Source organism: Erithacus rubecula (genome assembly GCF_903797595.1).
Source record: "Erithacus rubecula genome assembly, chromosome: 12".
NCBI lineage: Eukaryota > Metazoa > Chordata > Aves > Passeriformes > Muscicapidae > Erithacus > Erithacus rubecula.
The window spans coordinates 6,035,044-6,306,802 of record NC_136664.1 but is presented as its reverse complement, the minus strand read 5'-3'; the positions used below and the strand labels follow the sequence as shown (position 1 = coordinate 6,306,802).

At 51.9% G+C, this 271,759-nt stretch overlaps 20 protein-coding genes across 38 annotated transcripts in view; 9 read left to right on the top strand and 11 right to left on the bottom strand.

Moving 5' to 3' along the window:
- The window catches only part of ENKD1 (enkurin domain containing 1), a 13,712-nt gene extending 11,506 nt beyond the window's left edge, over positions 1–2,206 (bottom strand). Inside the window, exon 1 of the mRNA XM_079316383.1 lies at positions 2,124–2,206. The gene's annotated coding sequence lies outside the window, so the exon portion shown is untranslated. The remainder of the gene's footprint in view (positions 1–2,123) is intronic.
- Positions 2,207–3,317: 1,111 nt separating this feature from the next.
- On the bottom strand, positions 3,318–15,139 carry GFOD2 (Gfo/Idh/MocA-like oxidoreductase domain containing 2). 2 transcript variants are annotated; one of them, XM_079316380.1, is made up of 3 exons: positions 14,992–15,139; positions 10,166–10,505; positions 3,318–5,608 (listed from the first exon to the last, which is right to left on the bottom strand). In XM_079316380.1, the coding sequence occupies exons 2-3, from the start codon at positions 10,422–10,424 to the stop codon at positions 4,710–4,712; spliced, it is 1,158 nt and encodes a 385-aa protein (XP_079172506.1). In that variant the 5' UTR covers positions 10,425–10,505; positions 14,992–15,139; the 3' UTR covers positions 3,318–4,709. The 2 variants fall into 2 exon arrangements, with proteins under 2 accessions (XP_079172506.1, XP_079172507.1); XM_079316381.1 differs by lacking the exon at positions 14,992–15,139 and adding an exon at positions 10,696–12,557.
- Positions 15,140–15,453: 314 nt separating this feature from the next.
- Positions 15,454–21,177, top strand: LOC306807100 (uncharacterized protein). Of its 2 annotated transcripts, XM_079316389.1 has the most exons (5): positions 15,454–17,362; positions 18,574–18,957; positions 19,440–19,535; positions 19,991–20,037; positions 20,327–21,177. In XM_079316389.1, the coding sequence occupies exons 1-5, from the start codon at positions 17,239–17,241 to the stop codon at positions 20,513–20,515; spliced, it is 840 nt and encodes a 279-aa protein (XP_079172515.1). In that variant the 5' UTR covers positions 15,454–17,238; the 3' UTR covers positions 20,516–21,177. The 2 variants fall into 2 exon arrangements, with proteins under 2 accessions (XP_079172515.1, XP_079172516.1); XM_079316390.1 differs by lacking the exon at positions 19,440–19,535.
- Positions 21,178–22,940: 1,763 nt separating this feature from the next.
- CIAPIN1 (cytokine induced apoptosis inhibitor 1) lies at positions 22,941–30,319 on the bottom strand. Of its 2 annotated transcripts, XM_079316388.1 has the most exons (10): positions 29,940–29,985; positions 29,184–29,715; positions 27,776–27,948; positions 27,348–27,500; positions 26,407–26,483; positions 25,987–26,155; positions 25,711–25,784; positions 25,270–25,385; positions 24,672–24,741; positions 22,941–24,146 (listed from the first exon to the last, which is right to left on the bottom strand). In XM_079316388.1, the coding sequence occupies exons 3-10, from the start codon at positions 27,930–27,932 to the stop codon at positions 24,036–24,038; spliced, it is 927 nt and encodes a 308-aa protein (XP_079172514.1). In that variant the 5' UTR covers positions 27,933–27,948; positions 29,184–29,715; positions 29,940–29,985; the 3' UTR covers positions 22,941–24,035. The 2 variants fall into 2 exon arrangements, with proteins under 2 accessions (XP_079172514.1, XP_079172513.1); XM_079316387.1 differs by lacking the exons at positions 29,184–29,715; positions 29,940–29,985 and adding an exon at positions 30,211–30,319.
- Positions 30,231–37,218, top strand: COQ9 (coenzyme Q9). Of its 2 annotated transcripts, none has more exons than XM_079316386.1 (9): positions 30,231–30,351; positions 31,063–31,237; positions 31,812–31,947; positions 32,301–32,443; positions 32,710–32,794; positions 33,958–34,062; positions 35,214–35,369; positions 35,730–35,783; positions 37,109–37,218. In XM_079316386.1, the coding sequence occupies exons 1-9, from the start codon at positions 30,294–30,296 to the stop codon at positions 37,142–37,144; spliced, it is 948 nt and encodes a 315-aa protein (XP_079172512.1). In that variant the 5' UTR covers positions 30,231–30,293; the 3' UTR covers positions 37,145–37,218. The 2 variants fall into 2 exon arrangements, with proteins under 2 accessions (XP_079172512.1, XP_079172511.1); XM_079316385.1 differs by lacking the exon at positions 30,231–30,351 and adding an exon at positions 30,564–30,739.
- A 48-nt stretch (positions 37,219–37,266) lies between these two features.
- On the top strand, positions 37,267–42,821 carry POLR2C (RNA polymerase II subunit C). The gene is made up of 9 exons (XM_079316391.1): positions 37,267–37,424; positions 37,618–37,667; positions 37,895–37,963; positions 38,111–38,163; positions 38,270–38,398; positions 39,055–39,106; positions 39,460–39,628; positions 41,645–41,719; positions 42,357–42,821. Exons 1-9 carry the CDS (start codon positions 37,339–37,341, stop codon positions 42,499–42,501), a joined length of 828 nt encoding a protein of 275 aa, XP_079172517.1. The 5' UTR covers positions 37,267–37,338; the 3' UTR covers positions 42,502–42,821.
- Positions 42,822–45,221: 2,400 nt separating this feature from the next.
- DOK4 (docking protein 4) lies at positions 45,222–49,700 on the bottom strand. Its single transcript, XM_079316162.1, has 9 exons — positions 49,635–49,700; positions 48,431–48,638; positions 47,451–47,558; positions 46,771–46,885; positions 46,562–46,681; positions 46,280–46,469; positions 45,870–46,008; positions 45,659–45,782; positions 45,222–45,565 (listed from the first exon to the last, which is right to left on the bottom strand). The coding sequence occupies exons 2-9, from the start codon at positions 48,494–48,496 to the stop codon at positions 45,441–45,443; spliced, it is 987 nt and encodes a 328-aa protein (XP_079172288.1). The 5' UTR covers positions 48,497–48,638; positions 49,635–49,700; the 3' UTR covers positions 45,222–45,440.
- A 741-nt stretch (positions 49,701–50,441) lies between these two features.
- Positions 50,442–56,847, bottom strand: CCDC102A (coiled-coil domain containing 102A). 2 transcript variants are annotated; one of them, XM_079316160.1, is made up of 9 exons: positions 56,725–56,847; positions 54,709–55,288; positions 53,451–53,653; positions 53,227–53,335; positions 52,887–53,003; positions 52,594–52,803; positions 52,169–52,339; positions 51,966–52,069; positions 50,442–50,963 (listed from the first exon to the last, which is right to left on the bottom strand). In XM_079316160.1, exons 2-9 carry the CDS (start codon positions 55,240–55,242, stop codon positions 50,837–50,839), a joined length of 1,575 nt encoding a protein of 524 aa, XP_079172286.1. In that variant the 5' UTR covers positions 55,243–55,288; positions 56,725–56,847; the 3' UTR covers positions 50,442–50,836. The 2 variants fall into 2 exon arrangements, with proteins under 2 accessions (XP_079172286.1, XP_079172287.1); XM_079316161.1 differs by having other exon boundaries at positions 53,451–53,617.
- A 6,021-nt stretch (positions 56,848–62,868) lies between these two features.
- LOC306807081 (adhesion G-protein coupled receptor G1-like) lies at positions 62,869–74,902 on the top strand. Its single transcript, XM_079316346.1, has 15 exons — positions 62,869–62,921; positions 62,965–63,030; positions 68,190–68,277; positions 68,733–69,152; positions 69,632–69,755; positions 69,832–69,979; positions 70,063–70,191; positions 70,400–70,516; positions 71,057–71,102; positions 71,438–71,538; positions 71,622–71,737; positions 72,676–72,947; positions 73,545–73,656; positions 73,828–74,096; positions 74,249–74,902. Exons 3-15 carry the CDS (start codon positions 68,238–68,240, stop codon positions 74,353–74,355), a joined length of 2,001 nt encoding a protein of 666 aa, XP_079172472.1. The 5' UTR covers positions 62,869–62,921; positions 62,965–63,030; positions 68,190–68,237; the 3' UTR covers positions 74,356–74,902.
- Positions 74,903–75,332: 430 nt separating this feature from the next.
- LOC306807083 (adhesion G protein-coupled receptor G3-like) lies at positions 75,333–81,026 on the top strand. Of its 3 annotated transcripts, XM_079316351.1 has the most exons (13): positions 75,333–75,722; positions 76,160–76,189; positions 76,272–76,428; positions 76,506–76,614; positions 77,145–77,285; positions 77,374–77,496; positions 77,576–77,615; positions 77,696–77,796; positions 78,249–78,361; positions 78,468–78,751; positions 79,013–79,106; positions 79,517–79,803; positions 80,232–81,026. In XM_079316351.1, exons 1-13 carry the CDS (start codon positions 75,641–75,643, stop codon positions 80,345–80,347), a joined length of 1,677 nt encoding a protein of 558 aa, XP_079172477.1. In that variant the 5' UTR covers positions 75,333–75,640; the 3' UTR covers positions 80,348–81,026. The 3 variants fall into 3 exon arrangements, with proteins under 3 accessions (XP_079172477.1, XP_079172476.1, XP_079172475.1); XM_079316350.1 differs by lacking the exon at positions 77,696–77,796 and having other exon boundaries at positions 77,145–77,615; XM_079316349.1 differs by lacking the exons at positions 77,696–77,796; positions 80,232–81,026 and having other exon boundaries at positions 77,145–77,615; positions 79,013–79,751.
- A 498-nt stretch (positions 81,027–81,524) lies between these two features.
- Positions 81,525–88,336, bottom strand: LOC306807084 (uromodulin-like). 3 transcript variants are annotated; one of them, XM_079316353.1, is made up of 10 exons: positions 88,225–88,336; positions 86,209–86,364; positions 85,290–85,356; positions 84,612–84,779; positions 83,833–84,038; positions 83,148–83,308; positions 82,706–82,951; positions 82,376–82,535; positions 81,962–82,106; positions 81,525–81,661 (listed from the first exon to the last, which is right to left on the bottom strand). In XM_079316353.1, the coding sequence occupies exons 2-10, from the start codon at positions 86,209–86,211 to the stop codon at positions 81,561–81,563; spliced, it is 1,257 nt and encodes a 418-aa protein (XP_079172479.1). In that variant the 5' UTR covers positions 86,212–86,364; positions 88,225–88,336; the 3' UTR covers positions 81,525–81,560. The 3 variants fall into 3 exon arrangements, with proteins under 3 accessions (XP_079172479.1, XP_079172480.1, XP_079172478.1); XM_079316354.1 differs by lacking the exon at positions 88,225–88,336 and adding an exon at positions 87,747–87,765; XM_079316352.1 differs by lacking the exon at positions 88,225–88,336 and having other exon boundaries at positions 86,209–87,367.
- A 40-nt stretch (positions 88,337–88,376) lies between these two features.
- On the top strand, positions 88,377–100,786 carry DRC7 (dynein regulatory complex subunit 7). Of its 2 annotated transcripts, none has more exons than XM_079316344.1 (15): positions 88,377–88,535; positions 88,930–89,104; positions 89,756–89,881; positions 90,996–91,190; positions 91,496–91,639; positions 91,956–92,174; positions 92,875–92,985; positions 93,756–93,831; positions 94,328–94,456; positions 95,276–95,404; positions 95,878–96,104; positions 96,977–97,192; positions 98,302–98,412; positions 99,491–99,592; positions 100,292–100,786. In XM_079316344.1, exons 1-15 carry the CDS (start codon positions 88,414–88,416, stop codon positions 100,403–100,405), a joined length of 2,196 nt encoding a protein of 731 aa, XP_079172470.1. In that variant the 5' UTR covers positions 88,377–88,413; the 3' UTR covers positions 100,406–100,786. The 2 variants fall into 2 exon arrangements, with proteins under 2 accessions (XP_079172470.1, XP_079172471.1); XM_079316345.1 differs by having other exon boundaries at positions 88,443–88,591.
- Positions 100,787–101,935: 1,149 nt separating this feature from the next.
- On the top strand, positions 101,936–119,782 carry KATNB1 (katanin regulatory subunit B1). 2 transcript variants are annotated; one of them, XM_079316348.1, is made up of 19 exons: positions 101,936–102,340; positions 105,529–105,659; positions 107,717–107,834; positions 109,486–109,586; positions 110,107–110,148; positions 110,793–110,876; positions 111,789–111,904; positions 112,421–112,492; positions 112,755–112,905; positions 113,287–113,474; positions 113,594–113,724; positions 114,508–114,555; positions 114,725–114,801; positions 115,447–115,566; positions 116,271–116,420; positions 116,734–116,810; positions 117,201–117,275; positions 117,947–118,063; positions 118,641–119,782. In XM_079316348.1, the coding sequence occupies exons 1-19, from the start codon at positions 102,301–102,303 to the stop codon at positions 118,771–118,773; spliced, it is 1,971 nt and encodes a 656-aa protein (XP_079172474.1). In that variant the 5' UTR covers positions 101,936–102,300; the 3' UTR covers positions 118,774–119,782. The 2 variants fall into 2 exon arrangements, with proteins under 2 accessions (XP_079172474.1, XP_079172473.1); XM_079316347.1 differs by having other exon boundaries at positions 101,937–102,340; positions 113,591–113,724.
- Positions 119,783–120,708: 926 nt separating this feature from the next.
- Positions 120,709–137,182, bottom strand: KIFC3 (kinesin family member C3). Of its 7 annotated transcripts, none has more exons than XM_079316338.1 (22): positions 136,478–137,182; positions 135,444–135,558; positions 133,662–133,807; positions 132,365–132,512; positions 130,051–130,247; positions 127,862–127,927; positions 127,312–127,458; positions 126,974–127,213; positions 126,599–126,772; positions 126,324–126,471; positions 126,106–126,236; positions 125,907–126,018; positions 125,601–125,782; positions 125,418–125,522; positions 125,090–125,220; positions 124,394–124,517; positions 123,829–123,958; positions 123,509–123,738; positions 122,753–122,887; positions 122,323–122,431; positions 122,046–122,074; positions 120,709–121,849 (listed from the first exon to the last, which is right to left on the bottom strand). In XM_079316338.1, the coding sequence occupies exons 1-21, from the start codon at positions 137,150–137,152 to the stop codon at positions 122,070–122,072; spliced, it is 3,450 nt and encodes a 1,149-aa protein (XP_079172464.1). In that variant the 5' UTR covers positions 137,153–137,182; the 3' UTR covers positions 120,709–121,849; positions 122,046–122,069. The 7 variants fall into 7 exon arrangements, with proteins under 7 accessions (XP_079172464.1, XP_079172466.1, XP_079172463.1 ...); XM_079316340.1 differs by having other exon boundaries at positions 136,811–137,174; XM_079316337.1 differs by lacking the exon at positions 122,046–122,074.
- An 11,069-nt stretch (positions 137,183–148,251) lies between these two features.
- CNGB1 (cyclic nucleotide gated channel subunit beta 1) lies at positions 148,252–175,076 on the bottom strand. Its single transcript, XM_079316307.1, has 34 exons — positions 174,117–175,076; positions 173,701–173,860; positions 173,615–173,669; positions 173,376–173,502; positions 173,110–173,149; positions 172,883–172,949; positions 172,726–172,807; positions 172,317–172,353; positions 171,791–171,926; positions 171,613–171,688; positions 171,040–171,076; positions 167,537–167,696; positions 167,178–167,343; positions 166,609–167,036; positions 164,416–164,545; positions 163,898–164,082; positions 162,851–163,086; positions 161,451–161,559; positions 158,400–158,477; positions 157,874–158,031; positions 157,527–157,706; positions 156,642–156,850; positions 155,785–155,835; positions 155,585–155,671; positions 155,183–155,247; positions 154,704–154,826; positions 154,053–154,194; positions 153,665–153,824; positions 152,957–153,054; positions 152,788–152,871; positions 152,329–152,447; positions 151,595–151,741; positions 150,993–151,188; positions 148,252–149,746 (listed from the first exon to the last, which is right to left on the bottom strand). Exons 1-34 carry the CDS (start codon positions 174,204–174,206, stop codon positions 149,534–149,536), a joined length of 4,431 nt encoding a protein of 1,476 aa, XP_079172433.1. The 5' UTR covers positions 174,207–175,076; the 3' UTR covers positions 148,252–149,533.
- A 2,479-nt stretch (positions 175,077–177,555) lies between these two features.
- ZNF319 (zinc finger protein 319) lies at positions 177,556–186,620 on the bottom strand. Its single transcript, XM_079316158.1, has 2 exons — positions 186,491–186,620; positions 177,556–185,075 (listed from the first exon to the last, which is right to left on the bottom strand). The coding sequence occupies exon 2, from the start codon at positions 184,705–184,707 to the stop codon at positions 183,046–183,048; it is 1,662 nt and encodes a 553-aa protein (XP_079172284.1). The 5' UTR covers positions 184,708–185,075; positions 186,491–186,620; the 3' UTR covers positions 177,556–183,045.
- USB1 (U6 snRNA biogenesis phosphodiesterase 1) lies at positions 186,611–190,960 on the top strand. Its single transcript, XM_079316159.1, has 7 exons — positions 186,611–187,343; positions 187,451–187,602; positions 187,740–187,923; positions 188,423–188,476; positions 189,466–189,571; positions 190,195–190,278; positions 190,548–190,960. The coding sequence occupies exons 1-7, from the start codon at positions 187,240–187,242 to the stop codon at positions 190,650–190,652; spliced, it is 789 nt and encodes a 262-aa protein (XP_079172285.1). The 5' UTR covers positions 186,611–187,239; the 3' UTR covers positions 190,653–190,960.
- A 1,628-nt stretch (positions 190,961–192,588) lies between these two features.
- On the top strand, positions 192,589–197,753 carry MMP15 (matrix metallopeptidase 15). Its single transcript, XM_079316058.1, has 10 exons — positions 192,589–192,835; positions 193,871–194,019; positions 194,255–194,377; positions 194,483–194,790; positions 195,030–195,191; positions 195,313–195,536; positions 195,666–195,804; positions 196,045–196,195; positions 196,307–196,422; positions 196,670–197,753. The coding sequence occupies exons 1-10, from the start codon at positions 192,728–192,730 to the stop codon at positions 197,104–197,106; spliced, it is 1,917 nt and encodes a 638-aa protein (XP_079172184.1). The 5' UTR covers positions 192,589–192,727; the 3' UTR covers positions 197,107–197,753.
- Positions 197,754–203,993: 6,240 nt separating this feature from the next.
- CFAP20 (cilia and flagella associated protein 20) lies at positions 203,994–210,408 on the bottom strand. The gene is made up of 6 exons (XM_079315883.1): positions 210,200–210,408; positions 208,089–208,168; positions 206,919–207,030; positions 206,393–206,581; positions 205,173–205,283; positions 203,994–204,293 (listed from the first exon to the last, which is right to left on the bottom strand). Exons 1-6 carry the CDS (start codon positions 210,281–210,283, stop codon positions 204,288–204,290), a joined length of 582 nt encoding a protein of 193 aa, XP_079172009.1. The 5' UTR covers positions 210,284–210,408; the 3' UTR covers positions 203,994–204,287.
- Positions 210,409–214,970: 4,562 nt separating this feature from the next.
- On the bottom strand, positions 214,971–241,715 carry CSNK2A2 (casein kinase 2 alpha 2). 2 transcript variants are annotated; one of them, XM_079315823.1, is made up of 12 exons: positions 241,378–241,715; positions 241,063–241,174; positions 230,258–230,359; positions 229,493–229,543; positions 223,335–223,394; positions 221,242–221,325; positions 220,338–220,448; positions 220,026–220,127; positions 219,608–219,708; positions 218,777–218,925; positions 218,496–218,589; positions 214,971–215,115 (listed from the first exon to the last, which is right to left on the bottom strand). In XM_079315823.1, the coding sequence occupies exons 1-11, from the start codon at positions 241,479–241,481 to the stop codon at positions 218,513–218,515; spliced, it is 1,053 nt and encodes a 350-aa protein (XP_079171949.1). In that variant the 5' UTR covers positions 241,482–241,715; the 3' UTR covers positions 214,971–215,115; positions 218,496–218,512. The 2 variants fall into 2 exon arrangements, with proteins under 2 accessions (XP_079171949.1, XP_079171948.1); XM_079315822.1 differs by lacking the exon at positions 214,971–215,115 and having other exon boundaries at positions 217,074–218,589; positions 241,378–241,617.
- Between the last annotated feature and the right edge of the window lie 30,044 nt (positions 241,716–271,759).

Sequence of the window (271,759 nt, the reverse complement as noted above, 5' to 3'; positions counted from 1 at the left end):
TGCAGCACACCAACAATCCTGTGCTGAGCCAACTCCATTCACTGCCCCTGCATCAAACAAGTCACAAATTTCACTGGGTTTGTTTTCTGCCCATGTAACCTTTTGTCCAGAAGGAACATGACTATTACATCCACAGGGGGATCAGAGAAACACTGGAGCAAGCACCAGGGAAACACAGCAGGAGCATATACTTATGGACACAGAGGAGAGGGATGAGGGAATAGGGTCAGACATCCTGGGCACAATCTGATCACTGCCTGCACCCAGAAAAGCATCTGCCTTACCACCACACCAGAAACCTAACACCAACAATGCAGTGCCAACCTGCTGCCATCAGACACACACCATTTATGCATTCACAGGCTGTGAGACGCAGGAACACTCTGCAGAACCAGCTGAAAAAGTCCAGGCAAACAGACATATGTGTTTCTCCCCACCTCTGCACTCCCTAGGGAAGAGTCACAGCTCCCAGAACTCTGCACAGCTACAGGAGGCACAGAGCAGTTGCTGGAGTAACCCAACAACTTCAACACTGCTCATTCAGCCCAGTGTGCTGCTCCCTTCTCCACCAGAACCACAGCTTAATGCTGCCCTAGCAGCCAAGCAATGCAGGCTCCAGCTCTCCCAGTGTCTGCAAGTTTAATAATCATTAACTCAACTCTGTGCCCTTTGCTGCAGCTGACCAAGTGGTAAAAATGCTACTTATCCCCCTGGTAAACTGAGCCCTTTCAGAGCCTGTAAGAACCACAGCTTCCTTTTGTGGCTTGTTTTTGGCATTGTAGTTAAGGTAACTGCAAAACATGGGAACAGACAAGTCTCAGGCAGGTGCATTTCACAGCCTTGAACCCTCGGCATCTGATTTTCAAGCATTCCCTCTTCCTCACACATGACATTTTCACTGTGCCTGGGTCCCTGGCCAGGAAGCTGCTACCACACACAGAGCTGATGCCAGCCCAGCTTCTTGCCTTCATGAGCCAATCACTGCAGAAAGCATGGGAAAAAACATCCCACGGTTGTGATAAGCTGTGATAAGCAGAGCAAGTCATCTGCAGCAAATCAAAGGGCTAATCTCCATGCAGCTGGTCTTGCATGTTTGATTCCTTCCTCAACAGTTTTAGCTGAATTGGAAAGTCACATCAGGATAACTTCCATGCCCGAGGGCAGCACCAAAACAGCACCAATGGATCTGAGACCACACCTGAACAACTGGGAGCTGGGACCAGAGGTCAATGTGCTGTGAACTTACCCAGTGGTTTTTGTCCCTGCCTTAGCCTTCTCCTTGCTGATTGCTATGGGAGAGATTACTATTCTCCTTTTAATACTATTCTCCACGCGGGTTTCCTCAGGTCTCACCAGCTTTTTCTCACCTACCAGTCTCAAAGACCCATTTTTCCTTTTGTCTCTCTGAAAACAGAGGGACAGGCACAGCCAGGTACAATTCTGGCATTTGCATTTCTGGGAGCTGGTGTGTCCCAGCAGCTCTTTAGGAATAAAGCCGGCTTGGACAGCCTGCCCAGGGAGTCAGACGCATTTCCTGCAGCAGCTGGGGCAGGAGCAGAACGAGGGCCGAGGAAGGTGGGCAGAGACTGATGTGGCTGTAACAGCTGCAGCCCAGCCCTCTCTGGAGGGCAAGGGCAGATGACGACACCTGAAAGCGTGGGATTCCTCTGGGATGCAATTCCCGTGCTGAGGCTGGAGCAGCCCCACCGGGAGAGCAGCACCAGCCGCGCCTGGGGACACGTGCTGGACCCGGCACGGCGCTGAGCGCCAGCGGGCACGGCTGGGGACCGGGCACGGCTGGGGACCGGGCACGGCTGGGGACCGGGCACCCCGGGAACCGGGCACGGCTGGGGACCGGGCACCCCGGGAACCGGGCACGGCTGGGGACCGGGCACGGCTGGGGACCGGGCACCCCGGGGACCGGACACCCCGGGGACCTTGCTGGCTCCCTCGGGAGCGCTGCCAGCAGCGCAGTCCCGCGTGTCGGGCCCGCAGCCTCCCCCGCGGGCGCTGCCCCTGCCCCGGGCCCGGCGCTTCCCGGCCCGGCTCCCCGCTGTCCCCGGCTCCCCGCTCCCGAGCCCCGGGCCCGGCAGGCCCTGTGCGGCTGGCCCGGCAGCACTCACCGAGGCAGGCGCGGAGAAGCGCTCCGGCCGGGCCGGGCAGGGCTGGGCCCGCCCGCCGCAGCCGCAGCCGAGGGCCCGGCCCGGCCCCGCCGCTCCCCGGCAACCGCCGCTTCCGCCGGCATGGGCGGGCCCGGCCCGGCGCCCGCGCTGCTGCCGCGGCACCGCCGGCACACCGAGCCCGGGAATACCGAGCCCCGGGGACACCGAGCCCGGGGGACACCGAGCCCGGGGGATACCGAGCCCCAGGAACACCGAGCCCCGGGGGACACCGAGCCCCGGGAACACCGAGCCCCGGGGGATACCGAGCCCCGGGGACACCGAGCCCCGGGAACACCGAGCCCGGGGGACACCGAGCCCGGGGGAACACCGAGCCCCGGGGGATACCGAGCCCCGGGGACACCGAGCCCCGGGGGATACCGAGCCCCGGGGGATACCGAGCCCCGGGGACACCGAGCCCCGGGGGATACCGAGCCCCGGGAACACCGGGCCCCGGGGACACCGAGCCCGGGGGATACCGAGCCCCAGGAACACCGAGCCCCGGGGGACACCGAGCCCCGGGAACACCGAGCCCCGGGGGATACCGAGCCCCGGGGACACCGAGCCCCGGGAACACCGAGCCCCGAGGACACCGAGCCCCGGGAACACCGAGCCCGGGGCACCGAGCCCCGGGGGATACCGAGCCCGGGGGATACCGAGCCCCGCTCCCTGATGCGCAGCATCTGCACCAGACGCAGAGAATGCCCGGGGGAATCCGGGCTTCGCGGCTGGAACGCGCCTCGCTCACAGGGGCGCTCCTGGGGTCGCCATCCCGCTCGCCGGGGCAGGGCACTTGAGGCCGTAGCCAGCCCCCGAGAGGCCCCTTCCACCTCTCTGCACTATTCTCTTTCTCACCTAGGAGTCTCGACACCCTTCTTCCTTCACGGGGATCATCTGGACACGTTTTGTGCTTCCTTCTAGAGAAGGAACTGCACTTTAGATTTTTTTCTGCCCAATACAAAGTTAGTGACAAAGGCACAAAGGAAAGTTCTCAGTTCCAGGACAGTTTCAAAACAGACCCCAAACTGGCATGGAAACAGTCAGGGCTTTTCTATCTGAGTGAAGGTGGTGACTGCAAGGTGAGCTCTGAGTCTCCTGTTCACTTTTATTAGGTTGGCTTTAGCTTGACCAAATCAAAAGCGCAAGCACACAACTGCATAGAGAGTTCCCTCAACAAACACAACTTTTTATTTCTGTAGAAAACATGGTTCTTTTCAGGAAGGTCCAGCTTATGAAACAGCAGCGTGCATGTTAATATACATAAATACACAGTTACAATTTAGTGGGAAATACATTTAAAAAAAAAGCTTTCAAGTACACAAAACAACAAATGTAGTAAAATTAGACTATCCTTTCCACATACCTGCCTCAGAGAGAAACATTTCTCAAAAGGAATGAACTTCCACCCCATCATCTGCCACCAAATCTCTCCACTGGACGCCAGCTGCAGGAGAGTGTGAAGATGGGCTGGACCAGAGGGTTAATAGCCAGTGTCTGAGATCAGGAGCACATTTACCCATGGCAGTTCAGTCCCTGTTCTCTCAACTATCAGGATGTGTGTAGTGTGACAGTTACCCAGCCTGCACATTAAGAGAGCTGCAAGAGGTAGGAAATACCTCCTTCCTTCCACTTTCAGGTCCCTGAAAGGTTCATGCTGTACAACTTTGTTACTCACGACATGTGGCAATCCCGTGACCCTGGGAGGCATTTATTTATTAACAGTCACAGAAATGAGAACGTGGCCCCACAGGCACGGCACTGGTGCTGCCAGGCAGTAAACACAACTGACATAAGCACAGAGCTTATGGAAAAACAGCTGCTGGATGCAGACAGCCTCTTGAATAGAAGGCATAATGTCTACAGATATGGAAGAATAGCTCAATGCATCACAGACTTCCTGAAGATTTTCCTGCCAATGGCACATCAACAACTGAGAATTATAGTATCATTTAAATAAAACATCAGTTTGAATGAATTTGAAAGACATTTACCACATACAGGAAGCCAAAAGGCTGATCCTTATGTTACTAACTTTAATGCATTCCTTCTACTTTTTGTCCTATAGTTTAGAGACCTGTTACATCACTAAACTCTTTTTTAAAAGTTTACAAACTGAGGATTAAAACATAAATCAGTCTCCAAGAGAGATGAAGAAGGCATCTGAACAATAGATACTCCCTGATCTTGCTCCACATGCTCTCATGGTTAAATCAGCAACCTGTGCAACAGGGGTTGTGTCCCATTTCCAAGCCATGCAATGGCAGAGATCCCACGATTCACTTCAGCTACTGCAAGTGCAAAGGGCAATTCAAGTTTTCCTATCAGTCTCCGAGACAAAAATTAAATGTTTGCAAAAAACAGAAACATTTAAAACTCTTTAATCAATTTAAACCACAACTGTTCCTATCAGAACATATTTTATATGTTTAAAAAAACCCAAGAAACTCACGCTATTAAATAACAATCTACATATCTTAAAAACTGGGGTTTTTTTTCTTTTTACATTACAGCCAGAAGTGTTAATTGTCCTATTTTCCAAGGTAGGAATGTTCATAAGTTATTTCTTTGAAGCGCCTCACAGAGGTTTTGGTTGGCATCTGGTTCCTCAGTCATCACCTCCACAGTCTCCCACTCACCTGACCTACTCGATTTCTTGATGGCCTCTACCACACTCTGCATGTACAGCCCATCTTCAAAAGAGGCTGCCATGGACACAGGTTTATGATCCCACGTCCGACGGTCCTCCTGCTCTTGGAAAGACTGCCTCAGGGCTTGCACCATGTACACCATGCCCTTCAGGTAAAGCAGAGGGATGTCCTTGAACCCCTTATCCAAAAGGCCCTTGTTGACAGGCAGGGAGTCTGTAAACAGCAGCTCCTCCTGGAGAGCAGTGTTCTTCTGCCCGTACAGCTCTGTCCCACGAGCTATGAGGCGACCGGCAGAGCCCACGACCATCACCTCGTGGATGAACGATCCGGGCATGTTGAAGTTGAGAGTCACAGTGCAACAGACGCCGTCGCCCATCAGCATCTGGAAAACGCAGAAGTCGTCGCTGGTGACGTGGCGGATCCCGCTGATGGCCGTGTTCTGCTTCACAAAAGTCTTGAGCAGCCCGTGGACCTTGTGAGCTCTCCTGCTGGTGAGGTGAGTCAGGAGGTCGATGATGTAGGTGCCCATGGTGTGCAGCCCACCCCCTCCCATGAGCTCGTCACAGATCCAGTTGTACTGGTGGCTCAGCAGGCTGCCCCCGTAGACGCGCACGTCGCAGACGATGACGTTGCCCACGTAGTGCTCCTCTATCAGCTGCTTCATCTTCACAAAGGCGGGCAGGAAACGCAGCACGTTGCCAACGATGCTCATCAGCTTGGGGTAATACCTGGCAGCTGTCACCATCCTGAAGGCATCCACAGAGGTAGCAGCTTTCTCACACAGCACGTTCTTCCCTATTCCTGCAGCATCAATGAAAAAAAAATACACACATGAGCAAATTGATTTTGCACGCATGAGCAAAACATGCTCAGATGCCCCAAAGGTTGTCAAGAATTGGTGTTTTTAAGAGTTGGGCTTTCCTGTTGCAATTCCTAAACTGGGAACTAAAGTAGGAATGCCAAGTACAGCGAGACTTGATGCTGTTTCCAAGATGCTCCAGTTGCAGAGCTGACAAACTCTCACAGAGGGAGGCTCCAAATACAGGGAGGATTTTTACATCATGAAAGATAAATGGCATCACATGGTATTAAAAGAAGACAGAGTATGAGTACTATAGTTAAAACATTATTTGAATACCTGTATAGCCAGAGGAGGAAAAAAAAAGCCATGTACCCTGCAGGGATGAGGTTGGGGAAGGGGAGATTTGATTTTCACTTTGTATTTCATCATCACTATACTTTTTAAAAAAATTAATTAATATAATGGGACATAACATTTACTCATATATATAAAAATGTATATTTATAAAAGACATACATACAGATTCTTAGAATTCTACAGTATTAGAAATAATGTTTTTGTAAGTGGACTGTCTTTTTAATTAGAAAGCAAATAATTTTGGTCTGCACATACATCCTGCTTGTACAATCTGACAAAAGGTGATTGAGTTGCACAGACAAGAGCTGCACCCCCAAGCTGACCCACTGAACTGTTATTGCTACTGATGCACTTTACATCGTGCTCAGCCTAAATCAATGAGGACAGTCAATAATCCTTTTTTCCCCCCTAACTTTAAAGCAGAAATAAATACAAAAGAGCATGACAGTACAAGTTTTAACCAATTCTTACATTTGGAGTTTTTCTGGTATTTCCCTTCTCATGGCAGGGCTTTACTTTCACTGGGTTTTTTTTCCTATTTTACATCTGTCCTGATCAAATACTTATCGAAACATTTTTCAGTGTAATGACCACGTTATTCCTAACATGATTATTACAGACATTCACTGGGGATGCCAGACCTGAAGGTCAGTCATGGCACACCACAGTTACTGCCCAAGGATTGCAGGAATGGCTGGTGGCACCTCTCTGAAAGCTGCTCCTTGGGCAGGAGCAGACGGTGCCCGATTGAACCGAGTGCCAGTGCGAAGGAACCAGCACAGGAGCCCCGCTCGGTCTCTGGCACGGAGGGGAAGGCGGATCCTGCTCTCCGCGCTCCCCCTCCCGGCCGCGCCCAGCCAGCCCTGCGGGAGCGCTCCCGAGACACAGCTCAGCCAGCGGAGCCACGGGAGAAACAGAACCTCTGCTTCTAACAGACACAGGCAAAATCCAGTCAGGAAATGGGAAGACTACGAGTGAGAAATCCCCTATACTGATAGGAGCCTACAGCAGCTTTAACAAACAAAGGGTCAGGTCAAACTCCCAGTGGACACTCTGGCTGTCCATTGGTAACCCCCTTTTCAGAGACTCTGACTCCCCTGCCCACAAGTCCTGAAGCTAAGGCAAGGCACAACACTGAATTCAGTATTTTTCAGGACTAGCTGAAGCACCTGGACAGGCATCTAGAGCTGATTCAGTCCACTTTATCAGCCTTGTTTAAATGGTGCTCATCTCCAGGCAGGTTAAAGCACCACCAGAGAAAGCAAAGGGATGCTCACAGCATCCCAAGCAGGTCTGCATCCTCAGAGCTTGTAGAAAAGCAAAGTGACTCTCCCTTCATGCACACCCTGGGTACAGCCCAGCTCTGCTTTGCTGCTCCCTGCCTGCCCAGCCCTGGTCCCTGCAGAGATGGCAGAGCCTGGGCACAGCCCTGGCACTCAGCAATTCCTCACACCGGGCTGTCCCTGCTCTGCTGACCAGCCCCACCCTCTGTGCTGTGCCTGTTCTGGCAGCCCAGGCTGAGCCAATTGAGCAGCTAAAACTGGCTGATGGCTTTTTTTGGGGTGGCAGCCAGTGCAGGGCACTGACAGCCCACTGTGCACTGCTGAGTGCCAGGAGGGAGAGCTGGGAACACAGAACAGCTCTGGGATAATCCTGCTGTTGCCTTCAGTGGAACAGTCAGTCCCCAAGCTCACAGACATGGCCGTGAAACAAGGACAAGGGCCAAATCAGAGATGGCTACAAGGTCCCTTACCAATGCCATGGCCATGCCTTTTGTTTTCCAAGGCAGTGCAGCTTACATCCCTGGGATTGTCACTATTGTTTTGGTAATGAATAACCTGAACTTTGTACCATATTGTTTTCCTAAACCACAGCTGCAAAATTTTCAGTTGAGGCCCTCACCAGCCAGGAGACATGAGAGCATGGATGGGTGCATTTAACTGTGGGACATGAACCACAACACACACATTTGGTGAAATGTATTTAGTTCCTCTGAGATCAAAAGAAGTGCAAATTTAAAGAGAGCTTCTTGCTTTGCCTGTTGTGGAGATAAACCATAAGATTACACTGATTTTAATATGAACTATCCCCTGGGCTTTGATCTGTTCTGTCTGGTTCATGAACTCAAACCAGTGTCACTGCTTTGTCCCCAGGCTTGTTCATGGATGCCTGTCAGCAAGAAACTTAGCAAAGGAAACTGCACCACCTAGAAAAACTGGGGTCTTCTCTCCTCTTTACCAGGAACAAAAATGGAAGTACAATTTTTTTTAAAAAAGTAGAAAAATGTACAAAAATAAGTGATAAAAGTGTCACCACTTTAAAACAAACAAACCAAGCCCAACAAAACATAACACAGAAGACCATTATTACTGCACCACTTCTGACATTTCCTGAAGCCCAGTCTCTTGGCAACTAGACACCAATTTGTTATAAACAACTCCCAGCTGATAATTCTCTGATTATAACCATCACTGTATAAATCTCAACTTCCAAAGAAAATGTTGTTGACATCTTTGGCCCTATCCTGGTTCTGTGTTCCTTCAGAACATTCAGGTACAGAAAATCACCCAACCCTTGCTTTAAATAAGTCATGATATACTGGGCAGTAGACCTACAAATATCACTGTAATGAACCTGGAAAGCTGAAAGGCAAGGTCAGCATCACACTGGTCTGTCTGCATCAGTCTGCAGAACAGAACATCTCAGCAAAGAAGAAGTGATTGTTACCCTTCCCTGCCACATCCTTCCATTTCCCTGGCTTTTTCAGCCTTCCACCTCCTAAACCTGCATTCAAGCATACATACAACCTCTCTGCATTTCTGCACCACTTGCTTTACCTCCCTTTCCTCCTCTGGATAATGCCATCTTATGGGCATTCAATGAAAGAATCCCAAATCCCTTTTAGTTAATAACTCACCAGAGAAGGTTCAATCCTCTCCTTTTTAGTCTATTTGATCCTCAAGAGCCACAAGACCTAGTGAAATGCATATCACCTAACTAGTGCTTTAAAGAGCTTTTAGTATATTTGAAGAGATAAATTCTAATTTACAGTTCAAATATTTAAAAATCAGAATAACTTAAAATTCAAACGACAATACCCTAATGAGGTAAACAAACAAATCTAACAATGTTAAAAAGAAAAGGAAAAAGAAGCCTGAAATCTCTCTCTGCATATCTAAGTGGCATTGCAAATGTTTGTGCAGGGACTTGTTTACTTCCAAAAGAAATTACTATAGAGAAAAGAGGCACAACAAACTACCCTGGCTCACATGGTCTGAGATTACCTGTCCTAAAATTAACTTGTGTATCTCCTGTAAACACAGTAAAAATATCACCCTTGTTACTTACAGAATTACATGCACACTGACACCCACGCTGCTCTGCAGGAGGGGACATTAACACTACAAAGTCACACACTGGGGAATTAAGAAATGTCAGGATGCCTGGGCAGTTGGCTCCCATCTCCCTGCCCAACCTGTCTGGGGTGTCATCCCTTCTTTCTGATCTAGCTGGATTCCTCCTGCTGTCTCCAGCATCTGCCCTCCTGAGTCAGGGAGAAGGATTCCTCCACCTGGGACCACATCAGCCTGCTATGGACATTACTGTGCCAAGAGTGGTCTCCAGGTAGAGGCCAGAGTCACAGCTAAAACAGCATTTCTTAGCTCTTAATTCACAAGATTCTACTGAGTGCATACAAATATTATTTTTTTCAAAGGCTTTCACCTTCCAAGTTTGATTGTACTTGTGGGGAAAGCATAAATCAGAGCTGAATAACCTTCCCCTTCCAGGCAAATCTCAGTTTCCTAGTACAGTACATGGGAAAATCTAAAATGAATTAAACAATTTAAGTTGCTTTGTTTGTTTGTTTCTGTTGCTCTGAGGTTTTTTTTAATGGGCATAAAGCCATTTACCCTCTCATTATTATTTCTGATACAGCTGATTTTTATTACAAACTCCTTACCATAACTTTGGTTTAGCAAGATATATAATTGGTTCAAACTGAGCTTTAAGCAATTATTAACAGTATTTTTACAAAAAACCAAAACAAAACAAAAACAAAACAGGTAAACTCTCTCACAAATGCCACACAAAACTTTTGCCAATTGGTGCAGCCAGAACTGTGCAGGGGTAACAGCTTCAAATTTCAATCTGCCATCAAGCTACTGATTTTTGATGCAACTCCAAGGATGAAAAGGTACCTAGAGCCTTCACAGCAATTTGCCGGGTCAGCGGTGGAGGGATGTTGATGCAAACCAAATCCACGTCCTGATGCAGCAAGACATCGTCAGTCCGACTCGTGTAGAAGGAGATGTTCATCTCCTCTGCCAGCTGTTTGGCTTCCTCTTCAGTCTTCCCCCAGAGAGCTTCAATGGAGAAACCTTCTGCCCTCAGCAGGGGTACCAGGACCCGGGCAGCACTACCAGTTCCAAACACGCCCACTCCAGGGAGCATTTTCATTCTTCATTCATGCATCAGAGTCTACACACAGGCCTTCGATAAAATGGTTGGCTCCTCAGCTTGGTGTTCCATCCACAGTTCCTAAAGTGTGAAAAGCTACAAATTATTATGAGAAAAAGGCACATTGTGGTATCAAGCACACCTGTCCTGAATTCCACCTTTTGTCCTTTGTGTGGCTGTTAACATTCTCAAACATCCTAATGACAAAATCCAAAACCCTCAAAAGGTGCAATCTATAGAGATATAGTATTAAGGGACAAGTCTAACAAACCTCTTGCAGAAGAATGGTAAGAAAGCAGCTTGTCAGTCTCCTCAGCTTCAGAACTCAGCACATGGGGACAGAAACACACACAAGAATCCAGGATAAACCAGACACAGAGAGGCACAAACAGGAAGCACCAAGAGGACAGGACATAGAGTCTGTCACACTGGCAGTAAAAGCAGTGCTGCTCTATTTGTGATGATGTAAGTCCCTAAATGAGATAAAGGTTTTTGAGATGAGGACATATCTTTTATTAGACCAATTGAAGTAGCTGGAAATAATAGACATGCTTTGGGACACATAAATCTTTCTTCTAAATTAAATACACAAACTGAAAATAACTACTTGGACCTTAACAATTTTATGGCAAATAGAGTCTAGAGAACATTTAGAAAATATGTCCTGTGGGGAAAGCCTGAATTCAGTGAGCTTGTTTTGCCTGAGGAGGAGAAGCCCACAAGGAGAGAGAATGCCAGTGTTTAAATACACAGAAAGCTGCTTTCTGAAAGGAAAAGGGTGCTCCTCTGTCTCCACTGTGGGCAGTTAAAAGCTTCACTTAGGACAGTTAAAGTATCTCCTTCTGCCAATGCCACTTAATCTCCAAGATTGCAGGGTTGGCAGAATTATTGTGGAATTATTATACTTCCTATATACAAACATTTGGTCAAGTCACACTCCTTTTGTTCTTCCAAATATTTCCTGGTAAATCAATTTCTTCAATCCCTACCTGCCAGTCTGTCTTAGCACAGCTGCTGCCCACAACTGCCTTCAGCACTTGCTTTAGCACCAGCCTCAAAGAGGGAATGTCAGAAGTCTCCTCAATCTCTGACACCACAGAAACCTACAATCCAGCTTTTGTTCTGTGCCTTTCTGAATTCTCATCTACTACACCCACTTGACCTTTCTTTAATTTTTTTTTTTTTTTTTTTTTTTTTGAGAGAAAACCATGATGAATTCAGTTTTCATTAGAAGCTTACAATGAAAAAGCAAAGCCCACATTTAAAGACAGAACTGGTACCAGCACCAGATCAACACCTTTGGAAAAGACACCTCTAAGCAACAAGAATCATGGCTTGTTTCAGAAACAGTGTTACCAATCTTCACATCCCAAGACACTCACATGAAGTTCCAACACATAAAAGCAAACCCTGACACAGCACTGGGCTGTACCAGCACAGAAGTGAAAGTACTCCCAGTTCAAGTGCTTTGTTTGCAATCAGCATCTCATTAGTCTGGGGGTGCCTACACTGCCCAGCACGTGTTATAAAACTGAATTCTGTCTGAATTCCTAGGTGTTTCTGCAGTACAGACACTAAACTAGAAAACAGAAATGCTTGAGAATATTTATCTTGCAAAATGCATAAATGTTTACAGATGCTATAAAACAGCTTATGAATATTTACTTAATTATTCAGTGTGTTTTTCCTAAGTCTGTGTGATGCAGCATTTGTAGTGATACTGTCACTGTCATTCTTTATAAGGATGAACAAAATTCACTGACAAACTCTTTTTTTATCCAACATTTAGCAGAACACTTAAATAAGGCAGTGACAAAGATCAAAAGGATCTTGAAAATATTTACTAGTCTACATAAAAGGGATCCTGGGATACTGGCAAGGAGCATGGCTTCTACCCAGGTTTACTTTATACAAATCACACAAACAACAACAACAAAAAAAATACCCTTGCAACTGGATGAAGGCATATCTACTGAAGTCCCCACAAATCTGTTTAGCAGTTTATGGTCTGGAAGAATTAAAAATCCTTACAGCAGAAAGAACATCTTCATTTCAAGTGACATGAAGTGAGGTGAAACAGAGACCAGGTGAGTGTGTACCTGCTTGCACCAGATCACACAGAGGAGTCTAAATTACACAACACCACAATAGCTTAGAAAAGGCTGAATTAATTGAAAATGCTCTAGGAAAACACCAGTTTATGCAACACAGTATACACAGTATACACAGTATATGCAACAGGAGACCCCTGCTACTCAAGATAAGCTGATTTCTGTAACAGTCACTCAGTTTAAGTGTTACTCTTTCCTGTTTTCCATTTCACTGCCTTTTAAAAATAATCTCAGTCATGTGGAATTAATCTTAAACTCACTTATCCCAAAACATAGCATGCTTCTACATTGCTATCACTAGGAGCTATTGGCACAAACCTACAAAATCTAGTGATTAGCCACCATCCACCAGCTCCTGATGCTACAAGAGCTTCAGATCACCAGCTCACCACAAAGCAGCAAGTGGCCAACCCAGCCTCAGCATTGACTTCCAGCAGGGCAGCCCCAGCTCTCTGGGTATGGAGACACAGCTTGCCAGTGAAAGGGCTGGAAACCCCAAACTTTGCAGCCACCAGGCTCTGCAGAGGGGCCCTGAGCAGAGGACAAGCTTCTCTTCCCTCTCCTTAGAGCCACCTGCAGCCTCCTCTTCCCCCAGCAGACTTTCACCAGCTGGGAAGTCCTGGTTTGGCTAGGCAGGCCCAGCAGGATGGATGTGGGTGCTGAAGGGCAGCACAAAGACAATCCTTACAAGAATCACAGAGCACATGGAGCACGAGCAGAAGTGAGCAGATGCTCAAAGACCTGTAATGGGAGCTTTTAAAAAGGGGCACACGTGGGTACTGCAGCCTGCACACACACTGCAGACACACTCCAGTGCTGGCAGGAGAGGGATTCCAGCCCAGGCACCCTGAGGAGACAGCCTAAACCCTCTATGCCAGAAAAAGGCCACTGCTGAGGAGAGGCAGCTGTAATTAACAGTTTAGGAAGAAGGAACAGAGATCTCAGAACAGCACTGTGCCCCCACAGAAGTCCCCAGAGCACCATCATCTGGATCTTTGTGTGCACATCTGGTAGTTTTCCTCTAAGCAGGGGGGCAGCAGAACTAGAAGTCCTGCAGAGGTGATCAACAACCAAAATCTTGTGAAAAGGAAGACCTAAGCAAAGAAAGATTTCTCAGTTGGGAAGAGACATCACCAGGTAATAAAGTCAAGTGTGGCTTAGGATGGAGAAAACCAAAATTTTCACTGTCCTTCACCGTATAAGAGAACATCAAATGGAGCTCAGAGAAGGCAGGATCAAAACAACCTGAAGGAGGTGGTTCCCTGCAGCAGACTGTTTTAAGTTGTGAAGTGCCCTTGCCATGAGACACTGCAGACATCTGTCATTTACAGGGTGTGAAAAGAGAGATTCTTGTCTATCCACTGAGGCTCACTGAATGCACAGAAGTCATATCTATCTGAAATGAAAACTAGAGAAAACTGGTTTTGGCAGAGCATGGGAACAGCTCTGAGAAAAATGCCTGAAACTGGTACCAACACCAGCTTTGAATTAGGTCCAAAACTAAATAGTAACAGTCAAGGATCACAGGGCCCAGAAACTGCTGTGGACCATTACAGATGGCCAAACATAGGGAAAGAATAGCAGCCCATGTTCAGAAGGGTGCTGGCCAGGGTAGCATTAGTTCAGCATAAAGAGAAAGCTTTTCACATGTCTCCAACTTATCCTAAAAAGTTCCACTGAATCTCCAAGAAAGAGGAGGCACATGGTGGAGGAGCACACCAGCAAGCACTTCTGCCCTCTGGCACGAATATACTTGAGGCTGTGTATGAAATGGTTCAGGTGTTGATATCAAAACGGACGTGCTTTCTTTACTAAATGTGCTTTTGATTCAGTGCCAGCGGGTTGTGTGATAACCCACGAGTCCACAGCCTCAAGGAACTCCCACCACACCTCGAGACAAGCCCAGCACAGCGTTCTGTCCTTCCTGCTCTGGATGCACAGCAGCAAAGGCCCCGTTCCAGGCACGACACTTCCCACAGGTGCCGCCCGAGGTCGAAGGTGGCAATGAGAACCGTGCCGGAGCCAGCAGCAGCTGGAAAATCCTGGAAACCAAACCAGACTTGATGCAAAGCTCATGTCACGGCCATGGCAGCCCCGGCGGCGCCTCTGGCATGGCCCACGATGCTCTGTGCTGCCCGGGGCTGCGGGGCTTGGGCAGCTGCTCTCAGCGTGCGGCTCCTCACGGGGCTGGACGGGACAGAGCTCACCTGACCTCGCCTCACCTCTGGAACAGGGCAGGGCTCACCTCGCCTCACCTCACCACACTCCCCCCTTCAGGGCTCTGGGCGGGACAGGCCCCACCTCACCCACCGGCCCACACGGAGCTGGTACCCCCGGCCCCTTTCCAGCCGCTCCCGGCCCCGCGCCCTCTGGCAGGACCGCGCCCCGCTCGCCGCCCAGCGGCCCCGGGACAGCGGAGGAGCCCCGGGGGCTGGAGGGGTCCGAGCCGCCCTCACCTGTGCCCGGCCGGGCCACCGGGGTTCTCCCGCCTGGCGCATCCTCGGGCCGGGCGCGCTCCCGAGGCGGCCGCGCGCTCCCGGGGCGGCGCCCCTGACCGGCCCGCGCATGCGCGACAGCGCGGCGCCGCCCCGCCCCTCCACCGGGCAGCGGCCCCGAACATGGCGGCGCCCGGGAGGCTTCACACACTACGTGAGGGACGGCCAATCCCACGGCCGGAGATTGGAGGGGAGGCGGGGCTTATAGTGACAGACAGAGATTACAACCAATAGAAGATCAGCACGGGGTGGTGTCATCCCCGCGATGGGCGCTGAGTGAGGCGCTCTGGGCTCTAGGGATGTGCCCGGATCGGGGTCTCAGGAGCGGCCGTCTCCTGGCCGTGCTGTGCCTCAGGGACACGGGACAGTGTCTGCAACACCTTCTGCTCGGTGTCACCTCCTGCTCGGTGTCACCGGCACCTCCGTGAGGGCTCAGCTCAGTGTGTCCCGAGCCCCGTCAGCCGCACGCTGCTGTGAGGGCAGGATCGCTTGTGGCGGCCCTGCAGAGGGCACTGCACCGTGCCACCCCAGGAGGAGCCTCTGTAAAGCCACCACGGGCCCATTGAGGACGCGGCTTCTCAATTTCTCCTCATACTCCCCAGCATAGGGAGGCTCCTTGCCAGCTCCCAGCAGGGAGAGGAGGGCCTTGGTGGCACCTTCTGTATTTCCCTCGTTCACTTCAAAGGAGTGAGGAGTTCCTGAGGAACTATGCAGCCTCCCTATTGGGGTGGGCATTGTGTAGTCCCGGTGTAGCTCCTGCTGACACGGGCACTCTGTTATTAACAGCAGCATTGTCATTTCCTGCTCTCTTTTCTCCTTGGCAGAGAGCACCATGGAATGTGGCTCTGGTAGGGGCTCTGGTAGGAGAGCAGCTCTGTGGAGTCAGCAGAAGACATTAACCTTTAGTTCCACCAGCACCACAGCTGGGAACATGGGGAAAGCACTTCCTGCTGGAGAAGGTCCTGGCCTCATCAGTGCCAGGAAACGTGACAGCCAGAATAGAAATGGAAAGGAAGGAAGCAAACAAGCACACATCATTATGCAGTTATGAAATGAAAGAAGACGAAGATTCAAATGTAGATAGGAATTGAACATCAGAAAGAGCATGAGAAGAGATGAAGAGGTCCAGAGGGGAGAGTAAGAGGGATGCAGAGCCTCTCACTTATCATTCTTGCAGATCTTGTACCCTCTTATCAGCAGATATGATGCTGGTGTTGCTGTTTCCTCGCGTGGGTTTGTTTGCAGATGACACTCAGCTTTCAGCCAGGAAGTTCCACTGGCTGGTGGAGCAGAGTGAGCAGCCCATCTTCTGGAGACACGTGTGGCTGGGCTGTGTGGCCCAGCATGGTGTGGAGGGTGGGTGCTATGGATGCTGGTAGAAACTAAAGGGAAGGAAATGGCAGATGGGAGGAGGTTTTGCTCTGAGCATGAATAGGAAGAGCAGTGGCAGGCAGTGGGGAACAGCAGAGATTGCACCCACAGAGGCTGGGGAGACAGAGGGGCCTGTGCCTGCTGCACATGTCCCTTGGGTGGCAGGGGTGACACAAGCTGTGTCTGGCCTAGTGAATGTTCGTGTCCTAGTGTCCCTCATGCCACAGGGAGCAGGGGAATACAGGGGCTGGGCAGGAGCTGGGATCTGGGTGATCATGGCCAGAGTGGGGGCAGAGCTCTGCAGGGCCATTACATCCCACAACCAGAACACTGATCAAGCCCATCCCCGTGCCAAACTGCAGTTCCCTGGGGGCTGGCAGGGTGTGTGTGTCCCACCTGGGCTCAGCAAGCACACCCCATCACCAGATGGGTGTGGACATCACCTCATCCCCCTGCTGTGATGGCAGCACTGCTTCCTCCAAGGGGTCCATTCCCTGGTGTGAAACAAAACGAACCGGTGGCATGGGGAGGTGGTGCTGTAGGAAACTGGGGAAGTGACAGGGAGCTGCTGGCTGGGTCCTAGTCCAGTGAGAAATGGCCTTCAGCAGCTCCCATGGGCATTACTCAGGTCTCAGGACCACAGTATGTGGTCAGGATGAAACCAAAGGAGGAATCAGAGCAGAGAGGAGATAAGAACTGGGCTGAGGCCAGAGAAGGGGAAGAGAGGGGAAGTCTGTGAGCACAGAGGGAACTGCCTGGCCCAGTGGCAAAGGGGTGAGGTCCCAGCAAGGCTTCAGCTGCCCTTGGCTGAGCAGTGGCCCTGCCCTGCAAGGAGAGATGGAGGCTGCCAGCCCATCCCACCAGGCACCCACCATGGTCTCCATGAGGCTGTTGGGAAGTTTGGAGCTCTGGCTGGCCAACACCTTTCTGCCCCTGCTGCTCCTCACCTGGCTGTCAGTTGGTGAGTCCCTGAGTGCTCTGAGCTCTTCCCTCTTTGCTTATGCCTGCAGTAGTGTGCAAAGTGCCTGCTGCTGCTTTTACCTCTCCTCCTGCATCATTTAACCCCTCCTCTGCAGCAGCACCTTGCCATAGCAGAGGGGTCCCCGCTGCAACTGTGTGTGCACAGGCTGTGAGCTCCTGGGGCTTTGAATCAGCTTTGCCTTCAGCAGGGAGAGAAAACAGCTGGGGGGAAGGAAACAGAAATGCATATAAGCCTGATTACTGAGGAGGGGGGTCAGCACACATGGCAGATGTGGATATTCCTTAAGACAAAACCAACTTGTATGGGGTTTTGTTTTTTCCAGCAGGACTTGCTTACCAGATTTCAGCCACAGTTCATGTGTTGGTAGGGTTAGATGTCATCTTGCAGTGTCTGCCTCAGGCAGGCTTGAGCAGCACTGCCAGGAAGGTGAAGTGGTTTAATGTCGCCTGAAATGATGGAAAATAGCAGAATGGAGGTGGTGTAGAGAAGAAAAATGATCTGGCCCAGCTCATCTTTGCCAATGTGAGCAAAGCACATGCAGGAACATACACATGCAGGGTGGAGAACATGAAGAACATGTCCAAGAACAGAAGTTCTGAAGTAAGCAAGGGTGGTTAGGGACAGAAGTCCACTAACACCCCTTGAATGGAAAGGAAGAACTGAAGGGAGGTGAGAGAGAGAGGACTCAGCTGAGAATGTGTGGAGTGACTTCAGCTCAGAAGTTCATGAGTGATTCTGAAGTACTCCAGGGTAAGGGGGTGGGATGAAGCCAGAGAGGCTGCAGGGAGCTGTTTGCTATATTTTTTTTGCTTCTCTAGGGCTGACCATTGTCCATTGCCAATCCCCCAGTCCTGCTTTATGCTCCATGAAACGGTGGAGGAACTTCTTGCTTGGGTACCTATGTGACAGGTGGAGGAGGTGCCTTCCCCTGATCCTAATGTTTTCAATCCTCCCTGAGACACAGAAAAGTTTGTGCAGTGCACAGCATCCAGTGGCATGAGTCAACATGCAACATTTCAGTGTTGAGTGCTGAGGAAGGGTTAGCAGCCAGGTTTGGAAAAAATCATCAGCTGCTTTGGAAAAGGATGGTCACTTCACTGTGTCTTTCATGAGTGACATGTGGGACAATACCCTGCAAGATCATATATTTAATATATTTCAGCAATCACTTCTGGTTTTGTTTCCTCCAGGAGCAGTCAATCTGCAGGCAGAGCCAGTCACCACTGTGCAGTTCAAGATTTGTTTGGAGAATCTCACAGTGCAGATGGACTGGTACAAACCTAAATGTCTGGAGGGGGAGGTCCAAACCAACACTGTGGTTCTGGTAGAAAACTGTATGAATTTCAGCAGCTCAAGCCTGTCTACAGCCTGCACAGAAATCTTTGTGTGTAGGGTCTCCATCAAAAGACCAAACTCAACAGACACTGGAAAAAACACACAAACAGCAGTTTTCAGAGAAAACTGTATGAATTTCAGCAGCTCAAGCCTGAGTACAGCCTGTACAGAAATCTGTGTGTGTAGGGTCTCCACCACAAGACCAAACTCAACAGACACTGGAAGCAGCTCAGTTCTCAGTAAGTGGCAGTGGGTCTGTTTGCATGGGGGAGATGGGTGGGCAGAGAAGGGTGCTACATTCAGCACTCCTCTGGTTCTTCCATTGTTGTTCCCCCGAAAGTATCCTGAGAACTGGCAGAGCCAGCCCAGCACAGTCCCCTGGTAACAAGAGTAGAGGGTACAATGAGACCTCAGGGATAAAAGAGGGAGTAGCAGTAAAGGAGAAAACAGCCAGATGTTTTCTCATGAGTGGGTGGGACCCACTGCCAAACTGGGGTAGGCACCAGTGGATCAGAGGCTGTGATGCTGGGAAGGGGCTCTGATGCTCCAACTACCCCATGGATGAGTTTGGAGACCATTCCCCATAGGAATGGCTGGAGTGGTTCAGGATCTGGAAGCCCAAGTGTGGGAGGAAGCTGACCCTGCCTTGAAGGAGGCAATGGCAGCATGTGTCCCTGCAGGGGGACAATGGCTCACGATGCCTCTGCTGCTGTGTGTGCAGGCTTCCTGTGCATCCTCCTTGGCTTAGCGGTCGGGACGCTCCTTCACATGCCAGTGATTGGCTTCCTGCTGTGGCAGCGCACAAGGAACAGAACAGGTTGGCATTTCTTCCTCAGCTGCTGGTCTGGACAAAGCCAGGCTTGGGAGATGTCCATCTTTGACATCCTGCTGCTCTTGCTCACTCTGTGTTCCCTTCATAAGTCTGTCCTCCTGAACAAGCTGTCCCAGCGTGGTGAGAAGGCTCACCCCCCCCCCCTTCTGGCCCCTGGCTGGTGAGAGTCTGGTTATGGCACAGCCTATTGAGTGATTGAAACAGGTCTTGCATATCTAGAAGTGTCCATCTCAGAGCTCTTCTCCAGCCCCTCCAAGGGCTTTTAAGCCCTTGCCAACCCCTCCAGCTCCTTGGCCATCTTCAGAACCACAGAGCCAGTGTCTCATCCTCTCCCACAACAAAAACAAATGTTTGCTTCATTCTTTCATTATTTTCCTTATTTAAGATAATGATCATTGTCACTATTTTAATTACTATTTACGCTAGGTTTCCTTTTTCAGGAGAGCTTCTGAGTGAGGAAGTGGCGGAGGAGAATCAGACCAGTATGGTAAGCCAGGGAGTGCTTTGCACTTACCATTTCCTCCTCCCTGTCAAAAAAAGCATTGTCTGTTGAATACCCACTTAAAGGATTTCATAGGCTTTGCTTTCTGAAAACATGGTCCTAAACACTTATTAATTCCTATTAAATAAGGGCTTATGAGTGTTTGAGTAGGTGGCACTTCTGAGCAATCTGGGTAATGCTTGGGCAGCACAAAGAGTCGTGCCAGTGGAAATACATTAGCAGGGGAGACACAGAAAGAAAAGTCAAGGCTGTACTCATTGCTCTCTCTCTGCAGGCAGCTCCAGTGACAGAGACTGAGGACCTGACCTATGCCAACCTGAATTTTGAAAAGAAGGGGACAGGACCTGCCTCCTCCAATGTCATTTACACTGCAGTCAAGCCATTGCAACAAAAGCAGAGTGGTGAGGATGACAATGGTGCCAGCAAAGATGTGAATGTCTGTCCCGAAGATGAAGGCAAGTGAGGGAGGTGAGCAGCTTGTTGTCCACCTTGTTGGGGCTGCCTTCCTCAAAAACTAGGTCTTAGCTCATACAGCAGTGCAGTCTTGGTGACCAAAGACCCCTATGATCCCCAAGTGGCTGCAGAACCCTGCTTTGTATTCCCCTGAAAGAAGCCACATCTCACAGTGAGGGCAGGACTCTTGAGCCCATTTTCCCCTTGCCTTCTGCAGCTCCAAGCACTGCCAAGCCTCAGCAACTCTTTTCACTGTCTCCAGTCACTGGCAGGCTCCTCTAGCTACTTGCTCTGTGATCAGAAATGACACTTGTACACTGTGTGGCCAACATGGTGTTCAGGAAGAGCTTGGTCCTGGATGTGCTGGTGGCACAGCCATGAGAATTCCTGGAGCAATTTTCTGGATTTTCTCTAGAGCAGATACCTGCTGTGAGGTGGGTTGACCTTGCTCTCTTTCACTCACTTGAAATACAAGGGGCAAGGATGGAAAAGCATTGTTTGCTTCACAGAGGTGCTCCTGCAGTGATGCACATGGATCTGCTTTGTACTGGGAATGTTTCTGCTGGTTTGGTGGTGAATACCCTTCTCGTGGGTAGAGCACTCTCTTTCGTGCCTTCTTTTATTGATAATGTTGTGTTTATTGTGAGTTTTTCAATAAAATTATGATTCTCACTTGTGGTCTCACCTGGTGTTTCCTCTGCTGTTGGAAGAGGATGGGGGAAGAGGAGCAGCTTGACTGGAGTTAATTTTCCCATTGGGTTTGAAACCAGCACATAGCTCTAATGACTTAGTGTTACAGTCACAACAGGTGCTGAGGTTCAGAGATGGCCCCAAAAGATAGTCCAGACCTTCTGGGCTATTCACAGAACATATGATCCAACTTGGGCAGATGTCCAGCCATTAAACAAACACTAAACAACCAGGTGGTGTTACCTGACACAAATGTATAAAATCCAGGAGTGCAACCAAAGAAGGGGAAGAAGCTCCTGGGGGAAGACTGTGCCAATGGCTGACCCAGACTGGGATCATAGAACAGAAGCAGTGAGGAACACCTTGAGGTGGTGTGGAGATGGTCTCTGAGAATTCTAGGAGTGTGTAAAAACAAAAACAACTAATCAGAGTGAAGTGAGGGAATGTCAAAAGAATCCCATGATCCTCTACAGCCAGGCTGGGTGGCCCTTGGGCTGGACCAGCACAGCCCTTCTCTTGTAGCATGAAATTACTTATGTTGTTATTTTAAGGAGAAAAGGGTTTTTAAAAACCTTTAACTAAGGGACAGACTGCTCATGAATTCAAGAAGAGCTGAGGCAGATACCTGTACTAACAGTCTTGGTAGCCACTTACCATTTGCTGGGTGAAGGGGGGAAGTTTCAGAGGAGGCAAATATAGCTGCAGAATTCTTCAGAATCCCACTGGTCAAAACAGAAGGCCATGAGGAAAACCACAATGGACATGAGCAGAATGACATGTTCACTATATTGCAAAGAGGCAAAATTGGAAAGCTGAGGTACAAATCAAATTAAGACTAACAAGGGCTGCCAGAGGCTCTGGAATTGCTAAACTGCCTTAAAAAGAAGGAAAAACATGGCTCATTGCTTCCCCAGGGAAGAGTTACTGATCAATGAAATGGAGGAAGCTGGGACATTCATAGTGCTGCCTTTGCACCCTCCTTTATGGCCAAGGTTAGTGGGGAATCAGCTCTGGGATAGCATTTTTAACAGGGATACAGGCAAAAAAGCCATGAAATAGCCTTGGAGCAATAACACCAGCAAGAGGCAGGGAAAAGCAGCCAGGGCTGCTGGAGGAACTCACTGCAGCAACCTCTCCAGTGCAGGCAGGAAGGGTGGGGGCAGTCTTTGCCCACTGGCTATTTTTAAAAAGGTGAAGCAACTATTATGGGCAGAGCTAAGCCTCCAAATTTCCCTTCTCAGAAAGATACTATCACAAGCAGTTGAGCAAGTGTGTGAAGATAAAGCAATAATAAACACAATGGCCTCCTTGCCCCATACTCCTCCATACTGAGAGGGCCCCTTGTCCCTGTGTGCACCCAAGGCAGGTGGGTGAAACATCCACAATGGGTTTTCCTGCCAGGAGCATGGAGTGTATCCTTGCTGCCCCCCAAAACTCTGCTGCCATAAAAAGGAAGGCTGACTCATGCAGAGAAACAAAGGTAAGAGTGCTGGTTCTCCCAGTTTGGGCAAGAGGAAAGTGGAGTTTGGGGTAAGGGCTGCCTTTTATCAGGGTCCTCATAAAGAGATCTGATCTACTACCAGAGAGGCTGACAAAGGCAATAAAACCCCCAAAGGCTCTAAGTGTGCAGAGGCTTTTGCCTTCAAGATGCAACCTAACATTTGAGCAGTTTAAGAAATCCCTGAGAGGCTGAGTAGAAGGAGACACCCTTAGAATACCACTAATACCAGCCTTAAAACAAAGGCTTTACTATTGGTCACTTTTATTTCAAGAACAGAACAGTCTTTCATCCCAGCCCCCTCCATGAGTTTAGTAACTCAGGTAGCACACAACAAGAAATCACATCCTGTTGAGCAAGAGCTCCAAACAAAGCAGTTCCCACTGAGACACTGAATGTGGACTTTCCTCCTCCCTGGGTGAGAAACAAGCCCAGCACAAAATGTGAACAGCACCCTCATCCCACACCTGCAGGATGCTTCACTAGAAGTAACTACACAAATAAATAGAACCTCATGGAGAGAGAGCAGAGGGCCACCACAGATTATCTAGAAATTAAGTTATTGCTATGTTCTTATGCATTTGACACTGCAGGTAACTCACTTGGGTAACCACCAAGAGAGGTGACAGTCTCAGATTGCCCTTCTGTTATCAGTTTGTGTTGGACTGAAAGCTGTGGGAAGACAAGACAGATCTTGTTTCATCAGCTCTGAGCCTTAAAGGCAGGAGTTCTTGGTGGGACTGAACCTTTCTCATTTTCCTGAAAACAGCTGGGGGTAGGGGCTCCCAACACACTTGAAAACTCATCATGCCTGACAGCCTTTTCCATGCACACTACCAAGGGTACTCCATTTTCCTGACTTGCCACAGGAGCTGCTGAACAGCCTCCACATGATAAGGGGCTGCAGGTTCAAATTTCAAAGACAGCAGGAGCCCAGTCGCCTCAGGGGCTGAGCCAGAGCTGCTGATTCACCAGGGAAAATCAGGACTGATTAGAGCTGTAGGAGGTGGGCATGGGAAATGCCACAGGCACACAAGGACAACCTGACACGTGACTGTAGTTCCCCCTGCTGGTGGGACACGCTGTGACAGCCAGCGTCCAGGGTCAGGTCAGGTCAGCCAAAACAAGGTGTAACATGAAGTCTAATACGTGACTTGTCACCAGAGGATCAGGTAGCCCAAGGCTGGTGGCAAGCAGTGAGCTCACAGCAGTGTCAGTGCCTGCAGTGTCCCTCCCCACATGGAGTATCAGCTGAGAGCATGAGTTTGAGAGGGTGAGGAGGACTGCAGGAAGAACCTCAGTGATGGAAAAGCAGCAGAGTCCTTGGCAGGACACATCTTTGTTAGGCATCGTGCAGCTGGTTCTCTTGCAGGAGAATCTTCTCCCCAGGCTTGAAGGCAGGCATCCCCAGGTAAGGGCAGCTGGCACAGCGGAATGCATCCCCCAGGTAGCACTGCAAGGGAAGGAAAAGCACTGTCTGTAATCAGGTGCCACTTTCAGGTCTCTTCCCCTGTGATATGGTTCCTCCAGGTGAAGAGATGTCATGTTACTCAGCATCTATGAGCACAGAGACTGCTTGCCTTCTACCCCCTCTCAACACTCTGCTTACTGTGCACGGCAGAGCTGTGCAGGCATTGGGCTCACACAGAAATGAATCTCCACTCCACCTGGTGAGCCCATGCTGGGGCAGCCCCCTGAGCTCCCACAAGGCAATCCTCACTGGGCAGATCCCTGGTTAGGCTGTGAGAAGAGAGGGAAGGCTCACTCTTCACTCTGATTCCCTCAGGGAGTCAGAACAGACAGCATGTGCTGGTACAGAGCACATGGGTACAGGGCAAAGGCTGAAGCTCTGCAGAAACTGCACAGGCAGCATGTGGAAGCAGTGATCCAGATCAGGCAGCAGTGACCAGGGAACACAATTCTTACACAGAGATTATATAATGCAAACCATAGTATAAAGACAAAAATTACTAATTACATTTCCACAGGCAGATTTGGGCTGTGAGCTCTTCTTCTCCTGTTCCAATTCTTCAGCCAGGCCACATGTGCTGTAGAAAAACAAAGAAGTCACCTGCAGCTTTCTGCTTAAAGGTTATCAGTCATCAACACTTGTGCCAGCCCCACTCACATGCAACAGCCTTCACTCTGCCACACAACACAGCTGACTCTAGGAGTCATGCTCCTCACTTCATTCTTCAACACCATGGTTTATATAACAAGTGTTGAAACACTCCTCAAGTTTAAACTGAGTGGGAAATGACACTAAAGCACTTGCTGCATGTGCTATTTCTCCTTGGAATGTGAGAAACCAGGGTTTTAGGCAAGCTGCACAAGCTGTGCAACCACGTCCAAGATGGCTGCTTATCATCATCCTGATAATTTGTTGCAGTTCACAGGTCAATTCTCATTGTATTTGGATTTACATTCCAATAATTAAGATAAGAAAGGATATAAACCAAGAAACTTAGGCTCTGAAGAATAGTAAACTGCCTACAATCTTTTTTAAATCCCTCCAACTCTTAAGAGTTTAATGCTGCAGTTGAAAGGTTCACTGATACATGAATTCCAGCACTGACCAGTTCTTGCAGGCTTTCTTTTTGCCCATTTCTTTGCAGGATGGAGCTCTGAGGGATGATGGATCTGGCTTTTTCAAATCCTCTGAATCCAACAGCTCATCAGAGTCCAAAAGATCCTAAAAACACACCATGGGAGACAAAATGCAAGAAATGGACTTTTCAGTAGGGAATGATACTTTGAGTTATGTTCAAAGAAAGGGTGCTATCTGTACACTGGCATTAAAGTGCTGCAGCTCTGCCCTCTTATCCCTGTCTCCTCTCTGCCCTCATCACATCACTGAGCTCTCCAGACCCCATGAAGGAGATGAGCTATTTGGCCTTAGGGAAGCTTTTCTCTCTCTGAAGTTGTAAAGATTCCCAAGAGACACGACTGAAAGTATTTAGAATAGGAAAGAACGGGAAGAGAAGGAATAGCAAAGCCTCACAAAGAAAACCACTTACCATCCCTTCATCATTCATATCATTGGCAGACAGTGTCCACAGCTTGGCAGCAGCTGGGTCCACAGAGGGTTTTCCTGGAGCCAAAACAAAAGAAGAAATAGCAGTTATTCTACCCTTTGCCCCATCAACTCCAAACAGAGTTCAAGCCACTTTGGAAAGCCCCACTTCATAGGTTTTTACTGTAGCACTCTCTGCTTGGGAACTGTCTCCCTGTTGCAAGTGATGCCTGTCACTGAGAGCCACGAATCCAGATATTCAGAATGCACCACTCCTTACCTGAAGGACCAGGTGTCTTGGCAAAGGAAAGTTTGAGCTGACTTGAGGATCCCACTTCAAAATTGGGCTTCCTGCCTTCTATCTGAATAATGAGAAGGTCATTGCCTTGGTAACCCAGATGTTCTCCAACAGACTGGGCCTCCTCTGGGGTCAGCACTTCTTTTTGCAGCTGCCAAGGAAGATTTTAGGTTAACCTCATGCAGAACCCCTTCTTTTAACACCAAGCCCAGCATTCCAGTGAACAGATAGTCAGTATTTTCAGTCCTAAAGAAAAACACTATGTTGATTGTAACTAAAGTTTGTGCCAAGTAGTGGCCATGCACATTTACAGCAAACCAGGGCAGCTAAAAACTTAATCACCCAGCAAATCCCCAGGAAACAGCCCAAGGGCACTTCTGGAAATGGTAAACACATCCCTACCTCCTTCAGTTCCACCAGCCCAGAGAGAGTCAGAGTTGTGAGGAGCTTGGCTGCTGTCTTGATTTTGCCATTGTCTCCTGCAAGACACAAAAGCAGTGAGTAGGAGAAGGCCAGAACAACAATACAGCTCAGAGAAACCTGAAAGAGCAAGAACTTTAGAGGGAAATACTCAAGCCAAACTTCTGCACCAAAACTGGGCCCTTTCTAGTCAACAGCAAAACAAACCAGAAAAAAGCATCAGCAGCTTGTTCATTAAAATAACAATGGGAGGGTCATAAAGCCATTCTAGCTCCAAATACATTCTATATATGCCAAAACACTTCTAAATCAAATCAATACCCATCAAAAAAAAATTAAAAATTCCCAAATCCCAAACAAGCTACTTCCCAAACATTTTTACCTATTAAAGTAAACTACTCATGAAGTTTTCAAAACATGGACTCCTAAATGAACACACTGCATTAAGAAATCATCTTGAGTTCACCTTCTCATGGGTCGTCCAGCTGTCCCATGGCAGGTGCTCTGGCTTTTCTCCTAGAACTCAGCCCAAACACTTTTAACCTTTTCTGCATAACTATTTCTCAACTGACTTCTGGGGCAATCTCTTCAGCATCTGTCACCTGTCTTTAAAACCACTTCAGAAGCTCCTCAGAAACACAACATCTGCAACTACTTAACACTGCACCCTGAGGAGAAAACAGTGGTCACTGAAGCTTTTCAATGTAGTTGAAGAACAAGCCTATCCAGCATTTTTGCTAGGAGAGTGACTGCAAACATCTCTGATGGATACCAGCTTAAGCACAGGATAAAAAGCTTGTGATCTGGGTTAGTGTGTCAGGAGAATGAAAATCCCTCAATGCTGATTGGGGTTCCTGTCCTTTCTATTTCAGCCTAATCCTCATGAGAAATGCTCTGTTGCCACGGAAGCAAGATTCTCTCACCTGATTCTGTAACCACTGGCTCTTTCAGGAGGACACGGCCTCCTGGCTTCAGTATCCGAGCTACCTCAGCCAGGAGCTCCACACTGTGCTGTGTTGTACTGCCTGGGACCATGCCAGAGAGGATGACATCAAAACTGGACTCCCTGTGAGCCGCTGCAAAGAAAGAGAAGATGGTACAACACACAGCTTGATACACCAGTTCCACCTCCCTCATCACTCATGCTTGAGTACAACAGCAGTAATTGATTAAAGACAGCAATCACAGAAGCATGGCCAGAGTGCATCACTTCCCCTGCTGTACTGCCCAAGGTAAGTCAGCAGCAGCTGCTGTCGATGTTCTGAGTGCTGACTCCCAAAGCAGGAAGGTGTTGGCTCACACAGCAGCAGAAACTTTCAAGGAAACAGTGAAAAATTAAGCTGATTCTTACACTGAGGCAGCTGGTTAACATTTTCCACAGAGACACGATTATCAGCTCCCACCAGTGCCTGGACTTTATCCACCAAATCCTTCAGGGCTTGGACGGGCGAGGAGCTGTCCCAGACGATGGCCACGCGCTGGCCTGGAGCGACTCCGTATTCCCCCATTTCAGCAGCCAAAAACCTGCCAGGGGGAGGAACAGGGCAGGACACAGAGAGGAAGGGTAAGTGCTGAGCACAGCACAAACCTCTGTGCACTGTGACTTTATCAGTTGTTTTATAAATGGGGATAATTATCTGGAGGTCTGCAGTTCCAAGTTCCCACAAGCTGAGTGTTAGCAGGACATGAAGAAAGAGCTGAACTTCAGGGCATAATTCAGTTTTTCTCCAGTTCACACACTAGTTTTACTGGGAAACCACAAGCCATGCTTTAAAGAAACCAACAAAATAACAAAAAAAAAAAAAAATTACCTTCTTTCCTTAAAAATCAGAATAAGACAAACACAGGATTTCTGAATTCCCTGAGCAGCGACAGCTATTTGATATTAAACACTGCCTTGTCTCTCCTACTCCAAACACAACCTAGCAGAGTTTGCTTACGCAGTACAGGAGAAGTAAAAAGTAACTTCCATCATTCCCAGCATTCCAGATTGAGGCTCTTCCCACCGTTATGATTGGTGGCACCGGGTGAGCAAATTACAGGGAGGGAGGAGCGGAACAGAACGTGCAGTGACAGTTCTGAGAAAGCAGTCCCCACTAATATTTTATATGAGATGGCAATAGTAGCCCATCGTCACCTGTTCTCATAGCAGCACCAGCTCCTGAACCCGATGACCTGCTCTCTTTCCTCTATCCAACACCAACCTATTTTCTTCCTCATTTAACACGCCACAAAGAACAGAGAGCAACGTTGACCAGTTGCCCAGTGTATCTTCAATTAGCTGCAAACATCACACCTACTTCTGAAGAGCCAGTTTTAAGCAAGGTCTTTACCAGGAATCACTACATCACACATCCTGGTAATGCCTTACAGCCACCACGTGCTTTGTCACTTAAAGCACAGCTCATGGATATGCTGTACCAAATTTAACTGCAGTGAGGTGAGGAGGGATTTTGACCCACAGTTCTTCTGGCTCTGTGTGCTGTGGATTCCCCCTCTCACCTAGGAATTGCCAACAAGTTCAGAATGGGACAATCTTTGCTTTTTCTGGGCTACTGTGGTAGGAATTCACACTAAAACAACCACAATGGAGCAGTAGGGATGGATGTACATTGCAGGTTGTAACATCTCACAGCTTCTTTTGGGGGTGTGACACAAGCTAAGCAGCTACAGCAGACAGCAACATTTGTAAACACACACATTAATCCTATTAAAAAGTCATCTTTCCCAAGAAGAAGGCTGGAAACCTCGAAAGATACCTAAATTGCTATGCTAAGGTGTGAAAGAGAAACCCGAAGTCACACCCTCCTGTCTGAACAGCAGATTATGACCTTGCAAAATCAGCAAATGACTTTGCAAATGCCCAAACTGCATCAGCAGCAACGCCGCCTCCCCGGGGTGCGGGAGGATCCCGAGGATCCCGCGCGGGTGCAGTGAGGAGGAGCCCTTATCTCCACGGCACACACACATTTAACAGTCCTTGAGGAGAAGGGCAAGCAAAGGGGTTAAACAACAGCGCGCGTTCCGCTTCAGCAGGTTAGAAAGCTGCTGTGTTGGAATGCGGTCCCTTCCAACCCAAACCATTCCAGGGTTCTGCAGCACGTCGGGGCTGTGAACTGCAACCTCCTGAGGCAGCACAGCCAACTCCCAGAGCGGCCGGGAACGCTCCGGATCCCGGGAACGCTCCGGATCCCGGGGCCGGGAACGCTCCGGATCCCGGGGCCGGGAACGCTCCGGATCCCGGGAACGCTCCGGATCCCAGGGCCGGGAATGCTCCGGATCCCGGGAACGCTCGGGCTCCCAGGGCCGGGAATGCTCCGGCTCCCAGGGCCGGGAACGCTCCGGCTCCCAGGGCCGGGAATGCTCCGGCTCCCAGGGCCGGAAACGCTCCGGATCCCGGGAACGCTCCGGATCCCGGGAACGCTCGGGCTCCCGGGGCCGGGAACGCCTCGGTACCCAGAGGCCGGGAATACCTCGGTTCCGTTCCCGGCGGCCGGGAATGCCTCAGTTCCGGCGGCCGGGACGCCGCACAAGGCTGCGGGCCCTACAGCGGATGCGCATTTTAAGCACATGGAGAACGGCCGCAATAAACCTCTGGGTCGCCGAGCAGTGGCGGTTCAGAGGGAACAAGGGCAGAATGAGTGAGGAAATTTCGTGAAGGAATTACACACACGCAGACCGCCCACCCCCCAGCGCTTCAGACGAGGTCTCACAAAAGATTTTTAAGGGGGTGGAAAAAGGGGGAAACGCGAGCGGCAGCCCCGTCCCGCGCCGCTCCCCGCTCACCTCCCGCGGCCCGACCCGCTCCGCTCGCTCGTCCCGGTCTGACGCCGTCACCGTGACGTCATCGCGCCCTGCCCGCTTCCAAGATGGCGGCGGCGGGCGGGCTGCGGCGCGCGGGCTGGCGGCTGTGGCGGGGCCGCGCGGGTGAGGGGCGGGAGGGGTGCGCGCGCCCGGGCCCCGGCGCGGGGAGGGAGCGGAGGGGGGAGGCGCGTGCCCGTTCGTGCGCGCCCCCGTGCGCGCGCCCCCGGCGATCGGGGCGGGGCGGGGCGGGGCAAGGTGAGGTGAAGGGCGCGAGGGGAGTGAGGGAACCGGAGCGGGTGGGGCTGTCCCGTGGTGGTTTTCTTTAGAAGCGTGGGCCGTGAAACCCAATTTATTAAAAAAAAAAAAATGCAAACGAAAAAACCAAAAGCCAGCAGCTAAATTAAAAGTTCCTCCTGCGTGTCGTTGAGTAATCACTCAGTGGTTATCATGTGGTGCCTGTCAGGGCTCTTCGGCTCCCGAGTCGGACCCGCCTGGTATCCCCTGCTCAGAGGTCAGCACCTTCCTCCCAGCTCCTTAATCAGGGACCAAAATGGGCAGAGGGCACGTTTGGGTGCCTGTTTTGCAGTCCAAGATTGGGAAACTATTTTCAGTATGTGCCATTTGCACTGTTCTCACAGAATATTTTTGCTTCGTTCACATGGACATGAGCTCAGCTGAGAGCAGCACTTATCAGAAGCGTAAAAAAGACACTGTGGATTTGTGTTCTTTTCAGCTGCATTCACCAGTCTCTTCACCTCACTTTCATCCTCTTCACCTTAATTTTCCGTGTTTCTTGATGTTGGAAGGAGATGCTGAGTCTGTTTTTCCTTGCAGTGGTCAGCAAGGGGAGCCAGCACTACCCACCTGTCCGTGCCCTCCAGGCCTCGGCCGTGCTGGGGAGAGCCTCCAACGAGCACAAGGAGCCACTGGCATCTCCCTCTCAGCAGCACTTTGATTCACCTCCAGCTGGTCACCAGCCCGAGCAGAAACCTCAGGGCCTTCACCACAGGTAACTCAGCAGCTCCTTCTAGCACTGTCCTGCTGACAGAGGGATTGGAAGGCTTTTGTTTTCCTGAACCTCACGTCTGAAACTTGAAGACAACAAGATCCAGAGTTAAGGAGCCCCAGAGTGCAGCAGCTGGAGAGGTGGTTTGCTGTGACAGTGCTAATTCCACCATGGAAACAGTATGGGACTTGCTTTCAAGAGGGAAACTCTCATCTGCAAAGAGAAAGTTCTGGATTTTTGTGTAAATCTAAAAAAACAGGGACCGTATATCATCCATATGCCTATTGTATAAAGCCCATGTTGGAAAAGGTTATAGTTTAGTTTTCTGTAAAGAAGGGGGAATGTGGGGCTGATTGGTCTCCATGTAGGTATCTCCATTGAGCCCTCCTTCCCTTATTTTTCTCTTCTCTCACTCGTTAAGAATTTTTTCTGGACAGGGAAGGATTGTACTGAAGGAGGCCAGATTTATACTAAGCAGGTCTCAAAAGGTGCCTGGTGGCAGCGAGTGAGTGGCAGAGCCCAGGGTTCTGATGTTTGGTGGTGACATTCCCCTCACTGTAACAATACCTTCTCATAGTTACACTGGCCAGGGCGGCCAGCAGTCTGAGGACTATGAGAGCGAGGAGCAGCTGCAGCATCGAATCCTCACAGCGGCGCTGGAGTTTGTGCCTGAGCATGGCTGGACTGCAGAGGCCATTGCAGAGGGAGCCAAGGTATGTGGGGAGAGAAGCAACAAACCAGTTGAAAACTGGATGGAGCTGAAGTGCAGAGACAGCCAGGCCTGCATGCTTCCCCCACATACTCTTGGGCGATGCACCCTAGTCAGCAATTGCTACTGGGCAGAAATGAAACACAGCTGCTATAGGATAACCCCTTCAGAGTTAGACTAAGGCACAATGTGGAGTAGTGAAAACTAAAGAGAGAAAAACATGTCTAGGATGTGCTTCATGCAGTGTTGCTTTGTTGAAATTCACATAATATCTTTCACAAAATAAATACACCTTTTTTCTAGCTGGGTGCTGCTTAGCAGTGTCTGACCAGGTCTGTGCTTCTCTCTTCTCCACAGACCCTGGGTCTCTCTGTTGCTGCAGCAGGGATGTTTCACAGTGATGGCAGTGAACTGATCCTGCACTTTGTGTCTGAGTGCAACTCCAAACTGTCCGAGCTGCTGCAGAAGGAGCAGAAGCTAGTGCAGCTGGGTGAAGCAGAGTGAGTACTGGACGTGAACAATGTCTTCCTTTGCAGATTTTGGGAGTAGACAGAGAGGCCACCTGGAACACAGATACTTTAAGTTAAAAATACAGTTTACCCAAATAAAACCTTCTTCCCAAATATAGACTAGGACCAAAGGCATGAAGGATATATAATACTTTGCTTAACTACTGCTCAGCCAGGTGGAGATTGATCTTCCAAGATCAATCAGAATTGAGTTTAACTTGGATATTCTTCCTAAGTATGTTTTTTTTCTTACTCAGGAAGAAGCCTATAGATGAATTCCTGAGAGATGCTGTGGAAGCCAGACTGAGGATGTTGATTCCATATATTGAGAAATGGCCCCAGGTATAAAAGTAATATCAACATTGTCTCTTTTGTGTGTGCGTATTTTAAACACCCTATATAGTCTCTCTACCAGATTAGTTCAAGGTTGTAAATGAAACCCTGACTGGTTTCAAATGATTAGTAGCCTTCAAGAGGAGAGCAGCCTCAGAAGGAGGCAGTTAAAGGTGACCTTAGAGCAACTATTTCTCACAGTTCTGGAAAGGCAAAGCTCTCTGCTGTTCACTCCACCCATCTGGCATCCCCAGAGGATTACCTGTCTCTGCTCAGTCCTATTTGCAGTGTCACTGCAAGTCAGGCTCCGTGCAGTGTTGTTGTGGCTGCACCAGAATCACCTCACAGCTGGAAATGCAGAACTGCTTTGCTGCAGGAAACTGTCCTTCCAGTGTGTGACTGACAAACCCTTGGCAGCCTCAGGGCAGAGCTGTGAACTGAGAGGGCTCCATGCTTCTAAATTCACATTTAACTCTCAAGCCATTCTTCCCACAGTGGGAAGGGAATTGAATTGTGGCTACAGTGACAAGCAAAGAGTTCCTAATCTTGGGCTGCAAAGATTGCTGCGAGGTCAGCCTGTGTCCAGAACCACTGCTGGCCTCTGGGCAGCTGAATCCTGCAGGCCATGCACAGAGAGAGTACAGGCTTCATGTTCTTCTTTCAGATTAGCATAATTTGCCTTGTGAAGGATGTGGGTGGTTTGTGTCTCTCCTGGCACTGTGTGATTACGTTCAAAGGCTTCAGGATCCCAGTAGGGCCATTATGGCTGGCGCTGTTCTGCCCTTGGTTGCTGCTCTGAGTTCAAAGTCAAATTCAGAGAAATGAGAGATGTGACTCCCTGCCCACAGGGGCACAGCACAGTGTGAGTCAGCTCAGCCTCTGATGTTTCCCTGCCAGAGAGGCAGCTCAGGAGAGACAACACAGAGATGTTTGAACTGAGCAGGGATCAGCTCTAGTACAGGCTGAGGCCTGAATTTATGAGCCACACTATGTGTTCCCTGCACATCCTGCTGCTTGCAGAGACTGCAAAGAGCTGGGAGGACTTTTCACTGGGAGCTGGAGACAAGTCAGCAGCAGCAGGGATAAGATAACAGGGCAGAGCACTGTTGATCTCCTTTAGTGTTACCTCCTTCTGTCTTCAGCTCCCATTTCTGTGTGTGTTTCCTTTGCAGGCCCTGAGTATCCTGTTGCTCCCACGTAACATCCCTTCCAGCCTCAACCTCCTCACCAGCATGATTGATGATATCTGGCACTATGCTGGGGACCAGTCCACAGATGTGAGTCCTCATGCTTTGGGGACAAGCTGGTTCTACTCCTCAGCACTTTGGCAAAATCATGGGTTCAAGTAGGAGAGGGCCCAGTCCCTCTGCAGATGGCCCCTTTGTTGAGTGAAGAAGGCATTTGAGGCACCCAAGGGTCCTTATAAACTACAGTCTGATTTCTAAAGGGACTTAAGAGCCACTGAGACTAAATGCAAATTACTGCCAATGGGATTAGTGTAAATTAAAAGGACCTACTTTCCTAGGCTCTTAAGTGCTCTGTTCTTTTTTGAAGACACAGACAAAGTTGTTGAGATTTTGAGACTAAGAAGTTGATCCGGTTTTCAGTGAGTGAGCAGTGGGTCTGTCAGACAGCTCTCTTCTACCAGCAGTAGCATTTACAGACTTGACTTGAAAACCTTTAAAGAACCTGCCTAAAAATACCAGTAGCTTATTAAAGCTTTCATCTTTCTGGCAGGAAATAAAAGAAAATTATAACCTTAATTATAGCAATTAATAAATTACTTTAATTCTTATAGATGTAGAGAGAGATGGAAAAAGCTAAATGAACCATTTTAACAAACTACTTTAATAAGCTTCTTTTATCTGTGTATAAAAGAGAAGCTACTGCACTGAAAAATAAATAAGACAGCATAAAAATTAAAGGAATAAACCAGAAGACAACAGAAAGAACACAATTGCTTCAGGAACTGAAAGTCCCTTACACGTTATGCAAGTCAAATCAACGTGTTGGAGTCAGTGTCTGCACTGAGCTGTTCCTAAAGTCTCACTGATGCAGGGATTAGGAGAGGTTCCAGAGTTGGTGTTTTGTTTGCACCTCCTGATTGGTTACATGAGTTTTCTGGGGAAGCTGTCATGCTGAGCCTGCTCCCTCTCTCCCAGTAATGGAGTTTAAAGTTGTTCACAGCAGTTCCTTCTTCCCAAAACTGGGAGCCAGGCAGAGTATTCTCATGCCTCAGAGACCTCTTCAGGTGGGTTTTTAGGAGCAGGAAGAGAACAGAAAGAGTTTTGTCTCAGGCCCTGAGAGATCCAGCTCCAAATGGCAAATTCCTCCATATGGGAAGGAAGGTGCTGTGGGTGTGGGTTTTCCCTTGCACTTCCCATGTGCATTCAGGTCCCAGCTTTCCCTCTGCTCCTGTGCCCTGCAGTTCAGCTGGTACACACGCCGGGCTGTGCTCACTGGCATCTACAACACCACTGAGCTGGTGATGATGCAGGACTCGTCCCCTGGCTTCGAGGACACTTGGCGCTTCCTGGAAAACAGAGTGGCTGATGCCATGGCCATGAGCAGCACAGCCAGCCAGGTAACCTTAGGGACAGGTGTGCATGCAGCAAATCCCTTCTCCCCAAGGATGTGTGCAGGCACACCTGGCTTTTCCATCATGCAGATCCCACATCTGTTGTGAGACCCCCTTGTTGCTGTCAGTTCAAAATCAATAAATTATTACATGATTTTTAGTAAACTGAGATGTAGGTGCCCTATTTGCAGATTGTCCCAGTGGTTAGCAGACATCCCAGGAAACCCCTTCCTGTGCCCTGTGGCTGTCACTTGTCAGCACTTTTCTGTAGAAAATACATGTTTGTTGTGCATTCCCTCTCTGTGTTTGGAGGCCACAAGTGCAAGTGCAGGAAGCAAAATGTTGTTTTCTCCCTGTGTCTCCCAGGTACAATCCACTGGAGAAGCTGTTGTCCAGGGCCTGATGGGAGCTGCAGTTACTGTAAGTAAAGCTGAAACCAGCAGGGCTGTGAGAGCAGAATTGCTTCTGAATGTTTTCTGTGTTTTCCTCCCAAATCTAGAGGACTACATGGAAAAATGTTGTCCTCTAGATTTATCTTTCATAACTTAGATTTATTTAAGAGTGATTTCCTTGGTAGCTTGAGGTTAGTTCACTGTTTTGTGGTGAAAGAACTTGAATAGAGCATAAGGAAATTAAGTCTGAAGCTGCAGGGTGAGCTTAAGGGATGAGAGTGAGGTGATGAGAATACAACTGTTCTCCATTGCTTGTCACAAGATCTCTCCCTGTGCCAGGCCCTGTGCTGGAAATCTTGACAGAGGGGCAGTGGCCCCATGGATACTTGGGAGATGGCACCTGTCCCTGAGCCACAGCAGGGTGACTTCCTCAAGCTGTTTCATGTGACCTCAGTGTTCTTCCAAGAATTCATTCACTTCTTGGTAGAGTCCTAGAGTTCTTTCTGTCGGTGCAGAGGGAGCTATGCTTCCTCTGGGATACAAAATAACCCTTTGTGTACCCAGGAGTGACTTTGGAAGGGCTTCAGGGCCTCTCTGGGATTCTATTTTTGGACAACCCCAGTTGCATTTAGCAACAAAGTGATTTCCTTGTTATCAGAAATACATTTACCTTGTATCAGGACAAGACAAACAGGCTGGAACCTAAATTAGATATTATTTTTACTCATGAAGCACTTCTCAATAATTTCTCCCACGTCTTTCCCCCTGCAGTTGTGGTGGAATTTAGTGTCTCTCAGCCTCTCTGCTCTCTCATACCTGCATATGATAAAAGGATCCTCCACTGGAGAAATCCTGGGCTCTGTTTTACATCCACACAATGTTTTACATGCACAGATGCTCTCGGGTCCATTGCCATTGTTTGGTCTGTCCCTGCACAGATAAACAGGAGGGCCTGGATGGATTGTGAAGGGTGGTGGGTTGTAATCAGATGGCTTTAGGGCAGAATCATCCCAGTACATAACTGCTAGGGGAGCACATTCCAGACCTCCCCTGTCCAGGGTGTCCCGAGGTGTGCTCCTTTACAGGAGTGCTGAGTTCTGCAAAATGGATGAGCGAACATAATGCCCCAAAAGCATAAATTCAATAACCCAAGCTGAAACCTACTGACCGGCAGAGCAGTTTCCAGTCAGAGGGGTGGCCGGAGGCGGCTCCAGTTTGATTCTTGCCCATCCCAGACCACAGAGATGCTTCTCGTCCCCGCATCTCTGCTCGTAGCACACGGGCCTCCCCGCGGCACCTGCTCCGGCAGCCGCGGGACAGGAGCACTTAACCCCGTTCTCCCTGTGCCCACAGATCAAGAACCTGGCGGGGCTGAACCAGCGCCGGTGAGGCGGCAGCGGCGGCGAGCACCGGCGGGGCCGCGCCGGCCCTTTCCCGGCACCAATAAAGTCGTACTCAGCCTGGCACGGACTCTTTTTGCGGGCGCACCGGGGCCGGGGGGAGCGGGGCGGGGCCGGGCCGGGCGGCGGGAGCGGGGCCGGGAGCGGGAGCGGGAGCGGGGCCGGGAGCGGGGCGGGACAGCCATGCCGTACGCCAACCAGCCCACCGTGCGCATCACCGAGCTGACGGACGAGAACGTCAAGTTCATCATCGAGAACACGGACCTGGCGTGAGCACCGGGCAGGCCGGGCCGGGGCGGGCGGGCCCGGCGGCGGCTCCGTGGAGCCGGGCTTCTTGCGGCGCCGCCGGTGCGGCCGGGCAGGGTCTCTGGGGCAAAGCCCCGCAGCGGCCTCGGCCAGCGCAACTGCGGGCCCGCAGCCTCACGCTCCCTCGTGCCTAAACACGGTGTTTCCGTCCCTCAGGGTGGCAAACTCCATTCGGAGAGTGTTCATCGCAGAGGTCCCCATCATAGGTGAGGCCCGTGCCTGTGGTCGCAGTCCCTTGGGCTGCCCTCCCTGTTCTCCCACACCTCCCCCCTGCTTTTGGCTCTCCTTACCCGTGTTCACCCAGTACTGTTCCCTGCAGATGCTGCCTCAGTGTGTCTCTGCTGTCTCTGTAATGTTTTCTGTGCCCTCTCAACCTGGCTTTTCCCCACATGAGTATTTCTCAGTTTGTGACTTTCTTTTCTGTTCTCTGCAGCCATTGACTGGGTCCAGATAGATGCCAACTCCTCCGTGCTCCACGATGAGTTCATTGCACACCGACTGGGTGAGTGCTGCAGTGGGGGAGGAAGATGAAGGGCGAGGGGTGCTGAAGCCTCTTTGTCAGATGTTGTTCCTCTGCCTGTCTTGGCAGGAGGGTTAGGAGCTCTTGTGGTCTCACTCAGATGTTCCTCTGGTTTCCTGCTTCTCACAGGTCTCATCCCCCTCACCAGTGACGACATTGTGGATAAGATGCAATATTCCAGAGTGAGTCCAGCGAAATGCTGTGGGGCATCATTTTGAGGGTGGTGGGTGTTTGATCTGATGGGAAGCTCTGGCAGCTTCTTGCATAAAGAACCCGTGTGTGTGCCAGGACTGCACGTGTGATGAGTTCTGCCCCGAGTGCTCCGTGGAGTTCACGCTGGACGTTCGCTGCAACGAGGACCAGACTCGGCACGTGACATCCCGCGACCTCATCTCCAACAACCCCCGCGTCATCCCGGTCAGTGCCATCCCCCGCTGATTCCTGCTGGCAAACACATGGGGTGCAGGCACTCTGAGCTCCTTTTGTGTTTCCTAAGGCTCCACTTAAACCCTAGTGGGAGAGCAAAGCATTAATGTCTGCAGAAGCAGCGTGTGTGCCAGTGCCCTCCTTGTCTCTGCCACACTGTGCTTCACTTGTTTGATGGGGTGCAAAATAGTGTGGCCTCGTCCTGCATCCCTCATCCCAAACTCCTTGGCTGCCCTGTGACCTCTGGCTTGCTGGTTCTTGGCTCTCAGCATGGCAAAGTGTGAGGAGCCTGAGTCAGGGCTGTGCTGCCAAACAGCTTCTGTGCAGTTGTCTTGGGGAGGGTTGGTGGTGCCAAAGTGGGACAGAGGCAAAGGGACTTACAGAGAGAATATTCTGGTGCACTGTTGAGGTGGATCCAGATGTCACCACAACCTGGGCTGCTCCTGTTGCCTGGTGACAGTGTGTGCCTGGGTAAAGCCCAGCTGGAGCCTGCTGTTACTTGCCTTTGGCTGAGGTGCTCTGAGTGCTGTGTATCATCTGTAGTAGCTGTGGGAGTGACTCTGGGAACCAAGCAGATGTGCTGTGCTGGAGCACTCATCCAAACTGATCTTGTCCCTATTTTGCTTGGTTTTGTTTGGCTGCTGCAGGTGACATCTCGGAGCAGAGACAACGACCCCAATGACTATGTGGAGCAGGATGGTGAGTGGTGGATCACTGGGAATAAGAGCTGTAGGAGGAAATTAACTTTTTTCTCAGGTTCTTTGAACTCATTCTTCCTTTACTAGCTGTGCAACCCTGAGGCAGCTGTAAATATGGCACTTCTGAGCAGCTGGTGTCACTGCATGAGTGAGGTAGCATTTTGTCTTAATGCTATTCAGATTGTCCCAGAACTGAAATCCTGTGTCAGAGGGTGGTTCTGTCTCTCCTTGTGAGAGCTTAGACACAGCAAGGAGGTGAAATGATGAGGTGATGAGGTGAAATCTGCCTTTGCTGCAGATCCCCCACACTGATTTCTCCTCTGCAGCCTTCTCAAAGGAGCGTGTTCTTTGCAGACATCCTGATCGTGAAGCTGCGCAAGGGGCAGGAGCTGCGGCTGCGCGCCTACGCCAAGAAGGGCTTTGGCAAGGAGCACGCCAAGTGGAACCCCACGGCCGGCGTGGCCTTCGAGTACGACCCCGACAACGCGCTCAGGCACACTGTCTACCCCAAACCTGAGGAGTGGTATGTCCTGCTCTCTGTCTGCAGGGACTGGGAAGGGTTTTCCAGCAGGTGACAGCTCACACTGCAGCCCTGGGGATGATTTGGGTCAGTGAGTGATGGGGAGCGTGCCTGCTACATCGTCTTGTGCAGACTCTGCTCCTGGGGGTGGGTAGCAAGGCCAGTCACTTGTTTGCAGCTGCAGACAAGGTGGACTGGTTTGTGGTCATCTTTTGTCCTCCCTTTCATGCCCTTTTTCACCACTTGTTGCTGGTTTTTTTCTTCTCTCCAAGTGTTTTGTAGATCGGAGTAAGGTCTGAGGAAGGAACAGATCAGTGTGAGATGAAAGAAGTTGCTATGAGAGGAAAGAGTGGAAGGTTGGGTTGCAAGACTGATTTTTCAGCCTGGCTAGAGGAAGCCCAGTATGGCTGTGATTTAGTCCATACATCTCCTCACTCCTGGAGCCTGAGCTCTGGCAGGGTTTCCCTCTCTGGTCCTTTCCTCTCCTCTGAAATACCATTCTGCACAAGCTGCAGAACAAGTTGCACACAGCTTCTTATCCATAAGTGACGTGATTTTACTTTTGGAAAGCTGCTACCCTGCTTTGACCTGGGTGAGGACTTTATCCATCATCACTTTTCATGAATGGGTACCTGAGCTGCTCCTGGCTCTGTACCCAAGTGATCACCTAGCAGACATCCTGTAACTGAGCATGCTGGAGCCAGCAGCACAGTGAGGAACCAGGTGCTTTAGGCAGAGTAGGCTGAAGGAGAGCTGAGACTGGGCAGGGTAGTAGATGTGCTGCTGTAAACATTGGCAGACTCAGAAACCTGATGTGGTATACAACAGACAGGACACCAGGAAACCGTTTTTGAGAAGTGCTAGGCAAAATATGTGTAAAAGTTGGAAAAATCCCAGAAGAGGATTGATATTGGAGCTGCCAGTTCTTGACGATATGTCTGTCTTTTCAAGTTCATCTGACTCTCTGAAGACAATACAGAGCCAAAGGCTTCTGCTCTCAGAGGCTAGCTATGATTTTTTGTTTCATTTTTCATGCTAGTTGCTTTTTGAGGCTATTTTCAGAGCACTGGCATGCAGATGGACTCTCCAAACAGCTGTCAGGGTCGTGGAAACCTCTGCACTGTTTTGGTCATGGGTAGTTCTGCAAGTAACAAGAAATCCCACCTCCATTAACACTTCATCTCTCTCAGTGGTTTGTACAGGCAGAGGGTGTGTTTGAGAAATACAGTTTTATTTCAGACAGCTGATTACAGGGTGCTGGGATCAGAGTTTCTAGGCATTGCTTGGGCAGAGGAAGGCCAGCAGGAGACCTTGGTGGGTACAGGATTCTCTGTGCTGGCTTCTCAGACAGCTCAAGGTTTTGGGTTTTCTTACACAGATTATGTGGTTCCACACAGTCTCTCTGGTGTGGTGTTCTATAAGCCAAAGGATGCAGCAAGTAGAAAGATGATGCAAAGGTATTGCAGTGATTTTGGGAGAGGAGTGCAGGTGCAGGACATCAGGACGGAGCTCACTGATGCAGCTGGTGTCTATTGTACAGGAATTTTTTTTTTCCTGCTGGATCCAAACCAACTGTGCTTCACAGATGTGAGAGCTGCAGTACTCCAGTGCTTTCCTGGCCCAGTGGGAAGTAGAAAGAAAAGAGAACTCAGGGTCCATTACTCCAGAAAAGCATCCAGGCTCCATAAACACAGTCCCTTCAGGAATCAACATCCCTTCACTGTAAGCACCTGCCAGATTGTACCAGTGTAGGTGGACGGAGCACAGTACATGGCTTGCTGAGTTTGGGCAGAGCAGGGCTGATTCTCTTCTTCCAGTGCTGCTGGATGACTCTGTGGCATTAGTGAGGAGCCAGAAAACACCATGTGCAACTGAGCTTATTTCTGTGCCTTGGTGTTTGCTAACCACCCTGTTGTGTGCTGGATGGGAGCCCCAGTGCTTGCTCCTTGGCTGCCTGGGCTCTGTGGGGCCAGGCTGGAGCAGGGGCTCTGTGTAACCTCTCCTGCTCTCTGATTCCAGGCCCAAGAGTGAGTACTCAGAGATCGACGATGAGGATGCTCAGGCTCCCTATGACCCCAATGGGAAGCCAGAGAGGTAGGGAGCTGAATGCAGTGCTGCAGCTGGAAGATGGGGGGACTGGGTGGGTGCATCTCATGGGCTCTCATTAATAGAAGAGTGTCTACACTGTGCTGAGATTGCCAGCTCAGGGAGCTGACATTCCCTGGAAAGCAGGGCAGGAGTTAAGTGGTGATGTACCCAGATGTGGCAGGTTTTCCCCCCTGGGAGATACCAGACAGTTCTGAATTCATGTTGCCAAATAGGGCGGTGCACACTCAGTGAGGTGTGAGGCCTGCAGGGGAAATACCCTGGCTTAAGGTATTCATTCACCTGTGTGTCTCATGCTCTGATTGCTGGTGTTATTTGCACTGCAAAAGTGCCTCAGCCAGCCTTAGTCCCTGCCTTGGGGCTGCTGGCTCACAGGTCACAGTGCTGAACAGAAATCAATCTCAGAAGTGCTTTTGCAGCCCATGAAGTTGTGAGTGTTGTTGTGATGGTTGTAAAGGGGAAACACTGTCTGTTGCCTGCTTGGGGGGTGAATGATGATGATGATGATGGTTGGGATTCCAGGTAGATCTCCTGCTGTGAGTGTGGATAGGCTGGAATGATGTGCAGTCTGGTTTGCACCTCCTGGCAGAGGTGATGGTGACATAACCCCCTCCTTGTAAGTCAGGTTTTATTACAACGTGGAGTCGTGCGGGTCTCTGCGCCCTGAGACCATCGTCCTGTCAGCCCTGTCCGGCCTCAAGAAGAAACTGAGTGATCTGCAGACACAGCTGAGCCACGAGATCCAGAGTGATGTCCTCACTATCAACTGAGGGGGCCCTTGCAGGAGAGTGCTGTGAGCTGTGAGTGATGCCTGGCTGAGATCTGGGGAGAGGCTTTTACCTCCCCATCATCTCCCTCTGCTTCCTGGCCCAGCACTTCCCAGGGAAAGCCATTGTGATGTGTAGGGTAAAACAGGAAGGGAATCAGTCAGTGTGCATCTTAGCTGGGACAGGCTTTGTCTCCAAGTGATCCTGGAGTTGGATTTTGGCCATGTGGTGTTTGGGATTGGGAAGCATGTACCTTTGTTACACAACCCTACCTTATTTACATGTCCATTCTTTTCTGTGCTGAATAAAGCCTTACCCCCAAATTTTTCTGTCATCCCTGAGAGCTCATCCAAGGCTGCTGGAGGAGATGTCACATCATTTACTTCTCTCCAATAGACATTAACTTAATGAGATCTGCTTTGGAGGGAGCATTGCTCACTGATGCTGATTGCTGCTTGTGACATTATCTCCTGAGGAGAGCAGCACCCCTCCTGCAGGCAGCCTGTTGTTCATTGATCCAGTGCTGTGTTTAAAGCAGATGTTTGAGGCCAGGGTGGGCGAGATGCTGCAGAAGGCAGCACTGCAGGGGAGCCCAGCAGGGCCAGGCAGGCAAAGCTGTACTTACAGAATCCTCTGGATCAGACTCCACCCCTGTGCTGTGTAACCCTTTTCTGAGGAGCTGGGTGGCACATGGTCTGTCAGTAATGTTCCCTGGCTGATACCTTTCTTTGTGCCCACTGCCACCAGTGTGTGCTGGGGTGGAGTCTGGTGCAGGTCCCATGCCCTGACCCCCCTGGCAGTGGCTGAAAGCAATGGCCTTTGTCACCCCTCCTCTTCCCCTCCATCACTGTCCAGCATGATTTGGGATGAGCTTCTTGGTGAGACTTTCCTGGAGAGACCACAGCACCGGTACCATGGGGGCTGGGAGGGAGAGGAAGGCCTGTGTGCCCCTGTGTTCATTCTGGTGTGGAGTGGGACAGTTTAGGAGGTGGTGCTAGGGTCACACTGAGCTGGGGAGAGCAGCCCATGCCAGCATTGCCTTCCCCTCTAGGCAAAAGCTGCTGCAGCCAGGCTGCTGCTTCCATTTCCTTGCCATGGCAGAGCTGGCTGCAGCATGGCTCCCCATATCCCTGTCCCTGGAGGGATCACTGTGCTGGCTGGCATGGCTGTCTTACCTTGAGGCCAGTGGTGCCAAGCAGTCATGGCATGGATAGCTTACCTGGCACAGCTCTGGGAGAGCTGGGAGATGGTGTGCCTTGAAACTCCTTCACCTGGGGACTTGGAGCCACCACTGGCCTGGCACATCCCTGGAGCCCTGGGCAGCTGGAGGTGAGGGTGACAGTGGGGTGCTGGCATCCTGGAGAGTGGCAACTTGCTCCACCCTTCTTCCTATCCCAGCAGTTTTAGGGCTTCACTTGAAATGTCCTGGCCATAGCTGGAGGCAGAACAAAGCCCTGAGCCAAGCATGCTGCCAGGAACCTCAGGAAATCTCCCCCCATCAGCATTTTTCTCTCTGGCAGGCACGACTCCCACTTGCGCTTCCCAAGCGCGCTTGGATGGAACAGACAAACAGGAAGGGTGGATGTGGATAAGGGTTGTTTATTCATTGAGCAACTCCTTAAAAAACAGAAAACCCAATCATTTTTGGTAACAAATGTTAAATCTTTTCCAGATGAGGTGTGTAGCCAGGAAAAGAGAGAGCAAGTTCCACCTCTCACCCCAGGGAGGACACACTGCTGGGCAGTGCTGGGATCCAGAGCCCCTCTATGCCCTGCCATGCTGCAAGGAGCAGCCTTTCTCTGTCCCCATGTCCCCTCAGCCACAAGCTACACCACCCTGAAACACAGTATTTACAGACCACAGATTCCCACATCACGACACTCCCTGTGCCCAACACATGGACCTGGAGCTTTAAAGGGCAGAAATAAAACCACCAAGCATCCAACCCAGACAGAAAGAAGATTCCAAAGAAACACCAAGGTTTGCACGGCAATAAAAAGATAGCCCTTCTAAAGGAGGTCAATAAATAGGAGAACTAGAAAAAATCAATTGCTTTTAAGTTCAGCACATAAAGCCCAGTTCCACCCCCAGTGGGTGAGGAGGAAGTGAGGGCTATGGGAATGCACAGAGGAATGTGGCTCTCTCCCCATCAGCATGGGTTTCTCTGCCCTGGGGCTTCTCATATCCACAAAGCTGCCCCTTGAGACAGATGCTACTGGCCAAAACCAGTCCCATGGTTGCCCACCAGCAGAAAAAACAGGGGCATGGCAGGGGGGCACAGTTGTGGGAGGACTGAGGGGTGTTGGGGTGGGAGAAGCTGAGGAGGTCAGCTCTATGCTGCTCACCCCAACCAATGCCCCTGGAAGGAAAACCAGTTTCTCCTGAGACATCTCAATTCTACAGCGAGCATTTAAATAGCTTTAAGTGCAAAAATCAGCTCAGGGATGGCAGGGTGTCCTCAGGAGCACCCTGCTCTTCATGGAGGGGTGGGACCCTGCACCATAGCCTGGCACAGCTGCATCCTCCAATGCTGCTCCATGGCCATGGCAGAGCGATACTCCAGCCTTCCTGCCACGCAGAAAACTCTGAATTTCTTGACCCCCCCCAACTCTCTTCACCTCCCAGTTGGATCCCCAAGAGTCAAAAACCTCTGGGCATCTGCCCAAGGGCTCTTCAGCAGCCACCACATTTGCATTCATGTGAGAAGGAAATATCTCTTACAATACGGATATTCAATATATATTTGAAGTCAGTTGAGGCTGAGCCAGCCATTGCCTCCACTAATGCCAGACCAGGATGTGAGCCAGTGCCTGCTTCCTAAGGTCTTGGCACCAAGGTGCCCCAGCTCGTTGTCCTGGAGGTTCTGAGGGGTGACTGCCTGCATCTTTGCCACCCCTTGAAGAAGAAATAGGGGACCCTTGCCACAGTCCCCCCACACCAGCTCATGGAGACGATGCAGGCTCCCTGCTTTCAGGCTTGTCACTTTTAGAGGACTTTGGCTTCAGCAAGATGAACCTGTTGAGGAGGTCATTGTCCGAGCTGGCCTGGGCGCTTGCATACACCTCCCCTGGGGACAAAACAGAGGGTGGGCTCACCTGGTGGGGAAAGCTCTGGGGGCTGGAGGAGCAGCATCTCCTCAGGGTGGGGTGGGGACACTCACCAGCATAGCTGGAGGACTCGGCCATGTTCTGGGAGCCAGTGATGTGGTGCCAGTAGGCGCTGCGGGGCAGCATGGTCGTGGGGGTGCAGGGGTAGGAGAAGTGCTCAGTGCCCTTGTTCAGCAGCTGCAGTGGATGGGGGGGAGGAGGGTGACACAGGGCCCCCAGAGTCTTCCCCAGCTGTGTCCCCCCTCAGCATGGGCTGGAGCTCACCCTGACGTTCTTCTCCATCTCCAGCAGGACCCTCTTGTGCTGCTCAGCGATGGCCAATGTGGCGCTGTGCACGCGCTGGTAGATCTGCTCACCCTCCTGCGTCTGGAAGGTGTAGAGACCTTCTCCTGCATCACACATCCTGTGGGAACAGGGCACAGGATGTCACCAAGGTCTTCAAGCCAAGGGATGACAAACAAACCCCCCCCAGATGGCAGCTGATTCAGCTTCCCATACTGTTAGAGCTGTGCCTTCATGGTGTTGAGCAGCTGCAAGCCCCACCTGCCATGGGCACACTGTACAGACTATGGGCATCACCTCAGCCTCAGACATGCCTGTGGTGGTGCCAGCAGTGCCCAGCTGGATGAAGGCACACAGCTGTGGTCCCTGTCCTGGCAAGGGTGACATCTCACCGTCCAGCCTCGAAGGTGAAGCGGGTGGCGTCGCGGCCGTAGCGGCGCAGGGAGCAGAGGGGCCAGGAGACCAGCTTCACCCGGGGGTTGTGCGTGTCCCAGAGGTAGATGTTTTCGTGGGTGATCTGCAGCTTGCACTCGCCATAAACGTCCAGGTTGGGGCAGGGGAGGAGGAACACGTTGAACCGGTCTGGAGAGGGGGAAAAAAAAGCAGAAAATAAAATAATCTGCGGGGGGTGCAGCGAGGCGGAGCCCCGGGCCAGCACCCGCCGCCGCGCTCACCCGTCTGCTCGCACTGCACGCCGGGCGCCAGCAGGTCGGGCTCCCCCAGGCTGATGTCGTTCAGGCGGGCGCCCAGGCACTCCACCGACAGCGTCTTGTACCACTCCTCCGCCTCCAGCTCTGCAAGGCACCACGGCAGCCCCTGGGCGACCCTGGCCACGCCGGGGTGCCCCGCCCTCAGCCCGGTTTGCCTGGGCGCTGCCCCGTACCTGAGTCGCAGGTGAAGGTCCGGGCGGAGTCGTCGGTAAAAATGATGGCCACCGCCTGTCTCTTGGTCTCCTTGGGCAGCCGCGTGATGCACTTGACATTGCTGATCTCGGTGACCTGCTCAGGAGTTGGGGAGTCACCGGGGGCTGCACCCAGACCTTGACGCCTGCTGCACCCAGACCCTGACACCTGCTGCACCCAGACCCTGACACCTACTGCACCCAGACCCTGACGCCTGCAGCACCCAGACCCTGACACCTACTGCACCCAGACCCTGACACCTGCAGCACCCAGACCCTGACGCCTGCTGCACCCAGACCCTGACGCCTGCTGCACCCAGACCCTGACACCTGCAGCACCCAGACCCTGACGCCTGCTGCACCCAGACCCTGACACCCACTGCACCCAGCTGTACCCAGACCCTGACACCTACTGCACCCAGACCCTGTTCGCTGCTGTACCCAGACCCTGGCACCTGCAGCACCCAGACCCTATTCCCTGCTGCACCCAGACTCCATTCCCTCCGCACCCAGACCCTGACAGCCGCTGCACCCAGAGCCCGCTGCATCCCCCTCCGGAGCGCATGGGGTGCAGCCACTCAGCGAGTTCAGGCAAGGAAGGACCTGCACGGGTCCCCAAGCAGCGGGCAGCACCCCAGCACCCCCCCAGCGCACCCCCTCACCTTGGGGCACCCCCGCAGGCACGCTGATTTCTCATCCGGGTACTTCTCCAGGCGCTGGGGCCCTTTGCTGGAGGATTTGCGGAAGACCAGCCAGCACCGCCGGTAGATCTGCCGGGCAGAGAGCGCGGCGGCTGCTTGGTGCAGGTGGGGGTCCCTGTCCCCACCCATCCCCACGTCCCCCTGTCCCCATCCCCACGACCCGTGCCTGCTTCTGCTGACCCTGTTGGCCTGGGAACAGGAGGGGATGTTGGGGACAGGGATATGCCGGGGCTGCCATCATCTGCCCCCACCCCCCGCCAGTGCTGATTACAGGGCTTAATTCTTGAACACAGACAAAGCTCCCAAGGGGACCGCTGTTCTGGCATTTCCCCTCCCCGATATCCTCTGCCTCTGAAGGTGGTGGGGCCACCGTCCCCGGGCATGTCCCCCCCGCCTCGAGCCCGCTCCCTCTTTGTTCTCCCTAATTAGCATGAAATTACCCAGCATGCTCGTTGCTGCTGGCTCCAAACCCCGGAGATGGGCGACCAAACCCCCTGACCCCCCACCTAAGGGTGCTGCACTTCCACACCACCCAAATCTGCACCCAGCAGCTCCACCCCCTCCCGGTGTGGAGCATTCCCGATGCCAAACTGTGTGTGCAGGGAAACTGAGGCACGGGGGGAAGGGAAGGCTCACAGACATTCCCCAAACCCTGGGTGACCTGGGGCAGGTGAACGGGCGTTACTCGGTGCAGGATTTGGCCGGTGAAGGAGCTGGACCCCCGGGGCTGCTGGGTGATTTGGGTACCAACAAGTGGCCCGTCCCTGCCATCCTCCATTCCTCTGCCCCCACAGCCCCCAAATGCTGCATATTCAACCCCAAAATAGGGGCACAGGATTCGGCAAGAGGGACCTGCCCACGTCATCTCATTGGGAAACCAGCACCCCAAATCCATGGCTGTTCCCCCCCACATCTCCCCATTCCCCAAGATCCCCACTCACCCCCAGCTTCTTGCTCTTCATCCTCACATAGCCCTGCTTGATGATGTCGTTAAAATTCGTCGCCATGGCGATGGCTCGATAGGCTAGGGGATATTTTGGGAGGGGGGGGCTGCCTTCACCTTCGCCCCCCCCTCTCCATCCTCTTCCTCCGTATCACTCCTGTCTCACCACCGGCCCAGCATGGTGCTAGCAGCGTCCCCCATGCTGGCTGGAAAAGAGAAATGACAGATCGACGGGTGACATCTTCCTCGTCCTCCTCCCCCTCCTCCTTGTCGTCCTCCTCCTCCTCCTCCTTCTCCTCCTCCTCCTCCTCCTCCTCCTCCCTTCGCTGCCTGAACCATCCGAGTGGAACAGTCCGGTGTTAACCCCTGCCAGCACAGCGGAGCCAGGGTGGCACAGACAAGTGGTCAGTCCCCTGCCGCCAGCTCCAACATGTGTCCGAGGGGACACCCTCACCTGGCCTCGCCCACAGTTCTCTCCATCACCTCTCGCTCTCCCACTCCTCCCTCCCAGCCGCTCGCTCGGGCAGCAGCACGGCCCCGCTGGGAGGGCACGGGCTGGGTTCAGTTCTGCTGCGGGGGTCAGAGGGCCCCCGGCTCCCAACCTCGCACCCCTGGTGTAACCCAGCCTCTCTCCTCTCCTCTCCCACCGTGAGCTCGGCCTCGCTCAGCCTTGTCCCTGCTGCTTCCCCCAGCCACGACCGGCGGGACCAGGTGGGGACCACGTTCTTTTCCCAGGTGGAGAAATCCCAGGTAGAAGGCAGTAACCCAGGAAACAGAATAGGGCCATCCCCAGGGATGCTCCTCCATGCCGGCGACACCCTGGTCCCCAAAGCCCAGCAGCAGGAGAATCCGACCAGGACAGCACCTTGGGGACCGCCCGCCGTCCCGAGAGAGGCCGGGGGCAGCGCTCCCTCTGAGGGGAATATCCCCCTCATTCCCCATCCCCATCACCCCACCCACGCACATGGACACCCCAAGGGAACTCAGAGATGCTGGGGGGCACCTGACAGGGCGACTGTCACCTCGGCACCCCCACACCCCGAGCCCTCATCACCATCAGTCCCCGGTCACACCGGGACGTCCCTCCGGGCGTTGTCACCCCCCGGCCGTTCGCCCCCGACACTTGTCAGCCAAACCTCGGACACGCCCGAGGGTGTCACCCCCCTGCCGGTCCCCGTTCCCCGCCGGTCCTCCCGCCTTACCCGGCTCCCGGTGGGAGCGGAGCCGCCGGAGCCGCCGCGTCCTGCGAGCCCCGGAGCCGCTCGGCCCCGCCCGGTCCCGCCCCGCCCGGTCCCGCCCCGGTTCCCTCCCTCCACCCCCGGGCTGCCCAACCTGAGCCACAACCGGCCGCCCTGCAAAGAGGTTTCCATCGCCAGGCTTCAGAGCGAACAGCCCGCAGCGACTGACGGGCGGCAGCAGCCTGCTGTCTGTCCCTCAGCTCAGGTGTCGCCTCATCCCAGCTCTGTGCCACCCAAACTGGTTTCCAGGGCTCTCACTCAAAATGCTCCCAGGCACCCCCCACCCCCTCGGCTTCACTCGTTGGGCCATAAAAATATAAATAATCACTGGAAATAAAAGGGCATTAAAAAAAAAACATGAGCAGCAAAGAGCTGTGCTTTTAGCCAATCAATTAAAAGGCAGAGCAAGGGGATTAGCTCACCAAAATATTAATTTTTAATAAGGTTGTGTCTGAGCACCTCCAAAGCCCCCAAGGCTGTGTGCTGGGGGGCTGGGTTGAAGGGGCTGTGCTGGGCTCATCAGCAGCCACAGGTGAGCACCTCTGCACCCCTGGGTCAGCACCTCTGCACCTCCCCAGGGTGAGCAGCTCTGGGTAAACACCTTTCTCTGCACAGGCCCAGGGACAGGCTTTACCCCCACACTGGGCTGCTCTCCAGGCACGGGGACAGGGATGCCAATGGTGGCTGGTGAAGAAATGTCAATTGTCCCTGATGTGTCCCCTCTCCACCCTCGCTCCTGTGTGGGGACAGACCAACAGCTCACACCGCCAACAGAGCCTGGGTCCATCTGGGCTCTGTATTTATAATAAAAAATCATATACAAATACATACATATATATAATATATATAAAAAGAAGTGGGCAGTTCGTGGCTGGCAGGCTTGGTGCCTCTCTCTGCCTGTGCCTCCTCCTCCTGGGCTGCTCAGTGACGCTGGCTTTGCTGGCCACATCAGCATTTCAGGAGCTGCCAGTGGCCGAAGGGGCATCCAGTACTGTCCAAGAAGCAGTGGGTTTTGGAACACCCTGGGCACATTTCTCCCCACCGCTCCATGCCTCAGTTTCCCCATCTACACAAGGGTCACGGCACAGCTGAGCCCCGTGGTGACATGCACTGAACGCAGAGGACTGATGTGGGACGTCCTGCGGTGGTGGCACTGGCCCTGGGCTCTAGGGCACCTGGATCTGCAGGTCCTCATCCTCGTCGGGGTCGCTGGTGCCGTCGCCGGCATCGTCGGGGCCGAAGCGGGCGCTGCGCATCTTGCCGAAGAGCGGAGCGCTCTGCTGCCGCCGCAGCCTGCGGGACAGTGCTGGGCTGGGGGGCAGCACGGCCTGGGGGCCCTGAGGCTGAGCCCCCTCCCCTGCACCCCTACAGCGTGACTGCACCCCAGACATTCCTTCCTGCACCCTCTGAGCGCAGGTGAGCCCCCGCAGCCCGGGGCTCCCCAGCATGGGATGGGGAGCTGTGGATGGTGCTCAGCACAAGGGGCACAGGGTAAACCCCTCCCCAGCTGGACATCACTGTGCTGGGCAGCACAGACCCAGCCAGGACTGCAGAGAAGGGAGGTGTCATCCCCTTAAATTGAGGAACCCTCAAAGAACTCTAGAGTCCCCATTCCCAGGAACCTGTGGTGGTTTTAGCTCTTTTCTTGCATTTGTGTGAAAATTCATCAAGGAAAATTTATGAATCAAATTTAAAATACAAAGGCCCAGGATCCAGTGAGATCCAACCAGTCCACTACATTTTACTGGAAAGCATGAATTATTTAGGATTGAGCGCACAGGGAGTCTGGAGGGGGGGGCAATGAATCCTCCATTATGCTTCCAAGATTTAATGCAGATGTCCCAATAAAATAAAGAATGATTATAAACACCCCCCCAGCGCCTCCTGGAGCCACAGCATCGATCCCACAGCCATTTCAGCTCTTTACTGCTGGAGAGGCAAAGCAGAGCCAGGGAAAGTTTTAAGGGCAAGAAAACTCAGCTCCCACCTCCCCAAACTGGTGTGCAATGCTAGGAGCCTGCCCTGACTATGGGTAATAGTGGGTGCAACACTAAGCAGCATAAAACTGGGCTGAACTGGTCTCTGGGAAGCCTTGTGCTGGTTTAACTGGGAGGTGAATGGCACCCAGCTCAAAGCAGGGTGAAGATTGCTCAGAGGATGGCTGTGCCCCTTTGAGGATGTCAGAGACACTTTGGCTATGCTTAGCCTGGGGTTCAACCAGGCAGATGCTGGTTGAGGGATGGTGGCAAGGAGAACATCACCCCATCCTTGCTGGCTCACCCAGCCCCTGCTCACCGTGACTGCAGATGCTCCAGCTGCACCTGGAAGCTCTCGCTCTGCTCTGTCTGCTCGTCCAGCGACCGCTGCAGCTTCCGCGTCTGGTTGTGGGCTTCATCCAGCTGTGGGATGGGATGGGATGGGATGGGAGTGGTGCTGTTGGCAGCTGTGTAGGGAGCAGGACAACTCCCCACCCTCTCCACCAGCATGAGCTTTCCCACCTCATCCTCGGCTTGGGCCAGCTCCTTCTTCAGCTCCTCCACCCTCAGGCGCAGTTTCTTCACCTCTCCCTCGTGCTGCTCCACGCGGCGATTGGCATGGGCCAGCTCGGCCATCTTCTCCTGGTACTGCTTCTTCAGCTTGGTGTGGATGTGCTTCAGGTCAGCCAGCTCCTGTGGAGGGCATGGGGAGGGGGCTGAGCATGGGAGGGCCACCCCCACCATGGAGTGCCCCCTCCTCCTTCCCCAGGGACCTCTCCCGCTGCCCCACCCTATGACCCAGGAGCTGATGGAGCAAGGATGGGGTCACCACCACCCCTTGAAGGATGGTAGCAAAATTTGGGCTTGAGGGAGTCCTTGGGGAGGCTGAGGCCCACTAGAGTCACCCAGGGATGCTGTGGTGGGGGACAGCACCACCCCTACAGCACCTTGTTCTTCTCGAAGAGCTCAGCCTGGATGGTTTTGAGGTCGGTGTCCAGGGCACTGGCTGTCTGGCGCCGCTTGCGAGCCAGCACCTCCTCCAGGTCCTCGATCTGTGCCCGCAGCTTCTTGTTCTCCCTCTCCAGGTTGAGCTTCTCCGTCTCCAGGCGCTCCCTCCGGCCCCACTCAGCTGCATTCTCTGCCTGCAGCCGCTCCATCTGGGACAGGGCATGGCGTGGCTGGGGGGCAGCAGGACCCCCCTCGCCGCTCCCTCTGCCCCCACACTGGGGTTTGGCCTCACCTCTGCACGCAGCTCAGCCAGTTTCTTGTCCATGCTGGAGCGAGCACCCAGCTCATCCTCCAGGTCCTCGGAGATGCGCCCCAGCTCGTCCTGATGAATCTCCTTCAGGATGTTGAGCTGTGGGAGCACCAAAGGGGGCTGTGAAAATCAACCTTCCACCTGAGCCCTGCCCACACCCATCCACCCAACCTTTATGGATGGACCCACTGCATCAATACCACTAACAAAGACCCTTAACAAGCAACCTGGAGTTGAGGAAATGGCTGTGGGCCACCATGTCCACCCTCTGAGGGACAGGCCACCCTCTGGGGCAGCTCTGCTCTCCAGGCACCTCACTCACCTGCTTCATCACCTCCTGCTTGTTCTTATTGAGCTCCTCGTACTTGATCTTCCACTGGCTGAGCTCTCCCTCCAGCTTCTCAATATTCTTGCTGAGTGCCAGCTTGTCCCTGGGGAGAAGCCATGACAGTGACACACTGCAGGACCCCATGGGACACGCCATCCCAGTGGGGACCGGGCTGGGATCAGCTGGCACCCTGCAAGGATGATGAGCCAAGCACTCACTCCCGCTCCTTGAGCAGCACTTTTTGGGACTCATCCAGCCTCAGCTTGAGGGCGGTGACTTTGGTGGCATCCTCCTCCACCACGCTGACGTCCTCCCAGAGCAGGCGGCTCCGCTCCTGGCGGCTGAAGGAGGCGCGGGGGCCCCGCTGCTCCCAGCTCTCCTCCTGCTTGCTCGGCAAGATGTTTTCCATCAGCTCCAGCTCCTGTGGCGCCGTGGGTGGCCCAGCACAGGGGACAGGGTGAGAGGGCTTCCCAGCCCCTACAGCACCCAGCCCTCACCCCAGAACCAGGAGCATCTCTCCCTCCATTCCCCAGGGATCTCCTCAGGCTGATGAAGAGGGGTTTGCACTCCCAGGGGAGCTCCCACACATCATCACCCTGTGCTGCCAGCTCCCTGCCATGCTGGAAATTTGGTATCAAAAAATTTAAAACCAATTTATGTCACTGATCTCACCCAGGACTGCCACATGAGTGACCTTCTACCAGGCGCTCTGAGCACACAGTAGATGAGCCACAGGGGGTTTCAGGGGGACAGGATGTCCCTGAAAACCAAGTGTGGAGCCCATGGGGGATGCTCACATTAGTCTCAGATTTGTCACTTGGCAGCTGTGCTGTCAGGTGGACTGAACTGTCACAGCATAGCACCCCAAGCAGTGACTTCTGTGCTGTGACAGAGCCAACAGCAGCAGAGGGACGGCTGGAGCAGCTGGGACCATCCCTGAGGTGGCTCTGGTGTCCCATCCTTCCTCCTCCCGCTCCTTCCTTCAGCAGAAACCCCTTCCAGAAGCCCCTATGAACACCCTGACAGTCAAGCCATGGCTGGGAGATGCCACCAACACTGCCGATGCCATCATCCCCTGTACTAGCACAGTGATTTTTGTCTAGTGCCCCTGAAGGGAAAGTACCAGGAAAGGGACTGGTGTCAGTGCCACAGTGTCCTCTCACTGCATGAGATGCAGTGATGGGGCTATGATGGCTCTGGATCTCCTCATGACACTGCTCTGAGGAGTCTGATCCCTCCCAATACTGTTCCAAGAGGGATCTGACTGCCCTGTACTGCTCCAAGAGGGGTCTGAGCCCAAAATCCTGCTTGGAGGCATATGACACCCTCCATACACATCCAAGAGGCATCTGGCCCTCCCAATCTTCCCCACCACTGCCCATCCTTACAGCACAAGCAGTGGTGTTTTGGGGTAGCAGACACGGATGAGGAGCTCCCCTGTCCCCCTGCTCGCCCGGGGCAGTCCCGCACCCCCACCTTGGCTTTTTGGGGCACCTCAGTGCCCACATCCCGCACAGGCTCTTGCTCAGGGCCGGCGTCCCCCTCTGCTCCATCCGCGGCCGGGCTGCCGGCGCTGCCTGGTGCCGGTGCCGGTGCCGGGCGCTCGTCCGGCCGCTCTCGGTCGCGGTCCCGGTCCCGGTCGCGGCGCAGGCTGGCCAGCTCCTTGGTGAGCGCCTCCAGCCGGTGCCGCAGCTGCCGCACCTCCTCCCGCGCCCGGTTGCGCTCGGCGCGCACCTTGCTCCACTTCTCCCTCCAGTTGGCCGTGCAGTCCGACCACCAGCGCATCGTCTTCTCCATCTGCGCCGCCCGCGCCCGCGCCTCCTCCAGCTCCCGCAGCCGCAGCTCCTCCCGCCCTTCCCAGTCCCCTTCCAGCAGCGCCGGCGGGGGCCCGGGCGAGGGAGTCCCGCTGGGGGGGGACGGCGAGGGCTCGGGGGCCAGCAGGGCGAGCAGCGAGCCCCCCGGCAGCGGCGGGGAGCCGGCCAGGCGAGAGGAGGCCCCGCTTTGGCTCATGGCGCGGCTGGCCTAGGGCATGGCCTCACCTCCTGCACCCGGGGACCTGCAGAGACAGCAGCGGTCAGGGGGGACTGTGGTAGGTGCAGGGGGGTGCTTCCTGGTTTTGCCACTGAGTGGCAAGATCCCTGGGATGGATCCTCAGTGTGGCAATGTCCCCAGCCAGGTCCCCAGCAGGCCCTGGTCAGATCCCCAGTGAAGACACCAGTGATGTCCTCAACGAGGACCACGGCCCACAGCCCAGCCACCGGCATCTGGTCTCAGGTCGGCTCTGCAGGCACCTCTGCCGGCGCACCACAACCAAGGGAAGACATCTACATGCTATTCGCATGATGTCATCTGCATGAAATCATCTGATGACATCATCCGTGAGCCTCCAAGACCATCCCCTGGAGTTGGGGTACTCAGCTGCACCCCAGCAGCTCCAGCGGGGATTGCAGCCCGGAACCGGGGCCAGCACAGCAGGAACAGCTCCGGAAGGAGAGCGGGAGCTGCTGGATTGGCGTGGCGTGGCGGCAGGACGCGTGTCGAGCTGGACGTGCTCTCTGATGATGCCACACAAAGGGTCCGAGTGCCTCCATCCCGGCACGGACCTCACATCCAGGCACGGACCTCACATCCCGTCCTGGACCTCACATCCCGGTGCGGCCAGGCAGGCAAACCGCCCCAGGAAACCTCAATGGGAGGCTGCTGTGCGTCCTAATAGGATAAGTACAGGGTCCAGCCGCGGCTGCCCGCAGCCCCGGCAGGTTTTTGGGACGGTGCAGCCCAGACTTGCTACCAAATCCGGCTGGGCTGGGAGAGCCAGTGCTGGAGCAGCGGGAGCAGAGGCCGGTGGCAGTTCTGCGATTTGCATGGGGGAAAAAACCTACTTTTTCTGGTGATATTTGCTGAAATGGTGAAGTTTTGCTAAAACTCAGCGGCAAGCCCAGGCCCGTGCTCTCTCGGGCTGCTCCTGGAGGAATCCCAGGCATTGGCAGGACCCCGCACAAACAGCGGCCACGGGAGCACAGGAACCCACGCAAAAACCACATGGAACACATGCAGAGAACCGGCGACCATGCAGCGCCCGCGGGGAGCACAGGCACCCCTGGAACATCCACGGGGAGCACGCGTGGAGCACGAACATCCACGGGACAGCCGCGGGGAGCACGCGTGGCTCATGGACACCCGCGGGAGACACGCGTGGGTCACCGGCACGGGCGGATCGCGGCCCCGCTCGCCCCCCGCGGCCCCGCAGTGGCTCCGGGCTCTGTCCCTCACCCGCCGCGGCCCGGGCGGCGGGAGCCCCGCATTCCTCCGCTGCGGCGGAATTCCTGCCGGTCCGGCCCGGCCCCGCCCGGTTCGCCACGGCCCCGCCCGCCCCTCCGCGGCCCGGCCCGGCCCGGCCCGGAGCGGCCCCTCCCCCGCCAAAGTTTCTCGCAAGTTTCCCGGTGCCGCCCGGCCCGGCCCAGCCCAGCCCGGCCCGGCCCGGTCCCTCACCCGGCGGTGTCGGCGCGGCCCGCGCGGGCCGGGGCGCTGCGGCCGAGTCTCCTCCTCCTCCTCCCCTCCTCCTCCTCGTCCCGCCGCCTCTCCCGCCCCCCGCCCGCGCCCGGGGGCCGGTCCCGGGCCGCGCTGCGTGTCCTGCTCCGTGGCACGGCCGGGGGGGGCACGGCGGGGTTCCGCTGCTCGGAGGCTGCGGCGCTCTGCTCACACAGGCCGGGCCTGGCGGCTCCGACCCGCGTGTGCACGGGTGGGGACCGTGCCCGTGGCTGGGCTGCACACACGTGTGGCGTGGGTGCCGGGCGGGGGACGCGGCGGGGGGACACGGGCGAGCGGTGGCCACGCGACATCTGCACCCCCGCACATCCCCGTGCTGGCTCCCTCCTGGCCAAGCGGCAAAACCCCGAACCACCATTTTGCCCCCGTCTCTTTCCCTTTGCTGGATGCCTTTCAGACAAAAAAATTGGGCAATACTAGCGGCCAAGAGGGTTTGTGTTCCGCCGCACGTGGAATCGATGCCACGGGACACCAACACCTTTTTCTCGCCCAGGATCAAGCGAAGCATGGAAAACCAAATCAAATTAAAGCAAAACTGCAAAGCTCGTGCGTGTTCTTTCCAAGATTGGATTTTTTTCTGCTGGAAACAACCCCAAAAAGCTGGAGGCTAGGGATGCTTTGCTCTCCTACGCCCCTATCCCAGCGTCTTGTGCCAGGGGAACCGGCGCCGTCTCTTGCAGCCGGTGAAGCGATTTTGCAGGCGGTTTGGCCAGAGCTGCGGGTGCGTGGTTGCGGCTTTAACCCGCTCCCGACTCTAAAACCAGCAAAGTTTTTTCCAAGTGTCTTTACTATTTGCTTGGACGCACATGTCTTGGTGACACCAGCAGGCTCGAGGATGCATTGCAGCATCCTGGGATTTGTGTGGTTTGTGAAAATCAAATCTCCTTGGTCTCGGGTCCACCACCTAAAGATGTAGCCAGTGATCCATTTCTGTGGTCCAAGCAGCCTTGTCCTCCTGGCACCCTTCTCCTCTAGTTCTGGGTTTCCAGCTTGGCCAGCAGGGCCCCTTAAATCTGTTCCCAAGGAGCCCCCATTTGAAATAGGTCAGACTGAAGCACATGGTTGCCCTATGTCATGAACTGAAACCTAGAAATATTGCACGGGTGGCTGCAGGAGCTGGGCACGCACAGCGTGTGGCACTGCAGCCCCACAACGCTCTTGGGTTGCCCATCGCCGGGAGAGCCGGGCGGCTCTGGCCGGGGTCCCGCCGCCCGCTGCCGCTCGGACACCCCGCCGTGTGGTTGGTGCAGGTCCCACTAGATGGCACAAGGATCGCAGGAATGGTCCCAGGCCGGGAATATCCATGCGCAGGGACGGCCGGTGGCGATGCGGGACCGCGGCGGTGCCGCTGTGCGGTGCCAAAGTGTCCCCCGACAAATGGGAGGGGACTCTGAGCCCCCTTGAGGTGCTGCCACTGGGCATCTCACAAGGCACTGTCAAAAGCGGGGGGTCTCCGGCTGCATGGCCCAAATCCATTTGGTGCCAGCACGGCTGCAGGCTGGCAAGAGTGGCTGTATGGCTGTGGCAGCCCAAAAACACCCCGAGCCTGGATTTGCACCCACGATCGCACCACGCTTGAAGCCCTTCCTCTCGCCCCAAATCCAGTGCAGGGATGGAGGCCACCTGCAGCCCTGGGGCGGCAGTAAAATGGGTGAGCAGGGCTTTGTCTTGGAATCGAGCAGACGAGTTTGGGTGAGGAGAGGATGGGAAGTGAGTAAGTGCACTGATACTCGGCTTTCCTGCCGCTCTCACTGAGGAAGGCAGACGCCGAGCAGAGCTCCTCAAGGTGACTGGACACGGAGTTGAAGTAATACAGCCTGTGGAAACAAATAACCATGACAAATTGCAGGGGGACAAATCCATCAGTTAGGGGCAACGAGTCAGTCCTGAGCCCGTGGTGCATCCACATAAACTGGACTTAGCTGGAAATGTTCCCGGGGTTTTGCATCTCCTGATGACTGAGGTTTTGGAGCTGGACGTCCCACTCTGCCTGCTGGGATGCAGACCGGCATCGCAGCATGGCAAATCTGCCTGTGGTGACATCAGGGTCCCCACTGCCCCCATGCCTGTACCTGCAGGGTGGCCAGGGAGGTGCCATTAGCTGGTGCTGCCCGTTTCTGGCAGGGGACCGAGCACCACCGACCCGCTGCCCATCTCTGCCGAGTGACGTTTCCCTCTCTGGCTCCTTCTGGACAGCGGAGGAAGCCTCTGGCTATTCTTTGTTCCGTGCACAAAGGGCAGCCAGCACCGCCGCGTTCCCGTCAGTGCCGCGGCATCCCGGACAAAGGCCGGTCCCGGGGGCTCTGTGCCCCCTCCCCGCCGTGCCCCCGGCTCACATCTCGCCGCGGGGATGAGCTGTGCATGGCTCACCGCTCCGGCGGTGACTGCAGCTATTCACTGAGAGCCCTGCGGCTTTGGTGAGCTGCCAAGTGCCCGACTTTCCCCCATGAACCCCACCGTGGGAGAGCCACATCCCAGCACTTTCCGTGCCCTTCTCCTCATCTCCAGATTCGGGGTTTGTGGTGTGAGTCACTCCGGCTGCCGATGCCTGCATACATCCACCTTGTTCCGGTATCCGGTGGCGCTTGGAAAACAAGCCCTCGGTGGCTGCCCCCTGGCAGCGGGAACACAGCATCCCTGGGTGGTCCCCAGGGAGCTGAGCCTTTTGGGGACTGGTGGGACATGGTGGTTCTTGGGTAGCACTGCTGGTGCCCAGGGGTGACCCTTTTCCCACCGTGCCACACCAGGAGCAGGGTGGAAGCACACCCCGAGGCCGCTGGGGAGGGTGTGTTGGGATCGAGCATCCCACCCCTACATTGCCACGGGGCCAGGGCTGGCTCCACCTGGCAGCATGGGCAGGAGGGGCCCGGCCCCTATAATCTTCTCAAGGAGAAATGGTGCCATTTACCTTTCTGGGCCCCTTATGTGGCAGGAGGCCAGGGCCAGGCTGCTGGAGGGCTTGTGCCATACTTTCCTCCCCAGGAGAAGCACCACGGTGCCTTCAGGGTTCAAAGCCAGCCTTAGCTCCTGGGGAAAAGCTGTGGAATTATAGCAAAAGCTCCAAATTTTGGGGGAACAAGATCCAGGAAAGACACTAAATGCACATTTAGTGGAAGGTTTGGAGAAGACCTTGGCTCCATTTTGGGATCTGCCTTTGGGACCTGTCTGCTTGGGGAGCTGATGAACCTGGTTACTGCATCCTATGGGAGCATCCTCACCTGGTGTTTGTGCAGGTACCCCCAGGGACCGATTTCCCCCCAGACTTCCCTGACATCACCGAGGTTTATTTGCCTAAACAAATAATCCGGGTTTGTTGCTGTGCCTATGGGTTCGGGTTTTACTGCCCTGGCACCTGTTCAGTCTCTGCAATCATTGAGGGAGAAATCCCGACGTGGGGTGGGGCAGACCCACCTCCCCAGCGGATGTTTTTCCAGAGGAAGGCTGAGGGAGGTGGAGCAGCAGCAATGGGGGATCACCAGCACCCACAGCCGCTCAGAGGTAGCTGAGGCACTTCCCTAGGATCACCACCCTCCGAGATTCCCCAGAGAATCGTCCTGGCATTGCTCGCCAGATTTGGATAAGAGATTTAGGGGCATCCCTTCCCACCAGCGCCCATCTGCTTCCTCATCCTCCTCCATCCACCAGAGCTGGGCTGAGCTCTATTGGTGATGGCGTTTTGCTGAAAAGGCTTTGAGGGGGTCCGGGCACCGCTGGCAGTGGGGTGGCAGCTCCTGGCAGTGGGGCTGGCACAGCCCTCGGCTGCAGACGGCGCCAGGGCTCCCCTGCCCACACTTGTCTCGCTTGTTTGGCAGCAGCCTGGTGCGACGTGCCCTCCCCTGGCAGTCTGCCCTCCCCTCCCCACCCCGCCGTGATCTGCTGGCACCCTCCCTCCCGCCCGCAGCCGGAGCCTTGAGAAGCTTTTAGGAAGATTTGGGGATTTTAGAGGATTTTGGAAGTCTTAGGGTTCTTTTGGAGCTTTTAGGAAATTGAAGGGGGTTGAGGAACTTTAAGAGCTTTTTGGGAACCTTTAAGGGGTTTAGAAACTCCTAGGGCTTTTAGTAATTTTTTAGGGCTTTTAGGAACTTCAAGGATATTCAGGAACTTTTAGGGTTTTAGGGGGGTTTAGGGCATTTAGGATATTGTAGGGGTTTCGGGACATTTTAGAAAGCTTTAGGAGCTTTCAGGATCATTGAGGACTTTCAGGAACTTTAAGCATATTTAGGAGCTTTAATGGATTTAGGAGATCTTAGGACTCTTAAGAAGTTGTAGGGCTTTCATAGGAATTCCCCAGTTTGAGCAATAAACCCTTATCAGACCGAGCCCAAGGGCAAATGTCCCTTGCAAGAGACAACACAAGGATTTCCTCCCTCCTCGTGCTCGGGCAGTGTCTTTGAAGGTCTGTCGATTTACAGATAATCCCGACAACACCAGCAAGTGCAGGCGTTGACCTAAAAATAACTCCTGATAACGTCAAACGCGGACAAAAGACTCTTTGTTCCACGAACGGCAGCAAAGAATCCTTTCCTCGGTGGTCCGAGGGGTCTGCACCTAACTCCCCTCTCCAGGAGAGCCTAATCCTGGTTTTAGCAGCGCTATTCCCGGGAGGTGGATTTATGGCGTGTGCCGGTCGGGATGACCTGCAGTGGGAGGCTTTGGCTCCCCGCGATGCTCCCGCGGCTCTGGCTGCTCTGAGCGTGCGTTTCTGAGCTGGCCCAGCTCCCCGAGGCGTGGGGCCGGACTTCAAAGGCGGCTCTGTTAGCCACGCTCCGGCCGCTTTAGCCACGGCCCGGCCATGTGAGCTGCTTCCCATGGGAGCCTGGTCCCGTGGCAGCCGGGGAAATTGGGGATTCGGAGCTGGGAATTAAACCAAGCAGCGGTGTGATGCAAGTGTGCGGGATGTCCTCTGCTTCAGGGATCCCAAAGCAGCCATGGCACCTGCGGTGGCACAATCCTCGTAGATCAAGGTCCATCACCTTCTCTACTGGAAAGGGAAGTTGTTTCCACCCTTCCCCCTGCAGAAAGAAAAGTCTCATTCAAGCCATTGAAAATATCTGCAAGAGCAACTATTTACCCAGGGCACTTCCCGGAGCTCTCCCCCCGCCCCGCTCCCTCCGCTCCCTGCGTCTCGGCTTTCTGCAGCCCGGCTGTTTCCCGGGGCACACACAAAGGGCTGGATGCAGGCGCTGCTTGCCAGCAGCTTTGCCCACTCCAACAGCGCTGCCTCGACGCTTTCCAGCCCCAGCTCCCACTGAGAGTTCCCATCTCCAGCCTTGGGGTGATGGTGAGGGCACTGGGTCGCATCCAGGCTCTGCACCCCACATCGCAGCCCACCTGCTGCAGTGGAGGGCTGTGTATCCCTGCGATCTGGGCTCCTTGCCCTGCTCCTTTCCTCCCTCGCACCCTGCGGGGAAAGGGACAGGGGTCACCGGGACACTCCGTCCCGGCTGCTTTCCCATTAATTGTTATTTTTTAATCCCGTTGGCAGTCAGGCGTGCAGCCTCCTGGCTCCGGCTCCTCCGGCCCCGGCCCGCCGCTGGATGCCCGCCAGCCCGCAGCTGAAGGGCGGCGGGACACGGCACGCCCGGCTGGCCCCAGCCGGGGTCCCCCGGCCCACCGTGGTGCCGGTGCCGACCGGACGGGCGGGGGGACACAGCCCGGTGCTCCCAGCCCGGTGCCCGCAGGCTGCGCCGGGCCGGGCCGAACCGAACCGGGCAGGTGCCATGACCGAGGGCAGCGGCCCCGCAGCCCCCGCAGCGATCTCGGAGGGTCTCGCTGGGGATGGGGAGGGGCCGCTGGTCCCGGGATACGCTCTGAGCCCAGCCGAGCTGCGAGGTGCTGAGCCGTGCCGTGCAGTGCTGTGCCGAGCTGAACCGAACCGGGCCGGGCCAAGCCGAACCGGGCAGGTGCCGTGAGCGCCGGCGGTGACCCGGCGGCTCCCGCAGAGATCGCGGGGGTCTCGGAGGGGTCGGTGCCGGGCGAACAGTGGCGGTACCGCCCCGCTGAGTCACCGCCCGCCGGGGGGACGGGGCGGGGCGCTGCTCCCGGAGCTCCGCGCGGAGCCGCACGGGCTGCGAGGTGTGCAGCGGTGCTGGGCCGAGCCGTGCCGAGCCGTGAGGTGCGGAGCCGAGCCCAGCCGAGCCGTGAGGTGCGGAGCCGAGCCGAGCCGTGCGGAGCCGTGCGGAGCCGGGCGGTGCCGGGCGGTGCCGGGCGGTGCCGGGCCGTGCCGAGCCGAGCCCGCCCCGAGTGCAGGTATGGGAAAACGGGGCGCGGCTGAGCCGCTGGTGCGGGGGAGGATCGGGGAGCCCGGAGTCCGCCGTGGGGGTGCCAGAGGCACCGGGAGCCGAGGGAGTGCTGCGGCGCTCCGGGAGCGGGCAGGGCGGCGGGAGGGAGTGAATAGGGAGGGTGTCAGCCGGGGCTGGGGCACCCAGCGGGGCTGGGGCACAGGGCTCCGCGCGGACGGTGGCACCGGGCAGGGAGCAGCCTGGATGGATGGAGCGCAAGGGTCTCTATGGGGGGCTGAGCGGCACCCGCGGGGTTCGGCGGTCGGTGTGATGTGTCCGGCTGGGCAGCGCCCGGGGACTCTTCTCGTGGTGCGAGTGAAACCAGCCTTCATCCCTGCTCCATGGGAGCACTCGCCTGTCCCGGAGCCAGGCTGGATTCCCGGGCCATGGAGCCACAAAGCCCCCTGAGCTGCCCGGACCGGCTGTTCCGAGCTGCTGCCAGCGGCAGAGCTGAGCTCCACGAAGCCCCGGCCGTCGGCCCGGTGTGTGGCCATTGCTCCCCACTCCATGGGAAGCACCAGCACACCCCATTCCTTTCTTTTCTCCCTCCCGGCGGAGGGTGCAGCATCCCGTGGGATCACCGGCATGTCTCGACAGGATGATCTCCCTTCCCTAAAATGCCTTTTGGGGGGATTCCTCCTGCAACATCCCAGTTTGCTGCTGCCGGTCCTGGCATGTCACTGCGGGATCTGGGATGTAGGATGCTTGGGGTGGTCTCTACCCACTGTCTGTGCTGCCCCTCCAGAGAGAGCAGCATAACTCGGTGAGACCAGCTGGAGAATAGAAATGAAGTCTCCTGGAATAACCTCCTGGCAGAGAGTCTGGATGGCTGTCGTGGAGGGAAGGGAGCCAAAGCCCATTTCATGGTCTGAGGGCTGCAGTAACCCCCCCTGCCCCCGCCCCCAAGCTCCACCGCCAGCGGGGAGCCAGGAGTGTTTCGGAGGTGGGAGGAGGGCAAATCCTTTGAGCCCGGGACTGCAGCCACAGTGGGGTTTGCCTGTGTCCCTGCTGGGTTTGCAGCTCCCATGTGAATTAAGCCAAGGATTGAAAATGCTGCATACTTGGTTGCAGTCCAGCTCTTAATCCTGCGGTCTGGGGGCTGCTATTCGTAGAGTAACAGGTTTGCAAGCAACTGTGTGTTGCCTGGACGGGGATCTCCGGGATTGGCCATCCCTGCACCTTGCTGTGGCACCCGTGGGTGCAGGGTCAGAGCAGTGTGGCTCACAGACAGCAGGTTGGACCGTTCCCAGCGTGCCAAAGTCTGCACGGGACCAGCTGGGCACAGCCTGCTGGCGCCTGTTTTTCAGGAGCGCTTGGCCTCACCAAGTCCTTTCCCATCAGCTCACCCGACAGCTGGGGTTTGGCAGGAATCTGGGAGGCCCACAGTCTCTTACCTGGCTCCTTGGGTGCTGCAAACTTTGCCCTCACTAAGCTTCAGCACCTTGCTTTCTGTGCCAAATACCTGGGAGCCTGATCTGGGGTGATCCTGAGCTACTTCGGGCTGCTTTGCACCTCCCTTCCCTGGCACCTGCAGCACAGGCAGGCAGTGAGGACCTTGCTCATGTGAAGGGGGATAAGACCTGGCAGTGCACAGCGTGTTTTGGGAGCCATTTGAAACCCAAGGAAGTGGTTTGGAAGGGGGATATGCAGGAGGGGAAATGGGGCTGCTCTCTAAGAAGACTGTGTGGTGGGAGTGCATGGCAGGGACAATTGTCTGTACCCTCTGTGGCCAGAGGTGTCCTTGCATTACTTTGTCACTGTGTCACGTCAGCCTCAGTCTAGTGCCGGTGTACCTGGTTCTTTGCAGAGTGTGTGTGGCTGCTGCTGAAGCCACAAGGCTTCGTGTGCCACTGAGCCAGTGTTGCCCTGGCACTGGAGGAAGTGCTGGGTTAGTTCACCGTAATGTTTCTGTTTGTGGTGTTTTTTAGGAAATGGAAATTTTAAAAAAAAGTTTTGAATGTCAAGACCCATCTCTAAGCAAACGCTGTCTCAGGAGCCCCAGGCACTGGCGGGTGCCTGTGCCAGCCTCCCCCTGGTGCTCCCCAGGCCTTTGTGGAAGGGATGGCTGCCAGCAGCTGGCAATGAATAGATCTGGCAGGGAGCTGTGCCACTCCCGTGGGAATCACTACAGATCTGGTTTCATCCTCTTGGCAAGACTCATCTTGAAGGTGCTGGGTGTTCTGTGCAGTGCCACGGCCCGGGACAAGCTGAGGCACCCTGTGGCACAGCTTGGCACCACTGGGCTGCTGGCACAGTGCAGCTGCCCCTCGGCTCCTTGGGCATTAGCAAATGCACCCGGCTGGCCCCAGCTGCCCACCAAGCCGGGAATCACCTGCCAATGTCGGGAATCACCTGCCAATGTTGGGAATCACCTGCCAATGTCGGGAATCACAAGCCAGTGTTGGGAATCATGTGCCAATGCCATGAATAACGTGGGGCTGGCCCCTGTGGACACACACCACTGGCCAAGGACAAGGACACTTTGTGAAGCACTCAGATACTGACACTGGGGCATCCCTTTGTAAGAGAGCCCTGCTGGGCTCCTCACATCCTTGGACAGCTCCAGACCCAGCCACACTGTCTTTGGTCCCTATGGTGAGTGGCTGGTTGTGCAAAGCAGTTTTGCACCTCTGGGAGCCCGTCCTGGCTTGCCTCTCAGTACCACAGTTTCCTTATCATGTTGCTGAGTCTCTGCCTGAGTAACCCACTGTGGTGACGAGCTTCAGACTCATTAACATCTTGAGGAACACAGCGTCACTTTCCTAACGGACCTGGAAGGAAAACAGATAAAAGCCCCTGGATCTCCCTGTTTCCGGTGTTTGTTTGAGTCATCAGAGCATCTTCCCTTCTTGGGGAAAAAAAGTCATACCCAAAACCACGTGCCACCTCCAAGAGCTTAAATACTTGCTGCCAAGTCACCCAGAAAGCAGTAAGGTGGTAGTAAACACTGAGCTTTTTGTTTGTGGGGTTTTTAGTCTTTTTTCTTTCTCCATTCACCTAGGGTTCAGAGACCTCAATATAATGCTTTGGCCTTTCTTTCCAAGACCAGTATGTTAATGGTGATGGGAGGATAGGAACTGGTGCCCAGGAGTAAGGCTCTCTCTCTGCTGGTAAGGGAGTCTGCTCCAAGCTGTGCCCAAGAGTGTCTGCCACCTCTCTGTACATAATTTGGTTGATTTTGAGGCCAAGCCAGGAATTTTTCCCCACTGTCATCCACGTATGGGAAGATGACGAGGCAGGAGTCAGCCCTGATGAGAACTAGGCACATCCGGCTACCTTTGCTGTGCTTTCTGCCAGCCTGGATGGAAGCCGTGGCTTCTCACTGCGAAACCATTTTCAGGGGATTTTCTCTGGCTATTGTTCGGCTCAGGAAACGGCAATCGGCGTCAGGGCGAGCGGGACCGTGCAGGGCTGGGAGGGGAAATACCGGCTCCCCACCCTCCTTCCCACAGGGATTTCTGGTCCCAGTTGAGTAACGGTGAAAGGGGCTGGTCCTCTCCAACCATCCCAGAAAAACCTTAAAGATATCAGCATAGTGGGATGGGCTGAAACCTCATTAGGATTCAGCATTCCCCATCCAGAGGCGATGCTTTATTGACGTGCCAGCTCTGTGCTGCCTCAACAGGGTTGGCATTCACATTACTTTTAAGTGATCCAGATGTTTCCCATCACCAACAGCGTTTTGCCACCCCAGGTCCGAGTTTTTTGGATATGTATGAGTGATTTCTAAGTGTGTGGCCCTGTCCAAATCCATTTACCTTGCCAAGTCATGCCTGTGCCATACCCTCCCAGCTCACACTGGGAGACCTCTTTGGTGTCACTTAGTTACAGCCACAGCAGCAGGTTAATTAACAACCCGGAGCCCCCTTCTGGTGATAAATTGCCACAAGAAAAAAATAGATGGAGAGTGGGCTGTACACCTGTGCAGGACCTGTGCTGGCTAGAGAAACTTCCAGACAAAGCCTGTGCTGCTGGGAGAAATCTGCTAATGAGTTTGTAAGCATCTGGTGACCCTTGAGCATCTGGGAGAGCTCGTAAACCTTTGCAGGTGATGCTGGTTGGTGCCTCAGCACCTGCTCACAGCAATAGCTGTGATCTATCAGTAACAAAACAGGATTCCACTGCTTGGTGGGTTTGGGGGGGTATTTGAGAGCAGTGCAGAGTGGGGTGCAGCAGTGGCAAGTGGTGCTGGCTGCACTTTGGGCATTGTCCAGTGTTGGGCTGGGCCAGCTGCTCTGACAGCCCCCCAGTGCTGTCCCACCCTGGGGGGGTTTCTGCTGGTCACCAGACCCTGGCAGGGTGTGTCCCATGGGTGAAGCGACAGCAGGGTGAGGAGGAGGAGGTGACACTCGGTGCATCTCAGCAGAGCTGGAGCTGCAGTTGGTGGCCTGAGGCAGGCAGAAGGGGCTGTAGGTGTGAAGGCTGTGGCTGGGTGAGCACAAGGGTGTAGCAGCACTTGAGGCTGCCAAGTGCTGGCCTGGTGTAGGTCACAGAAGCCTCCCACAAAGACAAAAAAAAAGGGTTGCGGAGCAGAGTGACAGATGAAGGGATGGGCAAAGGGGTGCACAGGATGTGGTCCAGCTGGTTGAGAGCAGAAGATTTGGGCAGCCATGGCTGCTGTGCTGGCATTGCCAGGATGTGCCTGGGAGAGCCTGTTTCTGCAGACTGAAATGATGGAGTGGTCTGCAATGTGTCCAGCTCCTCAGCTAATCTGCAGGAGTTGAAAGCATCAGAGAAAATAATTTTAGGGCTGGTGAATTAGGAAACCACAGTTTCCTTCTGTTCCTATCATTTATGATAACAAGTCAGGGTGTTAACTGAGATGTGAAGCTGAGCAGAAGGGGGACCCCTCCTATGTGAGTTCTTTGATGATTGGAGTCTGTGCTGGAGTGAGGGGCACCCTTTCCATGCTAAGGACTCAGGGGCTTCCAGCCTCTGCCATCCTTCCAGCGCACAGCCAGCTTGGATGCCCAGTGTTCCTGGCTCCTCCTGGATGCAAAGGCAACAGGGAGCTGGCTGTGACATGGCTGGTGTCCCACATGCACAAACTTTGCTCTCCATCCCTGTCTTCATGGCATGGGGGATACTCAAATACTCACGTGGCCTCTTCCTTTTGTGCCCTTCCAGGCTCTGCTGTTTCTTTGAAGGCCAAGCCAAGGTAGAGAGCTGCCCAGGATGAAGGTTCTCTTCCTGCTCCTTCTCTCCCCCCTCCAAGGTAGGCTGTCCTGCTTTGGGCTTTTGAGCTGGGTTTGGGCTGCTGGGAGTAACTGGCAACCCCAAAACATTGTCTGGGGGGCAGCATGAGATGAAGGCTTCCACAGAAGTAAAACATTTCATAGGATGATGTGACTGTGGTGGGTCTGTCTTTTCCAGGGAAATGAGATGGTCTCCATCCATCCTTTCTGGGAATGGAGAGCTCCTCTTTCAGTGTCTGCTGATGTGACATGTGTGGGAGGGTGTCCCTGAGAGACAGGAGGGCCTGTTTCCCGAGGGCCCTGGCAGGTCCTGGCAGCGTGGCTGTGACACTGGGACGTGGCTGGTGTCACACAGCCTGGGGGACAGGGCTGGGATAACTGGGTGGAGAGCTGCATGCCACATGTGACAGCTGCTGCAGGGCTGCAGTGCTGGCTGGGGCTGCTGTCCAGCTGCTCCCTGTGCTGTGCCATGCAGGGGTGGGAGCTGGCAGGGAGGAGGATTTTCGCTTCTGCGGCGACCGGAACCAGACCCAGGAGAGCTCTGTCATCTACGAGGATGGCCCTGCCACCATCTCCATCCAGAACACGGCCCAGGCACTGCTCATCAAGAGGCCCTTCTTGCCAAACAGGAGAAACTCCTACTACAAGTACAGCCTGCCCCCCACCTTGGGCAGGTACCGCTTCTGCATCTACTGGTTTGAGTCCAACAGGACCCTGAGGCTGGTGTATGGGAAGCAGAGCATCCTCCTGGGTGGGGACCCATCCAGCAGCATCCCCCGGGGACAGGAGAGCCAGGAGACTGAGAGAACCACAGCCTACATCTTCAATGTGTCCTACATCGTCAAGGGTGGGAAGAACACCTCCCTGGATGCTAAAGCAGAATACTTCTTCCCTGGTAAATGCAATTTCATGTTATTTTAAGGAAATTAAGGGGTTATTTTGTCCCCAGCCTGTTCCCCAGTCATCATCAGAGCACTGGTTGTTTCCCAGTGTTTGGTTTAGCCTGGTGATTTGAAAATAGCTGAAGGGTGACTGAAGGGGATGTAGGTTTCTTGAAGCAACTCAAAGACAGGCCTGGTATCCAGCATCCCTAAAGGTGGAGATTTTCAAAATGCTGCCTAAAATCCTGGAAAACTGAGGTTTTTGCAGTGGTTTCTCAGGGTCCAGTCTCCACCATGAGGTCCCCATGGCCTCAGTGGGAACTGAGCTCTGGGTGGCAGGAAAGCCCTGTGGATTGGGGTCACTGTCAGCCTTCCTGGCTTGGGGTCACCTTGAAGCCTTCAGCTTTCTGCTCCCACCAGGGCTCTGCCAGTTAGTTTGGGGCACGAGGAAGCCAATTCTGCCATGCATTTCATGGCATTTCATTTCCACCAGCCTCTCCAGAGAGCATGCCTGTCTGGGAGCAGGATGTGGAGCAGCAGCTCAGCACCTTGGACCAGCTCATTGCCCAGCCCCTGGCAGCAGCCCCGGGAGCCAGGGAGCAGCAGAGGCTCCGGCGGTGAGTCCCAGCCTGTCCCACCCGTGCTGCTGCCAGTGCACCCCCCTGCATCCTCACTGTGCCCCTTCCCCAACAGCAAACTGGGGGAGCTGCAGAGGATGCTGGCCAAGGTGGAGCTGGAGGGGCAGAACCAGACCTTTGGGGAGGCCACAGTGCACGCCACTGTCCTGAGGATCCAGCCCAGCCAGGCTCCTCAGCACCTGACCTTTGCTTCCCAGAGAGAGGTGGGTCCTGGAAGCCTGCCCTAGTGCTCTTGGCTTATCAAGCTTTCTCTCAATCTCTGTTCCTGATGAGTCTTTCTTTGCAGGAGAGTGGAGAGGTCCAGGGATTCACAGTGGACCTGCCAAGCAGCCTGTTCACAATGGGGAAGGAGAGGGAGGAGGTGGTGGAGCACAGGGTGCTCCTCATGGACATCAGCAGGCAGACCATGTTCCAGGTAATGCCCAGGTGAATGGCATGGTGGGGTGTCCCGTGGTGCTGGGGTGCCACCAGACCAGCTGGTGCTCACTGGGAGAAGATGCTTCAAAGATGAGCTAAAAGCTTGACAGCTGAAACCATGAGACATTCTTCCTGGGCACTCTCCTCTGCTTCACACCTGGCAGCTCTCCCTTCCCACACTGCCACTGCCTCCTCTTCTCCTGCAGGATGAGAACAGCAGCCATGTCCTGGGGGACAAGGTGGTCAGCATCTCCCTGGTGGACACGGTGGTGGCCAACCTCTCTGACCCAGTGGTCCTCACCTTCTTCCACGACCAGCTGCTGGTAGGTGGGGAAACAGCCTCAGAGAGCCTGATCCCACCAGGCATGGGGGGAGGAGGGCTCAGGCCCTGCCAGCTTAGGTGTGGTCACAATGCAGCAGCTCCATGGCCTGCCTGTGCAGATCTGCTGTGTCTTCTGGGGCTGTAGCACAATCACAGCTTGGCTGTGGGCACTGGTGGTGGCACTGCCTTCCCCTCTCCAGGAGACACCTCATGGCAGGTGTGTCACACCCAGCACCGTCACCAGGGCTGGAGTACACCCTGTGCTGGCAGACCCTTGGCTCATTCATGGCTCTGACAGGTGCCTGCTCAAAGATGAGCCCTTTGTTTGGAAAGGAGGATCTGGAAGGAGGTGTCTGCTCCATCTGTTGGCAGAGTGGTCTCTGCCTGGAGCCCACTCCCACCATAGGGAAGCCTGGTTTATCTAAGTTGTCTCCTGAGACCATCTTGTCTCCTGCCCTGTGTTGTCCCCTATCAGAAGTGCTGGGCAGGCAACAGACCCAGAGCTGCATCCTGACCAGGGCCTGTGGTTTTGTCATTGCAGAGGAACGTGACCCCACGGTGTGTCTTCTGGCAGGAGGACAGCTCTGGTGAGTGCCCCTGCCTTGGGTTGAAGTCAGTTCCTTTTCCCAAGGTGCCACAGCCCCACCAGCAGGGTGAAGGTTGCTCTGCACCTCCCTCCCTCCCTCCATCTCCATAAGCCATTCCCACAGGGCTGATAGCAGTTTTTTCCCTCCATAGCTAATCTAAGAGTTTTCCCCTTCTCTAGGGATGGATTCTTGTGCTGAGGGGGCTATTTGAGTATGTGTGCTTGGCTTGGGACAAGCTGGGACCCCCCAGTCTAGTTCTCCCTCTTTCTATGGATACCTTGCCCATGGCAGATGTTCCTGCTGCTCACCAGGTGCTCTCCCTTTCTCTTGCACAGCCAGTTCTGGGAGCTGGGACAGCTATGGGTGTACCACAGTGACAGGGAACAGCCAGACAGAGTGCAGGTGCAACCACCTCACCTACTTTGCTGTGCTCATGGTGGGTAGCACCTTCCCTCAGATCCCTCACATAATTCCCAGTGGTGCTCTTCTTCACCATCTCTCCTTCCTCCTCTTCCTCAGGTATCCTCTCCAGAGATCACCACTGTGCACAGGAATTACCTGAGTATCATAACCTATGTTGGCTGCCTGATCTCAGCTTTGGCATCCATTTGCACCATTTTCTTCCTCTACTTCAGGTACAGTCTGATGGTTCACCCCCTGCTCCCTGTGTCCTGTCCCTAGCCATCAACACCTGGGTGGGCACAACCTCTCCAAGCAGTTGGTGGCCTGGATAGAAGCACCATGAAGGAGCCTTGTTTGAAGAAAACAGAGTTTTTCTGTCCAGAATCCACTCTCTTGGTCAGGTCTCCTGCAGGGGGCTCAGAAACACCAGCTCTTTTCAATGATTTTGGAAAATCTTGTTGTAATGGATGCAGCAGACAGTAAACTGCAAAGATCTTTTCAAGTACCTGGAGGAGAGCATGAATGTCTTCTCCTGAGTCATGTCACTGATTCTAAGTGGATGATTCAGACCTGAAATCATAGAGTGATAAAAATTTAGAATGGTTTGGGTTGCAGGAGACTGAAATATTATTTATTTCCAAACACCTTCCACTACACCAGGTTACTCAGAACTCCATCCAACCTGGCCTTGAACAATTCCAGGGATGGGGCATCCACAATTTCTCTTGGCAACCTGTGCCAGGGCCTCACACCCTTCTCACCAAAGGGAAGAATTTCTTCTGAATATCTAATCTAAACCTGCCCTCAGATTGAAGCATTCCCCCTCATCCTGTCACTCCATGCCCTTGCTCAAAGTTTCTTTCAAGCTCTCTTAGGCACTGGAAGGTGCTTGAAGGTCTCCCTGGAGCCTTCTCCAGGCTGCACAACCTCAACTCACTCAGCCTGTCTCCATAGGAAAAGTTTCAGCCCTCTGAGCATCTTCAGTGTAGGGTCAGCTGAGGGGGCTGGATTTGCACGTGGGATGGGTGATCCCACCTGTGGGGTTGGTCCCTCAGTCCCTGGCACTACCAAAGAGTCTCTTTGCTCTTCTTCTGGGGCAGGTAGCTCCATGCAGGGCTGAGGGGTGCTGTGGGCACTGTTGGTGCTGAGCTCTGTCCCTCTGATTCTCTAGAAGCAAACAGCGAGACCAGATCACGAGCATGCACATCCACATGAACCTGCTGGTCGCCATCTTCCTCCTGGACATCACCTTCCTCATCTCTGAGCACCTGGCTGCCAGCAGCGAGGCCATCTGCAGAGCTGGGGGGTTGTTTCTGCACTTTTCACTGCTGAGCTGCCTCACCTGGATGGGCATTGAGGGCTACAACCTCTACCGGCTGGTGATCGAAGTCTTCAACGCCTACCATGACCACCTCCTCCTCAAGCTGTGCCTGGTGGGCTGGGGTGAGCATGGGGGAGGCAGACATGGGTAGGAGGGACACTCAGGGAGGTCTTTCCCACTGATCCCATGCCTGGATGGGGATGGAGACACAGCTGTGGGGGAGCAGCTTGGTGGAGATCTCTTTGTCAAGGGCTTTGGTGGAGAAGGAGGCTCGAAGGCTGAGAGCAGTGGTTGGAGCTAAAGCAATGGGTCATCCTGGGGGATCACCCAGCAATGGAGAACTGTGAGAGCCACCACTTGGGATCTTTTAATAGTAATAGGGTCCTTTCTTTCTGAAAGAAACATCCAGGAAAGCCCAGAGAGATGGGCTGGATGCAGGAAACACCCATGCTTCTCTGCCATGCTCTGGGCTGGAGGTCATGGCAGGAAGATTTTATGATCCTTTATGGTCTAAAGCTCCACATCCCTGGGTGGTGCCTAGCTGGGGTCAGCACAGCACCACCCCCTCCTCAGCTGGAGCTCATGTTGTGCGTTCCATCCTTGGTTACCTTTTGGGAGGGAGGATGTTGGTTGTGCTCTCTGCAGGGAGAAAGGGATAACAAGTCCTTTCAGAAGGCCAGGGAGTAGGGCAGCCACTTCACTCTGCTCTTTCCACCCAGGATTCCCCTTCTTGTGTGTGATGCTGATCTTCCTGGCCAGCTGGACCAACTACGGCCCCTTCTCTGTTCCCATCTACGAATCCATTGATGGCAGATCCACCAATGCCACCATGTAAGTCCTGACATATGGGTTACCTGCTCTCTGGTCTTGGTCTGGGGCTTTTCTGGGGTTTTGTCCTTCCTCCCTGGTGCTGGGCTGGCACCACACTCCTGTGCTTCCCCAGCCCTCCTGGTGACCCTGGGGAGGGCACAGTGTGACCCTCTGCCCTTTCTCTCCCTCCAGATGCTGGATCACCAGCCCCCTGATCCATAACATCGTGAACCTGGGTTTCTTCAGCCTGGTGTTCCTGTTCAACTCAGTCATGCTGGGGGCCATGGTGCGGGAGATCCTGCGGCAGAACAAGAAAGGTCACAAGCTCAAGCACGTCCTGGCCCTCTTTGGGCTGAGCATCCTGCTGGGCATCCCCTGGGCACTGATCTTCTTCTCCTTCACCTCTGGGGTGTTCTGCCTTGTCTCCCTCTACATCTTCACCATCATCAACTCCCTCCAAGGTGAGCCTGTGACTGTGGGCTCTGCTAAAGGGCGCCAGGATTTTCAGGGATGCTGGTGGGGTGGGGATGCTCTGTCAGGTTGGCTGGCTCTCTCTCAGCTGGCTGTTTGTCCCTCAAGGGGGCTCACCTACACATCCTCTCCCCTCTGCCAGGTTTCCTCATCTTCCTCTGGTACTGGACCATGGTGCTGCAGGCGAGGAAGTCCCCTGACTCTCAGAGCAGCTCTGACAGTGCCAAGCTGCAGCCCAGCAGCAGCTGAGTGCCATGGTGGCCATGCTGTGCCAGAGCTCCCCACGCCAAGGACGGCCACAAGAAGGACCACACCGTCTGCTTTGCTACTGCACTTGCCCCCTAGTGCCACAAGGAGCCCAGGGACCCACACCAGGGCTGGCCATCCCCCACCTCTGCTGGCCCCCTCCCCAGTTTTCCCACCCACTCCATCCTGACTGGCTTGGCACCCTTGGGGGAGGAGGGAAGGAGGGAGGGAGGGATGCTTACTTGGGCAGTGGGGGCTGTAAAAAGTGGAAGGGGCAGGGAGAGGGTCCCCAGTGACTTTGGATGTCCCCTCCCACATCCTGAGGCCAGGGATGATGGGTGGGAAAGGCTCAGTTTTCAGCCCTTGCTGCTGGTCACCATGAGGGTCCTTCCCCAGGGAAGACAGATTGATTCTGCCCCCACCACACCCTCAGGCAGCTGAAATAATCTATTTTTGTTATTTTGTTGAATGTCTATTTTTGGGTGATGTAGGGGTTCAGTGAGCGTGCCTACACACCAGACTTGTGCCCATTAAAGTTGTTCCTCTCGGAGTGTGGGGTCTCTGCTCAGTGCTTTGGTGGGCTCTGCAAAGGGATTCATCTCTCATCTGGGTTATCCCATTCCTGGGGCAGGACCCAGCATTTCATCCTGCTGAGCTGGAGCTGATAATGGTGCTCCTGGCAGAGCGCTGCCTGCCTGGTGCCATTGGGGTTGGGGCTATGAAGGGAGGTACCATGGCTTGGGAAGTGTCTGGGGACTGTCACTAACCAGCAGAAAGGGAGGCTGGTGAAGGACAGGGAGGCATTAAGGGATGAGAATCATGCCCTCAGTGGCTGTAGGGCCAGGCACAATCTGGCTGTGCCTCTTGCAAGCAAAGCAACCTTCCATCCCACCATTCCCCTTCCAGCTGGCTGCTGATCATCACCCTCCACCCAGCTGGGGCAGGAGCACCTTGCAAGTAAGGGGATGTTTCATCCTAGTTTATGATGAGGATGCTCCAGCATTTGTTGGTTAGGGCTGTCAGTCCCTTGGCAGGACTATGGGGAGAAAGGGAAAGCAAAAAGCCTGGAGCTGGTTGTGGGAAGGCAGCGCTGGAAACGCTGCGGCTCCAGCGGTTGCTGCCGTTGCTGTGGGCTGGGACAGGAGGTTACTTGCCAGCCCACAGGAAAGTGTGAGGGGTTCCCAGAAGGGAAATGAGGAACAGCTCTTGCCTCAGAAGTGGCCACAAGCCCTGGGGGAGCCTGGGGTAGAGCAGAGCTGCTGGGACAAGGGGAGCAGAGTGTGCTGGGATGGCTGGGTGCAGCCAGGAGACCCCACAAAGTGGCTTGAAGTTGTTCCTGGGCACTGTCGTGCTGTTCCTGCTGCTGCCTGGTGAGTGGCAGGTGAAGGGGGGACAGGCATCCTTAGCACAGGAGGTGCACGGGGTCTGTGGGAAGGTGTTCACCAAAAGACCGTGTGGGGATTTCATCCTGAAATGTGGACAGGCCAGAGGGGAGCATCCCCACTGGGGTGTGCAGAGGTGAGCAGATTAGAGGGTTTTGTTGCTGGGGGCTTTTTTAAAACCTGGGTTCGGCAGTCCAGGGTCTCCTTTGTGAGCTCCTTTGGTAGTCTGCACACAGTGGTTTTGCCCTCACCAGCTCTGATTGCTGTCCGGGTGTTTTTGAAGCCCATGTAACTGCAGGACTGTTCTTTAAAACCTGGCAGCTGCCAGAGCCTCCTGCCTTCTCTTCCCCTTTGCCTCTGGACAGAGGGAGGGCTGACCCTAGATTTTGGTGTTTCCCCCCTTTCTCCATAAACTCCTCTTCCAGATGTTGCCGTAGGACAGAACAGCTGTTCTGGTGAGTGCTCCCCTCCCACTCCTACCCTCGCTCCCAGTGCCCTCCCAGTGCTGCCCAGTGCTCACCTGCTGCCCCCTCCCAGTCCCGCCTCGGGGTGATGAGCACCCCACGTGCTGCAACGCCACGGTGGAGCAGCAGAGCCGCGGCGACAGCCGCATCCTGAGCTTGTCCCAGAACTGCCCGGAGCTGTGGCGCTCCGGCAGCCGCGCCTGTGCCTGCCTGCGGGAGCGCTCCTTCAGGTACTGCCGGGGGGCAGGACAGGGTCTGTGGGCTCAGTGCCCGTGCCCAGCCGTCCCACGGACCCCTTGTCCCACAGGCTGCTGCAGTCGGGGCAGCACAGCAGGCTGGATGGGCTCAAGACGCTGCTCATGATTGTCACCAGGGATGACACCCGTGACATCCTCATCGCCTTCTCCCCCACAGAGGTGAGGTCTGCTCCTCCCTCTCCCTGCTTGGAAGGTCGCACACCTTCCGAGCATCCCTCAGCCCCTGCCCCAGGGCTTGGTGTGCTCTTCCTCATCCCTGTGGGGCTGCATCATGGGCCCACATCAGCTTCAACATCCCTTGGCAAGGAATCATGTGAAGTGACTTGGGAGGAAAGAGCCTTCCCCAAGGAGCCATCTCAGCAGCCCAGGTGGTCAGGGGGAGCGTGAGGTAGGAAAGGAGGAGAGACATGTGTGACCTTGTGCCTCCTGCCCACCCAGAGGCTCTCCAGGCTCTGGATGTCCCAGGGGACCGTGTGTGGGTGATGGTGGGTACAGAATCTGCTGGGTCCCACTCCCAGCTCTGCCCCCATAGCTGCTGGGTGCTGGGGATTTGGTTCTTCCCTTCTGCCCTCGGGGCTCCTGCTGATGTTGCTGAGCAAACCCACCTGGGGCAGGCTGGAGCAAGATTGGTGGGTTGTGAACAGAGATGTGACATGGCAACAGCAACCTCTCACTGTTCTCTGCTGCAGGGCCCCAGAAGGCTGAACACTACAGAGGAAGGGAATGCAGGTAAAATCCACCTCCCCAAGGAGATATTCCTCTCCCTGAGTAACAAAACGGTGCCTGTGGTGGTGACAGTCCTCAATATCCAGCAGCTTGGCATGTTCAAGGTACAGGCTGGCATTGCCAGCACCCTTCATGCTGCCACCAGCACTTGCCACCCAGCAGCTCAGCTCTTGCAGCGCTTCCCCTCCACAGGAAAGCAACCAGACAGCTCAGGTGCTGGACAACACCGTGGTGGGCATCACAGTGGGAGAGAGCAGCATCTCGGGGCTGCAGAAGCCTGTGCAGCTCACCTTCACCCACAGGGAACTGCCCCAGGTGAGTCAGCCCTGTCTCCCTCCCTCTCCCCTCCAGTGCCCATCCTGTGCCACCGGCTGACACTGCTCTCCCCCTGCAGGGCATCACCCCTCAATGTGTCTTCTGGGATCCCAGCAAAGGTACACCCTGCTGGGGGCAGGTGTGGGGCTGGCACAGGGGCTGTACCAGCACTCACAGCCTCTCCCTCTGCCTGTTGCAGGGCAGGCTGGAGGCTGGTGCAGCAGGGGATGTGTCATACAGCCCGGGGACAAGGGGACAGTCTGCTCCTGTGACCATCTCAGCTTCTTCACCCTCCTCCTGGTGACAATCCCACTTCCTGCAGTTCCTGCTTATGCCCTGGCAGTGCAGCCTGCCTGCTCTTGCAGCCTCTTGGGTGTCATAAGCAGCCACACAGGGACAATTATAGCTGTTCTCAGGCAAGCCCCAGGCAAGCTGTTCTCACCAAGCACAGCCCCAGCTCAGCAGGTCAGCTGGAAAAGGCCCCAGCCTTGTGCAGACTCTGGCACAGCAAGGCTTAAGGTCCCATATCGTGGTGGAGACTCCCAGAAGGGTGTTCATGGTGTCACCCTCACCTCACCCTACCTCAGAGCATCTCTGCTGAGCCACCACTGCCCTGCTTCCCTTGAAGACTTTCTGGGGGCTGGTGTGGGGTCTCTGCAGAAGCCCACTGGGTTTATCAGAGTTCTGGTAGCTGCAGTCAGGTTTTCTAGGCTGGCCCAGAGTGTCTAACCCAACATCTGCATGTTTGGCAGAACCCAACTCTGGATGGCTCCACAGCAAAAGCTTTGACAGCTGTTGCCACCGCTGGCTGTGGAGTAGCCATGGCTTTCTCCATCTTCACCATGGCCTTCTGCATATTCATAAGGTGGGATGTAAGGGGCTTGCCAGGCTGGGAGAGATGTGGTGTGGTCCTGCACAAGGCCCTGCTCAGCTGTGACCCCTGTCCTTCCTGCTCCCTGTGGGACACCCAGGTGCAGGTTCAGGTTTGAGGAGACCGTCCGCATCAACCTGGGGCTGCACGTGAACCTCATGGGCAGCCTGTTCCTCCTCAACCTGGCCTTCCTGCTCAACAGTGGGCTCGCTGGCAGGACCCACCCAAGCACCTGCAGGGTCCTGGGGGGCTTCACCCACTATTGCCTGTTCTGCTGCTTCACCTGGACAGCACTGGAGGGCTGCCAGCTCTACCTGCTCTTCGTCAAGGTCCTCGGCATCTACATCCACCGCTACCTGGCCAAGCTGGGCCTGGTGGGCTGGGGTGAGATGGGGGGTGAGAGGGGCAGTGGGAGGTTTGGATTGCATATTGGGGAAAATTTCTTCACTGAAAGGTGGCTAGGTACTGGAACAGGGTACCCTGGGCAATGGTGGAATTCCCATCTCTGGAAGAGTTCAAAAGATATGTGGATGGGGCACTTGGGAACATGGTTTAGTGGTGAATGTGAGTTAATGGCTGGACTTGATGATCTTAGAGGTCTTTTCCAATTTAAACAATTCTGTGATTGCGTTTCCCTTCTTCCAGGCTTCCCTGTTCTTGTGGTGGCAGTAGCAGGAGCTATTGGCAGCTATGGAGAATACAACATCCAGACCGTGGACCACCAGGTCATAGCCCGCATGTGCGTGTGCCACTGCCCCCAGGGCTCAGGTGGCCCTGTGGCTCAGGGAGGGGTGGCTCAGTCCTGCCAGGAGTGCAGCAGTCAGGGATTGCACCCATCTGGTTTGGCTTTGCACCATGCTTCTGCTTCTGCTTCCTTAATTGTGATTGCAACACATCAGCCACCCCCACCTCTCATGCCAAGCCTCCCTGGTCACGTCTGCAGCCCTCCAGGTCATGAAGGGATGTCCAAGGTGCACCTGGAGCTTGTCCAGGCTCCCTTCCAGCTGAGCAACACGAGGGCAGTGGATAGACATCACTGTCCCCCTGCTTCACCCTGGCCTTGGAAAATGCCCTCAGGAAAAGTTCCAATGGGTGCTGCTGAGGCTTGCAGGGCTGCCTGCTGGAGGCACCATGGTTGTCTCTTTTCAGGTGCTGGATCACTTCCAAACATCTTCTGGTCCACTACATCACCAACTGTGGCTACTTTGGCCTCATCTTCCTCTTCAACATGGCTATCTTTGGGGTGGTGACCCAGAAGAGCTGCAGCTTACAGGGCACTGGGGCAGTGCAGGGAAACCAAAAGTCCTGGAAGGTGGCTCTGGTGACAGCAGGGCTTTTCTGCCTGCTGGGAGCTACTTGGGCCATGGTATTCCTCACCTATGGCATCTCCTCCACAGCCATGCTCTACCTCTTCACTATCCTCAACTCTTCCCAAGGTCAGCACTCGCTCTGGGCTGGGTTCCCTGCGCTTGGGTGGGGAAGCTGGAGGAGGCAGGAACCAGCCTGGCTGTGGGTTGACCAGGGATCCCAAGGCACCAGTGTCTTCCCAGCACTGCCATGCCCTTCCTTTTGGCAGGGCACATCAAGCAGCAGGTCCCAAGCACCAGCATGGAGCTGCTCATGGCTCCCAATTACACCTGCTTGGTGGTTTTCCTCCAAGAAAGGCATTCCTTAGCAGAGGACTAGGGACATTATCCACTCAGGGCATGTCCCAGCCAAAGGGCTTATGTGAAGGAAAAGGGGGAGGCAGGAGTGAGCTGAGGGAATCCCCTGGAAGCAGAAGGAAAGTGTCATTAGCATCCTGGCAAGATGCTTCCCACTTTTCTCCTGCTGCTGCTGAGTGTTTGTCTTCCTATCCCTGCAGGAATATTCATATTCATCTGGTTGGTTGTCCTCTACTACCCAAAGACCAAGGAGACCACTGGTTCTCTCTCCTACATCATCAGACATGACAAAACTACCACAGCTTCCCAGGACTAGCTCCTGGCTGGACCAGCTCCTGGCTGGACATCTCTTCCTGCCTGCACCTGCATCCACTGAGAGCAGTCTGATCCTGGCAGATGCAGCTTCCTCACAGAGGCAGAGATCAGTTAACCATGCCTCAGTTTACCCTCCAGTGGGCATGATCCACCTCAGCAGGGCTCTTGGCTTTGTCCCTCTCTTTCCTGGTGGACTGCCCTGGACAAGGAGTTCCAGAGATGATGCTTCTACAAACTCCCTCCAGGCTGCAGTTCCATGGTCTTGAGGTGCCCCTGATCTCATTCCCCAAGGGACAAGGAGGAAGCCCACAAAGCACCTGCCTTCAGCCAGGAGGGAGCCATCACCTTTTTGCTAGAGTTGGCTTTTGGTGCTGAACCAGGCTGGCAGTGAATTTCCTGCCACTGGAGGGAGAGGATTGACTTGCTTCAGACCAGATGTGGGAGGTTTGCATCTGGGAATCAGCAAAAAGAAGAGGAAATCCATGAGCTTCTTTGCAAAACATCTCCTTGCTCTCTGGCAGAGATCTGCTGCATGTCCTTCCTGCAAAACAGCCTCTGGGGCCAGCAGCAATTCCTTCATGGATGTTGTGTTCTAGTCAAAATGCACACACAGCTGCCTTGCAGGGCAACTGCTGTCTTCTCCTGATCTGTGTTTTGGTATTAAAACCCTGGCAGCTGTCTGAGCACTGTGAATTTAGTCTTTAATACCTACAATATTGTTTGTTGTTTGCTTTATATTAGGGAAATCAGTGGGAAAAGTCTTGCTGGCAATTTCCCATGAATGAAAAGAGAAATGTCATGAATGGAGAAATCACTATGGATGGGTGCACACACACGTGTGCCTGCACAAAGCAGCCTTTTCTCTGGTGACACTACATTTGGGTGGCACAGAGCTATGCAAAGACCAGCTTTGGTAGGGCAGGTATCCAGAGTGGGCTCCTTCCATCTCCCCACACACCAGGGTGACTCTGTGGGGAAGAGGGAAGCAGGAGGAAGGACTCTCCCATCTCTGGGTACATACTCTGGGTTTAGTTATGGGCCGGAGGGGACAAGGTCCAAGAGATGCTGCAGGGAACAGAAACACTGTGATGCACTTCATCTTCAAGCACTGTTTGAGGATGTTTTCCAACTATTACCCCCTTCCCCAAAACACCCATAAAGACACAGCCAGAGCCTCTCTGCTCCTGTGAGGTTTATTGGGACCCAGCTGTTTCCTAGAGCCCTCGGCGCCCCACGCTGACGGCCGCAGCAGCCACAGTGAGCACAGCGAGCACACACAGCACAGTGAGAGCCCTGGAGAGCCACGGGCTGGGTCCTGCCAAAGAGGAGAGAGCTTGGTTGTGCATCTGGCTCCCCTGGGCCAGCTCTGAGCCCTGGAGAGGCATCTCCTGGCTGGGGATAGATTCAGGGAGTCATCCCCTGTGATGGATGCCACAGGAGCTGGGGGTGCTTTGGGATGCTGAGGCACTAACAGGGTTTGGTCACCTCAAACGGCTCCACCCAGCCCTGCTGCCTACAGCTCAGCATGCATGCCTGCCCTGAGCCATGCTGTAGGTGGGCTTGCCCTCAGCCCTGCTCCTGGGCTGCTGCTTGGACTCCTGTGCTCAGGACATACCCTCTGGGTCCTGCTGGTCAGTGCTGGAAGGACGGGTCTCTGCTCCCGAGGAAGGAGCAGCCAGCAGGAGGATGGGCCCATAGGATACAATCCTATTGTAGTCATCTGTCAGTGCCCTCCTGCTCCTCCAGTGACTGGGGCATTGCTGTCAACAAAGGCAAAGGAAGGGTGATGGGAGGGCAGGGAAGAAGCACCCTGCACCTGGGCCATCCTGTAGATCTCCCTTCTTTTCCCAGGGAAGAGGGAAAGGAGGTCTCTGGTGGTTCATGCTCTTGTACCTTTGGTTCAGGGCACTGGGCTGAGCTCCTGATTTATGAGGTATTAACTTTGTGAGGCCCCCAAAACCAGAGAAGAGCCAGTGAAGGGAGGTCCCACACCCACCCAGGGCACAGTGCAGACCAGCAGGGAGCTCACCTTGGCACAGGGCTCTGGGCTGTCAGGAAGACAGAGCTGGACACGGCAGTGCAGGAACACCTCGGGGTAACCAACAAACTGAAACATCTGGAAGCTGAACTTGGCAGCAGTGCTCTCTCCAATGGCATTCAGATAGGTCACTGTCTCGTCATGGGGACACCTGGGACATGAGGGCTGGATCAGTGGGTGGCAGGTGAGGTGGAGCATCCCAGCCTGGGATACCACATCCCACAGGGACCCACAGGTTAAACTGAGCAGGCCTGTTTCTGTGTCAGTCCTTGTCACACTGGGGTGCAAGGACATTGGATGTGCTGGGGACACTGCACTCACCCCTGCTCGATGAGCTTGTGCTGCATGTCCTGGTGTGGATCCATGCTTGGTGTGGCCCAGCAGTCCAAAACACTCAGCAGGAAGTACTTGAGCTGGTGCTGCCCTTCTATCTTCAGCAGGACATAGAGTGTGTCCGTGAGGGGGACAGCCACACTGGACAGCTGATAAGGCTCGAGGTAGGATGGGGACTTGTACAATCTCATGCTGACATTGAAGTGTCCTTCTCTGACCACAAACTGTACCAGCCTGAGAGGAGAGAATGAGAGCTCACAGACTGAACAAGGAGGTGGAAAGGACATAGCACAGGTGAAGTCACCACTGTCTGGCATTGCTCTCAGAGCTCTCAAGGGCTCCCAGAGCCTTTGCAAATTCTCTCACTGAATCTACTTTTCTCCAAGCTGAAAGACACCCTGTCAGCAGCAAGGTGAAATGGGACACTCACTTGTCAACAGCAGTGAGAGAGAAGGGCAGTCTCACAATCTGCTCGTAGGCGTAGATGCAGGAGAAGTGCACCTCCAGCTGAAAGCTGCGGGAGATCATGGCCCTGCCAGCCTCCTGCTCTGACTCCAGGACGTTGGAGTACGAGACATGGGAGCTGTTTTGCTGGAACAACACAGAAATCAAATCAGATCATGACTAAAACTGTACACAGAGCTGCAAGCTCAGAAGGCACAACTCAAATATAGCTGCTCCTGGCTGGATATCTGCCGGGCTTTCAGCTTGTGTCTGGGGGATGCTGGGTCAGTACAGTGAGCACAGGTGAGCACAGGGCTCCTCTGTGCAATGCAGAGCTGGAGCACCATTTCATCTGCACCCCTCCTGCTCCATGAAGCAAGTCAGGGACCAAAGGGACAGGGCTGCAGAGTTCAGAGGAAGTCTCCAGAAAGTGGAGGGCTGTTACCAGACCTCAATTAGACCTCCAAGCTCTGCTAAATATGACAAAATTTGCTGCCAGCAGGGGTTTGGCAGAGGCAGAAGAGCTTTCTGACATCCTCAAGGAAGACTGTCAAGGGGAATTGAGAACTTTTCAGCACCCAGATATAAAAGCAAAGCCTTTGGGGTTGCCCTTTGAAGTCCCATCTCACCATGTCTGCTCCCCTCCTGGCTTTGGAGCTGTGGATCCTCACCTGGATTACTGATCCACAGGCAGTGTGGTTTTCACCTGTGAGAGTGGCTGCAAAAAACAGCTCACCCTCTTCTTCCTTCTCTGAGACCTTGCATGCCTTGTTCTTCAAGTGGACAAGCTCCAGTGGGATTTTCAAGAGCTCAAATACTTCCTTCCTCACCATCATCTTCATGTGCTCTTCCTCGCAGGCCAACTTCAGCACCACATCTGGGGGAAAAAGCCATCTGCCATGGCAATAAGGGAGAGGCCTGAAGGAGCCCTAGGCCAGCTGCAGGGTGGCACAGTCCCACTGAGCTCAGCAGCCTTGGTGCAGGCTGCACTAGGGCTCTTCAGACACCCTGGGCAAAAGACAGTCTGGTCCCTTTTGAGGGCTGTTCACACAGCCCCCACAGTCTGTCTAGGGCACCAGAGGCACAGGGATCCTGTCCTTCAGAGGAAGGAGACACAGTTTTTGGGCAGTGTCTGGAAAGGGCTTCACTGTATCTGTGCCAGGGTACTTGTGCTTGTTCTGAAATTGTGAGACAGCTGTGCCCTGCAGCATGCCCTGGGCACAGCCGAGGAATTAAGGCTTTTGGGGAGGAAGAAAATGGGTTGTGGCTGGGTCTTGTGCCAGCATGTAGCCACGATAGGGTGGTAGTGGTGCAGAATGCACCTGAACCAGGAGCTGGGATGTGCTCCAGGAGTGGAGAGCAATGGTAACACCAGTGCACTGTGCCCATCACCCTTCCCTCTGGTGCCCATGGACAGACTGGGGAGGCTCACCTGCATTCCCAGCCCTACCTTGGCAGAATTCCCCTGTGAAGCCTGGCTTGCAGCTGCAGACTGGTCTGTCCACTGTCACCTGGCACTGCCCCTGGTGCTGGCAGGGGTTTGGCAGGCAGGCATCTGGGCTCCTCTGGACACGGAGGGCAAGCCCTGGCCTCAGGCCATGGCTGCTCACCAGCTCATCTGCAGCAAAGGCAAGGCAAGAAAGATGAAATGCAGCTAGAATATCTCCTTGATGAGAGATGTGAGAACTCACCCCACTGCAGGAAGCTCTGCACAGCTCTCAAGGGCTGAGATCCTCACCTAGAGCCAGAGCAGACACATCTGAGGAAGAACCTGCAGCCTCATCTTGGTGGGAGGCTGTGAGACCTCCTCAGCCTGGCTGCAATCTGGACCAGAGCTGTGGGGCCTGTCACTGCCACCAAGGAGCACGGTGGCACATTGCAGCACCTGTGCTTGTTTCTATGGGTTACACACCCTTCATGGCTGGGTGGGCAGCCTGCAGTTTCTGCCTCTTCTGCTGCCTCCTGGACCCCAGTTCCTGCCTCACTCAACCCTATTTTCTTGTTCCTCCTGGGCAGCCTTCAGCAGTGCCCTGAATGAGGAGCTTGAACATGGATCAGGTCAAGGTTTCCTTTCCTTTCCATAGTACCCATCCATGACCCAGCAGAGACAGAGCACAGGGAGACTCACTCTTGTTGCCTTCACAGCCAGTCAGGCAGAGCAGAGAGAGCAGCAGCAAACATCTCACGAGCCTTTCCTGGAAGAACAAGCAGGCTCTGGATAACTTGGATTGTTATCATGCTCACTGGAGATGGTGGCAGTCATTCAGAAAGGCTGAATCCTCAAGCATGTGTGCAATCATTTCTATACTGTATTTCCTAGATTCCATGGCCCAAAGTCATTTCCCACCCCAAACAGCCAGATCAGCCTTCCCCCACCAGATTAACACAAGGATCAAACATTATCCTGAATTTAGGTAGCTGTTTCAGAAAGGTGAGAGAAACCAGCCCTGGGACCCACAGAGATGTGTTGACAGTGATAAAGTCACATTTCAGTGGCAATTTGAGTAAAACTGCACAGCTGAGGCATCAGTCTGGGCTCCCCAAAGAGGAAAGGAGTCACCCTCTTCCCACTATAGTTCTTTTGGAGAGTTAGGATTTGCAAAAGGATCCTCACTGTTCCAGTAAGTCAACAAAGAGACAAAGGGATAATAAAACAAACCCAAAGCCTTGAACGTGACTAAAATTAGTGTCAAAAGGACACAGTAAAAAGACACAGAGTAAGTCAACCTGTCCTGCTGGTACAGATAATGCATTTCTGTAGGGAAATTATTGCCACAGTGCTGGATTAGCCCTGGACACCAGATACTCCTTATCAGAGATGTAGATGCAAGTCAGCCAGGTGACTGAGCAATGATCTGTCGGTGCTCTAAGAGCAGGGCAAAGCCAGAGCCAAAATCTCCCTCACACAGCCCACCCACACCCCCCTCCACTGACCCTGAGCAGCTGTGACCACCAGACTGCTGGACAAGAAGAATTAATCCCCCGTCTGCCCCTTGCTCAGTGCAGCAATCCTGAGAGATCCCACACCTTGTTCTCCCCCCGTTTACCATTGCCAGGCTGCTCCCTGCTCCTCCATCCAGCGCTGTCCCGGCTCCTTCCCCTCAAGGGTGGCTCGGCACAGCCGGGGCTGCTCCGTGCCTCCCGCCCTGTGCCTTATATCACCCTCGGACAGCTCAGCCCTCTCCCCCACGCAAACACGCTGCCTTTGGGATTGCACAAGAGCCTGCTCAGCATCCCTTGGAAGCCGGGGAGGAAAGGACTCTGAAAGTCCATCCCCCGGCACGGGCAGCCCCTCCAAAGAGCCGACAGCTTGTGGGTGCTGACCCAACTCACAGCCCTGACAGGGTCCCGAGCAGGGACTATCAGCAAACCCCTCCGGAATGTGGGGTCTGTGCATCCAGCTGCTTTTGTGGTACCTGTTTTTGATGCAGCAATAACAACAGATACCACAGCGGAACAGGCGAAGGACAGATAACTCTGGGTGCTGAGTACACGCAGTTTTGGAGCCACAACATATATTTGCTTTATCTGGGTTTTTTTATTGACTTCCAACATTTACGAACCACTAAGAACTGGTGAGAGATGGAGGGTCCTACCCCACTTTGTTTCATAGGAAATCCAGATGTGAAGTGCAAGGATTGAGTCCAGTTCCTGGCCCCTGCACAGGACCACCCCAGCAGCCCCACCCTGGGCCTCTCAGAGCATTGTCCAAATATTCCTTGAACTCTGGCAAATTTGGGCCCCCCCATGACCATTTTCCTGGGGACCCTGTTCCAGTGCCCAACCACCCTTTGAGGAAAGAACCTTCTACTAAAACCCAACCTAAACTCCTGCCCCCTGCCCTCAATAAAGGTCATTTGGGCAACAGTAACCATCTGCAAACTGCATTAATCACTCAAAATGATTCTTCCTTAGACATTTTGGCTGCAGTCTGTGCATCCTCAGAGTTTTAATTGCTACGGTTGCCTTAACAGAATGCCTAATATGGACATACCTCCATCAATCCATATTTTTCTTAACCAAAACAACAACAAACCAGAAAAAAATGTTTATCATCTGATCCTGCTTACAGTCTAACGAAAAAATAAAAAGGAAAAATAAAGGGAAAAAGGACCACTAAAATATAAAAAGGAAAGGGGAAAAGAGTAAGAGAATTAAAAAGAAAAAGGAAATGGTAAAGGAGAAGAAAATAAGAAGAAAAAGAAAAGAAAATGGAAAATGCATGATTAAATCATTCTGCTTTAAATCCATTATGAATATTATGTTTTCTAAATAAGTTGTATCTACTGACAGCGTGCAAAACAAGGCTTTCACACAGCCCAACAGATTCTGCAAAGTCAGATTTCCTGCCTTTGTGTAATCAATTGCAGCCTATCCCTGAGACCAGACTTTTTGACTTCTGCCATTTCTTATCTACCAAGAGCAGATGGTTTTCTATGGGACTTGACAAATTGTCTAGAGACTTCACCAGAGTCATCCAGTGGTCCCACGGATCACCACTGCTTACCTGGCAGAATTCTGACAGCAGAAAAATAACAATTATTGATGACTACAAGGAAATATGCTATAAAAGGGAGCTGCAAACCAAAGTTCGGTGGAGCATGGAGTGGGCAGTGGCCCCCACGCATCCCCAGCGCGCTGCTCGCTCTGTCTATATAAAATAAATTTAGATTATAAAATCTAATTTTGTTGAATGTCGAGACTTTGTTTGTCATTTATAAGGGGTGTGTCGGTGAGGCCGGGCAGCCGCAGGTGCCGGGAGGCCGCGTTGCCATGGCGAGCGCTGCGGGCCCGGGAGCCGCGGTGAGGGACGGCGGGCGGGGCGGGAGCGGGGCGGCACTCGGGCTGACCCCGCTGTGTGCCCCGCTCGGGGTCAGCCTGACCGCAGGGACGGGCACAAACAGCCCCGTGTGCCGCCGGCGATGGAGCCAGGCGCTGCCCTTGGGCTGCCCGCTGCCTCCAAGGCCCCGGGGCGGCCGCGGGCCGGGCGCGGTGCCCGGCGCGGTGATGCGGGAGGGAGGGAGGGCACGGGGCTCGCAGTGTGGGGATGTGCAGTGCTCTACTGAGCCAGGCTCTGCCTGCTCTGCCACGCTCAGGAACGTGGAATCACTTATTTGCCACTTTACTCTCGTGGTCCTGGCTGCCTCAGCCACGCTCATGTACCAAACCACTGCGGCCGCAGTGTGAGGGTTTCTCTGTTCCTGTGTAGCTGAATTCACCCTGGTGTGTGCATTCCTGTGGTGCCAGGCAGAATGGAGGCCCTGGAGGAGAGAGAGGAAGTGGAGGACACAGAAGAAGATGTGATCTCTATGAATATCAGCGATTCCCTCGATGACCTGGGTGAAGTTGTGGAGGAACTCTCAAGTGGTGAACCGTAAGTCTCTGCCCATGGCCGGGATGAGCAGAGATGTTCCCTTTGGGCCCCACAGGGTGACTGCACACGTGTGGGTGGCACATGTGGTCCCCTTGCACGGTGTTGGGAGTGAGGGAGTTTCTTGTGCCTGACGAGTTTGTCCAAGAGTGTGCGTGTGCAAGTAAGACAAGGTAACTCATTTGACTGTACATCCATTAATCACTGTTTAAAGTCCCCCAAGACTCTGGTTAGATGTCAGAGGTGTTTGGCTATGTCAAAATCATACCCTTGGATACAGCTGCCATTTTTTACCTGTGAAACAGGGAAGTCCTGCCATGTTTTGATATTATGTCATCCTGCCTGTATTGCTTCTGGCTTATTACTTGTGTCTCTCTGCTTCCTCCTGCCATATAAGTGATTTTGACTGGAGCTCCATTGAGACATCCCACTTACCATCTTCGTACAAGACAAATTCCCAGCAGGAAAAGGAACTTCTGCAGCTCGCTGACCATTTCTTGCAGCAGTACACTCACCTGTGCCCTGACCGCAAGCCACTCTTCATCCACCCGCTCAACGAGTGTGGTGTGCAGGTATGGGGTCTGTGGGGCTGGGCCACAGCACAGGCAGCACTTGCCTTCCACTCTGCCCAATGTGAAAGAACAGCAGCCCCTCCTGCCCTCCCTCCTGGCTAAAGGGAATGGGAAGCTGCTGGCTGAACCCACAGCCCCTCAACGGGCACACAGAATCCCAGGAATGCTTTATCTGTCCAAATCCATGAGCCATATAAACACTGGTGTTGCCATGTGGGCTGCAGCGTGGTGCTTAGGAAACAGGAGAGACCTGAAACATAAAGGGAAGGAAAAGAAACACATGAAATAGATAAGGCTCAGCCACAGACAGGGAGTATGTATCCAGAATTAGGTGTTACTCTGAACTTCACAGAAGTTACAGGAAGAATTTGTTGTATTATTACCATAGAAGGCAAAAAAATTAAAAAATAAAAAAAAGTTTGCTATTTATATCTGAGAAGGTAAATTGATGCTATTTATATGCAAGAAAGGGGGTAATGGTGCTATTGATGTATTTTGCTATTTATATGTGAGAGAAGGAGTAATGGTGCTATTGATGCTAAAGATCTTGAATTTGATCAGCAACATCCAGGGGTGGTCTTAGGATGGCTTTGGACAGGAGACTCTGCCAAGGGCCTGTTGGCTAACCAAACTCCTCTTGTTGCCCTACAGAAGTTTGTGAGCACAACAGTGAGGCCAACCCTGCTGCCTTTCCCAGACCTGTACTACTGGCCAGGCTGTGCCAGCTTTGTCTGTGATTACCTCATCATGGAGCCCCTCAAGTGCCCCATCACACCGGTAAGAAAGGGGCTGCAGCCCCAACAGAGACATTACAGAGGTGACAGAAGGGCCTTTCAGCAGGACATAGTTGAGGTTACAAAGGTCTTTGACACTTCCACCATCCCTTCACTATTTAGGCAACTCCATGATTTTCCCAGACCCCGTTCATTCTGTTGGACCCACAGTCCCAGTGCATGTTCAGTGTGGTACCTTTTAAGTAATAAAGCACCATTTCTTCAAGAGCAGACTCTGCTTTCAGTCAGCCCAGATGAGCAGCTGGAGCACTGTGGGAGGCAATGGCTGACAAGCTTCCCCTCTGAAAAGCAAGACACCTTGGAACAGAGGAGCACATAAACCCTAGGGGATGATACTTGGCCTCAAGTGACCTGTTCTTAGGGACTTTCAGACATTTCTATTCCCATATCTGGGGATAATTTGGGATGGCTGAAGGGAGATTTCTAGGTTAGCAAAAAGGGATGGTGCCAGAGATGGGGCAAGTTCTTGATGAGAAGATACCAGCAAGGATTGCAGAGTGACCTAAACAATCTATGCCAGCCACAGGGTGTCCCAAGAGTCCCAAGGTCTCAAGAGGAGCTCTGGCCCTTTGTGACCACACCAAAAGTATCTCTATTTAGCAGATGAAAACTGCTTTGATCACCTTAGGTGATGTCTGGGAACTGAGTGGGAGTAAAACCTCTCTGTTTGCAGTATGTGTGTACTGATACTTTTTATTGCTCACCAGTGGGGACCAGAAGGAAATATGTTTCCTCCTGTGATCTGTAATTTAGCTTATGCATGTTTTCCTGGAAGTATTGTAGACAGAACAGCAGGAGATAGAGGGAAATCCCATTCCAGGATTGTGATTAGTGTTAGATTTTCAGCAGTTTGATGAGTTTGTCATGTTCTTCCCTTCCTGTGGTTAACCTTCACGAGGTTTGGGGTCAGAGTTTCCCCAGATCACTTTGGAGGGGAGTTTTAGAGTCTGTGGCCTTTAAAGGAATGTTATATACCAGATTCCCTAAGGGTACAGAGCCCAGGGATGTGGGCAATGCCTCTCTCTCCTGCTCTCTGCCTGGTGCCTGTTTCAGCCTCACAAGACAAGCACTGTGAACATGCATCTCTCTCTTTCAAGCCCAGTTCACTCTATTCCCCAACCACCATTCTGAAATACCAGCGAGGGAACTGCTTTGACTTCAGTGTGCTGCTGTGCTCCCTGCTGATTGGGGCTGGCTATGATGCCTACTGTGTACATGGATATGCCACCCTCGAGATGTGCTCCCTGGACCAGACTCAGGAGCTGTGCCCACTGCTCAGGAAACCCCCAGAGGTGAGACCTGCAGTGAGGAACCCAGCACACATGCTCAGCCTTTCACGTCCAGTGAGCTGAGCTAGGGGGAACAGTTTCAGGTTCACACTGGGTTTCAGTCTGTACCAGGGACTTCAGCAAAGGAATCTTTTGAGGGATTTTCCACAGCCCCTTACAAGGCCTTTTTGGCTTCACTGAATTTCTGCTCACCAGGTGCAATATTGCAAACTGCCAAGTGTTGTGAACTGAGAGCTACCTGAAAGCCATACATTTACTTTATTCTCTTGACCTCTGCTGGGTTTAACAATAATACCCTACTTTTGCAGGTGCCAGAAGAGGAAGATCCCAACAAGTATAGAATTAAGTACCCTTTAGAACCACAAAGCAAGTTCGAGCTTCAGCAGAAGGCCAAGGAGAAAGAAGAAACTGAACCTGTACAAGAGGAGGAAATAGAAGAGGAGGTGGTCACGGTGAGTTAGCAAGGCCCACCTTCCTGTGAGCTGAGAGGAAGAAGAGCTGAGACACAGCTGGCCAAAGAGAGGAGCTCACACCCTCCTCTGTGAAGTATGACATGACCTTGATCATAGCCATGTGCACCTGGCCTCCAGGAGCACAGTGTGTGCTGGCACAGAAACATGTGCTGTGTATGTACTACCTCACTCTTAAAGAGCATCAAGAGCCTGGAGTTCTTTAGAAGTGGGCAGAGGAAAGGATAAGATTGCCCTTGGTTGGGAATAAAGTGTCAAAAAAATGGCAATAATTGCTGCTCTGTCCTCTGTGCTGCAGGAGGTGGCAATGCCCAAGCGAGACCCTTTGCACGGTTTGCGGGTGCACGCGTGGGTTCTGGTTCTGCCTGGGAAGAGGAAGGTTCCCGAGACCTTCTTCATCAACCCGTTCACAGGAAATCACCACAGCACCACAGATGAGTGCTTCCTTGGGATTGAGAGCATCTGGAACCACAGGAACTACTGGGTGAACATGCAGGACTGCAGCAAAGGCTGCAAGGTAGGGAGCCCTTGGCACCCTGGGCACGTGAAGGACAGCTGGGAAATCTCCTGGGGAAATCCAAGACCAGTAGTGGTCCAGTTTCCACTTAACCATTCCTTGTGTTGTTTTTGGTCATGTTGCTCTGATTACATAGACTATGGAACTATTCCAGGGCATCCTAGACTCTGAGCTAGCAAATACAGATCACATCTATCTCTACAGTGCAAGAGTTTCAGTTTTTAAGGCTGGCTAAGCATTCCTTCCCTCAAACAACAGCTTTTGAGGCAGAGGATGTTTTGGGTCTGTCAGGCATAGCTCAAGGCAGGTAAGATCTTGATTAGGCTCCTTCCACACCTCAGCTATTCCCCAGCAGACACAATGTCTGGGAGTTGAGGGTCTGAGTGAGATCAGTTTGCCCTTGGGGTTATACTTGCCCTGAGGAGAGAGGCAGAAGCATTTCCAGTCACTTCCTCTCATTTGAGGAAGAGGCACCATGAGGAAGGGGTTCTGCAGCCTCTAGGCACAGGGACAGTCTTTGGGGTCCCACCAGCCAGCTCAGTGAGCTCACATCACTGAGGTCCAGATCTCTAGAGTTCCTAAAGTGTCTGACACCCAGGCAGGTCCAGAGCACCACAGACATGTTGATGCAGTGGTCAAGTTTAGTGTCAGGCCCTTGACAATGCCCTGTAGTTAAAACAGCTTTTCCTGTATGCCCTAGGATCTCAGCTTTGACTTGAGTGATTCTATCTGCTGGGAAATAATGTTTTCAGAGAGCCATGAGCCCTCTCAGTCACCCACAGAGTCACCCAAGAAAGACACGGATGACACGGTGAGTGACCCAAGTGATGCTCTTGAGCCATGGGGACCTGTATGGAACCAGTGTGTCCATAGGCCTGTGAATATCTGCCTGCCTGCTGCCCTCTCCAGGTCAGATCCCTTCTACTCTGGCCAGGTTTAGATTCCTTCTCAATCTAGAAGAGTTCTGTGCTTTCTGAACAGGACCCCAAGTGGTACTTCAGGTGTCATAAGTGGCTAGGGATCTCTGTAAGTCTCCAGTGCATTGGCCTTGGGGGTGAAATAATTTTAAAAAATAAAATACAGAATGAGATTTTTGTGTACATTCTTTCTATGCTGGTCACCTTCCCCTCCTAGCTGCAAGATGGATCTGCCAACCAAATGCAGAAATAATGTGTGTATTCTAACACACAAAAAATGCTGTGTACTAGAGGCAAAAAATTGTTGTCCTGTTGGGAAAAGACAGCATGATAAAACAGGTATTGCACCCATACATCAGGACAGAAGAATGCAAATAATAATTCCCTCCTGCTATTTACTCTTCTCACTGTCCATAATTGGGGAGCAAAGAGTCCTCCAGGGTCTACATAAAATAATCTGGTCATTTTGGTGACTGCCACATTTATTGCCTGCCAGCATGAGCAGTAGACAGCAGAAGATAATTGCATCAGGCTCGAGTAGGGATGTGCTGTCATAACTGCTCACATGAGCTGAGCTCTGATCACTGTGGTTCACCAGGACCAAAATGCCTCCTGGCACAGTAAGAGATGCTGCCAAAACCACAAATCTCTGCTTCTGTTTCAGCCGGAAAAGGGGGAAGTAGACATGAGCTTTGAGATGCCACTATCATGGGTAACCCGAATTAGGGTCTCTTGCAGAGGTAGGTATTCTTTTTTTGCCTTTTGCTTGCCCCCAGCTGACCTTTCAGGGGATTTGGGACATTTGTTTGTCTCACTGGGTTCTCTCTTCAGGGTGGTCAAACAGTATCAGTGAAGTACAATAGATGAAGGCCACAACAGCTATTGGTTCAAGTGGCTGCCTCAGAGCTGCACTGTCTCATTCCTCACAGGCACACACCCCACACTGTGTTTTCCTGCCAGCTGGGAATTTTGCCTGGGATGGTCTTTCTGTTACTGCTATGCATAAGGAACTGCCCCTGCATTATCAAATACCTGTTTGGGGAGAGAAAAAAGTTATTATACTATTATAATATTAAAGACCAACAGGCAGGGTCTGACCAGCTTTATTGCCAGCAGAATATAATAAATAAATGTATGATGTATCTTAGACCATATTTTTTTCCCTCTTAAATTCTCTTTTTTTTGGGCTGAGTACAGAGGAGTCAATTTGTCTGACATCTCTCCTGTCCACTGCAGAATATGAGAATCCCTTTTCCCAGGGGAAGAAGGTGATCCTGTACGATAAAGCAAAACTGGAGAAATGGGCGGCGTACGCGAATGGAGATGGGCTGGTGGAACGCCTCACTGTCTATGCAGACACAGAGCGTAAGAGTGAATGAACACACTCCACACACTGAGCAAACAGCCTGGGGCATGCTGATGGAAAGGGGGAGGTGGTCCCCTTCCTGCCAGAGTCTATCTTGTGCTTTCTCATTTTCCTTTCACCTTTGTGGGGGAATTATTCACAACAGCCTCAAACTCTTCATCACACTTAGTCTGTCGAGCCCTGGAACTTCCCAGCATTGCTAGGGGTTTTCACAAGAGTTTGAATCTGTTTTACACACCAGTGAAACTGTTCAGTGTCACAGGTCAGCTGCTTGGATTTTCAGTCTTCAGATAAAAGGAAGGCTGGTTTGATTTGATCCAATAGTATCACTATCCTCATTTCCTCATTGGTGTCAAAAGGGGCCATAGAAAAGGGGAGCTACAGCCTGAGGATATCTCTGTACTTGAAAACATTATTTTTTAGCAGCTGGTCCAAGAAACCATACAGATTCCTAACTGGACATATAGTGTAATGCCCTCAGCCTTCTTGGATAGTGTGATGCTCCAATCTCCTGACACCATCATTAAGGATTTGGGATGGAATTTCTCTTGCCTGTCCATAGCCCTTTGCTGTGCTGTGTTCTATTCCTGAGCTCATTATTCTAGTTCTGGCTGATGGAGAAGAATAGACACTCTTAGGGTATAATTCATCTACTCAAATGTGGATTAGGATTCACATACAAAATTCCCCTGTGCACAGGAGCAGTTCCAGTGGCTGTACTGAGGCTGTATCAGGAGCACAGGGTGCTGGCACAGACACTGAGAGCTAATCAGAATTTTGCCACCTCCAAAGTTACAAAATGACTTGTCTCCTGCCAGGAACTGAAGAACTGGAGGTGAAGGAATGGTTCAAACACCGAGAAGACCTGTTGTATCTGAGAGAAGTGAATAAACAAACAGAGCTGATCACAGACCATTTCAGGCCGGGACACCCCCTCCTTCTTAAAGGTATTCCAGCTCATCTGGGCAGCCACTGCAGCTGATGGGATTTCACATGACTCCCTTCTAGCAGTGGCAAGAGCTCAAAGCTGAAAGGCAGGGGAGACAGGATACTTGTGAGATAAATTGCCTAGACAAATAAAATAGTCTCCAGTGAAGATTGGGTTGGTGGCTTGCAGTCCTGGACAGTGCTCCCCCAGCTATGTAGTTTTCTATGTATTAGAAAAATACACAGTTACCATGTGTGATACATTTCTACTTTTATCAGTGGAATTGATAGAAGCAGAAATTTTCTCTTTGAGATTATGTTTGTTCTCTCAGTGTTGTGCAGCTGGGGATAATTACTGCATCAGATCTAAAAATTCCTGCATCAGATCTAACATCAGTTGCTAAAGCTGAAGAAGATGAGCCCTCCCCTGGACATGCCTGTGCTCAGTGTATTACAGCTGCCAACTCTGAAAACATGTGTGATTTGTCCTTAGCTCACTCCTACACGTCACTGGAACCTGAGACTGGGCACACAGTGGAGTTTTATCACACAGCACGAGTTGATGGCCTCTGGAAACGTTTTGAAAATGCTACTGAGATGACAGAGTACTTCATGGGGCGGGAGGACTTCCTGCACATGCGGCACATAGAGTTTGGTGAAAGAGAAAAGGAAATGGAAAACGCTGGCATCACAGCTGATGCTAACCCCCGGCCTATAGTGGTATGGAACAGAAAAATATGTGTCACTGTGGTATTTAAACTATGCAAAACATACTGCCTGGGGCTTCAGTTCATTTTCAGCAGGCATGGCTGAGGCAAAACTCCAGATGAGACATCCCTGCATTGTTCAGCTGCTGTGTCTCACAGTTGCTTGCCTGACAGAGAGCTGGTGTGACCAGTTGTCAGGAACTGCATTGAGAAGCTAGAGTTAAACTAGAAAACTAAGGCTTGGAAATTGCATGTCAGAGGAAAGAAAACAAAAAAATGACTGTGATTTTGGAAAAAAATTTTCTCAAGAATCAAAACTAGAAAAAAGATTTTGTGTGCTGAGCCCAAACTAATATCATTTTAGGTTCCTGATGAATTTTGTCCCATCACTTTGATTTGTTGCAGGTGGATAATCTACCTCTTCCTCTTGTCAGGTCTGGTTTGCAGAACAGGAGGAGGAGGAAATCTGACACCTGGCAGTGTGGGTCAGACACTTCACTTGCCAAGACAGAGCCATGCAGTGGCCTGTCTTTTGGCTAGCACCAAACATGCTACCTTTTCCTCCCCTGTGTTGGGAAATGTGGGAAACTTCTCCAAAATACCTTGCTTCCTGCAGTTCCCTCAGGCAGGGATGCATCCCAAGCTATAAATTGGAGTTTGGAAAGCATGCTCTGCTCTGCAAATAGGAAACTTCTGTATTGCTTTAAGCAGCTTTGTGGTTGGGTATTTTTAAGGCATAGGCAAAAAGAGTAGGACCATTGGCCAAGAGATGCAAGTCCAAGCAGAAAAACACACTTTTTACCTTAGGGTTTTACCCAAATCTGTAAATTTGCCAGTTTTGTGTTGTCTAAGTTGCTTCTGTATCTTTTTCTCACTCTCCATTAGCAAATCAAGGAGTACTTCCACAGAAATCCAGAAAAGCCTGCTGATGAAGATATAGAGGAACGTGTCTTTATGGTCATAGATGATATCATCCAGCTGACATATCACCTCGAGCTTCATGACACCATTGCCTCAAAGGTGGTTTTCTGCAGAGTAATAGGGAGGGAGAAGAAAGAAGATGAAATCTTCCTGAGCAGAGAAAACACTGTCAAATATGAGGTATGAAGACCACAAGACACAAAGGTGTAATGTCAGTGAAAAAACTACAAACATGACACATTCCATGCTGCCCCTGTACTCCACCTGCACACCTCCAGGCTGACACCACCAACGGCCCAGGAGATGCCATGCTGGGAGTGACTGGGAGTGCATGACATGAGCAGACATTAGGCCTGCTCTAGCCATGCCTGAGGTCATCTTCTCAGATCTGGTCATCAGGCAGACTCCACATCCCCTGAGATCCTGCAAAATGCAGGTTCAGCAGCTGTTGGGCTCAGTTCTGCAGGTTCATGGCAGAGAAGCTGAAATTTCCTCTGTTGTTCTCTCAGAAGAGAGAGAACAGAGCAGCAAAGGCAAACACTCTTTGTTCTGGTTCTGTTTCTGCCATGAACTTCTTGGGTCCTATCATTCCTTACATCTCCCAGTGTTTACTCTGCACATGCAGAGCAAGATGCTGAGGCAGATAGATATAGATAGATAGATAGATAGATAGATAGATAGATAGATAGATAGATAGATAGATAGATAGATAGAGAGATAGCCTTAAATAAAAGCTATTCCAAGAGAAGTGAAGTGCTGCCATTAAACTAAATGATCTCATCAGGGGTGAGGGGTCACCCCACTAACAGCATCAGTGCGAGTCTGTAACCAGAGGCAGGAGCCTGCCAGTAAATTCTGCACTGATGCTGCACAATTACACTTAAGAAAACCAAACTGAGATTACAAATAGGGAATTTTTTTTATGTTAAAGGCTTTTTCTAAATTTTTGTTTCCCACTGGGGGAAATACACAGAACACCATTGCTGGAATCTTTTATCTCTATTTCTATACATTCTTATTCATCTAATTTCATTCCAATTATAAAGCAGCAGCATCAGCAAAGTGCAAAACATGCCATTTGGCTCACATTACTGATGGATTCCAAATCAAAAGGAATCAAAACTCGTGCTGACCATGGTTTTGATGTTTCAATTATGGAAATTAGCGTTGCTTTCTTCAGTGGAAATCAGTGTTGCTGTAGCAGGATTGTGCCAGTTTGTGCTAGCAGACTGCCTGATCCCATGCACCCAGAGAGTGCTGCTGTTTTTCACTGACTTCTCTGCTTGCAGCCATGGTCCTCAGAGAAACACAAGAACATGCTCCATCTGTACGACTTGCTGTGGGAGCTGAGAGCAGAACAGAAGGAGCTGAAGCACCATGTCCGGGATGCTGAAGCAGAGGTAACAGGGAGGTGTCACAGTGTCTGAGCTGATCAGGTGTAGAAATAGTTTCAGCTGACTGGTTGCCAAAGCCTCCTCAGTATAAACTGTGATAAAAGTAAGACAGACTGGTCTCCATGCTGAATTAATATGTTTGCTACTCAGGCATTGTTCAGTGAAGATGTAGCTGTAATATATTTATGGAGAGTCACATACTTTCCTACTCTTGCTCTTAATCTTCCTTCCCTGTGAGGAAACGTTTCAGAGAGCAAATGACAATATATGAATTGTGGCATCTGGAACCTACCTGCCATTTGCCCAGGAATGAAGCCAAAATGAAAGGATTGTATGTAATGCTTTATCTAGGTGCTAGACATTGCCAGGAAACCCTATCTAAAATACTGAAGTGACTTGTTGTGTGTGCAGCTGTAGGGAAATACTTCATAAAACACTTTGCTTATACTGCTTATCACACTGACTGGTGTAACAGATCCATGTTCTTCCGATTACTTCATGATAAATATAATCATTCTGTCAGATGGAGGCACAGCTATTGAATTTCTTTTAATGGTTTTTTAAGGAAGAGAAATCCCTGAAGGAGCTACAGAAAGAACACTCAACTGCAAGAGCCCAGAATATTAGTAATAATTAAGAACAACTTTGCAAAAATCACATTTTTTCCATAGAAATTTGAATCTAGTTCACTGTGACCTCATGAACTACCTTGCCAAATTTCTCAATCTTGATGTATCAACAGACAAAATATCCCCATTGCTTGTGCTGCATATCCTATGTAAGACAAAGAATAAGAAGCTATCAGTGCAATTTCTAAAGTAGTGCCAAAACTGACTCTAGAAAAGCTTTCATATCAGTAATATCAGTAATTGCACTCAAGAATTTTATACACAGTAGCAATCTAAAATTAAGACTACTATCAGTTTGACCTATCAGCAGGACATGGACATATTTGCCCAGATCTACATTTAACCTTATTCTGCAATTCTTGTATGCAGCATCTGCTCTGTTAGCAGGTCAGGCATGTAAAGGTACAGTCATTTTGTGGGAAAGCTGAGGGGTCTTTCTTCTGATTTCTTGGAAGATGTTAAATATTTTGATGGTCCGTGAGGATGAAGAAGCCAATGTTAAATTGTCAGCTTCAATGTACAACACTGCAAAGAGAGGACAACAGCAAGAAGCCACGGTAGGTGAACTTCATTAATGTCAGCATTCAATACATGTACTCAAAGAAAGCCAGAGTCAGCTTTTTCTTTATCAGGAGTTATCTCTGAAGAGCTTTTAATATCATTAAAATATATTGGGACAAATCACAGTGTGGTGTAAGTCAGCACAGTTTCAATTGCCTTCTCAGGGAAATATAACATGGTCATGCTGTGGTCACCTTCTGAATTTCTGGAAAAACTTGCACCACCGAGAATGATTACTGTGTTATTTTGTTTAGTTAATAAAGAAAATAATTAAGAATGATTAGCTGATAATAGGGATTATGGGGGAGTATTTTAAAAGAGTCATAAATATGCCTGTATATATATAGATATATGTATTTTTATTTGTAATTAGCCTATGAGATCAAAGAACAAAATAGCCCCAGGGTCAAATTTAGTCCTTATCTCAATCAGAAATTATTTAATTCTCCAGGGCTTCTTGACTCTAGTGAGGCAAAACATTTGGATTTGCTGCATCTTCCTGCTCCACGTTTTGATTGCCCTTGTTTTCTTCTTAAGACCTCATCTCAAACTTTCTGGCCCCCCTCAAAAATAAATCAGCTCCAGCCTGTTGTTTCCTTCATCTCAGCTCAGTGAATTGAGTTGTGCTTTTGTGTGCCTTTGCTCTTCACCTTCCTCTCTATTTCTCTGACTTCTGTTTGCTTGTTCCCTCCCAGGAGCTGGAAGAGGAGCAGAAGAGCTCCCAGAGCTCCTTGGAGAAGGAGAGTCAGCACATCGGAGGGGAGGCTGAATCCATCGCCCATCGCACGGCAACCAACTCCACCATGTAGAGACTGGGAGTGGCTGCCTGAGCAGGGAGGATTGCAAGTCAGCCCCCAGGAAATGGCACTGAAGCTACTCTGAAATACTTCAGTCCACATCCCACTGTGGTTTGCCTCTGATATCCCCCTTCTTGTTCTAAGGAAAAGCAGTTGGCACAATAGAAAACATTCTCCTCAAGAGATGCTGCTCAGGAATCCTCACCCAGCTGGGCACCTCGGGTGTGACTGATTTCTTCATTCCTTTTCTGGAGCTGCCTGCAGTAAATCTTTCAATATCATCACATTTGTGGAGATTTTAATGGATTTGCACCATTCTGCACCTTTTCCTTTTCCCTATTTTGTTTTAAGGCCCATCTGCAGTTACATAAATTGTCTCCTCATGAAACTCCATCATGTTTGAGACTCGAGTCTGAATGAGACTTTAACCCCAAGGTCTGCTTTGGAAAGGGAGACAAACCATGCACAGTCTTTCAGGGTTTTACTTTTCCAAATCTGCTCCATGGCTGCTGGCAGCAGGAGTGGGATTATTTGGGAATACTCATTCTTTTCCAACATATTATTTTAACTAATTCATAAATCAGTTTTACATAAGCAAACAATTTGAACTGCTGAGTTCATAAATCTAACATTTCTTTGACCTCATCTAGAGCCCTGTAATGACAAAACATTGCCCCATGTAACACTGTGGGTATGAACTTATCAGACACCAGAATAAATTAATTTAAAAATCCTTTTACAGGCATTAGGGACACAGCAGCTGCCAAATCATCAGCAAATGCATTACAGAATCAGAACATTACAGGGCTGGAATGGCCCTTAAAGATCATTAGCCACAAGTCCCCTGGCCAGATTTCCCTGTAGTCCTCCAAGGCCACCTGTCCTTATTTTCACTTCCTGAGAGTTTATTTTCCTTTCTGAGAAATAAGTCTTCTACAGTAGTCGTTTTTTGTTGTTTTTTTTCCTCTGCTGCTCAGCAGTTCCTTATCCATCCACGAAGGCCTCCTGGCATTATTGCCGGATTTCCCTCTTGACGGCATGCATCGCTCCTGAGCTTGAAGGATACGATCCTTGAAATTCAGCCTGCATTCTTGGGTCATTATCAAGGAGTAGCATCAAATTAATTTGATTTTCCTCAGTTGATTGGAGTAATTGGTTTCAAAGACTGCGAGAAACACGCACAAGCGGCGCGGACCTCAGCCGGGCGGCGAGAGGCACAGAAGCCTCGCAGGAGTCGCGGTCCCACCGGGGCTGTGGCACCCGTGAACCGCCTAATGGGAGACGGCGGACCGTGAGCTACGAGACCCGGGAGAGCCCCCGGCCGCCCTCACGGAAGCTCCGGAGAGGCGGCAGGACCCGAAGCGGCTGCAGGGCAGGAGCAGCCCGGCCCCCGCCCCTCAGGGCGGCCCCGCAAAATGGCGGCCCCCATCCAGAGCGCCGTCTCCTCATTGGCCGCTCCTGCGCGGCTCCGCCAAGAAGCCGCTCTGCGAATGGCGGCCGCGCTGCCGTCGCCATCGCAACCACCCCGCCCTCGCTTCCTATTGGCCGAGCGGCGCGCGGAGCCCGGGCAACCGCCCGGCGCGGCGCGGGGTTGTTGTGAAGGGCCGGTTGTGGGGCGGTGGCGGCCGGGGGGTCCCGGTCCGGTACCGCGGGGCCCCGCCGCCACCTCCGTCCAGGCGATCGCCCTCGGCTCGACCAGCGGTCCCGTACCGTGATGTTCATCAGCGGTGAGGCCTCGTCCCCCGCCGCGCCGCCTCTCAGGAGGGTCTCACCGTGACCGTGTGTGTGTGCCCGCAAGACGGCCGGGGCAGCCCCGGTGCCCGGCCTGGCCGTAGGACGCGCTAGCGGAGCGGAGCCTCGCCGGGAGGAGGAAGGCGCTGCCCGCCCGAGAGGCGCCGCGCTGAGCCATGGCTGTGGCCGTCACCACGAAGACGGCATGGAAGCTGCGTGAGTGCCGGGCGGGGGAGCCGCCCCGGCTGGGAGCGGGGAGGGACAGGAGCCACCTCATCCCTGCCCTGCGTATGGTGCCCTTTCTACATTGCTGACTGGAATTCTTAACTCCTGGAAGTCCTGTTGGAAAACGTAGCGGCACAGTGAATAGCTTGGCCTTGCCAGTGCTATTTTCAAAGGGTCACGGTCTTTATTTTTTTTTTTGATAGCTGCTGCAGCGCTAGGCTGAGTGCCTGTCTGACCCCACACGACTCTAGTGTAATCCAAGAACAACCGAGGCAGTGAGGGATGGGGCACCTGTCAAGGAACAACCCTGGATGTAGGAGAGGCTGGAGAGCAGCCTCACAAAAAGGGATGTGGGGTTCCTGGTGGATGTCAAGTTGAAAATGAGTCAGCAGTGTGCCCTGGTAGCCCAAAGAGCCAGCTGTGCCCTGGAGTGCATTGAGGAAGGTGATGGTCCTGCTCTGCTCTGTGCTGCTGCAGCATCACCTCGAGTCCTGGGGACAGGTTTGGGTACCACAGTTTAAGAAGGATATAAAGCTTTTGGAGAGCATCCAAAGAAGGGCTGTGAATATGATGAAACATCTAGAGGGGAAGCCATGCAAAGGAATGATTGAGATCTCTTGGCTTGTTCAGCCTGGAGGAGACTGAGGGCAGAGCTTCTCACGAGCTGCAGCTTCTTCATGAGCCTGTTGGAGGGACAGCTCCGATCTCTGCTGTCTGTGACCAGTGAAAGGACCTGAGCCAGGGGACGTTCAGGTTGAATATTAGGAAAAAAAAGTCCTTCACCTTCTCAGGAGCAGGCTCCCCAGAGAGGTAGTTACAGCACCAAGCCTGTGTTTGGACAACACTCTCAGGCAGAGGCAGGGATTGTCCTGTGTAGGACAAGCAGGGGTAGGACTTGATGATCTTTGTGGATCCCTTCCAACTCAGAGTATTCTGTCATTCAGTGGAAGCTGCTCTTGAGAGCCAGGTTATGATGGGGCATCTCCTCAGTATCAGGGAGAAGGCCCCAAACTTAGCCTCTGTGTGGTTGTCCTTCATTGGTGCTCACTTGTTAAAGAAGGTTCACTGAGCTCTCTGCTGCAGGAGGAATGGGATGGTCTCTGTATCCCTGTGTATCCCAGCCTCTTGAAAGTGCTTTGCAAGAGACAGTAAGAATCTGCTAGTTTCATGTCCATTATTCTTCCTCTGAAGGAGCAGTAGACAGTTGCTGACTCAATTTCTAGCTGGTCACTGCTGAGTTATTTCATAGGGGCTGTTGAGGAATGCCTAGAAGCAATAGGATGTGATCAATTGCTTTAGTCAGTGAGCAGGCTCTGGAAAGTGGCTGTCAGAAATAGTGTCCTTGACTGGTAACACATGAAGTCATCTAAGATTACTGACTTAGGAATTTTGCATCTTCTTGAGCAGAAAGACAGTTTGCTATGTTATTTTCCCATCCCTGAAACTCCTATTTTAGGAAAAGCTGGAAGTCTGTCCATCTCCATTCTCCCTAGGTGGTCAGAGGTTCTTGATCTTCATTTTTGCTAAGCTCTGTCCCATCTTAGCATCCTCTTTAGAGGGAAGAGCATTCTGAGTGTTAGGGATGTTTCAGCAATGCTAATTAGGAGTTCAGTGTTACTGGGCTGGTGGGTAATAGCTGGTCACAAGAACTTCATAAAATAAAACTTTGTGGGTTTAAGGGACTTATGGGAGACCAAATGAACCTCTCTGCCCAAGGCAGACTTCAGTTTATCACCTGGCTTTTAGGAACAGAGGGTTGGATGCTTCCACAATGACTTTTAAGCTTATGATGTATTATTAAGAAGGAAATCAAGAGGGGAAAAAGTGCAGCTGCTGACACACTTGTTTCAGCACCAATTCTTAGCATCTGCCCTTACAGTTTTAACTAGTGAGTTGGTCTAGTAATGCTAATTGTACTTTTGGTTATCTTCTAGTCTGTGTATCCATACAGGCTTTGTTTTAGCATTTTTATGGTCTTTCAACACAATGCAGGTGTATTTTCAGATTTGCCCTTCACATGTAATTTATGGCCCAGTTACCTTTGTAATTTGAAAGGTGTTTCTCCAGCCCAAGTGAAAGTTGCACAGTTTTGCTTTTAAAAAACACTCTTGAGAATTTGAGATCAAAGTACCTGTAATTAATATTGCAGCCATCTAAAATCCTTTTGGATTAGTGTTGCATGTAAAATGATCAAATTGCTCCTCCTAGCCAAACAATATGAATGAAAGCTGAATTGATGCTACCTAGCCTTTTTACAGACTCATAATTATTCTTACAGTTTCATAACTATTAGGCATGCATATCCTGTGACCTTTCAAAGAAGAGAACAGTAAGATGAAGGTATTGGGAAATGCACCTGCCAAAAGCCCCTGCCAAAATTCTGAGTGAATTTCAAATTTCACTCTGAGAAGTCTGAGCAAAGATGCTCATTCACATTCTTTTTTGTCCCAAATTGGTTTCTTTTTGATGAGGTTTCCATAGAGTTCTGTTGTTGCAGTGTCAGAGCATCCCCTCAGCTCTGTTTTTAACAGTCATTTAGCATCAATCAGGTGTATTATTTTCTGCCCATTTGGAGGGATATTCACCCTCCTTTGTCACAGCTGCATGCCCTGCAGTGCTCAGTTTTGCCTGTGTTATCTAGTGGGGATGTAGCAAAGCCTCTGCCAAAGCTCAGGGAAGGGAGCTCCACCTCTCCCTGCTGCTGAGTCTGGCTTTTTTCTGGGTAAGGTAACAAACTGTACTGCTGCTCCTCTGCCAGTTCCTCTCAGGTTGGACTGTCTGCTGCTGCTCTAGAGCAGGATTAGAGGGCCTTTCACTAGATGACTCTGGCTGCTGTGCATTATTGCAGGTAAAGTGCCTTCTGTGATCAGATTGCTGCACTTGAACAAATCTTCAAAAGCTCTTGAGCTGCTGCAAGTGAGAGAAGATGCTTTTTGTCAGCCATGTGAGCATTTGAGTCATGAAACTTTGATCAGCAAATGTTTTAAGTGCAGCAGGCAGAGCCAAGAAGGACTGTTCAAAGCAAGATAATAATGGGACTTCTTATCTGGACAGTGGGCTGCTGCAGCTTGTCCAGTGGAAACTGGGAAGTGTTTCTGGAGAAAGAATATTTTTTTGGAGGGATGGGATGAAAATTTTTATAACTGATCAATAATAAGTGTTTGCTTTGTTTTGTGCAGAAGAGATCATGGCCCACAGCAGCAATGTGTCCTCAGTAGTCCTGGGAAAGGGTTCAGGCAGGATGCTGGCCACTGGAGGAGACGACTGTCGGGTCAACATATGGTCAGTTAGCAAGCCCAACTGCATCATGGTAAGAACAAGCCTGTTTTGAGCTTTTAGGGGATGGGAATATTCTGAGGTTTGGAGGGTAGAGAATGAGGGGAAAGATTGTTGGGGTGGAGCCTGTGGGACTTTTGAATAGAGTTTGACAACATAAGGCTATGTAACCAGATTCTGGCTAAAAACAGGGACAGAATTAATTTGTTGCCTGGTGAATCCACTGCTCTAGAGACATTGTGGGAATGCTTGAGCTGGACCGGTGCTTACTCACATAATAAATATTGTGCTTTATTATATTACCAGTCTACAAATAATTAAAGGAAGAGTTTTGTACAAGAATAGCTAGTTTTGTAGTGCAGGCTACAGGGGCCAGTTTTATAGCCTGGAGTTTGCAGTCACAACAGAAGATATCCCCAGCAGGATGCATTCCCACCTGTGCCACCATCCCTAAGTGTCAGCATGAAGGTTGCCATGATAGTTTGCTGTAGGCTGGGGAGGAGTTACAGTGTGTTAGCAAGGGTAGGGTTACCCCAGCAGTGATCACTAAAGAGCACCATAAATATCTATTTAACAGATATCTCTCCTGCATCACTTTGAGTGGGTGTTGTGTAGAACCAACTGTAGCACATCTCTTGTCATTTGTTTAATTACCAACACAATAATGTTGTGGTGTTGAAGGCGTTGCTCTAGCCAGTGTGAGCCTTGTGGGAAAGAAAGAAATCAGGAAAGTCTCGTCAAAAAGGCTAAAAGGAAAATCTGTCCACTTTATTTTTCTGTTCATTAAGTGTATGAAGGGTCACCTTTGGCAGGGCTGTGCTTTTTGCATTGTGTAGTTAAGCAGTGTCTTTCCAAGCTCTTGGTGGTGGAATGACTCCAGTTTGAAACTGGACTATTGCCTTACTAGAGAAGAAGGTTGAAGCACTAACTCTGAACCTTTTTGTGGTAGCAGAGCTGCACCTCTCCTGCACTTCCTGGGAGCCACAGACACTGAGAGCTGCTCCTTCTGAGAGGCAGGGACAGACTGAAGCTGCTTGTGCATCTTGTGTATCAAAAGAATCTTGATTTTTGGGGTTATCCTCTGAAATTAATTTTTTAGAGTTTATAATAGAATGATTATGGATGTTTGTGTGGGGAAAGATGGAAAAGAGAAACTTTTCAAGTAATGTTGTGACTTGGTTTAAGTGTGAGCTCTAGTTCTCACTAAGTAATGGCAGTTGCAACTGTGGATTTTGTAGAGGATTTCAATTGCACATGGATTCCTAAGAAAGCTCCATCAGAACAGGCAGCTTCCAACTGGCATTCCCAGCCTCTGTATGTGTGTGGGAGGCACAGAGCCAGTGTAGCTATTTAAAAAGACATCTGAGGATGGGCTAAAGCAGAGGATACTGCTTATTAGGCAAGCAGAAATGCAATGGTGGAATTTGTTTTCTAGAGCTAGTTTTAAATATTCTTGTGTTTACTAAAATGTAAGCCTTTTCAAAATTCTAATGTAATTTGTAAGCTTTTGGGTGCTCAAGGATGAAAGGAACTTCCTACATGTGAATTACTGCCTTATGCCTCAAGTCAGTACTTCAGTGTTACACCATGCTATCACTGTGACATCCATTGCTGGCAGCAACCTGTGGCTCCCTGCTTGTGTGCAGGTTTCAAAGTAGCCCTGCTTTTGCTCTTGCTTTGATTTTGTAACTGGTTCATGACACTTACATGACCCATTTAGAGCAAACATGGTGCCATTGTGCTACCACAGCATAATTTTTATGATGTAAGAATGTGTCAGCCTTGTCTGAGCATCCGCACCTAATGTTTAACTACCTATCTACCTACCTACCTGTCTCTGTTGATGCATCCTTTAAAACTTAGTCAGTGTGCCCCAGAAAATGGGATCATGTGGGAAGGCAGGTGTGCTGTGCTGGGTGCAGTGATGGGCTTTAGAGTGCTCTGCCATCCTGCTGGCTGCTGGGGAAAAAGGGCTGTGCACAGCCAGCTGGTGCCAGCTCATGGCTGAAGAGTCACCCCTGGAGTATGAACAATGCCAACACACAGGGCTGTGCAGCAGCTGTTGACTGAGACTGATGGTTTTCTCTGCAGAGCCTGACAGGCCACACATCCCCCATCGAGAGCCTACAGGTGAACCCAAATGAGCAGCTCATAGTTGCAGGGTCCCGCTCAGGGTCCATTCGAGTTTGGGACCTGGAAGCTGCCAAAGGTATGTGCCTATGAGATTTTGCTTCTGTTCATACACACTTTTTAGGGAGTTCTTATGTTTAGTGCCAATACTGACCCAGAAGGTTCCTGATTTAAGAAGGAACAGGAGCCTGATATTGCTTTCATCTTCATCTGCATCTCTTTTTTGCCCTTCTGCTGAGGCTGTAGAGCTGTGTATTCATGCTTCAGCAGAAATTTGGACATGTATGGGGACACTGATCTGAGAAAACAGTTTCTATGGTTTTGACCTGAGTGTGTCAAAATCTATATTTCAGATCAATTTCCATGCCTGTATAGATAACTAGGCATATAGAATTTGTATTCAGAGTCTCAGCTTAGAATTGTCAACCTTAATAAAAGGATCCCAAACCAGACTGGAAGTTTTAAGTTTATTAGGCTCTGCAAAAATGCAAAAAATCCTCTGCTTGTCTTCTTGTTCTTAGGTTCTAACTTTTCTTTTTTCCTCAAGCAATTTTTCTGCTTTCCTGCTCTTGCATGGGTACATAAATAGACAAAGACCTAATTTCTAATAAACTGTAAAAGCTATTAACTCATCAAGCTCTGATGCTTTAAAGGCCACTGTTGAGTCATCCTTTATTTGCTGCATTTTCTTCAAATCCTAGAATGAGTTTGCAAAGCTGTCATAAATCACTTGAGTGCATTCCAGCAGGAATACCAGAAAATGACAGAGTATTTCTTATTGGTTGCTACTTGTTCATAGAAGGAATGTGTAATGAAAATAGACTTACACAGGCTGAGCTAAGGAGGCAAACCACAGGCAGCATCAATACTGAAAAGCACTTTTGTCGTTCAGACAGTTAGAATCAGTTCAGTTATGGAATAGTTTGGCTCTGCCTGTGGGGAGTAGCTGATCTGGCTGCATTTACTAGAAGACCTATGAGCAAGTGTCTTTGCAAATGACCACCCCAGCTCTGTCTCAAGAGCTGATTTCTGCCAGGGGAATCATTGGCTTGTTCCAGATGACAGATGAGGGAGAGGGATTGCCCTTGTTATTATCTAAGCAGTTTCTCGTAGAGTTGAGTTCTGCATTTGTCACTGCTTGCCAAGATATGATGTACCAGTTCTACTGGTCCTTTCTGGTCTCCAGAATTACAGGGGGTGTTACTTGATGACTTGCTGAAACACTGATTGTTTCTTTGTCTCCTGCTTCCTAAGCATCCATTTCCTGTCTTTATGATGATTCTTGCAAGGGCAATTGAAGGAGTCCAGGGTGAATATTGGAACCTAAGAAGTGGTGCCTGGATGGGGTGCAGAGTCCTCGGAAAGGGTCTGTCTAACCAGCAAAGTGAATGCTGCAGGCAGCCAAGAGTGTTTCACTTCAGTTTCTGGCTAAAACTGTTCATCCTCCAGCCCATTTGACTGTCTGTGTAGCAAAGGGAAAGATGCACTGCCTGCCAGCTGCCTCATTTTCAGAATGGAGATATTTAGAGTTCTGTCTATACCTAAGGACAGGACTGTCATTAAGTTCATCGATCATGGGTAAAGTCAGAGGCATTTCCACAAAATAATGTATTTCCATAAAATAGTGGTGGCAATAGTATAGCTACACTTCCACATGGTGTCTGGTGGAAATAAACTATTAAATATTTTCCCCCTCTTCCTTCTCTCTGCTCTGCCTCTCCTTTTCCCAGTTCTTCGTTCTCTCCCAGGTCACAAAGCAAATATCTGCAGCCTTCATTTCCATCCTTTTGGAGGCTTTGTGGCATCTGGCTCTTTGGACACCAACATTAAGGTAAAACCCAGCTTCCACTAGATTTCCCTCTTTACTTGCAGTGCCTTTGTTTTGAAGAGTGCCAGAACATGTTTTGTGTCAAGCTGTTGGTGGATGCTGCACATCATCATTTCCATGTGTGGGCAGGTGTGTTTGTGAGTGCTTGTGAAATCTGTGTGTGTATTTTCACAGCCAGCTCATGAATGTGACTCCTCTGGTGTGGAATGTGGCTCTGAGTAAGGTGCCAGCCAAGGCCTGGTGTCAGCAAGCACAGATGTCCTGCTTGCTGGGGATTGTATCAACTTCCTCAGGCTGGTGTTTGACTTTCAGAACTGAGCTGCTGTAGTAAGAGATACCTTCCAGGAGTGATTCTCACTTGGGGAGTTAGAAAATACCCCTAAGGCCTACAGGGGTTCAGCAGCCCGTTCATTCTGCAGTATCTGTTAGCTTGGTGACACAGAGAGCTCTTGTTCTGGCAGGACCCTTGAGCTCCTAGCATACTGCTCTAAACATATAATTTGTTTGCTTTTCTTCCTTCTAGCTCTGGGATGTAAGAAGAAAAGGCTGCATCTTCACATTCAAGGTAAAATGCTTCATTAGGTTTCAGGCAGAGAGGGGAGAAATCTTTTTTCAGGACTCATGAGCAAACCTAAATGTGATTATGTACAATGAACTTCCTGGTATTCCAGCATGAAAATAAGATCTGCATGATTGTGAAGTGGCCTGGCAAACCTCAGCAGGCCTCTGCAAACTGTATGGGAATATGAAATGGATATTATGAGATATCAGTGGGTATCATATGCTCTAGTGTGGATGGCTTCAGTGGGGGATGGAGAGGGTTTCTTTACATTGTTGATGGTATAACCACTGCACTGAGATGGTTCTGTTCTTGGGACCTTCTTCTACTTGAAGAACTTGCTGTATATTAATTTCCTGTAGAAACCAGAGACTAAGTGTCATAGCACTTCTCTCTGAGTCTATGTAAATCTGTAGTTCAGAACTGATTCTTACAAGGCCAGATCTGTATTGACCATACTTAAACTGATGGCATAAATGACTAGGTGAGAGAGATTACACACATTTAGTGTGGCTGAGTGTAGTGTCTTGAGTACAGCATTGTGTTCAGCAAGCTGTGAGCTCTGTAAAACACTTAATTGTTTTTGGTTTATTATGATGTATAGAATTGAAAGACAAAATCCAGAGTACAGTTTGTTTTCCTCATTTCAGGGTCACAAAGAAGCAGTTCGGTGTCTCCGCTTTAGCCCTGATGGGAAATGGGTGGCCTCTGCTGCTGATGATCACACTGTAAAGGTAATTTATTGTGACACCCTCCTTATGTGCTTGTGGCACATGGGAATGCTGGGATTGTCTTTCTACCAGGCATTACCAGCACTCACTCATAAATACTCTTAGTTCATTTGGCAGCTGGCTGAGCCCTGTGGCTTTGCAGAGACCAATTTTCTTTTGGGGATTGTGTCTGATGGTCCACAACACCCATGGAAGAGCTGCAGGGGTTGAAATGCCCTTATCCAGCAGACACACTGGGAGAAACTATGCACAGAAAAATCAATGTTTTGGTGGTAGTAGAGTTGTGATACCTGAATATTGGCCTCAGTAAACCTTGTAGAATTAATTGTTTACAGGCACATTGCTTCACCAGACTAATTTCTGGCTGTTTGTGTTATACACATGACATGTGATTATCAGTCTGAAAATTGCTGTCAGGACTGAGCAGAGCAAGAGAAGGAATTCAGGAGAGTATTGACTGAAGTATGGAGGAATGGGGATGAAGGACTGGTTTTATTTTTAGTTTCACATGAAATTAACTGATTGGTTATTTCACTGCATTTTCAAATGGAGACTACAACACAGGAAGAAGGAATTGCTAGGGGATTCAGAGCTTTTGGATTTTTGTTTGTTTACTTTTGAGATACAGTCTGTGGGGACAGATGGAACTGCTATATTTTGTCTCAGTCTCTAAATATAAAACAGAAACTTCTAGGGGACAAATTACATGGAAAATAAAAGATAATGGAAAAAAAAAAACCCCACCAAAACAAAGCCTTAAATTATTTGGATGGTATTTTTTCCCTGATTATTGCCTTCTTTGACAGACTTGAGTCTGTTCGTGGTGGGGGAAAATGTTAGAAGCTTGCCAGTACACGAAGATCCCAAGTGTGTTGGAAATCTCTAACAAGAGTCTCTGTTATTTTCTCCTTTCAGTTGTGGGATCTGACTGCTGGGAAGTTAATGTTTGAGTTTACAGGGCACACTGGCCCAGTAAATGTTGTTGAATTCCATCCCAATGAATACCTTTTGGCTTCTGGCAGCTCTGACAGGTACGTAAGGGGAAGGAGAAAGAAGGGAAATGTGTATGTTCCAGTTCCTGATGCCCTTCCTTGTAGGAACATGGCAGAGAGAAATGTCAAACAACTCAAACCTGCCATTGCAACAGCTAGACATCTAGACAGCAGGACATGACATCTGTGATGGGCAGAACATGGAAATCTTTCCTTCTCATCCAAAATTGATGGCACCCTCTGCCACACTAGAAACCAGTGTGTAGCCCAGAGCCTTTCACAATCCAGCTGACATCCTGTGTGAACAGCAGGCAGCCCTGCTCAGCTAGCAGGGTGTTCTCTTAGCTCTGCATCAGCTCTAAATGCCTGTCTGTGTCTAGAGCCTCTAAGTATCTCTGTCTGGAGTCATGGATCTTAGCTAGACCAGCCTTCTGGTTAGGGTCATTGTGCACAACAGAAAAAGTCATTGTAACTGTTAGTGTTTTGTTAAAAATCTGGATCCTACTGTGATGTCTAGAGCAACGAGTAATGAAATTTATTGTGTTGTGTGTACAGGACTGTTCGGTTCTGGGACTTGGAGAAGTTTCAGGTTGTGAGCTGTATTGAAGAGGAGGCAACTCCTGTCAGGTACATTAAATTTCTACTGAAATGTGCTAGGCAGAGACTAAAGGTGGGGTGAAGGGGGGGTTTCCTCAGAGAGAGACTTTACTGGAGAGAGGTTTGGGCTGCTGGAGGTGTTGCACAGGCCTGCCAGGTTGCACAGGTGAACACCACATTGCAAAGTTCATTGTTAGAGACAGAACTGAAGGTGTGCAGTGTAGTCAGAGACCCACAAGGACTGAGCAAGGTGGGAATGCTGTGCCTGATTCTCCTCCTGCCTTCCTTCCAGGTGTATGCTCTTCAGCCCAGATGGTGGCTGCTTGTACAGCGGCTTCCAGGATTCGCTGCGTGTGTACGGCTGGGAGCCAGAGCGCTGTTTTGATGTGGTCGTGGTGAACTGGGGAAAAGTGGCTGACCTGTCTATCAGCAACAACCAGCTGGTAAGCCACTGCTCCTGAGGTGGGGGTAGGCAGCTGTGCAACACAAGATAAAATCCTGCTGCCTCCTTGCAGGCCTTCAGACCTGTAAGCTTGTGTCAGGGGTTACAGCGTGCCCAAAGGCTGTGTGTCTTGTGCTCCACTTTATGTCTGGCTTCTGGAGGAAAGAACTGGAGCTTAGTTTGACCACTATTTAGAAGCTATGCTTGGCAAAAGTTTAATCCAAGCTTTTCATAAATCACTGGCAACTTCAGGTTGAAACATCCTGCAGCACTGAATGGCACAGAGCACTCCTCAAGCACAGTTGCTCAGGGTCACCCCATCATGCCTGGTTGGTGTGCACCCCACTCCTTGGTGAATTATCTTGATCTTTTGCCTCTGCAGATAGGAGTTTCCTTTGCACAAAGCACAGTCTCTTCCTTCGTTGTGGACCTCAGCAGAGTCCCAAAGTCAGATTCTGTTCCTCATGGGTTGATCAGGGACGACCAGCCTCTTGTGCCACCTACCCCCACAGGGTCCTCCCTTCGCCGCATCTATGACAGGCCCTCAACGAGCTGCAGCAAGCCACAGAGGTGAGGGAGTCTGCTGGCTTGTTGAGTTTCTAGATTTTTAAGGAAATGTCCCAGGCACTCAATGCTCTCTCTCTCTAATAATATGGCTTCCCCTGACAACAACCCTTTTTCCACAGCAGAGTGAAGCACAACTCAGAGAGTGAGAGGCACAGTCCTAGCAGTGAAGATGACCGGGATGAGAAGGAATCAAGGGCTGAGATCCAGAACCAGGAGGATTACAAAGAGATCTTCCAGCCCAAGAATGCAATCTGTCAGTACCATGGTTTATTGTGCTTTTGAGTGGTGTTTGGGTTTGAGATCAGGGTGCTAGACTGATTCAGTAGAACTGGCCTTTGGCATACTGTAACAGACTTCCACCTGTGACTGGAGAGTTTAGAAAGCTTTTCTTTAATATTCCGTGCTTGGACACTGATGCAGAGATCATGTTGGTGAATGGCTTAAAGGTGGCACCTTTACTGGGGTACAGTGATGGCTGTTTGAAGCCTGGCTCAGAATCCAGAGCTTCATTGTAAATGTGCTGCCTTCCTATTCTGAATAGAGTGTTAAGGGAACTTTATTAGCTTAGAATTTTGATATGTATAAGATCAGCAGTCTTCATTAAAGGAGGAAAGGCGAAATGTTTTGTTAAAGCAAAGACTGTTGTTTAGGAGGCATTGTGCAGTGTTATTTTATGCAAGTGATAAAAATGAGATACTCTTTCTGAGGAATTCATAGCAATTATTTTTATTTACTTACATTAATCCCTAACAGGAGGTGGATTTTTCTTAATATCATTTGTTGTGACAGTGCCTTGTCTCACATTTCTACAGCAGCAGTGAACCACAGGGGTCAGTTTTATCCCTCGTATCCATGAAGGTTGAAACCTTTTAGCTGAATTCAATGTTAGTGTCAAGGTCCAAAGGAGATGATTCTTCTTGTTGCATCACTGATTACCCTCATGTGTTGAGATTTCTCCGCTCCAAGGCTGACTTACCACTTATCTGTAGCCTTGGATGCTCCTTCATTTGTTTATTATTTACATCTTTTTCTGTAGGCCGGACTCCTCCTCGAAATGAGCCGTTTCCTGCCCCTCCTGAGGATGGTGAGTATGGAAATGATCCCTTGGCAGGGGTGGGGTTAATGGCCCTCAAAACAGGGAGAGCTGCCTAAGGCAGAAATTGCTCCTTGTAGTGCAGCTAAACAGAACCTTTGCTCTCATCTCTTGAAAGTAACATCAGTTTCTTCTTTCCCAATTCTCTCCCTCTTGGTAGAGCCTGGAACTGCAAAGGAGGCAGTGAAGCCCAGCCAGGCTGTGGATGTCCAGACCTCATTGCCAAAGCAAGAGCTCGTACGTACTGTGTGATCTGTGAATGGCTGTTCCTGCTCCCTTGTGAACAGTGTGCAGAGCTGGAGAATTTGTGATTTCTACTCAGGCTGATTCCTTCACTGAAGGGCAATAAAAGTGCAGTTCCAGGTTTTGTGCTGCCAAGTGTCTTGCCTTAGCAGTGGAACCAAGGCCAAGCCTCTGACAGGCTCTGTTGTTTTAGTTTACTGCTTGTGCTTGCAGTGGTACTTCTCCTTGCATGTCAAAATTGGGACACTCCAGAGAACCAAGTGCCAGGTTTCAACAAGTGTTTGAACAGAGGCTGTTTTGTTGCCAAAAGTGCAAGTAGCTGATGGGCCAGTATTCATTTTACTGGCTTCTTTAGAATTCTCCCTTAGCCTTCAGGCTAGCCACAGCCCATTGCCCTAATTTCAGATAACAATAACTGCACTTGGCACTTCTGCTGGGACATCTCCATGTTCTTTACAAACCTTAATTACATCTGGTGTATACCTGAGAGACACTTTATTGCCTCTTAAATTGCTAACAAACTGGAGACTGCTTCTGTGTTATAACCCTGCTGTGAGAAGAAAGCAGGTCAGAAATAGAGGTCATCAGACTAGGCCCAGACTGTTCCTGCTAGAGCTTTTATCCCAATTTTTTCTGCAGCCTGATCCAGTCCAGAGGCCACCAATTGGCTCCTCAACTTCTTTGACCAGAACAGAGCCATCAGTGATTCCTGCAGCCAGGAATGAGCCCATTGGCCTGAAGGCCTCTGACTTTCTCCCAGTAAGTGTCTCTGGACAGTGTTTGTGTTGGGTGACACAGAAGGGGGTGCCCCACTGTGATAGGTATGAGTACAGCAGAGTTGAACCTTGCTCATGAAGAACCTGTTACCAAAGCAGAGAACAAGGGGTGAGACAGTCACTGAACTATTCCATGTACCAGTGGTTCATAAAAAAAAATTGGTGTCTGCCATTACATAATAATTTCACAGGAATCTCTACCTCTTGCATCTTGGAGGTTTTTTGGTCTCTCTTGGGGAGAGTATTCCCTTGTCCTATAAAGGAGGAAAGACCAGAGCATCATGATGATCCCAAACTCTTAAGTGTGAGTGAAGGAAGTATTGGTTCTAGCATGGCCTGGCAGGAAGCAAATTGAGAATCTAATGAATTGTGTAAGATTTATGCTTTGTAATAAAACTTGCAGTTCTCAAACAAGTGTTTCACATTAAAAAATTTGGTTTAGGTGAAAACATTTCTTCATTAAAACATACTGATTTTGAAAACTTGCTTTAAATTCACCTTTGTTCCAAAGCTTTAAACGTTTGTGATTGACATAGTAGAAAAAGCAGGAAACAAGTAACTGAAATCAGAACAAATTGAGCATTTGCATTTCAAAAGGTTTTTCACTGAATTGGCTCTCACCTAGGCCAGAGAATGCTCCCACCCTTCTGTGTCATCCTGCTCTCTTATTGGTGTCTGTACTTGCAGGCTGTGAAAAACCAAAGCCAGACAGAGCTGGTGGATGAGGAGGCCATGTCCCAGATCAGGAAAGGCCACGAGACCATGTGTGTGGTGCTCACCAGCCGCCACAAGAACCTGGACGCCGTGCGCGCTGTCTGGAGCACCAGTGACATCAAGGCAAGCATGTGGATATGGCTGAGGCTCACCAGGGGAGCAGCTGAGCAGCTCTCTTTGCTTCTCTGGGGCTGGTTCTGCCTCATACAAAACACAGGGTCTCACAGCTTTTGTCCCCAGAGGTGCACCACAGAGTGCTGGAGCTGAATGGTCACAAAGAAACATGGGGAAAACTTTCTAATGAGACAGTTCTCTTCCCTGGCCAACTTCATGTATCCTCTACCTTGTTTTGGAAAAGCAGCTCTAGGTACTAATTTGCATTAGCCTAACCAGTTTGACCTCTGTAATAGCTGACTTTCTTCCTCTTCTCTCTCAGAACTCTCTGGACTCTGCAGTGGCAATCAATGATCTGTCTGTTGTTGTGGATCTCTTGAATATTGTCAACCAAAAAGCGTGAGTCCTGGGTGGGGTCAGCCCCTGGGATGTGCCAGAGCCCTGGCTGGGAGTTGGGAGCTTTGCCTTGTACCTGCCCTGTGTCCAGTGGGCCATGGCAGCATGAAATTCATGTGCTTGTAGTCACATCTTCAAGCCTGCAGTGACAGTAACTGCTGGAGTTATCTGGGGCCAAGGAAAATCAAAATTTTGGCATTTTATAAAGTGGTTCTGCTGAGAGTCAAAGAAATATGTCTGAACCTGCCACTTTCTCTCACGAGGGGGAGTCAGTGAACTTGCTCTGTGAACTTGAGTGTCTCTGTATGACTGGGCATTTGCCAGGAAGTCTTATTTGTGTAGGCTCAGCTTTGTACAGGCTCAGTCTCCAGACTCAGGATATGTCATTTTCAGGTCTCTCTGGAAGCTGGATTTGTGTACTATAGTCCTGCCACAGATAGAAAAACTGCTCCAAAGTAAATATGAAAGGTAAGGCCTCAAGAACATGGTGTGCTTGGAGGATTGGATGTAGGTAATGATAGGGAGCTGTGCTGGATATTTTGTACCTGAAGGAAAATCCTGAGAAATCACTGCAGATACAGTATCATGCTGATATGACACCTGAAAAAGAATTATGGAGTTGCCAGGTGTGTATGGGAAAGGATACAGAAGGTATGCATGGGCAGGAAGAGCAGGATAGTGGAATTTGTTTGAGATGTGTTGGATTTAAGATAGCTCTGGCAGCCAGGAGGAGTCATATGAAACAAATGGGCTTTGCACACTGCTAGGAGTGAAGCTGTCAACTTGGGACTAAGGGAATGAAGTCCTGCAACAGCCTGGGGACTCATATTTAGGGGAAAAAATTGCAGTCTCTCTTAAGATGGAGTTTCTGTTCTTCCTTTCTTCTGGGAGAGAGGTTTCTGCCAGCTTCCCTTGGCAGGAAATCTCTGTCCTTGAGCAGAGAGGTCCCACTTGGGTGGAGTATGTGCCAGGACCTTTGTAACTGGCTTGCTTTGTGAAAGCTTTGGAATTCAGATGTGTTGTTGGTACTTGGCTGTTGCTCTCCTTCCTGGGTTACAGGTGGCAGAGTAGAGTTGTTTGAGGGTTGTGTGCTGGGGGAAAGGAATGAAATTCAAGTGTGACCTGATTCTGTTTTTCAGTTACGTGCAGACTGGCTGCACATCCCTGAAACTCATTCTCCAGAGATTCCTGCCACTCATCACAGACATCCTTGCTGCACCACCTTCTGTTGGAGTGGACATCAGCAGAGAGGAGAGGTGAGGCACACACTTCCACTTGCTCCCTCCTGGGACCAGCCTTTCTCTTGGGTGAGCTTTGTCCTTGTCATCAGGGCTCAGATACCAGACTGGACATGCCTTCCCTTTGTCTGCAAACACCAATCCCTCCTGCTCAGAGGAAAAGGCCAAGGACTGCTTTTCCTTTTGCCTCTGTGCATTGAGTCATACCTAAATAAAGTATTAGGAGTAAAACCACCCTGTGGCTTTCCTCTCTGCATCACAAGAAACATGATTTGGTAGCCAGGCCCTGGATTTTGAGTTCATTTACAGGATAGCTCCTCTCTGGGAATTGGCTTTTGGAAAATAGCACCTCCTTTTTCCCTGGACTGTACTGCCAAAGGGGTGAAAGAGCCCTTATGTGGATGCCATTCTCCTGTCTCATCGGGATGTGGGCTGAATGCCTGGTGTTTTTGCAGGCTCTGCTCATATTTCAGCCTCTTCCAGGTCGTTTTCAGGGCTTTTCTCTCCTGCTTGAATGGCCTCTCTGGCACTGCAGGAACAGCCACACCTCAGGCAACTAAGGATTCATGCTGTGTCTGCTGTCATTTTTTTCCAGGCTTCAGAAATGCAAGTTGTGCTACAAGCAGCTGAAAAACATCAGCAACGTTGTCAAGAACAAGTCTGGGCTCAGCGGCCGCCATGGTAGTGCCTTTCGGGAACTGCTGCTCCTCATGGCTGTCCTGGACTAACAGCCACCAGCTCCTCATGTACAAATACAGGTGGCCAAGCTCCCCCTGCTCGTGGTCTGGCTGGATTTCAGATCTCTCCGTGCGTCCGTGTTTTCCCCCTGCCCCTCTCCAGCATGGTGGGGAAGTGGAATCTGCCTGGCTGGTCGCCCACCCAGCCCTGGTGCCTCAGGGGCTGGATGGAGGACCCGAGTGCAGAGACGTGTGTGCTGTGAGAGGGGCCCTGGCGGGTGGAGGGCCCCACAAAGCCCTCTAGGGACTGCTTCATTTCAGCTCTTCATCTCAGCATCAAGCTCTGGGCTGCTCTGTGTGCTGGCCTGTCCCTGCAGGAGGGCTCTGAGCCTGCTGTCACCCCTCCTTCCCGCTTGTGCTGTCGGTTCTTGTCGCTTGGCCCTGTGGGCCTCTCGCTGTGCAGCTGCTGAGGACTGCAGCTTCTGCCCCACAAATGCCTGCTGTGGGGTGGATGTTCTTTCCATACAGAAGGGACTTCAACTGCCATGGGGGACCAGCCCCTTTGGCTTCATCTGCCATAGGCAAAGACACTGTGCCACTGTGCTGGTGCACCTCAAGGACCTGAACCAAGAGACTTGGCCTCTCAGACATCCCTGCTGGCACCAGGGCTGCAGAAGATCAGTATCTTCAGACTGTCCTTGGATCTGAGGTCTACCTGGACCTGTTAAAATATGTGACTTAAACAGGACTCATCGTATGTGCTTGCCTTTGGGGGTGAGGATTTGAAAGGGTGGAGGAACAGAGGGACATGGACTGAGTTATGTCTTTCTACATCCAGTGGACCATTCTTAGAGGTTTGTTTTTGGTTTTTTTCCCCCCCAATAAATGTCTGTCAGAACCTTTCTGTCCCTCTTTCTTCTTTCCTCTGGGGAAAGAGGTTCCTCTTGGTGCTTTCCCTGCTCTTCCCAGCCTGTCTCCCATTTTATACACTGGAGCTTGTTCTCCAGGAATCTGTAACTTATAATGAATTTTATTAAAATATTTGTAATTTTTTTTTAAAGTTGTGTTAAATGCCTGACTCTCTTGAAGTGCTTTTCACCTTGGCATGGCTCCTGGCTGGGAGTGCCCAGGAAAAGCAGGGCTCTGTTCCCTGCCTGTCCCAGAGGAAGCTGGCCATTCTCACCCTTCCTGCTGGGAGGCTGTGGTGAACTACGGGAGAGGCAGCACTTGCCAGGTGGCTTGTGGAAATCCCGGGGGTGGTTTCACTCTGCTGGGTTGGTTGTTCCCAGCCCAAGGAGCAGTGTCATCACTGAGGGCTCATCCTTCTCCCTGGCTGCACACAGATCTCCCTCCCGCAGCTCTCCAGAGGATCAGGGTGGAGTTACAAAGCTGCCTCTGAGCTCCTGGGCCAGGGAGCACCTTTGGAAAACTGCTCTGGGGAGGGGGAGTGGGGCCATCAGGGAAGCTAAAGCCCGTCCCCACGTTGCTGATGCTGCATCCAAACAGTCAGGTTTTGGAAACGAAGGGAAATGCCTGCCCTGCTCCATGGCTCTGGAGGAGGTGGCTCCAAAGGTGGCTTGTACAGCAAGAGGCCCTGGCACTGAAGCACTGCAGGACTGGCAGTGAGTGCTGCCTGCTTGGAGCACCAGGACACTCACAGCTCTGCAGCTGCTTCCTTCTTTATCTGGTGATAATCCCATGCCTAGACCCCCAAGAGGTGTGAAAAGGCTCTGCCAGCCACCAGCCTATTGTTGGGATGTGAGGTGGGGCAGGACATGGGCACATTGGGCCTCACTTCGGATTGAACCACTGGTCTGCTAATTGCAGGAGCCTTATAGTTGCAAAATGGGGTGGGGACTGTGCTGCCAGACTGGCCCCTGCAAGAGGAAGGATATGGGGGGCTTTTCCATGGGAGCTGCTGGGAGGAGGGAGGAAGCACCCACCCGCCTACAAGCAGGGTTCAAGAACAGTGCCGTACAGGAGGACTGGCTTTAAGAGTTTATTTAAAATAAGTTTTGTTACAAAACAGGATATTTTTAATTATTAAAATACATAGAAACATCTAATCTTACAAAAGGCTATATTAATTTTTCCCTTTTTTGTTTTTAAATAGAACACGCCGTGGAAGCGCAAGAGGAGAGGGCTGTGGTGGAAAGAGCCATCAGTGCATCCAGCAGGGATGCAGCAGGAGGAGATGTACCCACAGGTGGGTGTTGAGAAGTCCAAGGGCAGTGCCATCCCCTCCCCTGACCCTGCCAACCACCATCCCCATACATAAAGCCAAGAGGCTTTTGGGCTGGAGGTTTGGGGTCTTTTTGTTTGTTTTCCACTAGTTTTCCATTCCAAGACCATGTAAACAGGTATAAATATTTCAAACACTTTCATCTCGACCACACTGTGATCTCTCTTGACAAGACAACTGGTAAATAACTTTACAACAGCTTCATTTGAGACTGCTCCATCCCCCCTGGTGCCATGTACTGCAGGCAGTGTGGGGCCCTGGCAGCACCAGCACCATGAGGAACAGCAGCTCGGCTCATGCACAGCACCGGGGCCTTCATGCAACAACAGGGCTTGAGAAACTGACAGCGACAGACAGAGCTGCTGGGATTTTTTGTGGCTTAACGTGGAGGAAGTGCTGCACTGAAAGACATGGGGCAGCTGCCCAAACACAGTCTTGCAGGAGCTGTGGCCAGGCTGGCCCTGTGGCAGTAGCAGAGGCAGGGCCAGGGGCTGGTCTGGCTCTGTGCACCCCTTCCAGCCAGATCTTACTGTAAAAGCAAAGCTGGAGGGAGCAGCTTCCAGCAGCTCCCTGCTCTGGGTAAAAACATCTGTCCAGCAAAAATAAACTCACAGAGCTGAGCATCCGAGGGGGCAGATCTCTGCCCAGCACCACTGTCTCCCACCCTGAGAGGCAGGGGCTGGCTGCTGGGAGACCCTTAACCCCATGCTGCTCATGGTGAGAGATGCCATCACCCTCTGGTCCTGGGTCTGGTGACCAAGAGACTGGCACAAAAGCCTTCATGTCTTCCAGCAGCCATCTCTGTGTCACAGTGAGGGGCTGGGTCCTGTGGTGGGTTTGATGCCGTGGCTGGCACTCATCACAGGGGGACTGGCCTCAGCTTCCCTGAGGGGAGACATGCATAGGTTACAGCAGGCAGGGGCACAGCCACCAGTGCCCCAGCCCTGTCTGGTGGCACTGCAGCAGGAGCTGGTACCACAAGCATTCCCAGGAGCATCCCTGCACAGTCCAGCAGCCCTGCCCTGCCTGGGGAAGCAGGGTGAAGCAGAGCCCTCCACCAGCACCGGCCGCAGGCACTCACCTGGCAGCCACGGCTGCCCCTAAGTCAGGCTGAAATCAAAGGGGAAAGAGGTTCAGCCTGGTGGCACTGCCCTCCCCTTGTCCCCCCTGAGCCATCAGCAGTGCCTTCAAATCAGGGCACTCTTGGGGAAGTGCTAACCATGGCTAATTAGCTATTAGCTAATGAGCTGACTACAGAGCTGCTTACTCCCCATTGCAGCCTTTGCCATGGGCTGGTGGCTGGAGCCTCCTGGGAAGGAGGGACCCTGTCTGGGCTCTCAAGCTGTCCCAGCACCCACCTGAGGTGTGGAGCTTCCTGCGGATGGAGGCAGAGCGACTGGAGAGCTGCCCCGGGCTGGGGGATGTGTGGGCCCGGCCAGGAGGTGCTGTGGAACCCGATGAGTCACCCTGGGAGGAGAGGGGACACAGCCCAGGGTCAGCCCCAGAGGGAAAGGAACGGGGATGGGCTCACAGGCAGACAGTGTGTGCCTGGGTATTGGTGTCCAGATGTTCTCAGGGGGCACCATGGGGCTGCTGAAAAACAGGGCTTGGAACAGCCAAGGTGGCAGCATTGGCTGGACACTGCACCTCGGGGACAACCTGCATCCCACCCCAAAATGGAGGTGCTCTAGGGGAACATCCAACAGCTCTGGGGACCACATGTGGGGGCAAAACAGGGATCCCTGGGGTGAGGGTGAGGAGGAAGGGCACCAGCGGTGTCTTGAGTACCTCCAGGTGCTCCTGGCTGGTCCAGGAGCCCAGCTCAGCCTTGCGGGAGACAGGACCCAGCTCCACAGAGCGAACCCTCTCAGCAAACTTCAGGGAGCACAGCGTCTCACTGGTGTTCTTCTCAGCAGGGGACACCTGTGCTCAGGGAGGAGCAGGCACAAAGTCACCCTGGCAGCTGCCTGTGCACCCCAGGGGCTCCCCCCTAGGAAACCTGCTGCTGCTGGCTAGTGAGATACTATTATTAACTTGCCCCTCCCAGGCTAGCCCCGTCCATCCAAGCATGGGCCAGTGTCTGAGCCAGATGGATTCCCTGTCACCAACCACCCCAGTGCAAGGAGCAGCTGGGAGTAGCTGTGGCAGGTGCAGGGGCTCAGGCAGCCCCCCTGGGGCTCAGTGTGGGTGCCAGCAGCTGGGAGTGGGGGGGGTCACAGGGCAAGGGTGGAGAAGCTGCCAGAGCTTAAAATCCTCCCAGAAAAAGAGGGGATGGGGAGATGACAATATACAAAAAGATTGTCCCCATAGGAATAGCATCCATGTGCAGGCAGGGAGGATCATGGATCTCTGAGTTAATTCCCCATTCCTTGGCCTCATCTAGGGTGCAGCAACAGGGAGAGAGCTGCCGCTGGCACCATGACTGGAAGATGTCCCATGGGTGAGCCCCGTTCCTTGATTCCACCCCATCAGCACTGGGGCGAGGAGGGACTCAGAAAGCACTGACTGGCTGTGGGGATACAGGCACGGGGTGCCCAGCCCTACCTGCACCATCATCAGGGTCTTGCTGTCGCCGCTGAGCGAGTCCTGCAGCAGGTAGGTCAGCTTGGAGTTGCGGAAGGGCACGTGGCCCTGCCGGGAGCGCAGGGCGTAGATGACGTCGCCCAGGGCCGACAGGGACTTGTTGATGTGCTGCGCCTCGCGGAGCCGGCTGCCCTCGGCGCCCGAGCGCCCGACGCGCTCCGAGCCCGCCAGGTCCACCAGGTTCAGCTTCCCTGAGACACACAGCACAACCCACTGTGGCATCAGCGCCCTGCACAGCCCTGGGATGCACAGCCCAGGTGAGGGTTTGCTCTGACACCCACCTGTGGTGCGGAGCCCCGTGCTGCGGTCGAGGCCGCGGACGGTGACGATGAGGAGGGCGTGGGAGCGAGAGCTGTGCTCGTTCAGGTTGGTGCACTCTGTCACCCGCTTGATGTGGCCAAACTCAAAGACCTGGGGGAGCCCGGGGAGTTGAGGGAGGGAGGCCAACCTGCCCCAGTCCCACCACAAATCCCCTGTGATGCAGGGATGGCCATGGATGTAACCTGACCATCAGCCCCCCACGGGGTGCCTGGCCATCAGGGTAATGACCTCGGTCAGGTCTCAGCCTGGGTGATGCACCAAAGGCAGGGGGTGACAGACAGGGCACTGCGGTGACAGCCGCATCCCACTAATCCCTCAGGAACTCCCTGGGCCCCACGCTTTTATTTTTAACCCCATGTGGCTCATCCCATGGGACAGTGACTGTCGTATCACACCCAGGGACCTATTTTGGTCTCTGTTGCTCCCCATAGGCTCAGAAATGCTCCCAAATCCAGGAGTCATGCACCAAAGTCCCCTCCCCAGTTCACTGCACCCCTGCTGTGCCTGCCCCCCATCTCCCCACACCTTGTTGATGTCCTCCACGCTCTGCACCCTGAACTCGGTGAGCCCGGGCACGTAGAGCTGCCCGCTGCCGTCAGGGCACAGCTTGATCTCCAGCTTCTCCTGCGGCTCCTTCCCCAGCAAGTCCCTGGGCAAAGGGGCACCCGTTAGCATTCCCATCCCAGGGGCTGCTGGCATCTGTTCCACAATTCAGGGCTGTGTGCCAATGCTGCCAGAGCAGCCATCTCTTCCCAGGAAAAGCAGCACAGCCTATTTATAGACATAACTCTCTTGGCTCTCATGTGCCTCCTCTCACCCAACTCAGACCACTCCTATCCCTGTTCCTGGTTATTCTCATGGATGTGCTCCCAGGCTTCTCCCCTCCTGTGGCTGGACTAGGAAGGGAAATATCTCTCATGCTTTCAGCTCCCAGTTACAAATTCCTAAATATAGTGTCCGTGGGCAGAGGAAGGGGGAGAAGGGGATGCCCCCACTACTGCATGAGGGCCAGAGAGTGGGAGTGATGGCACAGCTGGGAGCCTGTGTAAGCGATGGAGCCCATGGGAAGGGCAATGCGCACCAAATAAATTAAAAATAAATCCTTGCAGGACCAAATGCAAGGGCCCTGGGACAAGCTGTGAGGCCTAGGCAGGGGTTGAGGGATGTGGGGGAGAGCAGCATGGGGTGATGTCCAAAAAAGCTTCTTCCCCCTGCCCGTACCTGAGTGCCTCGTTGTAGATCTCTGCAGCGCTGACAGTGATGGTGTAGTCCCAGTCGGCCGCTTTGCCCCGCACCTCAGAGAACAGGAGCTGCAGGGCCCGCTGGTTGATCCCTGGGTTTGCTGCCGTGCCCTGAAGGATGGGAAATTTGGAATTTTATTCTGTATTTTTTCTGAGCAGAAGCAAAGCCCAGGGGGATGTTGTGGAGCAGCAGTGATCATCACTGGTGCAAACCAGGTCTGAGCTGCCCACCAGCCTGGGTGATGAGACTGGGTGCTGCAGGGTGGGGAACCGAGGAAGAAAATGGAAATGAAGCCAAGCAAACTCACCTCCATTGTGTAGGTTTTTCCTGCCCCTGTCTGTCCATAGGCGAAGATGCAGACATTGTAGCCATCAATGCAGGAGGTGACCAAGGCTTGAACCTCTTGAAACACCTGGGGGAGACAGAGGAGAGTGAGGAGAAGGTGGTTGCCTCCCCACCTCACACCAACAGTGTGGATGGTAGCACCCACCTCCTCCTGGGATGCTTGTGGGGGGAAGACCTTATCCAGCTCAAAGGAGACCTGCTTCCCTTTGTGCAGGAGGTGCAGGACAGCATCATCATCAGCATCAAAGGTCACAGCATTGGCTGCCTCGGGGCCCTCCCCATCCTCTTTTGTGATGGGGCGGACTCGCCCAAAAACACGGATGTTTCCTTGGGGGAGAGAAGCAGGGAGTCAGCCATCAAACACTGAAGTATCCTGCAGCCAACCCAGCCACCTTATGGTGACGCTGCCGTGTCCCTCCTGTCCCACCTCAGGGCCACCACGCCCGCACACCTTTGAGCCGCACCAGCTCGTTGTGACACTTCTTGCGGAGCTGCAGCTCCCGCCGGTACTTGCGCAGCAGCTCCCGGTTGGTGCTGTGCACCTCCTCGATGGCCTGGCTGATCTGGGGACAAGAGACCAGGGGCTCAGCGACCCCCCAGCACCTCCAGCCCTCATGGAGGGGTGCAGGGTGGTGGTCCTGGGGGCTCACCTCGGCCCTGGCGCTGCGCAGGGTCTCCTGGAGCAGCAGGGGGAAGTCGCGGACCTGACGCTTCAGGCTGTTGTAGTCGTGGGTGAGGGTGCGCAGCGCTGGCTGCAGAGTCAGCAGGTTGGTCCGGACACCTGCAGGCACCAGGCAGGGTGAGGGGCAGGTGAGGACACCCCAACACCAGTCAGGCAGCACCCTGTGAGCCCCCTGCACCCCCTCACCTGCCAGGTTCTCATGCACCGCCTTCATCTCCACCTGGGCGCGGGAAAATGCCTCTTCAATGGCACGGTTCTTCTCCTCCTCCATCGCCTGCATCTCCTCCAGCATCTGCCCATGGGCTCGCTCCAGCTCAGCCTCATACATCATGATCTGGGAGAGGAGCGAGTGGGGGATGACACTGAGTGAGTGCAGACCTGCTGCCACACCGTGTCACCTGGCAAGCACCAGGCCGGCAAGTGTGAGGAAGGGGCTCTGATTTAACCTATCACACTCAGACCTGAGCTCGGAGCTGAGCCTCTGTCTTCTGGGAGCTCTGTAGCTGCTGCTCCATTTCCTTCAGCACCTGCTTCTGCATCCCCACCTGCTCCAGCAGGTACTGGTTTCGGGACTGGGTCTCGCACAGGGCTTGTTTTGCCTTGGCTGACTCCACCTCCACCGTCTTGATGATGTACTGCAGGGGAAAGCACCCACAGATCAGTGTACTGGGGAAGCAGCACCTGAAGGGCCTGGGATGGAGCTGTTGCTGGCCCAGGGGAGGTAATTCAGGAAATCCTGGTGCTGTGCTGATGTGCTCATGGCAGAGAGACACTTGCAGAGCACTGACTGGGCACTATAAGGCATCCAGCCCAATCTGGAAAAATGAAGAGCTCACCTTTATCTGCTGGGGCTGGGACTTGAGGCTGGCGATGGTCTCCTGGCTGTCCCGCAGCCGCCGGCTGAGCCGCTCCTCCTCCTCGGCTCTCTCAGCCAGGGAGTCCTTGAGCCGCAGCTCCACCTCAGCCAAGCGGTTTGTCTTCTGCTGCACCTCCAGGTCCAGCTCCACCAGCTTGGCCCGCGTCTCCTCTGCCTCCCGCTGCAGCTGGGACAGCTGCTCCTGCAGCCTAGCATTCTCCTGGCAAAGCACAGGACAGCCAAGGCCATGTCACCCATAGGTGCCAGTCACCCTGCTATCCCCCAGTGCCACCCCCACTGTCACCACCTGGGACTCACCTGCAGGTGGGGGCAGTCCCTGCACGGTGCCTGCTGCTGCTGCCGCTGCAGCTCCCGCAGCTCCCCCTCGCACGCTTTCATCTCCTGCCGCAGGCGCTCGTTCTCAGCCGCCAGCAGGTCCCGGTGCTTCTCTGCATCCGTGCCGCCCTGCTCCGGGAGCGGGTGGGAGAGGCCATGGAATCTCCACGTGCCCCAGGGAGCCCCAGCCTGCTGCCCTCACAGATCCCCAGCCCGCTGTAGGGAGCAGCCCTCAGTGTGCCATTCCCAGGGAGTCCCTGCCTGCCCCATTGGGAATTACTCAGCCTCCTCCCCCCAGGGAGCTCCAGACCACAGAGAGACTCCCCACCCTGGTGACAGCCCCAGGGTCACCAGTGTGACATAGCATTGGACAGAAAATCCCACACTTTTGTTCCTCAGTTCGGCCTGCATGGTCCAAACCGTGACCCTGGGGAGGTTTAGTCCATCTCCACCCGCCCCGTGTTCCCTCTCCCTCCTCAGTGACCCAGAGCTCCAGCGTCCCTCAGGGTGGCCCAGTCCCATCCCAGCTCACCAGCTCCGAGCGCAGCCGGCTGATCTCCTGTGCCTGCTCCAGGAGCTTTGCCTTCAGAGTTTCCACCTGCCAGCACAGACTGGGTTAACCAGGAGCACCCCAGCAGCTTCTGGAGACCCCGCGGTGCCGCCCCAGCCACAACGTCCAGGCTGCCTCACACTTTTGTTATGCTTTAATTTTCCACCTGGCTCTGAGCGCCTGATTCACACGAGCTGATTAAAATGAGCATTAATGAAAGCTTTGCTTTGACCTTGTTCAACCATGGGTATAATTTGTCCCATGTTGAGCACTAGCAGAAACCAATATTAAAAAAATAAAAAGGTATCATCTTTGGAGAAGGGAAAAAACAAACCTACCTACCAAACACATAACTGTGTTTGAAGAGCCAGAAGTGCCTTATGCTGCCCTCATAACCAGTTTTGCTCTACCTTCTCTTTTTTTCTTTCTAGGAAAGTTATCTTGGTACAAAGAGAAAACAAAAGCTTTTCAAGAAGACCACATGTCTGAGTCCCATGGGATGATGCTCTCCATCAATCCCCATGTGATCATCTGCCCATCTCATGAGACCAGGCTGCTCTCCCTGCAAAACCAGGTGGATTTCAAAAAGCCTCAACCTTTTTTGTACAGAGACCCAAAATCTGCAGTTATTGCAATAAACAGCAGCAGTGAGTGAAGCCAGCAGTTTCATGGGCTGTGTTGTAGTGGTGTTTTTCCACCTGCTCTATCCCTTGCTCGACCACCATCCCCCAGATCTCAGCCCAGCTCCCAGTTTCCCCACTCCATCCAGCCTCTCTGAGACACGCCTGGATATTGCCCCATCCCAATAACCAGCAAGCACCTGGCCCTCCATGGACCATAATTTAGGAACTGCTGATTAATAACCAATGCAGATGTGCTGACATGGGGCTGTAATTAATGTGGTAAATTATTCGGCCGCACCCTTGCAGAGATGGCAGCAGTGTGGGCAGCCCCTCTGTGTGCCCTGTGCTTGGCAGGGCTGGGAGCTGCAGCACAGCTCCCAGCCAGGATCAGATCCCCCTCCTTCCACAGCAAGTCTCCCTGGCTCAGCTGGGGGCCGAGCGAGCGCCGAGCGTTTGAGTGGGAAAAGCCCATTTCCACATCCACTGAGGGAGATTATTCAGCTATTTTTGTAAGTATTTTTAAGGGAGGGGAGGTACTGAGAAGAAAAAAGTTGCGGCTTGTTCTGGGAAAGCCGCCAGCCCAATCAGTCGGCGCACACGCCGGAGCCTGCCCACCATTCCCAAAAATGTCAATGCTCCTCCATTCCCTACCTGCTCAGGCATCTCCAGCTGCATCCTGCTCTCTGGACGTGACAGGGACTCCTTGGCAGCTGGATCTGGCTCGAGCCGTGGCCCGGCCATCCCAAATCTCTGGGAGTTTGGGCCAGCTCTTCGCTCCAGCCGGCGCCGGCTGCGCTCGCTGCCGAACTGGCCAGCACAGGGCCAGAGCCCGCTGTGCTCACGCTTGTGTCATGCAGAGCATGCCAACCAAATGCAGGACAATTACCTCCTCCTTTTTGACACCCGTGGAACAAGCAGAACCTGACTGTAACAGCTTCCACAACAGCCACATGCAAATCTATTTACGAGCAGCCAAAATTTCCATGTCCCTGAGACGACCCAAGTACTCGTGCTGAGGATGTGCCTGCATCAGTGCAGGAGATGGTTTGGGGGAGGCAGGCACAGTGGCCAAAACCTGTCCCTTCTGACAATTCTGTGCCTTCTGCTGAAAGTCACTAAATTAAGCTGCTAAGTTGTGGGAAAAAGTCAGTCTAACAAGCTGACCCTGTGGCAGCTGTCCTGTGCTGAGTGGATGGATGGATGGATGGATGGATGGATGGATGGATGGATGGATGGATGGATGGATGGATGGATGGATGGATGACTGGTGCAGAGCTGCATCCTGATGCTCAAAGCCCTCCTGGCCATGTTAATGTCCACAGAGCCACACTCCCTTGTCAGCACTACTGCAGTGTCACTGGGGACTGCAAGCATCCCAAGGGAGGCACAGCCAAAGCCAGAACTCAGGAACACGCAGCGAAGAAGATGCTCAATGATGGAAATCCTACACTCCTTCCAAGTGCAGCCATCACTGACTGCATGCTACAGTGTTTTAGCCAGAGGCTGAAGACCCTGATGAACCCACTTATGTCCCTGTCCCCACCATACCTGGCCTTGCAGCTGGAAGGAGAGGGAGAGCTCATTGTTCTCCTGGGCAGCGAGTTTCTCCTGCAGCTCCAGCAGCTCCTCCTGCAGCCGCAGCTTCTCCTTCTGCAGGTGTGCCATGGAGGCCATCACCTCCTGGATGACAGGGAAGGGCCGGGCTGCGGGCAGGCTGGCACGTTTCCCACTGCAGAGCCTCCCTCCTGCAGCAAGAGCAAAGAGGGAGCTGCTCAGCACACAGCACCTCACTGGGGAGCAGAATGCCAGCCATGGGGAGTCCCCAGGGGCTGAGCTGCAGATGGGAACGCAGGAAACGGGATTTGCACAAGTCCCAGAGAGAGCAGTGACGTGTCAGAGGTGCATCCTGAGTGCTGAGGTGCTTACCAGAGCAGGTTTGGCCAACAGTGGGGTCCAGCTGGGTGGGAGCCAAAGGGAGCTGCCCATGCCAGCAGAGCATCCCACAGCACAGAGCAGCTGCCCACACCAGTGCACTGTGCCCCAGCCCCATCACACACCAAAATGCTGCTGCCTCGCTCAGGTAACAACCACCCCCAGCAGGACGCTGATTCACCCCGGCATCCTTTCTTCTGAATGAGCAGGTGCCCGTGGAAAAGCAGTGTGTGATCATGTCATTAAAGTCTGCGTCATTACACACAAGCATAATGGAAGCAAAATTTAAATTATACAGGTACCCTGAATGGCCATATTGCCTAATCTTTGTGTGTTTGGCTTTCTAACCTTCCTAGTATTATTTTAAACATCACTTTCTGCATGTTAATAGAGCCACCAGTGCTGACAGAAGCCAACCTGGCCGTACATCAGAGCCTACCAAATGACCTGGTAGTTCCCAAGAAGCAATGAGCTGGCGTGACTCATTCCCAATGTGGGGATGAGGCACTGTGGCAGCAGGACTGATGGTCAGGATCCTGGCTGCCCTTCCCTTCCCTCCCTGCCTGCCTGCCATGGATTTCAGTTGCTGCCACCAGAAACCTGAGGTTTCTGAGGCAGGAGCTGAGAATTGCTGCACTGCCTGTGGGAAGATGCTGCCTGCTTCATGGGAAGCGTCCTGAATGCAAGAAGAGAGACTTTTTTGTCTCTGAGTCAGATTTTCTACCCCTAAATGGAGTAAAGGAGGCAGCGTAACATGCAAAAAAATGAAATGCTGGGACCAAACCACAACTCTGCTGCTGACTGCATGCCATGGGACTTATCTGGCAGCTCTTGCAGAAGCAGGTTTTGTCTTCCTGCTATGGGCTGGATACCCCAAAAGAGCACTGTCAGGTGCTGGCTTTTATTTCTTTCCATGCTGAAAGGTCAGCCCAGCTCAGGCAGGGGACCATGGTCTTCTCTTTAAAATCAACACACAAAAAACCCAAACAAAAGACAAAAACCCCACTCTGGAATCTGCAAAGTTGATAGGAATGCTAGCCTTCACCCCCTGGGGAGTGTGCAGAGATAACACAAAATTACAGGAAGCACCAGGCTTCTCTGGACACACCGCATGTCTGCACTCATCATTCACACTAATCCTGGGCTGGGACCCAAGGCAGAGCCAGGCTGAGAGCCTCAACACTTAGCTGCAAGTCAAATTGCCATGGAAAATCCTCCACTGATCATGCCTTCCTCCACACTCCAGCATCCTCCTCCTGTGAGAGCATCCACGGGAGAGGAGATGCCAACCAGCTCTGTGTTACATCTCCCCCTGGGCAGATGTGTTGAGGGTCATGTATGGTGTGAGTGTGGCAGACAGTGACTCTCCTGCTTTCCAAAAGGCAGAAATTTGCAAAATTGAGAAAGCCATTTGGAAAGATACTCGTTCCTCAGCTCTGCCCTATTACCACTGCCAATCAGACCCCCTTTCTCCTGCATCCTTACCCCACCTCAGGAGCTGCTCTGGGATGCAGCTGGAGATCAGGCCAGGAGCAGCTCCCAAGATGTGTCCTGACAAGCTCACACAATTCAATCCTGACAGAGAAAGACAGGAAACCCCGGGATTTCCCCACCCTGGCACAGCCAGGCACGCTGCAAGCGTTTCCACACACATTACATTTTCCTTAAGAAGGAGGAAACAGCAGTGGGTTCATCAGAGCTCACCTGCTCTGTTCATCCAGCTCAATAATTCATCAGTCCTTGTCACCAGCCAGCAGCTGGCTGGTGTTGGATTTCTACTGTGACCTGTTCCCACAGCGAGCGCAGCCACACATCGATGTGCACCCCAAAAGAGGAGAGGATTCCTGAGCACCCACTGGCAGATCCCCCATTCCATCCCATCCCACCCCTCCTCCTGAGCACCCAGCACTGCATCCCTGCTCGCCCTCACCTGCTTTCTCCAGGTTCATGCTGGGGGCTGCCTGCAGCGCTGTGGTGGCCGCAGGCTCCCGGGGGGCTGCGGGTGGCTCCTCCGTGGCCGCGGTCGGGGCGCGGGGCCGCGGCTCCTCCCGCCGCTTGCACCTCGTGTCCCGCAGCGCCTGGGAGCACAGACAGAGCGGGGAGCTCAGACTGTGCCCGCCCACAGCACGCTGGACACGCTGCCAGCAGCTGGCACTCCAGGGGCTGGCCAGCAGGAGTCAACGGGGCGGGAAGTGCAGAAGACAGAACAGTGAAGCTTGGGGAAACGCTCCCTTCAAGGGAGCTCTGTGTTGGGAAGCTGCCACAATGAACTTATCATGTTTTTAGTTCTCCACATAAAGAACTTCTCTCAGCTTGGCCACACAGTTATACTGAATATCTCCTATTTTTCTCTCTTAAAAAGAAAGAGACTCTGACTTGCAGGCATGGCTCATGCCCTGTGGGATGGAGCCCAGCTCAAAAAAAAATCAAAAGAAATCTGAAAGGAGCTTTCATAAGGCTGCTATGAAAGGGGATGATCAGTCAAGCTCACCCTGCTCAATAATGCCTTTCTTTCTTAAATCTTATCTCAAAGCCTGTGGCATCATCCCACAGGCCAGTGATGCTGGGAAGCCTCACTCCAGCAGAGGGGCAAATACTTGGTGCATGCCAGTAATTTGGGAGTAATTTGGAAGGAGGCAGCAGCATCCTCCTGGAGAAGCCGCGTGTCTGCGGTGCCTCTACATCTGAGACTCCAGAAGGGTTTTGCCCAAGGGAATTCATTGAGGCTGGAGTGTGATAAGAAGGTGTTTTCCTTCTTTTCAAAGAAGGGGAATTTGAATGATTTGCCTGGAGCCTGGAATGAACCAGTGGCAGCTACAGCAGTACATGGTGTCCTGATACTGTCCTTGGCCATGACACACTTCCACCTCCTTCTCCTCCATCCCACTGGCAAACAGTGCCTCACGGCCCTGCATTTTCTTATCACACTTCTGCCTTGAGTTCTCCTGCCAACATGACCATAAGTGACCCAGAAAATGCTATTCTTTTATGAGCACTGTTCCCTAATTTTGATACCTTTCAACTCCCCAGAGATGCTTTTCCCTCCCCACCCAGGCAGCAGCTCTGCTCGAGGCACACGCTGCTGGGGTCCAGACCCAAACTGGTTGTGGTGAGGGAGGGAACCAGTTGGCTCCCACCTGGATGGCCCAGATGGGTGCAGGGCATCCTCCCCATCACCCTAAAACTGCTCTCCCCATACATGCCATGGCTGGCTCAATGTTCCTCACCTGGAGAGCCCGGCAGAGCCCACGGGGGTTTGCAGTGTCCGGCCAGCTCACGCTGAGGATTTTGTGGTGCAGCAGTGCTGGCAGCAGAGGAGCCCGGGGAGAGGCACCTGCTCCGCTCCCAGTGCTGAGCCTGTCCTGCCCACGGCCTGAGATGGAGCAAAGAGCATCACTGGAGCCACCTGGGAGCTCAGCACAGACACAGCCTTTGGCCAGCTCAGCAAACCCACCTCCTCCTCCTCCCTGCTGCCGCCACCGCACCGGTGTGTCAGACAGTGCATGACTTTTATTAAAAATGTTAATTATGTTAATTAGAAAAATTAGCCCTCCGGGGGGCGGAGACTGGTTGCCAATGACTAGTAATGAGAATTCAGTGTAGGTTCTGTCTGGCCTCTGCAGGACCAGATCTGTCCCCTCACCAGGGATATCCCAGCTCTACCCCTTGCCAAGCTGCTCCACTTCCTGCGATGCTATCTCAGAAAAGCTGCCAAAGCCAGCTTGCATCACCAAAACCAGACGGACTGACCCTGACAGTGTCACCTCCCTCCACTGCCCCCAAATATTTCCTTCATTTGTCAGGCAGCCAAACCCAAAAGCAGCCAGGCCAGCACTTCCCTGTCCTGCTGAGCCACACAGAAGGAAACAGCAACTCAAGGAGCCTTCTCCCACGGCTGCATCCTCCTCTGCTACAGGAAAAGCAGCTGGTGAGGGCTGCATCCCACTGCTCGGGGACCCTGTGCCCCTGCACCTGTCTGCCACAAGCGCTGCCACCATCACAGGCGGCCAAATCTCTTCTCCAGCTGGCAGAGAAAAAATCAATCACTCACAAATCAAACCTCAATAACGCAGCTCTTTCCCCCTAAAACCATCCAGAGGAAGTTGGGCCAGAGGTGGAACCAAGGTCTGGAGGGAGATGTGCCCTTATGAAGTTAGTCCATCACTCTGGACTTCTTCCCAGTCTCTAATTATCCATAACATTTTGCACACGCCATGAAAATTGAGCGTTTCCAAAGCGCTGGCAAATGCCCGAATAACAGGCGATGAGTTCCCCATCCCAGCACGGGCAGCAGCAGCTCCTGGGCAGAGAAAGCACTGAAAAACCTTGGTTTTGGAGGGTTTGGTGCCAACCAGCATTTGGCTGGACTGGCCCAAGTGCCAGAGAAGAAGCTTACCCAGAGAAGCTGCTGCCAGCACAGACGGATGGCAAATGCTGAAGCCAAGAGAAAAAATAGTCCAGATAGGGGGATTCAGCCTCTACCTTTGCAAAACCCATTCAGCACCATTGGTGAGGGAGGTGGGAAGGGCTGTTTCCCAACAAACGGCTGCAGGTTGGGGCAAGCAGCTGCCCGCCTGCCTGCAAAGCAGCTCAGCCTCCACAGAGGAAAACTCTGACTAAACTCACCCGTGGGGTCCATACGCCAGGGAGGGATAAGGAGCCCTTCCAAGGAGCCAAGGCTGGGAAGGGGCAAAGGCCCCGCATTTGCCCAGCCATGCAGATCACTCTGTTTTCTATCTTGCATGTTAAATTTTAACCTTTCTCCCTAAGTTTCCCTCTTGGAAGGGTCAGGAGGGAGATGGACGCAGCCCTCTCTTCTCACCAGCAGGCTGCCCAGGGCTTTGTGCCTGCTTCTGAGTCCCCGTTTCTCAAATCTTGACCTTCATCCGGAAAGAAATGTGAAAAATGCAGGCTGGCCTGTTCCCAGCCTCTCCTTCCCCAGTGAGCAGGGCGTGAGCGCGGCAGGCTGAGCCCCAAGGGGCAAGGACAAGCCACCGCGCTGTACTCACCGGCCGGGGCAAGGTCCTTCGTCTTCCAGGCGGCTCCGGCGGAGGGCCCGGATCCCAGATCCCAGGCGGTGCGGGATGTGATCATGGCACGGGGGTCCCGAGGACAGCAGCACCTCTGCGGAGAAGCGCAAGGACGGACATCTCAGCCGGTCTGTGTCCAGCTGTAAATCCCAGTGGGACGTTCTGGAGCAAAACACGACGGTAACAGCGGCTCCGACTCCCGAAACCAGCAGGAAGTTGCATCAATCCCGTTTTTTGCTCCCGAAAAGGCGACAGCCCCGGGCTCCCTCCGTGCTCCCGGCGGATGTGACATAAACGGTGTCTGTAATTAATTTACTCATTCCTGAAGCCTCTCCAGGCCCCTCCTAACCTCGGGCTGGGGCTGACTTTAGGGAGTTAGGAACTCCGGGACCACGGGCAGCCCTGCACCCGAGCGGCACCGCACCCACCGCATCTCAGCGCACACAATGCGCTGCGCTGCACCGCGCACACCGCTCTGCTCCCCGCTCCCCGCACACCACTCCCTGCACACCGCTCCGTTCTGCTCCCTGCACACCGCTCCGTTCTGCTCCCCGCTCCCCGTACACCGCTCTGCTCCCCGCACACCGCTCCGCTCCGTTCCGCTCCCCGCACACCGCTCCGCTCCGTTCCGCTCCCCGCACACCGCTCCGCTCTGCTCCCCGCTCCCCGTACACCGCTCTGCTCCCCGCACACCACTCCCTGCACACCGCTCCGTTCTGCTCCCCGCTCCCCGTACACCGCTCTGCTCCCCGCACACCGCTCCGCTCTGCTCCCCGCTCCCCGTACACCGCTCTGCTCCCCGCACACCACTCCCCGCACACCGCTCCGCTCTGTTCCGCACACCGCTCCGCTCCCCGCACACCGCTCCGCTCTGCTCTCCGCACACCGCTCCGCTCCGCACACCACTCCTTGCACACCGCTCCGCTCCGTTCTGCTCCCCGCACACCGCTCCGCTCCGTTCCGCACACCGCACACCGCTCCGCTTGGCACCGCCCGCTCCGCGCTCCCCGCACCTCACCGGGGCCGCTTCGGCGGGGAACAGGACGCGGAGCCGCCCAGCCCACCGTGGGTTCCCTTGTTCTCCCGACTGGCGGCTCCGGGCGGGCGGCACCCGCAGCGAGGCGGTCCCGGTTCCGGTGCCAGCGAGCAGGAGGCGCAGCCCCGGTCCCGGTCCGGTCCCGGTGGCCCCGCCCGCCGCGGGCTAACGGGGAGCCGCGCTCCAGCCGCGCCCCGGGCGCTCCGTGCCAGCGCTCCCAGCCCGTAGACAAAGGGAGCCGCGGTCCGGCCCGGTCCAGCCCGGCTCCCCCGCGCCGGCGGTGCCGGTGCCGCCCCGCGGGGCCACTCACCGGGCGCGGGGCGGCGGCAGCGGCGGAGCACCCGGCAGCAGCCCCGGCCCGTCCCCGCCTTCCCGGGCACTTCGGTAACGGAAGCGCCGAGCTCCGCCCCGCACTCGTTGCCACGGAAACCCGTGAAACCCCCGGCGGGCGGCGGAGGCGGGGCTGCCCTGCCCGCACCGGGAGCGGCGGGGAGCTCCGGAGGGGCGGCCTGGCCCGGCTGCGGGCAGCTCCCGGTGTGTCCCGGGGCACCCTCTGGCCAGAGCCCTGGAAGCACAGGGGAGCCCCGGTGTTCCCCGTGCCCTTCCCAGGACGGTTCGCCCCCACCGTGCTCCCCTGACCCTCCCTTGGCATTGCCCTGGGGGCTCCCGGTGTGTCCCGGTGTGTCCCCCTTGTCCCTGTGTGTCTCTGCCATTCGCACCTCGATCCCGGTGCTCTTCAGGAGTCCCAGTGTAACTGCATCCCGCCTGTGCTCCCCTCCTGGCATCACTCATCACGGTGACGCCGGGGACCATGGGGACAGTGGCACTGATGGACACACCAAGGACCTGCCTACCCAAACTATGCTCTCCTCACACTGCCACACCTCCACCGCTCCCAAACATGCACTGGCAGCAGTGCCAGTTGGCACCCCAGGCTCATTGAGCCCAGGGACACAGATATCACATGTAAAAGAACCTTTTTCTAACCCAGAGGCATGGAGGAAACAGCCTGACATGCCAAGACCTCTACAAAGGCCCTGGTGTCAGAAAGGCAACAGAAAATCTTGCTTTAAATATAATATATACACATTTTTAGGGTGTGATTTGTATTTGCCTCCCTGTATTGCACACACAGGTCTCACATTAATGGTTTGGGTGACATAAGTCACTCATGACTTGCTCATGGTAATGAACTGGCAGTACCAGATATTTCCCACAACAAAGCTCAACCTGGCATCCACAGTGGTGGCAGCGCTGCCCTGTGCTGGTGGCTCACATCTGCACACCTGATGGCAGGCTGACCCATGTCCCACACGGGTTTGGGGACACAGGAGTGGCTGTCCCTTGGGAAAGGAGGGTTTGATGCCAGCCCTGCTGTGCTCCCCTCACACCACATGTCCCCTGTGCTCAGTCCCAGCCTTTTGCTCACTCCTGGACAGGTTTGGAGCAGGATTCAGGCTTGTCCTTTCATCTTGCTCTGTTTTCCTGGACAGTCTCAGAGACCCCCATGCTCCACTCCCTGTCACGAGCCAGCCACATGGGTGAGGGTGATAGGAGGTCACTGATGTGGGGGGGACGAGCTGCTCTAGCCACTCAACTCAGAGAAAGGGGCTGTGAAGGGTCACCTCCATGTCCCCATGCTCCTGGCACAGAAACTTGCCCTTCAGAAGTCAATGCCAGCCTGGCCTGGCAGCTGCTTCCAGCTCCGCCCAGCATTTGCCATTCCCCTGCAGCCAGTGAAAACCTCCCAGCCTCCCCTTGCCTTCATCAGAGGTTTATTGGCATTCCCAGCATGGATCCTGGCATGGATGGATGGATATAGGTGTGTGTGTCTATAGACACACATCCATAGTACACATGTTTACCCACAGAGGCCTTAAGTAGTGCCTAATTTGCATGGGTACCCCATTATCTGTGCAGCTCTTGGGGCTGGTTTGGGGATAATATTGACACACAGAAAGTTACTTTCCCCTTTCTGATAGCAGCTGTAAAGCCATATCATCGCTGACTTCACTTATGAGCTGTAAAGAATAAAATAAATGTTTATGTAAATTACATTAACTGGTAAGTAATTTCCTGGCTTTTGAATGCTTCAGGTTTTTAATGGTATTGCAATTATGCAAAGCACATAAGTTGTATCAATTACATCAAATAAGTCTACATTAAGCAGGCACATGTGTGAATTCCCCAGTTTAGAAGAATAACTCAATGAATAAGCATGGAGCAAAATCCGAGATGCAGGAAGGGTTCTGTGCCAGCAGCCCTATTCAAATAGTCACCTGTGAGCATTACAAAACCCACTCCTCCCAGCTGCTGGGCTGCTTTTGGCAAGGGCAGCGTGGCTCTCTGGCAGCTCCAGCACACCAGGAACAGGCTCTCCAGGGATCCAGGAGTGGGGTTACCCTGCCTGCACGCTGCTGGCCCGGCACCAGCTCCCTTTCCCTGCACTGCAGTGCTGTTTGGCTCAAGGGAGCACTGTGGATCCCTGGGGATGCCCACTTGCTCTTAGACAGCCTGGGGGGCTGCAGGCACACACAGGAGCCTCTGCAGGGACCCTGCTGGTGCCCCCCTCTCCGCAGGGATAATCTCAGCCTGGTCCCCCAGCCATACTCCCATCCTCCTTCTCTTGGCTGTCACGTCTCCGTGACCTGAGCGAGCACCGGCTGACGACATCGCCGGAGGTATTTTTAGAAATGCCGCTTTGCAGGCAGGCAGAGGAGCGGCAGCGAGGAGCAGAGCTCGCTGCCAGCAGCTCCTGCCAGCGCCCAGCAGGTAGCGGGAGGCTCGATACATCGATGGCCATCCGTGCTAAAACATCTGCCCAGCGTGGACAGCAGCAGCCCGCCACTCACTGCCCGGGGACGGTGACCCAGGCTCGGGTTTGGCTCTGCTTTTAGCCCAGTCTGTGCTGTAGCTGGAAAGCATCGCTGCTGTGGTGCCATGAAGTCAGGCAGGTTAATTCGCCTTTTACGTGGATGAAGGGAAGCTCCAGCGATCGAAACGCATCAACGAGTGGGGCCCTTTGTATCGGGTGTTTGTTCTGCCCTGAGCAAATATTTGACCTACATCTGTTAGAGAGCTAAAAAATTCCCCAAATGCAAGAAAAAATGTGACTCCTCCTACTCTCCCTTGAAGCAACCCGATAACCTGGTCTAGGAATGCGGGCGGGAGCACACCTGATACCTGAAACCTATTGTATGTTGGGATGCTCCCTGTAGAAAATTCCCATCAGAAGCATCAGACAGCGTGAGAACGTGTCCCCAGAGCACAATTAATTATAAACCAGCTCATTACCCTAATTTTGCTCCTCCTTGAGGAGGTGAGGGGATTTTTCGGCTTTGCTGAGGCATGGTTTGCCAAGCCGACATGAAATGCTTTGCAAAGCAGGAACGAGCCCCCCGCATTCCTACATTCCTACATTGCTTTTTCACACAATGACAGGAGTTTTAATTAAGTCTTAGCATGCTCCTGAGAAATTTAAGACTCATTCCCAAGTTGCATTAATTCAACCCCGAGGCTCTGATCCTTGTGATAGGGTTATGTGGAACTGGGTGGAGAGCAGGAGCTGGGCAGGGGTGTTTCAAGGATCGCTGCCAAAATCCAGCACACGGGGATGCTGCTTTGGGTAGTGGTGGTGTCTCTGCAGCTCAGCACCTTGGCCAAGCCCCTCGAGCCTGTTAAACTCGGTTTGGGCAGCCCAGGGCAGCTCAGAGCCTGTCCACAGCTAAGAATCTGGTCTGGCTGGGAGCTGCAGCATGCCTGGCTCAGCTCTGCCTGTGTCTCCGTGCAAACCTCCTCTAGATCAAGCAAATGGCAAAAGCAACACTTTTTCCAGGCTGCTGCATTCAGGCAGACAAAACCTCTGCTGTTCTGGCAGCCAGGGCAGTGCCATGGATGGGTGACTCTTCCACCCTTCCGAATTTCTTATCTCAGACTTCAGTGCACACCATCTAATCAAACCTCAGCCTCCTTCTCCCTTTTACCTACCTTTTATCTTTGTCATATTTCTCAGCTGGCTTCAGGTCCAACTTGGGTTTGGCTTTAATGCCCATGCCTTGCCTAAGCAAAACAGCTCTGGGCTCATCTTGTGCTCTTCTCTGGCTGCTGGGGAGTGGGGAGCTGCTCTGTGGGAGGACTGTAGCTCACCTCCTAAGTCATTAATGTTTCATGGCATTAATCAACACAGGCTCCTGCTTATAAAGCACTTCTTAGAAACAAGGCTAAGAATAAGCACGAGGTGTCCTTGCTGAGGCTAAACCCTCTCTGCTGGCTGGGGGATACCCGTGCTGGTTGGAGCAGACCCAAAGAGGGAACAGCTTGACACCAAGTGAATTCCACCCAGGCCATTTCATCCAGCAAATAAAAGTTCTGGCTGTACTGGAAAGATGGCTGCATGCCAGGAGGAGATCTTGGTCCTCCTGGTCTGGAAGGAGACCACCAGCACACCTCCAACCAGTGCTTCCAGGGCATCTTTGGGACCCTCTGCTTGGGACATTGGGTGCTTTCTGCAAAGAAATGTCTGAAGCAGGTGGGAGTATTTTAAGAATTTTACTACTGGTGCTCATTTTTTCCTTGAATTCAAGCCTCCACAATGCCACTGAGCCTGTTACCCTGGCTGGTGACACAGTGTGGAAATGCAGGCTTCCCTCTGCACAGGCAGAAAGGAGGGGAGCCATCTCTTTAAGAAACAGATCCCATTCTCAGCAAACCCATTTATTTTTAGTGCCCTCCAAAGTGTGCTTGTCTTTGGAGAAGAAATGAAGCAAACGCAGTAATTCTGAATAATTTAGGGAATAGAGTTTTGGGGCTGTAGCAAATGGCTGTGCTCTGCTGGGGCAGGGGCTGGAGGAGTGCAGGGCTCACTAATAACACCCAGCTGATTTAGGCATGGGCAGAGGTAAATCAGAGAGCCTCTGCAGGGAAGAGGAAAATAGCCCCGTGGTCATAAAGCAAATGCAGCCGTGCAAAGGGAAATGTGATGAGCGATGGGCTCGGCTGCACCGCGAGAGCTGCGCCCGACAAAGGGATGAATATGCAAACGAGGTGGGATAATCACCGGTGGAATTACACAGCTTGCCCGCTAACCGGCTTTGGCTGCTCGATATCCAGCTGCCTGCGAAATCCCACCGAGTCCATCCCGGCCCGGGTGCAGCACGCTGGCCCCTCAGGTCCTTGGCTCGCTCCGTGTCACCTTCCTGTGCCCCGGGAATGCTCAGCAGGCACGGTCCAGCCTGACCCACATCCCCGGGCTGCTCTGTGCAGGATGCTGGAGCAATGCTGCTCTGCACCTTTGGCACCAGGGGGATGGAAACATCATCCTCCCGTGGGTCACTGACACCCGCTGTGGATAATGGAAATCCCAGTGCTCACACCACTGCTGGGAGCAGAAATCCTTCACCACAGGCTGGACCCAGCCCTGCCCAGGTGTCCATTTGCATCCAGCCCCCATTTCCCTGGCACCGTGGGGATGCTCACACTGCCTCCATTCACTGCTGGGTGAGCTCTTCCCCACTTTTATCTACACTGAGCATTCCAGCCCACCCCATGCCATCACAGCTTCCCACTCACCAAGGAAAAAGACTGAGGTATTTCTAGTTTAAGTTATATTTCATGCATATTTCATGGTGATTTAATTATTATGGACCAAACTGAGACCAGATTCTCTTTTTTTATAATTCTGAGGTGCAAGTGACATGGTGAAGAAAACTGCCCTCAGTTAAGAGTGAGTCACCAAAGAGATCCATGAATCTACCTGCCAAAATTTTACAGGAAAAATGGTGTTTTCTTATTAACACAAAAATAGATGCATAACTACCACGGAAGCTCATCCTGTTTCAAAACAAAAGCAAAATGTCTTGTTCCTGTGTTGGTGCTTCAAAGAGTCTTTCTCAGCAGACTATAGAATCACAAACTGCAAACACAGTGCCAGGATCTGTCCTCAAAACAGGTTTTACACCCAGTAAGGGTCTTCTGCTTCCTGGCTGAGCCAGGGGAAAACGTGAAAGACAAGCAAAGAAACATTGAATTCCAGCCTCCTGCTAAGGTTTAGGGAAAAAAAGGAGCAGCACAGCACTGTGCAAGAAAGACAATTTTAGAACAGAAAAGTTTTGCATCTACGCCCAATGAATATTAAACAGCCACACTTCAGCTCTGCTGCCTGCGCCCAGCGCCGCGTGAGCAGATTTAATTTCTCTTTATGGAGAGGAGCAGACCCACACCCAGATTTTCATGCATGTGCCTTAGAGGTGAATGGGATGTGAAGGGTGAACCCGAGTCTTCTCTGCCAGGAGATCCCTTCAGCAATCACTCACAACTGGAAAAACAAGGAGACATTAAGGAAAAGCTGGCAGCACAGGCAGGGTTTATGCAGACTGACATGGAATAACTGCCAGCTTGTGGGAACTTCATGTAAACCTTCCTGGGCTTTCACATCTATTTGCAGATCCAAGAGAGGTGTCAGGTGAAACAGAAAGGATGAGATGGAGAAGGAAATGGTACACAAGGTGGGAACAAGGCATGGCCAGGGCACTCAGTATCCCTGCTGAGGTGGGATCAGGGTTTTGTGGGGCTCAGGCATCTCTATACAGTTATCTTCACCTTCAGCCCACCAGACAAAATGTGCTTTTCCTAGGAAGTAACAGCAAAATAAACACAAAGCCTATGTGCAAACATCCAGGGATGTTTCATGAAAACAACTCCAATCCAAAGGCATTGTGCTGGTTTTCACCCTCAGCCTTTGATTTTCACACAGACTATGCCCTGCTTACCCCCAGCCCCCACCACTGCTCTCACCTGTGGAACCATCCAGGCCAACCCTGGTCCTGGGCACTTTTTCTGGAAGCATCCTCCTCCACAGGTGAGTCTCCTCGTGGTGCCCATGGGTCTGCAGCAGGAAGAGCCCTCGAGGCTGTGGTGCTCACACTCCTGGCCGTGGGCAGGGATGCTCTCCCCAGCCTGCATCCTGCTCCTCCTGCTGCTCCCCCAGCTCCAGCCCTGTACTGACAGTCCTGCCAGCACCCACAGAGTCTGCATGGCCCAGCACAGCCTGGGAAGGGCTGCTGAGCTCTGGATGTGGTCCCTGGGCAGCTCTTCTCAAGCCCTCTCAGACACCAGCAGCGAGCTGAGCTGGCTGATGCTGTTCAGCTCTCTGGGGTGGGATCCTTCATCGAGCTTTTCACACAGGGCTGGCACACCAGCACTGGAAAATCGTTGCCTTTTCATCAGGGACTTTGTTGACTCTGTCCCAGCCTCGGGGTCCCTGAGTGAAACCCCTCTGCAGTTCTCCTCTTCCCTTATTATGGACCAGGAAATGCTGTTGTAAAGTTGGTCCCTAAAGGTGCCAGGTCCCAGAAGGGTCCCAGTGCTGCAGACAGGCTGGTGGGACTCCCCAGGATGTTCCCCTTGCTCCAGCCTCCCCAGCAAGCCAAGGCACGGGATGGTTTCCTGCACCCAGTGTTGCCTTCTGCACTGAATTTCTCAGCCCTTCTCCTCAGGCTCTGTCCCATCCGTGGCCAGAGATGGAGATTGTGCTGTCCCCTCCGCTCCCATCTGCCAGTGCATTAAGAAAACGAGAGCTGATTAAAGTCCATCCCCTCCTGAGCACCATTGGTCCCCAGCAAATTGCTGATTTAGGGGCAGTGGCAGACAGGTGGACTTCCCTCTGTCCCCAGACATCCAGTCTTAGATGGGTTTGGGGTTGCTTGGGTCTGAGCATTTCCTGTGGTCACAAGAAATGCTTTAACCGCAGAAAATGAATGTGTTAATTCGATTTTCTTTTTTCTATTACCTGTTAAAAGGTTGGTTCAGGCAGTGCTTGTCCTTGCAGCCCTGCTCCTGCAATGCACACTATGCAAGGATGCCGAGATGGGATGGGAAGGAGCTTCTGTGTGCCCACAGCACCCATTAACCCACAGCAAGTGGAAAGCCCCTGTAGCACCAAAAAATCTCCTGTTTCTCAAGGCAGGCCAGCTGGAAAGTCCTATTTCCTTCCCATTAATCTCCACCTGCCAGCACTTTCTAGAAGGCAGTTAAGAACATTGAAACTGGGGAGATTTGCAAAATAAACAGCGATCAAACGCAAAGCCCTGGGTTCCTGCTCGGAGGGTGTCTGCCAAGACACACAGATCGTATCAGGCTAATTTACAAAAGGAAAACCGCCCTAATTAGTGTTCAGGAAAGCACTTTAATGAGAAGAGCATTAGTGCAAAAAGCAAGAGTGCCAAGAGGTCAAGCTGTTCCTAATGCCAGAAAAACAGGAAATGGGGCACAGCCGATCTCTGCCCACCCAAGCCGCAGCACTATTTTCTCTTTTCTTTAGCGATATCTCAGATTATTAGTGAGGAATTCAGAAAACCGAGGGCGTAAAGCAGGGCGGCGGGGCAGAGCCACGAGCTCTGATCACCGCCATGTGTGGATAGGGCTCCCTGCAGCCTCCTCCCCTCCTTTTTGGGGCAGGTTTTTGGGGTTTCATCCTCCGGAGGGAGGAGCAGAAGCCCCGCCAGTGCCACAGCCGCCTCAGTAACCATGGCAGCCGAGGGGTTCGCACGTGATATCGGCATTTCTGCAGCACAAAGAGCCTCTTATCGAGAATGAGAAACTGGGCTGGCTGGGCTTCATTCCTCTGCTTATCGCAGAGAACCGTGGGGCAGCTCCTGTGATGCTCACCTCGGGCACATTCGCACCATCCAGGTGATGCTCACGCCGGGACACATCGGGGGATGCTCCAGGATGCCCTGGATGCTCCCCCAGCCCCCAGAGCAGCCCCAGTTTGGGGGCAGAGCCAGCCCTCCCTGCCACTTCTGGCAGATACAGCTGGGGATGGAGCAGGGATGGTCCAGCTGAGCTCAGGTTTGCAAAATGAGCATCTGCAAACCCTGTGAAGCAATTTGGGCCACGCTGGTTGTCCCCAGGATGTCACAGCCCAGCTGGCAGAGGTGTTCTCTGCCATCCCCACAACCTGATTTATCTCACTTCTCCAGTTGTTTACATTTCCTCTCAGATTTCTTCCAATTTATCCAAGAAAACAGTTTAGAGACTTTAACTGTCCAGCTTGCTCTTCTCATGCCCTTTTAAAAGCAGGGGAAACTGCATGAAAGAACACAGGTTTCCAGGCTTCAATTCTTCAAGCCCAGCAAAGTGGGCAAGTTTCATCCCAAAACCAGAACAGGTAAAGGAGGAAAGAATGAGAAAGGAAAAGGTCATTGAGTCTGAGCTCAGCCTAAGCTGCTGCTAACAGGGCTGTCATGGGCATCCATTTGTGAACCTATGTGTGGCCCCTTCCCAAAAGTCTGGTATTTTTTCAAGGTGTTAATTCCAGTGGGATAATTACTGCGTTTAAAAGGAGCTGTGTGCTCATAGCAGAGAAATCAGACTTGTATTAGCTCAATTTTAGGGGAAGGTAAAAGGGATTCAGACAGATTTATATGCAAGTGTCTCTCAAAGCACAATTACACAAAGGAAAAAAATATATATAGACAGAAAAAGTGGGTTACAGACTGTTCCCAGAACTAGGAGTGTGTCCTGCTGGTTAAGGTCAGCAGGTTTCAAGGTTGAAGTGCTTAATTTTATTTCAAGCTTTCTAATTAAACACCATTTAACTGGGCTTTCCATTTATCCTGCAATTTCTTTCTGGACCTGATTCTAATCCCCAAACCTGCTTATTTGCTTTTACTTTCGTTACAACCTTATCAGTGATTAACCTGCAATTGCACTTAATCTTTTTAAAAGATTTCCCTGGCTATAAATACAGAGAAGCTACCTGCCCTGTTTCTGTCCAGGGGAAAATAACTTCCTCCACTGTCAGATGTCTGTGGTGGGTTATATTATTCCTTCTGTCAGCTGGTTTTTCTAATGGGAGACATTTGTCTCCTCTAACTTCCTACAGAATATTGAATCAGTGTCAGTTCTCTGAAAGACACAGGGCATGAGGAATATGACTACACCCCCAGTATATAAAAAAATTACATCTATAAAAATATAAACAGTGTATGTAAAGCTTCCAGTAAAGATGCTACTGGTGACAGTGAGGCAAAACCTACCACATTCCTATAGCTCCAAAGACAAGCTCTGCTTCTTCCTCCAGCACTTCTCTATTCTTATTTCACTAAAAAGCAGCAACAGCTAAAATATCACTGCAAGAAGACCTGGTTTCTATGGCAATAAGCAGCTGCCCATCAAGATTGCCCAAGTACTGCATTTATATTATGAGAGGAGCTCATATCAGATCGACCCAAGACTGAAGACATCAAGAGGAATGAGCAAAAGCTAATAAGAAATGCAGTAAAGATACATGGAGTGTTACCAAATCCATCAGGAATGTTCCAAGGACAGTGGAAGGAACACCAAGTGATGGGTGCCCTCTGCAAGGTATTTATTGGAACCAGTGCAAAGGAAGCCCATAGCAAATGCAGCAAAACTGGAAAATGAATGGAATTTAAAAGTTCAACAGAGGAAAGCCAATCCATGGTAACCCCCAAAAAAGGGACTAAAATCTCTGCCCTCTGCCATCTCTAAATAGTCCTGCAGAGCAAACAGACCTGAGCTCAACTCCCCAGCCCAGCCTGCAAGTCTAGCCCTACCTTGACCTTAATTATTACCTGGAGAATAATCTCTCCAAAGAACTAAAGCCATAAACAGATCACAGAGAAGGATAATTTCAGATCTCCCCATGGTTCCAGAATTACCTGTTGTGTATCCATCACCATCTCATGCTCCATGTTGAAAACTAAAATCTTCAAGCAATCTTTGCTATTTAAGAAAGTTTTTTCCCCCACCTATTAGTGGTTAAAGGCAATTTACAATTCTACTACCAGTATTATGTGACCTCTGAGGCTCTCAAATATTTATTGGGAAATCTGAACTGCATGTGAGAATTTTCTGGCTCTGTCAGTGCATGAGTGAACAAGAAGTTGAAAAATAGCTGGAATGTTGAAATAAATCCATAGCAAGTGAATGGTAATCTACATGGTGTTTATTGCAGATACAGTGAATTATGAGAGCAATTACAGCCCACTGTTTATATATACTCCTTCTAGAGAATACTAAATCACAGCAGCAAATCAGACCCCCAGTTTGATTTTTGCACGTTTCCTGGTTTGATTATATAAATATTTAAAGAGTGCAAAAAAAAAAAAAAACCCAACTTTGCACTCCCCACCAAAGTCTTCTACCTGGCAGGAAACCACTTGCAAATGACTGAGGATAAGAAATATACAGGGAGGTTTGGATGAGGCTCTCCCCTACAATTGTGATGGCTTCAGACCCTCCTACAGGATAGTAGAGCTCATTCAGTTTGTTTATAAAGAAAGCAAGACATTGTTAACGAATGCTATTCTGGCTTTTTTTTTTTTTTTTTTTTTTTTTTTTTTTTTTTTTAACTACAGAAACTCATACATTTTGCAATACAGGAGGGGAAAAAAGCAACAAAGGAAGATCCCAGAGGAGGTGAAGGTCAGCCCTGGGCTGCTGATGGGATGAGGGATCCCCCAAGGGGTGACACCAGCTCTGCCACCCTTCACCAAGAGCCTGGCTGTGTCACAGCCAGACCTGTGGAACCTGCAGCACTGCTCACAGCATTTGCTGAACACCTCAGAAGTCCCTTGGCCATGGTGACAGGACTGCTCCCTGCAGCAAAACCTGCCCCAGCTTTTCATCCAGAGGATGGAAAGTGGCTCCTCTTGATGGAGCCAGTGGTGCTGTGGGAACACGGACAGCCAAAAATTCGGGGAGAATCTGCAAAACCTCATCCAACACCACCTCATGCACTGCTTCCCACCACCTCTCAGCTCAGCAGCAGCTTGCTCTGCTTGGTGCTGGCTTTGAGGAGGGTGAGGAGGGACCTGGTGGTGCTGGAGGAAGCAGGGACACCTGGAGCCACCAGCTGGGTGCTGGCTGCAGACCAGATGTTTGCCTTCCCCTCCAGCACCCAGTCCCAGCACAGCTGGGAGAGTGACTGCAGGACTCCAGTGATGAGCAGTGCCAGAGTGGCTTCCCTCCCCATGGGAAATGTGGCCAAGAGCCAGCCTGAAGTGACTGAAGGGCTGGAAATTGCCTGCTGGAAATGTGGATGTTACAATGAGTGCAGGGGAGCAGCTGCATGCTCATGCACACTTGTTGGCACATTACAGGCTCTGAGCTGACTCTGAAACACTGTCTGGGAGAGGAAAGCACTTATTGCACTTCTATTTCCTCTCCCAGCTGGGAACCAACTCAGCTTCTCCCCTCCTGCTCTATGTTCATCCCTCCCAGCAGTGGCAGCACAGAAAAATCCCAAGGCTGGAGAAGAGCTCCAGGAACATCTCATCCCAGACTGTGCTTCTCTATCCTTGAAAGATGCTCATCAAATCTCTCCCTAAGAACCCCCAGCAATGGGGAATCCACCACCTTCCCAGGGTGGGCAGCTGGCCAGAATTCCTCCCAGTGGCAAAGCCAGGGTGGTCTGGGCACCACGCAGGGACCCTCAAATGTCTTGCAGTGTGTGCACTTGGGGACAGAGCTTGGCACTCTCATGACAGCTTGATTTGCTCCATGCTTGGCCTGTGAGCACAGTCCACATCCTTTTTGCATGAATCACTCCCCACTGCTGCTGTCAACCTTGAGCCCAACAGAGAAACCTTGTTGTTTTTTTTCCCTTGGTTGTTTCTAGCCAAGCGGTGACTCAGCTGTCAGAGGTGAATAACTCTTCATGCTTTGTCTGAACACTCATTAACCATCCAGAGCCATAAAAAGCAATTTTTCCATAGCTCTCCCTCCACAAGGCTAGATTTCAAAGCAAGAGGGCTGACCTGAGATACAGTGGGAAATTAATAAAGGTGCTCAATAGATCTGCAGAGCATAGAAACCTTATATGGTTCTGGGTCAAATGACAGAGGGTTTTATCAGCAGTGATTGAGGGTCTGGGCAGAATAGAGAGGCAGATCCTACCCACAGCACATAGCAAAACCTACAGTCACTGCATGGAAATCATTAACAACAAAAATCTGCTAGCTCAGGCATTTGTCTGACTCCTACGCCTGCCCTGAGACCTGCTGCTGTTTCATTCTTCTTCTTTTTTTTCATCTTTCTCTGAAATCTCAGCAGCAAGGATTTCCTCATCTTCTTTTGCTGTGGGAATCACACGAATGGTGACTGAGTGATCAGAAGACTCTGAGGATATTTCCTCTCCCAGGCAGGTTTGTGCTTTGTGGGATGTGACAGATGATCTCTGGTGTACTGGTGATTTTGGTGGGGTTGGGCTGACACTGGAAGCCTGTAATAAAAAGTTAAAAAAGAGGCAAAAGCAACCTTAGCAGATCCTTGCCCACAACTCCTAACATGGCAAAGCTGGGCAGGAGTTCTGTGGCTCCCCCCCAGGATCTGCATTGGGATGTCAGTGTGATGCCAGAGATGCTCCCTGCAAGAGGAGCTGCTGGATTACACCCTGCATGTCTTGGGAACCACAGAGAGGAGCACAGCAGAGCTTTCTCACATCTGCACTAGCCCCTGTTTTGCTCCTGAAGCTTCTGCAGGGGCTGATCTTGGCCAAACCCAGCACCAGTGCTGCTGTGAGGGAGCAGCCCCAGGCTGCCCTGTCTGCCTTGCCTGCCCCATGGATGTGCCATGGAGAGGGATGTTAGCAGGGCCCTGCTCACCCACGAGTGGGGTTAGTTCCCAATACATGCACCCTTCAGCAGCTGGGCTTGTTTCCACTCATTCTGAGCCCTCAGTGCCACTGCTCAGTGCTGCTGTTAACTGGTTATGGATTAATGTTGAACACCACATTGTCTGAAGCCTCTCATGCCTCTGAAGGGCTGCAGAAATGCAGCTATGCTTGGCATCAGCCTGGTGTTTACCCAGCCTCAAGGCCACTGCTCTCCCTACCACCTCCTCTTCCCTCTCTCTCTGCACATCCAGATGTGATAAGCGTGCCTGGTTCCGTGCTGAGAATAGTAACAATGTCTGCATGGAGACAAAACTTCCTTTACAAGTTTAGTTGAGACTGTTGGAAGAAATGAAGGGGGAAAAAAGAGGGCAGGGCCATTTTGCTTTTTGGCTGCTCATGACAGAAAGCAAGGGGGTTCGTGTAGAGGATGGCATCACCTGCTGCAGGGACCTCTGCCCCAACAGCTGGGGAAAGCTTTGGAACATCAGCTGGGCTGTGGGTGCTGGGTATCCCTGCCAGTACATTGATTTGTTATCAGGGGCTCTGTCTCTGCAGGACAGAAGAGACATTCATTCCTCTGTGGCTATAGCCTAGCTGGAAATTAGACTCAGGCTTAGCCCAGGTAGGCAAAAATTTAATGTATGTCCCTTTTGTATAGCAAAACAAACCCTGTGGGACACTGGCATCCCCCCAATGGCCTGTGCAAGATGCTGGTCGCCCCTTTCTGTCTGCCCAGGCTCTGACAGACCCCACATCCTGAGCTCAGTCCTTTGAGGCACCTGAACCACTGCAAGGCTGGTGGGGAGAGCACATCTGGCATCTCAGGAAGGCAAGGCGAGTTTCCCGTGCTGACCTGAGCCTCCTGCATGGCCCTGAGCTCCCGCAGCCTCCAGCGCAGCCGCCCCATTGCCCCCTTGCCCCCCGTCCTGCCCGTGGCAGCCAGGGCAGCCCGGAACAGCTTGGGCGTGTCAGCTTTTGGGGGGATGATCAGCGGATCTCCGGCACCTCCTTTCTCATCTTTGGGTTTGTTGTTGCTTTTCAGCATTTTCCTAGGAAAGGGAGAGATGGAACATGTTCTATCAGCAGAGAAACCAAGCGTTAAAAGGTCAATGATCTTTATGCGTCTTAGGGAGGGCAGAATAACAAATCTAAGCAATGCTAAAAGCCGAAACGGATTTTTTCACGGATTTTTAAAGAAGGCACTTTGGCCACGTTCGTTCCCCGTATCCACCCACTCGCAGAGGCGGATTTTGGCAGCGGCGAGAGCCGGGTGCCCTCTGCCGAGGGACAGCAGCTGCAGCCGGGAGCGGAGCCGCGGCCGGGAGCGGGAGCACAGCGCCTGCAGAGGAGCCTTCCAGGGCTGCACACACACAGAAAACTCCCCTGACACTGCCAAGCCCGGGCTCTGCTGTTTTCAAACCCCCCCAGGTTAGAAAGCAGCAGCCCAGCACGCACTTGGCTTTCTTACGCAGCAGCTTCTGAGACTCCGGGTAATGCACCAAGATCTCGTTCAAGTCCTTCTTCTCCAAAATGAAAAGGTTGGCGAAGCCGTGGGCCACCACATTTGCTGTCCTGCGATTTCCCCCTCCTGCTGCCAGCAAGCTGGGAGAGACAATGCAAGACATCAACACCTCTGCTCACAGCTCCTCTACACATCTCCTTTACACATCTCTCTTTCAGGGGACTCAGAGTTTAATTCTCACTCTGATGGAATTTATCATGCACAATTTTAAAAGGATGATAAAGGGAAACCTCGCATGGAGTACTATATAAAAAATTATGTGAGTGTCTGAAGGGTTAAATATTGTGTTTTACACCAGTCTAGTGTCTGCTGGGCTGTGGGGAGGCAGCAGTATTGCTGTGTTACCAACTGGTACAGGGCTTTTCATTCCCATTAAAGGGGTGGATTAATCACAGGGAGACTCTATTTGTGAAACACCTTTTCTGATCAATTTTTCCACTCCTCCATCCATATTCCTGTGTTTACCATCACCAGCTCCCCAGGCAGAAGGAAACACGATGACAAAAACAGCAGGAGAGCTGTAATTTGTGTCTCAGCCGCTGCCCAGTGCTCATGGCTCTCAGTCACAAAGATTAATTGGGATGCTGCTGATCCTTCCACCTCCCACCCTCCTCACCCAAAGCCCACAAGCTGCATTTTCCCAGCTCTCTGGAAAACCTTCACTCACCTGATCTCCCCAAAGACAGACCCAGCTTTCAGAGTCACCAGCACGGATTTGCCGTCGGGTCCCCCCAGCACCTGCACTTGTCCCGCCTGGATGATGTACATCTCACGGCCTATCTCTCCCTGCAGGGAACAGGGCAGCTGGGTGGGATGCCCAGGAACAGAGACTCCTCATGGATACCCTAAGCACCATCTTGCTGGAAACCCCCATGACCATACTGCCCTCTCCAAGCTCCCAAAACTGCTCACTCCTGAGCATCCTCATCTCAGCATCCCAAAGACCCAACAAGCTCTTCTGCTGATCAGAGCTGCAGCAGAAGAGGTCAGTCCTTTTACAAGACCAGATGTGACCAGCTGGATGTTTTTGCTCCCTGTGAGGTGAATCACCAGGAGGATGGGCCAGGGCTGCCTTTCCCTGGTGCCCTGCACAGCCTGGCTGTGGCTCCCCAGCATCTCGTTTTACCTTCTTGCACACGTAGTCGTTGGGCAGGTAGACCACAGACCTGAGCCTCTTCAGCATGTCGAAGATCATCTGTCTGTCACAGCCCTGAGCCCAAACACAGCCAAAAGATGCCAGCATTAGTCTGTGCTGGTGTGGCAGGCTGTGCCAGCAGGCTGTGCTGCAGGGGTACCTGGAAAAGGGCCACTTTGCTCACGATGTTGTAGTTCACGTCGATGGCGATGTCCAGCCTCATCTTGTCTGGCAGCTGCACCAGCAGCTCTGATTCATCTGTGAGACAAAGTAGAAAAGTGGCTGCTTCCAACACTTGATTTGAGAGCGTGTCCTTCATGTGGCAGTGGGAAAGCAGCCCATGTCCTGGTGACAGGGGGCGGGACCCAGCTCACACAGAAGGGTCTCCTCCAGCCTCTGCCCACTCAGAAACCTGCAGGTCTAAACCTGAAGTGTGATAGGAAATCACCCTTTGCATTATCCCTGCCCTGATGGCTCTCCTAAACAGACCACCGAGCCCAAGTCAGCATTTTTCTTGTCCAGGAGGGTGGGCACAGAAGTTCTGTACTGACTTGCTGGTAGCAAAGCTGGTGGCTTTGCTGCTGGACACACTCTGGCCAGTGAGTGACAGTCACTATCCTCTCTCCAGGGCATGTGGGGTGCTGGACTCAATGTGCTGTGAGTGATGCCAAGTCACCTAAATGCTGTGACCCAGTGGCAGTCTGTAAACTGTACAGGTGGGCAAACAAACTCCTATAGTGAAGAGCAAAATAAGCCACCCTCCACCCCCAAACTGTAGTGCTATTTGACAGTGACCTTTCAGCTCTGCAGAGCAACCACAGTGAAACAGAAGATTGAAGCAGTCACCCCTGGAGTGGCTGGATCTCACCTAGCATGCCCTGAGAGTGCCACGTGTACTCGTACCACGTCTTCACCCGGTTCTGAACAGGTCTGGGGATCTTGTAGAAGTTCATGTATTTAATGGTGCTGTCCATGCAGCTCCTATAGTAAGTTTGTCCTGCAGTAGCAGCACCAACCACATCTCTCATCTAAATGGAAGATGTGGAGGAAAACTTTAAGTTGCTTAAAAGTCACTTATCCATCAGCAGGTTAAGCATGCAAGGCAAACCCCAACAGCATCTGCCAAATCCTTTTTGTCTTTCACCAATGCTGAGCAAGCATTCCCATGGGGAAAACAAACCCAGAGAAGCAAACCTGGGATCAAACCCACCAAAACCACCCCCACTGAGGCTGTAAATCCCCCCTGACCAACTCACCTGCCCTATCATGACAGAGAAAGCAAAGACTCCTGTGAAGTAGTTCAGCAGCTGGAAGACAATCTCAAAGAGGGTCTTGGGGTCTGGCAGGCCCCCAATGGTGATGAGGGTTTTCACTGCCCAGTAATAACAGCGGATGTAGCTGGGAGAGAAGAGGAAGAGGAAGAGGAAGAGGAAGAGGAAGAGGAAAAGAGAAGAGGCATTTTTGTTTCACTCTTCAGCACCAAGCTCACAGCCTCTGGCCATGGCAATCCAGAGCCTGCTGAGAATAATTATTGTTGACAAAGACAAAAAACTGAAGGGCTTCAGACTCCCCATCACACCTGCAGGTGCTTCTGGAGATGCTACAAAAGCAAGAGAACCAATGGTCCCTCCAGGAACCTCCACTTGGGAGGCTCAGCTGCTCTGGTTACTCCTGTTTTCTGCTCCTTACAGATCTGCCATAAACCAGCAACATTTTCCCTTTTAGATATCATATATGACATATGATTTAGATAATCACTTTCAGATAACATTTTTTCAGCAACATTCACACTTTTATAAATCATCAGGGGGAAAAAACGAGTTTGTGAGCAAATTATTGGCATGAGATTTAGGAGAAGCCAAGTGAATTCCTGATTCCCTGGTGCTATGTGAGACCCTGGCTCATACCTGTTTCCTTCCCCATCATAGACCCAGGTGGTGGAGCCCAGTCCTTCGTAGGCTGAGGCCCAGTAGTAGAGGCAGGAGTTGACATGCAGGCTGTACAGCAGGTAGGCAGTGGTCCGAATCACCCTGCAGAAAAAAACAGGAGAGCAGAAGGGAGATGATGTCTGCTTTGAACTGGTGGTGAACAGGTCCTGCCAATGCAGGAATCACAGAGCATCTCAACCCTGCTGCTGCCTCCTGCAGCTCCAGAAGTGCCAGACAAAGCAGTTCATCTGCTGCTGGCTCTCCTTCACTGCCAGCACCCCTGTCCCCCTGGCTTGGAGAGAGGTGATCCTGCCCATGCAGGCTTTGGGACCCTGACCCACCATATCAGCCAGCCCAGGCACAGCAGGGAAATAAATCAGGGACCCAGAACAAGTGCAGAATGCCTCCCCAGAGGCAAACAGCAATTCCATGCTCCCTCCTTCCCCCATGCCCCTCACCTGTAGATGTATGCCTTGGTCAGGATGGCCTCCAGGCGGTTGTTGAACTCAAAGAAAGCCATGTACTGGGAGGAGAAGGAGAGCTGCATGTTCCAGGCTCCCTGCTGGGAGAGTCACCTCCCCATAAACCCCCCCTGCCCCTTATTTCCCTGCTGCAGCCCCTCTGCAGCATGGATTTGTCTCCATCCATAGCTGCCCTTCCAAACGTGAGTAGTTCAGGATTGAAATGAAGTGTTTGACCAACAGCCTTGCAAAGCCTTTGGGACAAAACTTCTCTCCATTTTATAATCCTCCTGTCATCATCAATGAGCATGACAAGCCATAGCTCACCCCAGCCAGCACAGGGCTCATCCATGCTCAGTGCAGCTGCTGCTCTGCCTGATTTTGTGAGCTCTGACTCACCTTCAGACAGCGAGGGAAGCGCAGGAGGGGGTTGACACCCACTTTGAAGTAGAAGAAATCCAGGGGCAGGAGGCACAGCACATCCATCTGAAATCCACACAGGGAGAAACCTCTGTGGGGACCTGCAGGAGCACTGGGGTGGGGCTGCAACCAGCAGGGTAGATGAGAGATTCAGATGAATGAAAAAAATTCTGACAAACCTTGAAGCGTTGTGATCGCATGTAGTTCTCTTTCATGGCCTTCTTGTCAGTCTGGTGGGGAACAGGAAGGAAAGAGAGAGAGAAATACTGATTATTGCTTAGAGAAAGGAAAGCTAGGGCCAGCATGGTCATGCCTGGCTTTCCTCCTCTACACCACACCAGGGAAGATGCTCCTTTGTGCCTGGAAAGGCAGAGAAGTCCTGGCTGTGTGCCACCTTCCCATCCTACCTTGGGACATCCTGTGTTGATTTTGCATCCCAGGAAAAGCACACCACAGTGCCAGCACCACAGAAATCAGAGAAACACAGAAACTGCCTGTCTGAGCATCTGCATGGCCACAGGAAAGCTGTACCCTCAAGGTGTGATTTTTCACAGCCTGTTTAATTGAATATGGAAATGAAATCAAAGGCTTCCCTTATCTCAGGCATGTGATTTGTGTGTTCAGATTGCAATTGCTAATGCATCCTGCCTGGCGTGCTCCTGAAAATCAACTCAGAGTTTGTTACACCCATGCCCAACGTTGGCAGCACACAGCTGTGCCAGGGCACCTCACCAGGGGCAGAACCACCCCATGGAGCAGCACCCTGCAGGAATCCCCACCCAGGAACAGGGACCACAGTGTTTCTGGATAGGGTGGTGTGGATTTTACAGGAAAAATGTTTGGCAGACAAAAAGACTGCTGGCTTATCCAGTCCATGTCAGGAGACATGCTCGTGGTCTCTGAGGGTGGGCAGGTGGCCATGGCCATGGTGAGAGAGCCTCAGAGCTCAGCTTAAGGCCAGCAGCACCTGTGTCCCTCAGGGGATGGGAGGTCCCCCAGCTGTCCCCAGTGCGGGGTGCAGTGCCCTGCCACTCACGATGATGTCTCCCCCCTGCACGAACTGCAGCCGGGTCTGAAAGAGGAGGATGTCCAGCAGGTAAATGAGGTCACACAGGTAGTCCACCAGCAGCCAGTAGTGGATGTTTGCTGCAGTCTGGTAGGGGAAAGCCCAGCGGACAGGGATCAGCCAGCAGTTCCAGTTCCAGGCCATGACAACGAAGAACAGCCACAGCACATACATCAGATCTGCACAGGGAACAGCAGCACTGTGAGCTGGGCACACAGCCCTCCCCTGTGAATCCTCTGCACACAGGAACAGCAGCACCATCAGCAGGCACACAGCCCTCCCCTGTGAAATCTCTACACAGAGGGATTTCCATCCCCTGACCTCCCTCAGCACAACAGGAAAATCTGCAGGAAGTCTCAGTGTTCATTTGCAGCCAGGCTCTAGCACAGAGTGAACACCCCTGCTCACAACTTTATCAGAAAGCTTCTTCTAACTTTGCTCATTCAGCTGTATTTGCTTTTGCTCTGTTCCCACAACCCCAACTTGACTGTTTTTCCCCTCCAGCCATGCTGAACTAGTGGCCAGCTGCCTGAGCCCAGAGGCTTCCAAAGGACTGAGGAATAGGAGACTAAGGAAAGAGCTGGGCTTCTGTGGGGTGGCCACAAGGCAGTGGAATCTTCTTTTGTGATTTTAATTTTTTGGGAGGGTATCTATACCACAGGGAAAGCAGAAAGCCCAGTCATGTTCCTGACACCCACAGTTGGAAGTATTTAGGAAAGCCTATGCCTTGCAGAGGAATTTGAAATTCTGTGCTTTAGTGAAAAATAAGCTGCTTCTTTCTTAGTTCTCCCCTCCTCACCCTCTCTCCCCCATCCCAGCTTGCCCCCAGCCCAGGCTGGAGGCTCCATCACTCACTGGTGAGGGGGTCGATGCTGCTGGGGAACTTGTAGCTTTTCAGTCGGTCCAGCCAGGGCCGGTGCTTGAATGTGCAGCACAGCATCTCACAGTAATGGTCATCCCCCGAGGGTCTGTCCCCCTCCAGCTCCCCTCCTGGGGCAGGCAGAGGTGCTGCTGCAGGTGCTGGCTTGGTGGGAGCTGGGAGAGGACACACAGTTATTTCAAAGGGCAGAAAAATCTTCTTACTGCAGTTTTTTTGTTTTGTTTTAAGGTCTTTAAACTGCTAATAAAAGAGCTGCCTCACAGAAAACACAGTCTGGATGGGGACCTGGCAGGAAAACACTCCCAGCCCCACCTGAACTCACATGGCACAGGGCTCTCCTCATCTGAGGTGACATCAGAGTCAATCAGCTTCTCCTTCACCTTCTCAGTCCTCTCTTTGAAGAGCCTCACCAGCTCCTGCAGCCGGCTGTTGATGGTGGTGCTGCTCAGGCTGGTGGCTGAGCCCATGCGCTCGGGCAGCCTGCAGGGACACCAGCAGCTTTTCAGGAGGGAGGAAAGCCCCAGGGCAGGTGCAGGGGATCATAAAACCTGCAATGGTTTGGGTTAGGAGGGACCTTAAAGCTCATCTCATTCCAACCTCTCTGCCCAGGCAGGGACACCTTCCATTAGACCAAGCTCCAAGCCAACCTGGCCCAGCCACGACCCATTCTTTAACCTACAGCACCTGAATTAGGATTCACCTGTGTTAATTTGGGTATTGTGTAGTGACAAGAGCACAAAGTGGAATGGCTCCCTCTCCCTTTGGTCACTTCTGGGATCTTTGCCATTTCCCCCAAGCCCCAGGGTGTGAACCCTGGCTGATCCAGAGCCCCTGGGCCCATCACACACCTTTCCTTCTGCTCCTCATCCCAGCCCAGCACTGGGCTGGGAGATTGCAGCCCATCCTCTGGGAGCCGTCGCTTCCTCCTGCAGGCACAAACACAAACACAGGATCAGCTCAGCTCCTCTCCCTCCTCTTCCTCCCAGCTGTGCCCCGTTCTCTGTTCCTCTTTCTCCTACTAAGATTAGTTTTCCCAAATTTTTGACATTGTCTGGAATAGATGGGAGTGAATCCCCCCTGCTCTTTTCCTGTTAAAACTGTTTTCCCTGAGCACCAGCAAGCCCTTGGCTCTATGTACATGCAGTCACCTGGCCCATTTTGCAGCTTGGCTTGGGTACCTGGCAAAATGCAGCAGGGCAGGCATCATCCAGTGCCAAGCTTCACATGACTGCACTTCAAGAGGCAGGCAAGGAAAGTGCAATGCCAGCAATACCTAAAAGTTGTGTCCTAACACAGCTGGGGGCTCCCTTCGACACGTTTCTCAGATGTCTTCTTACATGTGGGCAAAAAGTGTCAGAAGGCAAGCTGAATATGAGGATAGCAGTCCCAGCAAAAATCTAGACTGGTTTGCAAACCTGCAGCCAAGTCCAGAACTTTAGCTGTGATGAAGAAATTGTCTCCTGCCAGCACAAGTGCTGGTCCCACTGGCCATGGCACAAAATGCCTCAGTGCTGTGTGTGGAGCAGGAGAGAGCAGGGTGCTGAGGGAGCTCATCCTGCCAGCACAAATCTCCCAAAGAAAGCCAAATGCTGTGAGCCCACCACCTTCAGCCTCTCTGGCTCTCAGGTGTGTCCTGCTGGGAGGTGGAGCAGGTGAACAGGACTGATGAACCCTCATTTCCCAAATGCCCAGTGCAGGAGTGGAGGAGCCAGAGGCCACAGGCACTGGAACATGTGGGATGCACAGGATCCCTGCCCATGGCATCAGCCAGAGCATCCTGCACTGTCTGCAGGAGCAGGTTTCCAGGCTCCAGTCAGGTGTGTGGCTCATTTGTAATGAGCCTTTTATGACTCTGTCAAATGTTCACAGGAATCCTTCACAGAGCAATGTAGGAAATAATACTGTGGGCAGTAGAGGGGATTTAGAGATAACTGGGTGTCTGCTCAATGCAGAGCCACATCTTCCTCTGGAATTACCAGCACGACATGAGCATTTTCCTTCTGGTTCACAGCATTTAATTCTCATTCCTTTATGTAGGAGAACAGGAGTCCCTTGCTTTTAAAAACACCCAGTGTTGTTTTGAGGCACTCCCTGGCCAGCAGAAGGGTTCATATGCTCACATGTGTAACTGCAAATATGTTTAATGCTGTCAGTATTTTCACTGCAGGTATTTCACATGAAGCCTTAGGCTGTGCTGTCCCTGTATAAATAGCTGTTCAACAGACTGGACTGTGGACATTTTTGTCATTTTATTGGCTCCTGCAGGAGCTTGTTTACTAAAAGATCCAAACTATTAAGTGAGAATGACTACAGCACCTGGTTTTCAGCACAGAAAAAATTCCCAATTTAGCTTTCATTTTGAATCCTCTGCAAGAGTGAGCCTCAAAAAAACCTAGTGCCACAACAAAAAAAAATCCATCAGCTTCTTCCAATCTAAATTTTAAAGCTCAATTTTAATCCTCCCTCTCTCTAAGCATAGAATCACTGAATGATCTGGGTGGGAAGGGACCTTAAAAGACCATTTAGTCCAGCTCCTGCTATGGACAGGTGCCAGACAGGGACATCTTCCAACTAGACAAGGTAGCTCCAAGCCCCATCCAACCTAACCTTGAACACTTTGAGGCTTCCACCACACCTCTGAAAGCACAAAACCAGAGGGGACATGCTGGAAACCCTTGTACCAAAAATACAAGAAGAAAATTGTTTATTTTTGAGATGAAGGCTCATATCCAGCATAGAGACCCTCTGTGCTCTGAATGTGGAAACACAGACAGGTGCACAACAGACAAATGGGATTTGACCATGGCCTGGGGATCAAGCCCATCTCAAGGAGGACACACAGCCAGGGCTGTCCCTGGCCACAAAACAAAATGTGACCATTTAATTTAAAATGACAAGATGCAAGGCTTTCACCATCTCCTCTGCTGGGGGATGACACCCCCTGCATACACATCCCTGTCCAGGTCTGCTGGCAGTGAGTATCTCCCTATGGCTGCACAGGAGCTGCAGTGAGTGTCTCCCCAGCTGCAGTGCTGCAGTGAGTGTCCCCTGTGGTTGCACAGGAGCTGCAGTGCTGCAGTGTCTCCCCAGCTGCAGTGGGTGTCTCCCCAGTTGCAGTGGGTGTCCCTCCAGTTGCAGTGAGTGTCCTCTGTGGCTGCACAGGAGCTGCAGTGCTGCAGTGTCTCCCAGCTGCAGTGCTGCAGTGAGGGTGTCCCAGCTGCAGTGCTGCAGTGTCTCCCAGCTGCAGTGCTGCAGTGAGGGTGTCCCAGCTGCAGTGCTGCAGTATCTCCCAGCTGCAGTGCTGCAGTGTCTCTCAGCTGCAGTGAGTGTTCCCCCAGCTGCAGTGAGTGTCCCCCAGCTGCAGTGAGTGTTTCTCAGCTGCAGTGCTGCAGTATCTCCCAGCTGCAGTGAGTGTCCCCCAGCTGCATGCTGCAGTGTTTCTCAGCTGCAGTGCTGCAGTGAGTGTCCCCTGTGGCTGTACAGGAGCTGCAGTGCTGCAGTGTCTCCCCAGCTGCAGTGAATATCTCCCCAGCTGCAGTGCTGTAGTGTCTCCCAGCTGCAGCGCTGCAGTGTCTCCCAGCTGCAGTGTCCCCCAGCTGCAGTGCTGCAGTGTCTCCCAGCTGCAGTGAGTGTCCCCTGTGGCTGCACAGGAGCTGCAGTGCTGCAGTGTCTCCCAGCTGCAGTGTCTCCCAGCTGCAGTGAGTGTCCCCTGTGGCTGCACAGGAGCTGCAGTGCTGCAGTGTCTCCCAGCTGCAGTGAGTGTCCCCTGTGGCTGCACAGGAGCTGCAGTGCTGCAGTGTCTCCCAGCTGCAGTGAGTGTCCCCTGTGGCTGCACAGGAGCTGCAGTGCTGCAGTGTTTGCAGCCGCGCCGCAGTCGCACCGCGCTGGCAGAGCCGTACCTGGGGGAGGGCACCGCCAGCAGGTTGGGAGCAGGGAGCACCAGCACAGGGCTGCCATGGATCTCCTCAGCACTGTCCACATCCTTGATCTCCACGGTGGGGCAATTACCTGCTCCGTGGGGAAGGACAATAATGGCAGTGAGGGGGTGCAGGGCCCCTCCTGCAGCCAGGGAGGCTCCCCAGAGCTGCCCCCAGTGCATGGAAGGATTCTCCTTCTCCCTCCATTCCCTTCTTGCCTGGCTCTCCTTTCCCCTAAGCATTTGGAGCACTTCTTTGTTTGTTTTTTTTTTTTGCCCAGTTTTTAACACTAAGAGCTGCCATCTGCTCCCCTTTTGCTTGCCCAGCTTGCAGTGATTGCAGCTACTCCATCTGAGTGTTGGGTTCCCCATGGTTTGGAAAACAATGGAGGCTAGGATTCCCAGCTGCAGGTGCTATGCAGGAACCCAAGTTTTCCAGGAGCAAACCTGGCTCCCAGGGTGTAGAGATTCTCCTGGTTCTTGTGAATGTAGACATATGGATTGTGACACAGATTGTGACACTCTGAACCACACAGTGTTTGCTTTCCATGCAGAACAAGGCACTACTTAATTACCATTTATGGCTTCTTCTTTCTGCAGAGGTAATAACTGCTTCCTGCCACAGGCAAGGTTAGAAGCAGGAAGGTTGAATGTTTATAGTGGGTAAAGAAAGATGCCAGTTGTCCAAAGGAGAAATGCACTGGGGGATACCTTGGCCAGACCCCACAGCTGCTTGGCTGTGAAGTGTGATGTCTTTTCTTAGCTATTTAACAAAATGCAATGAATTTCTGCAGGGTTTCTTCTGTGGGAGGTTTTCACAGATCTGAAAGACCCCATGCACCTCCTCCTTCACACTGATGTGAAGCTAGTGGATCAGAGTGTGACTTGATTAAATACTGAGAAAAAGCCTGTTTGAGTTGCAAAGTTAAAATCCCGTTGCATGTAAGGAAAAGCAGCAGAATTCAGCTTGCTGGTTAAAAACAAAGCAAAGCAAAGCTGCAGAAAAGGCAGAAAGCCATGAACAGCAAATCTCCACCTTCCTCTCTTAGTATGAGCAGGTTGTGCAAATGCTGGAGAGAACTGTGTGTGGTGATATTGCACCCTCTGCCTGCAGGTCCTTCAGGAGAGCTTTCCTGAGCAGCTCTAGACACACAGCATTTGCAAACCCTCTCTAGGCTCAGCTGAAAAGGCACATGGTGATGATGCAGAAGCAGACAAACACGTGGATTTCGTTCCCCAGCCTCTGTGCTGCGACATGAAGCGTGCTTTTATTTTTTCAATTCTTCCCCCCTCCCTGCCCAGAAAGCAACAAAAAAAGCAACTACACCAGGAATCATCCCCCTGTAGCTACGCCAACATGGTCAAAGCCAACATCTCTAATACCTAGTGGGGATTGCTCCTCAGTGCAAAAGTTGGGGTTGACAACTCCAGCCTTTGTTGCGCTGGCAAGGACGGGGGTGCGGGCGGCAGCTCTGTAGCTGGGGACATTGGGGAGCTGCTCTAGAGCCCCCTGGGCAGGAGGGGAGGGGTCCCTGCCAGCCAGGGGCCTGTCATGCACCAGCAGGTCCAGCTCGACGTCCTGGGCCCGCCTGGCCATGCTGCCAGGAGCCTGCAGGGAGCTTCAAGCAAAGGGCAAGGCGTCTGCAGCTGCAATGAAACACAGAGTGGTTGGACAAGGGAGCGCTGCACAGAGGGTTTGGGGCTGCTCACAGGGGTGGCCATCCTACCACCTGCTTTTCATGGCATCGTGGAAGGTTAAGGGTTGGAAGGGCAGAGACATCTCCCATTTGATCTGAGCACTGTATTGAGTAACCTGGAGCAGTGGGAGGTGTCCAAGCTGGCCTTAGGCACAGCCAGGGTTGGGGCATCCACCATCCCCCTGGGCAACACGTTCCAGTATCTCACCACCCTCATTGTGAAGAATTTCTTCCTGATAATCTAGCCTAAATTCCCTCTCTTTCAATTTGTGCCCATCACTCCTTGTCCTGTCACTACAGTTCCTGACAAATCAGCATTTCCTAGCATCATTGCCCCTCTGCAAGGGCTGCATGCAGAGAATCTCAGGAGTGAGGACAAGCCATTCCCTGTGCAGCTTTCTGCTGCCAGTGGAGTTCTGCCAGGATGTGCCTTTGTTCAGTCAGACTGCAGTGGGAGCTCACCACTTAATTTTCATTAGCAACCATTACTTCCTAAAACGTTATATTAAATGTGTTTTATCCCACTGGCTATTTCCCAAATGGAGAAAAGTGGTAGAGAAAATACTTTTTATCCCTGCACATTCTCCAGCTGGAGAAGAAACTCTTATTTCATATCAGGGATTGCTTAATCAACAGGACTAAGCATTGTACATTCAGAGCCAGCTCCAGACAATGACAATATTGCCACTGTGCTGTGCCCACAGGATGTTTTACCCCAGTGAAAAGTCCTGACTGCCCCTGCAGGCTGTCGTGCAGAGAAGTCAGCTGCCTGCTCCTGACAGCAGGAAAGGAGAAGCTCAACTCTCCCCCCAGCAGGCACTGCATCCCCTGCTTCACTCCATCCCCATTTGGCATCACACTGCTACAGGTTGTACCTTCAGCATCAGTCTCAGAAGCTTCAGCTGTCTCCTCTTTCACCTTCAAAATAAAAAAAATAAAAAAAAAAGGCATTTGAAGGAGGAAAAGCCCATTCTGTCAGTAAAACAGCAGACTTTGCAGCTTGACTGGGTGCCCCATATCCCTCCTACTAGCCAGACTCTCAGCTTGTTGTTCAGTGCCTCCTTGGTGGGGTGAAAGGAGCCCTCCCTCCATCCACAGCTGCTTCTGCTGCCCCAGCTTCAGGGATGAGAAATATCCAGTGCCCAGCCTGCTCTCCCAGGGCACTGCACCCCCTGGAGAAGCTCTGAGCCCCCAGCACCTGCAGGGCAGCCAGAGCTCATGGCAGAGCCCAAGCAGGGAGTGATGCTGTACCTGCACAGGAGCACCTTCCAGATTTCTTATCTCAACTTCTTCCAGCTGCTCAACCCTGAGGGGCTCCTCAGCAAGGCAGGCTTCATCCACACCCTCATCAGCAGGGAGACAAGGCAGCTGCAGCAGGGGTCTGCAGGGGAGAGAAAAAATACTGCCAGGTGAGAGGCACATAAATAAAACAGGGCATTGCACGTGGGTAAGCAAAAACTGCAGAGGCATAAAGATCCAGAGAAAATGTTTCTCCTCCTGTGCATAATCATTTCTCATATAATTAAAATGGGCCAAATAAAAAGCTGAAACCTAATTTCCAGGCAAGGCTTTCCCCCAAGCACTATTCAAATCCCACGTTTTCCTGTGCAAGACACCACCAGGACACATAATTCTCATTTTCTTCAGCAGCTAGCACAGATCTGAGCTCCACCATTCTGACAAAGGGGCTCTCAAGACTCATTTTATTGTCTTAATTTAACTTCATAACTGAAATAAAAGCAGCTCAAATGTTGCTCTGTGCATTTATCTCTTGATTTGTTTTTTCATGGCAAGAAATGCAAAGCAGGGATTTGGGATAATGAGAAGAATTTTAAGACAGCTAAATGCAAGAAAATATTTGTTTTGTTATTTTTAATAATTTCCCCCCTTAATATTTGAAACCATACTCCCTTCAAATGTGATCACAAATCTTTCCACCCTTAACTGGAAAATATGTTGGTCTCTCTTTTCCCAATAAACAAACACATTGAAGGATGGAGAAGCATCTCATTTACCCCACAACTGAAGCTCAAGTTTCTACAGTGAAGCTCCAGGAACAGATTTTGATGAAATACAAACATATGGGTTTAACACTGAGTAATCCTGTGTTTTCAGCTTCTTCCTGAAAATCTAGCTACTTTAGAGGAATTAACACAGAATAATATTGTAGTACTAGGTAATAAATCCCTAAATGTTTATCTCATGTGAAACCAGAGCAAACTACTAATCTGAGCAGAAATCTAGACAAATCACCACCTTCCACAGCTGACAAGAACTCGCCTATTTTCTACAACAGAAAAAATGTAAAATTGTACCTACTTGCACGAAGCAGCATTTGCAGACACAACACATAATCCTGCATTTACATTGAGCTCTGTAACACTCAAACCAGCCCCGAGTGCCCTGAATTAATGGGTATTTAAATAGCAAGGAGCATCTCCCGAAGCTGCTGCTCCCGTGAAGGCGCAGGAGGAGCTGCGGCTGCTGAGAGGGAGATGGGGATGGAGACGGAGCCCGTGTCACCAGGAGACACTCGCCTGTCACCAGGAGACACTCGCCTGTCACCAGGGGCCGCGTCAGCAGCGAGCCCTGGGCTGAGCCGGCTTGCCAGAGCATCCCTCCTGCATCCCATCCCTCCTGCATCCCATCCCTCCTGCATCCCATCCCTCCTGCATCCCATCCCTCCCGATCCCATCCCTCCCGATCCCATCCCTCCTGCATCCCATCCCTCCTGCATCCCATCCCTCCCGATCCCATCCCTCCTGCATCCCATCCCTCCTGCATCCCATCCCTCCTGTATCCCATCCCTCCTGCATCCCATCCCTCCTGCATCCCATCCCTCCCGATCCCATCCCTCCTGCATCCCTTCCCTCCTGCATCCCATCCCTCCTGCATCCCATCCCTCCTGCATCCCTTCCCTCCTGCATCCCATCCCTCCTGCATCCCATCCCTCCTGCATCCCATCCCTCCCGATCCCATCCCTCCCGATCCCATCCCTCCCGATCCCATCCCTCCTGCATCCCATCCCTCCCGATCCCATCCCTCCTGCATCCCTTCCCTCCTGCATCCCATCCCTCCTGCATCCCATCCCTCCTGCATCCCATCCCTCCTGCATCCCATCCCTCCTGCATCCCATCCCTCCCGATCCCATCCCTCCTGCATCCCATCCCTCCTGCATCCCTTCCCTCCTGCATCCCATCCCTCCTGTATCCCATCCCTCCCGATCCCATCCCTCCTGCATCCCATCCCTCCTGCATCCCATCCCTCCTGTATCCCTTCCCTCCTGCATCCCATCCCTCCTGTATCCCTTCCCTCCTGTATCCCATCCCTCCCCAGCCCTGCTCTGCCGTGGGTGTTTCAGCCTCTCTGAACGCTTTTGTTCAAACAAAAGCTGCAATCACGCTCGTTTCCGACAAAGCCACAAGGGCAACGGGAGCCACTCACTCCGCGCTCTCCTCCTCTTTCTTATCTTCCTCTTTCCTCTTTTCCTCTTTCTTCTTCTCCTCTTTTTTTCTCTCCTTCTCTTTCTTCTTCTTCTTCTCCTCCTTCTTCCTCTTTTCCTCTTTCTTCCTCGCCTCCTCCTTCCTCTCCTCTTCCTCTTTCTTCCTGTTCTCCTCCCCTTTCTTCCTCTCCTCTTCCTCCTCTTTTTTCCTACCCTCTTCCTCTTTTTTACTCTCCTCCTCCTCCTTTTGCTTCCTCTCCTCTTCCTCTTTTTTCCTGTCCTCCTCTTCCTGTTTTATCCTCTCCTCCTCCTCTTTTATCCTCTCCTCCTCTATCTTTCTGTCCTCTTCCTCCTTTTTCCTGTCCTCTTCCTCTTCCTGCTTCATCTCCTCCTCCTCTTTTTTCCTCTTCTCTTCCTCTCTTCTGTCCTCTTCCTCTTTTTTCCTGTCCTCCTCCTCTATCTTCCTCTCCTCTTCCTCTTTTGTCCTCTCCTCCTCCTCCTCTTCCTCCTCCTTTTTCTTCCTCTTCTCTTCCTCTTTTTTCCTCTCCTCCTCCTCTTTCTTCCTCGCCTCTTCCTCCTTTTCCCTGTCCTCCTCCTCTTGCTTAATTTCCTCCTCCTCTTTCTTCCTCTCCTCTTCCTCTTGCTTCTTCTCTTCCTCCACCTCCTCTTTCTCCTCCTCCTCCTCCTCCTCTTTTTCCTCTTCCCCCTTGGTAGTGTTTGGGGAGCACAAATGCAGTCTGGAAAGGAGAAACTCGTTAGGTAAAATCCACAAAGGAGGTGTGAGCCTCACAGGAAGAGCTCTTAGGAGCTCAGCTCCACCACCAGCTCTGGCAGGGAGGGATGGCCAGGGACAGGCTGGTCCCTGCCATGGCCACCACTGGTGACTGGAGAGCACAGACCTGCCCACCAACAGCATCTCCCTTCTCCTACCTGCTTTCTTCTTCCTGAGGTTCCTCCTGTATGGTGGGAAGGGAATGAGCCTCCAGCTCAGCCTTGTGAGCCCAGGCTGCCATCTCTTTAACAAGCTGGTCATCACTGATCTCTTTCAGGATGGGATGGGTTTCCTCCTGTTCCACAGGGGCTACATGAACTGAAACAGGAATGGGGAAAGGAGGTGATGGAGTGACAGTAGCACATTCTCCAGAGGCTGGGGTGGGGCCAGGGCAGATCCCAGCTTTCCTCTGCTCTCAGCCTGCACAGAGCTGGGCAGCCCTGCTGCCCCTGAGCTGTGCTGCACAGATGCCCTGGGCCCCTTTGCCAGAGGGAGAAAGAGAATTCACCATTTTCTACCAAGCACAGTCAAAACCCCATGAAGGCCTTGAGCAATCTGGTCTAGTGGAAAATGTCTCTGCCCTCAGCAGGGCACTGGAACCTTCAGCTTTAAGGGCCCTTCAGCCCAAACCATTCTGTGATTCCATGAAAGCTATACTCTGCACACAGATGGGTGCTGGCTCCCCAGCACATGCAGCCACCTCCACCAGCAGTGACCTGGCCCATCTCCAGGCCACTTTTGTCTCTCCTTGCAGTCTGGAAGAGCCCAAAGCCTTTCCCCCTGTGAACCCCCAGTGAATTGCTGTCCTAGCACTGCCCAAGGACCTGGCTCTGCATGACCCAGCCCAGAGCCCACATCACAACACTGGAGCACCACGTCCTGTCCACTCTGAGCACTCCCCAGGCAAGGAACATCCCACACCCTTTGCCACTTCCCAGCATCACTGGGGTAAACCCACAGCAGCTCACTGGGGCTGTGGGCCAGCTGCAGAGGGAGGAGTCTGACCCATGATGAGCCCTCTCCATGTCCCATCCTACCACAGGCTCACACCAGAGAAACAGGAGGAGGAAGCACATCTGCTTACTGTAAAACCAGTTTATTTTCAGGTCTGCCTGACAGCAAAACTTACATGTCCAGAGCAAAGCTAATAGGAAACATGCAAATTGAACTACAGGAAGGCAGGAAACCCATAAAGTGTCATATCTGTGGCTTATTTACCCACCCCACAGTGTCCACAATGCCTTTAGCCCATTCCCGCTGGATCTCCATTAGTTAAAGCATGGGACAGCAATCTGGGAAAAGACTTTTAAAGCACACCATGACTTTTAGATACATTATATGAAAATGAGGTAAATACTAAAACTGTGTCCTGGTACAAAGAAGATTCATTATAAACACAGGGGATGGTTCTCAGGGCTGTCTCTGGCTCACAACTCATTGTTACAATTGCCTGGATGGTCCTAAAGAGATGCAACAGTGGGAGATCTTAACCTGGCCTGTCAATACACCAGGGAGCTTATTTAGAATATGGAAAAAGACTTTTTACCAAGGTCTTTAATGACAAGGGGCAACAGTTTTAAACAGAAAGAAGGGACATTCATGTTGGACATAAGGTAAGAATACTGTACTGTGGCTGCCCCATCCCTGGAAGTGTTCAAGGCCAGGTTGGATGGGGCCTGGAGAAGGGCAGTGTCCCTGCCCAGGACAGGGAAGTTGGACCAAATCATCTTCAAAGGTCCCTCACAACCCAAACCAGTCTGCTCTTCCAAGGTCTGTATCCAAAATCTGGGGTGTCAGGGCTCCCAGCCCCTGAGCCCAGAGTGCCTGCACTGGCCATGTCTGCCTGCAACCTCTGGGCTGGAGGCAGCCCCTGGAATCCCCTCCCTGCTGGACATTCCTCCTGCTGCAGTTAGTGCTGCATCCATCAGCTGTGAGCTTCAGGAGGGAGCAGCCATAGCTGGGGGTAAGGAGGGTTTGGGGTAAGTTCTCTTAGAAGAAGAGCCTGGGCAAATGTGTTTAACCATTAACTCCTACCCATTAACCTCACCCACCTGATTTGCTGCTGCAAATCAGAGCCCTTTCCACTTGCTGGGAGAAAACACTCAGTTATGGAAGAAAAGCAACAAGGAGCTGACAAGAGCTTCAAGAGATTTATAATATTACACCTCAGAGGCAGAAGTTGACTCAAAGCTGGAGGTTTCAGCTGGAGGTCTTGGGGGGAATATTCAGATGTTGTGGGGGCACTGAGAGGACCAGGAGTGCTGGGAGACTGCAGCAAGAGGCTTTCTGCCACTGAGGTGTCCTGAGTGATGCTCTTCTACTATCCTGTAAATTACAGCTCCCATCTCATAGACATCATCCTGCAAAACCAGTAGCTCCAATTCCCAGAGCAAAGAGGGAGCCAAGTGGGACAGCCCTGGGACGGGTCCCTGTGCCAGCCTTGGGTCCCCACTGCCCCAGCTGGGAAGGAGCTAGAGACCATTTGCAGATTTCCCTTTGCTTTTCCTCCCCAGCTGTGCTTTCTCCTCAGGCTGGTCTCTTTGGGGTGTGGGAAGGGCTGGTTTGCCACGTCTTCGTTTTCCGTTTGTTTCAGAGGCGCTAAGCCCCTTTGCCCCCTGAAACAAAAGGAGAAGGAAAACATTAATGAGCGTGATGGCAGTTTGGTGCCAGGGCAGATCTCTTGCTTGACCCAATTGTTCCCTTCCTTGGGCAGGTTCAGTGACCTGGAGATGCCTCAAGGCACCAAAGCTGTGCACAAGGCTGTGCTCACCCAGCACACGCTGCAGCATCCCTGGATTTGCCTCTTTCCAGGGTCCATGCCAGCACACAGGCCTCCAGTTTGTACAAACACATGGAGAAATGCCTTCCCCCAGGATTTCCCTCTCTGAGGTTCTGCCAAGGGGCTGTTGGCCTGTGGGATATCCCCAGCAAATCTCTGGGGGTGTGCATTTTCCATGTGCCTCAACAGGTCCCTGCTCCCATTAGTAGCTTCCACAGCCCAAACAGCCACTCCTTCCAAGGGACAGCACAGGGGTGTGTAACCCTGCCCAGACCATCCACAGAGGCAGCTGTGCTCTGCATTTTGTTCAGCATCCCCCAAAGTGGCTGGTGTGGGGAGCCAGCCCCACTGCCTGCAGAGCTGGTGCTTGATCCCCTCCACAGGCACACAGCAGTGGGAACCCTGCAGGTTTTCCCACAGCCATGGAGATTCCATTCTAAAACATCTAATCCCAGTATTTTGTTTTCCTGGGGTACCTTCCTAGACATCTCACACCAGGCTTGGCAAACACACCAAAGGAGGGAAAGAAAGCAGCAGGTTTGAATTCCCTTGTAATTCTTTGATCAAATCCCTCCTGCTCCAGCATAGCTCAGGACAGACCTTGACATCAGCACAAAACCTGGGACCTGAGGATGTGGGATGCTGCACTTGGAGACCCTCAGCCTGAGTTTTACCAAGCCCACACCACAGCTCTGCAACAGCTCCCTCTTCTCAAGTGTCAACAACCTCCCATGGCTTCCCTGGGGGATTCCAGGGGCTCCTGAGCTGGCACCCAGGGCAGAGTAGGGGATAAAAGATGCCAGTGGCCCCTCTTCCCAGTAACCCAAGCCAATAATGAGCTTGGCAGCCAAACCATCATGAAGAAATGGAGCCATCACTTACTTTGTTCCACAGGAGTCGAGGTTGCTGTGGCCACTCCCTGTCAAGAGAAGGGAACTGTGAGACATTGCTCATTTTCAGTAAGCCTTAATTTTTACCCTTAATGCCCGATTTTCAGTAAAGGTGGCCTTTTTACTCTAAATACTCCATTTTTATGGCAAGTTGGATGGCTTGGCCATAGGCACAGGCATCCTCACACTCAATGGAGTGGCAGGAGCAGGTGAGTGAGTTTGCCTGGGGGCCAGGCAAGGAAAGGAGAGCTATGTAAAGCTGCTGCTGCTTCTCCTTAGAGCTGGGACCACACCTGTATGAGATGCCAGAGCCTGCACACCAGCCAGTGCTGCACAGAAAGGCAAGGAAACAGCAAAGAAAGCACATGCTGTGGCATCTCCTGCTGCTTAGAAGCCAAACACTTTCATCAGCTAAGCAGGTCATGGGGACTTGCTCTCTTGACAGAACTTTGTGACACCCAAACCACAGCAGGTCCCAGCACTGATCTAGTGGCATCTGCATGGCAGGGGACACCCTGATCATGTGGTGCTCCAGTGCTCTGTCCCTATCCATCAGACAGCATACCTGTGTGTCCTGCTTCTCCCTGGTCACCGGCTGTGGCATCACCTTCTCCAGCCCCTGGACAAACCAGTTGAACATCCTGGAGACAAGGAACCACTGCTAGAACCAGCACCCAGAGCCCTTCCCCAGCATCAGCCATCCCTCTGGCCACCAGAGCTGGCAGGAGGTGTCACTATGTTACCTGCTGCTGTCCCCAGACAAGGACCGAGGGCTCAGGGCGGTCACCGCCTCCGGCTGCCCCTTCTGTGCCGCTGGGGCGCTCTGGCTGCTCGGAGGGAGGGACTTGGGCTTCGCCTGGGCTTTCGTCTCTTTTGTGCCTGCTCGGGTTTATTCCAAAGGAGGAGGAGGATAGGCCATGGAGCAGTAATAAATTGTTGGGAGGTGGAGCAAGCCGGGAGGGGTCACTCCCTGCCCCGGGGGCTACCCTGGCAGCCTGCCTGGGACAGGACATGGGCAGCTTGGGGGCAGAAGCTAAGTAGGGGCTGAGCCGTGATGGGGGGACCTGTATCCCCATCCCTGGGACCCGTGTCTCCATCCCTGGGACCCGTGTCTCCATCCCTGGACCTGTGTTCCCGCCCCTGGACTGTGTCCCCATCCCGGACCCGTGTCCCCACCCCCGGACCCGTGTCCCCAGCCCTCCCGGCACAGAGGGAATGCTGGCCATGGGGCCCGGGCTCAGCCCAGGGGACAGGGATCGCATCGCTCACCTTGCACCGCGCCTTCGCTCTTCGCCTTCGGCTCTGTCTGCAGAGGGACACACGGACACAGGGACAGAGGGACAGAGGGACGGATGGACGTGGCAAAGCGCTGCCTGCGGCCTCAGGCCACCCCAGGTGCCCTTGCCCCGCCGCAAGAGGACCCACATGCTCAGCCCCGCGCACCACCCGCTGTGCTTCCAGCCACTGAACCCGAACACCAGCGCTGCTGACACCAGCAGGTCAGCCCCACATGAAGGGTCCTCCCTGTATCAGGGTTGAAGAACACCGGGACAGCACCCAGAGGTGTCTTTTTGCTCTGCTGGGGGTTTCCTCCCCTTTGCGGTGTGCAGGAGGATGAAGCCAGGGAGCTCGCCCCATTCTCATCTCCACCCGGTAGCCCCCAGTCTTCCGTGCTCACCTCCGGCTTTTTCATCCCCTCTGGCTGCGGCAGGATCCTCTCGAAGCCCTGTGAGAGCCAGCTGAGCACCCGCTGTCCTGCCCTGCGGGGAGAGGCCGTGTCGGGAGCTCATCCTGCTCTGCCCTCCCGCATCCCCCGAGGCTCGCTGGGCACCCACCACTGCTCCGGGGCATTCTCCTGTTCCCCGTCGGACACATCCTCCTCGGGATCGAAGGGAGTTATCTCTGCAAGGACAGCACTGCTGTGGGCACGGGGAATCTGCGCTGCCGGCAGCTTCAGGTCCCCCATCAGCCAGCGCAAGGGGACAACAGTGCCGGCATCACCAGGGAGGAGGGATGTGGGAGCTGCAGGATGCTGCAAACTACAAACCCCAGCTCTCCTTACCCAGATCGTCGTCCTCATCCCCAAGGTCCTGGACCTCTGTCTGAAAAGCCAAACATATTGTCTGAAATCAGCCCAAGAGAGGGATCATTCCACTGAGCGGGGAGGGAAGCCTGTCCTTTCCCCAGGGATGGATGAAGGCTGAAACCCACGCAGGGCAGTGCTCCCAGTTAGCACCAGGAGAGTGATAAGGAGGAAAAAAAGAAGAAAAGGGCAAAAAAGGGGTAGAAGCTCAATACCCCAAACCTTTTCCCAAATCTGTCTCCTACCTCATCAGCAATGTCGATGCTTGTCTCGAAGCTCTTCCCGAGTGCCTGCAGCCCTGGGGGTAGGGCTGGCTGGGGAATCACCTTCTCCAGCCCATAGGAGAGCCAGGAGAGCACACTACTCCCCACACTGCCAGGGAAGGGTGTGAGTCAAGCTGGGAACGCCATCCCAGGCATCCAGCCCCCAACAAAAAGCAAAATCCCAAGCAAATCATGTTGCACGAAGGGTGCAGGAGCCATACCTGTCAAGCACAGAGCTCGGGTCCTCAGAGACCACAAAGGTCACTTTCTTTTCCGTTTCTTCAATGGCAGCAGGGGAAAATAAGACAAGCTCCTGTCACCACTCTGGCAGCCCCCAGGAGGCCAGGTAGGGGTGGGACAGGCAGGCAAGGGAAATCTGATGTGCACCCTGAGCCAGTGTGGGGCTTACCCTCAGTGCGTGCCTGAGCAGCAACATTTGTGGGGCCACTGGTCTTTCTTGTTGGTGCCTTCAGGGAAAAAGGCAGAAGGTGTCAGAGAATGAGGCACAGGGGACACTGTCCCTGTTCAAAGGTGGTTGCAAACCCCAGGGACTCCCTGTCCTCCTGCTGCTTCCCAGCAGCTCAGAGCAGGAGTGCATCCTGGCCCCCATCCCTCCTGGGGATGCTGTGGAGCACCCTGGGTGCTGCAGTGCTGGGGTGGGCCAGGCACTCTCTCAGAGGCACCAGGCACCTCTCATCATGCTCATACTGTCTCCCTGCTCACCTTGGCAGGCTCCAGCTCCTGCACAGGGGTCTCCTCTGTCACCTGGGGCGCCGGGGGCTGGGGCACCACCCGGTCAATCCAGCCCATCATCCCGCCGGCTGCGGGCAGTGCCGAGGGGTCTCCAGCTGGCAAGAGCCCAGCAGCAGGGGTGCACACTGCCCAGGGGACACCAGCTGTACCAGCTGTTCACACTGTCTCCTGAGCAGCCCAGAAAGGTCCCCGGTGTCCTTCTGTTTCCACGTCCTGCTTGGGAAACATGGCACTGCAGCACAGCCAGAGCAAACCCGGCTCAGCTCCTCATCCCTCACTGCTGTTGTGAGCAAACTAAATGCTCTATTTTATGCTCACCATCTCAGTTAAACTTGCTTTTCCTAAAGGTAGCTCTTCAGTTAGATGTTTTATTTACACAACTTGTTCCAGGAAGCCATTGCAGATAGATCACAGAAGTTGTGATGTTCTGCTCAGGGTCCTCTAACCTCTACTCAGTATTTTTCATTTGAGGGAAGTTGAACAGTAATTTGAACAGAATTTTTTTATGAGAAAGTTTGTGTCCCAACATACACATCCCCTCTTTCTGCCCCTGCAAAACAACTCTGCTCCACTGCCTTTCAGCCACACCCCAGGGATAAGGTGGCTCCTGGGGCAGGTACCTGCTGGGTGCTCTGGCAAGGGCAGCAAAAGCATCCAGCAATGGCTGCTGTGATGTGGATAGGGTAAGTAAAAGGAAGATGTTGCAGAGCAGGGATTCAGCTGTCTGAGCTCTGGCTGCTTGGTCCTTTTGGGTGCCTTCCTTCCCTTCATGAAGCAGCTCCCGACTGGGATGTAGCACCAGTGAGCCAAGTGATACTGGGATCCCATTCTTAGGTACTGAACAAGAGCTGGGGTCTCTCATCCAGCTCAAACCAGGGGTGTCACTTGCTGTTGCTTCTCTGAAGGGCTGCACTCTGTCCAAAATGCCCCTCTAAAGATACCCCAGAGCACCTCAGACAGCCCCCAGGTGATACCTGCAAAGGGCAAAAGAAAGCAGATCCCTGAGCTATTTCCAGCCTGGCCAGGAGACTGCACAGGAGTTTCAATCCCAGTTACAGAAATGATCCCAGTCCCACATGCAGCAGGTAGGGGATGGAAGCTTTGAATTAACCCCTCATGCAGCTTTCAGTCATGCAGGACATCTCCAGTTCCCTTGAGATGGCTCACTGGGGGCTCTCCAAAGCCTGGCTCCTTGAATCTAGGCTGGGGTTTGCAGGATGGGTGGTGTGTCCTCAGCCCTGTGCTTGCCTGCACTTCGGCAAGGCCAGGAGCCAGGTTTGGGTGAGCCCCCAGCTCACCATGGGCAGCTCTCCCAGAGACCCCCACATCCCACAGCTGGACAGAGGGGCTGTAAAATACCTCCCGAGAGGCTTGACAACAGAAAGCAATTAAATTACCTTTATCTCTCACCGGGTATAAGGGATTAAGGAGCTGCAAATGCCCTGGGAACAACAAGGAAAAGCTGCCAGTGCTGTGCAGCAGAGGCATTTCCACCCATGTTTTGACACTCCCAAAGCAGCCCAGGGTTCAAACTGAGCTCAAACAATCCTGCAGAAAGCCCCCTGAGGCTGCAGCGAGCCCCTCTTGTCAGCCAGGGCTCCTCCTCCCTCTACATGAGCTGGTGCAGCTCTAAAAACCTGTACCATATGATTGTCCTTGGCCTGGGAAAGAAAGTGGCGGGCAAAGGCTGTTCCTCTGCCAAATCTGAACAAGAAATGGGCAGAAACATTTGTGGGTCCCTACAAAACTAGCTGCTGAAAGAAATAGGAATAGGCAGCCAGGATTTGCCTTTATTGACATGAAAGAGTCGGCAGCCTTATGCACCCTGCTGCACTGCAGGCACCCAGCGGTGCCACCACCTGCTGTGGCTGTTTCTTTTGCCAGCCAGCAAAGTCCCATTTCTAAGAGCAAGAAGGGCACAGACCATGGCTTTGTTTGGAGCAGGGAGCACTGTGGCTTTTCCTTCCCCCCAGCAGCTGATCAAACCTTCACATTACCCATCCCTCACATCATCACTCCCCATGGACCAGCACAGCTCATCCTCCAACTCTGTTCTGGATCACCAAACCCCCCAGTGATGGGCAGAGGTGGCCCTGCAAACATCCCAGCCGTGTCCCTCGCCTCCATCGCTGCCACTTACCCCTGCAGGCTCACCTCTGCCTCCCTGGGAAGCCACTCCTGGCATGCATGGGCTCCCTTGGCCACTGCAGCTCGCCACTGACCCCCCCAAACCCACCTCAATCCGCTCAGGGCTCCGCGAGGATTAGCCCTGTGCTGCCTGCAAATGGGATTACTGGCATCCAGCTGTCCTGAGTGCCCAGCCTTCCAGCAGCCAGCCTGGTGCAGGGTGCCACAAAAAAACCAACAAAAAAAAAACCAAAAACAAACAAAAAAACCCCAAACCAAATAAAAACAACCCAAAATCAAGCAGGTTTGAGCAGCCTCAAAATCCCTGGAGCCACCAAAGCTGCCGCAGGCACTCACCAGCAGTGCTGTGGGGAAGGCAGTCGTCTCACCCATGTGCAGGTGGGTGCAGGGATGTGCAGAGGAGCAGCACAGGAGCTGCTGAAACCCCGTGGGGTGACACAAGGTGATGTGCTGAGGGTGCTCCACCCACAGCTCTGCCCCAGTTCCAGAGCAAGGAGAGCAAATCTGTGCTGGGTTGAGCTAAGCCTCCCCTTGCTGAGCCTGCCAATTGCTGCTTGATCCGTTTACCTTCAGCCCTGCACGACTTCCAGCCTTTCCCACTGCCCCTAATCTTGGCTGCAGTGACACCCTGGAATCCAGGTACCAGCACAGCTTCTCTGCTCCATGGCCAGCCTGTTTCTGTATGTCCAGAGCTCCCCAGAGCAGTGCTGGAGCTCCCTGACCTGGTTACTCCTTCCCTGGCTCCATGGGTGTCTCCATCCTGGTGGGCAACAAGTAGCCATCCTGCCTGGCCCCAGCACCTCTGCAGCAGGCTCCTCTCTTGCTATCACAGGATGAGGGATGAAAACAAACTCAGAAAAGCTTGAACAGTTGTATGTGGGGCTGGGAATCCCCAGAGCACAGCATGCAGCAGCTTCTGTCCCCTGAACAGCAGCTCCTTTCCGGCAGAAGACACTCCTGCCTGCTCCTGCCCTGAAGTTCTCAGGGAGGAGTTTTGGATCATTACAATTCCAGCAAGGGGCAAAACCACTCAGCATATTCTGCTTGTGTTTGCTTTTGGCCCCTGGGAGCCTGTTTGTACCCTGCATCTTCTGGTTACCAGGAAGAGGAACCATCAATTCTACTTCAAAAAAAGTTGAGGAAAAAGAAAGAAAACATGAAAAAAAGCCCTGAGCAGAGCCAGACAGAGCACAAAGAAGATGAGGAGGCAGTGCTTGGCACATGGCCTCTGCTCCAGAAATCTTACACACCCACAGGAAGGTATAAATAACTATAAATTTATTAGTAAAGCAAAACCATTTGACACTCACACAGAAGAGCGGGATGTGTTATTACAATATATATACACACATACATGGAGTATCATCTTAGAAACACATGGAGAGCAGTGTTAAAGGCACTGCAAGCCACACAAACCTCAGCAACCTTGGCTGCAACTTCCAACAGCCCTGGGAACTCTACCGGAGTCATGACCACAGGCTGGGAGGTGCCCAAGAATCTCACTGACCATGAAGTCCCTCAGATCCACGGCTTGGAGGCACTCAGAAACAAGCTCAGCTCCCACCTGTGGTCCTGCTCTCCCCACTGAACAACCCAGGCACACTGTGAGAGCAGCATCTTCACATCCAGAAAGTGGCAGAGGCAGCTGCCAGGTGCTGTGGAGGAAGCTGGGCAGCTGGGGAGAAGCTGGGTGCTCATTGGGGCTGGGGGGAGCTGCCAGCCCCAAACCTCACTGGCCTGTCCTATTGAGCCTCAGCATTTCACCTGCATGCACAGGAACCTTCCCACAGGTGAACTCACCACCCAATGGAGAAAGAGTCAAACTCTTAAGTATAACAAGAGGATTTTGCCTATTTTTAATGGCCAGGCTTCAGCTGCAGCCTGGACTTGATGGAAATACCCAAGGGAAGTGCAGAAAGGGCTCTCCTCCCTCCTCCCTGCAAGGGCAGGCTTGAGTGCCTAGAGATGGTCCCAAAACTGTGAGAGGATGCTTTCCCCTTTGTCCCCCAGTCCAGCACACAGACCCCAAGACCAGAGCGTGTACATCTTCCCACCCAGCTTGCAGAGATGGCACCTGCTCACCAGAGAGCTGGCATGGCCACCTGAGCATCCCATGGTCCCAGGGCTGTCCATGCCACATCTAACTCAGCTCAGCCACCTGCTTGATGCACACAGCTGCTCCACAGCACTAACTGTGCTGGGAAATAACTGTGCTGTCTGAGCCCACCCCAGTGTCATGATGTCCCCCCAGGAATGTCTGTCAGTCCTTCACTGACTTAATTTCCAGCCTTGGAGATGGAACTGGCTGCTCCCACCCCAGTCCCCATTTCCTACATCTCTGTTCTGGCTCTTGATCCTGGCTTGGATTCACTTGTTGGAGCACAGGCAGGATCTGGCTGAGCCGAGCTGCCAGGTCACAAGCACATGCCCAGCAAAATGGATGGCCTGCTGTGGGGAGGAACCAGAAACACCCACTGGATTCCAGCAAGATTCAGGTCCTAAACACCTGATCTCACTATCAGTGGTTTGATATTACCTGGATCCAGCCTCAGCCTGGGAAAGGAATTTGGGGCTGGGGGGAGAAGACAGAGGTGGAAACAAAGGAAGAGACTCCACAATCAGTATGGAAGAAGGAATGAAAAACAAACCAGTGCTTACAAATAAAGAACTGAACAAAGAAAAAAGAAGCTGAGAATGTCTTAAAGCATGAGCTGTGGAAGGGAAGGGGCTGAGTCAGCTAAAGGCATCCTGTAGGTAGATTCAGAAGAAGTGAAGATCAGTAAAAGCCCAGCTCATGGATTACCTTTTCCTGGACCCAGGCAGCCAGAGGAACAGCAGCCCTAGAGAGCAGGACTTATGTCCTGGACAACACCCACACAACCTCTGCCCAATCTAACCCTCCTCTCCACCTCAGCAGCATCCTACACTCGGACTGCCTGCCAAGGAGAACCACCCTTCAGGAGGGACCACCCACACAGCATCCTCAGTGTCTGACAGCCAGGTCTGCAACTGGCTCGAGCACTTGCCATAGGGCTGATGGCACACCAGCTCCAGCACAGCAACTCTCCTAGGTGCTGCAGGGCAGTGAGGAATGCAAGAGGCCAAGCAGAGGCAGGAGCTTGAAAGTTGCTTGAAGTAAACACCAGAAGTGAAGTGCAACAGGTATAGAGACATGGTTTACTCCCCAAGCAGTTGGCTTTGGCCCCAACTGCTCTTTGGTTTGAAAAGGAAACACCAGCAGTCAGCAGAGAGCCCTGCAGTGGGATGCCCCAGGGACACCAGCTCCCAGGCCAGCCCCTGCTTCCCCATGCAGCACAGTGCTCCTGACACTCCTGTGCCCCTTGATGCTTCCACCACCTCCACCTCACTGGACAAAACACCACCTAAAGGCACAGCAACAGAGATGGATCTGCTTCCCTACCCCTGCAGGCAACACTGCTGCTTCCAACTAAACAATGCTCCTATAAAAACATACCCAAAGCTCTCCGTGGCCACTCAGTGCCCACCCTGCACAGGTCCTCCACCCACAAGCTCCAGCTGCATGTTCTCCATGGGCTTCTACAGCATTTGGGCTGTTCCAGGGCAGCAAATGAAACAAGAGACTGAGTCACCATGGCCTCACAGCCAATCCTAATAATGATGTTCTAATTCTGCACCATGATGTTTTTGAACCTGGAGGCACCTTTTCAGCAGCTGATGACCTGGACCTGGGCTCAGCCCTGCCAAGCTCCCCACAGCATCCCCTCTCTCCCTGGCATGGGGTCCCCTGCACACAGCCCTGATGAGTCCCTCTGCTCAGAGCACTGCTTGGCTATTGCCATATCCTAGGCAGAGCCATAGCTACTCACTGGGATATCCAGGGCTTCCCAGGTGCTCAGCACAAGGGAAACACCCCCAACAGTCCCTCTGTCCAGCTGTACCAAGGGGGCAGGATCTGGCAGCTCCTCATAGTGTGGAGCTGTGTCTGGGGCTCACCATCCTCCTCTGCTCCAAGTGCCAGGCAGTCAGCCAGGCAGCTCCTCCAGGCTCCTGGGGAGAGAAGGGAGCAGGGCAGAACCAGCTGATGATTTCTCCAAACCCTTCTCCAGCCAGCAGTGCCCCAGAAAGAAAGAGCAGAGCCACAAAGCCCATGGAGACTGAGTCCATCTCACACCCTCCTCCTAGCAAAGATGAGCCTCTCTGCAAGCTCTAAGCCCTGGGCACTGATCCTGGCTGCCAGTGCTGTGCCCAAGTGCTCAGGGTGAGCACTGAACCGTTGGCAGTTGTGCTGGGCAAGATCAGAAGAACCATGGCCCAAGGCAGGAACAGAGCAAGGGTTCAGGTGGGTGCCACAGTCCTCATCTGGTCCCACACTTGCAGCCTCCATCACCACCAAGCCCTTCTGTAAAGACAGGGTTAGCCTTCCTTTGTTTGGACTCTCTTTTACTCCTACAGTAAAGCATACACTGAACTTACTACATATTAAACAGCAAAAAACAGCTACCTAGAACTAAAGAGCTCTTTAAAAATCCAAGTTACCACATCTCCTTTTTTTTTAAAGATCCAATATGACATCAAGTTAAACTATACAGTATTTTTAATGAATTTTAACAAACTGCTTAAAAAAAAGGCAAAACAAAAAAAGAGGAAAAAGAAACACAGATGGAAAACTTGGTAGGAAGTTCTACATCTTTGAGGCAGCACAAAGTAAGATAACCATCATGGGTCCCTCTTCCTTGGGCAGCAGAGAGCACAGTTTGTTTTCATCTCCTTAACGTTGCACATAATGAAGTCTCAGCCCCAGGGTCTACCCTGTCACTGCACTGTCCCAGCCCCTGAAAATGCACCCTGCTCCCCCTCACCATGCTGGAAATGGAAAACCAAAGCCTCTCTCCATCTTTTAGACAAGGGTCCCCCAGGAGAGATGCAGGCCCAGTCCAACCCTCTGCAAGGTCAATATGTCTACACATGCCATGGACAACAGTTATTAACCTCATCCTAATCACTTGTGGAGCACATGGGACTGGCTGCTGTTCACTACAACCTCACAAGAGCATCAGCCAACACCACAGCAGAGCTGAGGCTGGCAGGGACCTCTGAAGACCATCAGGTCTAACTCCTTGCTTGCACAGGGTCAGCTCCAGCAGGTTGTCCAGGATCACATCCAGTCAGGGACAGAGCATCTCCACAGATGGATATTTAACATCTTAATATCTCCAAAGATGGAGGGGAAGGCTGGGGGACAACCTAGTAGGCACATCTTCAACCTTCAAGGCATCAAACTGACATGTAATGGATCTCTTGGCCAGTAAATTCCTGCAGAGGAAAACACCTGAGGCTGCATCAACCTTGCTAGGGGAGATTTATTTTTAAGTGATGTTTACAAGAAGTGTGCAAAACCTGAAAAATACAGACGAGGTAAAGAAAGGGCAAAGGGGTGAAACGGGACTCCTCCAAGAGGGGAAAAAATAGACTTCTCCTTTACCCACTGCTAACTTTGCCCTCCTCATGGGGCCGAGCCTGCAGTCCAGAAAGGATTCTCCTGGCTCTCTCTGGTTCCTCCAGCAAATCAGACACCAAGCCCCTGCATGTGCTGTGGGTTACTGCTGGCCATGGCAACACCTCTGCAGTTGTAGGTTATTGTAGTGTTCATCTCACCCCTTAGTGTTGGAGCTGTAACAACCCTTTGCCTGACCCTGCTGGAGGTACCACTATCAGCCCAAGGGGTGCTCAAGGGGCTGGAGGCAAGGCTCAGCAGGAGGGCTAGCAGCTCTTCCCCTTGGGAAGCAGCTCTTGAATGCCAGGCTCTTGGTAGGGAGCAGGGTATGAATGCTGTAACAGAGCCATGGAACTGTTAGGGTTGGAAGGACCTTTAAAGATCATATAGTACAACCCCCCTGCTAAGTTAGGGTCACCTAAAGCAGGTTACACAGAAATATGTCCAGGTGGGTTTTGAATGTCTCCAGAGAGGGAGAATCCATGACTTCTCCCTGGGCAAACTGTCCCAGTGCTCCTGGTAACAGCACAGTGCTTCCTCCAGCTCCCTGTGCAGCTGGCAGGGACAGGGGGCAGGCAGGCTCACTCAGAACCCTTGCAGAGTGTGACAGGCAGCAACTGCAAAAGCAGCAATGCCAAAGTGCTTTTTGGAGCTGTGAAGCCCCATGGCTTTTCCCTTTCAACACTCTAGAAGGAGGAAGAGCAGGGGAGGTTGGGGCAGTCAATCAACACTAATAATTTGACATGGTGCCCTCAACTGAGCTTGGACTAAGCTGAGAGACCCCAGCAGCAGAAACTTGCTATCTCCATGCCAAGCAGCACACCCTGGGAGAAGGGAGGTCTGGCTCTGCCTTGCTCCTAAACCCTCCCCAGAAGGAGAGTCACCCAACCCTCCCTACCAACCCTGCCAGACAGGGAAGGGGAAAAAGGCTGCACGCAAAGAGCTGGTGCCTGCAACAGACAGCTGAGCTCCCAGGACTGGAACTGCAGGTACAGCATGAACTACAGTCCAGGGAACACCAGGCATCTACAAGAATAGTTTCCTCTCTCCATCTCCCTCCTTTTTTTTCCACCCCATGAGATGTTAACATTCTGTTGCTGCTTCAATACAGGTGGCACATCAATCACTGAGGCCAGAGGAAAGTTTACCTGCCCACAACGTGCCCCCCCCTTTCCCCCACACTCCCTGGAGGTCGCAACAACCGAGGCGAGGGGGGAGAAGGCCGAGGCTCAGGAGTGTCCCATGCAAGCTGACAGCCCCCGCGGGGCGGGCGGCTCACGGCAAGCAGGCAGCCACCTGGTAGGCACCCTCGGCCGTGTGCTGCACGCTGTGCTCCTGCAGCAGCCCCAGGTCCAGGAAGCGCTCCCCGCACCACATGCACTTGTACTGCTGCTCGCGGGCGTGCACGCTGTGGTGCTTGTTGAGGTGCTCGCGCTGCTTGAAGGCCTTCTCGCAGGAGGAGCACTTGTAGGGCTTCTCGCCCGTGTGCACGCGCCGGTGGCGCTGCAGGTCCGAGGCGTACTTGAACCGCTTTTCACAGTCGGGGCACTTGAGGGGCTTCTCGCGGGCCGGGTCGCAGCGGTGCTGCACGAACTCCGAGGAGGAGAAGAAACGTCTCTCGCAGAGCGTGCACTTGAGCGGCTTCTCGGCGCAGTGGGCCAGCTGGTGCTTCTGCAGAGCCGAGGCCCGCTTGTAGGACTTGTTGCACACCGCGCACTTGAAGGGCCGCTCGGCGTTCTGCACGCACTTGTGCCGCAGCAGTTCTGAGGACTGGTTGAAGCCTTTCTGGCACACGTTGCACTTGAAGAGGTTCTCTATGCCGTGCACGTGCTGGTGGTACACCAGGTGCGAGGGCTGCACGAAGCCCTTCTCGCACAGGTTGCACTTGAAGCGCTCCTCGGCCTTGTGCGTGCGGCGGTGGCGCATCAGCGCGTACTGCTGCTTGAAGCTCATCTGGCACAGGTCGCACTTGAAGGGCCGCTCCTCGCTGTGCGTGCGCTCGTGCTGCCGCAGGTCCGAGGGACGCTTGAAGGCCTTCTGGCACTCCCCGCAGCGGAAGGGCCGCTCCCCGCTGGGCGTGCAGGGGTGCTGCAGCAGCTCCGAGGACTCCTTGAAGTGCAGCTCGCAGACATTACATTTGAAGAGGTGCTCCCCCGAGTGCGCGTACATGTGGCGCACCAGGTGGGAGCGGTGCTTGAAGGTCTTCTCGCACACCGTGCACTTGTAGGGCCGCTCCGAGCTGTGCGTCCGTTTGTGGTGCACCAGGTGGGAGGACTGGCTGAAGCTCTTGTCGCACAGCGTGCACTTGTACGGCTTCTCACCCGTGTGGATGCGCTCGTGCCGGGACAGCTCCGAGAGGTGCTTGAAGGTTTTCTGACAGATGGAGCAGCTGTAGGGTTTCTCTGACGGGTCGAGAGGCTGTGAGTGCTCTACCTCGGGAGGCTTGTAGGTCTTCTCACAGATAGAGCACTTCATGGCATTGCCGTTGTGCACATTGTGGTGCTGCGCCAGCGAGGTCAGCAGGGAGAAGCCCATCTTGCAGACCCCGCACACAAAGGGCTTCTGCTCCACCTGGATGCACTGGTGTTCGAGGAGGTCGGTGGCCTGGTGGAAGATCTTCAGGCACTGGGTACACTGGAAAGAGCGGTCATGGCCTGGCAAGCACTGGTGCTCATGGGGGTTGGAGAGGTGAGCGAGGTCATGGCCGCACACACCGCATTTGTGGGATGGCTCTCCAGCCTGGATGGGGGCGTGCTGGTGGTGCTGCAGTCCGGGGTCCGGCTGGAGCAGGATGCCGTACACGGCACAGCCCAAGGGGTTGTCAGCAGTGCTGGGAGGGATGGAGTGCTCTGGGAGGGTGGCTGTCCCAGCGTGGTGCTGCTGCGGTGGTGGCGGCTGCTGTGGTTGCTGCTGTTGCTGCTGCCAGCTTTCTGACATGCTTGGGAAAAAAAAATGGGATTTTAGCAGTGATAGCTTCAGTTTCCCGATTGAAAGCGTTCAAGTAAAAGCAAAACCAAAAGATTCTGAGATCCTGATCCCCTGTAACTGATCCCCTGAAGTTGAGACCAGAAAATCCAGCCCACAGCCAGGATCCTAGGAAGAAAAGAGGTGAAGAGACTCCAGAGCCTCCTCCTTAGACCAGCACAAGTTCTTTATGCACTGATTTGGTCTGGCTTTTCCTTCTTTTAGACAAAAGAACAGGAGGCAGAGGCAAGTGCCTTGAAGACAAGCAGAGGCCCTTCTTCGTGCTGGCTGTGATGTGCTCACACTTGGGAAGGGCGCAGGAAGCAACTCAGGGAGCAGCTCTCTGCAAAAAAGAAGACAGCTCATGTCAGATCTAGAAAAAATGGGGGCAAATCTCTATCAGCTTCCCCCCATGGCTCTCTTTGAAAACTCTCCTGCATCCCTGCAAAGAAACTAGGAAGTCACTGTGGAACTGAAGCGCCATTGGCTGTTGTGCAAAGGGTCTGGGACAAGCAGTTCCCAGCCTGGAAAGAGCTGGGCTCTGCCTGGACACAGCCAGGCACGTTTGGGTGCTGTGCTCTCATGAGAGGCAGCACAACTGCCCAGGGCCCACTCAGCTCAGCCTTGAGTGGGTCACTGGATCTCCAGGACTGCTGTGGCACTGTCTGAGTGCACACAGGCTGTGCACAAAACACTGTTCTATCAAGAAGCTATTGGGTTAGATTTTACAGGTGTCAATGCAGATCCTAACATGATCCCACTCCAGCTGAAACAGCTCTGTAAAATGGAGCTCCTCCTGTAGCCTGGATATTGAGCCCATTACCCAAGGGATTTCCTCCTCTCTGGGCAGTACTTGTAGACTGGAAGAGCCAGAGAGCTCAGGAGAAGATCTGCCCTGAGTGTTATCCTATCCTCAGACAGAACACAGAAACCTCAGGGACCACTCTGTGAAGATAAAAGAAGAGCTAAAGCAGTGGCTCAGCTGAACCTCCTACCAAACCATGGAATAAAAGTACACCGAACCAAACAATCCAGGCCAGACCTGCAGCCTGGCCTTGCTACAGAGCATCATCAGGCTTATTCTCACTGAAAAGTTCCAGTCTTTCTAGAGATGTCCAATAAAACCTGGCACCAACTTAGAGAAAAATAACATCCACCAGTGAGCAGCAGACAGCAGCAGTGTCAACACACCTCAAGAGAGAATAAGGTGCAAGCCCTGGTGAGCAGCAACACTCCTGGGCCTCAAGTCCCCAGCCCCATAAGAGCATCCCCATCTCTGTGTCAAACCACCTGCCCCCATGGTAAGGAAATCCCTGGCCTGCCACAAGAATAATTTTTATGTCTAAAACTAAGCAAAAAAGACCACCAGAGAATCCCACTTCCTAGCATCCCCACTTCCACGGCACTCAGTTGAGACTGGGTTGAGCCCCACAGCTCATGTATTGCTGCACCCACCTCTGACTGTGGGGATACTTCATTATATTGTGCTCCAGCACAGTTTTGGGCAGTAAAGCCCCCAAAGGCACCATGGCAGCCCTGCCGGCAGGCAGGATAACCTCCTTCTCCTACAGAGCTCACCTTGACCAAACTCGAGGGCTCGCAGTGACGGTCCTGCACCGAGCTCGGCGGGACACCAAACTTCAGCCCAGCCCGGGCGCCGCCTTCCCCCGCACACCGTGGCAGGATGAACCCACCGGCCACGCACCCCGGCCTTACGGGCAGGGAAGATCGCGCCCCTCACAGGGAAGAGCGATACCAACCTTGGCTTACCGAGGGCTCAGCGCGGGGACCCGCGTCGGCGCCAGCTCCAGCCTAACTCATCCCTCCGTGGGAGGTGGGAAGCGACAACCATTTAGGGAGCGCGGTCGGGAGCGCAGAGGTACTTTCAAACTGGCTCGGCGGCCTGCTCGGCATGGCCCGTCCCGCTCCCGCCGGGCCCGGGCCGCCTCAGGGCCGCGGGGCGCGGGGGCGGCCGGGGAGCTCGCAGGCCACCAGCAGCCGCCGCCGCCGCAGCCCGCGGCCAGGCCCGGCCCGCCGCCCGCCGCTCCCCATCGGGCGGCCCCGCCGGCAGCGCGGGGACGGCGCCCCGAGGCCTTCGCCGCCGCCGCGCCGGGAGGGCCCGCGGCGGGGGCGGGTGCAGGGGGTCGCTGCCCGCCCGGGGCCGCCCCCGCCCCGGCGAGGCGCACACAAAGGGTGGCGGCGGCGGCCGGGCCGCTCACCTGCGGCGAGAGGAGGCCTCGCCGGCGGCAGGGCCGCGGCCTGCGCGCTGCGGCCGAGCCCCGCGCTGGCGTGGAGGCGGGAGCCGGGAGGGAGGGAAGGGAGCGAGCGGCGGGCGGGCGCGCGCGCAGCGGAGGGAGCGGAGCGGGCCGGGCCGGGGCGGCCGCGGCGGCGGCGGCGGCGGAGGAGGCGGGGCGGGCGCGGCCGGTGCTGCCCCCTGCCGGGCCGCGCCGGCAACTGCGCGGCCGCCGCCACCGGGGAGCGCGCTGTCCCGGCGGTGCCGCGGCCATGAGCGCCTCGCTGGTGGGGTACAGCAGCTCCGAGGAGGAGCAGGAGCAGCAGGAGGAAGGGGGCAGCCGGGACGGCGGCGCGCAGGGGCCCCGTGAAGCCAGGTGGGTGCGGTGTGCGGTAGGGTGGTGGCGGCAGGAGCGCGCGGGAGGCGGCGGGAGCGCGCGGCCTTCCTCCTCCTCCTCGTTCTCACCCCGCTCCGGTCCCGCAGCTCCGGCCGCCCCCGCCTGCCCGCGCCCGCCGGCCTGCCGGGAGACCCGGACCCGGAGGAGGCCGTGAGCGATGACAGCTCCCGGCACGGCGGCCGCGTGCGCGGCTTCCCCCACGAGCGGGGCAACTGGGCCACGCACGTCTACCTGCCCTGTAGGTACCGGCACCGGCACCGGGACCGGGGTGGGCCGGGGGGCTGGCGGGACGGAACTCGGCCGCTGCGCTCCAGGGTGCCACCGGTGCCGGCGGGGATGCGCGGCCAGCGCTTCGCTGACGGCGCTGCCCCGCAGACGCTGCCCAGGAGGAATTCCTGGAGCTGCTGGAGCTGCTGGTGTCCCGCGCCCGCACCTACGTGCCGTCGCTGGCTGCCATGGAGGAGTTCCACCTGAGCCTCTCGCAGTGCGTGGTGCTGCGCTACCACTGGATAGAGCCCTTCGTTCGCTGCCTCAGGGAGCGCCTGGCCGCCTTCCACAGGTGGGTTTGGCAGAGCCTCGGGAGAGCGCTCCTCACACCCCTCCTCTGCCCTCGGGAGCCGTGTTTCACCAGCATCCACGCCCTAAGGTGTCCCTGGCAGCTGGTCCTGGCAGAACATTAAAGCCCTGAGGATTTTTTCTCACTGCCTCAGGATCTGGCACCAGACACGTCAGGTTCTGGCTTTCCAGGATCAGGCAGAGCTGTGCCATTCCCTAAACTATGAATGGTTTTGTAGCTTACATCTGGCTCAGGCACCAGCTGAGCATCAGCTCCTTCAGGGCTTCTGTCACTGTCCAGGCTTTGGAGGGCTGGAAACGGGAGGGAAATTAATTAATTTGAGCCCCCAAAGGTTCTGGTTGCACCAATTCAGTCTAATTGCAGCATACATTTGTCTATATCTTTCCATGGTTTGCTAACAATCCTTGCCCCTTCTCATTTTCTCCTTTTTTTTTTTTTTTTTTTTTCTCCTGCAGCTGAAATAGGATATTTCTTATTTCAGGTTCTTCTGCGTGGCTGACCAAGTGAAGGTTTACACCAACCAGAACAAAACCAGGTGAGTGCAGCGTGCCTGCCCCAGGAGAAGTCTGAGCAAGGTGCTGGGGGGATGGGAAGTGGCACCCTGCCTGTCCCATGGTTGAACACAGTATGTGTTCACCTCTAGATCATCTCCAGACGTTTCACACCTTTCCCCAGCCATCTGTACAAATTTTTAGCTTTGGTGCTGATTCTCTGCAAGCCTTTGGTCTCATTAGCTGGTGTGAGCAGAGTGGGACCACCTCTTTTGGCACCAGTGCCAGTCGTGAAATTGTAGTGCAGGTCTTCCAAGAGCTGGAGAGAAAGAGCTGAGATGGTGCTAATTCTCCTGGATGTCAGCTCAGAAGCCTGATTCCAACAGAATACAATTAAGTTTTTTTGAATGCCAAAGCAAAGGTGATTAAAATTGTGAAAAGTTGCTGAATCTGGCAGGAAAAGCAGCCCAAGATAGTCATGGGTAGAAAAAAGTGGATATGGAATCTGGGTGACACTTGAATCTTCTGCTTCCCTCCTGGAGGGGGAGAAAATGATGACTCTTAATGACTCTAGAAAGTGTCATCCCGACGGTCCTGGAGGAGGTGCTGACCTATTTGTCACATATCTCCAGCTTGGTACTTCCCATTCCCTGCTTCCTCTCACACTGTAAAATCTCTCCAGCAACTTCCACTTTTTTAATGCAGCTATTGCATGGGTACAGCACTCTGCTGAAATTCCCATCCAGTGCATCCTTTGCCTGGAAAATTAATGTTCATGTCTCAAAAAATACTGGGTTAATCTAGCAAATCTACATGGTTTATCATGCACTCCTGCTTCTCCCTGTTACCACATCTTCTGTTTTTCTTCAGAATACAATCAGCATCCCTGGATGCTTAAACCTGGCATTCCTCAGATTTTCTTGTGTTAGAGAGCAGGGAACTTGCCTAGTAGGAATGCAGGGCTAAGTATTCTTATGGCTGTGCTTTCTGCAGCATGAAAGGGTGCTTGCTATCTCTCCTTGCCTTTCTTTAGGACCTTTATTGGCTTGGAGATCTCTGCTGGGCATTTCCAGCTGCTGGAGCTGGTCTCAGAGGTGGATGGTGTTCTAGAGGAATTTGACCTTCCCACATTCTACAAGGTGAGGTGTTTCCTGGTTATTCCTCTGCCAGTCTGGGCATGCTGGCTGGTTCCCTGTGAGATGTTCATTCAAATAAACAGGAGCCAGTTGCAGTGGCTGCCCTGCTGTGCTTGGAAGCAGGGTTGTCTTGGGATAGAATGGGCAGCGGGGGAACTGAAGACAATCCTAGTGTCTTTTTCTTGGGCATCAGTCCAGTCTTTTTGCTTAGTACTAGCTTTGGGAACAGATTTGGGATTTTGAAGGGCCTGACCCAAGTTTGTCTGTCTCCAGAGCCAAGTAGGGAGGGTTATTCAGAAATGACCCATGTACCTGCTCCAGGACCAGTTCTGAGAGATTCTCCCAGAGCTGCAGAGTTAAGCAGAGAGAGGCTGGGAACCAGGCAGCTTTGCCCACTGGTGTCCAGAAGGGCTGGGCTGAGAAGCCCAGCACTCCTCTTGCCTCCAGCACTGTCCATTTCAGCTCTGCAGCTGTTGAGATGGCAGAGGGGACTCGCAGCTTTGAGATCCTCCAGCCTTTGTGATCCCAGACAGGGCAGCAGCATCATGCCAGGTGTCCCACTGTGGCTCTGTGCACGGAGCAAAGCTCCTTTAGCCCTTGCATTCCTATCCCTGTTTTGTCTGCAGGACCCATCGTTCCACATCAGCTTGGCCTGGTGCGTCGGGGACCTGTCTGGCAGGCTGGAAGGGCAGTGCCTGCGGGAGCTCCAGGTGTGTCCCCATGTGCTGTGGAGAGCAGGGGGAGGGCAGAGCTGGAGTCCAGCCACATCTCTCTGCCAGGGGTGGAGAGTGGGAAATTCTCTTCATTGAGCAGGACAAACTTCACTAGGGGGAGCGTGACTTAAATGATCTTCCCGAGGGAAGTCAGAGGCTTCCAGCTGCAAATGGCTTAATTTGTGACTTGCTTCAGAGAGAGCGCTGCCAGCTCCATCCTCTGGCAGATCCCCCTCCTGGTACTGACTCCTGCCTCTGTTTTCCAGGACATTGTGGATGGGTTTGAGGAGTCAGCATTCCTGCTGCGTATCCAATGGGAGCAAATCCGCTGCAAGTCAGGGAACAAGTACTTCTCCTTCCCCCTGAGGTAGGGGCAGGTGGGGCTGTGCATTTTAGAGCCTTGAAGAGCCTGATGCTGGACCAAGGACTGTTGTCTGGCACAGCTCTGGCTGGTGTGGGCTGTCACGCAGCTCCATCCTCTTCTTGCCTGCTCAGCGTCTCTGTGGTGTTTGTGGCCTCAAGTCGGGCCACTTCCAGTTTGAGCTGCTGGCTGAAGAAAAGTGTGTTTATAGCAGATTTCATCCTCGCTCCTGGATGTGCTGCTGTCAGCACTGGTGGTTCCAGACATCCCACGGTCGCTAATTTTGCTGATTTTTTTTAAAAAAGGAAAAAAAAATATCTTCAAAAGCCATAGATGCCTTATGGGAAGGAGGAAGAAGGTAGCGTGGGAAGCTGCTACTAAAGGGAGAGTGTCTCACGCAGTGGGAAGTAGCACTGCCAGATTGTTGGGAAGCTCTGGGCATGTTTTGAGTAGCAAGAGGCAAGGACATGGAGCTGGATCCTCTTCCCTGAGTGTTTTCCTACTGTAAGCCATCTCGGACAAGCTTCTGAGTCATGCTGTGTCCCTCTCACGCTGCTGCTGCCTCTGTAGAGACATTTCAGTGTCTGATCCTTTTGCCAAGCAAGAGCTTGCTGCCAGGTGTGGGTGAGCCCTGGAATAGATTGTGTCAGTGTTTGCCTGGGCTGGGAGGGTGAGTCCCTCCCAGGCCACAGGTGAGTCAAGGGGTAGTGGCTCCTGCCCCAGCTCCACACTTTTTCCCTGTGTGATCAACACCCCAGGTCAATGATGACCCAGGGGGTCGCAGGCTGGACATTGTCCCTTGGGATGAACTCCTTTTTAATCTTTTTGTTACTGTGGATTGGGCAGCTACAATCTCTCAGGTAGTTGGAACAGGATGCTGATACGATATCCTGAATCTTTTATTCCATGTTTGTCCAGGACTTCTGAGCAGTAAAAATCTCTCTCCTCATGTCATAAAACCGTGTCTATGGTGTATTTCAGCTGTTTCCTTTTAGACACGCACAACTCCTGCAGGCTTCACGTGAGGCCACATCTGTAAGTGCTCCTGTGAGCTCCGTGCTGCCTGTCCTGGCACATAGAGTGGCTTTGTCTGTGTCTGTGGGAGCATCTCCATCAGGGTTTGTGTCCCTGGGAGCATCACAGCCGGTTCCTGCTGCCAGCAGCCTTTTGAAGTCCTTAACAAAAAATCTATTAAATCTTTAGCCAGTTAGTTTCCGCGATGGGGATCGGCAAGATAAGTTTCTTTTGGGGGAAAGAAAAACAAACAAAGGCAGAGATATATTTAGCCTCTGGGGACTTCAGTGAAACCGGTTTCTCCCGAGTTAATGCTCAACCGCCGGGCCTGGCACAGCACCCAGTTGTGTAACATTGGGTGTCAGAAACCCCCGGGACAGGGGACGGTGCCTGTGGGGGCAAAGTCGGGGCCGGGCAGGGCGGGGATGGCGGCAGGGCCCGGCGGGGCGGGGACGGCCCGGGGGGTTTCTGCCCGCGGCTGCACCGCACACACACGTGCGGGGCCCCGGCCCCGCCTAAGCCCGGGCCCGCCTGGGCCCGGCCCCGCCCGAGATCGTCCTGGCCCCGCCCGAACCCGCTCACACCGCCTGAGCCCGGCCCCGCCTGAGCCCGGCCCCGCCTGAGCCCGGCCCCGCCTGAGCCCGGCCCCGCCTGAGCCCGGCCCCGCCTGAGCCCGCTCCCACCGCCTGAGCCCGGCCCCGCCTCAGCCCGGCCCCGCCCCGCCCGCTCCCACTGCTCCCCGCCGCCGCTGCCGCCGCTGCCGCCGCGCCCGCCTTCCGCCAGCGCTCCGGTGCTCCCGGCGGCGGGCAGAGCGCGGCAGGGCAGCCGAACGGAGCCGGGCCCCGCCGCGCCGCGCCGGCCGCCCATGTGCCGCGCGCCGCCGTCCTGACCTCGCGCACAAAAGGCGGGCCGGGAAGAGACGGGCCGCGCCTGGCAGCGCCGCCCATGCACCGTGCGCAGCCCCCCGCGGCCGCTCGGCGCCGGGCCATGAGGGCGGCGTAGCTCCGGCTCGGCCCGGCCCGGCCCGGCCCGGCGCGGCCGGGGGCAGCCGCGACCCGGCGGCGGCGCGGAATGGCAGCAGGGGGCGGCGCCCCCTGGCGGGCGGGCGGGCGCCTCCCGCCGCTCGTGGTGCTGCTGGTGCTGCTGGCGGCGGCGGCGGGCGAGGAGATCAACGCCGAGGTGAGCCACGGGCGGCCGGGGCTCGGGGCTCGGGGCTCGGGCACCGCGCCTGCCGGCCCGCCGCACGCCGGCCGGGGCAGGTGCAGGCGGGGCGGGGAACGGGGGGGTCCGGGTTGCCCCCGGGGGTGGCGTGCAGCGGGTGTGGAGTGTAGGGAGAGAGCGCTTTGTGCCCGGCGGGAGGGGGTGAAAGGGCTTTTGATAAAGGCTCTGCTCCACCACCCTGCCGGGGGAAGGGAGTGGGGGTAGAAGAAATTAATAGGTTAAATTTTTTAGAAATTAAAATGTTAAGCCGCTTTTGAAAGATGAAAGTGATAGGAAAAGAATTGGTGTATGAAAAGGATTGAAGAACCTGGAGAAGACGACTTGGGAAAGGAAAAAGACTTGGAAGAGGAATGAGATTTGGAAAAAGAAAAGGACTTGGAAGAGGCATAAGACTTGGAAAAAGAATTGGAAGGAATTTAGAAAAAAAAGCTTTAAGGATTAAAAGGAAAACCCCTCTAATTTGGAAAATAAAAATGAAGAATAAGAGGGAGAAAAAAGTAACAAAAGACTAATAATAAAGATAAAAATAAAATGCAATTAAAGAAGACAAGAGGAGGCGGAGGCCGGGGGCAGGAAGGAAGAGCCCTGGCGCGCCCCAGCACCCTCCTGCCCCCCGCCCTGGGGCTGCAGCCCTGCAGGACAGAAGCCCCTTTGTGGTGCTGGCCGGGGTGGGGGTCCCAGCCTTCACATCCCTCAGCAGCTCCCAGAGGACGCCTCCAGAGGAGGATGGGGACAGGCAGCCTGCAGGCAGCCTGGCTCTCTGCCAGCTGCCTTGTCCCTGGAGTCAGGGCATCCGGCAGCAGCCCCCCGAGATCACGGATCCCCCACCTTTCGGGGCAGGGCAGGCACCCTGTGCCCTGCTGGCACCGCTGGCAGTGAAGGGACACAGGGCTGGGGGACAGTCAGGCAGGGGACAGATCCTTCCCTGCTGGGTGGTGGGGAGCTCCGTGGGGCTGCTCGGTGCCTGATGGCTCCGTGCCTCTCCCGGCGCAGGCATGGCTGCGGCTCTACGGGTACCTGCCGCAGCCCAGCCGCCGCATGTCCACCATGCGCTCGGCTCAGACCTTCTCCGCCGCGCTCGCTGAGATGCAGAAGTTCTACGGCATCACCGTCACCGGCGTCCTGGACGAGGAGACCAAGGCGTGAGTTTCTCCCTTGTCCCCTTGCTCGAGCAGATGGCAGCTCCACTCTCAGGCTCTGTGGTTTTCTCTGACAGCCCCAGGGCTCTGCCGGCACCTGGGTGCTGTCCCCCTTGGGAGCTGCTTCTGCCCTTTTGGGGGCTGCTCCTCTGCAGCCAGGATATTGTCTCTGCTGTCTGTGGCTGCTCTAACCCCTCAGGGACGTGGGCTGAGCCCTGGCCTGGTGTCCTCCTGATAGGTGGATGAAACGTCCCCGCTGTGGGGTCCCGGATCAGTTTGGAGCACGGATGAAGTCCAACATGCGTCGGAAGCGGTACGCGCTGACAGGGCGGCGCTGGAGCCAGAGCCACCTCACCTTCAGGTACCCAACACTGCCAGGGATGCCCTCCCCCCTGCCCAGGGAGAGCCACGGATCCCCTCAGGGAGCGAGTGCTGCTTCATTCCCTAATGAATTCTGTATCCCCAGCATCCAAAACTACACGGAGAAGCTGGGTCGGTACCACTCCCACGAGGCTGTCCGACGAGCTTTCCGGGTGTGGGAGCAAGCCACGCCGCTGGTTTTCCGGGAGGTGGCCTACGAGGACATCCGGCAGAAGAGGAAGAAGGAGGCTGACATCATGGTGCTCTTTGCCTCTGGATTCCATGGAGACAGCTCTCCCTTTGATGGCCTTGGGGGATTTTTGGCTCATGCCTATTTTCCTGGTCCTGGCATGGGGGGGGACACGCATTTTGACTTGGATGAGCCTTGGACGCTGGAGAATGCAGATGTGTCTGGTGAGTTGAGGGCCAAGGAGATGGTAAAGGTGACCAGAGGAGCCTGGTGGCCTTCTGGGCTGGAGCGGGGTAAGGGGGCAGGGGGCTGTGCTGGTGTGGACAGGAGTGGCAGGGAGAGCAGGTCCACCATGGGTGATGCAGACTGATCCCACTGGAGCACCCCTATTGCAGGATGCTGGGTCCAGGGGTCTACCTCATGTGTCATGTCCCCCTCTTGCTGATGGTGCTTCTCCATGCAGGGAACAACCTTTTCCTGGTGGCTGTGCATGAGCTGGGGCACTCGCTGGGCTTGGAGCACTCCAGCAACCCCAGCGCTATCATGGCCCCCTTCTACCAGTGGATGGACACGGAGAACTTCCAGCTGCCTGAGGATGACCTCAAGGGCATCCAGCAGCTCTACGGTGAGGAGCTGGTTGGGGGGTCATCCCAGAGCTGGGATTCTGGGCATGTGTGTGGGGAAACTGAGGTACAGGTGCTGCTGGTCTGAATCACCACATTCCTTCTCTCACCTGCCCGACACAGGTACCGCAGATGGGCACCCTCAGCCCACCAAGCCTTTGCCCACCGTGACACCCCGGAGACCTGGCAGGCCAGACCAGAGACCCCCTAAACCTCCCCCTCCGGGGAAACCAGAGCGACCACCCAAACCTGGCAGCCCAGACCGACCTGACCAGTATGGCCCTGACATCTGCGATGGGGACTTCGACACGGTGGCGGTGCTGCGTGGGGAGATGTTCGTATTCAAGGTACCTGCCAGGACCCACTCCTGCCCCTTCCTTGGGGATCTAGTGGGTCTGTGGTGGGAGGACCCCTTAGCAAGGTGACTGTGTCCCTGTGTCCTCCCCATCCTCTGCCAACACCCCGTTTCTTTCCAGGGCCGGTGGTTCTGGAGGGTGCGGCACAACCGGGTGCTGGACAATTACCCCATGCCCATCGGACACTTCTGGCGGGGCCTGCCTGGGGACATCGATGCTGCCTACGAGAGGCATGACGGGAGGTTCGTCTTCTTTAAAGGTGAGCAGGGAAGCTGGATGGGAGGGCTGAGGTGGAAGTGAGACCCCAGTGCCCCCACAGAGCTCCTGAGAGCTGGTTGGCATCATCCCATCCTGACCCACCTCCAGCCAGAGCTGCTGTGTGATCCCAAGAGTTTGGGGTGGCCACAGGCATCTACCACTATCCCTATCAATTTGTGCACCTGCCACAGCAGCTGGGCAGGACCTTCTCATCCCTTTTCTCCAACTCTTTCCCCTCTAGGTGACCGGTACTGGCTCTTCCGAGAAGCCAACCTGGAGCCTGGGTACCCACAGCCCCTGGTCACCTATGGGCAGGGCATCCCCTATGATAGCATTGACACAGCCGTCTGGTGGGAACCCACGGGACACACCTTCTTCTTCCAAGGGGACAGGTGAGTGTCTGTGGGGTTCTCCCTGCTCTGCTGTCTCCTGGCCCTGTCGGGGGAAATGTTGGGCAGTGGGGACTCCTGTGCTCCTCACCTGCTCCTCACCTTCCTCCCCAGATACTGGCGCTTTAATGAGGACACACGCTCGGTGGACCCTGGGTACCCAAAGCCCATCTCTGTCTGGGTGGGCATCCCTCCCTCGCCCAAGGGAGCCTTCCTCAGCCCAGATGCCTGTAAGTAGAGGAGAAGAGGGGTGGGTGGTGGTGGTGGGGGTCTTGGGGATGAGATACCCCTCTGTTAATCTGGCCACATGGGATGGGTTTGGGGAGAGTGTCTGGGAGTCAGCAGTGAATCCCTTTCTGAAGGGTTTCACCAGTCCTGCAGCAAAACCTGCTGTCTTGGGCATCTGCAGGGGTGCCTAGGTTCTAGAGTGTCCTGTGCCCACTGACTTACCCCTTGTCTCCATCTTCTCTCCTCTAGCCTCCACCTACTTCTACAGAGGCACAAAGTACTGGAAGTTTGACAATGAGCGTCTCAAGACAGAGCCAGGCTATCCCAAATCCATCCTACGGGACTTCATGGGTTGTCACACGGAGCTGGTCCCTGACCCCAATCCCCGCTGGCCCGATGTGGACCGACCCCCCTTCAACCCTGATGGGGATGGGGGGACTGAAGGCGAGGAGGAGGAAGAGGAAGATGAGGATTACAGCGAAGGAGACGGCCAGCCAGGCAGGGACGTGGACGTGGTGGTGCAGATCGATGAGTACACACGCACCATGAGCGTGGTCATGGTGCTGGTGCTGCTGGTGCTGCTGCTCTGCATCCTGGGCCTCATCTACGTCATCGTCCAGATGCAGAGGAAGGGCGCACCCCGAATGCTCCTGTACTGCAAGCGCTCCTTGCAGGAGTGGGTCTGACCCTGGCTCCCTCCCCCAACCGCCCCCACCACCATGGTGCTAAGATGGACCTGACACCCCCTCCCCTTGACCCTCACCACGGCCTCGGCCCCTCTACCCCATTGTTGCTTGATGGCTCCAGCCTCAGAAAAGGGGGGATGCCCAACCCCCCCAGCCCCTCCAGAGCAGCCGGGCTGGGACCGGGGATGGTCATGGGGGGGCTGGAGGGCATCCAGGCCCTGCCTGCTCCCCAGTGCCTGTGCGTCCCCCTAGCCGTGACCCTCAGGCTGCCACCCATCACGTGCCTGCATCCGCCATGGGTCCCTGCAGGGTCCCTTCCTCCTGTGTGAGCCCACTGCAGCTCGGGTGGTGAGTGGGCTGGCAGCTGCTCACGAGTGCTGCGGGCTGGCAGGTCTCAGCCACGGGCACCTGCAGCAGTGGGGAAAGGGAGGGCTGAGCTCGTGGCTGTGTTTCCTGTTGAACCATGGGGATACAGGGATGCGGTGCCTAAAGACAGTGTGAGTTGGGAGATGCCATCTCTGCCACCCTGCTGGGGCTCAGCTCAGTCCGGGCCCTACTGCTGCCACTGTGGGACAGAGCCCTGGGGCTCGTGGCCCAGTGGGCACAGCCGCCTTGTATGTCCATTAAACGGGTCGGGTGTGTGGAAAGCTGTGGTGCCATCGTCCTTCCTGCTGCTCGGATGCCCTGGGGGGGATTGGACAAATTCTGTGGTAATGGGCCTTGTCTGGAGGTCACCCTGCATGGCACCCCCAGGGGATGCAGGGAAGGGGGCAGCGTGGCCAGTGGTGTCCCTGCAGCAGTGCCTGCCCTGGGGCTGCCACTTTAGGGGGGTCAGCTAAAGCAGCCCCCCCACCCCCACCAGGGGACAGAGCAGCCTTTCAGCAGCTCCATGGCAGTGACAAGGGCCTCGCTGGGAACACAGGGTGCCTTGTTCTCCCCCAGCCAGCACTGCTCTTCAGCCCCGGGCAGCCGCCTCCCTTCCCCGTGCAGGGGCCGGCAGCAGCTGCGGGACCCTCCTGGAGCCACTTCACAGGGTGCTGCAGCTCCCTGTCCCCACGCAGCCCTGTCCAGTTTCCTGGGGGGAAGGGGTGGCCATATCCTGTCTCACCACTGCTGTCTCAGCAGAGGAAGGCAAGAGGAATCACGACTGCTGCAGAGATCAGGGAAATTATCACGGGAGTGGGAAAGATTAGACTTCAGGGGTAGGAAACTGGCTGTATCTGGGGAAAAATGTTGCTCATGTTGCAAAGCAAACCACAGAGGTAGTGGTGTCCCCGCCTCTGCTGGTGGTGTGATTATCATGGGGGTGGCAGCCAGAGCCAGGTTTGCTCTGCTGCAGGTGCAGCCTTGGGGTGGGTAGCAGAGGCCTGGCACAGTCGCTGCACTGGTGGGAAGGCTGGTTGGACTGTGCTGGACAAGGGGTTTGTGTGAACCTGACCCATCCCTGCGGGCATGACCCTGTGGAATTGGGGAGTGTCCCCATGTGGGAAATGACTCTAGTCAGCATCCTTGCTTCTTCCAGCCTCCCCTGCAGCAGGGCCAGTGCCAGCACTGTGCCAGCACCTGTGCCCTGCCTCTTCCCTGGACACCTCTGTCTCTGTGCACCCCTGCTCCACTTGCCAGCAGCTCCAGCTGCTCCTTTGCCCTCATCCCCTCTGCCAGCCCTGGCAGGTGGGTGGGAGGGTTCCCCCACTTCATGGATGAGGATATGAAGCCTTTGTGCTTCCCCCATCCTTCCCCCTCCCCAGGGCCCAGAGCTGCTGGCTCAGTTCCCGACTGCTCCAACCACTTCCCAGCACTGAATTACCCTGAGCTGCCCAGCCACTCGTCAGTCACTAATTACTGTAAAAGGGAACGACTGATGCTGGCTCTCACCCCACTTTCCTGGTGCTGGGGGGGAACCCTGTGGCCTGAGTCACCCACCCCCTGCCCCAGCCTCCATCCCTGCCCACACTGAGCGGCGATTTCCAGCCATGAGCCGATTCCCTGGAAAACACGTTTGGCTCAGACTCAGCACATCACTGCAGCCAAGCGAGAAGTCAAAATCGGGAACAGAAAACCTCTGAGGAATTGGGGTGAGTGGGTGGAAAAAGGTCTCAGAGTGGCTCAGGGCTGTTGTACTCCATCAGCCAGGCCTTGCTGGATCACATTCCCTGGGTTTTAACTTCTTTCAGTTCGGTTTTGACCATTTTGCCCAGGTTTGTGCTTGTGTGGGTCTTCCCCAGAGCTGAGGGAGGACCCACAGGTCTGCTGAGATGGGAGCCCTGCCATGGGGCAGCCCAGTACTCCAGCCTGTGCTGAACCAGACCAGATAGGCACCAGGAGCTGCCAAAAGCCATGAACCTGTCCAAAAGGCGAGGCAGGAGGCTGGGATTGTCTCTCCCCACCCCCCCAGAGACTGCTCCAGAGGCCAGCACAGATGCATTTCCCACGGCAGATGCATTTCCCACACTGGATGCACTTCCTGCGGCAGATGCATTTCCGACAACAGATGGATTTCCCACGGCAGCAGAGTTTCCCTTCTCTCCCGGGGGTACAGAGGGCTCGATGGGGTGCAGGGCCCCAAAGACCCTGGAAAGATGCATGGCTCGCAGGGAAAGCCAGAACTGGACAAGGATGCCCAAGACCAGCTGCTCATGGTATCCCTTCCATGGCAGGGGAGGGGCCTCCTTGCTGATTCAGGGTGGGACAGGAGCTGAGAACAATTCCCCATTGGGAATTAGGGAGGCTGGGACCAGAGGCCCGGGCTGCCACACTTGGTGAGCTGGGACACCACTCCCACCCCCTCCTGCTTTTCCCCGGATGCTGCAGCAGAGCTGGTGCCAGGAGCCCAGGGCCATCTGGAAACACTCATGGACAGCAGCAAGGGACCCGCTGGAGACAAAGCCCAGCATTTCAGTGGTGCTCCATGAGGAGGCTCCTGCACTGCCCTGCACGCCCACAGTGGGGTCAGCTCACCTCTGGCCACCCGTGGGTGTGAGACCCCAGGACGAGCAGCAGGCACCTGCTGTAAGGGGCAGCAGGTTGGGAGCATGGGGAGTGTGAGTCCAGCTGAGCCTGGCCCTGGCAGGCACTGGACTGCCCCAGCAGGCAGCTCCCTGCTTCCCAAAAATAGGTTGGACCTGGAAAAGACCTGGGAGCTGAGCGTCCTCCAGGCCCTGCTGTGCTGGGGTGTGAGTGAGAGGGTGGTAGGGGCTCTACCTGAATGACACCATCTCAGGAGAACCCTCCTCTTCCTCTGCAAGCCAGGGCACGATCCCCTGTTCAGTGCTGAGGAAAGAACCCGGAAAACACAGAGGAAGCTGGGCTCAGTGCAGAGGAAGAACTGGGGCTGGGATACAGCAAGCAGCGACTGGCCAGCTCAAGGTCGGAGGAAACAATGCTGGGGATGGAGGGAAGGGCTGTGGGGCCCTGGGAGGGGTGGAACCTGCTGCCTGTGCTTGCTGCAGGCAGAGCAGAGGTGCCAGCACAGCCCCACTGAGGGTGGGATGCACCCACCAACCACAGTGAGCTCGGCACGTGTGCGTGTGGCTCCTGCCCCTCTCCCTCTCCTCTCCCCCACCTGGCAGCCCCCAGCCTGCTCCCGGACATGCTGAGACTCCTCATCTCACACAAAGTCATTTCTGGGGCTGTAGAGGCAACATTTAAAGTGATGGTGAAGCAGATGGGCTGCAAGTCTGCTACAGCACAGCTCAGCATCCATCATCTCACCTCTAGGGGCTGAGGCTTTCCCCACTGCATCCCAGATTAGCTCTCAGGGTGCACAACTACTCCTTTATTCAAATGATCGTGTTTGGGTAGTCCCATTTTGCAGCCTGCCAGGGGAAGCCTTCACTGCTCTCCTTCAGGCACCAGCAGAGCTGGAATATCAGTTCTCTCTGCATGCAAAGTGGCCAAAGTCCCCAGTACCGTCACTTGGTTTTCCTGGGCGGTGGCCAGTGGTAAAACTCAAAATAAATATTTCCCTTGCCTCCAGTACTGCCTGCCCCACATTAGACAACAGCTGCAAAGGATTAACGTCGCCCTGGAGGTGTAATCCCTCTATAAAGATGACAACATTTGGCCCAAGACATCCAGGGAGATGCAAAATGGACAAGAAGCAGTTTGCCCCAGATTTTTTTTTGATTCCTGCTTTTCCCCCTGTGATCACAGCTCTGTGCTTCTTTGTCAGGACCCACCTGATAGGAAGGTGACAAAGTGCAAGGGGACAAACACAGGCAGGGACAGAAACTTGTACCAGTGTCCTGCCACTCTGCTGGGCTGGACCCTCACATCTGCCCCAGCAGCAGACCAAATGGAGAAAGCTTTCCAGGAACATCCTGTTGCCTGCTTGCCCAGGCAGAGCCACTGGAGCCCTGGGATGTCCCAGCCTTGGCTTGCACCACAGTGACTGCCAGCTGCTCCAGCCCAAGCCTGCTGCTGCTGGCCCAGCCCAGGGTGGGTCCCTTGCTCCGAGGAGCTGCAGCCTGTGCATTCACCGTACTTCAGCACTCAAGCTTTCAAAGGGAAGCTTTGCCTTTCATGCAGAAAGCAGCTCCCAGCACTGAGGTCCTAAACAGTGTCCAAGTGAAGAACCTTGCCCCAGCCAATGGAAGACAAAGGTGCAAAGCTGGTGCAGAGAAGGAAACTGATCTTTGGATCTTCCCTGCTCTGCCCTGGGTTGAAACCAGGGCTCCCCACAAAGATTCTTTTCTCTCCCACTAGACATGAACTGCAGCAAGGACTTAGGGAGGAAGGAAAGATCAGGCCACCCACAGAAAGGCGATCTTTTCTTCACAGCTGCCTGCACTGAACTGGGACTCCATTCTGCCTACCCCTCATTCCCAGCTGAGGCTGCCCTGGGAGCAGGCAGACAGTAGCCATACATGACTCCCATCTCTGCCTCCACCTCTTTCCTGCATTCTTCCACTCTCTGTGTAAGAGGATGTGGTATCCCACCCATGTCAAAAGCCATAAATGAAGGAATAAGAAGCTGAATGCTCCACCACACCACAGGAGTTTTGTTGCTGACAGGATGCCTCTGACATTCTGATCCATCTACCAGCAGCATCCTCTTCTCCCACAAGAAGGGCATCCAGCTTCACCCACCTTCAGCGAGATGGTTAAAGTTTTGATGGGAGAGAGGGATTAGAAGCAAAAGATTTTGGAAGAACACTGTGTAAATCACCACGCATCTGGCCATAAAGGAAAGAGCCAGTATCCGATGATGCTCCACTTTGTGCAGCAAGTAAACAGGAAGATTCAGTATTTTGTTTTGTATTTAAAAATACACAGAAGGTCCATATGGATGTAAGGGTTTGTGGCTGGGAGTTTATTCCAGCAAATCCGCTGGCACAGCTCCTAGAGGTCCGGCAGGAACTGGCAGCAGGGCCCATCTGAACTCTGCAGAGGCAGCCAGCTCGGGGCCCAGGGGAGCCCTGCCCCTCTTAATGCAAAAGGGCTGGTCACTAAGGGTGAGCTCAGCTCCTCAAGGACAAGGGGCAACTCCAGCACAGGCCCCAGCAGGGCAGGGAAAGGCAGCAGCAACTCCTGCTGAGTGTTCAGCTGCCAGACTGCCAAAAACACATGGTGTTGAGCAAGGGCTTGCAGGAAAGGATGCACATTTTACCCTGCTGGGGTCTGATGGATCCACTCAGCAGCTCCCCCAGCTCTGGCAAGCTTTGCCAACATGGAGAAAGCCTCACCATGGACTTCATTAGGGCCAACCCTTGGCACACAATCCAGTGTGATTCCACTTAACAGACTGAGTCCAGCCAAGCCTTGACATATGTCAATGCAAGATGGATGGTGCTTTCTCATGTGGGCTTTCTTGGCTGGGCTCCTTAGAGCTAACCAAGCAGTTCAGCTGCTAGAAGAATTGCAAAAGTCTTCTCCAGAAAGCTTTCTGTAGGTACAATCCAGTTCCATGTGGCAGCACCTTCAGTTCAAAGCCCAGCAGCTCTAAAGGTGCAGGTGAGGCAGCTCTGTTACAGGTGTCCAGTGAGCTTTGCCACAGAGGTGCAGAGAGAGGATGTACAGACATGCCAAACCTTTAAACCAGGTGGGGTCTCAGTGGTCAGGATTAAACCCAAAATCTATGGCAGATGTCCCCTAGCAGGCTCTCCTCCTCCTGGGAGAGAGCAGCTTCATTCTACAGAGCAGTAAGAGAAGTGAAACCTTCCCCTTTCATTGCACAGCCCAGGGAAGGATCAGCCCCAGCCTTTGGTACCTGCCCTCCAGAGTACTGACAGGGGGCTTGGCCCTGGGCAGGAAAGGCATCATCTACACCTAGACTTACCCTATTACTGATGGAGTCTCTGCTCTTCCCTTTGTAAGTCTTTCTACAACAAAGGCAGATTGGTTTGAGGCAGGGAAGGGCAGCTCCAGCACAGGAAAAGACTTCCGCTCCTGTTATGCTGCTTTGCTAAACCTCCCCTTTGATCCCTGGGGAAAGGGACAATTTGGCAGCTGGAAGGCTATTGTGTGCTTCATGCTGCTAAAGGCTTGGCTGAGAGCTGGAGTGAGTTGGTAACTAACTACACAGCCAACAAAACTGTCCCTAACAGGCAGGTACGTCTAATCCGTCACCGCTGGGGAAAATGGCTTCAAGGAAAAAGGGAATGAAAAACCCATTTTCATTAACAGCATGAGTTTTTGTCATAGTACCACAAACTTTATGGATTAGAGACAGTTTCTGTCTTCTCTATGGAAACCTCACTTATTTTCCACTAATCAGACTGCTGCTGTTAACATCTGTGCTATCCCTTAAACAGTGAGTGTGCTGATCAAAGTCAAGTTCAGAGGAAAATTCTAACATCTGGGTTCTCAAATAAATTCCCTGGCACTTTCTGAAGCACTAAAACGTGCAAGTTAAAGATTCATCAAAGAAGGAAGAAGACAGAAGCAGATTTACAGAGCCAAATGTTTAATAACTTTTCAAGAACAAGTATTACATCCATATTTAGAGCATATATAAGAGATGGAAAACAATGAAATAAAAAATAAAATTGCTAATTTCAAGAGGATACACTTAACTCCACAATTCCTGCTGAATCCCTTCTTTGGAGGCACAGTGGCCACTTTGAGCAAGACAAGACTGGGTACCAGGCCACTTGCAGAGTTTAGGCTCAGCACTTCAGGAACAGCCAGGAAAACTCTGACTCTGTACAATCTGCACGCCAACATCTCTTCCCAATGTGGTGTTATTGCTGGACAGAGCAGAGAGAAGAAAGGAGACACTTACAAGAGCTGGCAGCACAGGACAACAGTACTGGGAGGGCTCCAAGCACTCCCCAGACACCTCTGAGGCTGCTCCAGCCCAAAGGGCAGTGACAGGTTCCCCAGAGGTGTTATCTACAGTTAACACTGCCTTCTACCTCCCACTATGATCAGCCCTCAACATCCTCCTTCAAAAGCTTGAACCTTCGCCCAGGAATCTTCTTTGCTAAAAGAAGTGTCTGCACTGGGACATGCTGGCCCTGGCAAAGAAGGTGCTTCCTCACAAGCCTCAAAATTGCTGCATGTTGCTCAAGATCTCTCAATATGCCAGCATATTCACTCCTCTCCCATCACTTCAGAGCTTGGCATCTCCTCCTGAGGGGCATGGCATCTCCTTCCCCCCTCATGGCACCACTGTCTGCACTAGCCAGGGAAAAGATCAGAGGGAACTCATTTTGGGCTAGAGGGACACAAACAGCATCTCTCCTGGAAGACAAATGTGGAGCTGCAGCTGCTCTGAAGAGCAAAATTGCTGAGCTGAGTCATGGCTGAAAGCTCTGGAGAGATGCCGGGAGGCTGCAACTGCCCAGAGTCCTCCAACACAACCAGGGAGGACATGGGGAGCGGCTAAACAGCTCACCCTGCTCCTAGATGGGAATGACAATTTCCATGTTTTGGCAGGAAAGCTATGCAGCAAGGCACCCCAGACAGACTGCTCACCCTGGCAACAGAGGGTGCTCCCTGGCTGGTGGCCAAAGCTGGCAGGAGCTCTGCTGCCAGAAGAAACTCCGGGTTGCGAAGGCAGCAGGACGCAGAGGAATGCTAGCCTGGCTCATTGTTCTCCCACCTCCTTCCCACATACAGCTCACCTTGGCCTTGTTCTGGACAGGCAGGTACAGCTTGAACTCGGCTGGGAGCTCATCCTCTGAGTACAGCCGGTCAGAGAAATACACCCGGCGGATGCGACAGTTGGCGTGGATCTGAGAGTCAAAACAAAGAGTCAGTCCACTTTCCACATTCTCCTTCCACATCCAGCTTTGATGTCATCCTGCAACATGGATTCTTTGGCTCAGGAGCTGGAAATGTACCTCACTGTCTTGCTTTTTTGAATCTTACAGGGCATCAGAGAAATGCTGGTCTGTGCCCTCTGCTTTGCATTAGATGCCCTCTCCAAGGATGAAGACTTGTTCAAAAGATTTGGCCAAGCCCTGGCATGTCTGCCAAGTAAGATTTGTCTTAGTTGCTACAGGGATTTTCTGCTGTGAGCTGAGCTCTGCTTTGCTGGTATCAGTGTTTGCCAGAACACCCACAATCTCAGCCTGCTGCATTTTTAACACACCCACTTCAGGGCTTCCCCGAGGTCAGGAATGAGCCTGTCCAGCCTGTGCTGCCTCCACTATCAGCTGGCAGCTAAGGAGCTGCTCTGGTCCCCCTCCTGAGTATGTGAGAAGGTAGAAAACTCTCAGCTGACTGCCTGCACCTCAGGGCAGTCCTGCAAGGAACTTCAGCACTCCCCTCATAATAAGCAACAGGCATGCTCTACACACAGACATTCCTCAAAATAACCCACACCACTGGACACTATGAACATGACTCCCTAGCACATGGAACAAGTTCCATGTCCTCAGCAGGAACAAACACTGCATCAGCTCTGTTACAAGGGACTCGGTGAAAGCAGGGTCACTCCACTACCACTAGGAAACAAGCTTGACCAGTGATATGAATGGTCTGTGCACTGTGTGTCTTTCCCATCCAGGCTCCCATTCAGCCAATCAGTCCAGTCTATCCAGACAGTAAGGCAACACACAGCTAATTCCCAGCAAAGCTCCACCTTCATGGCTTGCCACAGGGAACTGCAACTGTCACCCTAACCAACAGCCAGCCAGAGAAACAAGAGGGAAATGGGCCTCCTTCATCCCAGTATAGTCAAGTAAAGTGAGGCCTCAGTCAGGCCTTTGCTCCCCTTCCACAGTGCTCTGCCAAGAGCAGGGCTGGCAAAGGAACCACGCAGGGCTGAAGCCAGATTCCCATGCTGCTGTGCCAGGCAGCAGGAACCTCAGCAGGCGCTGGTTTCCCGGGCTGGTCTCACCTGCACTCTCAGGGTCTCGATGTAGTTGGTGCCGTAGGCGCGGCGCGTGAAGTCGGACAGGTTGAACTGGATCTGGTTCCAGCCGTCGTCCAGCCGCATGGGCATGGTGCAGATGAAGGGCTTCACCCGCGTCGTGCTCTGGTAGTTGCTCGCCCGGAAACGCCGACGGACGTTCTTGTCATCCAGCACCTGGCCAGGGAAGGCAGGGGGCTCACCCAGGCGCCAGGCCCCGGCTCCCCAGGACAGCACTACCCGTCTCCAAGAGGGCTCTCTACTCCCACCCCTCCATTCCACAGCAGAAGTCATTGTAACACAGGAAACAGACCCATTTTCAGGAATAGCAACAATGTGTTTGTGAGCTGACTGATGCCCCCATACCAGAAAACCTGACACACCACATGGCCAAGAAAGCAAAACTGTTTTGGGATCACTCACTGCCTGGGACAAGTTCCAACACAAGACTGCAGGCTCTCTGGCGCCTTCCTCAGTGGTCCCTGGAGGGGCCTCCCCACTGCACACTCCTCACCTGCACTTCAAAAGTGAAGTATTTTTTCAGGTTCTTGATGATCATCACTAGGAAAGGTAGTTTGATGCCCAGGGTCTTCTTTGGGTCAGCAGGGCACGTGATGTACGTGGTACTGAGAGGTGAGAGAAAAACACTTTAGGATCTCACACAGCACAAAGTGCACAACCCAAGGGAACCCAAGTCTCTCCCTTGGCCCAATGCAGCCTTGGAGGACAAGCAGAAATGGATAACTGTGATCATAAGATCTCAGCAACAACCAGGGCTTCCTGTAAAAGGAGGAGGAGTTTCAGAAGTAGCTGCAGGCAGAAAAAGATAAAAGACACAAAGAATGCATCTCAAATTACACTTTTCTCACCCAGGGCATGAAACACCTTCCTGGACAGCTTCACCTCCCCAATTTCAAGGCCATGTCAGTGCTGTTTCTTAACACAACCTCCTCCTACCCAGGTCAGATCATGGCAGAGGCCCTGTGTGCTCTATACAGCTGGGAAAACAGAGGTCATGAGCCCGAGAAGTACACGTCACGCCTGGCAAGTTCTGTATCAACACTTCTTGGAGGAAGAGAAGCATTGGCTCAGTCTGTCTGCAGGAGAGGAGTCTCCATTGCCCTTATAAGGAGCGCCCTGCTCTGAATCACCCCTGGAGAAGCCTTGGAGATTCTGAGCCTGCTCATGGAGCTGGCGTCTGTCTCCCGGGGAGATGGAGACGAGGTTGCTAAGAGAAGCTCCATAAGCAAATCCTCTCATAAATCTCCCTTTGATCTTCCTTGTGTAGGGAGAGCAGCCATCACGTGAGGAGAACAGGCCCAAGACAATAGAAGAGACAGCAGACAGTGCTGCTTTTCCAGTAACTGGTGGTTCTGACTGAGGCTGGGTATTAAATACCACTTTTTTTCCTTCAAGTGATGGAAAAATAATGGGATGTTATTTTTTATCCCTTAGGCCCACTGAGGATGAGCATGAGAGCTCTACAAGCACACCCAGGGAAAGGCACAGCATTCTGCCACAGAGGAATATCAGTGATATGATCCAGATTCTTCAATTTATTGACAAAGACATCGCCATCACATTGATATAGTTTGAAGATAATGTCTGCTGGGCACTGACATCTTTCACTCAGCTTCACGGCAGAGTGCTGTTCCCCCAGAACAGCAGAAGAGGCTTCTCCTACCTGACATTTGTTCCTTCAATCTCCAGCACCAGTGACTGAATGTCATTGTCCGTGATTCGCTTGATGTGGCCATTGCGCACCTGGAACAAAAGTGGGGAGGCAGCACTGACGTTACTCCAGAGGGAAAAAAGAGGCACGTGCAGCTCCTATAAAAGGAGGAATAAGACCCCAGGAGGACCCCTCTACATTCACTTGGCTCCTCCTCTCCTGGACCTTGCTGTTTCCAAGGCTTTGATCACTGGCCCAGAGTGCCAGCAAGAGTTTATGGCCCAGCATGCTGCATGTCCACCAAGTGCAAGATTTCCATCTATCAAAATACACTGCAGTGAACACAAGCGACTCAAGCCTCACGTCAAAAGCCCAAATAAACAAACATAAAAGAGTCAAGCTTGAGTGCAATAAGGGGTAAAGACAAGGACAAGCAACACCAGCCAGGCACTGGTCACTAAGGAGACTTGGTCTGTTCTGCTGGGCATGGCTGACTGCCTCTGGGGAAGGGCTGGACACTCACACACTCAGGCACACACTCTCTCCACCAGCACCAGCAATGCATATTCTATTGAGGCCAAAAAATTAATAGGTTTTCCCCACACCACAAAGCTTGAGATATTCCCTAAGATCTAAAACAAGACAGCCTGTTGGTTCTTTTTGCAAAGATAAGTCTACATTAGGACAGCTATGAATCCAGTAATCTTGGGCATCCACCTAGGACATGGGAGAATGTGAAAATACTGTTTCCAATTCTCACCAAAATGATAGGGGCATTTCATGCACTGCTGAAGACAGCAGGGCAATCCCCACAAGCACACCCAGGCTGGCCATGCTTCATGCAAGAGAGTCTATTGCAGCTGAAAGGACCACTGCTGACATCCACCCTGCAAGCAGAGCTCCTGCTGACCACTCACGGGCCACACAATCCTAACGTTGTCACCCTGCACAGGACAATTCACACGGAAAGGTGCCTCCAGAGGTCTCCAATCCAACCTCCACCTCCAAGCAGGGTCAGCCCAGCCTGCTTATGGCTTATCCAGTCTGGCAGCACACTACATCCCTTTGTCTAAGAGTCTTTAATGTGCCCCGTCCTTGCACCATCCAAATAAGCTGTTGATCCTCTTCTAAAGTCACGAATATTTGTACAAAACAGAGACACACACATGAGCAGTATGAGGTATCCCAGTTCTTCACAGAGCTACATGTGTACCCCACTGATGGAAAATAGGATGGGTCTGTGCTTCCTGTCCCCCATCTCACAACTTGTAAATGCTCACACAAGCCCACTCAGGTCAAACAACACAGCTGTCTGAACTGCCTTGAAGGCCTTCTGAAACCACAAAAAAATTCAGCTAAGGCTCAAGCACAAGCAACCAAAGACAGGTTGTAGCCTTGGTCTCAGAGGTTCTAACAAGTGTTTTGCAGAATCACTAAACCATGGATGGTTTGTGATGGGGGAAGCAGCACAGCTCTAAACATCCTGAGGAGGGCTCCTTGATGCACGACAGCCTGGAGAAGGCACAGAGCCCCGAGAGGAACCACTCTCAAAACTGACATGAAGAAGAAACAAAGTGATGCGACATTCACAACTTCTCCTACACACTACAAGCTGTCACACAGCCGACTGTTGCACGCCTTTGGCAAGCCTGTTTGAAAGGTGGGTCGTGCACCAGAGCAGATCCCCACCTCAGCCCCGCAGTGCCACGGGGCCTTGGGCATCCCGCTGCCCATGGCCACTGCTGGACACCTCTGCAGCTTTCCCACAGCGCTGCAGCTCCTGCTGAATATCCTCATAATAACACATTCCCCTCAGAAACACCCCCAGGGGCCCAGTACATCGACCCCGGGACACCCAGTACCCGAGAGATGGCGGTATCCCGTCTCCGGGGTCCCGGTACCACAGGGATGGCGGTATCCCGTTCCCGGGGTCCCGGTAGCCCAGGGATGGCGGTGTCCCGTTCCCGGGGTCCCGGTACCCGGCCGCTGCAGCGGGGCCCAGAGCGGCCCCACAGGTGTCCGGAGCGCTCCGGGCCTGCCCCGGGATCCTGAGCCGAGCGGTCGAGCCGCTGCCCGGGCCGCGCCGCTTCCCGAGCCCGCCGCTTCCCGAGCCGGCGCCTCACCTTCTTGTCCCAGATCTGGAGCGGTTTGCTGCCGATGCTGTAGAGCACGGAGAGGAAGCCGCTCTGGAAGGTGTTCTTGAACATGCCGGGGCCGGGCGGGCCGCGCCGGGCCGCGGCCGCCGCTCTGCCAGGACACGGCGGATCCCTCCGCGCCGCGCCGCCGCCGTCACCGAGGAACTACTTTGGGTGGCCCCGGATGCACTTCCCTGATTGTGTGGGAGCGCTGCCACGGCAACCGCGCCGCCGCCCCGGCCCTGCCCCTGCCCCTGCCCCTGCCCCTGCCCCTGCCCCTGCCCCGGCCCCGGCCCTGCCCCTGCCCCTGCCCCTGCCCCTGCCCCTGCCCCTGCCCCTGCCCCTGCCCCAGCCCTGCCCCTGCCTCTGCCCCTGCCCCTGCCCCGGCCCCTGCCCCTGCCCCTGCCCCCTGCCCCTGCCCCTGCCCCTGCCCCTGCCCCGGCCCCAGCCCCGGCCCTGCCCCTGCCCCTGCCCCAGCCCCGGCCCCGGCCCCGGCCCTGCCCCTGCCCCTGCCCCTGCCCCAGCCCCGGCCCCGGCCCTGCCCCTGCCCCTGCCCCTGCCCCAGCCCCGGCCCCGGCCCTGCCCCTGCCCCTGCCCCTGCCCCTGCCCCGGCCCCGGCCCCGGCCCTGCCCCTGCCCCTGCCCCGGCCCTGCCCCTGCCCCAGCCCCGGCCCTGCCCCTGCCTCTGCCCCTGCCCCTGCCCCGGCCCCTGCCCCTGCCCCAGCCCCGGCCCTGCCCCTGCCTCTGCCCCTGCCCCTGCCCCGGCCCCTGCCCCTGCCCCTGCCCCTGCCCCTGCCCCTGCCCCTGCCCCTGCCCCGGCCCTGCCCCTGCCCCAGCCCCGGCCCTGCCCCTGCCCCTGCCCCTGCCCCTGCCCCGGCCCTGCCCCTGCCCCTGCCCCGGCCCAGCTGCTGGAGCCCTGCCCCTGCCCCTGCCCCTGCCCCTGCCCCTGCCCCTGCCCCTGCCCCGGCCCTGCCCCGGCCCTGCCCCTGCCCCTGCCCCTGCCCCGGCCCCTGCCCCTGCCCCGGCCCCGGCCCTGCCCCTGCCCCTGCCCCGGCCCTGCCCCTGCCCCGGCCCAGCTGCTGGAGCCCTGCCCGCTCTGGGCTCTGCGGTCGGTATCACCTTCCTTGAACGCTGTAGGCAGGGACACCTCTAGAACATCTCCCTGTGATCCACGATCCTCAGCCCAAAGCGGACGCCGTGGTTTGCTTTTCCCAAGGATGCTTTTTGCCCGTGCCGTGTTTTTCAGCTTCGTTCCCTGGGCTGGTTTTACAACACTGGAGCATTTGGATGGTGTTTGCTCTGCTTCGTTGCTTCCTTTAGCTGCAGTCATTCCTGGGTGCCCCTAGACCCCAGGCAGGGATAGCATACAGAACCTGACAATACTGGTGGTTTGAGTATGGCTTTACTGGCGTGAGAATGTCTTTGAGTGGAGACAAGGCCTTGGCAGCCGAAGAGGCTTAACAGGAACAGCTTGGGCTAGAAATGACATTTCTAAACTGACATTACACTTTCAGCTGTAATAACACCTGTTTACATCATCTATTTTCAATGTACAGACACTAAACAGCATAAAAGTTACCATTCTGCACCAGCTTTATGGTTCTCCAGTTCTGCTGCTAACTAATGCCCCATCCAAATCCTAACACCTGCTGGGTGTGCTTGTCTCTCCTATGGGCTACAAATGCTCCCTCACAGCACCTGGGTTAGCAGCACTTTCCTCCACAATTCCTTGCACAAACAAGTGGAGCACACAAAAAGCAAGGCATTAGTTAGAAATGATTAGTTATATTTAGTCAGTGGGTTAGAGTACACTTTATATGGCACGATGAAATAACTTGTTCCCTTAATCAGATGGTAGGAGACAACTGGGACAAATATCCAGCTGCCATTCCTGAACAGCCGGCTCATTCACATGCTCTCCACTTACCACTTCAATGTCATGTTTTGCTGCACCCAGAAATAGGTTGTGGTTTCAAATTGTCCCTATTTCTCAATTAATTTTAACAAAATGTGGTACTCATTCCTCTAGCCCACACATGCCCAGGGAAGGAAGAGGAGCAGAGGGCAGGGAGCCCTGTAAATCATTAACCCATACTAATGGTTGAGGCTGGCATTTGGGAAGAGGTCTCTGAGAGATGCATTTCAGAGACTCACACCCTGATGTTCTCCACCTGGAAGATCAGTAGAAAGATGTTGGCATGTTACCTCAGCTCTGCTTCCAGTTCCCAGGATATACAGGGATTAAATTTGGGGGAGCAGATGGAGGAAAGCCCATCCTAAGAAAATAATCTGGTCCAAGAAGTGAGCAGTGTGCCTGCTCCAGAAATAACTGCCCACTAAAGCATTTCCTTCCCTTCAGAATTCTCAGCAATCCGATGCCTTCAGAGGAATGAGATTTTCAGGAAGCTTCTGAAATGTTGCTCCTCCGAAGTGTCACATTGCTGGGTGCAATTAGGAGACCAAAATGTAGCAGGTCTCTCCAGTATCACCAAGTCTGTGCTTGCCTTGGAGCACATGGTCCAGGTTCATGGCCTAGGAAATCCTAACCTAGGCCATTGCCCGTGACTGATGCTGGAGAGCTGGGCTGGGCCAGCTCCAAGGACAGCACTCGGACCAGTAAAACCAGCACTTGGACCAGTAAAAATAAAAAAACCAGTTCCTTTGTGAGCCAAAAGCCTTCACTATATGGCAAAACCAAGAATAGAGTAATGACTCCAGCAAGGAGTGTGAGGTCCTGGGATTTGTCCACATGACTCCAGCCCACTCTTCCAGCCTGGATTTTCCTCCAGGAGCAGCACTGGATAAAGGGCAGCTGTAATGGGAAAACCATAAAGACAATTGGGCAGGAGATCCATAACCACCACATGCAAGGGGAGGCAAGGCCCAAAAGTGGCTTTGGGTGCTGAACAACCCGGAGGCTTTGGACCTCAGACTGGCTGAACTCTGAGAGTGCAGAAGGAGGAAGAGAATGAAGCTGAGCAAGGGATCAGATGAGAATAAGGGTGTAAACACCAGTGAGTGCAGGAGGCAGTGCCAGCATGTACTAGAGCAAGTTGGCAGAGAAAATCAAGGAAGGAGGACACACTGCCTTGAAGAGACACTTGAGGAATGGATGGAGCAAGGAGTCAGAATGAGCGAAACCTTTTTTACTCCAGATGAACTGGAGACAAAGAAGGATAGGCAAAGAAGAGTTTATTTCTGACAAACAGCAATTAAAAGTGTCACAGAGAGCATTCTCTGGAGCCAAGCTGTTGACTTGGCGAGGATATGGGCTGCAAGAGGCAGCAGGTGGCAATGGGGAACATGATCTAACAGCATCAGGAGATGGACAGATCTGAGCAGCAACAGTGCTTGGATGTGCCACTGTGCTGCAGGGACCTCAGCTCAGCATATGCTCACAGTGTTGCCCGGGGTGGGCTCTGCCCTGGGCTCTTCACTGCTCTCACTGCTGGCCAGAGCTACACCCACCAAAAATGGTCTTGATGAACGTAGATGCCAGAGATCAGCACAGCCCTGGATACAGCAGAGCTGCCATTAAACTGTTCCTTGTCAATGGTCCATGCCTTGCCTTACAGAACCAGTAGGTTAAACTTACCTGATGCCCATGTCCACATCTGGGCCCACAGCAAATCTCCATGTGTGACACACCAGGACAGTGTGTTCCCACACCTGTACCCATTACAGGCCTCGTGCAAGGACTTGCTCCTGCAATTCCACTTTGGCCAGTGTCCAGAGCTGGGTGAGAGCAGTGCTGAGTGGCTCTGTGCTGGCAGGAGCTCACGGCTGAGCTCCCCTCCCTGGGAACCAGCAACAGGTCTCTCTTTCCCAGCAAGAGCCTTGTCTCAGAGGTACCCTTTCCCCTGGGCAGCTTATAGGGGAAAACTGTATAGGGAAAATATATGGGCAATGAAGGAATGGGACAACACAAGAGAAATTACCATTTACAGTCATACAGAGTCCAGCTGGGAGCTTTTAGACAGAATTTCAAGTGTTTCATTAATACCTAAGTCCAGAGCCCAGCTTGGCCACCATTATTGCAGCCAGAGTCTCCTGAGTACTGCCAGTGAAGGACCACATCTGAGAGGAACTCCTGCAATACAGCAGCTCTTGGGCAGGACCTCCCAGCTCATGGCTTTGCTGTCATGGTGCTGGAGAGGAGGAGGAGAGCCTGAGCCCAAGAAAGAGATGGAAGCTGTGGTGGTTCAGAGACAGAGCCATGCCCAAGCCCTGCCAAGGCTGGAAAAAGCAGGTACCAGCATTGGCACTCAAGCCACCACCCAGGCAGGCACCTTCAGAAGAGTGGAGGCCTAAGGAGGGAAAGGAGAAGCACCCCCAAAGGTGGCAAGTGGCTCCTTTGCCTCTGCCCACACTGATTTTGTACAATTTTCTCTAGCTCTTCTCACCTGGCCTGTGCCAGCACTCTGCAGCTCCCTCCCCACTGAATACTCTTCCTTGCATGCTTCTTTTAAAACTTTTATTCAACAATATAGAATTCTTTTAATTGTAGTCTAGAACTGTCCATGACGATACTACATCCCCTGCAACCCCCATGTCCTGGAAGAGACAGGCACAAGCTGACTAACCATGGTCCATCAGAGGTTGGGGGGGGAACAGCTGGAACAGAGGAAGGAACGACTAACCAACAACTGCTTTGCACACCCTTCACATTTCCACGTTTTCTGGGTCAGGAAGAGCTCAACAAGGAAACAGAGGCAGAAGAACCTTTAACAGTCGGAGGGAAGGGCTGCGGTCACAGCGAGGCGAGTGCCGTCCAGCCAGGCGTGCGCCCCGCTCTGAGCCCCGCCCGCGCCGCGCAGTCCGCCCGCCGCCGCTCCACCGCGCCGATGGCACGTGGGGTTTGGTTCTCATTCTGCTTATGGAAAATTGGGAGCAACAGCATCGGACCTGAGGAGAGACGGGAGGAGGGAAGTGAGCGTCTGCCAGCTCAACACGGAGCTCCTCCAGCGCCGTGGTGAGGCCATGGCTGGGCACGCTGCCCCATGCTGCCACCCCAGCCCAGCCATGGCCCTCTGGATGTGGGGACAGCAGGGGAACCTCAGCCCGCTTTGAAGGGGCCAGAAAGGAAGGCAGGGCTGAGCAAGGCAAGAGACAGATGCAGTCCAGCAAAGCAGAACTGTCACAGACACCCAGACACAAGTTTGGGCTTCTTTTTCCATGACCTACTGTTTTGAGTTTCCCTCCACGACCACAAGCACCTCCCATCATTCCACTGAAAGCTCCCATCATGCCCAGCACTCTTGCAACAGACAAGCTGGCAAAGCTGCTTACTGCACGTTTCCTGCTGCATCCCTCAGTGGCTGCTGGGGCAAAAACTGAGCCTTTCCTCTTACAAGGCACTCAGCCAAACCCATGCTCTACCTCTGCTAGAAAGCTGGAGCCAGGCTGAAAGGCCAGGAACATGCACTAGGACTCTCCTAACTTTCTCCAGGAGAAAGCAGATGATCCATTCCTCTAACTTCCTAGGGACAAAGCTCTCCTCCCCAGCTCCTGGCTGTCCCTATGGCCAGGAGCAGGCTTTGCTAAGGTCCAGAGGAGAGAAGGATTTCCTTCTCTGAGTGCTGGAAGAGCCACTGGCTGCAGAGATGAACTGGCACAAGCTGCAGTGCCCACTGCCCTGGGAACAGGAGACTCCACACCCTCCTTGCTCCCAGACTACTCTTGCTCAGCTGCTGTTTCCCTCCAGGATGAATCTGTCACAGCTCATCCAATCCTAGAGCTGGGGTAGGATTGTGGGGAGATAAGGGGCAGGTTGTTCCAGCCTGCTTACTGCAACCAGGGAAAGCCATTTCAGTCTCTGGAAGAGCAACTCTTCCTCTGCTTGAGGGTACCAGGAAATAATTTCTGACGCAGGTTTACAAAATAGATACTTCCCCAAGCAACACCTTGAAATTTCACCATCAGGTTCAGACACTGTCAAGCATTTATATGCAGCACACTCATACACAGTGGTCAACAGTGTTCACCTATCAAAGTTCCCCCACTCAACCCATTTTTCTTCTCCCCACTTCTTCTGCCTTGCCCCTCCAGATGCTGGGAATGCCAACACCCAAGAGCTGTAAAACAGACAAGCTTCTCCCATAGCAACTTGAACAGGCCATGAGAAACATCCACTTCTCAATGGAGCAGTTCAACAGATATTTAAAGTCACTTCAAAACACAATATTAAACCCCCAAACCAACCCTGCTGGTATTGGCACAGAATAAGAGCACAAGAGACTCCCCTGCCCCTGAGGCTAACCAGCCAGGAGGGTGGGCAGAGGCAAGGAGGAGGCTGGAACATTGACCAATGCCTTCAGCAGCCTCTGCAGGAGAGCAAAGGTTAGCGAGGCCCTGTGGGATAGCAGCAACCACAGGCTGCTCCTCAGCCCAGACACCCAGGACAGTCCCCATGTCCCCAGGTGAAGGAAACAGCTACTCCCTACTCAGCACATCTTTAGACAAAGCCATCCACCCAGGCTGAAAGCAGACAAGCATGGGGTACACAGGTGGAGAATCCCAATTTCCAGCTGTGCACTGGGGACCTGGTCTGAGCCACCAGGTCACAGCAGAGTCAGGTGTGTCCCTCAGGCAGTGCCTGTTTGAGGCAGTGGAGCACCAGAGCTGAGCCCCACGCTGTGCCCAAACCCTCACACCTCCCCTGCGGCCCCTTGGCAGTGGAGACAATCTGCCCCAGAGAAACTTGCAGTGCTGACAGCAGGAAGAACTGCAACCAAAGACTGAATGAGACACCCCAAAAAAACACAGACAAGAGGAGCTGGAAGAGCTGACCTGCCCTTCTGGAGGAGACAAGGCCTCCAGCTCTCAGGCCTTCTGGCTATCCCATAGATTTGAGACGGCAGACGTTCAGACGTATAGATATTTATTGGTTTCAGTGAATTATACAAATGGATTGACCTGCTGTCGATGCCAATAGAACTTTATTGGAATATGGAATGTAAACAGATGTTTCAAATAGAAACATTGCAACCTTATAAAAAATTAACTATTTCAACAATGCCGCAGAAGGAAATTCTGTGTTTAGGTGCTGGTGGGAAAACACTATCTCCAGCGTCTAGGTTTGAGTGTCACCAGAACCACTTGATGAAGTTACACACAGAACAAGTAGAGGAGGCAACTGTGAATTGTGGGGCTATAAAGCCATCGAGGGATCTGATGAAAGAACCCATAAGATGAACCCCCCACCCCCCAACAGGATCGGCACCCCAGAATTCAACAAACGGCTGACTTTGTTAAAACACTGCGTGGGATCCCAAGGCCTGGATCAGTAGCTGCACAGCCCCCGCCCTGACGCCGCTGTTTGTTGATCCTCCCCCCTCCCTGTGCTCTCCTCCCCGGCCTCCTCTCCACTCCTCCATCCTGCGGTGCTGGATTGAACCGCTCCAGAGCTGTGCTCTGGCACAAGTCTGCGTCTGGCACGAATTCTCATGGGAGCCACGTCATGAGGTACGTGGTTGCACACCTATCACAAGAAATCTTGCAACACTGACTTTCCTGAGCTCGGTGGGAAAGTCTGGATAGTCCCTCCCCTCTCCTGCCACAAGAGCAGCCCTCACATTCACAAGTTTCCAAAGCAGGTCTATTGAGTTTCTTCTCAGAGCGAGCCTTTGTCAAACACACTGGAGGGGGGGATCTCCTCTCCCCAGCAACTCGGATCAGTGCCTTCGTTTTAATGCTCCAAACCAATCCCGAGATGCTGCTGGGTTTGTGGGTTGTTTTTTGTCGAACTCCCCCTCCCTCCCCCCAACCACCCCGGCATTCACAATTGAAACTGGAATTCAAGGGCCAAATTCAAGCCCAGAGTGAGCAGTAAAGACTTGGACCTCAAAACAGAGTTGCACCTGCTGACCCCCAGCCTGAATTTGGTTCATTCAGAGTCTACAAGTCAGAAAGGCAAGTTCAGAAAGAGGCATGCTAAGGGCTGATGGTAGAACGACCAATTTGTCCCCACCAGCGTGGTGGGGAAGGCTGGACTGAGAAGGAAGAGAAGGATCCATAGAGATGTGAACCAGAATCAGTTGTGTGGAGCCCTGGGGATATCACTACATATTTAGCTCTTGCAAGACCATTTGCCCAGGGCTTTGGTACCACAGGGTTAGAGTTACATTAACCACAACCACCAGAGAGGAACTGAGGTTTAAGACCCCCCCCAAGGTTAGATTTCTGCCGAGTATAAAGGGGAGGGGAAGAAGGGGGGGGTCCTTGGTTCTTTTCCCTTCACTGTGTGACCGAAGGTTTTGCTTTTATTTGTAAACATCTTGAATTACCCGTCGTTTTCCAGTCCTCATCGTGCTGTTGTCATGCCACTGGAGAGCACAGCATTTTCTGAGCTGGGCTGGGACTGCTCCTTCACCACTGGATCTGCAGGAGACAGACCAGGCAGGAAAAGGAAACAGTACTTAATAAAGCGGAAGCTCCACCCAGGCAAATCCTTTCAGAGAAACTGCCCTCAAAACCCATGGAGCTGCTAAGGCTTTTGCAGAGTGGGGAGCCAAAATTTACCCCCACAACTCCATCTCTGCTGGCCCCAGCTACTCCACAGACTCACAGAAATAGGGGTGATCCATTGCCTCCTTGGCAGTCAGCCTCTGTTGATGGTCATATCGCAGCAGCTTGTCCAGGAGGTCAAGGACTTCAGGACTGACCAGGTGTCTGTTCTCACTGTGGATGAAGTTCTCCCAGCGCTTCCGGGAATGCCTGCAAAGGGACCAGCTGTCACTGCACAGCACTACCCCAATGTCCCATGGCAATCACCTGCCACCAGCCACTCCTGAGTATAGCTGGCTGTGATCAACAGCCCACAGCTCTTCCTTGCACAAGCTACTGCCCAGCAAATACCTGCCAAAGGTGGAAAATCCTCCTCCTTATGTGCACAATCATATGGATCTCCTGTGCCAGCAAAGGCACAACATTGTACATTCCTTTCTGTCTACAGGGACTAGACAACATGACAGCATGTGGCAGCAGTGTGACACCCTTGAGACCAGAACTGCTCTGGCTTGCCAGCCAGCCTCAGAGAAGCTGTCCTCACCATTCCATCCATTCCACTTGTTCTTTACAGAAATCTCAACTGGAAGACTCTGAGCCACTCAGCCCACACTTAATTGCAATGTCTACATCTCCACTTTAAGGACGTGAAAAAGCAGGAGAGAGAAGAACTAGGGGATGGCTCATGAATCATGGGAGAGACAAAAGGAAAGAGTCTACATTTCAGTGACTTTCTGAGAAAACATGAGCAGCTAGATGTGAAGCCTGCAAGCAGCACTGTTATCCAGAATACAGAGCAGACCTGAGAGTGCCTCAAGGGTACAGACATCAATTTATCTCCCTCTCTGTGCTTACAAGGAAAAACAAGGCAGCATTTCACTTCTCCACTTACTGGCCCAGGATGTCGTTGAAGTGTGGGTCCAGTTCTATGTGGTACTTCTTGAGATACCCATACAGCTCATCTGTGCCCAGGACCTTTGCAATGCGAACCAGCTGGAACAAAAGGCAAGGTCAGAGAGCAGAAGGGCAGCCCACCACTCCTTAGCAGAGGCAGAGCTGCCCAAATCTAAGAGCCCTCCTTCTGGAAACATCCCAGACAGAAGGAGCTTCTCCCTTGAAACTTGCTTTCGCAATACCTGCAGAAAACAAGTTTGCTACATGTGGCAGCAAAATCACAGATGGCTTAACCAAACATGTAGCAGCATCCTCCCAAGCCTGGCAGTCCCATCACCAGAGCCTCCCCACTATACACACAGAGATGAACTGGGGACAAACTTTTCACAAAGTAAGCCAGGTAGCAATGTCTTTACTTGGTCATAATTGTCCTGGCCGTGGAAGAAGGGCTCCTTTCGGAAGATCATGCTTGCCAGCATACAGCCTAAACTCCACATGTCTAAGCTGTAGTCATACATCTGAGGGAGAAAAGGAGAAGCTGTCAGAAAAGGCACACTCACCACAGCCTGGTTCCCCACCAGCACAGGCAGCCTCAGCCTTTGCACTTCACAGCCAGCCTCTCTCCAACCCAGGCAATGCTCTGACAGGCAAAACCAGACAACCCAAAGGTGGCTAAAATGCAGCCACAAGTGTTATCACTGGATAGCAAGGAGGAGACAGACTCTTACTTGGTAGTCCACAAGGAGCTCTGGTCCTTTGAAGTACCTGGAGGCCACACGGACGTTGTATTCCTGAGCTGGGTGGTAGAACTCGGCCAGACCCCAGTCTATGAGCCGCAGCTGAACGGGCAATAGAGACACAGAGTCATCACCAGGGGTGCAGGCCAAACCTCAATCCCCTGATGCAAGTCTGGAGCCCAGGGTGGAGGGAGCCCCTCTACAGACAGCAGATACTCTCAGAAGTTCTCTGATTGGGTTGTTCCCTTTCCCCTAACATCAGCTGGTGGGGCAAAGCCCAGCTTGGAGAGCTCCACTGCCTTCTGAGTCCAAGCACACTGACTGCTGGGCAGCTGGCTCCTTACTACCACCATCAGGTCCTTGAGTACTAGGGAACAGGCAAAAGTCTTATCCCACTGTTTAAAAGGGCTGGGCTGAAGGCAGTGTTGATTTTTCCTGGGGACTGAGAGCAGAAAATGGGGTAGAGTGGCTCAGCACATCCTGCAGGCAGACCATCTCCACAGCTGCAGGGATGGACAACCTGCTTACTAGGGAAGGATTCCAGTAAGATATTCCCTTCCTTAGATACCTTGCCTTGCCTGTACAGCCACTGCTAATTGACTGAGAGGGACCTGTGGACCAGCAACTAGCTGCTTGACACAAACTCCAGCACAACCCCCTGTGCTGCCCATTTCCTGTGGTCTAACCAGCACAACCAGCAGTGAGAAGTCATGGACTCCCACTGATGTGCTGCCCTGTGGGATTTTGACCATCTCCTGGTGGTGGAGGGGAGCCAGTAAAGAAAGGTTAGAGGAGTATGTGCAGCTGCCAGGGCTATGGGTACAAAGGTACAAAGGCAGCAGAGTTTCAAGTTTCCCTGGAAAATGCCTGCTTGTAAGCCCTGGTGTCACAGTACCTTTTTCTGTTGGTGGTCTATCATGACGTTGTGGGGTTTGACATCCCTGTGCATGATTCCCATGCTGTGACAGTAATCCAGGGCCTGGCAGACACACACACACACACACATTAGACATGGCTGTAACCACAGGCACAGCATTACCAATGTAACAGACAGTTCTCAGCCAGAAGCAAGAGTCCACAAGAAGTGCCATACCCCTGGCACATGAAACAAGCAGTTTCAGGTCTTATGCTGCACATGATAAAGTGACAAGCTGGCAACAAGACTATATGGACCTTGTGCCTTACTGCAGTCACAGGTGTTCCCTGCACAGCTGTTGAAGAACACAATGCAGAGAGGTGTCTAAGTGACAAGCCCACTGCTCCCACCTGGGTAGCCCTGTGCTTCCTAGGTCATGGCTCTCTTCCCTAGAAAGGGAATGATTCCTGCATGCATATGGCCTTCCAGTGAGGCTTTCCACTTGATCACAAAACACACTCAAACTAGAAAGTCACCTCTGCCTTGTTGATTTAAGCCAAACAGCACTTAAAATAGGAGAGTATAGCACATGAGGGAGAGCAAAGCTGCTTCAAGCTTGTAGGTAGGAGCACATATAAGCTCCCCAGCTCCATGACCTTGCTCCACTTGCCCCCCCAACACAGCTGTTCCCTTGAGCAAGGGGGTGAGAATGTTGTTTTCCCATCTCCAAGGGGAGGGAGATCCATCCATCAACATCTATCAGATGCTATGGCATCTCCAGCAGCACAGAAAGAGGGTACAGGCTGCAGTCATTCAATATCCAAGACATCAGTGCCAGGGAAGCAACACTGTCCTTGGGCCTGTGCCACAGTGGGAAGCAAGGAGGGAACAACTTCCATAACAGCAAAGCCTCAGAACAGCCCTGCAGTGACATGTGGCCTCACAGCCCACAGGACTCACAGCAAACAGTGGTCATGGATCTCCAGCCCAGGACATGTGTAACAGGTTACACAAACTGCTTCCAGGGATGAAGCTCTTCTACTGTCTTGTGTTGCCAAGGCTCAAGGAATATCTGAACTTCATCACCCCTCCCATCCTAATCCCAGGCTGCCTTAGGCTCACTCCCAACATCCCACAGGAAGGTCCTTCCCTTGCAGACAGGTGACCAAGCATGGGGATGTAGAGAAGAAAGATTCCTTTGAGCTCACTGAATCTGTTTCAGGAAATCTCCTTCAGTCATCATGTCCTGGAGCACAAAAGGCTTTCCTAGCCTGTCCCACTCATTTCCAGAAGCATGGGAGCTGCAAAGTGCCAGCCCAGAAGTGCCAAGGCCCTGTTAGGACCTGACACAGCCAAGCTGCTGCTCCAGCAGGTCAGTACAGAACAGCCCTGGGATCAGTCAAACCTGACAGCTCTCCCTTGTGCCCTGCTGCCTCCCCTGTCCTGCAGATGGAGACCCCCAAGAGTCAGTGCAGCACATCCCACAGACCAGCCATGGCTCCTTGAGGGAATTTCCATGGGGAAGTGCAAGCTAGGCTAGTTAAGGGGAGGTATTTAGAGCACTCCTCACCTTTCATTAGAGGGGCAAGGAAAGCTTTGGCTGGGAGGTGTCAAAGGGAAATACTGATGTTACATGTAACAGCTGGCATAATTAGTGGGCAGAATTCACCTTCTGGGGCTGTATTTGAATACAGTGGCAGAGGAAAGCCTGGAGCAGCCAATCCTTCTCTTCAGCTCTCCCTGGCATCATAATTCCCCAGCCCTGCCTCAAAGGCCTTGTCCTGGCTCTGGCTGGTTTTCTGGGAGTTGATTTTCCTCACAGCAGCCCAATGGTGCAAGAGACACAGGGAGACCAAGCACAGATCTACCTGGTGATACAATCACAAACACTTCAGACCTCAGAGAATCACAGACTCTTTGGAGGTGACCAAAGGCCCCCAGTTTGGCTGCAATACCTCACGGCAACAAGCCAGGTAACCTGATCTCTTGCCAAGCCTTCCCAGGTTATGAGACTTGGATTCTGCACTGACACAAGAGAAGTAACCTCTCAGCAACAGTGCTCCATGAGCCCCACTACTGCCACTCTTGTTCCTGGTCTCCCCATCCAGACTGTCATGTGTAATGCCACTCACCTTAAGCAGCTCATACATATAAAACCGAATATCAAAGTCTGTCAGGATCTGGTACAGTTGCTGAAACAGATTTGGGGAGGGAGGAAAAAAAAAAGAGAGAAAAAATAAATACTCCAGATTTGGATTAGTTTCATTTCCTGCACCCCACCTGCCTTCAATCATTGACCCCATTCCAGATTCCCTAAGAATGCTACCATTCCTGAGGGTTCTCCTGGTCTCAGACCTGCCAGGAAATCTAGAAAAAGATGCAGGAGCTCCAGCGAAATGTTACTGGCATCATTCAGACTTGTCACAACTTTCCAGCAGGAGATGGGCAGGCTATCTGTCCAAGAGGGACAGAGCAAAAGCTCTGGAGGAGGCACAGACAATTGTGAGTTTGTTTCTGTTGTCAAGTCACTGTAGTGTCTTTGCATGTCAGCACTGACAATAGCATTCAGGGCAGGTGGGCTGGGAGCACATGGGAAGGTGTCTAGGTGCTCAGGATGTGACAGAGAGAGGGAAACATCAATCTAAAGGAGAGTGAGGGTGGGATGCACGAAGAGAGCCAGCAAAGGCTCTCCTCTATCCCAGGGTAAAAGCAAATGCAACTGAAGAGCACAGGAATGCCTGTGGGACCAAGGCACAACTTGAGTTGTGGGGAAGTGCTCACTGCCACCACTCTCCTGGGTCTCCTGTGGCTGCTAATGTGGAAGTGACAGAGCTCCAGGGGGTACTTTAACCTGCCCTGTGCCACCAGCACCACCACAGGAAAACACATCATCCTGCTGCTCCCATACCAGGTCACAGCTGGCCCCAAATTTGTCTTCTGCTCTGTATCTGTCACAGGCCATGGAGTCCGCCCAACCTTGTTGAGCTGTTCTCTCTCCTAGGGAAAGCAAGGCAAGATGCCAGGGCACAGCAAGGAAGGACACTCAGGGCAGCAGTGGGACCAGACCTCTCTGCCCTTTCTTACAAACAAGGATCATCTCACAGCTCAGACAAATCACCAATTGCATCAGCACTGGAGCCCGCTGTCCATCACAGGCACCACTTGGCGGCTTCAGGAAAAATCCCAGAGCAAGGGATTGAAATTCGCATTCCAAAGAAGCAGCTCTGACCCTGGATCCCCTCCAGGCCCATGCTGAGATTCTCAGGTTCCTCCCTTACTGAGGGCCATCTCCAAACAGGCCCTGCCCAGCTCCAAAATCAGAAATCATTTGACAACATACGAGTGTCACTTACACACACGCAGCTTTAACAGCCTCCAGGACACAACTGCATTGGATTCTCATGAGCTGGGGTGATCCTAATGCTTTGGAGCAACCCAGTGAAGCAGACAAGTGAGCAGGGAGCAAAAAAGACATAGCCACAAGCTATAGAGCCATAGCAGGGATGGATTTCCTGACTTGTGCACAACTGATGCAGGATGCAGGGCCAGCAGAGGACAGCTGAGTCCTTCCAGAAGTCTGTTTAAATGGCTTCCTAGGTTACAAACATTGTAAGGAATGTGTAAAATGTCCTTCTGGTATTCACTGCCCTGTTCAACTTCACCTGGCAACATCAATGCACCTGGGGAAGAAGGACAGGATAGGCAGTGGCATTACCAGACTAGACCTCTTTCCCTATTCCCTGGCTCTCTGCCTCTTGCTGCCTGTAAGTGGGAAGGGGATGGAAGGGAGGTCACCAATGTCTTTCTTCTCAAACCAGCAGTGCTGTTGCTTCTCTAGCTCATGGCCTTCGGCACTGGGCCATAATAAGCCCAAACACTGTTGGACAAACAGCATTCAACAGATTTCCCTAGAAGAGCTGCCTGTGAAACCCAGCCCCTCTGACCTCTGTCAGTGCCAAGGCCAGCAGTGTGGCCAGCAGTGCCCAGCTCTGCTCACCACAGGGAACAGTCCCTGCAGGAGCCTGCTCAGCCCTGCAGGCAGCCAGTGAATGCAGACAGCTTTGAAGGACAGAGCCAAGGTTTCCACTGCAAGTGGCTCCTGCACAGCAGCTGCCACAAGGAGGCTTTGACAGTGGGCTCCAAATCCCCTTTGCCCAGCCTAGCAGGGCAGGACAGACACCTCCTTTGCAGACATGCCCTGTGCTCTGCTCTTACAGCTGTCTCTGTGGAGTAGAATTATCAGAGACATCACTGTGGGGATCACTCAGACTCAGCTCAAACATCTGCTCAGCACTCAGGATCCCGCAAGGCCTTAGAGACCTGGGCTGGTCTCCTTTCTCCATACAGAGCACTAGGAAAGGCCAAACCCACCCACAGGCAGCCACTGCCCCTCTCCAGCTTTCGGTGATATTTTGGCACACATCACATAACCAATCATAAACAAATCCCATCAGTGCCTGAGGAGGCAGAGACACTTCCCCCACCATGGGGCTGACAGGAGTTAAATGCTTATTCCTCTCCCTTGAGTGAGCAACACAGCTGGCTACGTGCAGGAAGCAGCATCTGCAGAGCAACAGGGTGGCTGTGAGGAGAGACACTGCTTTGGGGTGCAGGGCAGCAGCAAAAAAAAAGAAAAGGAAAACAGTTCCCAAAGCATCCAGTCTTGGCAGCCACACAAGGGAGAAATCTTTTGTACTTCTGCATTGCTTATGCAGGGCAACAACAATTTTTTAAACAAACCCTAGATGTACAATGCACACACATTTCACAACAACTGGGTCTGAAAAGTCACCTAAGTGCAGGTGAAATGGAAGACTTGACTCAAAAGCCCACTGTATCCACAACTCCATGTGGCTGAACATCCTGAACAACCTTCCACTGCTCACCTTTCTCACCCATCTCATCTTCAGCTCCAAACCTGCTAGAGCAAATCCAACCCAGAACTGCTCCTTGAGACTTGTCTCTGTCCCCTTCTTTCCTAAGGGATTTTCCTCTTTGGGGCAGTGAAAGGCACAGTACCAGGTACACTTCCAAAATACCTGAGAGCTGACAGTGGCTGAAGTGCAGGCGTCTCATTTCTAATTTGAAACCAATTAGCAAAAGACATTTAATTTCACTGATGGTTCCTCAGTTGCATGTGGCTCTGCAGTGCAGCTTTCATTTAAGGCAAATTACTGTGGGGAGCTTGAATGCTCTCAGATGACAAGTAATGCAGCAGGTCTGAGGAGAAACACTAACCCTGTACATAAGCTGCTGTCCTCACATAGCAGAATACATATCCAGTCTGGCTCCAGCTCATCCTCCCAGCAGGTACAGTGCTGTCACTTCCAGAAGGGACCCAGACAGGTAATTTAAGAAAATGTAATCAGCTCTGGGGAGGTATCACCTAAGTCTCCTGTTTATACCCTAATTTAAGAATAGTGAAATAAAAGCTTGTGCTTCTGATCTGGGATTGTCCACAGCCACAGCTACAGAGAGCTGAGGAAACCCAGCAGCCACTGCCATGGGTGCACTGACATGAACAATGTTCTATTTGAACAGGCAAAGGGGTCAAAGTATGAGCATCAAAGCAAAATATAATAATGCTGAAGGAAAGGAACTTCCAGAAAGGAGACAACTGAGCAGACATCCAAACTGTTGAGCAACTACTGCCAATAGGACAGAGAAAAATAAAATCCTGTGGAGAGGTCAGCAACCAGCTGCTGCCTGTAAAATGTGCCACCAGGAGCTAAGGCCTCCCAGCCTTCACTACAGTAGGAAGATCAACCAGGACTGCAAACACTGCAGCAGCATTTCCTCTCCAGGGCTGCCAGCAGGGCACAGCTCTCAGCCACACAAGGTGCCCTGGGAACCCCTCACACACCCTGAAGGTGATGTGCCAGCCAGATGCTGGTTCAGTGCTGCTGAACCCAGATGTCAACACAGAGATGGGCACATCAGCAGCAGCCACATCCAAACAGAAAGAAGAGGTCCCTGTCACCTGGATTAGCTCATGTGGCACTCAACTCCAGCAGAACTTGGCTGCCCAAGGAGATAAGGACTATGGAGCAGAGGGGACAATAACTGTGTGCTCTCCAGCTGCTACATATGTAGAGGTACAGAGCAAGGTGAGACCTCCAACACAGAGTCTCACGTACTCTGTACTCTCTGCTTGGCATTTCAGAGCAAGGGAAGAGACATCTTGGGAGTTTCTATATAGAAGACACCCACAGGCACCCTCAGTAGAAGCAGCTCTATAATCTGCAATTATTTGCAGCCCCAAGAACCTACTCAAACAGGCAGACAGCTCATGGGAGTGGAGCATGAAACAACCCACACACCCCATACACAGCTAGGGAAATTCAGGTTACAAATAAGCTCTGAGCACAAGAAGCCACACTGCATGCCCTGGGGACACACTTGCATTCCCAAGACAAGTTATTCCTGCCTTGTACCAATCAGCATCAAAAGCATCAATACTTTCTGTCTTGAACTTGTACAGCTGTGAATCTGGACTTCCCCAAGGAGCCAGGCTTTCTCCCAGGAGCCTAGAAAAGTCTGCTGCAAGCTCATGGAGTTGTTTCTAATGCAAAAGCAGAGCAGAGCACTGCCACTTCTGCAGTGGCCAGTCCAATGCTCCTTAGTGCTGCAGCAGTGCCTAGCCTGGCTCTCCATGTGGCCAAAGGAACATGGACTCTGAGCCCAGCATTTTTCAGTTAAGAGTCCCTACTGGCCACCAGCCTCAATGTACTGCTGAACACTCCCCTTTATGAACACATTTCAGTTTCTGGGGGATATCCTTGAGGATAATTTTTTCCTCTAAGGACACAACAGTGGAGTAATCATACTTTGACTTGGAGACACACAAAACAATCCTCAGCAAGGTGCACCACTGCTTGGGCAATGTAGCTTATCTCAAGACAAGTATTAAAAATCAAAATCAATGAAATAATTAAAAAGTCACTAAATAGAAAGTTAAAAACTTCTAGGACCAGCCTCACAAGGAGGCTGTGGGTCACAGGAGAAGCACAGGGACACATTCCCAGTACACAAGGCTCTGGCACAGCCCAGCTGATGTCAACAAAGCCCAGGCAAACCAAACCTGCTTTAATTAGCCCTGAAAGGTCACCACAGAGCACTCCTCTCATGGCTGTTTACTAGATGGAGGCAATACTTCTCTCCCCACCCAGAGCTGTCAGGGCAGATGCTGCTGCAAGTTTCTGTTATTGGTGCTCCTGCAATGTATCTCTACATGAGATCAAACAGCACTCAGACCTCCACTGCAGCATGGCTGCAGCTCTGGCTACACACACACATCCCACCCTGCAGCATCCAGCTCAGCAGGCCCACTCCAGAGGGACACAAACTACATGTGCTGCCCCTCAGCATGCAGGGCTGCAGGAGCTGGTCTCTGAGCCAGCTGCCTCCTTTATAACTAACACCAGCCCAAGATTCTTCTCTAGGTGTTTGGTACATCTGCCTCCTACAAAACCTGTACCTACATAAGGATCCAGGACAGAGAGGAAGTAAAAAACACCATCCCATAACATGGAATGAAAGAGATGCCTGAATGGTGCAGGAGGGATGACTGCTGGCTTTCTAATTGCAACTGCTCAATTAATTCTCCACCACTGACTGAGTAACTTGGGGTAAAGGCTCACATGGGGGAAGCAAAGATACCATTAAAATAGGTGTGGCTGCTAATTACAGATCCCTTTTGTCTTTTTGGAAGCAAAGGCAGCTGTAGCTGCACTCAGAAGGACCCTCATTTTGGGAACAGTAATATCCCTTGGAGCCCCCTGACATCAAAAGAGCCAGGAAATGTGCTGCAGCCTCAGACAAGGGAAAAAAGCTCTTAATATGTATTCAAGAATGTTCAATCCCCCACTACCAGTGGCAGTGGGAGATGAGCTCTCCAGCCTCTGCCACCCCACAGTCCCCAGGTCTGAAAGATTCCAGAATAAACCAGTGTCACCAGGTCCATCAACTGAACTGCTGTAAACAGAGCACTACAGCTCAGGGATTAACTTGGGCTGAATATATAGCACAGCAGTGATTACTAAATTGAGAGAGGAGTAAGAATATCTAACCTGTTGACCTTACTCCTCAGAGTTGGGACATTCAGTACACAAACCTTTTATGCCTTTTCATCTAGAGCCCATTAATAGGTTTCTGATTTACATGGAGAAAGAAAAGCAAAGCTGACAATTGTGGAAACTCTAAATTCCCCCCACAGCTCCTGAGGATTATCTGTAAATCACAGCACTTTAGAAAAATGGGAAGCCTCTCTCCTCCACTCAGGAACACTCACCTTAAAATCTGTGTTATTGATGTACTCAAACACCAGAGCAGGGGTCTTTGACTGCAAGAGAGAGAAAGTCATGGTTTAAAATACACACTTGACCTTTCTTTGGCTCCAAGAGACCTGAGAAAGCCTTTGCTTCCTGCCCAGCCCTCACTAGGAGAGCAAGGTGAGAGCAGAACATGGAAAGTGCAGCCCTGCTTATACCCCACACACTGAGCACCAACTTGGCATTTTGGCCAGCACTGCTCCCCTCCTCATGGAACAGAGAGAGCACTGGGTGAGGTAAAATGTGTCACCAGGTGCCAAGGCCTCCCAGCCTTCCTCTCAGGAGAAAGGTCAGCCAGCATTGCCAACACTGCAGCAGCATTTCCTCTCCAGGGCTGCCAGCAGACCAGGGGTCACAGCCCTCAGCCAGCTGCCAGTCAGAGAAAACTCCCCAGGAATGGGGTAATTGTGGCAGTGCAGACCATGACATGACTGCTGGTCACTGGGTAGGACAGCAACCAGGAGGATTAAAGTGCTTAGTGTCCCTGGCTGGTACTTAGGTTCCAGATGCCAGACAAGCTAGAAGGCTACAGGCTCTACTTTCTTACAGAAAATTTGTAGGACTTCAAATCTTCCCCCATCAACTGTGGCAACTCACAGAGGACACAGAAAGGGTATTGAAGAGTCTGGGGAACATGGAAAGGAAGAGGAGCCCATCCAAACCAAGCAGCCTGTGCCTTCAGAGGGAAGGCAATCCCAGCACACACCCCCAACACAGGCACCTACCACCGGATCCTTGACAGTGTCAATCAGATTAATGATGTTGGTGCCACCGCGGAGATTCTCCAGAATCTTAACCTCGCGTTTTATCTTCTTTTTCTTCACTGGCTTAAATAGACAAAAGAAATTAGAAGTGAGAGTCCTTTCAGAAATTCACACTGATTTCTGCCACTGGAACATATCACCTCCTCTCCTCTCTCTCTGCTCCCACCCTCACATGGGAGTGTTTTTAGCACCAAACAGGAAACAGACACCTTGCACGAATTAGGATTTCCCTCTCATCCATGAAACCTTCCCACACATCAGGGGGACAATCAAACCACTGCAGACAAACAAAACTGTGACTCCAGTAACTGTGGTTAAAAGCACCTTGGACTGCTATGTGGTAACCTCAGCATACTGAGTCATGTTGTGCATTCAGAGCCACAGGACAAGCATGGTGGACCTACCTATGCTTTTGTTTACCAGCACTAACCAGTCTTTCACTTTTCAGCCTGTTTCCCAACCTCTACTTTAATCCCATGAAACAATAACCTGAGTCTCCAACACCAAGATTACTTGTAAGCTCAGACACTGTTGTGCCTCACTTGCAACCACCTCAAATGCACAGAGCCAAGTGCACTGCATGTCATTGCATCCATAACCATGATTACTTTTAAAGCTTAAAGACATTTTAAACAGTTGTGACTCCTCCTCTAATCTGCTCAGTCTCAGGAGCCCTCTTTGCAAAGTAAGCTGTTCTCTGGACATCCCCCTGTGGAGAGTGACAAAGAACAGCTGCTCCCAAGGCAGAGGCTCAGAGCTTGAGTTGGCTTTTACACTCTGCTGATCCAGTGGTTCACTTCAATGCAGATGATCGTTTCTGTAACTCATCCACTCCCAGGACAACCCTAGCTCTGTGCCTGCTGGAAAGGAAAGGCAGCTTAGAGCAGATAAGAGGTGAGACTTTTTTAATGAGCCTTGGCTATTGATCAGTATGGGCAGCACCAGCTGCAAGTCACCAAGTCTAGCAGTCCTTCATTCCATAGCTGAAACATCCCCTCCTGCCCCACCAGTACCACTAAAAAGAACTGTAGAGACATCTTGCAGGGACTGGTAAAGCCCTTTGCTGGTAAAGCCCCATCTCTGAGGCTGCTGATGAAAATACTCCTCTCTAAACTTTTAGCTTTCTAAAACATTAATCATCTGGCACTGAATCTGGTGTGTGTGGAGGGGTGTGATGAGGAATGGCAAAGGTATGAGGCACCTTCCCAAAGTAACACACATTAGCAGATGTCTGTGTGAAGGAGCCACAGGAGCTCAACAGTTTGTGCTCACCACCTCACCTCTGCCATCTCCCACTTCTATGATGGCCACAGAGTGTTGATGGGACAACTCATACATGCCTTACAGCATATCCAAGGCAATCCCTGATTTCAGACCCCTGGCAGAAATGTATGAGCAGACAGGAGAAGGAACAGAAGGTTTTATATAGTGGGAAAATATGGCGTTTATGTAAGTGATAAAATATGCTGCCTTTCCAAGCTCTTCAGGTGGCTGAAACCTTCAGATTCGAATCCTGCTCTTCTCCTTTTGCAAGTTAAAAGGCATGAGCTAGACTTTAAAGCCAAAAGATGAGAATCTCAGCCTGAAGCAAAGTGCCAAAAATAACACCAATGCCAGCACAGGGAACGTCAGCACCTCATAAAGCCACTGTGGAAAATGGCAGCAAGGCCACAGCAGCTGTCAGAGCTGCAGGGATGTGGGGCTGGGCTTGCTGGGGAGTGGCCACCAACAGCCCCAGGGCAGCACCCACACAACACTGGAGCTCCTGGGAGCTTGGACAGAAAGGGACAACCAGCCAGAGCAGGGGCATGAAAACCAGCTAGAGGGAGGGCTACATTTTGGAACCTGAGAAGAGGATGCTTCATTAGGAGCTAATTTAATTTATGTCAGCATGGAGATGGACACCGCCCTTGTGTCACCCACATGCACAGATCTTACCAGAAGGCCAAGATGGAATTAGAGGATGTAATTTGGTTACTCTGCTTGTCCAATAAGGCAGATGCACACACAAGCTGTTTTCCAAGGAACTTCAAAGAGAAATTGAGGCACTGACATGCTGAAGGTGCTCCCTGAATGGCCTGGCTATGACAGACATGCCTTACAGCCTCTCTGCTGCAACACTTGCACCTGACTGGGAGCTGAAACAGTCCCTGAACACAGCCAAGAGGACCCGAAGCCTGCTTAGAAACAAAACACCTTTTCCTTTGTACTGAAGTTATTTCAGGGGGCTTTTGCATTAGCTAGGTAGGGGGGATATCCCTCTATCCCTCCAAGACTTTCTTTTCTCCTTACTGGGGAAGAAGTTGTCTTCCAGTTACTTCCACATGTTTCTCCTTTTGCAGGATGGAAAAATGATGATCTATGTTATCTGCATCAGAAATCTATCCTAACCCACCACACCCCAAAACACTAAAGCAGACAAAATTAGTGACTTCTAGAAAAAAGTAGAGTAGAAAGTTGGTCTTTTTTTAATTAAATGCCTGCAGATAATCATCACCAGCAGCATCTCTGACATCACCAAGGGAAAACTCTCGGGCAAACACTGTCTCAGCAAGAGGGAGAGATAAAAGGCACTTGCTGTTTGCATTTTTTCCTGCTAAGCTGCAGGACTGCAGAGCTCTGGCCAGGCTGGTGACACCATCCCCACATCAGCTGTGGGCTGGGACAAGGGCCCCACAAGGCTCCAGGCAGGGCTGGGGAGCTGTGCTCAGAGTGTTAGCAGCACATCCTCAGACCTTCTCCCTTGCAGGCAGCAGTGCTCAGAGTGGGGCTTTCCACCACCAGGTAAACAAGGATGAGGCAAAAGAAATGCCACAGGCTGAAGTCATCTTAGAGGAAAAGCTATTGCCTAGCAGTGTCCTCAGAGAGGGCGATGTGGGGGAACAGTTTCCCCATTTCAGTGGTGACTGCTGGCCTACACTCTGTCCTGCACAGCTTCCACCTGCCCAGCCTCACACCACCTCCTACCCACACATCCCACACCACTGCTCCAGCCACAGCTACACACACTCTGTGCTATCCAAGGGACAGCACTGGGGCTCTGCTTTTGCCCAGTAATTGATTCCAAGCTCAAGCTCTTGCACCTGGCAAGTCAAACCCCTTGGTGCAAACCACCCCAGCACATGGCCAGCACTGCACTGGGGTAACTGTTCAAACCAGAGAAACTCTGCTGACTTCCCTCATGTCCCAGAGCCCACACATTTCAGTAGTGCTGAAACCACAGGCAGCAGCAGCAGCATATCAGCCACACACCAGGATTAAGTCTGGGTTGCTACAACTGTCTCTCAGAGTCACCCGATCTGTCTCTCCAAGGATGTTGACTCCAAACACACATGGATTAAATGTGAACTGAAGCTATTATGGCCTCCAACCATCTGCCTCTCCCAGCAGGGATAGCTTCTAAAACACTAGCCCTTGCAGCCAGAGTATTTTTAACAATACTCATTTAAGGCTATTTTATTAAACCAGGCTATGAACAGCAGCATTTCAGGTTGTGCTTCCTACACAGGCCAGTCCTCCTGCACTGGGAGGGGGATTTCCAGCAGAGGAAGGGAGCAGGCACCTTGACAAAATTAAGTGCTCCTGAGTTTGATCTGCCTGTGTTTGCAAGGCAATGTTTTACACAGGTACAGCCTCCAACTCCATCTGTTCCCACGCCAGAGGCATTTCAAAGCTTTCCTCCATGCTGGGATTCTCCAGTGACCAGTATGGGTCAAAGCCTTTCCTTCTGAAAGGGGCTCCAACACATCTTCCCTGCTCTGTGCAAACACCTACTTCCATGAAATCTGTACAAACTTGACAGCTTGGAGACTTCTGTCGCATTTGGTTGAAATTGGCCAACCAGTGCAAAAACTACTGGGGGGAGGAGGGGGAGAAAGGCTGACAGACAGCAGGATTGCATAAGACTCGTTTCCATAGGAAACCAGGCTAAAAGACATGTCTCAGTTTAACCGTGTCTACACGGGGAGGGGTTTAATTACTTCAACTGCATCAGTATCCTTAGAACAACATTACTGTCTAGCACAAACCAGTTTTCCAGTTTCCCAGGAAAATTGCTTCCTTCCTCAGGCAAAATGGAGGTGAGGTGGCTGTAGACTGTGGAGACAAAACACAGAGCTCACGCTGTCCACTCTGCTGAGTGCCCAGAGCAGAGGGACAAGATGATCTCCAGCCACAGAAGGATGGTCTCTGCTGGACCCAGCAGCTCTCACTTGACTATCCCCAACCACCTATCCTTTGGTGGCTGCAGGTTTCCCACCCTACCAGCCAAATGGATAAGGATACTTCAATCCACTTGAAAGTCAGGCAGAAGAGGCAGTGACAGTGACCAGAGCTATCCCAACTCTCTGTGCCCAAATACTGGGGAGCATCATGCAAAGTTATCCCTCTGCAGAGGTCAAAAATGTCACACAATAAGCTTTGCAGTCAGGTAGATCCAGAAGAAAACACTCTGTGACCAAGAGAGCAGATCCTGGGTCATTTTCCACAGGACCATGTAAACTTGCAAGCAGGGAAAGAGTCCAGCTGCAGCAAACAGCAGCTGGGAGAATTAACATTGTTTGCTAAAATAAACCTTTAAATAAAGGACTGCAACCATCACTTCCTGTCTTGAAGAATAAATGGCTGCCTGGTTAAACATCTTTTTTGCTTGGTTTCTAAAGCACTCTTCTGTCAGATGCTCCAGTTCCAGCCTTCCCCCACAACCTGGGGACTCATTGCTTGAATTCATGCAAAGAGAGAAATGAGATTTGTTATCCAAAGTTCTCTACGCATTTTCACACTGTGAAAGAAAAGCAGTGACCAGGAAGGCATGTGAAATATGAGTTAAGTCCAAAGCATAAAAATCATTTTTCATTAGCCCAGAGCAGGCAGCCTGGCAGTGCACACACGCTGCCAGCTGAGGAGCACACGTGCTGCTCTGAAGGAATCCCAGAAGGTGCTGGGTTTTGCCCAGCAGGTGCTCTGAAACAAAACTGGGGTCAGCACAGCAGGAAGGAAGGTTTAGCAGCCAAAAGATACAAATCCATGAGAAACTCAAGTAATGTATTCTACCACCTCATTAAAAAAAAAATCAATTCTTTGCTCACCAAGCCTGAATAGCCTGGAAATACAACGATGTTTCCAGTGAACAAGCAGGGAGATCTGAACACACAACATCCAGGACCAGTGAAAGGCTTGAGCAGCATCCCTATCACAGGCTTTAAACATTTAAAAGCTGGCACTTGAAGCTCATTTGTCTCTAGCAAGTATTATCGAAAGGATCACAATAATCGGCCTATAAAGCCCGACGCCAATTGCTCAATAGGAAAATTGGCTTCAGAGCAGCTCTGCTTATTTTGCCAGACATCAGCTGGGAAACCAAATAATTGTATTCCAAAGAGCTACAAAATCAAGGAGCCCACTTATGTTAACATTCTGTTGGTTGTTTGCATTTTACCACTTCTATTGTGGGAATTCAAACTTTTGTGAGCTGCTCTTGAATTTTAGAAAAGAGGGGGGGAAAACATACCTTAAAACTACAAAAGTACTATTGCTTTTTTAATTCAATAAAACATTCTTAAGTTTGGTAGAATATCCCAGCACCTGTTCTGAAAGCAGTTTCATTCTTTCCTTCAGAATCCTTTTCATTCCAACATGGCACACCCCAAAACAGCCTCCTGGGGCTTCAGAACTGCCCATGATACATCAAGATGCTGCAGACAACTAAAAAGGGGACACATGAAGACCAAGCCCTGATCTCCACCAGCACCACCATTCCACAGGATGGGAATCATTCCTTCAGGCCCCTGTGAATAGACACAATGCTGCTATCTCACCCTTCTCCATTGGTGTTACACCACTACCACAAGAGTCACCAGCTGCATCTCCAGACCTCTGCAAGACACCCAGTACTGTCCCAGTTGGTCTCAGCTCACACAAGGCTGGACTCCAGTAGCCAACTCTGCCAAGCTCGTTGTGGGCAACTGGTGTTTGAAAGAGAAGAGCTGTGTACCCATCTCTCTTGCAAAAGGGCTCATTTCAAGACTGCCAGAGAAGGAAGTGGGCCAGGGGCAGCTGATTCAGTGCATGCAAATGCAGGAGGAGCAAGAGACACAGAGTTACCAGGAGCAGGCATTGAACGGCTTTAGTGGAAGGTCACCCATGCAGTCAAAAGCTCCAGCCTGAGGGACCAACAGCATCCAATTCTATTTCCCTGTGCAATCCCTTCTGCACACCAGCATGAGAGTCATCTCAGCCCCCCTCCAGAACAAGCTGATGTTTGTGGGCTCTCAAGTTTGAGAGACAGAAGAAAACTTACCAGAGCCACCATCACAATTTGGTTCTCTAGTTACTAGAGTGATAACTGGAGCTCAACACTGCCAGGATCTCCTGGTGCCTGGTATAAGCAGCATCTCTGCAGGGTTCATGCAGCCCAAATGGGGAAACAGGGGAAAAACAAAGCCAAACAAACAAGAATGCACTTGTGAAACCATGTACATGGTTGAAATTTCCAGTGCGTGGACTCAGCACAGAGGGACAAAAGCCACCAAAGGAGAAAAAGGCTATTTCATCACTGCTGCAGGACCTCCATCTCACTGGTCCCTCTCCTTGCATCTGCATTCTTCTCCTGCATTCACTCATGGTGTGCCTATGCAGAGTACCTACACAAGGAGACAAAAGAGCCTCTTCTTGATGGGTTTAATGCTTTGCAGGCAAGTAGAGCATACATGGACTCACAGGTGCATCAGGAAAGCAAGACAACTACTGATTCCTGTAGAGACCTGCCAACATGGATGCTGTAATCTTCATCCCTATGGATGGAGGCAGTACAGGAGACTGGGAGGTGGTACAGCCAACACACCTGCACTAACTGCAAGCAACTCAGGAGAACAGCATCATTCCCACTACAAGGTATCACCTGTAGCAGTTACAAGCAATGTGCAAAGTTAGCCTTTGGCTTTTAGAGTGGCAGCTTAAACAATGTTCATATCCTCCAGGAACACTGTTGCCCCAGAAGAGAGGATTTACTTTAAAGGCATGCTGGGAGACATTTTGGAGCTGCATTAGCAGAAAAACGAAATGAGAAGTTCATCAAAGAAACAGCAGAGACTGACCTCAGCAGTCCACCCAAACATCTGTGTGGTAAGATATGGAAGAGCAGAGCTGTGCTTTAGATACCTGCATTGGATGTTGACAACACACGACTCACTGGCAACAAGGATGTGTTCAACTTCTTTGTACATGCTGAGGAATGTCAGGCCTCATCTTGGGAGTCAAACTTTAGCATCAGACTTCAGCAAGACATGAAAGCACGTACAGAACTCTTTGACACACTCCCCCTTCCTGGTGTGGGCTGTCCCAAGGCAGGCAGGAAGCAGGGCCACAGCCGTACCCAGGGCAGCCATATCAAAAAGCCCACAGGACCCTCCAACACCAGCGAGGGACTGGAGCATAGCTGCTGGCTGGTCAGTACAATGCAGAGTCCCCACACTTCAGACCCTTCTCACTCTTTGCTTCCCGAATACACTGAAAGGGGGGAGGGGGGGATTGTCTTCTGCCTCACTGCTCAAGATAAAAGCTTCTGGAAGGTGCTGGGCAGGGGGTGTCTGTGTGGCAAACCAGGCTCCTGCCCCACTACTTTGCATACACCATCATCCTAGACAGTGCATCCTGATGTCCTGCTGCAGTGGAGTGAGAAGCAACCTGTTTGCTTCATTTGCCTTCTTAAAAAAGAGCTGCAGAATTTTCCCAGGAAAAGTGACATTAAGAGCATCACATCTGTAAGGCACTTGATCCAGGAAATGGTAGTCATAGTCGTGTCATTTGCATGATCTTAATTCTCCTTTGCTGATATACATTATGACCATACCTAGCAACATCCCATTTTCCTGCAGGATTATGCCTGGCCCTGCACTTGGGGTAGCAGAACTGAAAGGAAATGCTGGGTAGTGGCCAGGGAAACAGGATACCTTGCTTTATGCAAGGCCAAAAGGCCGAGGGCACTGTGGGACCAACCAGAGCCCTCAGCTCCCTGGCCTTGTCCAAAGCTAAAGTTTTCATGGGCACTCACAAACAATCCAGGCAAGTGGCTGCCCAAAAAGGAAGAGCAGTTATCTCCCTCATGCAGCACTAAACCAGGACCTGTGCTCTAGTCTCAGCTTTGTTGAGGCTAAGGGACTTGCCAAAAGTCACACAGGAAATCTCTGTGGCTCAGTTCTGCATCAAAGGATGATAAAATTTTCTGACCTCCGTGGAGGATGGTACAAGATGTTCAGGTAGTACAGCACCAAAGCAGGAGAAGTATTTGCTATGTGCTAGCTTGATTTCAGTAAGGACAAACTGCTTCAAAGAGCAAAGGCTAGGAAGACAGACCACTGACTTCCCATGAAGCTGAGATATTAAAACAGTGACTCTTGCTAAAACTCACTTTAACACCTAACATAAATTGTACTCTCAAAAAATGTTAAAGAGAAAGGAGCAACTGTGCTAAAGTACTGCATCCATTGCTCAACCATGGTACTTCTCTTTGACCCATTCCTGCATCACACAAAAACCTGAAGACTTTTGATTGCATTTCTCATCTCACAGAATCCAAATTTTTCCCTGCTTAGGAGAAACAGAGACACCCCTTTGCTAAGGCTCCACTGTAGATACATGCAATTATGTTTGCAATTAAGTTTTGAGTCTAGTTACAGGAAACCAGAGGCACTTTCCACAGATCAGAGTGATGTTATTGCCACACTTCACAGGTTTTCATAATGTACACAACGTGGTGCTCTGAAACTCCCTCTTCACTGACCCACTTTCCACTGAGGAGAAAGTTCATCTTTATTTATCTGGACCTTCTGCTTTTCCTTGCTCGCTCACAGGAATGCTGTCTGCATGTTAATGCAAGTGGGGAGAGCCAGGGGAACCAGTGGCAACACCATCCACTTCAAATCTGGGACAATCCAGTCTCCTGCTTGCAGGGCATTAAGGCAACACATTCAGGCCCCAAGGAGAAGGAGCACCCAGCTGCCCTGACATGACTCTTGCCAGCTGACTCACCGTCCAAGGCTGACAGGCTCCCTAGACGTGACAGAGTTCAGCTGCCACAGGAAGAGCAGCATCGCTCCAGGGGAGGCTCTTTGGGCTCGGAAGAGGTGAGGAGCAGGGTTCCTGATGACTCTCCCTGCAGCCTCCTCTCAGCCTCGTGCTGCCTTTCTATGTGGGACAAGACCCAGGATCTCAATAAACCACAGCAGTCCCAAAGAGGCCATTAAGGGCTCCACAGCAGCATGCACAAGTGCAGCTTCCCCAGGCCAGGCACAAGGCCTCTTGCTGTAAAATCCAGCTCTGCACTTGTCAATTGTGACTACTGTCTCACAGCAAAAACTCCTCCTTGCATCTGCTTTAAAAAAGACAAAACCCCAAACCACAAAAAGCATCCAAAGGAGGGGGAGGGACAAACAGCATGCCAGAGGAACCTGGCTTGGCAAGGACAAGTGAAGCTCTCCACTCTTCCTGACGTCAGGCTCAGCCACGGAGGCTCTCCCAAACAGCTCACCTGGCCACCTCCTTGCCCACAGCCAAACCTGGGGTTTGTGTGTGTCCTCCCAGAGGCAGATGGAAGATCATACCTTTCCCAGGAGTACTGGCTGGACAAACCATGACAAGTTCTTTGGGAAGCTAAGGCAGATCCCAAGGAAGCAGGGACAGTGAGAGAATGGGAATGTCAGCAGAGACATGCCAGACATGCTATCTGAGTGGATCTGGTGAATGCCTTAAGGCTACAGCCCTGCAGAGATGCATGTCCTGGAAAGCTGCTCTTCTCAGTGGCTGCAGGGGCACATTAAACTCAGATCCCTCTGCACACTGTGGATGAATGTGTGCCCAAATTCTTAGGACACCCATGGTCAGACACTGGCTCCCACGTGCTCTTGAGGAACAAGTGACAAGTGTTGCTGGTCCAACAAGTGACAGCCACAAGTGTCAGCCAAGCCAGAACCAAACATATTGCAACTCTAACCTTTCATCTCTGTCTTAACTCCCCTGCCTGCCCCAAGATCACCAACACAGAGTGCTGCTAGGACAGTTAGCACAGCTCACTGTTGCTTCAGTGTCAAACACAGTGAGACATGCCCCAAACTACAAGCTCCCAGTGCTGCAGGAAGGTTCCCACAGCCCAACCCCACCACGGCCATCACACCAGCACACAGGTCACCAACGCTGCCAGACTCTGGTAGGTCTCCTTGAGCCCCCTCAAGCTTCCATAGTGTTTATAGTCTGACTGTGATGAAGTTCCTTTCCACATCAGATCCTCTAAAGGACTGAATAAAAAATATTGGTGCTTTTTTAACATCCGAGCATCCCACAGCCTGGCTCTGAAAAGGCCACATGCCGGCTGTCTAGAGGTTAACAGCAGGATTCCCCCCTCCAGGCTTCACATTCCAGTTGAAATGGAAGTCTCTGGGCTGTTTTAGACAGGCATTGCCAGATACGATTTGCCAAACACAGGCAGAACACGCAACGCTGTTCAAATGTCAGGACTCACAGCTCTCCCCCACCAGAGGAACTCTCAGCCCTGAGCTATGCTGGACAAGGAGGGGAGGAGACATCAAAACATCACTACTGCATGCAAGACACCAAATCCATTTCCAAACACACCATCCTAATGTCCTTAAGGAGAAAACAGGAGTTTTAGGGTGAAGAAAGAGATCCAACAGTTCTTTGGCCCCACCAAACCTAATACTCTCTCTCTGGCTCCCAGCTACCACAAGCCTCTACATCATCAACGGGATACTCACCTTGAGGATCTTCACGACGACCCTCTCGTTGTTGGTAATGTTGATGGCCTCAAAGACCTCGCTGTACTTCCCTCGGCCGAGCTTTCGAACCAGCTGGTAGTCGTCCTGATTGCTGCGGGCACCAAGAGAGAGGCGGTGGTGGGGGAAGAGTGGATAACCAACAGGGCAGCAGGCCGGGAGGGGGATCCCTCCCCAGCCTGTCCCCCTGCGCAGCCCCCCGGGGACACCCGGCCCGGGAGCGGGGGATCGGGAACCCTCCCCACGGCCCGAGGCCCTCCCGCGGGACGGAGGGCGGGTCCCCGCACGGCGCTTTACCCCCAGCTCGGGACGTGCGACTCGTAGTCCCAGTACTCGCGGCTCCTCAGGCTGTTCACCTCCGCGTACACCCGCGCCCGGCTGCCGGCGGCCGGGCCGGGCATGGCGGCGCCGGGCGGCGGCTGCAGCAGGAGGAGGAGGAGGGCGCGGGGCCGGCGCGGGAGGCCGGCGAGGCGGGGCGCGGCGCGCAGGAGGGCGGCGGCGGCGGGCGGCAGGGCCAGGCCGGAGCGGGGCGGGGCCGGCCCGGGGGCGGCGGGCGCGGGGCCCGCGGAGCTGCCGAGGCCCGGGCCCGGTGCCGGCGGCTGCAGGCGGGGCCGCCCCGAGCGCCGCGCAGCCAACCCGGAAACGGCAGCGCCGCCGCCGTGCCCGCCCCGCGCCGCGCAGCGCCCCCCGGCGGCCCGGAGGTCCGGCCCCGCCGCTGCTCCCGCCATCGCCCCCGCCCCTCGGGCGCCGCGTCTCGCCGCGCGAACCTCCCCGTGTCCTGTCCCCTGCCCCGTGTCACCGCCCCGCCACACCCTGACACCCCTCTGCAGCCGTGTCACCCGCCCCGCCTCCTCCTGCCTGCGCCATCGCAGCCTGTCACACCCCCGCCACACCCTGACACCCTCCCCACCGTCAGGGTGTCCCTGCGGACACTGTCCCCTCTGCCACCCTCACGACCCCACCTCGGCCTGGTCACACCCCTGTTACACTGTCACCGCATCGCCACCTCCAGTCACTCTCCCTCATTGCTCCTGTCACTCCACCAGCTCTTGCCAGCTCCGAGGGGGATCGTGGGTGAACAAAAGGCTCCCATGTTCTCATGGAACTCGGAGCCGCGGCTGTCTGAGGTGAGGCAGCCCCGCAGGTCACCTGCTCCAAGCACTGGTCACCCAGGGCCGGCTGTCCAGGATCATGTCCAGACAGCTGCTGGACACTCTAAGGATGGAACCTCCACAACCTCCCCGGTCAGCCGAGCCAGTGCTTGGTCATACTCATAACAAAAAAGTGTGTCCTAAAATTCAGAGAGACCCTGCTGTGTTCCAGTGTCTGTGCCTGTGGCCTCTGGTGCTGGCACTGGGCACCATTGGGAAGAGCCTGGCTCCCTCCGGTTCCTCATTCACCTTGGTGTCCCTTCACTGGCCTCTCCCCATTATCTCCTTGTCACTGAGAAGCCCAGCACTGGACACAAGGCTCTAGGGGTGAGCCACCATGGCTGAGCAAAGGGAAGCATCTCCTCTCTTCACCTCCTGGCAATGCTTTGACTAAAGCAACCTAGGACACTCTCAGTCTTCTCTGTGGCTTATGTTCAGTGTGGTGCCCACCAAGGCCCCCAGATCTTTTTCGGAAAAGCTACTTCCCAAGAGAACTGGATGTGGTTTTGACTCTGGGATACCGTGCTAGTGATTGGCTTCCAGTTAGAGCTTGTGCTGCTTATCACCACATTCTGGGCCAGTTTTCAATCCACCTCACCTCCCTGAATCCCAGGGGAGCTGCCAACCCCAGCTCTTCCTCAAGCCCCTGTGAGCTGGATGCAGCCAGACCTCAGCACCAGCCACCAACCTGAGGTGACAGAGCAGAGCTTGGGACATGGGTTGTTTAGTTGTCCTCTGTGCACATAGCTGGCCTCAAAATATCAGCTTGGGCTCAGGTGGAAATCAGCCTTGACTCCAAAGTATCCCTGAAAAGATAAGCTTATGGATTCAACCAGACACTGCAAAACTCAGTGAACTTTCCATGTGCCTGAGACTGAATGATGAAAAAACCCATGAGAAATTTATCATTTCATACTTTGAGACAAGGAGGATGTGTTCATGATGCTTGCTCTTCTGGGACACTTAGCCCTGGAGAGAAAAGGCAGATGTGACACTCACTCCTGCTAAACCTGTCTTAAAACAAGAGGAAGATCAGCTGTCCTTCAGGCAGGCTGCCCCATTCAGAGCCCAGCTTACTGGCCCTTCCTACCAGAACTGCAGAGTGAAGATGAAGATCATCTCCTAGGACCTGGAGGAGGTGTAGAATGCATAAGCAAAGCAGCCAGCCCTGCCTAAACTGGCAGATATGCAAAGGCCAATGCCTGAGTCACCGGTTCCAGCGGCGCCGTGACGCCGGGATGTGCAGGTGGCTGATCTGCAGAGTGAGGGGGCTGGAGCTGCCCTGCTACACAGCTGAGATGTTCATCTCTCACAGCAAATTCTGCATGGGACCACAGCAAAATCCTCTCTTAAAAGGGAATTGACCTTCCATAGGCTACTCTTTGGGCTCAAACATAGAATTGGCAATTTTTTTTTCTGATGGATAATTTTCCTGGTAGAGTACACTGGGCTGTCAGCAATTTCATCACTGGTGACATCTTCCTTGATGCTTTCCAGTGGGACACAGGCAGGCTATTGAACTGGCTTGCCAGGCTGATTCCTGGCAGGAAAGCTGGCCTGTGTGCTGCCAGCTCCTCCAGCTGGTGCCTGGGCTGCCCAGCTCTGGGCACCACGGCTGCCTGCTGCCTTCTAATGCTGCCTGGCACTGCCCACAGCAAAAAACCTGTTTGCAGTCATGGGAAGTTTGCCAAGCTTTACCTACTTTTCACTGAAATGCTGGAGAGATATTTTTGTCATTATCATTATTATTACTATTATTTTTCAAATCGGGCAATAAAAGCCCAGCGTTCTCCCGGAGCAAAGGCAGAGAAAATATTTGTTCAGCCATTGAAACATCACCTTGTTTGAAGATCTCTGCAGTCTGGTGTTTAGCAAGGGACAAATCTTCTGGCAGAGATGTGATGAGTCTCCTGCTGACCTTTGAAAATTTTTGTGTGGCTGGGCAGAACTATAGACTTCTTGAAAACCTGCACCCCACATTCCTGCATCTGCAAAACCTCTTGGCTGTCCAGGGATGCCATCCTTGCCCAGCATCCCATCATGGCTCTGCTGGGTCACTCAGCTGCCTCACCCCAATCTACTGAAACACGGCCTGTCACAGGGTGAAACATCACAGCTACGGGCTGGTGAGGAGACCTGGGTTAGAGTTATCCTTGCAGTCTTATTCAGCCAACACACACCAGGAAGAAAGGTTCCTCCCATGAACTGGATGCAGTTATGACTCAAGATGCATTTTGAAAATGAGTTTTGACATGTTCTTACCAGAAATAGGACTGAATTCGCCAGGGCATTGATATTTCTCACTTATATATAATTAGATCGACTTGTATCCCTCATCCCAAAAAAAGCTGTGCTGAAACATCACTGGCCACATCATCAACTTTTGGGGGAGACATTCACATTTAAACAGACCTGCCACCCACTGCCACTGACCCTGAGCATCCAGCACAGAGAACTCAGAACACATTGCTGTGCCATGGCCTAGATTCAGCAGCAGGGATACTTACAAATGATTCTCCACACCCTCACAAAGCTCCTAAAAGTAGGCATGCCTGTGGGGCAGCTGCCTTCAGGACTGGTGTTACTGTTCTCCTAGTTTTACAGCCAGATTGTGACAAAGCAGAGTCTGTAAAAGGAAGATTGCAGTGTCACAGGTGCAGATACACCTCAGATGTGAGCAGGGGCCAGTGTTTGCCTGCACCCCTCTGGAGTCTTTGCCAGCTGTTGGACACAACACTCTGTCTGGCACAGCTGGTGAGGAGGAGCTGGAGGCAGCGCCCAGCCAGGAGCTTTGCGAGCTGGAACTGCAGGAGCAGGAGTGATGTGCACCCCAGGAGACCCCAGGAGACCCCAGATGCATTTGTACTGCATCTGATCAGTTTCCAGTTCTGCATATGTACCTCTAGCAGAGCAGTTCACCTTGGAGACCAGGTGCTGGTGGAACCATGACCAGCCCATGTCCTTGACCCACAGGCCACACATTCCCCCAGCTCTGCAGCTCTCTGAGGAGGTCAGCACTGTCAAAGAAGCACGACCCCCATGGCAGCTCTCACAGGCAGCATGAGATTCCTTTCTGAGACCAGCACAAACCTCTTCCTTTGTCCAAAGGCCTGGTTGCCTCCTTGCCAGTGCTGCTGGGAGACAGGCACTTCTCACAAGGAGCTGTAGCCTCCCAGCAGCCTGGCCGTAACCTCGGAAATAATGAGTTTTCAGCTCTGTGGAGAACCAAGCCAGCCTGACTCTGCATGGAGACAAAGCATGAAGCCTGCTGCCAGTTCTGCCCACAGAGAGATGAACACGGCTCTTCTGTGAGCTTGCACAAAGCCTCCCTTGTGCAGGAAGGGATCCAGCCAAACAAATGATCTCCTTGGCTGCATGTCTCCTGGTGCTCCATCATTTTTACTATTTGCTGGATTGTTCCCACAACCAAGGAAAATTTAACAAGTAAAAGCATCTGATAAAAATCTATCAACCACAGTAAAGCACCAAGCCAGCCAAACCAGTCTGTACAGCACAACCCTCACAGCCTTCAGGACACTTCCATTCCATTTACCACCCAGAAAAACAAATGCTGTGTGGTACTTGCAACGTCACCAATGTGGAATCTTTGGGTACAGCTTATGTTACCAAAGCTCAGTGAGGTGTTTGAAGGCTGCTTCCTTCCCCAAGCCTGGTTCCCTGTTGTGCAAAGATGAGTTCTTATGTCATTTCCTTGGCATTTTGTGCTTCTCCTCTTGTGTTTCCGGACCAGGCTGCTCCCCTTGCTGCTGGCCTTAGCACTGAGGTCCTGACTCCTGGTGACAGCCCTCCTGGCCAGGTGCCTGGCAGGAATGATGAACCTTGTCTTCGCTGAGGAACTGCAAGAAAACAGCTTTTGGCCACTGGTGCCTTCCAGTCTCACAGTATTCCTCAGAGATGGTTCAAATCTTGCCTTGGAGACAAATCTCATGGCAAGTTTTGACTCCAAGACAAAATTTGAACCACCTGTGAGTAATCCTGGATGACTTCCAGTGCTGTGATGGATGGGGTTGGTTCTGTGCTGGAGGCAGCTGGAACAGAGACTCCCATGGCAAAGGCATGCACGGCCTGGGAGGGTCAGGTACCAGCAGAAAGAGGCCACCAGTGTGTTTGTCTTGGTTGAGCTCCTTTCAGCAGATGTGGAGCACACATGAACAAACCCATCTAGCACCCAGAGGTGTTGGAGTTTGCCATCCTCAACAAAGGTGGCCTGAGACTGTGTGGCCAGCAGGGAATGACTCCAGACAGGCAGAGCTATTGCACAGGAGATCTGCAGTACAGCTTACTTAGCCAGCTCCTGGAGTACACCTCTGCATGGGAAGCTTGCTTTTTTATCAAAGCACACATGGAGGCTCTTGAGGGTGCTGCCTGCAGCAGCTCTGGCAGGATGCTGTTCCCTGGTGTGACCCACAGTGCTCCAATGCATGGCCTGTGGCAGCTCAGTGGAGTCATTTGTCTGGAGTTTACATGGAGTGTCCAGGTCATGGAGAGGGCACCAAGAGACATTTTGTAAAGTACAGTTTGTTTTACAGGACACTGGAATCAGTGGACCATTAAAGTTCCTTTTAGTCTAGTCCTACATGAAATTCCTCCTTCCCAATAAGAAGAGGATATCAAATCAAAAGGGAGAAGGTATTAAGAAAGCCAAGGCAGAAGAGGAAGTGTCTGAGGAGGCCTTCATCCACAATCATAGCAATGGTACAGAGAGCTTATCCAGGACAAACACATCTTCACTATGGACAGACAACAACATGAAATTCTTCATTTTTCTCTCTGTAGCTAGATGGAATTTTTACATATTAAATTGTATAAATACATAACAAATTAATATTCTCCATATTAAGGAGAATAGTACTTTAGATCTGGGGTTGTATTGTTACATTTTGTGTAGAAAAGAAGGCAGAAAGTAGAGGGCAGTTAGGTTCTGGGCAGGACAGTTCCAAGCCAAGTCTTTCTAGCAGTGGATGATGCATTAGTCCTGGAAGTAGAGCAGCACACTTAGAGGGGGGCCCAGGGCCAGGCTGATCCCACACATTATTGTATCAGTCATGAATAAGCCACTTCCATAAGCAGAACAGTAGGATCTGTCAGAAAAAGCAAACAGTGGTTACAGGCAAAAGTCTGGTCAGTTGGTAAAACCATTCTCTGAGGGATGTGCATGCCCTTAACTGGAGGACAGATCCATACTGAATTAGCTTTTGTATTACAAGGATGATGACTCAATTTATTTCTACAGGGTGCCCTTGCCAAAGGGCTCTGTATCTGTGTACTTCATAATAAAACAATTAAAAACCCCATTAATGCTAAAATCTTACCAGGCTAGCACAGAAGGGGTCTTTCCCTTCCCACAGGGCCAAGAGCTGCCAGACTTACAGGTCTCGTGGGAATGGAAAGAGTATGGAATTATTTTTAAAGACTGGAAGAGGCTAGATGGAAAGGATTACAGGAGGCCACAGGTTTTGCACTCAGAAATCATTGCTGCTTGACAGATTGTTACAGTGAGGAAATCTATGTGATCATGTCTTGTATTGGCTGTGTACAATAGCAGTGAGCTGTAGTTGAGGAAGCATGAAGGATCCAATATTAGTGGGAATTCATTAACTTAATTTTGGAGGGAAACTTAAGTTAAAATTGGTCTGAAAAAGGGAAAGAAAGCCTTGAGATTCACAGCTTCTGCCAGGCCACCAGTCTATGGCACTGTTCCCACTAAGTGGAGCAAAACTGAGTTGGCCAGCCAGGACACCTGTCCCAAGTAAAAATTTTCCAGCTTTGTCCATCTGTTTTTCTGATGGTCCCATCACTTTAGTCTAAGCAGGAGAATCAGAAGAATACAAAGAGAAGTCTCCTTAACACTCCATTCCTGCCTTGGATTGGGGCACCATTGGCTTCTCCTGGCTTCCCCACAGCAATAGCTGGAAGCCACAAAGCAATGTTCTTGGTATAAGTGACAATATAATCTGTGCTACAAATTCTTCTGTCACAGAAGCAGATGCCATGCAGACCAATGGCTCACCCAGTTTCTGCCTTTATCCCTGCCTCCATCCAGCTATCCCAACTCATCAGTGTGAGGATAAGAAAGTTCCCTACATTTTCTTGTGTGAGCTCTCCCTAATCCCTGTGGAACTGGGCTGTTCTAACACCTGTAAAAGCTGTAGGATGCCCGAAGACATGAGTGACTGATGGAGCACTGATTAATGAAATGAAACTCACTGATGAGTGACTGATTAATGAAATGGTTTGCACAGCAGGACAGGGTCAGACTTAATGTTCTGTGACAGAAAGCTGGTCAGGGCCAAAATGCAGGGTACAGACACTTTGCCTATTGGGTACTGGATCCTTTGCAGTGGGAGGCAGAGCCTGGCACAGTCACACTTGCTAAATTGCTCCTGTGCTGCTTTCCTCCAGGCATAGTTACCTTTAACTGACTTTTTCCCAGCCATTGTGTCCTAGATCCTGGGAAACTAAAAATTTTCTTCAAAGGGCAGCTAAAGGTCTCACCTTTAACCACTGAAACTTCTATCTTAATCCAAACTTTACACTGAACCCAAGTTAGCAGATTGCCAGCACAGGTGGAAGATCAGGAACTGCAAACAATCAAGCTACTGAGGCACTGGGGACCTGGCTACTCAGCAGTGCCAGTACAAGCATGCTGGAGTGTAATCTATCAGTCTGTGAAGCTGGAGTGTTATTTTGCAGTGTGACTGCTCTCACTAGAACTCACATCAGTATTTAAAACCATTTGCTAGCTCACTTCAAGCCCCAAACCTTATTCCTTTGGTCTAGATGTGGTTGCAGCTCAAGGCAAGTTTGGGGTCTGCAGGCAACTAAAGCAAAGCACACAGTCTGAGCTGCTGCACACAAAACTGGGATTTCTGTGTGTGAGGGGCTGTGGCTGTGACCAGGACAGCTGTTCCTGTGACTTGAGGAACACACAGGGAGAAGGAATGAGGCCAACCAGCCAGCATTTGCCATAACCATAATGCAGGAAGAGCTTGTAGATGTGTGTGTTTACAGAGCACAGAAAAATGTGAAAATTTTGATAGACACTATTAGTCAGTAATACCGGGATTAATCACACACAGCAGGATAATGCAGTGTGCATGAGTCAACCCCAAATTGCCGAGGAGCTGCTGGAGGAGCTGCTCCAGGTGCACACACACCTGAGCGAGGAGAGCAATAGCTAAGGCTTCTGCTTGAAACATGGTTGATTTCCAAGACCTTGGCATTGAGTGATGGATCTCAGTAGGAGGCTGCCCTGAGCTGCTAAAACGAAATCTAAACCTTCACACACTGCCCAGTCCCGTGAGCTTTGATACAAGATCTGTTTTAACCCTTCCTTGGCATCTTTTACTGTGCACACATCAGAAATCTAGTGACATAGGAAGAGGAGAGCTTAAAAAATGAACTTCTTAAGTTAGGTTCTGTGTCCATGCTGAGTGTTGAGGAATACATTTGGTCCAGGTAGCTCAGCTTGCAAACTGCAGATTGAGCTCCGGTAGGGGCCCGAGACAAGAAGCCGCGAATTGCCATCTTTTGGGATAACAAAGGGCACGAGGACAGGTGAATGGACATGGAGGGACACATCAGGAGCCGGGAATTGCCAGGCTTTTGGAGATGAAGAGGGGTGACGCCAGCGAGGTGGATGCGCACAGGGGACTCAGGAGGAAGAGCAAGACTTGCGTGTCGGGAGACTGTGAGGTTATAAAAGCGCAGAGGTTCCTCTGTTGCGGGTCCTCCTTGGAGGAATAAAAGGTTTTATGGAACCAGACATATGAGACTGAGCTGGGTTAATCTGGGAAGGAACCTTGTTCTGGCCGCATGTGTAGGGAGGGCAGCAGGACAGCCTCCAGCTCGTGGATCTGCCTGCTGTGAAGGGGCTTCTGTCCCAGCAGTGCAAGCCTGGAGCTGGCAGCGTGACTTCCAGAGTCTCGTGAAGGGTCCGACTGGGAAGTTTCCTTGACACTGAGGGCACTGAAAACACGCAGCTTGCGTCTGCTTTTCGTGAGTGTTCAGTACTTATTGGATGCCAGAAACATATCTGAGGACCTTTATTTGTCATCTGATTTATTAGCCCCCAGAGCTTGACTTCATGAACTACTTTTTTAAACTAGGCAAAAGCTCTTATCACCAAGAGATTGACACAAGGGTGCTCCATAAAGTGCTTGTGACTTTGTAGGGGCTGAGTCACCGTCACAGAAGCTGCCAGTCCTGACCTCTGCTATTTACACTGCTGCCTTTTCAGCACTCTTCAAGCAGTAAACCGGCGGCAATCCTGATTTGTGAACTCACTCCCTGGCTGGCACTGGGTGGCAGGTGGCCAAGTCTTTCTCCTGGAGGCTTTTGGGCCAAAACACATCACCAGTTTTTACTTTTCTGAATCTGCATGTGGCGATAAAGAGACTCCCAGAAGCACTGATGGAAAGAAACATATTCTGGCTATCTGTCAGTGTAAAAAAGATCCAGTTTCCAGATGAAGTACAAAGCAGTGGTTTGGACTCTGCTTCCTTCCTAAGCAACTCCTGGAGAAGTTCACAGCCTGGGCTTCTTGGACCTTTTCAAGATTTTGAGGTGAAGGAGCAGAGATGGTGATGTAAGATGTATTCCCTTGATGGGGAATGATAACTCCAGCCCTCATTTTCCCGCAGTTGGACTCCCCTCTTTGATCCCTCCTTAGAGAAGGGCTGGCTTTTAGATTACTGGGACTACAGTGCTATTTCTGAAGAGCTTGTTGCCAGCAGTATGAACCACGTGCTTACAGGAACTTTGACACTTATAAATTAACATATTTCATTTTTGTCAGCACCCTGCTGTTGCTTTGAGATTATGCTAAAATGTAGACTGCTTAATTACTTCAAATGCCAAGGTTTAATTACAATGCCTCTAAGTCAAATTTCAAGGCAGCCAAACTTTCAGAGCCATGCAGGAGACAGACAGACATACCCACAGCAAGTTCATACTTCAAAAAATATGAAGATGGTTAATGTTACTGATTTCCTAGCACCAGTATTTCCTCTTTCAAACACAAAGCATGTTAACTGGAGCATTCAGTGTCTGTCTAACCGTCTCTGGGCTGGGGTATTCCATCTGGACCACAGCTGCAAGAGCAAGTCTGCATTCTGCAAGAGGAGAGTTAAACCAGGCTTCCTTACACAGCTCCAGAGAAAACACACACTCATCCTACTGGATGGGCATCCTTCCCCATAGGCAAGGTAAAGGTGCATTAAGAAACAAATTGCATGTGGGCTGGTTTTTACAGCACAGCTGGAACCTTCCTGTGAGCAGCTGGATGCCTGGCCTCCCTTGAATCCAGAAATGCAGGCAATACTTGCTGTTTGCTGTGAGCCTGCTACGTTTCTATAGCAGTATTCCATTTTATTTTCCAGATGCAGAGTTTAGAGACCATGACTTGAACACACAGCTACAGAAATGGTGTGGTAAATCAACTAACTAAGGATGGTAACTTGGTTTTGGCACTTGATGGGCAAGAAGGTGTATCAGGCTTAATTCCAGAAGCATGTCTGAAGTCATGAGAAAGCCTCCAAAAACATCAGCTTTAGATTTTGGTAATATCAGGTGCTGGAAAATATTCTGGAAATGATCTGCCAGCTGTAGATATTTCCCAGGAGGAGAAAAGGAAATGCCTGTGCACAGCCTGCACACCTGGCTGATGCACACCTGAGCTGTGACACACATCCAGTGCTGCTGCTGTGGAGCTGAAGGTGTGTGAGCCTGTAATCAAACAGCTCCGGTGCCAGTTTCACTTTCAAAGCTGTGGCAGTCAGGGAGAACTGGAATGGTTGGTCAGTCAGGGTGACAAACATCTGCTAGATGAGAGGTACCAGCCCTTGCTGCTTTGTCTCTGACAGGATAATGAGGTTTTATCTTTGTTTCAGTGCTTTTAGCAGTGAAAGAGGATGAAGCATCCAAAGAAAGCATCTTCTGATTATACTCAGGTGACTGTAATCTTGCAGTTCTCTTAGATTCTGTGTCTGTGTTACAAACTTACAATTAATTTACACTGCCTTAGAAACTAACAGTCAGGATTTAAAAGAGTGGAATGTTTTCATATTGCAATATTTACTGATTTTCTCAGAGCCCAAGGTCTCAAGCCACATCTCATTGGGGAAAAAAATATTAGAACCTTTTTAAAACTTGAAAATTGTGAAGAATTAGACATCATCATCATCATAATGTTAAAAAATAAATTTCAGACCTGCTGAACAAACCTTATGACTTCTAAGACAGCTTCATGACTTTTAGAGACCATGGCATTATTTTCTAAAATATATTGTTGTCAAATCTGTGATTTAGCTCATAAAATCTTTGTTGCTTAGGGATAATAACACATCCTGGGGTTAATGGATTCTGTAACCTCCTGAGTTTCGTTTATTTCTAAGAAGCAGATACTGGCAGTAGCTGGAGAGCACTTTATTAGCCAGCATCCCCAGAGAGCAGACACTAGGACACTTGATATCTTTTTGGCTTAGAGGATATGGCAAGGACACAAAGCTCCTCACAGCACCTTGGAAAATGAGAGAACAGCAATGACACAGCTGAAAACGTGCTGTGCATCCCACTGAGCAGGGCTGTCTTGGAGCAGGGATTCTGCACTCCCTGCCTTCCCTGTCCCACTGCCACCACAGCTGGGGAGCAGGGCACCCTGACCTGCTGCAAGTGTAAATAATTTCTGGTTTTAATATAAAATAATACCATTATATCTACATGAAACACTAACACTTTTGAATTAATTTTAAACATTTTTTAAAAAATCTAATCATGTTTGAAAACAAAGGGCCGAATGATTGACTAATATGACACTACTTGCAGAATCATAATCAACTTTCTTAATGCCAGATCTTACATAAATTCTCTCTCCCTCTCTCTCTCTCTGTCAAATCAAACCCTATTCCTTTGAGGCATTGCAGATCTTGTTTCTCTTCTTGGTCAATACCAGTTGTTGCTGCCTTTGGAAACTCACATTTGAACTTCTGGGCATTCAACATTTAACTTTTAAAGATTTTTTTCAAGAGAATGATTAGTGATATGTGTCATAAAGAGTTATCTAATGAAAATAATGCATGTCTATACATATATAAGTAATTAGTATTAGCAGGCATTAAGAGGGTTTTACTGGCTAAAGTGTATAATGAATTAATCAACCCCTTAAGAAGACAAAAAGTGTTCATTTGAAAATTAAATATTTCAAAATCAAGCAGAAAAAATTAATTTCCGAGAAGATGTCATCTCACTTAAAATTTTTTTTTATCAATCAGAAAGTGTTCTGTCTCAGTGGGAAGTACAGCAGCTTCTGAAAGACTTCAGCTCTAGTCAAGGAATCTGTAGTTGGACATACACAATTTTGTTTAGCTGCTGACTCCTTGTCATCTGTTAGTGATATCAAGATGTCCTCCACAACATCAATGATAATCCTGAATATGAGATGAACCAGAGCTTTGATATTTTTTTTTTTTGGTGGAAGTCTTATCTTGCTTTCTTCAAACATGCATTATGCACTGAACCTGACTTGTTAAATTCTGTCATGCCAGAGATCTGTCAAATTAGACCTGTGCCAGTGTTCTAGTTTGAAAACTGATTTTCAGTTCTTAACAAACCCAAATCAAGTTGTCTGACAGTCTGTTTTCAAATGAAGCAGCAGCACACTTTTTGAAAGAGGTGAAAGACACTTTGCCTGGAAGACATTGGTCTGTGTAAAATTGCCAGTCTCCAAATCACAGTAATTCTGCACTTGAAGCAGGAGGGAAAATGCCAATAAAAAATGAACAGATGAAATGATGTGTCATTTACAGGAGAAGCAGGCAATAAAAATCATATTTCCCTCTTGGTTCAATTCCATTCCTTCAGCACTGTTTGGATATAATCTAATATAAATGTTCCCTTTCCACAGCAACTGTTCTTATAGAGAGATTTACCTCGTCTTGGTTTCAAGTATCCATTTGCAGGTCAAGCACCAAGAAGCTTTAAAATATGACATTAAAAAGACAACAAATAAAAATGTTTCAGATATAAATAAGTTCACAGACCAAATGAAAGCAGGTTACTAAGAGTATATTGCAAAGCTATATGGGTCTATGCTGTGTAATGAGATAATTTTGGAACAGAGAGCATGAAAAACAGCCCTGAAGAAAACAAGGCTGAGACAACTTTGGTCTGTGCTCATATTCCTCAGCCTCCTTCTCCAGGCATGGATGAAGGGGATGCCCTGTGGTGATGGCAAAGGTGTGCAATTTGTTATTTTAAGAAGAAAAGAGTTCATTAAGAGACCAGAGTGTCAGCAAATACATCTACTCAGGACTTTTCATTCACAAATTCTTGTTTATTTAACACAATGTTACCTGCCAGGAGTCTTACCAACCTGAACCTTGCCTGCACACAGCAGCTGTAACCTGTTAATTACCATGAACTACACCAATGTCACTCTCCAAGCATGAGGGATCTTACACAAGACTAAATATACTACTTGGAGCTCAGTATTGTGATAAAAGCAGGGAAATATGAGAATAATATAAACCTTGTTTTATAAATAATTTCACAGAAACAGAAAATAGAGGAGTTGGGCCCTTAGGCTTTAAACACAGGCTTGCATGGAATTCACGGTCATTCCCCTGACACACCTCTGGATCAGACAGTTTTGGGAATCTTCTTTTGAGAGCCTGCCCATGCTCAGAGACCTGAGCTGGCACACAGGCCACCCTCTGCCTGGGAGCCATGGAGCCAGGAAGAGTGGCAATGAATCACAGAAAAATTTAGGAGGTCACTGGGGCTGGGCATCCTACCCAAAGCAGGGCAAACTTTGAAGGCAGCACCAGTCTGAGCCAAGAGGTGACTTTAGCCTGAGCTCAGCTTTGTGTAATGCAGGATTAGCTGGAACTGGAGCATGTCTGGAGGCCTCAGGCATGGCTGGGGCAGGTGTGGCATTGTCTGCACCTCACTGTGTTGATATCCCTGCTATCTCCTATGGGTTCTCACTGAAAGGTTTCACAATTTTCTGCTCCTGGGCTAAACAGGGAAAAATCTTGGCTTTGGCACTGAAAGAAAAAAGCTGAGGGAAAGCAAAGACAATTCTAACACAAGGTGCCTGTTCTAAGGTGCAAGAGTCTAATGCCATGAATGCCATGTTAAACTACTAATGTGGAAAATGACTTTAGCAGCCATTGAGACTGGACCAAACAAACAAAGTAAAAGATGCAATTAAAATGTTAAACACCAAGGAATTGCAAGGAAGCAAAAAAGGTGAGATACTGGAAATGTGGCATGATTAGAAGAGTGATAAACACCAGCTAGTTTCTCCAGCAGAAACATGGGCATAGGAAAATCTTTCTGACAAGGGAAAAATGAACTGAAATCACACTTTGACACTTGGAAGGGTGTTGCCCTTTGTGGGGCCAGGCAGGGTCCTCTGCTGAATGTCTCCTGCAGACGAAAGGAAGACACTGAGCTACAGCTAAGGAAAAAGTCAGGTGAAATGCAGACAGAAAATATCCACCATACTCTCATTTTAAGGTTGATAGTTCAAGAAAGCAACAAATGGAAAAAGCTGCTCCTCACAGCCCTCAGAAAAGAGAGTTTTAGACATTTTTCTTATCACAATTTACTCCAGAGTGTGCTGAGGCTTTGTGTTGGGGCAAGGAAAATAACACACCAGGGTACAAGATGCACTTTGCACTGCTGAAGTAAACATGGGCTCAGGTGGATGCTGTAAGAGAAACACTGATGTCAAACAAGGTCCTTCCATGTCTTGTGTGATGCCCTGAGGGACTATGCATCACTGGACACAGCAGCCAGCAGCACCTGGCTCAGCTGTCCTGCATGGGAGGTCTGGAGTTTGTTGGCATTATCATTCCCTGGATGTGCACAGCCTGAAAGGCAGGCAGCAGCAAAGGGAGTCAGATGAATCAAAGCTGGGAAAACATAGGTATGATGAGAATCTCAGCTTTGAATCCTGTCTGCACGTTAGTGCACAGAAACACAAATCAGTCCCCATGTCTTGACAGCAGTAGTACAAGGTAGAGGGGAAAACACACAAGCCACCCTGGCAGCTGCATCCCCAATATTAACAAGACTTGTTAATTGGAAATATACAACTGTCCACAGTGAACTTTCAGTGCTAGTTATTTGTGTTTTCACATCTGGGTGTAAATGCTGGTAGAGTCAGGACAAACGTTCAAGGGCTTTATCCAGGTCACCTATAAATTAGTCCTGCCAGTGATTAGTGTTTTGTGTTGCAGTGGGGATAGCAGGCGATGGAGGCTTATCCAGGGAAGCTGCCACATTAAAAGTGGACATTCTATCCCTGGAAGTGTTCAAAGCCAGGTTGGATGGGGCTCTGAGCAACCTGGTCTAGAGGAAGGTGTCCCTGTCCATAGCAGGGCAATGGAGCTAGAACATCCTTAAAGTCCCTTTAAAAAAACCATTTCAAAATTCTACAATACTCTGAAGTCAGCGTCTGGCAGCCCCATAGACCATACAGTCTGAATGCCATCCTAGAAGCTTTCAAAGCTACTCTCTGGGCAGAATCCTAGCTATTAATACTCTTCCTCAAATATCACAGAATTTAACAACCTGAAGGGTGTGCAAAGAGCATTGTGCAACAAGTGGAGACAGCAGAGCTGTGCTCAGTCCCTGTGCACTTTAAATAGAATGGAAAAGGTTCAGATATGGAAAAGAGCAATGAATGAATCACAAGACAGAAATCCCACTAAAGTCAACATGAATGTTGCAGCCCATTAATTTCAGCAGGAGGTTCAGGGATTAAATTGGTTGTTGAGTCTGGGCCCAAGTCCACTTAAAATAATATGAATTATTGGGAGGGCAATAACTCGCTCTAAAGGTTAGCAGGGCTCTGAGGTGCAGCAGCAAAAAACCCCCTGCTCCTCCTGAGCAGCAGATTTGCTCATAAAATCCCATGTAAGGGTTGCAGACCCCTGGAGTGGATCAGGACCAGTGGATGGGGAACTGGGGAGATGCTTTGCATGGGAATCGGACATGACTGAAGTGGGCAGAATGAAACCAGGGAGAAAAAACCACACATGGCTCCCTCAGATATGGGATGGTTCTTCCTGCACATGTGTTTGGAAAAGGGACATGGCTCCTAAATAGTGCTGGAATTTTCACTCCAGCTCTATAAAAAAGTCTGTTTCTTATTCTCAGCCCAGATTCTGTGTGTTCCTCTCTTCCTGGCTGTGTCACCACAAGTCACTGCATGAAGCTGGCTGTGAATGCAGAGCATGTGCTCCAGCCAGCACAGGCTGTCATTGCCCAGCTCACACACAGCCATTCACAGCCTCCTTCCTTAGGATCAGCAGGATGCATGAAATGCTGCTAAATCAGATACCACACTTCCATCCCCAAACCACCACAGAGTTACACTGCCAGGAGACAACAGCCCAAAAATAAGCCAGGAAAGAGCTGGAAATTAAACACTCTCCAGGTAGTGGATTTAGTTCCAGACAGGTTTTTAAAAATACTGCAAAATAGCCTTATCCAAAAAAGCCATTCTACTGCAAAGTACAGATACTTCTTCAAGTCTCATAAAAACTGATGAAAGAGCCTACACGAAATAATTATTTCCACAAGAGACCCAACACAGATACTCCAGAAAATCCACTGGTTTTGATATTGGTATTTTGTGTGAAGGTGTTTCAGTAACACCACCATGAAGGGCAATGAATGGAATTTGACAGCATTTAGAAGGGAACAGAATTCACGTGCTTGCATTCCCTGACCTCCTTTGTTCTACAGTGCAAGGTGAACTCTGTAACAAACACATCAGAGCAGCTGTTCAACAAAAACCTTGTAGATTGACCTTACTGCTAATTTCAGATGTATTCTGTAAGAAAGGAACACTCTATTTTCAGGAAAAACAAATAAAACAGGCTTGAACATCACCTCTAGCAATGACATGAACTAGAGTATGCTTAAAGAAAATAAACTGGCACTATTTGCTTACATCTATTAGCCTTGCTGATTCATGTGTATTTGGTAAAATGCACTGAAAGGAAAAATAGAGAAGAATTAAGGTACACTCAGTTTTGATTGGAAAGCCCTGCAAACTGACTCATTATTTAGTGTCTGCTCTGCTGAGAAAACACAGCTGCAGCCCCTGGTGTATGTAAATCCATACAGACTGATAAGATGCTGGCACTGGCCAAGAGAGGATGAGGATGACTATAAAGCCTTCACCACTAAAGCTCTCCTGTGCAGGCAGGACAGGTCAAGGGCAGCAGGACAAAGTCCTCCAGTCTTCCCTGAGACAGAAAGGCACAAAAAAGTTCTGGTGGGATGCCTTAACAGCCAAGAGCATCCACAGCAAATCCCCCAGTGTGAGCAGCTTGCAGGGGAAGCTATTTTAAGTGCTCCAATGCAGGAACAACTTTATTACAACCATGTCTTACTTACACTGGTATAGAAAAATATACTTTATGTCCCCCACTAATTTTTGAAAAAAATATTCTTTTACTATTTTCAGCTGCCCATGCTGTTGGCAGAAAAAGGGTTTTGGAGAAATTCTGCCAGAGATCCTGCACAAAGCCAGTGACAGCTTCTGGGAGAGTGCCACAGGAAGCATGGAAAAGAATTATTTGTATTAATGCAGCTACAAAGCTTTTTCTTCTCTGAATCCCAAAGTAACTTAAAAAGTTACAGTCCTTCACAGAGAAGAAAAAACATCCAGAGATCATCTAATAAACCATAACATGAGACAGGCAGCATCCCTGATGCCACTGTCCTGCCTGTCCTTTCTCTGCCCTGGGTAGGCACCAGAAGCATCATCTGTGGGGCAGGCACTGTGTTTTAGGGAGATGAGGATAGGTACAGTCATGGTAAAGTGGGAAAGTCTTGCAGGATATCTGCATTAAGGTGTCTGAGAACTCAGCAATTCAGGTCAGCCACAACTTTCCTCTCTCTAATGTCAGAGGCTAAGGACTACATCCAGCATCTCTTGTTATATGTGACAATGGATCTGTGGGTTTAACATTAAACAAAAACCCAACACCTGTCAAAGAAAAACCAAAAAAACCCTCAGCATAAGATCAAAGAGAAATATCTGCAAAGAAAACAAGACAAGACTTCAAAGCCCTTCATTGATTCTGTCACACTAAAGTCACCATGTCCTGAGGCACTGCTCTGCATCTCCATCTATTTTGTGTTTAGATACCACAACCACCACAGTGTCTTCAAGTGTAATTAACTGACACTGAAATTGCTTATGCTGCTGCCTTCCCATGAAGGTCTCGGAGGCTGGCACACATCCCAGCACATTCCTCACTCTAACACAAGATGTCAACATCTCAGAGCAAGGACTCCTCTCTCTGTCAGTGTTTCAGAGCTCTCACCATGCACGTTGCCTGCACTGGACCATGCTCAGTCTTGCCTGTGATGAGCTGCTAGACCAGAGGGCTTAACCTGAGCTGGGTCACTGGCAGGAGGTGAGAGCCCCACATGCTTCATATCATGTCTGTGAAATCATTGGACCCTACAAGAGCACTTTAAAAGGTTAATCCTTGACAAATAGTAACTTTCATTCTAATATCTGAAAAAAAGGGGGAGGGACTAGAAAAGGATGAGTAAAATCACCATGAGCAGCAAAATGCCACTGTGCAATGTCTGAAATTGTCACTATTTCACAGCAAAACTTCATCATTATTATATACAAGGAGAGGAGTCTCAGACAACTCTGGTGATGGCTGCATTTCTAGCAGTGTATATACAGTCTGTAGGATATGTGTTTACTCCTTCAGGGCCCAGTAAAAGTAAGAAAATCATTCTTCAGTCTCAGAAACAGCTCTCCACTTTTTGCCAAGCAGCAGAAGATATATGCCTGTGTATAGGGCAGTGTTTGACACACAGTTGTAATGTCAGTATCCCAGGGAGCAATGGTCAACCTTGGTATGAATCTTTTGACTCAATACATGAATTATTACCATCCAAGGAGAGTCTCTGAACTGTACAGGGATAAGTGCAGTCTCATTTTCTCACATTAAAAGGAGCCTTTTAATGATATAGCTGTGTTTGTCCTGTGAATTTCTTGGAAAATTCAAGTAGTAAAGAGTGGGGTCTAGCAGAAAGTAGTACGAGTCTGGGAAGAAAGAAGGGAAATGCCACATTGTTTTTTTAATGAAAGATCGAGTGTAAAACTGGTCTGCTCTGACATTCAACTTGTTCTGTGGAGCTCTGGGTGCTGTATCAGTACAACATATCAAACCTGGTCATGGTTTCATTAACTGTAGCTGGGAAGCAGATGGGACTCACCATGTTGTTGGAACTCATGTAAATACTCAAATCCTAAGCAGAGCCTTGGGCTTTGTGAAGACCATCCCCAGCCCTGAGAATGGGGCATGTCCATCCTCTTGTGCCTGCACAGAGCTGTGACCAGCACACCACTGAATCCCTACATAAACTAACCTCACATAAAAAGAATGGAGACTTTAAACTTTCCTTCAGGACTAATAATGTGGCAGTAAACAGAATGGTGCCAAGCTCAGGACTGCAACATTGATGGGATAACACTGAATGACATGGAGAAATTATCTACACTGTAATGGCATGGGGTGATTGCTGGTTTGCTGGGGTCACTAAGAAAATTCTTGATATTAAAGGATGGGGCAGTGAAAGATTTGTTCTCCATTTTTGCATACCCTAAATGACAAAGCACTCATCAGACTTACAGCCTTGATCTAAGGACAAAGGTGAAAGAGCCTCCTAAGCCTCAGCTGCACTTCAGGGCAGATAAAATCCAGTGCATCCATCCCTTGGACTGAGTGCTGCCCTGCCACAGTCAGCACTGACCCTCCTGCACAGTGCAGGGGTACACACCCCAGAGCCTTGTGCTGAAAAGATGATAAGGTGTTTGTTCAGAGAAATTGAGCCGACACAGAGCTCTACTCTCATAAAGGAGAGGACTCATCAAAGAGAGCTCCTAAGGTAAATACATCCTCTTAGCAGGGCCTTATCTGTGCCCAGCAGATCAAAGAGCACTCCTGCACTGCTGCACAGCGTGCAGGCACTGTCACCACTGCTCTGCAGAGCTGCCTGCCTGCCTTGATGACTTGCAGGCCTGTGAGACGTGCATCACACGTGGAACTCGTGATGATGAGTTTGGGGATTTTCAAAAAACAGATATCTAATGTTAGACTGCAATTGGGAACCTGAGCTAACACCCTGACCTTCAGAATACAGGAAGTTTCACAGCATCCAAGGAGTCCAAGTGAAGGGACTTTTCAAAGATGCAAATTAATTTTATCAGCCACCAAAAAGGGGTCATTCACAAATGTGTTTGAGAATGTTCTCAGGACCTGCATGTGCCCTGAAATACTCACTAGCCACCAACACTTGTGATTTTCTAAAAATGCTTTCCATTTGAACTTTTTCCTCTGTCTCCATTGGCTGGTGAAAGATACATATACACAAAACAGACCAGGCAGGAGGAGGTGGCAGAACTTCTTATACCCAAAGTGCTGTCAAATATGCAACACCAAGCTTGAAGTTTGCAATCTTAGGTCACTTCTAAAATCAGTAATTTCCAACAAAGGTTGGATTTTAAGGAATAATGTTACATATAAGAGATTATGAAAGGGATAGTTATTCCTTTGGTGGAAGAAGAAGCTACCCACCTGCTGGCCTAACTCAGTAACCTGGGGTAGAATTTGTTATAAAAATCCTACTCTGCTGACAGAGGGTAACCACTGGAAAAGGATGATTAGTTACCTTTCCCTTTCAGGTTCAACTGGGTATGTGATCTGCTCTGACTGCCCTCTTTCATCCTTCGTGGGGCAATGGCTGGAATGTTCTACTGCCAACTAAATGCATAAAAGGGATCAAATGAATCTGAGGCCACAAATGAGTTACATAACCAGGAATGGCTGATCCTGCACTACTCAGCTTCTCATGATGTCCAGGTGATGGTGTCAGCAGGAATATTCTACCCCTTCTGCTTTTGCTTTCATCCCTGGGCAATCTCCAGCAAACTGGGTTAGGAATCCCTCTCCTCTTCTGGGATTCATTCTGGGCTCCTCCACCAGCCCAGACCCAGAGCACCCACAGTCTCTAACTGGTGTGCCTGCTTACCCCAACCCTGCTGCCCCAAGGTACAAATAGGGCACCATGAGCAGCCAGACCCCTGCAAAAATTATTCACTGTCTCTTTGTGTTTTGGCACCTATGAGCTCCTCCACAGTATCACTTTCTCTTGTCTCTAAGGTTTCAGCAGTGATTTTGGCCTTTGGCACAAATGACTTCTTCATTGCCACACACAGACAACATGGGAAGCCTGAATCCAACGCTGCCATTCTTGGGTTACTTTAAAAGCAGATCCTGTAGTGAAAAATCTCCACTTTGAGGTTTTGTGCCCCACAAAATACCAGTAGTATAAGCAGAAAACATTGTGTACTATATTAAAATGATTCATATGTTATAAGAAGATGAGAGCAGAGGAGTTAAAAAGCAGAATAAAGAAGACTTTGACTAAAAAGAAGCATGCAGTGTAGTATTCAAAACAAACCCCTCAGCATCAGTAAAACACTTCTTTCAAATTTGTCAAATGCAGAGAGGAACTGAAATAATTTTAGCCATTATTCCCCATACACTCATGGCAAGAAAGGCATGTTTTACACTGAATTAATTCCAAGATTGAGTTGGGCACACTGTATACACTCTTTACCTATATGATCCCATGCCTGTCTTCCACAGAAGCTCTGCTTCACTCAGTCCACAGACAGATGCAAATGAACTTTCTCTGACTCACCAGATCAGATGAACCCCATTAGCTTCAAGTCAAGAGCGCAGAATGAATCAAAGTGCCTTTTTCAAGAGTCCTGCTAGAAAGAACAGCAGGAACAAACAAAGCTCATAAGAAAGCTGAGCCTGAAGACTGAACAGGAATATTACTGAGCAAGAAAAGCCAATAGAGAGGTATGAGGAAGACAGGGGAAAGAATTTACCAATTAACTTGCCCTTTCACTATGGGGTTTGCCCAATGGTAGGCACTGGGATCCCACTTCCCTTCAAAAACAGTGATAAAACCTCCCTCTACACACCGGTGCAGGGTCTGGCCCTGCCAATTTATGACTTCAAATGTACAGGTCAATTAATCCCTCCAGTCTTGGTGAGGCAAAAGATGGCTCAAAGACAGTCTGAGTGGAAACTGAGAGATCTGACTTTCCCCAAGTCACAAAGTACATTCTTGGCAGAGCTGGGAGGAGTTCAGAAAGCTGTAGAGTGCAGAAATCTCAGTTTTGAGCTCAGCCCATGAATAAAAAGATTGCAGTTTTTAATGGCTGCTACCAACCACTCTGACAAAGGGTTGTGGAATCAGCTGTGTTTGTGTCTTGGGAGTTCCTCTTACAGGCTCTGTGCACTGATTCACCTGCTAATGATGAGATGCACAAAGAAATTCAGCTGCTCTCCATCTACAAGAAAGGAGAGTAAAACAATAGCAGTGAAGCAAGAGCTCACACACCAAGTGACCACAGCTGCCTGAGTGCAGACAGTGCAAGAAACTCCCCTAGGCTTGCTAATCTGGCTGCAGATACCTCTGTTCATGCAATCTGCCAGATGCCTTCAAAACAAACACCTAAAACCATCTTCTTGTCTAAACAATATACAGTGGCACTCAGCTGTACAGGTATGATTTTATTTTGGACATATTTGGAACTAAACTCAGCCCAGCTGCTTGTGAACAGCTCACAGCTTCTGCCATGAGGGGCCTCCCAGAACTGAAGGGGTGGGAGCAGCTGGCCTCATCCTGGCTGGAATTTGCTCAGCAGGGAGATACAGGGACCCTAAGAGAAACAAGCTCTGCACTGGGAAGGACAACCAGGACAAGCTGTCAGTGAGGACATCAGGAACACCACTGGAAAGGAAATGTTTGGCAACACGTGAGCCCAGGGGTGCCAGAAGAGCTGTCATCTGCCACAGCATTTAGAATAGGAAGTGATTGTGGGAGAGTTTGTTTGTATGTTTTAATAGCAGCCAGTATAGATGGTTAAAACCAGGGAATACAACAGAAAAACCTGCTACCCTCACTCCAATACCCTTCTCTCTTCCCAGATATCACTGTATTATTAAACCCCTATTTGCACACAGCAATCCTGCACAACAGCCCATACAAAAACAGGAACTCTGAGAAAGTGGCTTCACCCACTATCATTTATGATTCCACTTGACTCAAAGTCAGCCACGTGCCTGTCTGACCCATTGCTCCATAGGGACACACAGGCATTGAGAAGCTACAGTATGTTCCTAATCCATTCTGAAATAGCCCTCCCCAAACACAGAAACACAGAGGGGAGGAGTAGCACAGACCCCAGGAGAAAAAAAACCCAAACATTTGCTGCAACTTTTTGAAGCTCCCAGTGATTTAGTTGTTTCAGCAGATGGAGCCATTGCAGTATTCACCATGGATTGCAAACTAGGCCAGTTCAGCCTGTTCAAAGGGAAAAAACCTTCTGTCTGCTCTGAGGACATTTTCAAAATAATCCTTGGCTGCATCCAGGCAAGTGTGTGTCACTTAGGCAACTACATGTTCTTTTAACAGGTGGACTGGCTTGCCCTGAAATATCCTAGGATTGATTTTTAGATCTATAGGATCATTAGTAATTATACATTAGTATCACAACTGAAGTTTATTGTTTTAACGAGCATTTCAAAGGTGGTAGGTCTCCAAATCAAGACTGCTCAGAAATTCTGGTATAAAAGCCTCAGCCTTTGCCATGAGAAGCACTTAGTTCCCCTTACTGGTGCTAAAATTTGTTTTTAAAAGGCCTGATGTCACTAGCATGAAATGGCATCTAGCTGCAATTGCTGAATTGATGTGTTGCAGGATTGCCCTGGCTGATGGAATGGGGCTTTCAGAATATCTACACATACACATATTGAGGAAAGTAGTAAAAATGAGAACACAACAATTCAAGTTTCCAGAAATACATTCACTTACGAGTATGACTCCTTAAAAGTTGTAAGGAGATAATATGATCATAAAGTTGGGCATGAAACAGCAAGCAATTCATGGTACAATTAGAATTTGAGATAAATGGATTAATAATCTCTTGCTCAAGCATCTAATTAAGAAGAAGAAGCTGAATTCATCAAAGGCTGCTGTTGACATTATGCATTACTGAAGGGGAATGGGGATTTAATATTCCCGTGGTATGAAAACTCATTACCATGTTCCCTGATGGAGCCTACACATATACAAAGGGCAAGGATTATGAGACTTAATGCAGAAAGAGAAAACGACAGAATTGACCCCAGCTTTGCATCCTGCATAAGACCTGTTCATAAGTTACACAATAACTTGATGAGTCTTCCCCACATACTTTCAAATGCTTTGTCATTTTCAGGGTTACAGATAACACAGAAGCTCTTCTGCAGTGAGAGCCACACCAGCTCTGGGCTGTGCTGCCATGGTAAAGCAGGGTAACACCTCTAAACCAAACCAAATCTCTCACCTGGAGCTTTTGCTTTCACTCCACAGCAGGGAATGTCCCACTGAAAGCAAGTTCAGAGACTTTCAGCACCATGAGCCTGAGAAAGGCATGAATGCTTTGTTGTATCAACCTGGGACACCTGGGCCTTATGGGTAACCTGCATAAATCAGGGGGAATTTGGTGAAATTGGGAACTCACAGAAAGGCTGGACAGAGAGCAAAATCAGACATCCAAGAAATTTCTGCCAAAATTCCCACTGAAGGCTGGAGGTCCAGCTTCTAATCTGCCATTTCTTCCCAGACTCCAAATGAAAGATTTCTCACTGCACTAACTCCTGTGGTAATTTTGGATTGAACAGGCTATTGAAATTGAGGCCACAAATCCCTTCTCATTTGGGAATAAATCTAAATTTAGACCCTAGTCTTCAAATGAATGCATGAAGCTGATCCACCTCACTGCATTACTAATGTTCTTTACAAATATGATGTCCTAAAGGCATTTTGTTTCCCTTTGTGTATATGTGGCAAAGAATTGGATTAAAAGGATGGATTCTGCTAGAAATACCCATCATTATACAAAGTAAACACAATTAATAACGAACCAATTCACCCACTTTAAAAAAAAAATCCTTCTATAAAAACTGCAGGAAGCACAAGCAACAGAAAAGATGAAAATAAGGAAATAAAAATTATGAAATAACTGTACTGTCCACTGATGTGAGTACCCAGGAGCTGGGCTGGGCTGAACTTGCAGGCAGCAGTGGCAAACTACAACTTCTCTGTGGATCATCCACCAGCTGCTGCAAGTCAGGAGTTTCATTTATGGAGCAGAAGCTTTGAGCCCATGGACTCAGCAGAGGTTCTGTAGAATGGACACAGTGAAAAGAGGAGACTGAAAATAAGACAAAGCATATTCCTGGCCAGCTCAGCCATCCTCCTGGGGGCTCAGAGCACCCTTGTAAGCAACTTTCTGTGGATGAGGCACCTTGCAATGGCATCAGTGAAAAAGCTGGGCAGAGACTATATGAATCAAGTGTTAAACAGCTCCTTTCAAACTTGTCTAGTCCAATCTCTTCCAGCCTTTTTGTATGAACCTGCTGAATTTTGAAAGAAATCAGTATCATCTCTGGCATCTCAGGAGGTTGGGTTTCCATGAGACGTTCTCTCTGAAAACTAAATGCTCATTTAGTTAAATTCAATGTTTTTAAGTGTGCCATTCCTAATCAGCTTTGCAGAAATAGCCAGCTGTCTTGGTGTGGGCAGTCAGAGCAATTGGGATGATGTCATTACTTCCACAACTAATTATTTGGAAAGAAATTGAATGTGAGGGAGAATGTAAAAGTAGGTGAAAATGTAAAAGCAGAGGAACATTCTGCAATAACAGTGTAACCTTATGCAGGAAAACAAGATGAGCAATGTTTATTAGGAACAGGAGCTGAGTGTTGGATTGATCCCAACCAGCATCCAAACATCCATCCACATTTTGCTCTCTCCACTCTGTGGGGAGAGAGGAAGGTGAAAAGGCTCATGGATCAAGTTCAACAGGGAAAGCAAAAGCAAAAAGAATTAATTCACTCCTTCCCAACAGCAGAGAGATGTCCAGTCACTGCCTGGAAAGAAGGGTCTCAGCATGTGCAACCATTGCTTGAGAACACAAACACCATGACACAAACATCCCCCTCCTCCACCTCCTCTCCCCAAGCTTTTATTGCTGTCAAAATGAATGGGATATCCCTTTGGTTGGGTGCCTTCCCCATCTCTTGCCTTGTCCCCAGCCCCCTAACTGGAGGAGGCAGCAGAAAGAGCTGCAAGCACTGCTGAGCAGCAGCCAAATCTCTGGGGCAGCAGCAGCAGCAGCACTGCTTTAGGCACAAATGCAGAGCAGGACACCTCAGGCTGGGAAGAAAGTTAACTCCAACCCTGACAGATCCAGTGCACTGCTCTGTCACAAAATTATTCCTGATGCTTAAAGCCAAAGTAGGCTTGAATGCAAAGGATGTTATAAACAACCTGCTGCAATTTTAAGCAATTGCATAAGACCTTTATCTTCAAGGTCTGACTCACACATTTCACTGTCGAAAAGCTGGGACTTGGTTTGTGGAACGAGCTCATTAGGAACCACAAACTCTATCATGTTTCACCTGAAATGAAAAACAACTACCATGCAGTCTGACATCTCTACTAGAATCCATAGAATTGTGGGCATTTAGAATTGGAGCACAGAAACAACTCTGCCCTGCATACAAGTCTCAGAAGGGACATAAGGGAAAGGCAGAAATGTCTATGCCACAACTCTTAATGCACTCTCAGGCTCCAGGATGGAGACTATTAGGCAAAAGAGAACAAAACCAAAGCATTTGCATTGAAGCACCCATCAAAGAAGGTGTCAATTGTAAGGATGGCCAATTGTAATATTGAAATGTTATCAACAGATACATGTTGATACATGATGATGTTATCAACAAAACAACAAAATCACCCTCAGGGATTTTGATGAAAGCTGCACTTTCTGTAGTGGATTTACATCTATTTATACTGTGGAGATATTTTGCCTGTAATTCTGTGAGGAGATAGATTTTTGAACTTCTTTTTTTGAAAGCAAGATGTAAACCCATCAGTCATCTCAATGAGATTATGCTGGGTTTGCCAAACCTTCCCCACTTCATGTATTTTTCTGTTATTTTACTAGCTCTGCTTGTAAATACAGGATTATAAGAAAAATGAGAAAATCAAAAGATACACAGCTTCTCCTAGAAGAGGTTAAAACCCTGTCAAAAATCCTCATCTGTGTTTATGTGATAAAGGCTGCCACTGAGCACAAGCCACAAAGTCCAGAGAAAATGTGTTTGCTTTTAACACATCTCATGGGGTTTTGTCACTTTTTAATATAACATTCCTGGATATTTAGCTGCTGGCACTTGCACACTGCTGACTTACTGGCAATGAGATATATTGCTGGGCATGTACAGGGGTGTTTCATGAAAACCAAGATAAACTTTACAGGATCACAGAGCAGTCCCTGCCTGGCAGAGCAAAGCTGTCAGATCTGAGGATACACCGAGACAGGATGTTCTCAGAACTACAGAGCCCCTCAGCTGTCAGACGATGCAAGCTGCCTGTCTTGTCTCTTCTTTGCATTCCCCCACACTGTGAATCACTGGAATTCTTCCAGATATTCTGCTCAAAATGAACTGCATTTTTCCCTTAATCCCTGGGCTCCAATGGTTAACCTCTCAAACTCTTTCCCCCATGCTTCCCAAGCTCCAACCACCTGGGATTGCCTGACTGGTCTGGCAAATTACAGTGGGTAAAGAACCTGCAGGGCCCCACAGGCATCCCTTTGTATCAGGGTGCTCTGCCTAGGTGGGGGTGAACAGCTCTAAACTCACCCTAAGTGCAAAAGTGAGCAGTGCTGGATGGGGAAGGAGGGTCAGCTGCTTATGGGGTTGAAGAATGCTGAGACCAGCCAGACCCATCAATCCCAAAATTAAACATCACAGGAACAAAAGACCTTAGCCCATGATCCTTGCTATGGGCAACATCAGCCTCTACTCAATAATTATTTTGCTGGCTTGAATATAATTGTTTCAATAATGCAGCAATAAATAGTGCACAGGGAGTTGAACCTACCTATTTTGTGTAGTAAATAATTCTGATTAAGATCTCCTAATCTAATCATCATCAATTCAAATAAATAAGTTATTTTATTTATATATTTGGTTTACCAGCCTTACTCCTGAAGGACAAAGTAGTACAAAGGTTCAATTAAACCTATATAATCCTTTAGACATAAACCATTGGCTGAGTCTGGGGGTAAAGCTGGAACCAACTGCATCTTGTCTCTTGGAAAGCAAGAGGGTCTTTTCTGCTTCTTGTGACTCAGTGGGAGGGATTCCCTGATAAACTTTGTCCAAATCTTCCATTCTGCCTGTGATGCCTTTTAACAGCTCAGAAATTGCTGTTCTCAGCCAGCCTCTAGAAACTGATTCACAGCAGCCTCCTCTCTATCTCCCCATGACACCAGGAATGCTCTGCTCCTCATGGAACTCCTAGCTGATATTATATTAATAGTCTTTCTCACTGGGACACAGAATTTTTGGTGTGCTCATTCTGACTGGAATCCCATTATATCAGCCAAATTCTCAGTATGTATTCAGTGTAAGCTGACATTTCATTTTATTGAAGGATGAAAAGCTTCCTCACAAATTAAGAACAAGATCCTCTAGTTTTTGACACAATGCAGTGTGCTCCAGCAAGGTGCTGTTAGATTTCTCTTCCCACGTGTGATCAGAGAAGAAACAATTTACTTATTTTCCTGTTCCAGTATGCCTCAAAAAACCACAGGACAGCCTGACCACATATCCACAGTCCAGAACCAAAAAGCAGCAGCCAAGACACTATCAGATTTAATTCTGGGATTCTGCTGGGGAAGGCAGTGAGCCATGGGCCAAAAGGAGCATTTATGCTCTGCAAAAGCTCTGGAATATCAGCATTCTGCTCACCTAGTGCTGACAGATGAAGGGCTGGAGTAATGCTGAAACCAAAGAGCACAGGCAGCTGAACACATGAGGTGCAGATGACTGCATCCTCTCCAGATTGTGATGCTGAAGAAGCCAGATAGAAGAAATCTGAATGAAGGCAGTGAAGAAATTGTTGGCATTCATGTTGTGGTGACTGACTGATTACATATATGTGAGTTGGTAGGAGCCTACTGTCCCTGCAATTCAGCATTCAAACTCTCATTCTGGATCTTGAGAAAAATGTAGGGTTGCTTTTTTCTTTTCCAGTAACTCACTTAATAAAACTCTGCATAGTAATATAAATAAGAGGGAGAACCTAGAACGAAGAACAGGAGTATAAGGATATAAAGATAAAAACATGAAAAAAATCTGTAGCCAGATTTAAAATTGCTTATCTGAGTCTGAAAGACAAGGAATAATCTTTTCTTCACAGCAATAAAAGCTGCATATTTTAGCTTGTTTTTAGTGAAAATGTCCTGGATAGCTCAGGAAAAAAAAGCCCCCATATCATTTAGAAAGTGAAGTTCATATAGCAACCCACCTCTTTTTCTTTCAAAGAGGTTGTCAGCTTCTAGATTTTATGTAATTTCCTTTAAAAAAAAAAAAAAAGCAAAAGAAAGTGGTGTTTTGTTTTTTTGGTTTTTTTGGTTTTTTTTTGTTTTTTTTTTTGCTGTACACAAAGATTGATTCATTAGATGTTTTTTGTCTCTGGGCATTGAACAGCCTTTAGCTGAATAGAGTTGGAGTTCATGCAACTTAATTGGAAGAGCATCATTTCCAACATCTCCCTAGGATATTTACTATGAATGGTGAGACACAAGAAAAAAGACATTGCTGATGTTTAATGTTTTATGCTGTGGAAAGGATTCATTGTTTTGCTCAGCAGCTTGAGTGCTTTACAATTAGGAAGGTGTCTCCCAGTCAAGAATGAACACAGTACTTTCCTTTCATCCTCATCATGTGAGAGGATGTGAAAGAAACTAAAATACCATGAATCTTCTACTCACATTATCACAGTCACCTTGAGACACCAAAAGTTTGAGAAATGTCACTGCTTTAGAATTTGCTGCACAGTCATCAGCAATTCTGCACAGTCATCAGCAATTTCCTTAATTTCTTGGTTATCACAATTACAATTTTCCCACACTTCTAAACAAAAACAATAGCAAATTGTCATCTAGGGAACTCCAAATGGAAGAAACATCAAAAATTTTGGCAGCATTTCCAACTAAATCATCAAAAGTTTTAGCAACATGGCAGCACTCCTTAAAACAAGAAACTTTCTTTAAATGTCCGCTGTTAATTTAACTGTGGCTCTCCACTTACCAGAAAAACTACACAATGGTTGAAAAAGCCTTGAAAAGTGCTGAATCCACTTCTGCATAATAACAGAGTGAATGACAGCTGAGAAAAAAATATTGGAATTCTGGAAATGTTTATGTTCTTTCAGAAATTTTTTTGCAGTGCCAGCTATAGCATCTGCTTGATCTTATGACTTCAATACTCCTTTTTTAGAAGGTGTTTAAAAGATTTTGAAATTCACCGTGTAAG

Bases quoted from the DNA above. Each gene is read 5' to 3' on its own strand.
- GFOD2 (XM_079316380.1), bottom strand. From the start codon at position 10,424: ATGAAAATGCTCCCTGGAGTGGGCGTGTTTGGAACTGGTAGTGCTGCC. The intron at 5,609-10,165 runs GTACCTTTTCAT...TTGATGCTGCAG, and splicing joins AATTGCTGTGAAGGCTCTAG to GAATAGGGAAGAACGTGCTG.
- LOC306807100 (XM_079316389.1), top strand. From the start codon at position 17,239: ATGGAGGCTGCCAGCCCATCCCACCAGGCACCCACCATGGTCTCCATG. The intron at 17,363-18,573 runs GTGAGTCCCTGA...TGTTTCCTCCAG, and splicing joins CCTCACCTGGCTGTCAGTTG to GAGCAGTCAATCTGCAGGCA. The intron at 20,038-20,326 runs GTAAGCCAGGGA...CTCTCTCTGCAG, and splicing joins AGGAGAATCAGACCAGTATG to GCAGCTCCAGTGACAGAGAC.
- CIAPIN1 (XM_079316387.1), bottom strand. From the start codon at position 27,932: ATGGGGGAATACGGAGTCGCTCCAGGCCAGCGCGTGGCCATCGTCTGG. The intron at 25,785-25,986 runs GTAAGGAGTGGT...TTTTGGCTCCAG, and splicing joins CAAGACACCTGGTCCTTCAG to GAAAACCCTCTGTGGACCCA. The intron at 25,386-25,710 runs GTAAGTGGTTTT...GTGTGTTTTTAG, and splicing joins ATATGAATGATGAAGGGATG to GATCTTTTGGACTCTGATGA.
- COQ9 (XM_079316385.1), top strand. From the start codon at position 30,676: ATGTGGTGCCTGTCAGGGCTCTTCGGCTCCCGAGTCGGACCCGCCTGG. The intron at 31,948-32,300 runs GTATGTGGGGAG...TCTTCTCCACAG, and splicing joins CCATTGCAGAGGGAGCCAAG to ACCCTGGGTCTCTCTGTTGC. The intron at 32,444-32,709 runs GTGAGTACTGGA...TTTCTTACTCAG, and splicing joins GTGCAGCTGGGTGAAGCAGA to GAAGAAGCCTATAGATGAAT.
- POLR2C (XM_079316391.1), top strand. From the start codon at position 37,339: ATGCCGTACGCCAACCAGCCCACCGTGCGCATCACCGAGCTGACGGAC. The intron at 37,964-38,110 runs GTGAGTGCTGCA...TGCTTCTCACAG, and splicing joins GTTCATTGCACACCGACTGG to GTCTCATCCCCCTCACCAGT. The intron at 39,107-39,459 runs GTGAGTGGTGGA...TGTTCTTTGCAG, and splicing joins TGACTATGTGGAGCAGGATG to ACATCCTGATCGTGAAGCTG.
- DOK4 (XM_079316162.1), bottom strand. From the start codon at position 48,496: ATGGCGACGAATTTTAACGACATCATCAAGCAGGGCTATGTGAGGATG. The intron at 47,559-48,430 runs GTGAGTGGGGAT...TCTGCCCGGCAG, and splicing joins TGAAGAGCAAGAAGCTGGGG to ATCTACCGGCGGTGCTGGCT. The intron at 45,783-45,869 runs GTGAGCTCCAGC...CATCCACTGCAG, and splicing joins AGATGGAGAAGAACGTCAGG to CTGCTGAACAAGGGCACTGA.
- CCDC102A (XM_079316160.1), bottom strand. From the start codon at position 55,242: ATGAGCCAAAGCGGGGCCTCCTCTCGCCTGGCCGGCTCCCCGCCGCTG. The intron at 53,654-54,708 runs GTGGGGGTGCGG...ACGGCGCCACAG, and splicing joins AGGTGCCCCAAAAAGCCAAG to GAGCTGGAGCTGATGGAAAA. The intron at 50,964-51,965 runs GTGAGCAGGGGC...ACTGTCCCGCAG, and splicing joins CTGGAGCATCTGCAGTCACG to GCTGCGGCGGCAGCAGAGCG.
- LOC306807081 (XM_079316346.1), top strand. From the start codon at position 68,238: ATGAAGGTTCTCTTCCTGCTCCTTCTCTCCCCCCTCCAAG. The intron at 73,657-73,827 runs GTAAGTCCTGAC...CTCTCCCTCCAG, and splicing joins AGATCCACCAATGCCACCAT to ATGCTGGATCACCAGCCCCC. The intron at 74,097-74,248 runs GTGAGCCTGTGA...CCCCTCTGCCAG, and splicing joins CATCATCAACTCCCTCCAAG to GTTTCCTCATCTTCCTCTGG.
- LOC306807083 (XM_079316349.1), top strand. From the start codon at position 75,641: ATGGCTGGGTGCAGCCAGGAGACCCCACAAAGTGGCTTGAAGTTGTTC. The intron at 75,723-76,159 runs GTGAGTGGCAGG...CTCCTCTTCCAG, and splicing joins GCTGTTCCTGCTGCTGCCTG to ATGTTGCCGTAGGACAGAAC. The intron at 78,752-79,012 runs GTGAGATGGGGG...CCCTTCTTCCAG, and splicing joins GCTGGGCCTGGTGGGCTGGG to GCTTCCCTGTTCTTGTGGTG.
- LOC306807084 (XM_079316353.1), bottom strand. The intron at 83,309-83,832 runs GTGAGGATCCAC...GTGTTGTTCCAG, and splicing joins CCTGTGGATCAGTAATCCAG to CAAAACAGCTCCCATGTCTC. The intron at 81,662-81,961 runs GTATGTCCTGAG...CCTCTTTGGCAG, and splicing joins TGACCAGCAGGACCCAGAGG to GACCCAGCCCGTGGCTCTCC.
- DRC7 (XM_079316344.1), top strand. From the start codon at position 88,414: ATGGAGGCCCTGGAGGAGAGAGAGGAAGTGGAGGACACAGAAGAAGAT. The intron at 95,405-95,877 runs GTATTCCAGCTC...ATTTGTCCTTAG, and splicing joins ACACCCCCTCCTTCTTAAAG to CTCACTCCTACACGTCACTG. The intron at 99,593-100,291 runs GTAGGTGAACTT...GTTCCCTCCCAG, and splicing joins GACAACAGCAAGAAGCCACG to GAGCTGGAAGAGGAGCAGAA.
- KATNB1 (XM_079316347.1), top strand. From the start codon at position 102,301: ATGGCTGTGGCCGTCACCACGAAGACGGCATGGAAGCTGC. The intron at 110,149-110,792 runs GTAAAATGCTTC...TCCTCATTTCAG, and splicing joins GCTGCATCTTCACATTCAAG to GGTCACAAAGAAGCAGTTCG. The intron at 116,811-117,200 runs GTGAGTCCTGGG...TGTCATTTTCAG, and splicing joins AATATTGTCAACCAAAAAGC to GTCTCTCTGGAAGCTGGATT.
- KIFC3 (XM_079316337.1), bottom strand. From the start codon at position 137,152: ATGCCAAGGGAGGGTCAGGGGAGCACGGTGGGGGCGAACCGTCCTGGG. The intron at 127,928-130,050 runs GTATGGTGGGGA...CTGTGCTGGCAG, and splicing joins CCTTCCAGCTGCAAGGCCAG to GTGGAAACTCTGAAGGCAAA. The intron at 126,472-126,598 runs GTCTGAGTGTGA...CTCCTCTCCCAG, and splicing joins AGGCTCAGCTCCGAGCTCAG to ATCATGATGTATGAGGCTGA.
- CNGB1 (XM_079316307.1), bottom strand. From the start codon at position 174,206: ATGATGGGCTGGATTGACCGGGTGGTGCCCCAGCCCCCGGCGCCCCAG. The intron at 164,083-164,415 runs GTACAGCATCAC...TTTATTTTGAAG, and splicing joins TGGAAGGTGCTCCTGTGCAG to GTGAAAGAGGAGACAGCTGA. The intron at 155,836-156,641 runs GTGAGTGGCAGG...GTTCCCCACCAG, and splicing joins TGCAGGGGGGAGACATCATC to ACTGACAAGAAGGCCATGAA.
- ZNF319 (XM_079316158.1), bottom strand. From the start codon at position 184,707: ATGTCAGAAAGCTGGCAGCAGCAACAGCAGCAACCACAGCAGCCGCCA.
- USB1 (XM_079316159.1), top strand. From the start codon at position 187,240: ATGAGCGCCTCGCTGGTGGGGTACAGCAGCTCCGAGGAGGAGCAGGAG. The intron at 187,344-187,450 runs GTGGGTGCGGTG...CCGGTCCCGCAG, and splicing joins CAGGGGCCCCGTGAAGCCAG to CTCCGGCCGCCCCCGCCTGC. The intron at 187,924-188,422 runs GTGGGTTTGGCA...TTCTTATTTCAG, and splicing joins CGCCTGGCCGCCTTCCACAG to GTTCTTCTGCGTGGCTGACC.
- MMP15 (XM_079316058.1), top strand. From the start codon at position 192,728: ATGGCAGCAGGGGGCGGCGCCCCCTGGCGGGCGGGCGGGCGCCTCCCG. The intron at 195,192-195,312 runs GTGAGGAGCTGG...TGCCCGACACAG, and splicing joins GGGCATCCAGCAGCTCTACG to GTACCGCAGATGGGCACCCT. The intron at 196,196-196,306 runs GTGAGTGTCTGT...CTTCCTCCCCAG, and splicing joins TTCTTCTTCCAAGGGGACAG to ATACTGGCGCTTTAATGAGG.
- CFAP20 (XM_079315883.1), bottom strand. From the start codon at position 210,283: ATGTTCAAGAACACCTTCCAGAGCGGCTTCCTCTCCGTGCTCTACAGC. The intron at 208,169-210,199 runs GTGAGGCGCCGG...CTTTTGTTCCAG, and splicing joins TCCAGATCTGGGACAAGAAG to GTGCGCAATGGCCACATCAA. The intron at 206,582-206,918 runs GTGAGGAGTGTG...TTCCCTGGCCAG, and splicing joins ACTTCACTTTTGAAGTGCAG to GTGCTGGATGACAAGAACGT.
- CSNK2A2 (XM_079315823.1), bottom strand. From the start codon at position 241,481: ATGCCCGGCCCGGCCGCCGGCAGCCGGGCGCGGGTGTACGCGGAGGTG. The intron at 241,175-241,377 runs GTAAAGCGCCGT...TGGTGCCCGCAG, and splicing joins TCGCACGTCCCGAGCTGGGG to CAATCAGGACGACTACCAGC. The intron at 221,326-223,334 runs GTGAGTGGCATT...TGTGTCTGCCAG, and splicing joins ATATGTATGAGCTGCTTAAG to GCCCTGGATTACTGTCACAG.